At 46.3% G+C, this 277,462-nt stretch overlaps 4 protein-coding genes, 1 long non-coding RNA gene and 1 pseudogene across 5 annotated transcripts; 4 read left to right on the top strand and 2 right to left on the bottom strand.

Moving 5' to 3' along the window:
* The first annotated feature begins 1,366 nt into the window (after nt 1–1,366).
* Nucleotides 1,367–32,261, top strand: LOC139047834 (tetraspanin-33-like). Its single transcript, XM_070521969.1, has 5 exons — nt 1,367–1,699; nt 3,425–3,682; nt 9,785–9,868; nt 22,067–22,324; nt 31,983–32,261. The coding sequence occupies exons 1-5, from the start codon at nt 1,580–1,582 to the stop codon at nt 32,259–32,261; spliced, it is 999 nt and encodes a 332-aa protein (XP_070378070.1). The 5' UTR covers nt 1,367–1,579.
* Nucleotides 32,262–42,297: 10,036 nt separating this feature from the next.
* Nucleotides 42,298–99,859, bottom strand: LOC139047833 (sushi, von Willebrand factor type A, EGF and pentraxin domain-containing protein 1-like). Its single transcript, XM_070521968.1, has 17 exons — nt 99,526–99,859; nt 93,994–94,207; nt 89,608–89,768; nt 86,070–86,277; nt 81,392–81,592; nt 77,433–77,591; nt 73,930–74,118; nt 70,710–70,886; nt 69,116–69,319; nt 63,024–63,272; nt 60,398–60,528; nt 57,870–57,978; nt 55,836–56,036; nt 49,221–49,558; nt 45,002–45,218; nt 44,373–44,534; nt 42,298–42,503 (listed from the first exon to the last, which is right to left on the bottom strand). The coding sequence occupies exons 1-17, from the start codon at nt 99,595–99,597 to the stop codon at nt 42,298–42,300; spliced, it is 3,198 nt and encodes a 1,065-aa protein (XP_070378069.1). The 5' UTR covers nt 99,598–99,859.
* A 5,514-nt stretch (nt 99,860–105,373) lies between these two features.
* Nucleotides 105,374–177,121, top strand: LOC139047832 (uncharacterized). Its single transcript, XM_070521967.1, has 14 exons — nt 105,374–105,411; nt 110,510–110,623; nt 113,605–113,640; nt 116,424–116,441; nt 128,541–128,650; nt 129,283–129,384; nt 141,752–141,802; nt 145,480–145,693; nt 153,173–153,323; nt 156,290–156,399; nt 165,395–165,524; nt 168,215–168,367; nt 169,816–169,947; nt 176,642–177,121. Exons 1-14 carry the CDS (start codon nt 105,374–105,376, stop codon nt 176,783–176,785), a joined length of 1,503 nt encoding a protein of 500 aa, XP_070378068.1. The 3' UTR covers nt 176,786–177,121.
* Nucleotides 177,122–187,752: 10,631 nt separating this feature from the next.
* LOC139047985 (uncharacterized) lies at nt 187,753–275,963 on the top strand. The gene is made up of 13 exons (XM_070522223.1): nt 187,753–187,820; nt 192,869–192,904; nt 194,253–194,270; nt 204,210–204,319; nt 204,789–204,890; nt 217,002–217,088; nt 223,434–223,647; nt 228,901–229,051; nt 241,586–241,695; nt 244,918–245,047; nt 267,345–267,497; nt 268,960–269,091; nt 275,487–275,963. Exons 7-13 carry the CDS (start codon nt 223,445–223,447, stop codon nt 275,628–275,630), a joined length of 1,023 nt encoding a protein of 340 aa, XP_070378324.1. The 5' UTR covers nt 187,753–187,820; nt 192,869–192,904; nt 194,253–194,270; nt 204,210–204,319; nt 204,789–204,890; nt 217,002–217,088; nt 223,434–223,444; the 3' UTR covers nt 275,631–275,963.
* LOC139047410 (uncharacterized) lies at nt 237,569–240,390 on the top strand (annotated as a pseudogene).
* On the bottom strand, nt 247,354–261,153 carry LOC139047984 (uncharacterized). Its single transcript, XR_011507404.1, has 4 exons — nt 260,949–261,153; nt 257,973–258,014; nt 255,348–255,552; nt 247,354–252,663 (listed from the first exon to the last, which is right to left on the bottom strand). It is a non-coding gene; the product is annotated as an uncharacterized lncRNA (long non-coding RNA).
* Nucleotides 275,964–277,462: the final 1,499 nt, after the last annotated feature.

The raw sequence follows: 277,462 nt of genomic DNA, 5'->3' as shown, positions 1-277,462 counted from the left end.
GTTCTCAATGAGATCGTGTTTATATAACAAGCTTTACGTAAAAAAAAAACAGACCTATTCGGTGACCAACTTTTGCTGGGTTCAGCACTTAAGCTGTCAACGAATCAGCAGATGTTTAACGCACATTATCGACCAGGCTGTAAGTGAAGGCACTGGTTCTGCGTATTAATCACCCTTCGTTTATGTTTCTCTTTATAATGCTCTTTTCCTTTGAAGAAAAAAGAATCCAAATACCTTCTTTCTTGTGCAGCAGGTGAACCTTTTTTTTTTTTTCAACTGAAACATGATGGGATAGAAAACAAATTTGCTCAGTATCTTAACCCTTCGTCACCAGGTTGAATGAACGAAGTGTGGATTAGCAGAAAGGCAGGCTTTGCTTGGATGCACAATTATTTTAAAAAAGAGTTTGTTTTTTTTTCAACCTGTACGTCGCAATGGTTTTATAGTTGATTGCAGCTGTCGATGTCAGTGGCATTCAATATGTTATATGAAAGCCACAAAGAAAGAGCACCATGCAGTAGACATGAAAAAATATTTTTGGACGTAAAAACGTAGAAGTTTTTCGAATGCAAAGGCCTTAATAATGCGAAAACTTCCAACCGGCACCTTAAACCCATCATGGCCAGAAATTTTTATCCTGCTACAAGTTGCATCGCTAGTATTGAAGTCGCTCTGAAACATATCGCCAATTCTACCTCCAACTACAGTATCCGCGATCTCAGGCCGTTCTGAGGCCGCTCTTTGTTCTCGTTGCGCCATATTATGCTTTTGGAGGAGAAGTTTCGGAATACCACGTTGCGCTGAATTGTGATGACACGCATGCGCAGACGTGTGGAGAGCAGGAATATTTTTGTTTGTGTTGTATTATTCATCGCTCTCCTGCTTCACATGATTCTACGATTGAGAGAGGCAAACGAATTCGACAAGACAGCACAAAATCTCAAACTTGACTGCATTGACTTAAAAAAGACATCTTCGTGCCTATTGAAATGGGCGCATAAGTCTCGCCGACAAGAAACATCGGCGGCAGCGCGACGACATCTCGACGCACACCCCTACGTTAACGTTGAAAACAATGACATGGTTACGGACTAATAAATGTAGACTAAGTAGCTATGCCACGGCTAGATTTGACGGAAGATAATATTGTCTTGAAACAAGCAAGTTCGGTGTCGCTGCACCACAATGCATACGCACTGTGCGGAGCCCGAGCGATAGAAAGAAAAATCTCACAAAGGTTAGAAAAAGCATCATCAGTGTACCTTTAGCAAAGAAACAGAGCATTTTTCTTTGTTGTTTCCAAACGTGCTTTGATCAAGCTTCGCTTCCGGGTAGGTGCCGTTTGAATCTGGCAGCAGCAGTAACTTGAGTAACTGCATCCGAGGAGAAGAAGAAGGGGAAGCAGCGGACACCTACGTTGGGCGTTGTGCTGATCGACGTGTTTAACGCGAAGTAAACGAGCCAGGACTGAGCACGTCCGCGGTGGCCTACGCCTGAGGGTACGTTGTTGTCGTAAGAGCAGCACAGGAGCGAGACCGACACCGAGCAAGAGAGAAGAGCACGACGAGACGAATGGGCGATGGCGCGAAACAGGGACGACTCGACGATCATCATCGACGTCAACCCGATGCACAGAATCCCGCTGATTATAATCAACGTGGTGGTCTTCGCATTCTGTTCCATCGTCGTCTTTGCCTCCGTGAGTAGGGGCTCCACGCGCGAGTGAGATTTGTCCGTCGGGTGTAATGTTCAATCGTAGCGAATGCAGTGGTTTTGCGGACGAATGCAAAATGCTGTGGCTGTCGTTCTCCGCAGAGCTCTTTCATGAAACAATTGAATGCGGAATACCACAGACAATGGCCCTAGACCGTGTTTTCAGGGGGAGAGAGAGAGAGAGAGAGGGAAACAAATAATTTTGTCGAATTCAGAAGTAGGTAGTAGATACACAGATGTGGACATATAAAGATAGAGAAAAAAATGTGCAGTGCCACGAACTGTGGGAATCGATGTAAGCAAAGCTTTGTCTGCTGTTTGCGTTCACTGACGTTATTTGGTGGGGATACATGGATGGCATACGACAATCTTAACATGATTTGAAATGTCACCTTGTGTGCTCCACTCGACGCTTTCAGTGAGCCTTCGTCTCGTCGGCAGTGCATGATTCGGCGCCATTATGCGTTGTAGCTCACGAAACTGCCTCCTCTCTCTCTCTCTCTCTATTCCCTCGCTGAAATTCCCCCCACCTCTATCCTCTACTGTCGTTGCTGTGGCGGGTGAGCACGGAGACAAGCTTGGCAGCTCCTGTAACAGCATTTGTGAGGGGTAACGCCTATAGTTACGGCGTCCAGAGGGCGTTGTGCAGATGCGACGCGGCGCAAACCTTGACACGAGATTCTCTGGCCGTCTTTCCTTTGTGCCACACAGCTGTACTAACGCGAAAACGAGTTAAGGGCTCCGTCTCAGAGAAAATCCAGTCGCGGCGCAATTCTGAACCATAACCGCGCTGGCTGTCCACGTGGCACATACATTGTCTTAGATTCTTTACAAAGTTATTCCTCGGAATTTTGAGAATGACAGCTCATAAATAAATGTATAAAACAAATCACCGACAGCGCATGCCTTTTATGTTTTTGAGACAAGGCTACGGCCTGACCCCGTCCCTACGCGGCCACCGTTAGTGGCGTGCGTCTCAACTACGTCCTGACGTGGCCGGCGTTACAGCAGCAGCAGCAGCTGCAGCAGCAGTAGGAAAATACCAGGAAGAGACAAAGAAAGTTTCGCCTTGGAGACGTTGATTCGAATGAAGGAAGAGACACATGTAGTAATTTGCTGTAGGCTGTCTGAGACACCTCACCTTGTTCTTCGCGGTGCAGAGTAGAAAGCCCTCGTACTTGCCACTTTGAAGCGAGCGGGCACTTTTGGGAGGAAGCTGTCGCTGACAGGAGCGACGAAGCTGCTTAACGAAGCAATCCAGGTGCGCAACAGAACGACACACTTCTGCGACGCAGGTCCCAGACAGGTCGCCACAACGTGTGCAGTAACGAGGCCAGCGACTCACCCGCATCTCACTGTAAGTGAGACATTGCGACTACATAGAATTTTCATCGGCATGGCCACCATTTAAATATCGATGGTGGTGTCGCACGACTTGGTTTTCGCGCCACGTGATCCTAAACCGGCTTGGAATTCTATAGCGTAGCGCAGAAGGATACCACGGCACTGGGAGGGTACGCCAACACACAGACGCTTCCCTGCTGCTTGCGTGTGCTCCTCCTGCTTACGCTGCGTTGGTATTCCGAGGTCGCGTATCAACGGGCCCGCATATCTACTTTATTTGCAATCTATCAAGAGGGAAAACTTCAATGTAATCAGCATTCTCGTCTCAATGCCAGGGGAGATTTCGAGTGCGTGGTTCCTCTCGCAGATCTACAGCATCGTGGAGCGGTACGGCGAGATCTCCTTCCTCCATCGGTCGCTGATCATCAGCTTCGTTGTGAACATCGAGGTGTCCGCGCTGTTCGCGTCCGGCCTGTTGCACGTCATCAGCTTCATGGGCCTCATCGGTGCGCTCCGGGAGAACGTGTGCCTGCTGAACTGGTACCTGTGGGGGATGTGCCTCCTTCTCACGCTGGACCTGACCTTCATCGTCGGCTGCTTAGTAGTGCCGTTCCTCAGCAGAGGCGTGAGTAGAGGGAGCGCAAGTGGGACATCATGCCGCGTCCTTCGTGAGATCCATTGCTATCATTATACAAGTAGGGATGCAGAACAGGTATAGCTTGCATTGACGAATCTTGGAGGGGGGCACTAGCCCGTCGAAATAAGCTGCGTACACGAGAAACGTGACAGTACGAGAGGCGGGCCTTGTGCAGAGCGACCATTTGGATGACTGCGATGACCTGTCGGTGAAAAAGAAAAAAAGATATCCGCAAAAAAAAAAACAAGAACAACAGAAGTGTACGCGTGATAACAGGATGCAGTCACGTCATGGTAGCTGCAATGCATCGGTACTAGCGGCATGAGAAACTGTGTACGTGACGTCATCTCCAAACTAATTGTAGGTGGACCCAGTTACTATTTCATTGTAGAGAACCAGGGCACGGACATGCAGGTCGAGAAAAAAAAAAGGTCGCGTGAATTTGCCAGACTGGGAAGGAAAGCTTCACTGGCAGAAACAAATATTATATGCTTGAAAATCACGGGGTAGATGTTGACGCACTTTCAAGCGTGAAGGTGTGTGAAGTAGCCTTTGAGGACACTGCGATTTTGTCTAAAGACAATGAGATGTATACTGTAGACCCAGCCAGGCTTTTTGTACATTAATATATGCACCAGTAGACCATCGTTTAGCATGCGCAAAATATTTTGTGTAACCTGAAAGAAGCTGCCACCTATTTGTACAGTCGTGCGATTCTAGGTGATGGGAGGGTCAACTGACATCGTTGCTGGCGGCAATGGCCTTGTGCTGCAATGCATGAAGTCAGGGGATCGCGTCGCGGCCTCGGTGGCCGCATTTGTATGAGGGCGGAATACAAAAGGGCCCGTGTGTGGTGCATTCGGTGCACATTAAAGATCTCCAGGTGGTTGAAATATTCGGTACGCCCACTCTAAGTCGTGGCTCAGAATCAAAACGTGCTCTTGGCACATAACTATGCCCATTGTCTTTAACGTCAGCAGTGATCTTACCTTTTGGATTTTGCTGCTTAGGGTTATCTTCATTTGGTTTTGGCGCTCGGGGTTTATCTTGGTACGCGAGTTGCAACCGCATCAGCGCGTAACACGGTATTTTCGCTCCAGCGATGTCTCTTGTTTATTCTTTTTCTTGCCTGTGTGTTCGAGCACTGGTGCTTTAGGGTACCTTATAAAGGTGTACCATTTAGGCGGAATCGAAGTCAGAAAGTTGCCTGTGTGCCGATAGCACAATTATAAGCCTAAACTGGATTACTCGCTGAGGTAGACATTACTTGCACGCTGAATCTAATCGTGCGATTGAATAATTACCAAGAGATCACGAATTAGGTTTTCAACGCGAAATATTATGGCACGTATTGTAATTTACGAAACATAGCCGGTGAGTTTGCAAGGCTTATTCACTTGGAACGAATTTCCAGTAAACGTCCAATGCATGAAACGTCCAGTAAAATGCACAGTCCCTTGCACTTACTTTTTGGAAAAAAAACGTTTCTTGCATTGCAAGAAAAAAGCAATCGCAACGCCCATATATTTTGTCGGACACTTCGGGAATGAATGTGTCGAAACGTGCGTGCTACTCAGTATTTGTTCCGAGTGCATACGTCTTGCGCATTCACTTTCTACAATTCGTAAGCTGCAATTATTTACCTAAAGTAAATATTTAGAGTCATAATAACACAAATTTCGTTAATCCATTAAACACACATTTCGATTTCTTGTTGAAACAGTGTACAGGTCAACAGCTAAACTTTCCGGGGCGGAGGATCTGCCAAGAAGCTGAATTCTGGCGAACGTTGCAACTCGGTCTCCTCCTCGGAGAATCGGTCGAGGGTTGAAATACATGAATAATAACTGCATTGTCATTGTCATTGGCAAACGAATTCTTGAACGCTACGCACTGTCAAGACAAGTAAAATGTGTATTTTTTTTCATAAAGGAATATATTTCTATGTCCCAAGAAATGTGCCACAAATACATGATATCAATGCTTCCATGTTTTTTGCCTATTTAAAAAGTAAGCAAAATATCTGACGAACTTTAAAACTGTGTCAGTTCGAAACCAGCAAAGCGGTGCACGCCGCTGATATGAAAAACATGAAGGCCATGAAATGAACGAGCTGAGGACAAATATTTTAATGAAACTTTCTCATTTAAGAACCTTGTTTTCATATGTGTACATTTGCAGAGGCTAGGAAAAAAAATCAATCACACCGTCTTTCGTTTCAATGCACCGAAATTTTAGTCGCGACAGAGAGCACATATATAAAGCAGGAGTTCTGCAAAACAAACATTAGAAATGCGAAACACAGTAAAATATACAAATGCGAAGGGACAGTTTGATAATGGGCAAAAAAGTGTCACCAGAAAAAAAGGTCATTGCATGTATACACAGAAATTCGGAAGAAGATATTTAAGTATACCTAAATGTCTCCAATAAATCAACGTAGCTAAGCAAACGTCACTGTATGTAATGCGTCAAACATGGCGAATAAACATGTTGCGCAGTCACAGGCCACAGACTCCTAAGCCCCCTCCCCCTCCACTCCACCCGATGCATCGTGCGCGACGGAAGACGGTGCGCATCCTCCCTGCTTTTCTCCCTTGCGCATACAAGACTGAGCTACTATCGTCGGCTCACCCATCCATCCTCCACCGCCCCACGCTTACACTCGCACATACAGCATGTGGTGCACGGTGATGACGTTATCACCCTTGGACATTATACGGAACATGACGGCGACGGCGACGGCGACGGCACGAATGCGCCGGGAGTGTCCATATAATTGAATAATATACTAAGAGTATCCGGCAACTCGAAAGTCCAGTGGCTTACTACTTTACGCAAAAGAAAAAGGAGTAACAGCATCGAACTTTCACTATGCGACAATTCGCTGCGCCGCAACAATGTTTTTTTTTCTTTTGTGGTGCGGTGCCCCAAAATTAAAAAGATAACACGCAAAGGAAAACATTTAGGCCACATTTCAATGCCTATTTTGGGCACCTATGTGGCTACCGAAGGCATGCCGAAGAAAACGTGAGGTATGCTTGGTGAACAACGAAGCATATGCACTCTGTTCGGTATACACCGGCGAGACAAAAGATTTTCCGGTGAGGTTGCAATAACACTGAAGGTGATGCGCTAAAGCCAACTCGTTGCAATCCGTCGAGTTGTAACTGTGGTGGCTGCAAGCGACCATTGTTTCCTTTTCTCGTCTGCTAGTCAGAAAGCGGCCAAAATGCACTCGGGCAGAGAAAAACGAACGCCCACCGAAGTTCGCCGCGTGGTGGTCGGGGCAACACGAGAAAAACGCATGCACTCTGGTTTCTGGTTGGCTCTGGCAGCCTGCGGGTAGCGAGAACAAGAAAATTGAATAGGCTCAATTTGTTCTCGCGAATAAAAGTCAAAGTAGAAAAAATAAATAGGAACGTAGTTGCCTCTTCTGCCTTTAGTGTCTTGACATGGATGCTTTGGCGCTGGGAAACGTAATGTTGATATTCTTTTCCGTGATATGACGGCACAAATTAACCACCACAACGCTTCGTCTTATCGGACATTGCTGTGTGCATTGTCAACTTGTCTGGTAGTGTATTGATTTGGCTTTTCTCGTTGTATGATCCAGTACGTGGCTTTATAAATGTTGTTTGGCGTCAAATGTTTATAAGAAAGGTAAACCAAAAAAGTTCGGGAATTAAAAATCTAAAGCACGACGTTGGAACCTTGCACCTTTCGCCTCAAATGTTTATGAGAACTTTATACCCATAATGTTTCGATATCGAAATCCATACGCTCCCAAGATTATTTGGCTTGCGCGAGATGACGCGTCGTGCCCGCTAAGCATCAAAACGCTCTTTAAATTTTGTTTTCGGAAAGGGCTACTCGCGTAATGTGACTCCAGGTACATGGGCGTTGCTACGAAATCCAGCCCGAGTTCAGAATGTTCCCATTCTTCACAATGTTCACAAATCTCTTTTCGAGTGTGAAAAAGTCATTCTAGATAAAATCCAGAATGATTTCCGGCGACGAGGATTGTTTTTGGTGGGCGTTGCATAACAGCCCGAAAAAATATCGGGTGGGGACGGGCACAAGCCCCATAAGCCACTTCCTCTCTCCCCTGGCTACGACCCTGGCAGAGGTACTCCAATGACAGTGCTTCTACATAAGATATTGTACGAGCGCGATTAAAAACTTGCATTTGTCGTGGGAATATTTTTCCTTAGCGAATATTTAGTGGTTTCAAGAAAAACACAATTTCAATAAATCATGCAATTGATGTTTAAGCGTATTCTATTTCATAATAAAGAGTTACGGTGACGTTTAGCCTCTGAAACGCGGATCACGCGCAAGCGTATGGGTTCTGTAGTGCACACGAAGCTATCAGCCCTCGGTGGGCCTACATGCCTACACTTTCCGCATCGCAGATCGTACTTAAAACGGGGCTTGCGCTGCCGCGCCATACCCAGCAGGCACCGTCGTAGGACGCTCCATTGCACACAGTGGCTTACTAGTTAAATCAACAAGCATGGTGTCAGCGCGCACAGGAAAACATGAATACATTGCACTCGACGATCGCGGACGCTCGCTGTAAGAAGGCTGGCGTTAGGAAACGCGGCAGCAGAAGCGAGCGGAGTGACTTTCGTGCTGTCTATCGTGCTGCAGCGCAAAATGAGCGACGAGAACACAGCGTACGCATAGCTGCGAACCATCGTTCCACCTGCAATATTCCCCCGAAGCAGATCGCTTTCTATGCAAAGCCCGTGGGACAGCGCGTGGCCGAACTGCAACGCCCGCCTCCCTCCCCCTCCTGCGGTACCATGCGCGCTATGGAAGACGGCGCGCTTCTTGCCCCCCTCTCCTCCCCCGCGCACGCGAGATTTAGCCGCGATCGCCGGCTCACCGTCGCACACTTTCACTCGCTCACACACGGCACGCAGTGCGAGGAAGTTTTATGCAAAGCATATTACGAGAGCTCAACCCAGCTCCTCAGGCGCGGCGGTGTCGCCTTCAATACCACGTGACACCGTGACGTCACGACAGAGGAGAAACGGGGCTCCAACTCGCGCCGTCGCTCGCGGCGTCGCGGTGGTATATAAGCAGCTGCGCTTGTTTCTAGGTGGCTTTGGCTCAACTCTTGCTAGATGGGCTGGGTGGGAATCGAACCAGGGTCTCCGGTGTGTGAGACGGAGACGCTACCACTGAGCCACGAGTACGATGCTTCAAAGCGGTACAAAAGCGCCTCTAGTGAATGCGGTGTTGCCTTAGAAACGAGCTGTTTCTAAGGCTCAGGCATGCGTCGCTTGCTCAGGCGCACATTTCGTTGCCGCGCCGAACGCTGCGTTGCTCGACGCTCACCGCGTCCAATGCGGGGCGCGTAGTCGCTGCGCCGTAGCCCACTGTCTCACACCCCTTGGCGGGTCAACGGGAACGCTGTCGCGTTCCACTCTTGAAGGCGAAGCAGAGTAACGTATGAGTTGTTTCTTCGTCTAGCCGAACCAAATATAGCCAAGCAACAGCAGTTCACCAGGCTAAACAGTGGTTCAACAACTAAAATAAAGGCTAGTATGCTTCGCATCCTGGGCTTAACCTTAGCTAAGCCACAGCCATTTTTTTATCACGAGACGAACCCGGTACACCCGTATCGCAAACAAAGCACGTAGCAAGTGACATAGGAGGTCAACCCAGCGCACCTCCACCTACCTTCCTCCTCCGCGAAGCCTCGCCTCGTTTCTCTATCCAAACTTTGCCCAACGTCAGATGCACTTTCCTGTCGGTGGAGTTGCTTTGCCGCGCACTTCACGCACTCCTTCGTACTTTCAGCGGCGCGATATTCTCTTCCCCTCCAGGCACCTTCCTCCTCCGCTTCCTTCGCGGCTTTGAACAAACATTCACAGACTGCGCTAGCCGGCCAATCACGATTGCGCGTAAAATATATGCCGACCCTGGTCCAACTTCGCTATCACGATCCATGCGCGTTATGTATGAAACGGAGGATCAGCTACAATTTTAGATTGCTGTTCGTGATTTATTGATTCTGCGAAAGTGATTGAAATTTTTAGCTTCGTTTTTTTTTTCCTTTCGTTCATCTTGTTCTCGCAGAGTGCGCAAAGCGTGTTCAACATCGACCTCGTTACCAGCTATCGGGACAACAGCGACTATACACGACTCGTCGATTACACGCAGGTACGCCGCGGCACTTTGCCTTATAAGTGAACTACGGGATGGAATACGCTGATGTTAGCCTTCGTAAGACCTGAAGAAAAACACTAAATATTTTTATTCCAATGAAATGTTTTTTTCAGAATACCATTTTAGTTAACGTTGCTGTAAAATGTTAAATTACATAACAGAAAATCATGGACGAACTTTCAGTCCTTGAATTCCGCGCCGAAACCCCAGCGCGTGTACGTAAGTGTGACGTCGGGAATTTTGAAGTATCTTATCGGATTCGGGTGCCGGTGGTACATTAAATGTTCTCGAAACATGTCGTGTTCTGTCTTTGGCCAGGCGGTGATGCAGTGCACTCAATTTTTTTCATAAAAATTTAGGTAGACCTAGCACAAGGTCATCAAAATCAAGACGTCATGGTAAGCTGGTACGCGAACTTCAAAGTGGTCTCGCCGCCCATCATTATCTTCTTGCGTCTTGTTTGGCTCACCAAATGTCTCGTCACATTAAGAGTGCCATGTGTGTATTTTAGAAGTCTGACTTACTTTTTTGTGTCTTTAGCATCCCATCAAGGCAAGTAATAAGACCCCCAAAAGCGATATACTTTATATTTCTAGGTGCTCGAGGCGGCTAGTTTACCATAAACGAAAACAAAATAAAATGGAAGTTCCGAGCCTGCATATGAAGCATATACAGTAGTGAACTGATGTTACACTTTGGTCAGCAGCAATCTATTTTTGCGTCCACTGTAGGGCGACAGCTTCCCCCCCCCCCCCCCTCTAGCTATATCGAGGTACCCCATCTCTTGGGCCAGCAGGTTACATCTGATGCAAGCGAATTTATTAATTTCATCACTCCACTTAACTCCCAGCGCCGTCCTCGACGGCACGTCCCTTCTCTTGGTACCCATTATGTAACTCTCATAGGCCACCGGCTACCCACCATGCACGCATTACATGGGTCCTAATGTCAACGGGAATACCCGTTACGACAATTTTTTTTCTCTAATCCGCACCGCTGTCTTTTTGTCCCTTAACGTTATACAGACGCTTAACGCTTCTCGTTCCATCCCTCGTTGTGCGATTTTCAGCTTCTTCTAAAGGTTCTTCGCTAACGTCGGAAGTTTTTGACTCTTATATTAGTACCGGTGGAATGCAATGATTGTGCACATTTCTTTCAGAGGATAGTGCTAAGTTGCCAGTCATGATTTCCGTGTCTGCCAGTCTGCCGTGTGCGCTTCCGCCCGTGTTTATTCCTTCGTAAATTTCTTTTTTGTTATCATGGTCCCCTGTGAGTTTTTGACCTAGACAAACGTACACATTCGAACTTTCTAGAGGGTGACTACGAATCATGAATTTTCGTTCTCTTTCCAGGCTATTGAACATTGCTTTTGTCTTCTGCATATTTATCTTCAATTCTACACTTACACGTTATCGGCCAAAGCCCCCAATCGCTGTTTTGCAAGTCATCAACTTGCGTTGATGATATATTCGGCGTTCATCCTCAGTAATAATTCATCTAGGCTAATCATATTTCTTCTTCTGACCCCTTTCTTGGTCTGTATTTTGCCGCTTTTCTTGTTGCTAATTAAGGTCACTGTGGAGTCTTAATAAATATATTTGTTAAGGTATTCAGGAGGTCTACGCCGAGGTGATAATACAGACACAGTGGCAACAAAACTTCATTCTGGCAAGTACCGAAGAAGAGGATTACGCACCTAAACTAGCAGAAATAAGAAGCATCGAAATAGGACACGCAGCATACGAAGTCACACCTTACCTCAAGCCAATTCCAATCACTGTACGTGTCGTTGTTCACGGAATAGAGGAACGCATCGCCGACGAGCATCTAGTAGATCTACTAGCAACGACCAACAATTGCGAAATCCTGTACGCTAGCATGCTGGGAAGATCGACGTCGGCGGTGATCACCTTCGAGGGCCCGCACGTGCCGTTCTACGTTAAAGTTGGATGTACGCTCACCCGCTGCAGGCCCTGCAGAAAGTCAGTCCAGTACTGGAGATCTTGAGGCAGATAGGACACAGACAAGACGTTTGCCCTAATCCAAACGACGAACTATGTGACAACTACGGAGAACACAACGCTGATCCAAATAACCGCCAATGCGAACCGAAATGTAAGCTCTGCGGAATGCCTCATGAAACCGCGAGCAGAGACTGTCGAAGGAAGCTGAAACGGGCCCCGCCAGCATTGAGAGTTAGGGAGTGGTCAAGATCGAGACAGAGATGCTTCTGGTAAAAGGCCAGCGTAGTACCGCAAACGACAACGAGCACATGAAGACCATGTCAGCATCGCCACAGTCACCGAATGAGACCGAGCAGACAAAAAGATCCAAATCCAAGTCGGGATTGAGATAGAGGGAAAGAAAAGGGAGCGTCCCCGGGATAACGGCAACGGGCGCGGAACACGACAACACCTGCGCAAGGTAAGCTGGGCCAACGTCATCACAGGGCACAATCATACGTCCAGGGAAAATAATGGCGTTCAACCCACTAGACACTCGAGACACGAAGACACGATAATGACTCTCCGAAGACAGAACGATGCGTTGAAGAGAGAGCTAGAACAGCAAAAGAAGACACAAGAGAAGGAAGCCAGCACAGAAAAGCAGCTCGAATACAACATGCGCAAAATAGAACAACTACGGAGAAAACAGACCCAGCAATCGCAAATACCAGTACCGCGACCTTCATCCCCACCGTCACCACCATCACCAACACGACGAGAGCCATCAACACTGTCGAATCAAGCGGTGATAAACCGCTTGATTAATAATAATAATAATAATAATAATAATAATAATAATAATAATAATAATAATAATAATAATAATAATAATAATAATAATAGATGAAGAAGCCTTGATTGTGTCCTGCGGCGATCTTCCCCTTCTTCAGACAGATAAATATCAACCCACGATAATTTTTTCACTACAATTCGCGTTACCTAGCAGCAGGAAATTGAAGGATACAGCAACACCTCCGTTTTTAATTTCGCTAGCGGAGATTACGTGGATCTTTACCACATTTTCATTAATGTGGACTGGTCTTCAGTTGCGGAACTAAGAGATGTTAATGACCGAGTCATCGCAGTCACGTATATTATTCACAATGAAATAACGAACTTTAAACCACTAAAAGGTGCTGAACGCTCCAAATTTTCTCACTGGTTTTCTGTTGAACTGAAAACAGTTTTGAAGCTTAAAGACCGTGCTCCCAGGAACGCACAGCTTACAAGTCGGTAACAGTGGCCTATAGATTTTAAAAGGTACTGGGCACTTTCCAAACGTTTTTTTTTAAACCGTGATCATTCCATGATCACGCTTCTAAGCGTGAGCACAAGTGGAAGCTAGTACTTACAAAAATTCAACCACTTTCTGGAGACAAGTTCGTGAACAGTCATGCAACAATACGAAACAACATGTCTCTCTAATTAGCGGCAACCGCCAACCTGTTCCAGATGTCGCGGGCGCCTTCGCCCTACATTTCGGGCCTGTGTACAGTGAAGGCTACGGTAACCAAGTTAGTGAGCTGTCTATTCACCCCTCCCTGTGTTTAAGTCTAACAGTATCACTGGAACTCGCCTTTAGGATCACCAAACGCTTAGAAGCGTCTTTATCGTGTGGGCCTGATGTCATTCCACCTGCTTTGATTAATACGTACGGGTCCTAGCTTGTTCCAGTGTTCCTTATATTTTTAATTCTGGTTTAAGCATGCACACATTCTCAAAGTCTTGGAAAACAGCGCTGGTAACTACAGACTTATTTCTCTCCTATGCGCAGCATCTGAATTATTCGAGTCATCTCTTCACTCAATAATTTCATCCTCTAATAAAAATGCTACCATTCCTCATCAGCATGGATTCATGTCGGGACGCTCCACAACTGCCAACCTCGTTAGCTTCATGATGCATGCTTCTCAAGTGGTGTATAAAAAGGGACATGTCTGTCCTTTACTTTGACCTCAGTAAGGCCTTTGAAGTAGTATGCGACAAAATACTCCTTCAAAAGTTGAGACAACTTGATCTGGACCACCCTGTCGCAGCGCTAATAAGAAGCTACCTATACGACCGGTACTGCTACGTTAGCTTAAATTGTCAGTCGTCAGAACCTTATACGGTTACAAGTGGAGTTCCTGAAGGGTCCATCCAGGGTCCTCTTCTCGCTGTTTATTAACGACGTTTCGGCAGTCATTAAAAACTCCTCAATCTTTTTAGATGCTGATGAGACGGAACTTTTCAAAGTGGTCAAAAATGTTAATGATTGCGGCGCTTTTCAGAAGGACATCGCGAATTTTGCCTCATGGTACGCTGGAAACAAGCTGATAATAAATATCTAAAAACGAAAGTTGTAAACGTCACACTGAAGACCAACAGGACCTTGTTTCTCTATAGCGTTAAAGACGTTCTCCCACCAAGAGCTCATGGAACATAGGACCTTGGAGGGCGCTTCGATGGCTCTCGCAGTTTCTCGCCCCACGCCCAACAGACGAGGCACGGTGCACTTCGAACGCAGGGCACACTGTGCCTGGTGACGAGAGACTTCAAACAACCTGAGCCATTTTCAAATTGTTGTAAGAGAGTACACCTTCCAGTTCTAGAATACGCCTGCGTCATTTGGGGCGGCACTAGTAGGTGAACTTGAGAAATTCACGAAAGTGTGCAAAAGCAGTTCGCATATTTATTAAACATCGATTCTGTCAAACGCCTTCTGTGTCCATAGAGCTGACACAGGCTCTCACATTACCTACCCTCACCTGTAGAAGCAACAAAGCGGATGTTCTTTTTGTCCACAAATTAGTACATGGAGAGAGAGAGAGAGAGAGAGAGAGAGAGAAACAACTTTATTGACCAAGAGGTTCGGGCACGTAGGTCCCAGGGTCCCCGCACGACCCCACTGCGCTATATGTTTGTGAGTTCATGGAGTTCCATGACGTGGGCGGCCCGGTCAGTGGCGATCTTCTGCCTGGCCGGGTCCGTCGAGCGCAGAAGGGTCTCCCATTCCTCCCATGTAGTCAGGAGCTCCGGGCCCCGCGGGGGAGGGTCCGCCGGGCATTCAAGGAGAATGTGGGTAAGCGTAGCATGGGGGTGAGTGCATTGAGCACACGAGGGGGTGTATGCTCCCGGGCGGATGCGGGAGAGGAAATAGGGGGAGGGAAGGGTGCGGGTCTGGAGGCGGCGCCATAGTATTTGGTGATAGTTGCCAAGGGATTGGTGGGGCGGGGGGTATAGCTGACGTTCGGCGCGATATGCCTGGGTCAGCTCGCTGAAAGAGTGCATGCGCTCCCGGGAAGAGCTCGACTCCGAATCCGCCGCCGCCCGGTTGATGAGACCTCGGGCGTGGTCATTGGCGGCTTCGTTGCCGGGGTTCCCAGAGTGCGCAGGCACCCAGATCAGTTCCACCTGGCGGGGCGGGTTTGTGGAGGGCGAGCTGAGAATGCGGAAGGCGGTCTCGTGGACTCGTCCTCGTGCAAAATTTAGGAGTGCGGTTTTTGAGTCGGAAAGGACGTACCGAGCATTAGTGTGTGTAAGGGCAAGCGCGATCGCCGCTTCTTCCGAGGATTCCGGGGTGGATGCGCCAGGAAGGTGGAGAATTGCGATGGGTTGGAGAGTATTGTCGACGGCTACAGCTACCGCGTCGTCGCCCGTGCAGGCCGCATCCACCCATACGGCGTCAGCTTCGTTACCGTAGTATTTGTGTAGAGCTTTTGCGCGGGCTTTGCGGCGGGCCGAATGATAGGTGGCGTGGGTGTTCCGAGGGAGAGGTTTTGCTGTGAGCTGAGTGTGTATGGGGCGGGGAACTGATAGGAGTGTGGGGTCGGCTGCTGGTATGTGAATTCGGAGAGCGTCTAGTATGTAACGTCCTGTGATAGATTGAGCTAAACGAGTGTATTGTGCTTGCCTGTGGGCCTCTATGAGTTCGTGTGTGGTGTTGTGGAGCCCAAGCTGGAGAAGTTTGGTGGTTTGCGTGTTAGGGGGGAGGTGTAGGGCCACCTTGTAGGCTTTGCGAAGCATAGCATCTAGGGTGGCGATTTCTTCTTGTCGAAGTCGAAGATATGGTATTGTGTAGAGGAAACGGCTAAGTATGAAGGCATGAATGAGACGACACAAATCGCGCTCCTTCATGCCATAGTGTTTGCCGGAAACTCTTCGGATGAGGTGCGACAGCGCTTCCGTCACCCGCTTGAGTTTCCGGATAGTGAGAGTGTTCCGGCCGTTGCTCTGGATGTGTAGGCCCAAGATCCGCAGTGTGTCGACCTCCGGGATGGAGTGTCCGGCCAGAGTAACGGTGATTGGGGCTGTGGGAAGAGTACGTGGTGAGGGACGCATGAAAATTATCTGAGACTTTTCCGGGGAACAGGATAGACCAATGCTTTGTGCGTGCTGTTGTGTGATGTTTGCAGCGGTTTGTAAGGTTTCCTCTATGTCACCATCACTGCCGTGGGTGGTCCACAGAGTGATGTCATCGGCATAGAGGGTGTGGTGAAGGTGAGGGATATCTTGAAGAGCATGGGCTAAGGGAATGAGTGTGGAATTGAAGAGAAAAGGGGAAAGGACAGAACCTTGCGGAGTACGGAGGGGACGCATGGGAGCCCATATGAACCTCGGCCGTGCGCCCCGAGAGGAACGCTTGTATGTACGCGTACATGCGGGCGCCTACATCGAGGGGGGAGAGAGCCGCCATGATCGCTTGGTGTTCTACGCGATCAAAGGCCTTGGACAAGTCCAGGGCCAAGACGGCTTTAGTATGAGCGGGGATGAGAGGGTCAAAGATGTCGTGCGTCAATTGAAGCATTGCATCTTGGGCGGAGAGACCTGGGCGGAAGCCCACCATGCTGTGCGGATATAGGTTGTGGTCGTGCATATGCTGATTGAGTCTGTTTAAGGCAACATGCTCCAGAAGCTTCCCGAGACATGATGTGAGTGATATGGGGCGGAGGTTTGATATGGTGTGGGGTTTGTTCTGTTTCGCGATGAAGATAATTTTGGCATGGCGCCAGGACTGTGGCAGGGTGCCCTCCCTCCAGCATTGATTAAAATATTCTGTAATCTGCGTGATAGATTGATCGTCCAGGTTACGGAGCATAGAGTTTGTTATTCTGTCCTTTCCCGGTGCAGAGCTTGTGCGGATGTTTTGCAGGGCCATGCGGACCTCTTGTTCCGAAATATCGGTGTCAAGGGCCTCATTCGCGGCTCCTGTGTAGGGTGGTAGAGGGGGGGAGGTGCCGGGTGTCGTGTGTTCTGTCCGGAGTTGGTCCAGAAGGGTGTCGGGGGAGAGCGTGGAGTTGTGGATGAGGCGTGTGATGTGATGTTGTGATGCTGTGCGCGAGTGTGTGGGGTCAACAAGATGCCGTAGGAGTTGCCATGCGTTCTTGGTAGAGAGGTTGCCAGATATACTGTTGCACACCTGACCCCAGTTGGAACGGCACAGCTCCTCGGCGTGTGCAGCGATTTGTGTCTGTAGCGTGGCCAGTCTTCGTTTTAGCTTTCTGTTATGTTTTTGGCTTTTCCATCTCTCTAGGATGCTGTGGTGTGCCTCCCAGAGGTGGGCTAGGCGCGTGTCCAGTGTTGGGGTGTCGGGTGACGTGGTAATGTGTTGTGTGTGTGCAGTTATATCGTTTAGGAGAGATGCGACCCACTGATCAATGTCTTGTATCGGGGTGTCTGGGTGTTCTTGTCGTGCGGACCGGATTGCATCCCATTTGATAAGATTGTGGGTGAGGAGTCGAGGGCTGTGTTGTGTGTGAGGTATTTGGATGGCTATCATGTAATGGTCGCTTCCGAGTGTGTGTTGCGTTCGTGACCACGAGATACCTTTGAGGCAACGGCTAAGTGTAAGGTCCGGACTAGTATCCATGGTTACACTGTTGCCAATTCGGGTTGGTGTGTGAAAGTTGTTATGTGTAGTAAGGCGCAGGTCTTGGACAGTAGTCCAAAGCCTGCGACCCCGTGCTGTGGTGTACCGATAACCCCAGTCTCTATGCTGAGAGTTAAGGTCGCCTCCTATGAGTAGGGGATTTCGGCCCGCGATGCTATGAATTTTATGGAGTAGAGTATCGAGAGTGGTCATAGCTTGGCGCGGGGTGTGGTATATGTTGGCAATAAAGATCGGAGGTGTATTACGTTTCGTGGGGATGATTTCAATGAGGACACACGGAGTGGTGGAGGTGATTGTGTGTTCTTGGTAGGTAATAGTGCGATGTATCAGTGTGGATACCCGAGGGTTGGCGGTGGTGTCTGAGTGTACTGCGTGGTAACTGGGAAGTTTGGCTTGGTGTTGTGTGTCCTGCAGCAAAAGGATCTTAGGTATGGCAGGGAGGGTAGGTATTAAGAGCTGCAGCGGCGCGCGCTTGCCCCGAAAGCCGCGGCAGTTCCATTGAATTAGTGATAGGTGGGTAGAATTATCCCGGCCCGCCATATTGGAGCGTGGGTGAGGCGAGGATAGGTTCTCGTGGTGGTAGTGGAATAGGAGGAGTAGGTAGGTGTAGGATGGAGGAAGGGGAAACCTCCTGTGAAGAGCTGGTGTTTGTCTCTAGCCTCTGAAGGCGCGTCTCAAATTGTGCAAAAGTACGTTCGAGAGTTAGGCTTAAGCGTGTGAAAAGTGTGTCCATCTGTTGCTCAAGGCGAGAAGATAGCTGTTCGGCGAGTGTTGTGAACTTGGTTTCGAGGCGCGTCTCCAGAGCTACCAATTTGGCGTCAAATTTGGATTCCAAGTCTTTAAGATCAGCCTGATAATCGGCATGCGAGTCCGATGTGCGTTTCTTTTTATGGGGGGGTGAGGCGGGTATGGCAGGTGCGGTGGGTGATTCTGCAGTGGGTGGGAGGATTCGCTCTGGGGAGGGTTGCTGGGGTGTGGAGGGGGGAACGGGGTTGTGTGTTAAAAGTGTTGTGAGGCGGCTTACCTCCACACGCAGAGCCCGAAGCTCCTGGTCGCGGGGGTCCGGGGTATGCGGGGTGTTGCTTGCCAGTTTTGTGTTCACGTTGGGCGTCTTCAGCTTGTCCGCCCATGTCGGTCGGTCCGAGCTCTTAGAGCGCCCTGTTTGTTGGCCGGCAGATGGTTCCGAGCGTTGGAATCCTGAACTGCGCGGTGAGTTGTGGTCGTCTTGTCGCCGGGATCGTGCTTCGCGTTCGGGGGTAGGCTTCGTTGTCCTGTGGAGGTGGCGGTGCTCGCATTCCCGGGTTCCGGACAAGTGCGGGCCTTGGCAGATGATACAAACGGGAGTGCATGTTGGATTTGGTTCCTTCGGGTGTGACTCGGCGCATCTGGGGCACTTGTGTGTCCTAGGTTGGATACAAACATCTGTGCGGTGGCCTATGGTCCGGCAGTTGCTACAGGTCTCGATCCTTGGTGTGTAAGGCGTGCACATATGCAGTCCTCCGCCATAAACAATTTTTCGGGGGACGATGGCTTGACCGAAGGTGATAAGTATCGAGCGTGTAAGACCCATCCGTCGAGCATCTAGTATAGTAGCGTTGGGGTTGCGGGCGATCAGGTCTGCTAGAAGCTCTTGCGGTGATTCTTTCCAGTAGGCATTCGTGATAACTCCCCTAACTGAGCCATCAGGGGGTGCGATATATGCCGCCATGGCATACTCACGTTGGTCGTAGATGATGTGCTGGAGTTGCACAAGCTTGAGAGCGTCATCTTGATTCGCCGCAGACACTATGCAAGTGTTATTGACCGGGTGAATTCGAAGTGTCAGCGTGGAGGGGTCGGTAAGTGCAGCGGCCTGCATGAGAGCGGTGAGGAGGTAGCGTGGCTGGAGCATCGTCAGGTCAAGGCCTCCCTGGGAGCGGAAGACGACTTTATATTCGTCTGGCGGAAGAGCCGGCAGCTGCTTGATCTTTTGTGCAGCTGTACGGAGCACGCGTAGCTGCGTCGAGGAGCTGTGTGGTGCGGGAGTTGTGGCGGTATCCCGCGTTTCCCGCGGCTGACTCTGCGATTCCCGACCGGTAGGATCGGCGCTTGGATCTTGGGTCGCTTTTCTGGTTTTCCGGTGATTCGCCTGTGTTTTCAGGACTTGGGTCCAGTCCCGAGGGTCATACTGGCTCGGGTCCATGTCGGTACCTTGCACCTGAACCTCCATGCTGTATGAAAGCGTTGGTGTAGTCGTGCGCACTCGAGATAGCAGCGACCGGCAGTTTTCGCCGTCGCGGCGGCCGAGCGTCTCGCCGGAGCTGGGGAGCCGGAGTCACCGGGGTTTCGAGGCGAGCCGTGCCGCTCGCGGTGCCTCGGGGGCCCCCGGCTGGGGGCGGCGGTTCGGGCCGAAGTACGTGCCGTGGAGCAGTGTTTAGGCACGTCTGACCTCGGCAAGCGCTTGTGGTGTTCTCTAGTACATGGAAAAATCTGTTGGTTGCACTCGCTTTCTAATGTGTGCTTCTAAATTCCGCAGAAAGGCACAAGGAAGCAGGATGCCTTTCGGCCTTCACATTTTTGTGACCCTCTATCTAGAGTACCGGCGACATATAACGCCCATTCAGAGCACCTATATATCTTCATGTTTCATATTAATAATTTCTTGAAAGGAGTTGCGCAGGGAATTCAATAATTGAAGAAAATTGCCATATCTGTTGTCTGCTCCATCATTCTGCAATCCGCTTTCTGTTTCTCCACTTTTGCTTTCTTTCTCTTCGAATACACGTTTTGTGCTTTGTTAAAATCTATATTCGTGAAATGATTATGTTTGTGTGTGCGCGCGTGTGCGTGTGTGTGTGCGTGGGCGTGCACTGTAATGCACACACCTGATTATTATTATTATTATTATTATTATTATTATTATTATTATTATTATTATTATTATTATTATTATTATTATTATTATTATTATTATTATTATTATTATTATTCGCGCTGACCCCCTGTTTCTCTTAAAACTCTCGCACGGTTTCCTGACGTGTCCCGAACTACTCCGTTGTATCATGCTTCATATTCCGTGCAAGATCACCAGAGAAAGACCTTTCCATGTCCCTGCCTGTGATCAGCAACATGGAACCGTCCACAGAATACACTGTCTTTATAACGCGTATATTCAAGATCTTGATATTTTTCATAACACCAATATTTTTCATAACACCCTGTCCTCGTTCCTTTCCGAGCTTTGCCTTGCTGTGTCGCAGCTTCATGCATTGTTAAACTGCCCTTCTCCTCCTTTTCATTTTTTGTGACTGTGTGGTGCAACTGCGAAGTGGGTGAGGGGACACAGGAAAAAAAACGTGGACGAGCGCTTACTGCCAATTGCAGTTCTTTTGTTTTATACAAGATGTTATATAAAGAAAAACAAAAGGTAAGCGAGAAAAAAATTAATTAACCATAAAAAATTGATGCATGAAAAACCAGTGATGAATAATAAAGGTGCCACCACCGCTCACCGCCAAAGTAAATATGCCATAACCGTTTTGTCCTCTCTCCCCTGTTCCGCTTCGTGCTGTACCACACACTATCTGGGAAAACCAACCAGCCCAAACCATCATCCTTCTAAGTTTCCTTTTCTATTTACATTGCGCCTTGTTGTGCGTATATTCTTATATTTAAGATTGTTGTTTTTATTCATTGCTTCATTAAATTATACTGCCCTGTAGTGCTTTTGTTTTTTAATATATGCGTGCGCCAGCACTCATATCTAAAGGCGGCACTCAGATCTTAAGGTTGTTACTGGGCACGTTAAATAAACATGATTGAATAATTATTATTATTATTCATTTCGTAAAAACATATCTCTACTAGTTTCTGTTTCACTAGGATTTCACAGAAGACCGCCATTAAAATATACCCCTACGCATTTCTTCTTTCTTCAACAGACACTTTCCTTTCTTTCAAAACGTCTTGTCTTCCTTCTGTTCAAAGCTTCGCACCTTCTCTCCAGGCTTCTTCCCAGCTGCGCTCCTCTTCTCACTCCTCATAGTTTCTATCTCTCCTTTCGTTTATGTATTCTGTTTCGAAACTATGTTACTGCTAGATTGTTAATCATTTTGCGCCGGCTTATCCCGCTCTCCTTTTCTTTTGTTTTCATCGCACATAACTATTGTTCATAGTTCGATGCCTTTTTACCTTTCTATCTCGTTTATACTTTTTTTCTGGGGCGCCATCATTCACGCTTCTCGTCGATCTTGGACACATAAAATTAAGATTGAACGACTTATTGATTGTGTATGTTTTTTTCAACGTTTCGAATAATTCGCACGCCTCCCTGCGCAGGAGTCGTTCGAATGCTGCGGCGTGACTGAAGGGCGGTTCCGTGACTGGGACCACAACATCTATTTCAACTGCTCCAAGTCGAACCCGAGCTCCGAGCGCTGCTCGGTCCCGTCTTCTTGCTGCCGGCGCCGAGCCGTCAGAAACGTGACCGGGCAGGAAGGGAAGGTGGAGAGGGGCGAGGACCCGGAGGAGCGCCTCAAACGCCGGTTCTGTGGCCGCGGGGTCCTCAACATCAGCGAGCAGGACGCTTGGAAAAAGGTCAGCGAGCTGGTGCTCCTTGGCAGCATCCGGCACGCCGGCTGCAAGCTTTTTCACACCTCATTGAGAGTGGCGGACGCACGATACGGGAGAAAAGCAACATAGCTTCCGAAGATCTCTTGTACACATGCAAGTGCACTTTGTTTTCAATCCTCCCGAAAATTAGCTATGAAGCGATTGCGTAACGTTAGAGACAGTGGTGACGTTGTCACCACGAATGCAACATCGCATAGTAGGCACGCGAAACTTCTAATTGTATTCCTGACGCCATTTTTTGAGAAAATCACCACGAATATCTTGTGTAAGCCGTTACATCCTCACGTGCGCCCAGAAGGAGTCGTGGAATGAAGTTCGAACACCCCGAATACGATGTGCTTTCTTAATGTCTTTGTTTATGAAGGAATGCAGTTTCCTACAAAATGAGAAATGAGGATGTGGTTACTATATACCCGCGTACACGGAGGTGCTGCTACTGGCATCTAAAGGTCACGTGTGTAAACAAGAAAACAAAACACAGTTGTTTTATTACGTTGTCAGCATATCACTCGGGAACAAGAAGGGACCTGAAGAACCATTATGCCTATGAGCTCTTTTCAGGGCTCGGGAAGATAGAATAAACTTTAAGACACCTTTTGTGTGGCTTCCCATCGTATGAAGATCAGGGGTTTGCTCTACGGACCGTTTTAGATATTATCTTTAGGCCATCGGGCCTTTACGAAAAAAGCCTCTTTTTATGCTGTACACGTGTGTTTGTATGTGCATGTATTTCTCCATGTATAAGTGTGTGCGCGCGCTCCACGGTGTGTGCGCTTTCTGTGATCTCTATTATGTTTGTCATGTTTCAGCCTCATTTATTTTTTCTCTACTGCCGAGTAACCGATCGCGCTCGTTCAGCGCTGTCAACCTCTTTATCTCGTCTCTCTTTGCCCCGGCATTTCAAAGGGTCGACAATTTCCTTTGGCACAGACATACTTTAGCGCAATAAAAGACGGCTGGCGACATGAGACAGACACAGAGGGCAACGCTCTCCTCCACGTCCTGGGTTGCCCTGTCACGTAGGCTTTTCTCGGTTCGTTGCCGAATATCTTTATTGCGCTTAAGTCTGACTTTCCCTTCAAACATGCTCAACGTAGCGCTTTTGCCTTCAGTACCTATACTTATTTGTTAAAGAAGGAAATGCTACGGGAGGGGAGCTTTCTGCACATGTATTATGGTGCCAAGTATTGCGTCAGAGTTGGATAACGTCATTTTTTCTCACATCAAATGTACTGAAACAGCGTAGGTGGCCACTTGTCACGGTTTAAGATTTACCCTAACGTGAACAAGCCAAAAAGAAAAAAAAATGAAAGTAATATACTTTCGAGACCGAGCGCCGCATTTTATCTAATTTTACTGTAAGTGCTGGAGAAATTCTAAAGTGTCTGTGTTTTTCTCTTTCCCTCCATGAATAAATGTGAATAAGACTCTGGAACTACATTCAGCGGCAGATACCACGCATGCGCATCGCCTTTGTTGCCTTCCCATCATCACCACGGAAAGTCGACCGCCAGTACTGCTAGAGCTTGTTAGATGATCGTGCTTCTGTGTGAGTGGGGGGGGGGGGGGGGGAGGGGGAGGTGTTCAACGCTAAGAACAACCTTACAAATGTGCAAATCCTTTCGCAGGGCACAATTAACCGACGACCACAGCTGTACTTAGGTATGGACATATGGTCACGGCACGTCGGTTCAGCCGCTAAGGCGTCCTGCCACTGTGCCCCAAGTCGCGGGTTCCACTACCGCTTTTCCTTCATTTCTGCAGAAGTCTCGCAGGTGGAGTAGGCTTCACTAAAGGCAATAGTCGCGCAGTTTAAATGACTAGGTGGGGATATTAAGGAAGGAGAGACATATTTGAAAACTGACCAGGAAAAGCTGAAGTTTAGGGGAAAGCTGAATAATAATAATAGGCATAATTTCTGGGTATTATGTGCTAAAATTACGATCTGATTATGAGGCACGCCGTAGTGAGGGGGGGGGGCGCATTCCGCATTAATGGGAGCCCCTGGGATTCTTTAACTTGCACCTATTGCGCGGCACACGTGAAATTTTGCATTTCGCAACTATCGAAATGAGGCCACCGCGGCTGCGATTTCATCCAACGACATCGTGATTGACAGCGTAACGCCAAAGCCACTAAGTAACGATGGCGGGTGGAACCCTTTGAACCCTTTGTCGCCGAAGCATATATGATACTACCCGAAGAATCCGGAAAGGAGTAACGGTTCCAGCGCTAACGCTTGCAAACGTCGTTCTTTGCTGACAACGAGAGACTTGTCAGCATTGGAAGTTAGCTAAGGCACGGTGGACGTATTAGCGTTGTGGACGCGTGGAAAGCCCACAGCTGAAACACTGCAAGATAACAAGCATCGGATTTCGCTCAAAAAGGATAGAGCGCACAAGTATCGGCACCTCAAGAGCGCCAACACAGGACAGAGGAAGAGGCCTACAGAAATGACAAGAAAGGACCTTTAAGAAGAAGCAGACAACGCAGCGTCATAATAAAATGGTGAGAATTGACATAGTAAATTGAATGCAAATGATGCAGAAAAAAAAACACGCAGATTTATAAACGCGGCAAGTGCGAAATCGGGAAAGATGTGCGTTAACACACAGGGCATTGCCTTGCTATTTGAGGCCCGAGTTGACTAGGTGAGGGAAAAAACACACAGGAGAAGAAGAAACTTTAATAAAGAATAGTCCGGCAGTTCTTGTTGTGGTGGCCTCAGGTGGCAGCTCGAAGCTCTTGGACTCGGGCGGCATCTTCGGCTTGCCGGGTGACCCAGAGCTGGTCTTCCAGCTCTGAACTTTTGATAGACGCCTACGGAGAAGGTCCCCGGCAGCTCCCGCATCCGGGCCAGCGTCGGGAAGCGAGCTCCGGCCTCCCCGTACGCTGGTAAAGGACGCGATTATGGACGCGTCGCGAACGGAGCTGGTTTGATTACCGTTGTTGCCGGAACGTTCCCAGAGCATGCGTCGCAGCGTTGCTCCCTGTCCGCAAGTTTTACACGCGTCTGTTGGATATAAACGCGGATAGCACTGGTGTAAGCTAGCGGGGCTAGGGTAGGTGTGTGTCTGGAGCAAGCGTAAAGTTATGGCCTCGTTCCTGTTAAATTTGTCGTGTGGTGGCGGAAATGTGCGTCTTTCGAGTCTGTAGTATTGGGCGAGGTCTCTGAACGTGGTTAGGCGATTGCCCCACGTCCATGTGTTGCTTACTGCTGTACTTCTGTTGTAGTGTCCCGATCCGGCAGATCCGACACTCCGCTCTCGGGGGCGGAGGCGGCAGCCACATAATCAGCGGCGGCTCGGCGTGTGAGACCTCGAGCCGTGGCGTGAGCCGCCTCGTTGCCCGCGAGCGGAACATCGGTGTGTGCCGGGATCCAGAGGAGGAAAACCGTAGAATTTTGGGGTTGCGAGGGTGATGACCAGTCCCCGTCATCAGAAATTTGCAGTATGCGGGCCGCTTCCCGCCAGACACGAGCGCACGCGAAGCCGCGGATTGCCGCCAGCGAGTCGCTAATCACGATCGCAGCGTTCGGCACCGCGACGAGTGCTAGTCCTATCGCGGCTTCTTCGGCCGCCTCCGAGTGTCCTGTGGTCACCGTAGCGCTCGCGAGGCACTTACCCGTGCGGTCTACAACCGCGATCGCGTGTGCGCTTCTCCCTCCTTCATATCGCGGCGCGTCTACGTACACCGCCTCGTTGCTGTTACGAAACTTCTTCTGAAGGTCGCTTGCTCGTTTGTTGCGTCTCCCGGCGTGATGCGTCGGGTGCATGTTCTTGGGAAGCGGCGGGATGATCAGGCGGTCGCGAACCGAGGCGGGAACCGCCGTCTTTTCTCCATGCTGTGTGGGGTACGTGATGCCGAGCATCTCGAGGATGCATCGACCTGCCTTTGACCTCGATAATCGTTCATATTGCGCAGCATCGTGCGCCTCGATTAACTCGTCAAGTGAGGTGTGAACTCCAAGCTCTAGAAACTTGTCGGTGCTCGCGTTGAGTGGAACGCCGACCCCCCACTTGAAAGCCTTTCGGATCATGCATTCTACTTTGTTTTTTTTTTCGGACCCGATCCACTTCAGGTAGGAGGCAACATACGTTATGCGGCTTACCGCGTACGCCTGCACGAGACGGATCGTGCACTCTTCACGCATACCATTACGTCTATTCGTGATGCGATGCAAGAGTCCGATCATGTCATCTACCGAACGACGAAGTATTCGCACCGTCTCTCCGTTATGGCCGTTTGCCTGCAGGTGTAACCCTAGGATTCTAATTTTCTCTACGTGCGGTACGGGAGTACCATCTGCCAATGTAATGCGTATTTTGGAGTATTCCCGTTCCTCTTCGCGCAGGGTTTTACGACCTCTCCTTGTAGGTTTGTAGAGTAAGAGTTCGGACTTGTTAGCCGAGCACTCGAGGCCCGTTCTACGCAAGTAATTCTGAACCGCACCTACTCCTGCCTGTAGCGTTCGCTCAACGTGACCGTCACATCCTCCCCCGAGAACCCAGAGGGTGATGTCATCCGCGTAGAGACTGTGATGTAATCCTTCTATTTCTGTTAATTTCTCGGGCAGACCGAGTCGAAATAAATTAAAGAGCAATGGTGATATGACGGATCCTTGCGGCGTGCCGCACAGACCCATCTCAAATTCCGGCGATTCCTCGTCGCCGACGACCACGCATGCGCGCCTGCCCGCGAGGAAATCTCTAATGTAATTATACATTCTTTGCCCTAGTCCTAATGTTCTAATTGTTTTTAAGATCGCTTCGTGCTTAACGTTGTCAAAAGACTTTTTTCATATCTCAGCCTAGAATTGCCTTAGTGCAGCTGGTAGTGTCGTCTACGATCTGGTGTTTAAGCTGAAGCAATACGTCCTTTGGGGAGAGGTTGCTTCAGAATCCTAGCATGGTGTGCGGGAACGCGTCATGATCCCCGAGAAAGTCGGTCACGCGGGTGAGAACTGTGTGTTCCATGACTACGCCGACGCAAGACGTAAGCGAAATCGGTCTTAGGTTATCGAGCGTAACTTGCTTGCCAGGTTTAGGAATCATGATAACGCAGGCCCGTTTCCACGCTTCGGGAAGGGAACCCCCTCGCCAGCACTCATTGACATAGGCCGCGAGTCGGGAGATTGACTCGTCGTCTAGGTTGCGGAGAGTCTTGTTGGTAACCCGGTCTGGGCCGGGCGCCGATCGAGTGTTTAATTCGAACAGGACTATCCGAATTTGCGATTCGCTAAATTCCGCGTCTAGTTTCTCGTTTGCGAAGCCGTCGTATTCGGCGTGCTGGATGCTTTCGGCCTTAAAGTAACGGCCACGTATTGCTTCGAGGAAGTTATCGCCTTTATAATCTCTTACTAGTCTACGAGTCTTGTGGCCTTGAGCAGCACGAGTCTCCTCCAGATCTAATAGGTGTCTAAAAAGGCGCCAAGTGCCAACTGCCTCTCGAGGTTGTTGCACGTGTCTTTCCATTGTGCCCTGCATGCCTGCGGTGTGTTTTCTTCGATGTCTCTGTCTAATTGTGCTATGCGTGTGCGCAACGCCTTATTATGTCTTTGAGATTTCCATCGTTTTAGGAGTGCTCGCTCCGCTTCCCACATGTGTAGGAGCCTGCTGTCAATTATCTCGAGGTTCGCCTCGGCCGGAACGTCGCTCGTTGCCGCGTCTACGTCCCTTCTGAGCATCTCGGTCCAGTCGCCTATGTCCGTAATCGGCTCGTCGCCTCGCCCCGCTTCTTCTCGCTTCTTGCGGAACGTGTCCCACTTCACGAGTTTGAGCTTACGACATTTGCCTTCAGTATTAGTACAACGACCGCTCGGGCCCGTGCCTATCGTGATCTCGATCAGCGGGTGGTCACTCCCCAAATCTTCCTGCGTATTTTGCCAGTGCGCTGTTGTTACATTCGAAACGAACGCAAGGTCTGGTAACGTATCGGCACTCACGCTGTTCCCTCTGCGTGTAGGATCGGCGGGATTCGCGATCAGTTCAAGCCTTTGGTCTTGCGAGTCTTCCCAAAGGTGCTTGCCCTTAGGTGTTTCTAGGGTGTAGCCCCAGGCTCCGTGGGGCGCGTTAATGTCACCCGCAACAAGTAGAGTCTCGCCGCTGTAAGCCGCGCGCGCGCCCCGCAGCAGGTCCTCAAATATGTGCTGCAGCGTGGGTTTACTGTATACGTTAAGGACGAAGAGTCCTCGGCCGCTCTTAGGAAAGAATTCTACGAACACGTGAGGTATCTTTACGCAGGCAAGTTCTCGCTGCGCCACAGTGACGTTACGTCGAACGAGCACGGCGGTGACCGGCGACGGGCGTAGCGGGGGAGACGGCCGGCGCGCCACCATCGCTCCAGGCCCCGCGCCGCCCACCACGCGGGCTGTAGCCCGTTTCCTTCTTGGCCTGTTCTCAGTCGCGGTCGCGTCTATGGCTTTGTAGCCAGCTAGTTTAACCGGGTGGTTTGTCTCCTGTAAAAGCATCACGTATGGTTTCGTCTCGCGACTGTGTATGAATTACCCGCCGTGGTTGCTCAGTGGCTATGGTGTTGGGCTGCTGAGCACGAGGTCGCGGGATCGAATCCCGGCCACGGCGGCCGCATTTCGATGGGGGCGAAATGCGAAAACACCCGTGTGCTTAGATTTAGGTGCACGTTAAAGAACCCCAGGTGGTCAGAATTTCCGGAGTTCCCCACTACGGCGTGCCTCATAATCAGAAAGTGGTTTTGGCACGTAAAACCCCAAATATTATTATTATTATGTGTATGAATTGCTGGAGATTACCCCGCTTCCTCCTGGAGCCCCGGCAGTTCCACTGCCAGATTGCGTATTGTTGTTTCCCAGTGTTAGTGTATTTCGTTGCGTGTGTAGCCATGGTGATGCTTACGTTTAATTTAACCCGTCGCCATCGAGACGACTTGGTTGCTGCTGCGGTTGCGTTTCTACGTCTGTGAGCATGTTTTGCTGCTGCTGATTGTGTTGTTGCTGTCTAGCATAGGGCTTGCTCATTGTTCTCATTGGTCTGCCTGCAGCTGGCGATAGCCTCGCTTCTATGTCGTCTATGCGCGCGAACTTCGCGGCGGACATTTGTGTTATTTGTTCAAAGAGCTTAGCTACCGCGTTATTGAATTTTTCGTTCATATGAGTCGTCTGTTTTGTAAAACGTTCCTCGAGGCTCTTCTCGATATTGTCTACTCGTTTCTGTAGTTTCTCATAACGGCCGCATCGCTGTTTGGTGTCAGGTCTTGCGGGATCTAGTGCGATCGTTTTCGCGGTAACTGGATGATCATCGCGTTCGTCCGCCGTCTCCCCCGAGCTGCCCTCGTCGTCCGTGTCCATCCCGCCGGCTCAGGCCGTGATGGAGTCGGTGATAGAGGCGCCGAGGACGGCGGCATCGTCGTTTGACGTTGCTGTGGTTGCTGCGGTTGTTGAGCCTCGCCTTTGAATTTGAAATTTTCCTCTCTAAGGAGCGCATTTTCGCGTTTAAGCTCGGTAATTATTGATTCTAATGGTTCTAGGCGTTGTTATAGGACTCGCTTTATCACTCGCTCGAGCTCGTTCCCACCGCCGCCGCCGACGGCGGGCCCGCTGGGGCGCCTCCGCCGCCGGGAGAAGCGGCGACAGCCGCCCAGCTCACGTGTTGCCCAGTGCTCCTGTGACCTTGTTGTTGCTGCCACGGCTGCTGCTGCTGACTTTGTTGGTTGATGTGGCCCACAGCTGCGGTGCCCGGACCGCCGCCACTGCGCGTCATCGACGTGCTTCTCGGCCTCTGTGCTCGGTTGCGAGAGCGGGATCGGGATCGGAATTTTCCCGCGCCGCCCTTTCCGCCGCGGCTAGTCGAGCGTCCTCTTCGGTTATCGGTGACTGAATGACGGTCTATCTCTGGAAAACTGAGGTAGCAGCCTGCGTTACCATTACAGTCGCTGCTGCTGTTGTAACCGCTGCCAAACGCCGTGGCTGCTTCTTCCTCTTCTTGTCTTTTTCGCTCTAGTTGGCGACGCTTGACTATGTATGGGGTCTTGGATCTCGCCTTGCACCTGCGGTCTCCCGTGAAGCGTCCCTTGCCGCACAGTCGACACCACGGCTTGCATCGATGGTCAGGTGACGGATTGTTGCGTCCGCATCCACGGCAAATCTTCTCGTTGGGATTGGCGTACACGTCGGCGCGGTGTCCCTGCCTTCCGCACTCGTAGCACACGTCAATCTGCTTCCTGTAGAGGGAGCATCTGACGAGCATAGGTCCGTAATATAGGTATTTCGGTACGTGGAATCCGTCGAACAAAACGGTTATGTTGTCCGTGTTCCTCATGCGGTTCGCGTGCAGCACTCCGGTGTTGCGCTGCGTCACTAGATTAGCGACGATGTCTGCCAGGCTCTCGCTCTTGGAAGTGTTCCTAATCAGGCCCCTGGAAGTGTTCTCCGGGGCGGCTTGATAGGTGTTCGCCTAGAACTCTCGGTCTCCGATGCAAAGCATGCTTATGGCTCCGTAGCGTTTGGCTCTCTCTTCAGACGGCGTGCAGAGCACCACGACGTTCTGTGTAACGTTGAGGCAAATGCTATCTTCTCCGGCCGCTTCTCTGCCTACACCCGCCGCGTTACGTAGGCAGCAGTAAGTGGGATCCGTCCCGTGATCGCGCACGTTGAAACCGCCTCGGGGGCGTATGACGATATTGTAATCGCCCGACGGTAACTCTGGCATTCGGCTTGCCGTGGCAATCTGCTGCACTTCACGGGCGCACTTCCTTTTGTACTGCGCTATGGTGACTCCCGTAGTCGACGTGGCTACCGTCCGTCGCTGCATGTGCACATGCTGGTTATGCGCTGACTCGGTCGCACCGTCGGCCTGTTTCTTCCTCTTGACATCGCACCACCCCGCTCCCTCGCCGAAATCTTCCGGCCTAATATGTGTTCCTTCTACCTGGACAACCTCCATTTAGCGTCAGGAAAGGCCTGGCACTTTGGTGTCAGAGACTGGGAGCTCCAATGAGGTCCGGCGACACGGTACGCTTGGCAGGCCTATAGTGGCCTATAATAGTGGCCTATACGTGGAGACAGGCTTAGCTTGCCCCACCTGCGTGGCGGGACAAAAGGCGTTGCTTATCGGCGAGAAAATGGGCCCACCTGGTGAAACTCCGTACAAAGATATAGGCACATTGTAATAAAATGGAAAGATATTCACCAAGCCAGAGCTGTTGGGAACTTCCAACTTCTATGAAGCTAGCGTCCAAAGCTGGTCGCAACATTAACTGTTTGAGTGGTCTGTACGACCAGCAAACCTTCAAAGACTTGGTGCAAGATAATGCAGTGATATCCTTACAAACAAAGGAGGCTTCACAAGATAGAGTACGAATTTGCAAATGGTAGACTGCAATATAACTAGTAAAACAGGAATAACTCAAGCAGGCTAGATGACTATTTGTCGCCTCCCCGTTTCACCGAGGACATCACTGAAAGACTACAGGAAAAATAAAACTCTCATTCACCTCAGATTACGACGAAGCTTTTAAGAAAACTGAGGCGGGTTTCTCGAAAAATAATATATTACATTTGAAGAAGAAGTCTTTAGCCTTTGTAGCTTTGTGCTAGCCAGCAGTGGATCACTGTCTTTCTCCCCCTCCTTTCTCCTTCCCACCACAGGTCTACACTCGCAGCTGCGTTGACGCCTGCGTCTCCTACATCCGCTCCAACATATCGGTGATGTGCGGCGTCGCTCTGGTGGTGTTCGCTGTTCTCACACTTCTGCGCAGCATGGCCATCACGGTGCACGACGAGATAATATCGCTGACCGAACTATATGACAAGTACTATCGCAACAAGGCCCGCGGCTATCGCAAGTCGCTGGCACGCCGACGGGCTATGCTGTTGGAGGCCACCGCCATGAACCTAGTCGTCACGAGAACCACACAGGCACAGTGAGTGGAGCCATTCGTGAGCCTGTGACATTGTATATATTTATCATAGTCATCATTTACTTTACCAATAATGGTCCCTGACTCGGGTGTTACAAGCAAAGAAGAGTAATCACCGTATTGCACTTGGTCACTAAAATAAGGAACAAGAATACTGCACAACAAAAAAATGAGAAGAAAAGGAATTGAAATGCAAGAAAATATCGTTGAAGGCACGCAGTGAGCCTTGGGCTTCAGTCTTTGCTGAGTGTTACGTTAACTCAGAATAGGCCTCAACTATCGGATGAATATTGGACCCACGGGGCATTAAATATGCGCAGAAGTTTCGATTGAGCAAACCAAGACCATAATTTGGCAGTGCACCTGACATGCAAATGTGTTGGACTTGTTGGTAGTTCACCGGTATAGGCGCACAGCACGAGGAACTAAAGAAAAAAAAGAGCAGGCACACACAGCGATTAGTGAAAAATGAAGAAAACTATCCGACACAATATATATATATATATATATATATATATATATATATATATATATATATATATATATATACATATATATATATGCAGGGATATCGCGATCCTGGCACTCGATTCAATTCTGGGGTTTTACATGCCAAAACCACGATATCATTATAATACACGCGATAGTGGAGACTTCGAATTTACTTTGCCCCTCTCGTGTTCTTTAACGTGCACTCAATGCACAGTACGCGGGCGTTCTTGCAATTAGCCCTTTCGAAATGCAACCGCCACGGCCGGGATATTCGTGGCGCTGCACCATGCAAAGATAAATCTGAAAGAATGAGTACACCCATGCGTGCAGCTAAGAGATCAAGAGCAAGCGTTCACAAGTCATATCTGCCAAAAATTTATATGAATGCAAGTTCATTTTTATTTCCATGATCTCATCAGCGGGATGGTTACACAGGTATCGGCCTCATGCGCAATCTTTTCGCGTTCAAGAACTTCACGGGTTGGGCCATCCATGTGTTTGCTCGCAAGAGTTCACTAGTTAAGCAGGGAAGTCCATGTGCATCATCTACCGCGAGCAGGTAACTGTCATTCATGTGCGCGTTTGACATTGTAGCCACGCTCCCAGAATTTGTCATTGTGCAGCGCTCCATCTTTCCGACATAAAGCTTCCCATACGTGAGTGCAATCTTAACGCAACATTGTTATTGCACTCGATATATTTCATTTTATGTTTCTTTTGGCGTTCTTTCTTTCGACTTTTATTATTGAGAATGAAGAAGCTTATCTTCAAAAGAAAAGAAAGGGGACTAGCTTTAGCATCGCCCCAGTCCCCAGAACCACAGCTTTATCAAAATTGACAAGTTTGTGTGACACCATGGAGCCCACTGTGAAACTAGTTTTTATATTCACCGACAAGTTTTACAGCGAAGCTTCATATGACTAGCCGATTAGTCCGTTCGTCAGTCTGTCGTCTTTATGAAGAAAACTCCCCTGGCGCAAACGCAAGCGCATTTGCGATTGGCTGCGCTACTAATGACGTCGTTTCTCTCGATCGCAGCCGTGCGCTCGCACAGCAGTTATTCTCGGGCTCCGAAATGGGAGGTCACGCCTCATACGTAGTCCTGATGAGCAGGCAGCTTTCGATCAGCAACGCCGCGAGCATAGCCGGGAACGAGCTCGTCTTCGCCGCGCCGGTGCTCCATCCCGGGCACAAAAGCAGGCTCTTGCAGACGAGCGCAAGCTGCAACTGGGTACCGAGGATCCGGCAGCTTACCAAGCCATCGCTTAATGAACCGTCAGGAGTAACCCATTCATAATCAGGCCGCACGTTTCAGCTTCGCTGGTTAACCATCTGTATGGAGCGCTTAGGCAGTAATTTTTCCTATTTATTGATAACCATATCACGAATTTGAGTGTAATGTTATAAAGGATTTATTGACATTTCAGAAATATATTTCACCTCTCCAGCTCACCTACGTGTTCCTGGGAAATGGGAAGCTTCGTTTTCTTGGTATCCTGTTCTGCAAGAACGTGCATCTTAATTGTTGGATGTACCATCCATGAGGCAATAAACCCCCCGTTTAAATTAGCTCAGTTTATTCAAAAGTGGTGAAACGGGGCGTTGTAAACCTATGTATATATAGTCGACGCTCTCAAAAACGTCCTGCCCGCACAAAATGTCAGAAATTCTAGGCCAACAAGTAACAAGGCCGACTATCGCTGGACATCCTGATCACATCATGCTTTGTGAGAATATATAGCGAAAAACAAAGAGGCTGCAGCAAACAAGAAAAAAAAGAAGTGGCTGGCATTCCGTGCATTCATAAAGCGTCGCACAACTTGAAGGAAACCATGCAGCGGTCAAACAACGCAGTAGTGTTTTTTGCACTCACAAGATTGAGAAGTATTTGCCGATTGACTAGGCCATCTAATGCATCGATCCCAAAAAAGATTGCCAAAAGAAATGTAAAACGAAATGTGCAGAATGCGCTGACGATGTTGCGTATAAGATTGCACTCACGTATGGGAAGTTTGAATTAGACATACAGACCACTCCACCAATGACTGATTGAGGGAGAATGAATACAACGTCAAACGACCACTTGAATGATAACTAGTTGTTCACTGCAAATGATGTAAACGCTATATAATGTTTGGCAAGTATATTGTTGTGAGCCAGCACAGGTATCGCATAAGGCGTCAAATTTCTGATGAGCAAAAATTGTGCATTGAGGCTTTAGCTGTTTCAACAAGAGTGAAATGTCTTTCATATCAGTTATCGGCAATATGACATGCCATGGAAAGCTTTGCTGCGGGTGATATGTCATTGACGCACATGGAAATAGGAGAAGTAATAATGATTGCAATAACTGGTATTTAAGAAACCAGGTGTTCTTATGTTGGCACTGCCATCTAATCCTGAGGCGCCTTCGACCATGGGCACTATGTTGCAGGTCATATTGCACGCGACTGTACACATCCTCTGTGATGCAGCTTTGCGTGGTGCAGGGCCACGATCGGGATATTCTGGTGTGCTTATGTGTATTATGATTGTACGTAATGCCCTCGCCCCATTTTTTAAATATAAATTTTGTTGAGAGCAAGCACTGTGATTGTCGACTCCTGTCCGTCTTGCCTTCCTCACAGCGTACCTATAATGCGCGTCACACACAGCTGAGCATGTGTTGTAAGCAATCCGTCTTGAGTCATTGCTGGATTCTAGACTAAGTCGAAGCACTGGACTAGAACTGGCACATGAGTGTAGAAATGAGGGGACGCTTCTACGCACCAGCGCATACTCTGACAACGAGAACGCCTAGTTAGCACGCACTCAATGTGAACGCTCAGCTGGGAATGTGTAATGAGCAGGAATGCTCGTTGCCCGCCTTGCTAGTACGGCCCTCTGCATGGGGCGATCATTGGCGATTCCGTCTGTTCTCCATCTTTCTTTCCCCTTCCCATCTGCCTTAAACACGCCGAGGCGTGCTCCCTGAAGAGAACAGAAATAGCGCCTCTTCTCTCTGCGCAATAATTCTCTCTCTGTCTCGCTCTTTGATGACGAGGCTAACTCGAATTATCAAATGAGTATGGAGTTAATATTGCATGAACACGCGTAAACATGATCTGCAATGCTGGAGCACAATTTCATCAAGACCCATTGCGCATGAAATACGGGCTGAAATGATACGGATAGGCACTTTTACGAAGAGCAGGTCGGTGAGGAGGAAAATACCTTGAAAGTATATGCGCAGGAGGCGTATTTTCCTACTAAAATTACTATCTGCGAACGCTGACACTAATGTAGGCTGGAGCTGCAATTTCCGCGGTGCAGCCAACAAGGGAATGATGATTGCTGGATGGACTTTACGAAACTTCGTGCTTTCGGATTCAAGCAATTTGTGAGCTTGAAAAATGTTTCGTTCCCAACGAAATGTATCTTTAACTGAGAAACAAGCTGCACTGATTATGCGTGTTGCGAACAGACCTATGACATCTCTGCACTTGGAAAATTTTTATCGCTTGAGAAAGTAGGCAAATAAAGAGTAAATAAATGACGACTTAAGAACGGCGCCTTAAGTGACAAGCACGATGACTAGACAAATCAATGTAATGTGCATAATTCTCACAGCACCTGAATGGGCGGAGTTGCAGTGTTCTCTCTTGTAATTGTCCTAGAACACCCTGTGGCAATAGGGATTTCGGCTTCCACTGGTGCATGGTCACCTGTACCGAATGGGCTGGTAGATTTTATAGTCTCCCTCAGAAATTATATGAGTTACATTGCACTGTACGTGTGTACCTTCCACCAAATATTTGGTTTTGTACCATAACGAAACTTTTGGCGGAAGGGGGATTGTTTTATCGCCTACGATGAAGGCGCTGCTGAGACGCTGTGGCGAGTTTATGTCCCTTCACTTCGCTGTCACAGCGCTACTATAGCGCAACTGTACTGACTATCTCCATGGTCCTAAGACATATCAGTTAACGTCCCTCCACAGTTGTCAACTGTCAAGGTACTCATTGATTCCTGAACCGAAAGCAGTTGTGAATCGCACTGAGAATTTACCGAAAAGAAATTCTAATTTTTTTTATATTTTGTTTGCCGTTCTTCAGTGCTAGTAAAGAGAAGTACATTTGTCAGTAGAAGTTTGTGTGAAACGTAAGGTTCTGTCCATTACGAAATATTTGTTAGACTGTCACACACAAAACCTTATACATGGTCTTCCAACCTTCATGCACCAAGATTTCAATGTATGTAAATGACGTGTAGCTGGACAGAACCAAGGTAATGTTGTTTGCCGTCGGTTGGAGATACTCAGAATATTTTTTTTTTGCACTCCGCCAAATTACATAATGTGGCCTAATCATTTTATCAACTTTTGAACTATTATAATTAAATGAGAAAATTGTAGAGCAACATAAAAACTCACGATGCAACTTTATGTTGCTCAATACGTACTACATAGAAGTGTTTTTGCGAGCGTAAAGGGAGCCAGCGAATTCACGCAATGTGCCTCGAGCAGCCAGTCACGCGGAAATTATGCGTGTGTTCACGAGCTTCTTTCACGCTCGGAAAAACACTTTTATGTAGCACGTATTTAGCAACAGAAAGTTGCATCGTGAGTTTTTCATGCTGCTAAATAACTTTCTCATTGGCACTGTAGACCTAAGTATAATATTTGAGAGGTTGACTAATTATGTGAGACTAATCATGTAATTAGGCGGAATGCAGAACAATAATTTGGTATCTTCAAGCGATGGCAAACAACGTTGCCTTGGTTCTATCCAGCTACGTGGCGTTTGCATGTTTTTAAATCTTGATGTATAATAGTTAGGACACCCTGTACAAGATGGCTATGAAAGTAAACAAAATGTCCAAAATATGCCCTTACAAATCTTTTCCAAAACGTTGTCTCAGGCATCGGTACAGTTTTGTGCGTAACACGGTTCCCTCTTTTAGTTACTGTGTATCTTTTCAAAGCCAAGATGAGGGCAGCCAGATCAAAAACATATTGTGGCAGAAAAGTCGGAAGAGCCAAGATGAAATGCCTTCGACATACTAGCCAACGCATTTATAACTGGACCTGTTGTTGTCACAGGCGCCTTTGTCAGCTTGGCGTGTAAGTTTTAGGTGGTCTTCTTCGCAGATAGCCATCAGCAGCAGCAACACCACTTGACGTCACTCAACGAGCTACTTAAACCTAAGCTCCTAGATTAATTAACAAGGCAGCTCTTGACAAAGCCAACCTATCGAGACGTTGGAAGCCTCGTCTGGTTGATACAACCTTTACTCTACACTGTATCTCTCTAAAGTTTTCCGCGCTATGCAGTTCCATATTGCTGCAGATCCATTGATCCAGACTGATGCTTCGATTTGCATGTCACTTACAGCCATGAGCAACTCCAGAGTCGAAATCCAGAGTGGCAACCGCCTTCCGACTACTTCGGGCCTCCTGACCCACGACAGTTTCGTCGAAAACGGTGAAGATCCCAACGGGCTTCCTTCGCTGTCTTCTTCGCACCATACTCTGGTCGACAGCCGTTGTGGACAATTTTGTGAAGATGTTGACTTCTACGCCAGCTAGCGCGCGTCGCTGTGTGTCTGGCGATGCCCGCAATTGGTGGTTTTCCCAACGCCAACGATTGGCTCCCATCATTAAATAGACTTAGTTGAAATCGTCATCTTCTAGTTTTTAACGCAGGCAGTAGGTAGAGTTGAATTCCGTGCATTAGAAATATCTCGTTCAGCAGTTTGTTGTGAACGAGCATCTGATCCTTGTTTGTAAATCTTTTTTTGTTTCTCTTACAAATTTGCGCACTGTCTAAAGCCTGCAAAGGCTTTGGATATGACAAAATCTAGAAATCGTGCGCTTAAAACTGTACTTTTTCGCCGTGCTCCATGTGTAGTGCACTTGTTATGTGCGCGCTTATGATCGCTATTCTCCGCCATTAAACTTGCATCCGACAGAATAAACTTATTTTACTCACACCTTGACGTTTATACAATTATTCGCGATTGCCTGCTTTGAGCGTACTCGATTAGTGCCGGTGACGAACCAAGCACTACACAACACAACAGACGCGTTGGCGGTGCACCCAGTAGATGATACGGTATTTAAAAGATAGAGCTAAAATGATGGCATGTGGCGTTATTTCACAACAGCACGAATTCCTTCAATCTACGAATAGCACTTTAAATCACCGTCAAAACGATGACTGCCATGTTTATGGGTGAAGAAAGACACCTTGGCTGCATACGGTATCCACCTTGGCGCGCTTTTATTACGAAACGCACGTCGTCTTGTGACCTGAACCGCTTCTGATTTATACCTTGTTACATTTCTCTTGCGGTATTCTCTCAATCCTGCTTACAGATGAAGTCGTGCTGGCGAGTGACGCATGTTCCATTCAAGCATGGGTTAGAAGCGCAGTGGTTAATTTCTGAAAAATAAAGAAGAATTAGAAGAAAAAATGCATATCCGTCAAGTGCGAGAAGCCCTATACTAGGACAAATAAGTCTGCAAGGGATGAAAGTTCGGTAATCGGTGAAAGCTATGCAGATGTAAAAACTTGGTTTCAAGTAATACTTCATGCATCAACACACACACACACAAACGCTCCCCAGTTCAATTTGTCTTTTGCCGCGGGGTATCTCAATCTACATTGCAGAATTAAAAGAATCTTGTTAAAAGTAATCACTGTATTGCGATGGATTGTTTGTATAGGCAGCAATAGATAGCAAATTTCGTTTTCTTGGCATGTTTGTATTCGCTGTATAGTAGTCAGCGAAGCTGAACACTACTACAGGAAACACATAAGGATTTACTCCACGAACAGTCGACAATGCAGCCCAGTCGAAGAGGTTGCTTGGAAGTCCGCAGGGCAGGTTGCCACTCATGTGAGAAAATTGTATCAGTTTTAATTGCTGGAAGGCCCCTTGGCGTAAAGTACTCTTGTAACGCCCTTTGAGTTTAGTGTAGCGCCGGACAGATATATGCATTCACAGCACTAACTTATTTACCTATGGTTATCGCTGTTTTAGCAGTTGTTATTTGAGCCGTAAGATCGCACGCAAAGTATCGAAAGACCTAAGGAGGGGGAAAGCTATCTCTGTGGGACCTCTTGCGAACCCAGAAATGCAGGTGTTTGACGAAGCAGCAATGGCTCCAAGAACCTAATGGTTGTCTCCAAGAATAAATGCCAGATTGAAAAAATAACTTCATTTGTTAGAAGAGTTTTTTTTTTTTTCATTTTGTTGCACAGCTTGACTCACAACATTGCCAACTGATTGGTTAACTCGGGGACCTTATAACATTCTGGAGCATACCGGACCTTTTAGATGTGTCGTAGTTTTTAGTAAGATTATTCAATGCCGCACTTTAACGCAATCCCAATCGGCTGCACACCATCCCCCTCCTTTTGTTTTGGGCGTTTAACCCCACTCTGAATGCCGCCACTGGTGCCAGGAAACGGAACTGCCACTTGATGCCTTGCACGACGACTGCACAGTTACTGAGTCACCACCGAGCCTTATTAACATAGCTATTTCGAAGCCCCGGTGCTTGTTCTTGCGAATTCTTCCTCCTAGTTGCCGTCAAGGAACTTCGTGATTTCTCGATATATGCTTAGGATGTAGAATCTCTGCACCAACGGCAAAGGCGCACGTTCTCGAGATTGAGCGTGCTCTTCTGAACTGTTGACGCAAACCTTCCATCAACAAATATTGTAAAGTTCTAAGAAGCTTCGTTGTTCCCTCAGCATTAAAGAATGGGTTTTCTTACCGACACAGTCATAGCTGGAGTGCGATCCTTCGTGGAGGTTTGTTTTTGGAACCGGGCACTCGACGCATGATTTCCGACCACTCATCTCCTGGTAAAATCCCCTCTTGCATGGAGCGCAGGGTTCCAGGCCACTCTCCGAGTACGTTCCTGGCTCACAGTACTCTGCAAAAAAAAAAAAGATATCACCTAGGATTACTACCTAATGCGAAATTTGAGCACAGCTCCTTACGTGTTTTCACTTCGCGATACATTGACTGGTGCGGACCAACTGTCTCACACTGCACGTTGCAAAGGGAGCGAAGTGTGGTGCGACTGCCTCGATAAACGGGAGATCGAGCGAGGCAGCGCGTGGGTGATGCGTGGGCGCGATTCACGTGAGCCGCAGCAAACAAACCTCAGACAATGCAGCGCTTAGTTTTTTTATGTAGTATCGTTGGACGCGCTCGCCGCATGCCATCGGCGAACAGATGATGCCGGATACTCTGGCGCCATCTTGTAGCCGTCCTTGCCACAGAGTGGCACTACACTTTTCATCCCACGCTTTCGGCATACCCTCCTCCTCCACTTTCCGCCCTATGCTTTCACTGTAACCTCCTCCTCCGCTTTCCTCCTTGCGCTCTCTTCGCTTTTCATCCCTCGCTGCGCTCCGCGTTCGCTTTCATCCTTATTTCCACTCGTTCGCTTATTTACGCCGAAGACGCCGACGCCAGGCACGCCGACGCTCAACGCAGGAACGGGCGCCTAAGAGCTACGCACTAAAAGGGTGCAGTGTCTCACCAAAAACGTCGAACAGTAGTCGGGCGCATTGTAGACCATACCAAGAGGTACGCGTGCATAAGTTCCCACTGGAGTAGAACGGTCATTCACTGCATACATGGCGATGTCATCAAGTCCCTAATTTGCCGAGTACCGTTTCACTCCTACAACTCAGTCACAGTAATTATTAGCAGCAATAGCGCGGGATTCTTTGCTGTCTACCATGCGCAGACATCTACTTACACAGCCTATACAGAAAGCGAACTTCACTTTACCATTAGGTATATTGACCCTTTTGGACATTTTAGGGGAGGAATGAAGATCTCACAATGCAACTACTTCAAAATTTCAGGAAGGAACCGTGATGTAGCGAATGGAACGTAATGATTGAAAACGTATTGACCCTAAGTACGTTTGTTTGAATATTGTTATTTTTTGTGTCATGTAGTGCTTGAAACAGTGTGGCGAACAAATGAACATGATCAACTGGTTTTTAGATGATGAAAGCTGTCCGCAGTCAAATTCCGTGGCAAGGGCTAGCGTCCAAAAATACCTGCGCGCGTTTCGAAAAATATGGTGTCGAAGGTTGCCTGGAAAAGTCGATGGTTGGCTTAAGAATAGCATCATCACTACTACAATTAGTGACCGCGAACAACTCCAGTGCATAAAAGTCCATTCGTGTGCTCGAATAAAATGGGCAGTAGCCGTAAGGTTGTTTTGGGCGTTTGTTCAATCTTGCAGACATCTTTTTTTATGTAAAAGTAACGTAGCGTGCACGTAAGTGGAAACACAATAGTCTTGCAAGATTAAAATCGGTGCAGCGAGTTAGAGAAAGCCTTATGAGCTTCGTCAATTTCTCTTGGTGCTCTATGGCGCATCCAAGACAGTATGTATTATCGAGAGACAGTATCGTGATACAGTATAAAATAAAGAAGTACTTCAGACTGCGATAGAATTTTGCTTAGAGACTACGATAGATTTTTTTCGTGCATAGTCATAACGTTCCAAAATGTCCTAGTGTAGCTGTACAGTGCTACCAGGTGAAGCTGGGAAGACGTGAAGAATTCTGAAACTGACTTTTGCAGTCGGTGATCCGATCACTGCCGTAGGCCTCGCTCGAGGATCCTTCGGGACACGTTTTGCACTGCACCTGCTGGTGTTTGTCCTGGTACGTTCCCGGAGGGCAGGCACGACATGTTCCAAGCCCGTTTCTGGAGAATGTGCCCGGAGCACATGGCACTGTAGGTGGCATAAGAGTAGCATGAGCAATCTATTGCGGAAAGTGATTGAAGCATTGAATGAATAAAGGCACAAAGGCAGAAAGGTTTGTCACTATACATACTGCTGTAGTTGCTTTATTCCGTTTATGTAACCTGAAACCTTGCTACCAGTGTGTGCCATTTTCTGGGGCACTGAACCAGTCAAGCTCAGTGGAGGATTTTCGAACGTGTACCAATCATTGGCAGGATGATGCAGAAACTTGCCGGCTTGTTGCTAAAACACGCAATCGGTCAAACATGATGCGATGTGTGCTTTTCGTGATTCTTCGCGTGTTGTGTTGGCGCCGTATTGAACCTGATATTTTTGTTGGCAGCATGGCGTTAGATCCTTTGCAAATTCCAAGCTGTCTCCGGCAGCTAGAGCTTTGAGTACGTGTCTCCAGCGAGACTAGAGCATTGTTCCTGCAGTCATTCTGCCCCGCTGGCGCAACTACACACGACACAAAGCATGGATTGAAACAGATGCCCGCACATGCGCAGCGAGCTCAAGCACCAGTCTGCACGAAAATAGAAGGCCACAGCACGTGCCAGATATGCGGTATCAGGCTGAGTACTATGCGGCCCCCTCTCCGAGAGGCCTCAACTGTTTTGCGCTTGTTGCCCTTTAAAACAAGCACGCACGCTAAGCTGTCACGTGCTCTGCTGCCCAAAACATCACTGAAGCACTTTAGAAAGAAGTTGTTGCAGCTCTAGAATAAGTTTTGCAAGACGCTGCAAATTTTGAATACATATAAAGGCCACACAGGTATGAACCGTGAGAATGAGCACGGTGATTTAACGGACAGAAAAGCGCACTATAATTTCGGGCCATAAATTCTACGTGATAGCCTCCTTTCATAACCCCGATCTACCTCCTAGACCAAAAATCATTTTCCAGGCCAAAATAAAAGAAGGCGCCTTAAAGCCTTCGCGTGTCTACTTCCTTCCTTTCAGGTAATCTTTCTGGGTGAACAAAATCTATCCGTTGAATACGGGCTGGTACGGTCCTTGCAAGCTCCGTCACGTGAGCTTGAGGGCCAACACTTGAAGGCTCAGTGAAATGTCCGAAGCGTCCTGTTCGAGCTTTTACAGCGGAGCTTCACAACCTATATTGTGGCTCTGTCCTGGTTTCGGGGCAGAGCCACAATGTGGATGGTAGCTAGGAACTGGCACGCTACGAAGAGATTATGCAGACAGATGAACGAGCGTAAGGACAATAATTTCTCCACTCCTGTATTTTCTGCACTAGGAGTGCCTGGAAGTTTCATTTAAAGAAATATATATGCCTCAGTGTAAGCTTCACGAATGCACACAAACAGGAAGCGCGGACATCTATACGCCATTCCATTGGCCTAACGAAAGAACCTTATTTATTGTGTTGCAAAAAATGTCGTGTATTTGTCTACACTTCCGAGACGAAGTTCCAGGCAGACGTGCGCAGTAAAGAGAAACGAATGAAAACATCGTTTGAAAGTGTACGAGTTGAAAGCGACTGCTAAAATCGCATGCAGGACAAATATTGGGGCATCATAGGCCGAGTTTCTGTCCGCGTCACATATTCTTGTGCTGACGTTTTTCAGTTATCGCGGCGAAAGCAACTGCATCGTTTAGCGCCAGCAATTTTTCTCCTAAATACCACATCTTTTTTTTTTTCGACAAGGCCAATTTTATCGCGTATACCACAAACCATGACAAGTCGAAAGATTTACGACAGAATCCTTTGTCTCTGTTTGTGACACACTCTACCACCCTTCTGAAATCGGTGCCGTTCTTCCTGGTGTATCTTTTGACCCACTACGACTCTTTGAGGTCAATCGGAAGGGTTCGTCTGAAGCAGCAATGAACCCACCTTGGCAGTCCTCAACACTCGTACTCTTGGAAGCGAAGGTGACAGCGCCTTCGGGACATGGTTTGCAGGACACGTCACCGTCTTGGTCCTGGTAAGTTCCCATGGGACAGGGAGAACAGAAGGCCGCTGTACGGTTGTGAAAGGATCCTTTCGGACACTTGACTGCGAATGAAGGGAGAGATGATGACAGTGATGATGACGACGCTGGTTATTACTCTCATTAATAGAGCCTAAGCACAAGGAGTTATTAGCCTGAATTTTATCTGATGAAGAAGCATTGACACTCGTAGGCGATGAATTTTTAATAAATAATAAGCAATAAATCAGGACAATTAAGTTCTAGCGAAATATACCTAACAACTCAAGGCCGCTCAGACTAACACGCACACGCACCCACACACTCTAAGAACAACAAATAGCTGAAATAATGTATGAAATAAAAATAAAATTAACAGAACCAAGGTATTTAAGACGGTTTCTGGTGATATACAGGTAAGATATATTCCCCGCGCGGCGTTTTCTACGGAACTCACAATTATTGTCAACAACAATGAAGCAATCCCCAGAGGCAGAAAAAGGCGGTCATTCGAAGAGGGCATTCACTGGTTATTTAGTGTCAGTGAACTCACCGCAGTCTCCATCGCTGTTCAGTGCTTCTCCGTCCGCACAGACAATGGCGAAGTCTTGAGCGTAGTAATCTTTCAGGCGCATTTCCATAGTCAGGTGCTCCTCGCTGCTCACTTCGTTCAGTACAGATGGATCGATTTCACCGATGACGTCCAGAATTGTGTCCACTGCTGCGGAGAGTCCTTGCGTTTCGTTTCCAAAAACATCTGCATTGCTTTTCTACAAGCCGTTAAAAAAAGGTGTGTGAACTATTGCGGAAAAAATAGAAGACAAGGTGGACGTATATAACACACGTATTTATATGTACTGAAATTTGGCCTATAAGGGTGACGTAATGCTGCATAATTGAACCACAGATTTCCATTGTTTGCAATATATTTTAGTTCCATTGTGAGACCCTACATTTCTGTCTAGGCTCTTTAACGACTTTCTTCATGTCGAGTTTTTTCATCCGATGTCTTATTTTTTTCGCGCGCATGTGTATCGACTTTTCCTTTCGCGTCGATTTTGGTTGACAAGCCTTTCTTTTTGACCAAAAGGCCATGTAGGCCAATGCCGTAGATAGTGTAGCCTATGATGTAATGTAACTATATTGGGAGTTATTAAGCCTGTGACACTACTTTTACCAAATTGGCCACTAATTCTCGCTTCTTGTCTAGTTAATATCTACGTTTTAATTTTTGTTTTAATTTTTTTCATGCAGGCGCGAATGGGCCATTTTTTTAAACCAAGATTCAACGTATGCCAAACCCATGTGAAGTCGCCACAGACCTGGTCTTCAAGTAGACTGTCCTAGAGTGACGTGATTAGTAACGATGTGCATGCGAAATAAATATAGAAAAAGTTGGCCATGCTGAAAAGCAAAGTGATTTAAGCCATATATTCGTCCGCATACTATGGCCCAAGAAAAGCGTCAAAGCGAGAGAATTGCCGTAATAAATAGAGGGCAAAATATGAAAAAATTAGAAAATTTCTTAATATCAATGAAAATCAAAATTTTAGATGCAGTTGCTTACATGTCCTGCATCTTGAATTCAAGTTGCAGCAGATAATTTTTTAATTGGTTCTTGTTATGTAAAATGAAAAAAAAAACATTGATTGTGTCTGGACAAGGCTGAATCGCTATCTAGCGAAAGTTTGCTGAGTAAAGGTTAAAAAAAATGTCAGGAATATTGAAAACTTTGTGGAACAAGAATTGGGCGTGATCGAAAACCACTTATTTTCACCATTTACCTCTCATCGGGAAATTCTAACTCCTTTGAAATAAGGATTGGCTGACAGGCTAGTTGAGATATTGTCATAGAAAGTACCGCGCTTCAAGACGGGACACTAAAGAAGAACCACACACGCACACACTGTGCATTGTGTGCATGCGGTTCTTCCATTGTGTCCCGTCTTGCAGCGCTGTCCTTTCTTTGACTGAAAAAAAATGTTTCCTCATTGGATGAAGCCTTCGAACTGAGATTACCGCCCAACGCTTTTGATTTCTCTGCCTGAGCCTCTGACTGGTAAGATGGTCACTTTTCTAATTTACGTAGCAAAGCTTGAAACATAGTAAGTTCTTCATTTATCCGTTAAAATTTTCGACATGAGATCGTGCGCACGTACAGGAGAATTTCGCAGTCCTCTCTATGTGGACCACGTGCTTTGATCGATCGATCAATTACTGAGAAAGAGTTTGGTTGCATTGCATGCTGAGCACACGCTGGATTATCTATAACAATATGAAAACTATTCGAACTGCATGATCTACCTATTCCTAAACTACTGCTTAATTCTTGATCAGGAGTGAAGCTTTCCTCCTACTCTCCTTATTAGGCGTTGGCCGCTCTCCTTCCGGGTCCACACTGCTCACGCTGCTCACAGCCACGCTACCTACGGATTAGACTGCATCACTTCTTCGCGTTCTATTTGTGGAATTACAATCAACGTATGTACACACACACACACACACACACACACACACACACACACACACACACACACACACACACACAAACACACACACACATATATATATATATATATATATATATATATATATATATATATATGTGTGTGTGTGTGTGTGTGTGTGTGTGTGTTTGTGTGTGTGTGTGTGTGTGTGTGTGTGTGTACACTACAACTCTATCCATTCTATGTCAACAGAGTGGTAGTAGTACAATTAGAAACTGATGGTCTACGTAGATGACGTGACGGTGTGGACCACGGAGAACACGAACATCGGCGAAATGCACGACCGGCTGCAGCGGGCCGTACCTGCTCGGGATTCGATATCATGAAGCTCTGGGACAGAAAGAAACGTTTCTTGCCGAAGTCAGAGATGTCATGCAGACGGAAAACACGCCGAAGAACATGCACCCAGTGAATGACGTACAAAGACGTAACCGCAGGCTGGTAGCAATTCTCGAGGACCACAGAAGACGAGACGGCCTGCTCTTCGTCGATGCAGCTAAGTACCCGCGGCCAGCCGGTGACCGGGATGGTGACGTGGGACGACGACCATCACCGCCGCTACAACGAAATGTGGGAGCTGAACCGTAGTTACCAACACCACCATCACTACTACTACTACTACGACAAAAACAGCAGCAGCAACAGTGGCGAGATGGACACGGCCGGCCGACGGCTGTGGCGCCCGCCTTTTCCATGGCAGGCATAGATACGAAGGGAAAGATCCGAGTCACGGCATCAGCGAGGCTGCCGTCGGCCGATGCAGCGGAGGAGATGGCCATAGCCCTCGTGGTACTCCACAGAGGTGCGTAGTATAGCCTGATCATTAGCAACTCCAAATCAGCGATTCGGAACTACCAAAGGCTGGGTGTCCGCGGATGTAGCACGCATGCTCAACGCCGGGACCGAAGACTTCGGGGGTGCTACGATTACAAACAAGGACCTCAAGTGGCTCCTCGCGCACGTCGGGGAGCTTGGCACTAAAAGCAACAGCAGCAGCCGCGACAACAACAATGGTGACGGCCGAAGACATACCAGCACCCCGCCCAACCACACCGAGCGCGCCTACCTCGTCGCGAAGCTGCTTACCCACCGCGACGCGGTCACCCAGAGGGCAGCCGCTGCCATTGTTGTGCGGGACCCCAGCAGAGGAGTGACGGCGACGGCAGCGGCGACTTCGTCCGGCGCCGCCGCTGTCGTTACCAACACAACTCAAATCACGGCGGACGTACCTGGGGACCACGGGGACGCCGACCGCGATGCCGATGAGTTTCCGGCCACATACCTAGAGGTGCTTGGTGACTAGAGGAACGACAGAAATATCCATAACCCCATGGGTGGCTGGACAGGTCACAGACGGTCGACCTGAGACGGTTGCAGGCGAGCACTTTCAGCAACCCCTACCACCTGCATTGCCTGTGGCCCACGCTGCACCCATCGCAAGTTGCCCGTGGTTGAGCACGAACAGGCCAATATTGCCCATGTGCTTTGGGAATGCCAACGCCATGAGGCGGAAGGACCAAGAGGAAGTGGGAAGAGAACAGCAGTATACTCTCTGAAGCGGGACGCCTCGCTGAGAAATGGCGAGCAGCCCTCCTCAGCGAGGCACCCGAAGGCCAGGAGTGGGCCGTCCAGCGGGCCAAGTCCATTGCCGAGGATCTCGAAAAATTTTCCTAGGGCGATGGATCCCTGGCAGCCTAGCCGCGGGCGCCAACAGCAAACACTGTTGGACAAATAAAGTTTATTCATATGCTATCCTTGCCCCTCCTCCCACTTCAGTGCTGGGCTATTTGTCGATACGGCAGCCACAACTGAAGTGGGAGAAGGGGTAAAGACATCAGTTCAAAATTGTACTACCAGTGTGTTGACACTGAATTGACAGAATTGTAGTAGGCTGTTCTCGGCAGAAAGGTGCGCTACTTCACCGCTTGGCTTACTTGCAAATATTCTGCGAACCAGAATAGCGTTCCTAGCAAACACACGCACGCATAGAGAAAGAAAGGTTTAGGCGAAACCGATTCCCAAGAGCGTGGGATCCCGATAATGTTTACGGAATGAGTGAACAGTTGGTTGACTGGTGATACTCGACACTGCACCCTACCATGAAAGAACTTCAAAGCAACACCCACAGCGTTAGCAACGTGGAAGTTAAAAAAAGTGGCAGTACGAACGCTACTTGAACTCTAAATAACTATTCTTCGTCCACCAAGCATTCCCGTGTCCGCGTGGCAGAGCGGGGAAACTAACAACAAAGCAAGTTACACTTACACCAACTTCGAGCACGAATTCGGCGTCAACCGCTGCGATTGAGGTGTTACCGACGGCTGCCCGGAATGCACTTCTCGCCAACCTCGGGCGCGGGTGGCCACCTCTGCCATCCACTGCTTCGTAGGCGTGGAACTCTGTCAGTTTACCGCAGGTCACGGCCACGGTGTTCATCTTGCAAGCCTTCTCGGAGGCGCAAAACGAAACGTTTTTCTTCACGACCTCGAAGTTTCTCATGAAGGCCTTCCTTATGCTGTTCTGTACGTTGGCTTCCCGGCAGTCTCCGGTGTAGTAGTAGTGGGCGCGGTACATTTTCTTCGCCTGCGCCGGTGACGATTTCGCTGCGGCAAAGCAATAAAAACATCGGATTAGTCGGACTAATTTTTAGGGTAATCTTGCTGCACAGTTTATAGTGAACAAAGCAGTGTAGATGGCGAAAAATGCTGGAAAATGATAATTAAAAAAACTGCCAATAACTTCACGGGGGATTTTACCCATCTTGGAATAAAAAGAAGACGAGGCGAAGGTAACTTATTTGATTCACTTTTGATTATTCATGAGATAAACCTCTATTGTCTTCAATGCGAAGACGGATCTCCTTTTTTCTTTATCAGGGAATATAGGCGGGTTTCCAGGATTTTAGAGGAAAGTTTAGCTACAGAGCTCGGATATAAGTACTAAATGGGAACGGAGAAATCTTCCTTTCAGCAACCGCTGTATCGATATTATTAAGGCTTCCAGCTGCGTTTCAGAGAAGGTAACATCTAGTTACTAAAAGAAGAGGATAAACTTCAATGTAAACAATGGTGCGGCAGTTTTTGTGTTGGTGATCTCAGGTGGCTGCTCGAAGTCCTTGGTCTCGGGTGGTATGAACTCATGTTCTCTGTCTCTCTTTCACTCCCTATTCCCCTCCCCACCTGTAGGGTAGCAAACAGGACTCAGTCTGGTTAACCTCCCTGCCTTCCCTTCTTCTCTTCTCTCTCTCTCTCTTGTTGTTAAGTGCCTTTTGCCATTGACTTGCCGTCTTCGCCAGTAATATGTGCCAACCCGCCGTGGTGGCTCAGTGGCTATGGTGTTGGGCTGCTGAGCACGAGGTCGCGGGATCGAATCCCGGCCATGGCGGCCGCATTTCGATGGGGGCGAAATGCGAAAAACACCCGTGTGCTTAGATTTAGGTGCACGTTAAAGAACCCTCATAACGGCGTGTCTCATAATCATAAAGTGGTTTTGGCACGTTAAACCCCATAATTTAATTTTTTTTAATGTGTGCCACATCACTACTGGCTAGCAGAACCTGTTCTTCAGAAAATTGTTTTGGCTTACGGTAACATTGTTTTTGGTGGAATGTCGAAAAGCATGGAGCAAGCGACAGGAACAAGAAAGCGCACAGAGAAGCGCTAACTACAACCTGTTTAATGGCAGACCTAGACGCAAAATCAAGGTGAATTTCACGTGCGCGCAATGCAAATATAAGGCGTGACGCAGAAACGTGACACCACGACAGCTTATTTTGTAAAAAAGCACATTTCCGAAGAAAGATAGCGCAATGGATGTGTCCCTAACACAAGCTGACCCGTTCTTTCTGATAAGAAAAGCTTCCACTGTAGCAGTCACTACATTGGCTTCGTCACAAAGTTCGAGTTTATTCATCAACGATGTCAGTTTTACAAGCATTGTATGCAAAATTAGCACTCTACAGGGAGTTCCAAAGTTAGAAACTGTCAGAGGGACTCTAATACATCAACAAAATTAAAAGAAAAACGATACAGATCAAGCATTGGTTACTGTGGCTTTACAGACAATTTGATAAAATAAGAAACAGCGCCAAAAAACAACAATATAAAACTGTTTAGTACGACAAAAATTGCGAAGTGAACCGCATCCTTGCGTCGTCTCGGCTACAGCCCGATTCATCTCTTACGTTGTTGTGACAAGACCGACAGATCTGCGGTACCCGCATACAGGTAAATATCGCGATGTTCTGCACTACTTTTCCGATGCTTCGGATGAAAGACTCTCTATTATGTATTCTCCTAGAGAATGTTGTTTGAAGCTAGAGAAAAAGCACGAGCATGCGCAGAGGATGCGTCATAAGTAAAATAATACAGTTGTTGATTGTTTCTGGGCATACACGTGATGGTTGAGCGTGGTGCGACAGCGAAATTCTCGAAAATTTTTTTGTATTATTGTTTCAGAATGGCAGCGGAAAGAACAAAGATGAAACGCTTCGGAGAAAATATGCGGAGAGTAGTCAGGGAAGGGATGGGGGGGGGCGGTGTAGCACAAACGCGCGTCTTCGTCGCGGTCTTGTCTGTTCGCCGCACCATCACGAGAAGAAGAAGGAAAAGAAACCTCGTCACCACCACGCCACGAGAAACAACGGCACAGCAGCGGTCGTCACCGGGTTCACGGAATTCACTCAAACTTTAATCTCTGCTCTACGCCTAGAATGTGCCATCTGACATCTACGATATCGTACGCGGAGTTAAAGACCAGCGGAGGGAGCAAGCGAACAGTGTCGGTAAATCTGATGGTGCGCGCATCTTCCTGTGCACTGCGAAGCATGCGTATATGCGTGCGTGGTGTTGAGCAAGTTAGGATTGTATATGTAAGGACAAAGACCAAAACGTTGAACGCATTAACTGAAGCGTTGTGTATAAGGACCAGCCTCTGTTTTATGACAATGACTTTCACGCTGTTTCCTTCCCGAGTGTGTTTTTTCAAAAGGCAGCTTTCTTGATACTGCGTTTCTAAGTGAGGCATCATCTGCACTGCGAGCACGTGCAGATAGGGTTCTTGAAATGGCATCTGGTTCTGGCAATTTCACAAATAGTATAGGGAGCTTCTTTGTGTCTTTTCTTTTTGTTCAGTTAAATTGCTTCCTTCTCTTATACTGTGCTCAAACTAACAACATGTATATTAAGATTGCTGGCATTCGTCAAAATTAAAATTAATATTCTGCTGTTTTACGAGCCAAAGTCACAATCTGATTATGTGGCACGCCGTAGTGGTAGACTCCGGGTTAAATTAGACCACCTGGGGTTCTTTAACGCGCACTCGACGAACGACACACGGGCGACAGGATAGAAAGTTGGGCGAGTTAGTACGATAACATGATCTCGAATTGTAGCGCGAAGTGACAAAGACAGAGACTAGAAACACACTGCCTGCTTCCAGTCGCTGTCTGTGTCACTTCGCGCTACAAATCAAGACCAGGCATATGGCCATTCTTTTTTTTTTTTTGCATTTCACCCTCATCGAAATCCGGCCGCCATTGGCGGCATTTCCCCCCGCAACCTCGAGCTTAGCAGCACAACGCAAAGTGATGTGTTCTTATGAAAAGTTTTAGCATGTGAACGTGTTTGCGATTATCGGTGCAAATTTCTAGAGTTCTCCTTCCATTGGTAAAGCCTATTTATTACTTCTTATAGCGATAGCCGAATATTTTGCGTGTTTACTTATTTAGAAATACTGCAGGTCCGATTTTCGCCATAGCTGGAGGGACAACATGATAAGAAAAAGGAACAGCTCAACATAGAGAACAGCGCGTACAATTTGAGGAGTAAATAGAAAAATTATCAGGGTGCACTAAAAAATAAATGGAATAAACTGACGATTTGTTTACAAATTTATCGAATTCAGACACATTTACAGGGGGGAAGTTTCAGTCGCTAACAGTTACTAAGTTAAAGCTATGTTTGAATGCTGTATCTCACACGAATATGGGGATGAACGAGTGGCCATAGGCTTGTTTCCCCATTTTGTAGTATCACGGGCTTTGCACGGCCACATTTCTGGTGACATAACGAGAAAACAATTATTTTGATGTGAAAACGTAAGATGACGGCTCTTTCTACGTTTATGTAACACGAGAATGCCACTTTCTTCTGTAAACAATAATGGGGAGGCATGGCTTTTACATACTCCTCGAAAACGTACCTAATGGCGCTTTTCTATCATATTTAGTTGGGAGATTCCTTAAGACGCTCTCTCCTGAAAGTTTTTTGGCGTAGCAGGGTATCACGGCGCTGCTCTTTCTGAGCGCAATCGGAGAGAAGGAGGGTGCCACTGAAAAAGGTTAGGCTTCATTGTTTTGTTTTTTCTAAAGTGGATGTACAAAGGCCTTTGCCGGGTGTCCCATGAGCCAAATTTGAAAATATGCAAATGCCGCGTAGCTGGACCGAACCAAGGTAATTTAATTTCTCGTCGTTTGGAGATACTCACTTTAGTTTTCTTGACTCCCGCCTAGTTGCATAAGTAGTCTTAATTCACGTCCCACGTCCACGTCCCAAATTAGTTAAATAGAACAAAAGTGTCAATGCGAAACTTGCAGAAAAAGAAGACTAATTCCCGATGCAGCTTTTTCCTGCTCAGTACGTGCTACATAGGAGTGTTTTTCAAAGCATGAAAGAAGCATGCGAAAACGCGCAAAAGTGCCACGCGACTGGCTGATCAAGGCACATATTGCGTGTTTTTTCGGGCTTTTGTCACCCTCGGAAAAACACTTTTATGCAGTACGGATCCAGCAACAGAAAGCTGTACCAGGAGTTCTTTAAGTTGCTCTACGATTTTCTCGTTGTCATCTTTCATATAATTGTCATATTAGTCAAGCTGAATTATTCTTGGTCACTAATTATTTATATTAGACGGAATGAAAAAAACTAATCTGAGTATCTCCAAGTGACGGGAAATGGCATTACCTTGGTTCTGTTCAACTACATGGCTGTTGCATATATTTAGGGTTTGGTTAAATTCACGTGGCATACGCTATGTATGAACGATGGTGCAGTAAAATGCATTAAAAAAGACCCTGGTAATTCTACGCTTCCTGAAATCTCGCGTTTGTACACCATTTACTCATCTATATGCGGAGGCTATTTTGCCAGAAATGCTAACAAACTAATGAGAGCTTTATTAGGTAACTGCCTAACGAACTTGTGGAACTCGAAAATATATGTTCTTGTACACAGGATGTTAAATACTAAAGTTCCTTTTCGTTTAGTTTGCGGTCTTAGGCGGTCGTTACACAAAACGTGCGCCCACTGAAATATTTTCTCTGCATCGTAATTTACTTTCTTTTAATATTTATGACCTATATCATGGCCACGCAAGTTGGCCCCAAAACGATAAAGAAGTTCACGATTACAGGCAAACTTTGCAAAGAAGGTTAAGGCTTAAGCTCAAGCTTAAGGCTTAAAGCTTAAGATAAAAAAGATTTACTCAATGTTGTGTTGCGTGTGGTCGATCTCGCGAGTGAAAGTCGGTGTGTGGTGACAAAGTGGTTTCCGGCCCACATGGGCAGTGATGTGTCGGATCGCGGCAACGCTAACCACAACGAGACGGCGAACGCGGCGGCGCGAGGACTAACCAACCGTGCCGCTGCTACTGCAGCCGACCCGTCGTGGTGGTGGGAAACCAAGGACAAAATGACTTCCTACAATGAAATTGTGAAATGGTACCGATTAGAGCGAAGAACTATGCCGCCACCTCATCCGGGCTTGACCCGTAAGGAGGCGGTTTTATACCGACAACTTCAAACGGGGTCGTTATTCACCCCGGTGCTGATGAGGCACGTGTGTCCAAGTGCTTATGAAAGTGATCTGTGTTGTGTGTGCCGAAAGGAAAGAGCCACTGCAGCTCACATCCTTTGGGACTGTGCTAGGAATCCGCATGAAGCTGCAACACTAACAACGATCCCGCCGCGGCTCGAGGCCGCAACTAGATGCTATGACCAAGATGTTCAAACCCAGGCCGTCCAGCAGATCTCGGCGGCCCTCGAAAGGCAACGACCGAGCGAAACCGGAGGGAGGCTGCCACCCCAAAGGAGGGGCAGGCGCGGTCGACCAAAGGGAATAGTGCGGCCGCGGCCGAAGTAGAGGCGCCACACGCCGCGAAGACGTCATGGCCGCGTCACGGTAACGCCTCCCTAACAGGGGAAGGCTAACCGTTCTGCAGGCGTTCAGAACAAAGTTTCGTCACTCACTCACTCACTCACTCAATGTTGTTCTTTTTTATTGCTGCTTGGTTTTGCTGCAGCCTGAACTGTTATATATCTACAGTTTTACTAATGTTCTTGCACTTGCCAATATTAAACATGGCAAGGCAACGCATTTTTATGCGTATACATGTGCTCATCTCCAACTTGCTCCTCTATCCTCTCCTTCCTGAAGAGCAGGCAGCCTTTGTGCCCTTGTCGATGGCGGTTTCCACCCGGCATCTATCCCATTTCCCTCTCTGTGCATAGTATGTGTGCTATCGTATTGCACCGCCCTCCGTTGGGCGGCACCTGGAGCCAGGACAGCGCGGCCACACCGGAAAAAAAAATGAAGACGGCGCCCGGCCATGCCACGTGAAGCCAAGGCTCGCAGTTCAACTCTGGCATCCATTAGAGACAGCTGTCTCTGTCCTGGATTCCCGAGGCACAAGCCTACTGCATAAAATAATAGTAGTAAATCATCGCTACTAACATTTAAATAGGTCGTGTGAATTTGTAAGAGCTTCCGTGAAAGTTTGAAAGAGACCCGGGAAAGTGGAGTGACAAGGTGCACATTCAGTTCCGCGACGTGATTTTTCCCTTCCATTTGAACTGCACCGAATCACGCCAGGTCACCTACTCACCGGCGCAGTCCGGCCACGGCACAGCCATGTCCGGGGGCATGGTCTTCCACTGCAGGCTGCTGTCGCAGAAGTACGTGTCTGCCGGCTCGCTCAGGAACTCGAAGCGATCGTTGCACAAAGGCTGGCAGAACATGGCGTAGTACTGCTCGTCGCACGCTAGCGCCCCATTAAGCGGTGCGGCGAGGAACGGGCACTTGCTGCCTGCAGCAAAATCGAGAAACCAAAGAGGCATCGTGAAAAACAAGGTTCGATTTCTCGACGAGAAAAAAAAGACCTATATTTTTGCCCGCTGTAGTGACGGTAGGGAACCGAACAGTTCTAAAGCCCTACGAGTCGCAAATCTGGGCCGCTATCTTGTAGCGATGCCTTATGCCTTATTCTATTCTATTGCTATCATCCACCGTACACGGCAGCCTGATCACTGACCACTGGCCAAGCACGAAAAGCCTGAAAAAGCATAGAATCGGAAAAATAATTGCTACAAAATTCAGCCCCTGAACTCTCTAACGAGCAACTTCGTGCACAGAAAAAAAAAGAAACAATTAGCACTCAAGACACCACGATAACGTTGAGTGTACACAGGCATCGGTCGTCGAAACGTGATCTCTCGTGCCGAGTATGTCAGCAATTTATACATGCATCACGATACATCGTAGGATAATCGCTCCTTCTCGCTAACACTTCTGAATGTACAACAGCATTCACTTCGCGCGCGCAATTTCATTAGGCAAGACTGTTTCGCAACAAAATCCATGACATTAATGAATTTCGGCATCAAGTCAGGAAGCGCTGCGCCCAACAAATTGACAACAGTGACACTCCATTGAAAAATGGTGGCAGTGAAAAAGAAAGACCATGTGCTGGTGATAATATACTCAATATGGAAATGTCTTTAGATTACAAAATACATTGAAACATGCAATGTAAAGTGCACAAATCCGGAAATAATTAAAAAAGAAACAAGGATGTCAAATGCAACATATTTATGTATTTCATCTTAGACACCTTTCTTGGGAAGGGTTTTATGTATATTTTCCCCGGCCCGCCAGTTAACATCGCGTTGTGACTTTTTTGTAGAATAAAACGCGAGTTAAAAACAACCCGGGCAGGAGTCTGTACACTACAAGGATGACACAAGACGTCTACTTGCCTGTACACGATCTCAAACTTTCAATTGCGCAAACAGGCGTATGGGCAGGGGACGCACTCAACAAAGAATCTGCAGACCTCGGAAATTAAATCTTCTAATATTTGCCGTGAGACGCTGACGTGAACGAGCCATATTTAATAAAGAAGACATCGCTTCATATAGCAACCCTATCCGGTGATGCCCTGTGATCATAAGTGATGCTCGCTATTTAAGCGTTCGAGAAATACTGGACAGCAACACAATGCAGCCCGTTTCGCCGGTGTTTCTCGTGGGTCCCAAGGCAAGGTATCATGCTGGCCACCTTGCACCGACAAGGGCTATTGGCAATCTTGCTCCCGTCGAATTTAAACCTAGTTACTGCGCAATTCTGGCTTGAAGTTTGCGCTAAGGACAACAGCTTGCTAGCTGAAAAACTGCTGAGGCCGTCGTGCACCTCAGTACTAAGGCGGCCTTTGATCACACTGAAGAAAACGTACGACAGTATGCTGGAGGATGTACGTCGAGAATAGGATAACTATTTCCACAATGTCTACGAAACACTTTGAATATGTTTGAGGACACACCTTCGGCAGTGGCGTGCCACAGCGAGTTGATTCGGCGCTTGTAATTGGGAGGACATATCTTGCATATGAGGAAATAAGGCAACAAGCAAATATTAAAAGATGTAGCACAGTTACAGAATTAGACAAAGGAACAGAAAGGGAGCAATAAATAAATAGACGCGCCGCGTAGACCTGAACATGACATTGTTGCCCGCGGAATCTCGAGCGAAGTCCCGGGTAGTAGAGCATACCGCCTATGGGCACAAAATTAGCGTAAAATTGAGTTGAGTTTTTTAATAACACTTCTCTAGAATTGAGAATTCGGCGCACAATCTTACTCACGCCACACATTCACATGGAAGACGCAGGTCGCGCGATTTCCGCTGCCGTCCAACGCTGTATAAGTGATTCTGTGAGTTCCCATCTCGAACATGGAGCCAGATTCTCGCGCCTGGAAAGATAATTTTTATACATTTATTACACAGAAAAAGCATCATTCTGCCACCGATGCTTGAAAAAAAAAGGGGAAACTGCAAAGCTGTGCGGCCCGCGTGATGTGCATGGTTATCACTAGCAACTATTACACTGATGACCAAAATTAGCCAAATAATGAGAAAGCCGTGAGATGACAGCGGTGTCATCCGTGTGGAAATTGGCAAGCATTATAAAAAATTAGGAGGACTTATTCTGGCCCTCACTTTTACTTCTATAGTGAATGAATTTTTTTTAGCAAAAAACAAATAGATTCGACATTCCGGAACAACGCTCCACGGGATTAAACTGTTTTATCATTTCTTTTAAGGGTGCTTTAAAGGGCCCTTCAGCAGGTCTGGTCATGTTGAGCTGACAAGCGCAGAGCATACATCGCGTCTGCAAAGCGTTACATCGCTACGCGCAGCGGAAAGATCTGAAATTTCAAACCGAACGCCGTTTTTCCTTCTCCTCGCGGCCGCCGCGCACCAAGCCGTAGGATGACGTACTCGAGTACCTGCTCCTAAGTGCTGGTGTCCGCAGTGTGACGTAGCTCGTGGTGACACGTGACTTCGAGAAATATTCAAGACAACGTCTCTTATCTGTGCGCTCTGTTGCTTGAATAGACGAATTGAAGTTTAGAAAAATCATAAAACACACATATGTAATGTCTGCGTGTTTTTTTTTTTACTTCGCAACGAAGCAAGAGAGATGTAGTTCCGCTTCGTCTGCTTGTTCCCACGATCGTGCAGTCAAATGTGCGGATACAGAAACTATGCCATTTTCTACCGTGTTCTAGCGCGTCATCATGCTCTGCGATCCGCTTGTTCTGCCTCAGTATTCGTGTAGCACTGAATTATACCACTAGTCACGTGTCCATGTGCACAGCGCGCAAAATCGTGCGCTGCGCGAACGAGACAACATCTCGCGCGCGACGCCGGCGGCGGAAGTGCGTAGCGCCGAAAAAAAGAAGCAAGGAGAAAAAAAGTGAAGGCGGGGTCTGTGACGTATGCGTCACGCGATCCTCGCGATCCGGTATTGAAGAAAGCAGGGAAGAAGTTTCGCATGCCTGGGCGAGTGGAGAGAGCGTCTTGCTTGGCATTGGAGCCCACCTGCTGAAATTATAGATTCACGGCACTCTTTCTCGGCTATTATTGAACCAATTTGAAAAATTTATGGCGGCAGTACGCTCCCAAAAGGACACGTAACAGCTTCCAGCGTACAACCGACATTTGCTATGGGGCCTGGAGAGGGGCCCGTTAAAATCACAATTTTTTTTACAATTATTACTGCTAAATTTGGCGTTTGTATCTGCAGGCACTAAATGTATGATGATTTTGCCGATGATTCGACGTAATACTGCCTGGTCAGGCAAGACCACCAGAATATAAGCAAATCCCTAACTTCAGTCAAAACAAAACAACGTTTGAAAAAGAACAAAATAGTGCTCTCGCCGGCTTCGTAAACTACAGATCCAGACGACAAACTGGAACAACGCGCACGTCGTAGCCACAGAGGAGCACCTGACAAGAAGACTCAATCTTAAATCTTTGTTCATTCAAAGCAAAAGTAATGCAATTAAAGCACCAACTGACGCCCTTACAGTTTCGCGTAATCACGAAATTTGCACCTGAAGCTCAAATCTACCTAGGGACCTTCTGTGTAGCCCAGGTTCGCATTGTAAGCAGGGGATTGGTACAGATCCAGAAACGTGATCGGGTTTTGACTGTGGTCAGCGACCTTCTGCTCTTGTATGTATGGGGCGATTCGTCGTGGTTGCTTAGTGGGTGTCATGTTGGGCGGCTAAGCAAGAAGTTGCGAGATCAAATCTCCGCCACGGCGGTCGCATTTCGATGGGGACGAAATGCGAAAACACCGGCGCACTTTAATTTAGGCGCAGGCTCTCTTAGAAAGATCCCAGGGGTCAATATTATGAAGCGATCCCCCACTACGGCGAGCCTGATATACTGATCGTGGTTTTGGCATGTAAAACCCCGTAATTTAAATATGGTGCATGAGCAAGAGTGGGATTGATGACTCATACTTGTGTTTCTCCAATCTTCATCTCTCCCGCTTCAAACGGCTTTGCGACCCTTATGTTCATCATTTGAAAATAATATTGTGTTTTGAACGCAACAGTTTGTATGGAATGAGCACCGCCGCTGGGGCCCACGGCCTTCATACAGTTGGAAAAATATGATTCCTTGGAAATTTGTCAAGGTGTTCAGAGCGCAACGAATAATGTCAAGCGAACGTTTTAAAGGTATATATGGACCAATATACGAATTCATCTAATGCTGATCATTCGTACTGTACCTTACTAATTGCGTTAGCCGTGATATTTCTAGAAATGTTACTAAGAAATATGTTTAGGAGGTGCTGTGAAGCAAGAACGGTACCGGTTTTTCGATAGTCAGATTGCCGGAGTTGTCAGCGAAGAGCGGCTCATCCCATGTGACTTGAACCTCATTTTCTGTCGTGTTGAGGTCGATGTCGTAAGGACATGTCCTTACTTGAGGCTTTTCTTGGTCTGTGCAAAAAAAAAAGAAAGAAGGAAGCTTGGAGGTGGCCAAACACACGCAACCATCATTCACTGTAATGTGACCATAGAGTGTGCCCGCCGATGCACGACTACAGGCTATCTGACGCAACTCCCGTACTGGCTCTTGGCATTTGCATGGATAGTGTTAAACGTTTACTTTATTAGAAGTCGAGATAGTAGCGCAACGTTAAGGCAGTAATAAAGAATACTACTATTTTATGTAAGAGGAAACTTTTGATTGCGCCCAAATCTGCTGCCGCCTAATAAAATAAATGTAAAACGCAGACATTCTTTTCTAACTGAAACATTAAGCTGCCCCTGAACCAGCTTAAGCGAAATTTGTTGCATCTAAGAGCGAAAATTGAGTTCTTGTGACTGGTGGAAGCGAAATTACGATTTAAGCCCTGAATATTTTTGAAGAAACTTTCAAAACTCATTAAGCTTGAAAAGACTAGAAGCACCAAGTGTACAAATTGCTAGCTCTGCGCCAAGAATAGATATCGCGATTCTGTAAATAGCATCCATTGGGTCATGCAAAGTGAACAAGTTTGGTATAAAAATTTACAACGTGCGTTAAACTTGACACATTGTTTACAAGGGTACTGTAGAAGCTTTATTCATATATTAGTAGCTTACTTGAGAGCCACGTATAATCTATTCATTGTATGTACTTTATATGTATTACTAGGTGCAATTTACAGCATTGAGATGTTGTTTCTCGTTCTGGAGGTACAGAGTTGTAAACGTCATAGCTTCGTTTTCTAGCTCCGTTCTCTGAGAATCCGTGGTTTTTGGAACCTTTTTTTAAAAAAATTGGCGACATAAATAATAAATTCGCTACAAACAGTAACGACATTTCAACTCTTTCTTATAAATGAAACGAAACATATTGAAATTTGCTGCAGTGGTTGTCGACAAAAACGATTTCTATTTTCCCATGTATTTTAGAGCAAACGTTTAGGGTGAAACAATTCTACACGTAGTAGGCAGTAATTCGTGTCTTTTGCCTTCAGGTGTTTCCCATCATCGTCACCAAAAATGGCGCTCTCGACGTGGAAGATGGCGCAGACTTGTGCCGTGCCACTGACACGAAGTCAGCAAACGGCCACGGCGGCCGCATTTCGATGGGGGCGAAATGCGAAAACACCCGTGTACTCAGATTCAGTTGCACGTCAAAGAACCCCAGGTGGTCCAAATTTCCGGAGTCCTCCACTACGGCGCGTGCCTCATAATCAGAAAGCGGTTTTGGCACGTTAAACCCCATAATTTAAAGTCAGCAAAGTCCACCCAACGCAGAAAGTGCTCCACGAAACGCCGGACGAGGCTACTGGTCAAGTGCGAGCGTTTGATGGCGCTGGAAGCGGACGCTACGAATTCGACGCATCCGATGTCCTTTTTGCTATGACGGGGTTGTTTTGCAAGGCTATCGTTCAATGAGTTCGGGGTGTTTGAAACGGAGAATCATTTTTCTCTATGCCGGTTCGCTATGGTCGCGTTCGACTGTAGAGAATAATTTGCCTCATGTATGCATATAACATCCGGGCTCGGCTTCAGTTACGGTAGTCGCTGGCGCATCGCTCACTCGGGTGTATTTTCCCAGCAACCATCACTGCCGGCTCACTGCGGTTGTTCCGGCTATCGACGTGTCCTGGCCGCTTTTCAACGGGTCGCACTCAACGCGCCTACAACTGCTGAACGAGCGTCTACGCCCGTACACTCGTCGTCAGAAGAGTTTAACAACAATTTTATGTATTCTTACGAAACAACGCCCACTGGATGACACTTTACAACTATGTACTCTTTTTTTTTTATTGCGATACAGAGTTGCCCTTAAGGCATAATTCTTGGAGCGTATATGTGTATTATATGTGCGCTGTGAGGCCTGTGTTGTGTATGAATTGAAGCAGTGTTTTGTGGAATCTGTTGTCATGTATCCAGCGGTCATAGGTGGTTGTCACACTGTAGCGGAGGCCGGCTTGCTGTAGGAGACGCGAGCGTTCCGATTGTAAACCCGTACATGTCCATATTAGGTGGTATGCATCTGCTTCCAGCACAGGAACGGAGCAGTATGGACACGTAACACCCAGTGGTAAATGTGACCAGTTCCACCTTGAGACAACAGCCGGTGCAAGGGTCACCCCGGCCAGAAGCCTCCTAAGCACAACTTCCTCCGTCCTAGTAAAGTGAATGGGGAGGGACCAGACACACTGTGGGATAAGAGCGCGTTTGTCCTGCCGGAGAACATTTTTACGGGCTCGGAGCGAGTTACGGGGTTGGGGTGGGAGGGGAATAGGTGGAGAAACTATGTACTCGTGTAAAACAAAATTTACGACAGCTCTTTATGGAGTGCCCTTTAAGGTACTGTTGTCGATGAACCTTAACATTTTTGTTATCTTCCTTTCTCCGGCTCGAATGAAGGCAGTCGCGCGACACAGCGAAGATTGTGAACGCTAACGAGCTTAAAGATGAAACCCGCGATTTACCAAGCACGGTGATGACGAGCGTGCAAGTGTCGTTGAGTCCAACGCCGTCGGTGACCGTGTACGTAATCTTGTGGGTGCCTATGCGGAACCTGCGTGCTCCGCTGTGGTGCGGGGGAGTCAACAAGGGCCTCTTGCTTATGTCGTTGTCAGAGTATGTCGGTTCCTGCCATGACACACTCGCTGAATTCTTTCCCGGATCGGCAGCAACCGTGATGTCCCTAGGGCAACTTATCCGGGGCTTCTGGTTGTCTGAAACCGAAAAAACTCGTTTACTGCTTCAAGCCAAACGCTAAACGAAACGCATACACTACCGATAATTGTGGCGAAAATTATCCCGAACGAATCCGACATTTGTTCAATAACTTTCAAGTCTTCAAGAAACTTCAAATTGAGAAAACATAAAATCGAATTACCAGTTCGCAAGAGAGGATATAAGTGCCCAGGGCATGTCATGGAATCGAAAAAAGAAATGCAAGCAGGTTAAACTCAGGTTGAAGGCCCGTGGATAGCTTTTGTTTCCTTCCGGTTGGAAGAAAGAATGTTGGTTAATGAACAAAATGCTATTGCAAAATATGTAATGCTCGAAAAGCATCAATTAAATACAAACGCAGTTCAAACTGCTTCAGCTCTTGTTAAGCACATAGCATAAAACACTCGCAGCAAGATCTCCACACCAAACACTCAGTGTGTACCTACCCAATCCATGCTACACGTGCCTTGACCGAGGGATGGTTTAGAACGCCAAAGGACCTTGAAGACTATGGAAGAGGCCGCGGAGGAGGACTCCGTGTTAATTTCGACCACCTGGGGTTATCTAAGGTTACCCCAGAGCACGATACACGAGTGCTTATTTGTCTAGCGTCCTTACGGAAACGCCACGTCATTCACGCCATTCTGTGGAGGGCTTCAATGCAGAAGTGCCTGAACAAAAGATTTGCTCCATGTGGTGAGTCCATCGGACATTCTAGCCAATAGTGCCCAGCACCACCGTGATTCTTATGGGTCGCACATAACGGTTCAAGGTTCTAATAGTAGTGCAATATAATATTTAGATCAAAATGTTAGGGCAGGCGCCTACCCCCTCATAATTAAGAGTAAACCGACGCCGAAGTTAACTTCAGGCGCATGCATGTCTGCTCACGCAAATAATAATAATAATAATAATAATAATAATAATAATAATAATAATAATAATAATAATAATAATAATAATAATAATAATAATAATAATAATATTAATAATAATATAATAATAATAATAATAATAATAATAATAATAATATACCAATCCGACTAGATCTGCTTTTCATAACGTTGTTTAGACAACGATACCTAAAAATAGGTGAACGTTGGCGCCTGTCCAGTCCTTCCCGCCCATGTCTTCCTTCGCACAACTGTTAAGCTTGAATGGTGAACCACGAACACGCATTAGACACACATAAAAATGAGACAGTGACTCTGACATTGCTTAGTCATGCCGGAACAGTTAGCTGGATGAACTCTGTGAAAGTTGGAAAATATTGAATGGGAGCTTAGAAAGAAGCGATGAACTCAGCGTGATGAGTCCATGCCATGGCGTTGTCCTGCTCAGCACCAGACCTGTTGGCTTCAATTTCCATTCACTATGCCCGCCATACAATGGAGGCAAGACGGATAAGTGGTCGTTAACCTCAATTTATGCGGGCCATCAGAATGCCATGTGGTATGAATTATTGCACAGTGTACCGGTACACCGTCACTTGTTGGCACTGTGTCTGTATGGGATGTTCGGCAGCACAATAGCATTAAGTTTATCAGTCAGGTCGCCACTGAAGAATCAATACGCCAGTGGGCCAGTTGGTAAGGAATTACTTCACTAGTCAAGAGAGACGTAGATCGATAAATGAGCCAGTAAATAAAATAGCTGAGTGCAGAAAACGGAGCCCTGTGGCTGACGACCGAGGGAAGCACTCCTTGTTTCTCTGCGTCTGCATTTTTTTTTTCATTCCTTTAGTTCCCCGAACATCAAAAAAATAAATTAAAGAATAATGTTGCCTAGACGAGTAAGAAAGGAAAGAAAACAAAGAAAGCGTCAACTTTATTTTCAAGGCAAAAGTTGGGAGTAGTCAGGAAAGAAGATGTCATAGGTAGCTTGACAGAACCTGGGGGCTTACAGACCGCAGTAGGCCGTGGATTTCGAAAAGATTGAACTTGGTGCAATGAACCCAGTCATTACAAAAAGATACGAAGTTACAAGAAATCTGGTAAAGCTTACATGATGCACATTTTTCAATTGTTAAAGACACAGGAACATTTACAACAATCTTTGGTGAAAACTAAGATAAAGTGTCACTTTGAATAATCAAACGTGCTGATCAAAAAAAGTTATGTAGCAGGTAACAAAAGTTATAAAAGTGATCATTCTCATCTGAAAATTTCCTATTTTGGATAAGGAACTGTTAAACGGGGCGTTAAAATTAATGTGTGGGTACCCGGCAGCCAAAGCAAGCCCTCAATTGTAATTTGTGCCTGTACCGGGCGTTGGTGTTAGTTTATTATGAAGGTAGTAGGCATGCAAAAATCTTGCATTTCTTTCAGCAGATTATGTTTCTTCTGATAAACAGAAAGTTTGTAAAAATTCAAGAGACCCGTAGTTATCGCTATGTAGATGAATGCGAAAGCGTTGCGGCGACGTCACGTCAACAACGGCTGTCGTCACAAGTTGCACACAGCGTAAGGTCGTGGGTTCCAAACTCACCAAAGGTCGAGGGTTTGACTTCCGACAAAGCTCGTGGGTTCGAGTGCCTTAATTAACTCTAACTTTATTACCTCTACATTAACTAACCTCCCCTCATTATTAGCAAAGGTCGTGGCTTCGAGAGCATTAATTAACTCTCTATTAGTTTTGATCTAATTACCACTGACTGAGCCCAAATAGCAGTGGTTTCGACTCCCAAGAAAGGTCAAGGGTTCGTAGCCCTTTCGGCCATCGTGCGATCACGCCGCCACGGACAACGCTGGATTTCCCACCTCTTGAGCCATTTAATGCTTTCGGATTAATAATGTAATTCATCCACCTTGCGCAGTCTCCGTTTATTAAACAGGACATTTGCAATCGAATCATTATCTTCCCCTTTCTCCCATTTTGCGGTTTCCGGCTATCGGCTGCTGGCAGCTTTCGTGCCGAGTACGCAACCCGGATACGGGCCATCGCGCATGTGCCCGAACGGTCAACCTGGGATGCAAATTTCATATGCAGCTGGGCATGCGAAGATTCTCGACAAATCACCCAGAATATATGTGTGCCACTGGGTGGGTGCGCGAATAGGCAAGCAAAACAAGGAGCAATAAGTAAAGAAGAAGGCAACAAAGGCACCCGAATGTCGACAAAGAAGTTGAATGAATCCCTTATGTAACACCCTTCGTAGGCATTTAAGGTAATAAAATGAATTAAATGAAATGAACCAAATGACTCATGAGCTTGTGCATTCATCGAGGAGCACTGAGCGACATACATATAAGCGAAGAAGGGGAAGAGGGGAAATTACAGTAAAGATCGTAGTCCGCGCGATTTATGACAACGCCCGCAAGTGTGCAGGTGTCCATGCCTGCAGGGTCATCCTGATCATCAGTACCGTGAAAGCTTCGTTCTTCACCATTTCCTACTTATGCGTGGGATGTGCTGATTTTTTATTCAATCTTTTCCTTTTCTTCTTCTGTCTAGCCTGTTGTTAGTACTAGCAACCATTAGTTACACATAGCCTTTTAATGGGATCACGTCGAAACGCGCACCAAGTGCTGCACAGTTAAGGAGGTTACATTTGGGAGTCAGTAGAGATCACTGAAACCGGAGGTGGGGGTCACGTGTGTCCGAACCAGCACCTTCACCATGACGCCGAAAGTTGAGTGGCGTGAGAACATCACCACTGGATACTGGGGGAGAGAATATGAGAGGAGAGTGTCAGCTGCATTGCATAACACGAAACGTTAACGAAATTGGTCGTGCAATATTTTTTTTCGAGTGTGAATGTTTTCCGCTTTTCTTTTTTACCTCGTATATTGTTGTCACCTGATACATGTTACCTTTGACGATGTTGCATATCCCCCGTGTGTAATACCCTACCCCGTGTGTAATACCCTCCCCCGTGTGTAATACCCTTCCCTGTCTAATACCCGTGTGGGGTCACTAGGGTATACTGAATAAATAAATGAATAAACTGCCCGATCTTCTACACGCGTGGGGGTTATTCACTGATTCATCAGTACACTACTAGCGGCGTTACATTAAGGTTACATTGACAATAGCCTTGATACCGTAGGTTACAAGCACGCGACTTTTACGTTTCTATAGCGCCAAAAAGCTGGAAAGACCAAAACGCACATATCTCAAGGTTAGTGCAAATACCAGGTAGCAACCGTAAGGAGCTCTGTAATCTGTACGATCACTTGGTAAGACCCATTACTGTGGCTTAATGTCTATCGCGTTTTGAGGCTTAGCGCGGGTTTGCGATTCGTTGCAATGTCCCAGGGACTCAATACAGAGAGCAAATGTTTGGTTCAGGCACTTCTGCATCGAGGCTCTCCACAGAATGGTGTGAATGAAGGGGTGTTCCGGCAAGGACGATGGATATTCGACAGCGACGTGCTCCGACTGCTCCTGTGTACATAGGTCTCGAGTACGTTGGAATAAGCAATGCATTGCCAACGTTTGGCAAACCCATTCCAGGGCGCTGTGTCGCAAGGTGGTCGGGACGGCGAGGCCTCATGCACCGGATGGCTCGCAGGCCGCACGCTCGAGTCCTGGTCCACCTCGCTTCGAGAGTTTTGTCCACGCGTCTCGGACAAGCGTCTGAATGATGGCGCACTTTACGTAGAACTTTTGTCTTCTTGACATTTCTTAATCGCTCCTTATATTCGGTGATCGGGAGACGCATGCCGAAGCCGTTGTATCGGAAATAAAACGAACACCGAGAACATGAGGCGAGGGCACCACGGACGCTGCACCTAACTGATTTTGTGCAGATAAGCGTTGAGCCGCGCAAGGAAAAAGAATAGAAACGGAAAGAGGGGAACACACAAATCAAACTCATAGTTGCAATCTGAATGACGCGAAGCTTGTTGCAGTTAGCGATGAAGCAGGAGTAACGGATGACCCGAGCACAGTGACACGCCTGAGAGATATTAGTTGTTTAGCTAACGAGGACGAAGGCGACGCGTGGTACTTGTCGACGGAAGAATGTTAAGGAGAGGTGTGTCCACAAAGAAGTGCGAAACATATGTAAGTGCATTTATGGATTCCTACTCCTTGTTTCCCAAGAGCGCATCCATTGTGGGGCATTTCCCAAGAATGGGCAGATACCCAGTGCCACAAAGCCAGCGATGCAACCTGTCTACTACACAAGGCAGCTCACAGAGAGAGGTTGTTTATTCGGTAGCAGTTACTACTAAGTGGCCCAAGTTGTCTACGCCTTCATGGCGAAGTTCTTAGGGACTTCGAATTTGTTCGCTATAGAATTTCCGTCGCTGTGTCTTATGGGTAGCACACCGCACCGCTGACATTAGAGCAGAGGTGCAATTATCGAGTGCAATTAGCGAAATGACCTGTATATCGACTAGATAATTGCACCTCTGCAATTATCGAGTCGATATACAGGTCATTTCGTTGTTGAGACGTTCGTTGTAGAGCCGTTCAAGAGAGGTGCTGGTCTATACTCGGAAAGACCCAGTACATACCTGTGAGCCAATTTTTCTATTGCGTAGGAGCGATAGCCAACACATATGCATTGGCCCAAGATGCTTATACATAACAAAGATATCTGAAGTGGAAACGATCACGTACGCCAAATCTCAAAGAGGCAAAGAAAGCGTCTGTTTAAAAGCGAATCTTGTTTCCAAATACACAGACCGACGTGTCAGTGACGCAATCTGCGTATCATTTTTTGATATGAAAGGAGGCAGGGCTCTCGCTGATATTAGATTGGCTTCCGGAAGTATAAGCCACGTTGTCCGAGAACAAGGCATGCTACTCGTTTTACTTCTCAAGGTTTCATCTGTTCGCCTGCATGTTATGACCGCGGTGCGGAATTGCAGCCTAAAGGCTTCGCCGCACTCACCGACACACCTTGCATCAGCCGGGTTCTCGACACCGGTGACCCAGCGGCCCATGTCACCGCACATCAGGACTGCAGGGCCGTGTCGCTCGAAACCTTCTAGACATCTGACCTGGAAGTGCTCGAGGTAGGTGTAGGACTTTCTTCCTCTGACGTGACCGGCAGGCACCGCGTTTGGTATCGCGGCAGGAGGCGGGCATTGCACGGCTGGTGGTGATTCACGCATGGCGGGATTGTTTCAAAGTGCAAGAGCAGCAAAAAGAAAATAATGTCATACTGCAGTATAACGCTTCTAGTTAAATAATCAAGCGTTTAAGGAAAATATTAGTTTTTTAATAAGAAATATACATAGATACTGTGCAATTGAGCGAGAAACAAGCGAAAAACAGCGCGCTGGGATGCATTCGCCGTAGCTTCTATTACGCACCTGTATCAATGGAAATGGTTCAATACACGTCACTAAATTGCAGCAACATTGAATACGCCGCAGCAGCAGAGCCTAGCACAATCTCATCCTCGACCTGTAACTTGTCCAAAATATTTCCGTTTGTTTCATCTTTTCAAACCACGACCGCCGCGCAAGCATACACAATTTGAAGACATAAGAGCGTAAGCGAAACTGTTGCTTCGGTTCAAAAAATTTCGTTAGTTCCCCGCCTTCCTCTACCCCCATTCTACAAATCTGCTGCCACACTTCTTGTGTTCACATCAATCTCACCCCTCCGCCTTCTTACATCTCGAATAGAATAGACCATAAAGACAATATTATGGATATGTAGCGTCTAAACGAACAGTGCAGTGAATCTTGCATCCCAAGAACATCGCTCGACTGGAGATCCCTTTCTGATGCAAGAATCTCTTATGCGTTACGCAGTCACAGTGTCCTTTCAACCTCGATATAATTCCGTATTGCGATGAGATAATTTAGCAGGCGAAAATAAAACTATTACTGACTAATGGAGGAGATCGCCTGCTATAATAATAAAGCGTGTGGCGCAGTATGTCGAGGACACACAAGGAGCAAGGGAGGCGTCAAAGCTGGAGCCAAGGTGGTCCATGGATTCTAGCTTCGGTGAGCGCCCGACTCACAGACAAGACCAAATCCCAGCTTTGGTGCCATCGTTGCTTCTTTGGTGTTCTGGCGCCACCACCAAGGTGTTTTAAGTAGTCAAATGTTAATTCCATTTACCACTCCCACTTATTCTCGCTTCCATTGACCGCAATACGCTGTCTGTGCTTCCCCACATTACACTGTTGTATTGCGCGGAAGTCATTATCGAGCGCACATGAGACGCTTTCTCTTTCCGGACCCACAGCAAACATCAGCAGCTATTATTTGTTATTCATTTTGTCAGCTACCTGACTAGACGTCCTCTTGCAGCCTTCTGCGTTCGGCAATTGTTTCTGTATTGTCTTTTGTTTATGCCAATTTAATAAATAAATAAACACCACGATTCCGAATACATCGAATCTCTCCAGCGGTAATGGACCGACAATCATATGCTAGAGCCTGCTCTATTTTCACCGAGACAATGCGAACTGGACAAGGTTAATATTAGAGCACTCCATGTTTAGCATTGTTGCGACCAACACTGACCTTCGCAGGTGAAATTGTCGCCCGACCAGCCCCACTCCGTGCAGGTCCTCGATGAAGAACCCTTGAGAGTATAGCCCGTGTCGCATTGGAATGAACAGGTGTCATTCAGCTTCCAAGGGCCGTTACAGACTTTATAATGCCCTTTGTCTGGCAGGGGAGGCATACCACACTGCTTCTCTGAAAGATGGCATTGTGAGAGAGCGGGAATACTTTATAAAACGACCCCTTGAGGCCGTAGGTGGCATTATATCTGCACGGAAAGAAAAACGAGTTTTTTTTGGCATGAAAGTAAGCACCGGTAATTGTACAGCTCAAAAGTCTACGCAGCCTAAGACTAGGCTTATTATTACACGACTAGAAAATATCAGTACAACCGACTGAGAGTGAAAAAATAAAAGTAGGATGCAGGCTGGCAACCATCCCCAGAAGGGACACCACGCTTGCTTGCTCTTTACGAAGTAGGTATATGTAGAAATGCAGGAAAGGGGGAAAACAGGGAAAGAGAAAACATCAAATCAAGACGACAGTATCAATGAATAAATTATAACGATGACAAAGATCGAGGGTGGCAGCCGAAATAAAAAGACAATGTAACTTTAACTACTGAAAAAAATGTTAAACAGAATAGGTAACGTTGGAGGTCTCGTCACTATAAATAAAAAAAGCCCTGCAGATATGCACCCAAGTAAGGCTATGTCAAAAGACGGAAAACAAAGGTTTTACATGAAATGCGTATCAGAAAGCCAAATATTCATTCATAAAATACTCATGACTAGGACGACTGTTAACGGGACTGCAATCCGCGTTCGCTGAAATATCTACCTGTTCCATCTTTCGGGCTCTTGGTGGCGCAGTGTTTCCAGTATTGGCAATGGTGCTTGCATGGCATATGCAACCACCATTGTATGTATAAATCTCGCTTTCCTGTTGCTCAATGTGACAATCCAGTACTGGCAGTGATGGATATAGCGTTCGTGCACGTTTGTGCATTCTAACTCCGATGAATGTCAAGAAGCCTAATAAAAACAAAACAGCGCAAAAAAAGAAAACTTGAAGGCTTGAAAGAGAGGTGAACCAAAAAGCGCGGAACTCGCCACAAAATGTTATCCTGGAAACACCCGGCACATGTACGCACTCGTGTTATCTGAAATAATGATAAAAAATCACCGACGATGCTGATCCTTCGTAATGCGAAAGTTGAGCTAAGCTCTATGCGCGTTTTCATTTCGCGATATATTGGCTTGCTGGGACAGTCTTTCTCGTGCGGCACATTGCAACTGAAGCGAAGTATGATGCGACGCCTTCGCTAAATGGGAGATTGAGAGAGGCAGCGCGAGGGTGACGCATGGGCGTGATTCACCGCAGCCGCCACAGACAGACCTCCGCTCATGGAGCGCTTTATTTCCACATATTGTATCGGTTGACGTGCTCGCAGCATGCTATCGGTGAGCAGACGACGGCGCGCTACTCTGGCACCATCTCGTAGCGGTCATCGCCACGGAGCCTGTCTTGCGGGCCAATACGCTTTTCTCCTCACGCTTTCGCCAAGCCCTCATCCTCCGCTTTCCTCCCCGCCCTCTCTTAGCTTTCGGCGTCTTACATCCCCCACTGTACTCTGCGTTCGCCCTTTCATCCTTCGCTGTGCTCGTTCGCTAGGTTACGCCGAGGGACGTCGACGACGGACGCCCACGCTAATCGCAGGAGCGGGTGCCTAAGAGCTGAGCCCTGAAAACAGACTTGAGCAGCGCATGTCCTCCACGAAGACGAACGTTTAACAAGAAGACGCAAGGTATGGGAAAACCGATGCCTGCGAGCACAGATCTGGCACATCGCGGAAAACTCAGTCAGGGATAGAAAGCACCATGGGTGTGTTCCTGTGCCTCCGTCTCCTGTACTTGCGGCTTTCGCAATGGAGGAACGGATTCGCGGAGAGTGCTGAGAGCTCAGCACTGTATGTCGTTTATTTCTCGATGATACGCGTTGTTTTGTTTTTCCTAAAATTCCAATTACACTCAAACTAACCAGCTCGACTTACCGTTCCATAGTCTTATCTAAATGACCTTGTGATCATATGAACAGTAAATTTTGGCAATGACTTCTTACCATGGATAGGCGTCCCATACTGCGCAACTCTTAACAGATGCGACTGAGCGAGAAGAGGGCACAATGTAGAAACTAACCGATTAACAGAAATGAAGAGCCGATTGAACGGCTGTATAGGGATCGGACCCTGGCGCAAGGCGCCATTAGCAGTTGTTCGCGAACACATTCCCAACCCAGGCGCTGCCCTGCTTTCGTTTTCAGGTGATCGACTCCGAAATCGCAGAGTGTAACTCTGTGTTGTGCATGGGCTATATAAGTAGCAGACAACTTTATCCGAGTGTTGAAAGCGTTGCCCTTTGCCGCAGCAAGCATATAAGGACTCGTCGCCCCGCCGACGTGCTGAGGTTGCGAGACCTAGTTGGTCGCAAATGGTTGCTTTGGTCGAAAAGCTAATGTTGTTGGGTCGGTCACTCGTCGATCAATTTTCCTGTCGCACGACTCCAGTCCCAAAGCTGCTGAACCGATAAGCGACGCAGAAGCAAAAAGTCAGTATACGTATGTTTATACACTGGGTCTTACACTAGTGTATAGACTAGTGTATAGTCTTAGACTAATGTATAGACTAGGGAAAGTCTACAATTTTGCAAGCCAATTAAAAAAAAGAAATATATGGAACAACAAAGATTTAAAAGCGAATCCTAGGGGGGGGGGGTGTAAAAGCGAGTCATTAATGTAGCAAACAAGACACTGACACAAACTTTTTCAGCTTTGGAAATCGCAGGCGGATCTTCAAACGTTTCAAAGGTTGAATCCCACCACCGAGACCACAAAAAAGACTCCAACCACACTGAATATGTTAAAACAAATTATGGGGTTTTACGTGCCAAAACCACTTTCTGATTATGAGGCACGCCGTAGTGGAGGACTCCGGAAATTCCGACCACCTGGGGTTCTTTAACGTGCACCTAAATCTAAGTACACGGGTGTTTTCGCATTTCGCCCCCATCGAAATGCGGCCGCCGTGGCCGGGATTCGATCCCGCGACCTCGTGCTCAGCAGCCTAACACCTTAGCCACTGAGCAACCGCGGCGGGTCCTGAATATGTTCAATGTTATACATTGCAGAGAGGAACTTTCACAATTGCACTTTATAGCAAAGGAAAAATGGCCGCACAGACCTTGACAGACAGTAGTATTTCCGCTCCAAGTGCCATCGCCCTGGCAGGTCCGGCTGTCGGCGTCATCTCCGCCGCTCGTCAGCTCATACCCGGGATCGCACGCAAGCAAGCACTCGCTCTCGTAGGAGGTGTTGCACGACTCTACCAGTCGGCCGTGCTTCGGAGCTTGAAGCGGAGGGCAGGTGACGGCTGCGAACAAAGGACCAGCAGAGAGGCATCGCTACATGCCACCAGCGCTCTGTCTCTGTCATTTTAGTCATCAGTATGAACAGCGCTACCATACGAAATTGCGTGACACGGTGAAATTTTGACAAGGACTTAGATTTCGTGGTAGAAATTATGTGAGAAAGGGTGGATGGCTATGAGGCATAGACCTACAAAAATACACCATCAAAATGTATGTATGTATGTATGTATGTATGTATGTATGTATGTATGTATGTATGTATGTATGTATGTATGTATGTATGTATGTATGTATGTATGTATGTATGTATGCATGTATGTATGCATGCATGCATGCATGCATGCATGTATGTATGTATGTATGTATGTATGTATGTATGTATGTATGTATGTATGTATGTATGTATGTATGTATGTATGTATGTATGTATGTATGTGTGTATGTATGTATGTATGTATGTATGTATGTATGTATGTATGTATGTATGTATGTATGTATGTATGTATGTATGTATGTATGTATTATTAGGCGTGGGTGAATATTAAAGTTTCGAATACGAATCGATTACAAACTAACTATTCGTATTCGATGAGCAACTATTGGGTATTTTCGAATCGTAAAACTAGCCACATATTTTCCCACAGACTACTGTTATAATTTTGTTATTGCTCTCCTTCTGCTTGACAAAGTCTCGCAATTAATGAGAAGTAAAACGTCGGAAAATGTTTAAAAAAGATTGTAGAAAGAAAATGGTTATATGAAGTGTTGATTTCGGTTTCGTGTCGGAAATTTACATCACGACTTCTGAGATCTGTTTGTAATTTTTCATTAGTGTTTAAGGTAGTCAAGTCACTTGGCATTATTTTATTTTTTTACACCACAACCACGTGATCTTAGCCTTGCAACGAGTCTTTTTACATGTTTACAGCACACAATTCTTTCAGCACCTTATCTTTTTTCTTTTCTTTTTTGACAACTTGTGATTGTTCTTCGGTACCAATTATTGATTCAGCATCTTCGTAAGCTCTGTTCTATACAGAAGCTAATATTTCTTGGAAAACATCTTTGCAACACGGCTCTAAAAAATTGGAGGACGCTTAAGCTTCGCCTTCAAGAGTGGAACGCGATAGCGTTCCCGTCGACCCGCCAATGGGTGTAAGACAATGGGCTACAGGGCAGCCATCACTTACGAGGCGCCCCGCATCAGACGCGGTGAGCGTCGAGCCATATGGTCGAGCAACGCGGCGTTCGGCGCAGCAACGAAACGTGCGCCTGAGCAAGCGGAGCGAACCAAAGAACTCGGTATCCCGGAGGGGGAAATGATGCACGCCAGCCAAACGCCGTGATCGGCACGGGCAGAGAGATAGAGAGATAGTGATCTAAAGAAAGGAAGGACGCTTGATTCTGCGGAGGGAGCGAGGCGAAGCGTTGTCAGGGGAGAGAGTCCGAACCGCGACAGCTCCAATGCGCGCGTGGCGCGCCATCTGTCGGGGCAGCGCCGTACATGGAGAGGAGGGGCTCTTCTGTGTTTGCCGCAAGATGGCTCTCCGTGTGCGGAAAGCGCAGAAGAAATGCAGCGAAACGCACTTCGCTACTCGTGTAATTGCGACTTCTGTAAGTTACATGTTCATAATTACCTATATACACCACAGTATAACTTTCCACGGCTCGTTTCGAAGGCAACACCGCATTCACTAGAGGCGCGTTTGTACCTTTTGGAAGCATCGAAATCGTGGCTGAGTGGTAGCGTCTCCGTCTCACACTCCGGAGACCCTGGTTCGATTCCCACCCAGACCATCTTGGAAGTTGCTTTTTATTTATGGAGTGCCTGCCGTGATTTATCGCTCACGGTCAACGCCGCAAAACGCTGACGCCGACGCCGACACAGACGCCGACGACACCGGCTTTTCTGCGACACGAGCTCCTTAACGCTATCGCGTTAAAATGTTCAGAGCCTATGTGTACCGTTTTGTATTTGCAATTATTGTTCTTGTATTTAAAACGAATTCTTTGTCCATGCAAGTTAGCTGTCTCTATAGGGCTAGTAGATACAATCGTGGTACCTCATTATGAAGAAACAGGTATTCCTGCTGTAGATACGTATTTGTCTGCGTGTGACCATTCGAGATTCGATTTCATATTCGATGCTTGTTATGTGCATTTGATTCGCGTTCAAGAAATGTAATATTCGCCCACGTATTATTATTATTATTATTATTATTATTATTATTATTGTTGTTGTTGTTGTTGTTGTTGTTGTTGTTGTTGTTGTTGTTGTTGTTGTTGTTGTTGTTGTTGTTGTTGTTGTTGTTATTATTCTTATTATTGTTATTATTATTGTTGTTATTATTGTTATTGTGAATATTGTTATTGTTATTATTTTTATTGTTATTGTTGTTATTGTTGTTGTTGTTGTTGTTGTTGTTGTTGTTGTTGTTGCTGCTGCTGCTGCTGTTGTTGTTGTTGCTGCTGCTGCTGCTGCTGCTGCTGTTGTTGTTGTTGTTGTTGTTGTTGTTGTTGTTGTTGTTGTTGTTGTTGTTGTTGTTGTTGTTGTTGTTGTTGTTGTTGTTGTTGTTGTTGTTGTTGTTGTTGTTGTTCGTTATGAAAATACACATAGACAATAGATAGAGAAGAATATAAGGAGGGAGCAGGCTGACAGCTGGGACAAACAGGGGCGCAACACCTGCCTTTCCTTTAGGTTAGGTGACAGTAAAAAAAAGTTGTATATAAGCAGAAGGGAAGTAAGGAGCTAAAGAACAATAGAAAGACCATCCATGCAGACTAAAGATGAGCAATGACAAATTCTAGAAAGCTCCAGTAGGAACTCAACAGACCTGCAAGAACATTTAAAAAAAAGAAAACACGCAAGTGCTGCTAATTACACAACATTGTAAAAATAAAAACTAAACAAAAAGTAGCAAATACGGTTTGGTCACACACACACACGCACATTCTACACATGCGAAAGCAAATAAGTTTTTTGTAAGGGAGTTACAAAAGGGTGCGATGGGCATGATCGTGTCGAGAAGCACATTCACTTGCGCGTACATGCGTAGACACGTTGGAAGCAATCAAAGTGTCGACAACGTGTCGAATCTTGGCATACAAGAAGCAGTCATTGCGGAAGCCTTATGACGATGATCGCGATACTTTCGTGAATGTCACTAACGACAAAAGTAAAAGAACATATCCTATGTTCGACATAAAAAAAATTAATCGATGAATAATGTTTTAGTATCGTGGGTGTGCGCTCTTTCTTGGATTGGAATTGCCTCGAATCAGGATAAATTTCAAGGAAACCGAGCCGCCTACTCACGGACACACGGCTTCCCGCTGGCTGGATCTCCCACGTAGCCAGTTTTGCATCTGCAGTCCTTGAGAGAGCTGCTGCCCTCGTTTTTTATCTCGCTGTGATCTGGACAGCGCTGACAACTCGTCTCGTAGTAGGCCTCCTTGTAGGTGTTTGGTTTGCACGCTGTCTCGGAATAAAGAAAAAAAAATGCAGTGAAAACAACGACGTCATTAAATGGCTAGGCCGTAATTTCACACTCCTAACTTTCTAAGTGACACCCTTTTCATATTGCGATGTCTCGACAGCTGCGAGTTCAGGCTTTGGCGCTGCCCTGTGCGCGTTTGAGGCTCGACGAGGAGCTCTAGCCTTGATGAGGAGCGTGCTATGCTGAAAAAGAAATTACTTTCTTGAAAGTTAAAAATGGTGTTGAGCTGTCCATAACTCACACCATTTCGCCCTCGCAAACATTTTGGGGTGTGTCTGTATAGACACTCTTTTTGCTGCTGAAGTTAACCAACAGCCTCTCAGGGGCTAACAGGGTGTCAATGACATTGCATGTCATCATATGCTGTGAAAAGTTCCTGCTGGCGCAGTAAATTAGCACTGAACTCGAGGAATGACGTGATGCAGCTGAATGTTTATCGAATGGCTTTGTGAAATTCTAACCAACTATGTGGCTCAAATCTGCGTCAATCGTGACATGATAGGGGACGGACGAAATCAAGGCGTGTCGTGTTGTAACACGAAGAGAAGATGAATTGATGGCATCAATTTGACAGGTTTCCTTGCCGGTAAGAATTGGAACACACCCAGTGGTATACAGGCGAGTGTTTACCGAAATACCATCTGGCTGGGAACTTCCATGAAGAAAACAGACGAGATCTTACTGAGTCAGCTTAAAAAATTACTAAGAACGGGATTTTGCTTGAAAAAGGCTTACACGGTGGTCCTGTGTGGAGGTCAGAACTCAGTCTATTTTGGAATTTCTTGACCTCAGTAGGATGCTTTGCTGTTTTCTCTACAACAAGCAATATAGCCAACTGGGTACGTATACAGCTGGTCCCACATTACTTGAGCCAAAACATTCAAAATGAAAGGCACTCCGTACGCGAGTTGAACCGAATGCATAATGTTGGCACTCGCGAAGAGTTACTCAGGTTATTCTTTGTTTTCCCCTTAACGGCCGGATTAGTTTTTTTTAATAAATCAATTGTTTAAGTATTGGCTGCAAACTCCAAGTGTGATAATCAAAGTTGTAGAGCAGTTTGAGAAACTTCGCAATAAATTGTTTCCAACGCGATATATCTCACGTGATCTTTTATTCCGCGTTCCAAAGAAAGCCCGCGAAATATGAAAAGAATGCCTCGTGGCTAGGCGATTGCCCACTGTTATTGCGCTGCTTGGAAGCGTGCGATGGATAAACAAAGTCGGCTGCAGTGAGACTGGCCAGCGATAGGGCGTTATGTCTGGGGCAGCTATCTGGGCATGTGGCTTTTATCGCAAGACGGCGCAAATGCGTGCTACTAGTCGAGCAGTTCCGAAGCGATAAAGCGTCTAAGGTGGCGAAAGAGAAAAAGAACATAGCTTTATTTTTTTTTTCTGCTTGAAATGGGCAAGAGCTGGCAGCCTGTCAACAGAGTAAGATTGGATTGGGCGAGGAGGCGGTGTTAGGAACGGAATGATTTTCCAGTGACCTTCAATCCAAAAACAGCCTTTTGATTATAATGCGGGTTCGAAGAGGTCACCCTCAGCTGCAATGCACATTTGGAATCGCATAGGCACATTTTCCGAAGCCGTCTTGATCATGGTATCAAGGATGGAGCTGCAGACTTGCCATTACTCTTTCAGGTTCTCTGATGTTGTTTTTGGTGTCCGATACACTTGATCCTTGGCGTAGCCCCAGAGAGAAAAAATCGAGGGGAGTTAAATCTGCCGACCGCGCCGGCCAAGCAATGGGCCCAGTTCCGTCCAGTCCACTGCTGCGGGAATACTTCATGCAGCCATTTGCATGCTTTGCTGCTGCTGGGCGCGGGAGTAGCATCATGCTGGTACCAAATATCCTTGATCCTAGCCAATGGGACTTCGTAAAGAAAATCCTCAAGTGACTCATCACGGATGTCGTTGACGTATATTTCGCCTGTAAGCGCGTTATCAAAAAACACAGGGTGAATGATAGTGCCACCGTAAATTCCGCACCGTCAACCGACCACTGATATTGGTGATGTGTGTTCAAAACCCAGTGAGGGTTTACATCGCTCGAATAGTGAGCGTTGTGGATGTTCACATGGGCATTGCGGGAAAAGGCAGCTTCATCGGTCCACAGTATTTTATTGACGAAGCCTGGGTCCTCTTCCGTTTTGATTATATTCCAGTTTGCAAAGTCCTTTGGATTTTAGAAATCGCGGGGTTCCAAGATTTCGTGCAGCTGCACAGGGTACGGATGAAGTTGCCCCTTCTTATGTACTCTCCATAATGAAGAGCTTGCCACTCCAGCTTCAGCACCCTCACTACAAATCCTTGCATGTGGGTCTGACGAAAACTTTGACAGAATTTATGTCTTCACGTTCTCGCCCAGCATTGAAGATTTATGTCGCTTCTTCGAAAAAGTCCCAGTCTGTCTCAGCGTTTCATATGCACCCACGATCGTCATTGAGCTCGGCATACCTGGACGCCAGCGTTGAAATAGCTCAACTGCGCACCTTCTATGTTCACTTGACGCACCTAGAGCCAAAACCATATCCGCATCTTTCCTCATTGGAGTAAGCCATATCTGTTGCTCAGCGTTGGTCACAGCCAAATAGCGTAGCCGTGGAGAACACGCACCGATACGGGCGGCTGGGGAGCACTGGATATATTGCAGTTCACTGGGCTTGGTTCCAACGAGGTACATAAGGGAAGATCTACATCCGATAAACTGGAACAGCCTGCGGGCGCACTCTCTCTCGGGGCCTGACACGCCGGTCACAGTGCACAAGTGTGAAGCCAGACGCGGCCACCCGATACTGCAACCACGAAGCGTTGCACCCGTGCTGGGTGCGAGATCAGAACGCCTGGTAGCCAGTAAGTGTGAAAAGGAGAGCAGACGGGCACAGTGCGAAAACACTCATCGTCTGAAGAAGACATGCGTAGCCTTCGTTGAATATAGCCAAGTTTTTTGTTACCATTATTTAGTTTTGTCCGGGTGTGGCTTATCTGCTGTTATTCGAGCCCTAAGGATTAAAATTGCTGCATCATCGTTCAATTCGAAAATGACTACAAGGCCATTTGTGTGCAAAGGCAAAATTGTAGCCTTTCATCACTCCTCACCTTCCATCACCTTCCATCACTCCCACGCGCTTCGCCCTTTACGTCTTTCAAGCAGAATCAAAATGCTGTTTTCGTCTTTTTTTTCGTGGCCTAAGACGCTTTATCGCTTCGGCAACGCTCGGACAGCAGCATGTATTTGCACTGTCATGCGATAAGAGCCGCATGCCGAGATACGTACACCAGGCATAACGCCCTGTCGCAGGACAGTCTCGCTGCAGCCGAGCTTGTTCATCCACAGCACGATTGAGAGGAGCATAATAACAGTGCGTGAGCGCCCTGTCACTTGGTATTTTTTCATATTTCGCGTGCTTTCATTAGAACGCGCAAAAGGACCACGTGAGACACATCGTGTTGGAAACAATCTATTGAGAGCTTTCTCAAGGTGCTCCACAACTTTGGGTATCACACTTGAGGTCTGCAGCCGATACTTAAAAAGTTGGTTTATTAAACATAACTAATCCCTCAACTAAGCGGAAAATAAAAAAGATAGCCTGAGTAACTACATAGGACATTGCCAACATTGTGCATTCCGTTCAACTCGCGTCCTGAGCGCCTTTCATTATCAAAAGTCTGGCTCAAATAATGTGGGACAACTTGCGTGTATATGTGGGCAGCAACATTTTGACCAGTCACCTTTACGTATATGATTCAACCACCGCCAAACATCGACAACTCACGCGTGCATTCGCCATGAAGGCCGTCCCCGTAGAAGCCCGGCCCACAGAGACAGCCGCTCGCTCCCGTGGACAGGTCGCAGCCGCAGACGGCGTTCCTTCTGCAGCAACCCGGGTCGTCCTGCTGTCCGCGGTACGGGCTGTTGCAGAGGTGGTCGCAGTTCCGCGGGCTCTCCGACGCTCGCCACCGGTCTCTCGCGCCGTCTGCATAGAAGCCACCTCGATCGCCCTTGTACGTATCACGTGGGATAGTGTCGCTTCAGAATCGTATTGGCGGCAGCAATGATATGGACACTCCAGGCGCATTTCTGCCGTTGGCGTCGCCGTGAGGTTCTGTATAAAGTCCAAGGGCGATAATATCGTTGCCATGTGCCGTGTGGTCTACGTGCCAGTGGAAGCATGGAAGGGTGACCCGGCGATCACGGCTCAATCTCTATTTTTATTTATTGTCTGCTTTGTATTACTATATGAAACAACAAATGACATTTGAGAAAACAAGATAAATTAACAAGTTTTCAGCAGTCAGCCTTACAGGTCTAAATATTTCAGAATTCTTTGAGTGCGGTCAAGGGTTCCGCCCTTGACAGCCACGCAGGTACACAATCTTGTGCTTTCTGAATTTCTATAAATCTCGACATGCATTCTCGAAAAAGCATTCGTGCAGGCTGAGCATCCGGATCGCTGTGATACCCCGTCATACGGGCGCGCCATAGACAGTGAACTCCAACAAGCATAGTAAGGTCAAATGGCAGTCCATCATCGTTTTCTATAGATGAATATCCAATACCCTGTGGATCGAAATGAAAGTCTTTTATGCGTTGCATATTGCAATCACTCAGTTCAACCCTTGGGCGCGGCCGGGCAGCCACCATTGAGGGTATGAGCCATTGTTCATTGCTGCGCGTCTCATATGTGGGTCTATTCTCTTTTAACTTTGCTATGTTTGTTATCAAGTTGCTTCTATTTTTATGCGTTGCATATTGGAATCACTCAGTTCAGCCCTTGGGCGCGGCCGGGCAGCCACCATTGACCTTTAGCGCAACCACGTGACGTGACGTCACGACAGCCGGAGGAAAAGCTGGGCCCCAACTCGCGCAATAGGCAACGCCTTCTTGGCTTAACCAAGCTAAGCCTGGCCATTTTTTTATAGACCTCTCGCGCACGCCGGTGAGGGAAGCGAGGAGGAAGGGCGCTGTTATCCGCCGCACGAAAAGATGCGCAGCGAGGGTATAGGGAGAAAGGGGGCGGCGCGTTCTACTCCGGGCCTCGGTATCTTGAAGGGCATCTGCGAAGGTGACTAAGTCCGGCCCCGCGCGGTGTTTTCGCGGCTTAGATCGCGTTGATGCCCAGACGCCGCGCGTAGGTCACTTCCCTCGCTGCTGCTGCCATGCTTCCTCACTCCAGCGTTTTGACAGCGAGCCTCTGCGGTCATCGAGTGAGATGCGTTCATGTTCGATTGTGCACGCGTTACGCCATGTTTGTTAATTTTGTTAGCATGCTATGTTTACAAGTTTATACCGCCGATGAAACTACTCTCCTTACGTCGCATAGCTAGCGGTCTACTAATTTGCCATCGCAATTGGTTCTTCACTTTTGTGGCGAACTGAGACTTTTTTTGTAAGGCCGGTAATGCGCACAAAGGACACGGTCACCACGATGCACTCCATGGACGACAGTGTGCACACTCCCATTCAGTCTCGCGCGCTTTCGAGGTGATGTTCTACAGTGATAACTTGCCTCTACCTGCTTGAACCAAGGCGCGAAGTTGTACGTAGCCAATATAACAGGTTAGCTAATAACGGACAAAGGTGTCTAACTCCGCTTATTGCCGCACGAGATGAGCTAACTGCCTCAAACGCTTTTGCAACACAACATTTAGAGGGTTGAAATTAAACTTTTTCCACCCTACTAATCGGTGTCGTAGCCGGAGGGTCTAGCTGATTTCGACTAGTTTTTAACGCTCAACTAGCCTCGAACCACCGCGAAACTTAACGTCAGAACACGCACGCTTGGCAGCGCGCACTCGCTCCTGGCCGCTCCTGATTAGACGCCTTGGCCGCCTAATTGGCAGCGCTTCAAAAAATGCGCAAGTTGGATGTGGCTACTATAGGTCAGTCAAGCCGGTTAACGACAAAGTCAGTGCGCAGCACGTAGCACGGTCAGGCGAGTATATGGGCGACATCGTGCACTCAAGCCCCTTTCGCGCACAAAGCAAACGCTGCGCGTACGCACTACAATTGCCACTTCAGTTGCTCTCTGTAGCTGTGGTCTGGTTCGTAGCGTAGATACCGCGGCCGTAGCGGGGTGACGCGATGAGTTCACTGGCTGAGCGCGTTGCGGCTCGATGAGGGCAACCGCGTTTGGCTAGTTGACACGTCGTAGGTGCCAAAACCGGAAGTAGTGGCGTCTACGTTAACATCCAAAATCAAGTGGGAACTACGCGCCACGGCTGCCACGGTCACTTGCAGTAGACGCTCTGTTGGGGTCACGTCAGGCTCCGCCGTAGCCTTCGCTGTGCAAGTCATTGAAGAAGGAGCGGAACCACCGCGAATAGCGTGTTTGATTGCCAATAACTCCGCTTCTGCTAAACGCGTCGAAGAACTTTTTGTGACAATGTATTTCTGAAATAGCCAACTTTATCTTCGAATGCATTTCTACACTTCGATAACAAGTAGTTCAGGGCCGCTGCAAAGGGAATAGCTTTCTTTGGCTCATTCGGCCGTTTTTGTGGTAGGTAGGTGGTACGACGACCAAGATGGTCACTTTAAGAGCCGGTCGGCGTTTGTGCGCAGGCGCGAGTAAAAGCGGCGGGTGCGAGAGAGAAAATCTAGGGGCGTTTGCTTCTTGAATACGTTACTTTGGCTAGGTACTACGAAGGAGAAATTTCTTTGCTCGCTTTATTTGAGTTTGTCCCTAGGCGTGCCGGCATTGCGGAATGAGGTCTCGTGTCTGTTTGTTGGTGCAGTGCGTCATCCAGAAGTTTTTCTCGTGCGTCTACTTGGGCGTTGCTGGCGCCGAGCAGCGGCGTGGACGATTGTTGGCGAGATCCGCGCGATGTTATCCACTATTTCATAATTATTCTTTTTTTTTAAGCGATTGTAAAATCTTCGATAGACCTTGAGGAGTGGCAAACCAGACCCCAAGGTCTTCCATACGGCGCACGAATTTCCCAGATATGCATACATTTGCAAAATATTGATTCAGGAAGAATGCTTTGCGAGAACTCCAACAGTGATGGATTGGGAGGTGTGCGGTAAGAATTCGAGCATAAAAACATCATAACTCAACGCACACGCACCCTATGCACACGTTCAAGCCTATTGGTCACGGTTGTGTGAATTTCGTGGTATACTCATAGAAAGAAGCGCCATTAGTAAAATATAAAAAAAATATTACTAGGCTTGATTAGAATTGGTAAAATGGCGTATCTGAGGTTGCAGCAATAAACTATATACTTTACATAAATTCAGAGCATGTTCCTACAAGAATGGCGAATTCGGACACTTCGGAAAGGTTATGCTGACATCCGCTGAAAAAAGTGGGGCGTGACATAGGTTGCACTTGCGTGCTGTGTTCGTGACAGATGCATATTGGGCCGTTGCTTTTATGCTTTTTAGATAATGAAATGAATTTGCGCGTTACAGGCATAAATATTCATTAATTTATTTGCGTTAAATATTTAGGTTCATGCTACCCGACGGCCCTATGTGTGGATAATGCGCGCCGGCAGGTTGGTATTGAATGAGCAATGACAATGCTTATACGTTTATTGTTTACTGTTTCGCTCATTCGTGTATTCAGTTAAAATAGCTTACAGGCCCATTGAAGGGCCTTGAGTAAAGGGGGATAATAATTTACAAAAGGAGAAAAATGGAATACAAGAGTAAAAAATCCACATACAAAAGTAAAATCAAAGGTCAAATACAATGGAGCATTATTGTGCACTATTATTATATCCGCACAAACAGGAGCTGGCGAAATGTTCCGCTATGTTATATGGAGGCCATGTGGTCCAAAATATCGTTCTAATCTGAAATGAATGGAAAGCAAAGCAGATTCTTACATTAGCATTAGAAACGTTTACATTTGAACGTGTATTCGCATAAAAACGAGCGTATTGTGAAAACATCGTGAAGCTCGTCGTCTAGGATGAAGCGGCAGAGGGTGCGACTTATTGCTGTAAACGTACGTATGGCAAAAGCATACAAGATTAATACCGTGGTGACTTTCCCATGAGTGAACTGAAATGTTTTCATTTATCTTGATAACGGTGGGAGATAAAAGTGGTCGTATTACGTGAGATAATTCTAACTGCTCTATTCTGGGCAGCTTCCAGTATACGGATAAGGTAAGCTTCACGGAAAACATGTGGATGAAGCAAACTCTTTTTCCGGATCAACTTGGATTAAGGAGAAATTTCTTGTCAATTTCACATATGTGAGCTCGGCTACCATATCATATATAATATATGTTATTATGTACGTTATCAATGAATAACAGATATAAATTTCTTTATATTTGGAGGCGAGAAGGTTGATAGGTTAATTAAGTCATTCCTCGATTGAAGATAAGCGCTTAGATTTGTGCTCCCCGGTTTCCCGCGGCAAACAGGCGTAAAGAAAGTTGGCAAAGTCGGGCTCGTTACATGCCGAACCAGCTTTTAAAGAATTCGGAGACTTACCGAGATCAAACCTCCTCCGGAAGTCGACGACGTCGTCGCACTCGAAGAGGTGGCGCTCGGACGATGCCAGCCCTACGAGAACTCGATGAATGATGCTTTTTCCGATGGCGAACACGAATATCTCGACGCTTGCATTCTTGAGCTTATTCGCCTCTACCACTGGATCCGGCCCCACTGTCGGCATGCCGTCTGTCACCAGCACGAGAACCTGTAACAAATTATAATCGCAGACCAGCGCAGGCGTGCCAACACATACACGGGCGGCGAGGGTACAACGTGCGTTCCATAATGACAGGTGTGCTTAAGTAAACTGGGCCTCAAAGTAATAGCGCAGTGCGCTGAATCATGCACAAAGTATTGCGGTCAAACATACTTATAGAAAAAAGAATGAATGACCAATACAGCCAAGTTTGCTACGCGAAGCAAGACGCAAGCTGACGCCCTTTGTGAATAGGGTTTCTGCAAATACGTTTGCAAGTGCTACATCCCACTTTGTCTCAAAAGAAGCTGGAACTGGTTTTTGAGGGCGTTTCACCGGTGAGTGGAGGAGAGCACATGCCGGCAGCCACATCACAATCTCTTTTTCCATCGATGCGATACGCCTGCTTTTACTTGAGCCGCATGAGACGACCTACCGGTCTGGATATTGCCTCTCCAGGCTGCAACAATGCAATTTGAGTTTCATGGCTTACGCGCCATCTATATAAGTTCATGAGTTGGAAACGCGACGCGCCATGCCACGGTGACATTCATGTCAATACGGCGAGTTTCTCACTTTCGTTTTCACCCTACCATTATGAAGTGTTCGAGAAGTTAATCTTCATTACTTAATTTAGAGCTTGGCTGAACGTTTGCAAGAGTTTACGAGTATGTATGTGTTTGTAAGTGTAATAATTTTGGACGCCGTAGTGCAGGGTTCGGAGTCTCAAAGTGATTGCTACGGGCAAGGTCAGGAGATGGTAAGCACGGGTAAAACAAGCCCGAAGTAGACGAAAGAAATGCCTGGAACAGTGAAGCACTGCCTCAGCCTATTTCTAATCATTTTTCTCCATCTTCTTCAAAGACAAAGGCATGTCACTGGGAAACAAGGACAAGAAAATGGCAATAACTATGAAGATTGCGCCGATCAGCGGAAGTCAGCGAACAGAACCTTAGACAATATTAGATCATTTTGCAGATTGGTATACCTGACCCTTGTTGTCATTGTGTAAGTAATGTTGTCCAGTTTTTCACTCTTATAGTATTTTAAACGCTTTGATCCCTGGTATGACCAGCGGACGGGAAACGGAGATAAAGCAAACACTGAGTGGACGCCGTCATTATTTGAAAAAGTGAAGCGTTTATTTAGTCGAGTTCTACGTTTGTTGGCGGGATTTCCCTGTGAGGGCGGCCAAGGGAACACAAAGAAAAACAAGAATAAGAAAAGAACACAAAGACATCCAAAATAATCTTTCAGTTCTCCAGCATTGAATTCACGCGCTTTTTGGTTTATTCACCATGTTGCCGTCCGCTCGCGGCAAACCCTAGGATAATGAACCAGATTCACTCGGCTTTCGCTTACATTAACGTGAATTTCGAAGCCTGATTATGTTTATGCTTCAGCCTCGTCGAGTAGGTTCACGGGCCAGAGCCGTGTTTACAAAGCACTTCCTTTCCGTATGTCGTTGTGGTGACCAGCAATCGAAAACATAAACCCTCATTCAGCGGCGAAATGGCTCAGTTACTCAGCCACTGCGGCATCCTCTCGATATGGAGCAGCTAGTTCCACCAGCGCGCGTTCAGCGAATGGGGGAATGCCTACCGACGAATACGTCTGCAGCACTCCTGCGAGCTGCCTGAAGATTGCATACGTGGTGACCGATACCGTTACCGTAGTCTCGCAGCAAGCTGGCTGCTGCGTGTCAGAAGGATACACGAACGAGGATAACATACTCTGAGGGGCGCGATTACATTTCCTTAGAGCGCAGCTCTCAGGCGTGTTACGTTTCGCCTACGACGCTCGGTATAGCCGGCGCGGATGCAACGGACGCCGGGGCTTCGTTCAAAGCGGCGGACATTTTGGCCCATTCGGAGCTGCCGCAACGCCTCCCCGCCAAGCGCGTCCAGGCATGTTTTAGTGCCACGTGTCTTCGTGTGCGCGTGTGTGTGTGTGTGCCCACGCTTGTCAAAGCGCGGCAGCCGGGGAGAGGAGCTCCCCAAGTGTGAAGCGAGGAGGTCTGACCGGCGCCGGCTCGGCGGATGCGTCACTATAACTCGTCTCAACATGTCTCTCAGCGTGTCCGTGCCCCGCTGTCACGTGGCTTCGTCCCGTGACGTTCCCTCTTGCCCTCAACTCCGAGAGTATAAAAGCAGCTGCCCCCGGACGCCAGGAGAGAGGCTCCGATTTCTTCTGTCGAGCAACGTGCTCTCCCGTCTCTCCACTTCGGTCGACCTTACCGCCCGCTCTTTTGCGATGCTAGAATAAACAATTTGTTCTGTTAGCAGTCCACTCGAGCTTTGCCGGGACCTTCGGATGCTTCCAGTCGTGCCCCAGGCCGCCAGGCCAACGCTACCCTTGGGGCTTGCGACCCAGTTGCAACAACTCGCGCCAGCGGTCCGATTGCAAGAACGGGTGTCAGCGCTGAGATTCCAATAGGCGCCCTTTCCTGCAGCAAACGTTCGCGTTGTCCTTCTAACCAAGCGAACACAGCGAAGGGTGGAAGCGAACGAGGAGCGCCGCAGAAGATGAAAGACGGCGACAGCGAAGAAATCGCGAGTGGGAGGGTGTTGCGGAACCATGAGGCGCAAAACGGAGAAGGAGGGCATGGTGAAAGCGAAGGTAGAAAAGCGTAGGGCCGCGCAAGAGAGGCTTTGCGGCGACGATTGATACGAGATGGCGCCAGAGTGGCACGCGTCGTCTGTACAGAAAGAAAGCGTGCATGAGTGGAGGTATGACTGCGGCTGTGCCGCCTCTCGCGATCTCCCGATTAGCGAGGTAGTCGTGCCGCATTCCGTTCCGTTTGCAACGTGCCGTACGAGACAGGTTGTCCGCACCAGGCAGTATCCCGCGAAATGGAAACGGGTATACAGCCGTGATCAAATTTCGCATTAGGGAGCATGGTAATTGTCGATAATTTTTTTACACGACACCATACGAAGAAGGCAGAAAATTAGTATAGCTTAAAGTTAGGGGAAAATCAATGTTATGTTAATGCTGTTCCATGTTGTTCTTATATTGTTAGAAAAAGAATGCAAAGAAAGTGCGTGAAAATATTTTTTTTTTGCCGAAGGTGTGATCTGAACCACGTACTTCGGCACTACACATGCGGTTGCTTAACAATATAGCTAGCGCGGCGCGAACCCGCGCGTCCATTTGCTTTGGGTATTTACGTTCAAGATTAGCCGCGGGTGTGTTAGCTAGCGCCTCTCGCGGCCATGAAGGTGAATGAGTACCCGGATGAATACGTGAAGGGTACGCCGTCCGACAGCTTCGGCGTGGGTGCCGGTGCTGGCTTTCAGGCTCCAGCAGGTGGCTAAAGTGCATGCTGGTATCACTCACCTTGTGCGCATGCTCACGGCTGTTTCTGAATATCTCGCGAACCTCGCGGAGACCGGCGCCCGTGTTGGTGCCGCGATAGTCAGTGTTGTTGATTGCCTTCTGCTTCAGTATCGACAGTTGGCACTTGTTGCCGGGCTCTTTGAGGAAGTCAGCATGCACAACTGAGAAAAGAAATATACATTTAGGGTGAACGGAAGTGTGGGGAGGGACAGAAGGCACAGTAACTTTAATGGTGGAAAACAAGGCCTTTGCTAAGACTTCACTAGAGAAAACAAGACGTGTGCCCCCCATACATAAATGCCGTACGAGCACATGGCGCTCCCATAAAAAAATTGTGTGTTCGCATATGTCAAAAGGAGGACGTCCCACGTGAACATTATAAGCTTCTCGTAAATAAAGCCATCCGCTCGCGTATATCATATGAGGTATATGGGGCGTAAAGAGAATATAAGGGCCATATATCGCACCCGTTATGTTAATTTGGAATTGTTCAACGTATGAACTTTTTTCACTTTATTGCCGATAAGCTCGCTAAATTACGACATGCACATTAGAAGGAAATACGAGACAAAACCTCCCATCTCTAATTCTGCCTTCTTATGTCGAATGCCCTGTGTGCCCCTACGGCAAGGCCGGAAGGTGCTGCGGGCGCCTATGTTTGCGATCATTCAGCCCTACCTGTAGCTGGTGGCCAAATCGCACTTATAGCGAATTCGAAGATTATATATATATATGTGTGTGTGTGTTGCCCAGTGAGAACAGACTACGATTTCTCCCTCTTGATATGAACATCTCGGGAGGAGACAATCAAAGGTGTAGCACTTCTTTTCAAGAACGAAGATTAGGGTGCACGTTAGGATTGAAGGTGCGCTAGAATGAAGTAAATACGCTGAAAAAGAAAACTAAATATAAAATTAGCAGTTTCGACATCAGCATCAGTTTTAGTGGCTAGCACAAAACCATCATAAAAGACCCGCCGGTAATTACGGTATTGGACCACCGCAGTTAATTACACAATTCGATAGCAAAGTGGCTACGTTCATTGTGGAGCTGAAGTGGTCAGTTTCCCCCTGGCTTCTTTACAGTTATGAGAGATGAGGTACATCGTACTTTTAATGTTTCGTGGCTCCCCCAGTAATTCTTCGTTTGTGAAGAATGCTCCGGTTCAGACGCAGCAGACAACGCTATAGTAAGGCATTCGCCAACAAAGTATAGCGCTTGACGTGCAAAAGAAGTACATGTGTATGCGGGAATTAATTACATGCAGCAATAAGTATCATAATTTTGTGTCGCAAAATACGTGGATACGTATTTGCGACATACGTGGATACCTAAAAGGTACGTGGAAAGCGGCGCACACCTTAATCCGTTAACACGTAACGTATACCACCTCCGCGTCCAACAGCGAAACCAAACTGCCTGTGCTCGCGGCTTAATTGGGCTAATATTATACGTGTTTCGACGTAAACTTACGTTCACCGGTTGCCGTTGTAATGCGTGATATGGTTATACTGCAGAATCGGTCGCACATGAGGAACAACCACGTTCAGAAACGCGTGGAGTGAGACTTGCCTGACCTGACTGCTTGTGTATAGCTTCCGCTACGCTGCCTGCTAAATATCAAACCGAGTCCAGAGACCTGCGTTCCCTGCCCTCCTCCCCTTCCCTTAAGATCAATGAGAATAAATTTGGGCTTGCTTCTAGTTTGTTCTACCACACCTTTCGCCGAGAGATCGAATTTTATAAGCCGGATCGTTCACTACAACACCTGGCGCTGTTACTTGCCTTGTATGCGAACAAAATAATGTGAATTTGCCTTTGACGATAAGTCCACATCACACCCACCGGCGACTATTCGATAGCAATCTGAAATGCTCTTGGCTGCTGCACTTCAGACGCCGGAAGCGAACAGAAGCGCCAAGATTTAAACATCATTCACGCCGACTGACCCATACAAACCCAAATGTGCACTTTTTGCTTGTTAAACTAGGCAAGTAACATTACCAGGTGTTATACGGAACGATTTCGACAAGAAAATATGATCTTGCAGCCATACATAAAGCGACCCTGTAACGATGTCGAAGATTGTATGCAAATTTAGTGAGCCATCAGTGTAGGTCGTTCTTATCATTAGGTGACACATTTGGTCGCTCCAGTCATAGCGTCAAATCCACTACAAGGTTTTAAAAATGTCTCTCGCTACTGATCGCAACGCCGCCGCTTCCCTGAGGTTTTTAGCCACCCCGTTCCCTGCGATAGCGGGTGTGCGCGACGTAAGTTGGACGAGCTATTCGATTGGCTAACCGCGTAGCGTCATTGGGAATGCTTGAAAGACGACGCTACTAGACGCCTATACTCAATAGCTTAGGTATGGGTAGTAATTTGTGCCAGCTTAAAAATCATTAAACAGATGTAAAAAACATTGACGTTTCTTCAAACTAGTGGTCCACTTCCGCCGGTGAATGTGGTTTATCTACTACAGCTCTCGCAAAGGGGCAGCTGATTGGACGGAGAGGGTTCACCTCATGGAAATGGGAGCAGCGACGACTTTTTGGTGGGGGCAATATATGAGCGGTACGAATGCTGTAGTAAGCGTATCTTGCGTGGCACGTGCGTGTAGGAAGTACAGCAATAGCGACTACATGTTGCAGAAGACGCGAGCGGTGCACGCCTGTGTCAACACCAAGGTCTCGGTCAACGCAGCGGTCGCCTGTAGTTTGAAAAAGAAACGGGCTTTCAGCCGTAACCGCAGGTTCTGCATTTCTCAAGGAGCGACGTTTTATATATAGTTTGCCCAGAATTATAACAGAACGTATTCTAACAACCGATGATCCAGAAAGAAAGGAGAAGCGTTCCGAAAGAAATTGTACGTGCTTTAGAACGTGTCATACCGTCCGTCAGAAAGCGGCCACCTTTCTAGACCTTCTTGATGGGATTCATCCCTGAGGCTTATTTTTAGATTGCTCTTCTTATGTCTGTTCGTTTTTCTAAATATTATCCGTTTTCTGTGTCGCGAAAAAAAACCTTCAGACATATTCAAAATTGATCTCGTTCCCACCACCATTTTATCGATTAATGTGCATCAGATTACCAAGGCATGATGTATTCGCAAGTGTGCGAAAAATGCCACTTCCCACTTCTACAAATGTTTTTTTGCGACTTACGCCTTGAAACTTTACCACTTAGAACACAACTTCAGAAAAAGAATATTTTCGTTGGTTCAATTATCTGTCGCCTTTCTAACGTGCCTCAAATAAATGAACACTGCTTTTTTTAGTGTAAGGATGCCATTTTATTCTGGGATGGCATTGATAGAAATTTAGAGAAAGACAGAGTAGAAAGACTGTGTGATGATGTACCACCCGTTATGCTTTTACTGAAAGGTCTGCGTGACCGACAGAAAACTCGTATGCAAAACCGAAGTGAAGAAAGAACGATTTCCTGAAAAGCACATTTATCTCAGATCATTATCCATCTAAGGGACACTTACAATCAAAATGAATGTCAGCCAGTTTGGTACACACTTTGAATCAGGTGTTTAACTTGTCCTTTAAAGTTTTTGTTGTTATCAAAGGTGGTGCTTTGTATGACGCTTTCTTTGTAAGCAGTGTTCGTTGACTTGCTGTCGGTTTTGTCCATCTTGTGCTCAGACACGGTGTGGTGCCGTCGTGTCCGCACCTACCGCACGCAGTCCACCTTAAAAGTTATGTACACGTAACCCACGCTAAACGATAAAAACTGCGTAAGAAAGAGAAGCGGCATCACACTCGGTTCAAATCAACCAGAAGCAGGGAACACGTGAGTGATCGCTTGAAGGAGACGGGACATAGAGATGGCCGCAGGGTGAAAAAGCTGGTCTTAAACGCCGTGGTTCTAGGATAGGGTAATGCTTAACAACTTGAGCCTGCCTTATAACAACCCTACACGAAATTTTATGACAAAGCCTTCCTTGAGAGGTACCATCCGTGTTTGGCCGTAAGAAAAAAAGCATTTCAGGGATCCTTGAAGCAAGAACACGACAGTGGTAAGCGCAAAACTTTAATGAAAGTTACTTATCCAGAGAACATCGTAAGCCTCCGTATAATGCTTCTTTCGTTCACCCATGAGCAGTGGCGTAGCTAGGTCGTCTGGCACCCGGGGCCCTTAGCTCTTCTGTCACCCCCCCCCCCACCCGGGTGTAGTCGAGGAAGGCGGGGATATCGACAATTTTTGGGTGTCTTCAGACGTATATGACACCGCCCCCCCCCCTACTTGCCCCGTGCACCCGGGGCCCACGGCCCCCCGGTCCCTCACCCCCCCTGTTGCTACGCCAGTGCCCATGAGCAGGAAAGGCAAGTGACACGAAGAGAGGTAGCAATTCAGAGGCAGAAAAATTGCTCAACTCACCGACTCTGTCGCTGAAGGAGACGATCGCAACGCGTGTGGCATTGGGCATCACTTCAAAGTAGTTGAGGAAGTTGTCGACGAACGTCAGCTCCGTCTCGAAGCCGGCGTGACCCACGCTCCCGGACCGGTCGAGAAGGAACACCAGGTCGGTGCCTGTGGAGTTCATCCTCTCCCACGGGAACCGTGCAGCGTCCGAGTGGCCGGCCGCGTGTTCCTACAAATTTGTTCGATGCGATTGAAGATTTACGGCGCCGGCGGCATTTCGATCGTTATTGGGCGAAGGTGTTGACTGCTTAACCAATTAGGCGCCGACAGAAGAAGTGGCGCAGCTAAAAATGAAACAAACTGTTTCGGCTTGTCTAGAGGGCAGGCTTGCATATGGAAAACAAATTATATTTCACTGGCATCAGTACTTAACATAATATAGAGTGCTCCCAAATGGGAACAATGGCCCTAAGCGTATGTATGCTGGGGTTGCTTTTTTTTTTCTTTCCGCAGGTCAGAAGCAAGGCATGGTACTCCATGCGCGCTTTATCTTCGCTCATGGTAGGCAGCTGAACAGTGGATGTGGAGGGGAACGCCACACATCTGGCACTTCATTCGTGTGTTCTTGGTGCACTGGCGGCACCAGCTCCGCTTTTACAACGGCACCAAATGGCAGCCGCGGCCTTCCTCGCTGTGGAAAACAAGAGTACTCCAAGGGCCAGTCCGTTCTCGGGTGCTCAGCCTATTGGTCAGCACGTCTGCACGATGAGCCTCGTGAACTGAAGCTGTCTAAATGCCGGTTCACTCTCTAGTTCTGTAGACAGCCGCCTCCAGGCTGCAACGCGCAGTGTTGCAAACAGATTGCCCAGCAGTGGCCAATACCACTTTTTACCATGCAGGCAAGGACGATAGTCGCTGATGAACCTGTAAAATAGGTCAAGAATTTACTTTTTCTTGCAGAGCTGCTCCGTGTGGCGGAACCACCCTGTTCACGCAACAACTGCTATGAAGTTCTCACTGCATATCAAAGTACAAAACTAAAAAGGAACTTTCTTTGCTTCCAAATGGATGTTGCTACCAAGTATTAGTAATTTTTTAAAACTTTAGTAACTATGGCTTCAGAACTTAACGGCGTGTTGTGTTCCCATATGGGAATAATGGCGCCAAATGGGACCTTACAACAAATGGGGCCTGACAAATGGGACCTTGTTAGAGGAATTGTGGAGAGGTTAAGTCAAAGTGAATGCCTTCTACCATGCTACCCCGTTCAGAGGGATGGGCAAGAGGAGAAACAGATGGGTGGGAGGGAGTATCTAGAATATAGGCCCCCAAGATGCCAGCCTGAATACTTCGATTTCCGAAGGGCCGGATGGCAGCCTAGAACTTGAGCCTGCGCCTGCTAAATTTCTAAGGGAGCCTTGATAGCTCGTTTTGTTGATGTGTATTAGGTCCGCCCAAGATTCTAGTAATACTTTTTATGGCACTGCGTGTCAGTAATTTAAGTTCAGAAAACTTTAAAAGCAACAAACGAAAAGGCTAAGCTCTTAAGAGCTGGTTACTTCAAAATCTCAAATCTACTACATAAGCAACAGAAAAGACAGAAAGGTAAGCACGGAAAAATAATATACATAAAGGTGGAAGACTCGAAGACAGGTAACAAGCAGCACGAATAGTGGCACTATGTGTGTACCGCCAACAAAAATACAGCCCTGTAGCTAAATCACCCGTCGAACAGCGGGATGACGGGGGGGGGGGGGGGGGGGCATAAGTTCTTTCGTGTACACATATTTGCGTCATCTATATTTGGTGACAAACATCACTACACGAATGACAACGCAGGAGCAACATGACCAAGTTAGGAAAAAGAAAAACTGTATCAGGTAAACAGGCGAATAGTGAGATAGCTCTTCGAGATGTCAGTCTTTGAAACTTCGTTTGACGCACATTGCCTTTTCTATTAGCAGTTTCCTAGAAGCGTGCCTCTAGCTGCACACTGCAATAAACATTCAATGTTCTAAATAAACTAAATGTTCCGGCGGAACACCACTCACAATTACTGCCCATGTTACCGCGATCAGCATTCAAGAAATGCAGGTGCGCATCGTACTGCTGAAGGCACATTTTTTTCTAGTATCTGTAGAGAGAGAAATAACCTTCATTGTTAGACCAGGCTTCTTGAGCCCAAAGTTGGGTGGCCTCCTCAGTCCAGGTAGCCATGGCTCGCTGCCGCAGGGTTAGTTTTTAGGTTACTATTGCTTCGGGACACCTGTTTACGAGTTCGCCCCATCTTCTGCGACACGCGCGCGCTAGAATTTACCACGATTACCATGACGGGATGGCGATTCTTCGACGAGGATAGAATGAAGAAAAACGAATAACGTCAGGGGAACGACGAAGGCTGTACGACGAGAATGGCACGACGACTACGGGATGACAAAGGTATTGTGACTAGGCTTGACGTCAACGGCATGAGGACAGCAGGAGGAGGAGGAGTAGATTTTAATGGAGAGAAAGGAGGAGAGGTCGGCCTGGAGAGCGTGCCTCTAGCCTGCAACTCCTCACTGGGGAATGGGGGAGTGGGAAATACAGGGAAAGGTAGGTGGCGGATGATTATGATATGGTACAATGACATACTATATGCACGTTGTCCAATATGCGGATGCGCTCTGGAGACGCAATACACTAAGAGTAATCTTGTCCGAATGACAACAACTGTATGGCGACGCTGCCATGACGATGACAACGTGATGACGATGGCATGAGGAGCACTGGATGAAGAAGCCGGAATGATGACGATGGAACGACCACAGTGGCCTCACGACGGTGGTAGGACAAGGAATGCACGACGACCGTCTGTAGAATGACAACGGCATGGACACGATGTGACAGCACGAGTGCACGAAGACGATGGCGCGAGGAGGACGTATCGCTGCCGTTCGGCGGGAAAGGTCTTGTTCCCACACTTTCTTTTTGTCATCTCGATGTTTCTTGCACTGGCTGACGGTTACAGGGGTAAGCGACGAAATTTATGGTGACGTACTCCTGTTTTGCTATGTCTTCCATGAAGCATTTGGGCTAAAGAGATTTCCATATGTTCTGGATGCCACTTGCACTATTTGTTGCTTGTGTACCATATTGCTCTAGCTAAGGTACACAAGTGATCGAGTGCATCGCGCTATCTGCTGAAGCTGCCGTGGCTTGCAAGTACTGATTTTGTTGGTTTTAAGCTTTTTCCGTTGCACCACCTAACGTGCGACTCATGTTTCGGATTTGAATGCATGGAATGTATTGGTAGGAAAGACAGAGAGGTCGACCTGAGCTACTGCGCTCTAGTCCACTACTCTGCACTGGGGAAGAGGGAAGGGGAGTGAAAGTAGTGGGATGGATGATGATTTAATTTGTGCGTGGCCTCCCGAATGTCGGACTGGTGCTAGTTGCTCGACACAGAACTGTGAGTGATTATTTTAAGCACGACGTTTTAACCTCGTCGCCTCTGTAGCGGGGCTAAATCATACAGGCAAATTATTTTTTCACAACTTCATTCTTTTCGCCCGAGGATATCTTCGATTTTTTGATTACGTGGGAAATGTTACAGAAGAGAGGCAGCTCAGTGGCAGAATTGATTTTAGCTGTTGCATATAGGGTAGTACTGCTGCTTGATTTTTGCTGAAAGGTTCCGTTCATCTTTTGGAAGTCAATAAAAGTTGAAGGCATATGGCAATCATTTCAATGTGTTGCTAGTTTCTGTTGCGGCATAGGAGTGCCATCTTATCGCCCCTAAATGACATACCCTCCTTGCCGCCAATGCCCATCTAGCTTGGCAATCACTGCGCTGCCTATATATATATATATATATATATATATATATATATATATATATATATATATATATATATATATATATATATTACTAGGAGAATGTCGCAAACACAAGCGCAACCTGTGCAGTCGAAACTCGCGGTTGTATTCACCCGTTCCTTTGGCGACCCCCTTGACGACGATAAGTATGCATTTTCATTAACAATTTCACAAGCTGCCCTAATGTGTCGATTTCCACGTTGCTTATCTGGCGACGTGGGGTATATTACGGTGTAGCAAGATCACTACAATGTGTGTGGTCATCGCGCCTTGTGAAGTCATTTGTAATATAAGTCTGGTCCAACGATGTGTGCTTGTTATTGAGGTACACAAAGAGTAATCCAACAAGGGTAGAATTTTGACAAAAATGAACGATAGAGGCATGGAATAAGTCAACAAAACGAAACGGCTACTCAACACGACATCCACTTCGTGAGTGGGCTTCGTAACTCTTGCATGTGGGGTTCACTTTCCATGTATGCAGATTTGGTTGTCCCCAAACTCCGGTAACATCATGTACATGTCCACTCTCATAGAAGCCCGCGGCTTTCCTGCCGCTCACACCACAGACCAAGCAATCTGGCTCAGTAACAAAGGATGAATTGCAGCCGCGAACTGCAGTCATCCTTGTTGTAAAGGGTTGTCGTCTGCAACAGCTCCCGGGAGTGCTTTCGAATGCTCCCGCTAGGTTAGCTTCAGTGGTGGCTCTATAGGCCACGCACTACACGTGTAATGGTCATCGCAATAAAAAAGCAGCATCGAAAGTGCAGCTCAATACCTTGTAAAGTCTCCGATCACGCAAGAGGGAAGCACTCTAGAAAAGTTCTTTGTTGCATACGTACTGAGTGTCCCAGATCACGCTAGACAAGCTGTCTAGCGAAAACAAAAGCGTAAAAGAACACGCTGCCATATTTAAGTATAAAGCTCGCTGTGTGAAGTGATCAGATGCCTTACAACCGAACATAAGTCACAAGACGATACCTTCTACAAGTGTTTTTAGAATCTGTTTTTCGTTGGACAGCTTGGCTGAAGTTAGGGGTGACACCCTATACATAATGTGGTCGTACGTTGTAATGTGGTCGTAATGTGGTCGTGTGTCAGTAGGCTCAAGGCCTACTACACTGCTTCCGAGTCCGATCTTTAGACTCTCCGGGACGGCGCTTTGGCAGCCGGGGGTAGTTCTACAGAACAATATGTGCGGTCACGAAAAGGCGAGCAGTGTGAAGGCGACGATGACGATTAGAAGCTAGCGCGGGCTGTGGCCTCTTAACCAAGCACAGCGTATTTTCCTATAAATATACTTGTACATAGCTTTTCGTCTGCGTCATCCTACGTAACAATATCAACCTGATCACAGATGGAACAGCACAGCTGCGATATCAAGACGTTAATGAAGAAGTACGATGTGTAAAGACAAAGCACCTAATGTCACCCATGAACCGTCATTGACATTAGCGTACAGCTAATTCATATGCAAAAAAACATATTTCGTGAATGAGTTGGTGTTGTGAAACCGCATTTTTCGTACATTTCTGTTCCATTTCATCAAGAAATTGTATTATTAGAATTACATAGTGCAGAGTGTGAACACACCGCATAACGCTCGTTATATATACCCCGGGGAACGACTACATCTTACGGAATAACTTATGGAAACTGCTCGCGCGTAGACATAAAGCTTACGCCTACCTGAGACCACGTCGGCGTGCAGAAAATTCCGATGGTGAGCCATGCCAGCAAAGTCCGGCAGGAAGATTTCATCGTTCAACTAACTGGAGAAACCTGCCCCGTTCAGCAGAAGGAAGCCGGAACCGAGAGAACTGCGCTGCTTCTGTTGCAGACGCCGTCTTCGTCACCAATCCTTCGTGTACTTATCGCCATCTAGGACGATCTGCGCAAAGACTTCTGTAATGGCACACCAAGTGAGACCCGGTGATATCGGCATGGCTTGCAACAGGGCGGCTGCTGCTGGGGTCTGACTCGTACGATAACGAGCGAGTTGTGGTGAGTCCATAGAGTAACATAGCAGACGACAAGCGTGGGCACTCGAGCTGTTTAGCAGCCTAGCCATAGAGAAAGAAATTCAACAAGAGGGAACACTACGCAAGAACTGGCAAGAGGAAAGACGTCACGCCTAGTTTCAACTCCGTCCGTCAGTTGACGCGAGCATGAGAAAAAAAGAATGCGGAATGAACTTACAACATTTTATTTTATTGTTTTAATTATTTCCCGCTAAAACTAAAAAGTTTTGTGGGTGAATGAACTTATACTTTGCGACTTATTTTCTTGCGTTGCCTAGCAACAAGCTAGCGGCACGCCAGACGCGCGTACATACGTCATGCGCCAGGCATGCCACAGCAGCGAGCGAGGCCGGCTGCGCATGTGAAGCTCGCGTGCCCGGCGACTCGCCTGTTTTGCATAAAGCCCGTTTTTTATCTTGGCTTTCGCCAGGGACGCGCAGCTTCTAGGACGGCTCTTAACACGCCTCCCCCTCCTCTTCCGATTCCCCATTATAGGCCTTCGCGCCATCCCTTAATAAATACATTTTGTCATCATCATCATGCGCCTCGAGTTCTCTTGGGTTCCGTCTCCATTTCGACACGGCGCCGCTGCACTACTGGACTACAGCAAGGTGAGGAATTTCGTTTAACAGTCTGCGACGCACTTCAAGCACATTTAGGCTTACTGCACAAAACAACCTATATAGTGACGCAGTTATCAAAAAACAGCTCTGCCGTCCAAGCCTCGGTAGGTTGAGTTAATTCCTCGTACTGGGAGATGTTTGCGACGCTTTCTATGAGCCCAAGCATTATTATAACTTATTTCGGTAGTTTCTGGGCGCGCTCGCCGCACCGGCCTTTGTGACTATAAGCACCTCGGCCGTGTGACGCAGTTTCGCGTGTACGGAATCTTGCCGGGACAAGTTTTGGCGCTTTCTCTGACCCGAGCCATTATTGCAACTAACGTCGCTACTTCTTGGGGCACCTTTCAAGCACAGTGGCCGCGCTCGGCGCAGTTAGCGAGCGGAAAGCAGCTCGGCTGTGTGCCGCAGTTAGTTTCGCGTGTACTGAGTCTTGCCGGGAGAAGTTCCTGACGCATTCTATGTCCCCAGAAATTATTGTAATTTATTTCGCCACTTTTTTGGATACTTTTGAGGCACGCTTGCCGCGCTGGAGGTTGTGAAGCTGTTAGCAAAAAAGGAAGGCGGTCGTGGCGAATTAGTTTTGCGTGTACTGAATTTTATTGGGACAAGTTTGTGACGCTTTCTATGGTTTCTACCTTATTTATACCGTTTCTACCTTACGACGTTACTACCTTATTTCGGTGCTCACACTTGTCGAAAACACGACGAGCGATTGCCGAGAGTGATAACGCGGGAGTGCGTTGCTTGCGCTGGCAGGACGCGTAAAAGAAAACGCCGAGGAGCTCAAGAACTTGACATTTGTCTTCTGAGCTACTGAAAGCGGGCTTTGCAGTCACGAATTTCTCTTGAGTGCGACTAGAAGGCATTCTGCGAGTGTGTAACGTGGTCCGGCTAAGAGCCTGTGTTGTAGCCACCTCTGTGCACTTGGCGTACCATCGCGTTGACTGAGGCCAAGTTGTTTTGGAAACGCTCAATCACCCGTGTATTTGTACTCTTAAAGTGCAGAAAATAATGCCCGGGAAGGGCAGATATGCTTGAAAATCGGATGTTTGCTCCAGGTTTTATGGCATTGTTTGGGAGTATATTTGCAACGAAAGTTATGTTAAGTGAATTTATCTGTAATGCCGCTCATTCACCACTTACGCACGTTTCTCCTCTATACGCAATATTCCTGTTAGGTAAATCTACGAAAATAATACATGCTTGTAATTTACTTTTTTTCAGCTCATGCCATCCGGTGGAGCTTGGTACAGCTACGGCTGCTGCTTACCTGGTGCCACAACTTTGGATGAACGCACAAGAAGCCCAGAACGAGCATTTATATAGAGCAAGATAAACATTTCATCATTTCAGAAGACGTCTTGCGTTTTCTTTATGAAATTGCGCGTGACACAGATTCGGTGGAGGCTTGTAAAGATCGCTCGCAATCATTTTTACTAAATAAAACGATTCCGCGCCAAGGCCACGCGTGGTTCAGCAGTAGAAGGAAAAAAAAATGTCGCGCCGATCAGCGGAGCCGGCGTGGCGTGTACCAACTGGCGTTCAATACGCGCGCGCCCAAAATCGAAAACGGCAGATGTTAATATCATCCGCTTGGTTCGCTACAGTCAATTCCGCCGCTGGGCTCTATGAGAGTGTCCGCTCTTGTTGACATTTCTTTCTCTATAGCCGAGCTACGGAGCTTCGCCGATTCCGCTAGGTGGGAGAGCACACCAATAAAAATGCGTCTGTCGCTGCGGCTAGCATCTATCTATCTATCTATCTATCTATCTATCTATCTATCTATCTATCTATCTATCTATCTATCTATCTATCTATCTATCTATCTATCTATCTATCTATCTATCTATCTATCTATCTATCTATCTATCTATCTATCTATCTATCTATCTATCTATCTATCTATCTATCTATCTAGCTAGCTAGCTAGCTGGTTAGCTATCTATCTATCTATAACACGAACTGTTTTTTGGGCGAACCAGTGTCCAGCAAAACAATTCACAGTCATCACAGTGATAGCGGCCACCACCACACTCGTCGGTCTTGGAAATCTGATGTGTGGATTTGACGTGCCGGCAATTTTTACTTGGCTCATTTAAGGCTTCGCTGGTGCTCGCACTAGTTCCATAATGTACAACACTGTTGGCGTCACGCACGCGCTCTGATTACAAAAAGTTTCGGCGAGAAAACGCCACATGCAATCGCCTACATTAATCGAAAATGTTACGTTAAATGCAGGCGCGTCCTGCACTGAGCGAGAACGTTTAACAGTTGTTAGCCGGGAAAAAACGCGGTCACCGGCAAAAGATGAAAGCGAACAGTACATGCCCAAGACTAAGCATCAGGAAGCGAACGTTCTTTGATGGTGCTGGGGTAGGCGTGGCGAAAGAGTCACGTGCGATTCTTTCGTTCGGTAAGTGTTCACACTCGGGCTTCTAACAGAAATGCAACCTTTTTCTGAGCCCTAGTGCGCTCACTGAGGCTGTCTGCAGGCTATCGGCCATTCCGATTTCAGGAATAAACAAGCCTAACGAAGAAAAACGGCTCTATAGCTCAGCTTTCGCATCAGCGTTGTTAATTTAATTTTTATGCGAAGCATACTAGCCACACAACCACGCTATTCCTTGCTGCGCCGCGCGTGGCCTCGTAGCTACCATATGACGTCATAACAGCTGCAAAAGCGGAGGCTCAACTCATGCGCTCGCTTGCGGCCGCGTAGCTACATAGCCGGGTCTCAGCTCGTGCGGTCGCCTGCATGAGTTGTTTCTTCTTCTAGCCGAACCAAATATAGCCAAGCAACAGCAGTTCACCAGGCTAAACAGTGGTTCAACAACTAAAATAAAAGCTAGTACGCTTCGCATCCTGGGCTTAACCTTAGCTAAGCCACAGCCATCTTTTTTTTCTGTGTACAATGTCAGCACAAGAAACAGTGACCGCCAGCCTGACGTGCTATAAGCATGCACACGTATATGGGCGTTCGCCAAAGGCTGCCAGTGGAGCCAGTTAACGGTTCTCAGACTGCGATATGTGACTACACGGGCGTGTCCGTTAAAACGGATCGTTGAACTCAGCAAATGTTGCGTTCCCCTTACGCGCAAAACGAGAAACGGCTGCCAAAATCGGCAGTTGAAGCTCGTACAGCGTCTCGTGTTGGCGGTTTCTTTCATACTTTTTTTTTCGTTGTTAATGTACCAATCGTAAAAGAAAATAAGTGTTGTGGCACTTGAATGCATACTATTGAACGCGGACAACAATTTCGTCTTCCTGATGTAGCCGTAAGTTCTGAGTGCGGGACGAAAGCGCATCGACCATGTCTGCGCGAGACAACTAAGCACTAAAACTGCGGCTAGCAGTTGACGTGGTAAACTTTTCGCCAAACGACGTTATATTTTCACTGCCACCCGCCAAGAAATTTCCGCTACAATCGCAGACACATTATTTCCTGTTCCCCACTATCGTGTGCCTTATTTCGAAGGTTATTACTGTGGGGATACTCGACTATCACGCCTCCCCTGATGTTTTCCCCGAATGGCTCTCCCGTCTCCTGTAATCCGGCTTCCCTGCGTGGCTAAGCGGTGGCGGCGGCGGCGCTCGGTGCCATTGCAGCACATTACGAAAGATGGCGCGAGTTTCGCGCTGCTATCGCCACCTAACGGTGGGGTTAATCAGGCGAGACAGGGAGCAGGCTCTTTCCTTTTGGCTCGGAGTCCTTGGCTCGGTGCTAGGTCGTCTCTCGAGGCCTAGGAGCAGGAAACCTAATGAACACGACTGTTTGAAGGCGCCACCGTTCGCCTGACCGTACACGTGAATGACGAAGCGTTGGTGTCCAGCTTGGGGCAAACATATTCGCTCGATATTCAGTCGCGCTGATTCGGACTTCTTAGATTTGTCGTGCACCAATCGGCATGTTCTATAGATAGCAATTCCGCTAGAAGGCATTGTGTTTTTAAGCGTGCAATAAAAGCGCCTTTAACCGTTTGCACTGCTGCGCTGTCGCTCCTTTGTCCCAAGAGCACATGTGTAGACCCCACATTACCTAGATGTACTGAACCGTGCCCGTGGAATGATCATTCCTCCAGGGATCGAAACCTCTTTTTTTTTTCCTTTAGGTTACATTCTGCAACTCTTCCTGTCAAAACTTGGTTAGGAAAGAGGGGTTGTTTCATTCTATGGTCAACAAACTGTTGTTTGTGGCCACATGCTGAAACCATTGATCACTGTTTTGTAGATTGTAGGTAGCCTAGGTAGCCGTGTTCTCCTGAGATATTCGCCAAAAGCACTTTTAAAAAATTTAGATATGACATCATGAATAAACTATTTCCCGCATTTTAAAGATTCGTGTGGTTCCTCATACTTCATGTCCATGGTACTTTGCCTACATAGCCTTTGGCGCAGAAGAATGTGTGACAGGCACAGTGAACCACCGTGAAGCACTGGGTTGCTTTTTTTTTCGGAATTTGCTGTCTGCGTTCGTACTGTGTATGCTGCACGAGAAATAGCGCCAGACTTGTTACCTTAATTGGACGCTTGCACGTGCTTGCCTTAAATTCGGATGCGTTTTGAGCTACCTTAACTTTCTGTAGGGGTTCGTTTTTCCTTGTTTCGCTGAAGTTTCTACTCCCATGTGTTAAAGAATAAGAATTCAGGCGTGGCGTAGTCGCAAAGTGTATGGCTAATTTTTCTACGTCAGTAAATCGAATCGCGGTGCTGCTTTTTATTGCATGAAAAGTATCTCTCTTGCTTTTTTCATTTCAAGAAATATCTGCGGTAGCCAGTCAACGGGCTTTTCTCCCGCTGGAGCTGATATTCGCATCAATACCGAGCGCCCTCTGGTATCCGCCACCAGTCCAGCGCTCCAGCATCCAGCGCACGACACTGGCTCCATAATCCGACATGGCACGGGACACTGGATACAGGGTTCACAGGGATGTGTAAGCATTTCTATGGCAACCCAACGAGAAAATTATCCGTCACGTAAGACAATGAATGTCTCATACTCCCTGCGCCCCCTTATGGCTCATACCCTCATAGGGCTGAGGCTACAAGTTGCTGCTCTATTGGTTAGGAAATCTTTGATATAACCGTAGGTCTTGCGGCCACACCCCGTCTTGCGCAGGTTCTCGAGCACGCTGGCGTGGGACACGTTGTCAAAGGCCCCTTTGAGGTCCAAAGCCAGTATACCCCGGGGCGCGTGCCTCGTTGCTTTTTTAATCACCAATTCGTGTAATTGGATCAAGACGTCTTGGGTGCTCAGGTGCTGGCGGAATCCATACATGGTCGCCGGCATCTGATTTGTCTCGTCCAGGTGTGCTTGAAGTCTTCTGAGAACCGTGCGTTCCATGACCTTGCCCACACAGGACGTAAGCGAGATGGGGCGCATGTTCTCGATGGTCAGAGGTTTGCCGGGTTTAGGTATGAACCGTACCTCGGCCTCTTTCCATTCTGCGGGCAACTTCGAGCTTTCCCAGGTTCTGTTGATGTGACCCAGGAGCCCACGTGCCGCCGCATCAGTCATGTTATTGAGCAGCTTGTATGTAATGGCGTCCATTCCTGGTGCGCTCGCCTTATTACTCTCGTCTATCCGGATAGGAAATGAACGGTCAGAGCCTGTGGAGCTCGGAGACAGGGGTACCCCACAGGGGTCTGTCCTGTCGCCTCTGCTTTTCAACCTAGCACTCCTGCCCCTGCCCGAACTACTCAATCAGATCGAGGGCGTGGACCACGCGTTCTATGCCGACGATATAACGGTGTGGACGAACCGCGCGGGTTCCGATGCCTGGGCGGAGGAAGCCCTGCAGAGAGCGGCAACGACCGTCCACGAGTATGCCAGGACCTGTGGCCTGAGCTGCGCTCCACAGAAATCGGAGCTGCTCATGGTACAGCCCGGAAGACCAAAGAAAGAGCCGCCGCCAAACATAATCATCACCATCGATGGCACAGAGATCAAACCAACGCAGCAGATCCGGATACTGGGCCTGCTGTTGCGCAGCGACGGCAAGGCGCACGCAGCCGTCAACAAAATCAAGACCACATCCGAGCAAGTCTTCAGCATGATCCGGAGAGTCACCAACCGGAACAGAGGAATCAAAGAAGAAGACGCACTGCGCCTGGTGCAGGCATTCGTCGTGTCACGCGTAACGTACTCCGCCCCGTACCTCCAGCTTGCGAAGGTGAACCGCGAAACGCTGAACACGACGATAAGGAAAGCAGTAAAACTCGCCATGGGCATCCCAGTCTACTCGTCAACGCAGAAGCTGCTGGAAATGGGTGCCCACAACACGGTGGAAGAGCTGGTGGAAGCACACCTATCCCACCAGAGGGTAAGGCTGAGCCGGACAGAGCACGGTCGGGCCGTCCTACGCAAGATAGGATGGCAAATTGAACAGCTACCGACAACGGAGCCGCTCCCCACAACGTGGAGAGACATTATTAAGACCAAGCCCCTCCCCCGGAACATGCAGCCGGGAAGGAACAACGAGAGACGCTCTGCGCGGGCCAAGGCACTGGCTCGACAGCTGGAAGAGGACCCCGAGGTCCTCTACGCGGACGCCTCACTTCCCAAGCACGGAACCAGAGCAACGGCGGTCGTCACCACCATCGATAAACTTGTCACAGGAGCGTCGATACGGACGACGAATACAGCCGAAGCAGAAGAAGTGGCCCTGGCCCTCGCACTCGCACAACCGGGAGTGAGGACCGTTGTCACAGACTCCCAGACCGCCTACGCAAGCTACCGCAAGGGGAACATCTCTTCCGTGGCACTAGCGATCCTCAACAAATGCAAATCACCAGGCCGGGCCGTTGAGCTCGTGTGGGTCCCGGCTCACTCGCAAGTGGAAGGCAACGCACTCGACGACCACTATGCCCGAGAACTATCGATCCGGGCCGAGGACGAGCCAGGGCTACCGCACCCCGTGACAAGCTACAATGACATCACGCAAATGTACAGAAGCGGCAGATGTAGGCTTCCCCGTCCGCATCCGCAACTCAACCGAATTCAGCAAACGATCGTGCGACGCATGCAAGCGGGGTCGCTAGCGAATCCAGTGCTCTTGCATAAGATGTTCCCAACAGAGCATGACACTTCATGCCCTTTTTGCCGACGGTCAAAAGGCACTCTAGCACACATCCTTGCAGAGTGCACTAAGCTCAAGAACCCCCCACCATCCCTACACCCCACCCTCCCCAGCCCCAACCCCCCCGAGCGATGGGAGACCTTGTTGTCCAGCCCCGACCTACCGACCCAGCTCGCGCTGGCGGCTAGGGGCCAGGAACTGCTGGACACATATGGGACCTGAGAATAAGGTTCCACCCCATCTGGTGCCAGCGCGCACCACCCGTCACTAAGGGCTCAGCACAAAAGTTGATTCTCTCTCTGAGGCTACAAGCGTTCAGCAAAGGGAAGCGAGCGGTGCATACCTTCATTGAAATCACCCACACGACACACAGAGCAACGTACGTCTCACTAAAGAAAAAGCTAAAAAAAAATCTGAACTAAGAATAAAGCATTGCACATGCCATTCCGTGAACGTAGTGAGGTTTTTTGCAAGAGCTTCACATAATTAACCCTAATGTACTTTAATTAACACCGATAGCCATGGGTTCGACTCCCACTATGGATGGATGGATGGAAACAACTTTATTCTGAATCCGGCAAATTTGACGACCCGGGCTCAGGTCTCCCATGAGGGGACTTCGAGGCCTTGCCTCGTCGCCGCCTCTCGGGCTTGCAGGACAGCCCACTCTTGTGTCTTGAGGTTGGAGCTGCGCAGAGCGGCGGCCCACTTCGACGCAAGAGCCTCCGGAGCTACTGCCATTGTAGCTGATGTAACCCGACACTCCCACAACATGTGTGACAGCGTCGCTCTAGTTGCCTGACATAATTTGCAAAGAGCAGTCGGGTATTGCGCGGGAAAAATGTGCTGCAATCGCACCGGACTGGGGAAGGTTTGTGTTTGCAATTGTCGCCAGATGACTGCCTGGCGACGTTTCAGCATGGGGTGAGGTGGGGGCAGCAACCGCCTGCCTAGCTGGTAGTGCTTGGTGATGTCATTGTACCTGACCAGGCGTTCTCGCGTGTTTTGAGCCAGCAGTTCTGAACTCGAAGAGGCGGTCTCCGATTCTGCGCGGCGGGTCAGTTCTCGCGCAGAGCGGTGTGCTACCTCGTTCAAGTTAATGAGGCCCTCATCGGTGGGGGTGGCGACGTGCGCTGAAAACCATATGATGGCGGTGTTATCTAAGTGCTGTCGACCAGCTTTCCTTAGAATCTGGAGAGCTTCGGAGGAAATGCGCCCCCGCGCGTAGTTGCGAACTGCGGATTGTGAGTCGCTAAAAACTACCTCGCAGAGGAGTCGGTAAGCGCAAGCGCAATTGCTACCTCTTCTGCTGTTTCGGGGTATTCTGTTGCGACACTACACGCGTGCGTAAGCCGGGAGCTAACGTCTACGACTACCGCCGTGAACCGGTGTTCTCGTGTGTATTCTGCGGCGTCTACAAAGCGCGTAGTCCTCTTTCCACCCAAGGAGCGCAGCAGTGCCTTGGCACGGGCCTGGCGTCGGCCCCGATTAAATTCGGGGTGCATGTTTCGAGGTATAGGGGCGACAATCAGCGTGTCGCTGAGGTCAGGTGGAATGACCTGTTTCTGACCGTGTTGGACGTGGTAGTTGAAGCCGAGTTTCTGCAGGATGTAGCGGCCCGTGGCTGTCAGAGACATGCGTTCGAGTTGAGAGGTTCTTTGCGCATCCACAATTTCCTCAATTTCCTCCCACTAAAGGTTGAGCTTTGAGTTTTGCAGTCCGTTAATAAGCTCTATCTAAACTAACTGTGGCTACTTAAGTTCACTTTAACATTATTAGTCGTGGGCTCGAGTGCCGTAAATTGCAATGCATGCTCACTGACCTGGAGAGGGAAAGCAGAAGGGTTGGTGTGAAAATTAATCTGCAGAAAACTAAAGTATTCTTTAACAGTCTCGGAAGAGAACAGCAGTTTACGATAGGTAGCGAAGCCTTGGAAGTGGTAAGGAAATACATCTACTTAGGACAGGTAGTGACCACGGATCCGGATCATGAGAATGAAATAACCAGAAAAATAAGAATGGGCTGGGGTACGTTTGGCAGGCATTCTTAAATCATGAACAGCAGGTTGCCACCATCCCTCAAAAAGAAAGTGTATAACAGCTGTGTATTACCAGTACTCACATATGGGCAGAAACCTGGAGGCTTACGAAAAGGGTTCTGCTGAAATTGAGGACGATGCAACGAGCTATGGAAAGAAGAATGATGGGTGTAACGTTAAGGGATAAGAAAAGAGCAGATTGGGTAAGGAAACAAACGCGGGTAAACGACATCTCAGTTGAAATCAAGAAACAGAAATGGGCATGGGCCGGACATATAATGAGGAGGGTAGATAACCGATGGTCACTAAGGGTTAAGGACTGGATTCCAAGGGAGGGGAAGCGTAGCAGAAGGCGGCAGAAAGTTAGGTGGGCGGATGACATTAAGACGTTTGCAGGGACAACATGGCCACAATTAGTACATGACCGAGGTAGTTGGAGAAGTATGGGAGAGGCCTTTGCCCTGCAGTGGGCGTAACTAGGCTGATTATTATTATTATTATTATTATTATTATTATTATTATTATTATTATTATTATTATTATTATTATTATTATTATTATTATTATTATTATTATTATTAAACCTGCCTGATCATGTTTGCTATTGAATATGAGGAGCGAAAGAGCGATGAGGGTTGATAAGGTTTTATTCTGGTCGCATGAAGTTCTGTGACACTGATAATGACACCGGGCTGCGTGGAGATGAGCAAGCTGCACAGTGATTACCCATACTCAGACAACTACCAGAGGAGTTTCTGCATGAATTTTGAAAATTTCCTTCCGTTCCTTTTTTACAGGGGAACCACTGTGCTACGCATGAGTTTATTAGGTTTATGCGCGGTTTAATTTCTATTTTCATTGGCACCTTTTGTTTAATTCTCGTATTACCAGCACATCGTTACCTATTGCCCGCAGTGGGTTTGAGTCATTCCCCAAGCAATCATCATTTAGGTCCCAGCAGGTGCGAGGCCTTGACAAAGAAGAAGGCCAAGCAGTGGAACGGTTCGGCTCGGCCCGCTGCAACCATGGGTAAGTGAGGTCTACATTCCGCGACTTCACCGTTTTTATATCGCTTGCGCTATTGCGGCGCAAGCATTACTGCCGCCGAACGGCGCGAATTCTATGCATGGGCTAATTAAAGAGCAACGCCTATCGGTTACACTTAGGCACCGAGGCTTCCGGCCATGAGTGTCGATTCTTCTGCGAATGTTTTGGTCAGGCGGCGAACAATTGCCATGTTAAAGTGATTAGCATTCTTGCGGAACTTCATTCACTTTCCGGGGGCTGTACATTTGCCTGTCTGTGTATTTAAGCGTTTTCCCGCATACTTGGGTCACTGGGTGGTCCGTGGTCTAAGAGTTAGATGATCGGCCCGCTTTATGATAAGCGAAACGGCTTTGAAAGCAAGCATCGGCCCAACTTTGGTCATGGGAATGTAACATCACGTATGTGTCACTCATAAGTGAAGCCACTTTACGCGAAATTTCAAGCTACCTACCGTGGTTGCTTAGAGGCTATGGTGTTGGGCTGCTAGCACGAGGTCACGGGATCGAATCCCGGTGATGGCGGCCGCATTTCGATGCGGCGAAATGCAAAAAACGCCCGTGTACTTAGATTTAGCTGCACGTTAGAGCTGCCCAGGTGGTACGAAATTCCGGCGTCCTCCAATACGTCGTGCCTCATAATCAGAAAGTGGTTTTGGCACGTAAAACCCCATAATTTATATGTAATTTTTGCCTCTTCCTCAAGCTGCGGGTATGTAGTCTTGCCGCATCGACAACTTGAGCTACTGCGCATGTGCAAGAATAGACATAAACAACTTTGGCAGTTAGGAACGTGCGACCAATCCTGCGACACTACGCGCGTGCCAATTTTTGTGCAATGTCTTAGAGAGGTATCAGCTTTAGGCTCAGGCTATCTCCCCAGATCGACAAAAAAAACGTATCGCACCTGCATCATTACTCACATTTACGTAAATTTACATTGTTTTGGTCATTCGCTGGAAACATATCTGAAATGGCGTAGCGTTATTATAGCACCTGTTTTAACGTTTGCTCTTCCATTGAAGACAATTACGCGTGCGAGGAAGCTGTAACTCTGATGCGCCTGTGTAAATACGCATGTGGCATAGGATAAGTGTTTTTTCTAAGGAACCACTTCACGAATAACTAGTTCTTTTTTTTATATTCATAGAATTTGTCTAGTAACTCTAGAAACTGACATTTATTTCTCATCAATTCGGCGATAAAGATTCCCAATATGTCCTAAATAAAAGAACAACTCAAGTACCTAGTTTACAAATATGCCACCAAGAAGTAAAAATTCACATCACAGCTTTGCACAGTGACCTAATACTACTCTAAAAGGGACAAAATTATTGAAATGTACAGGCTGCTCCAACTCTCATGCACGATGATTAATATACGTGCAAATACCACATAGCTAAACAGCACGAAAGTAATGTTTGCCGTCGCTAGGATAAACTTTTATTATTTTTTTGCAATTCGCCTAAATCCACATTAGTTTATAAATAATCAATCCACTTCTCAAACATTACAATTAAATGAAAAGTGTCAATTAGAAGATTGTAGAGCATCATGGCAAACTCCCTATACAGCTTTCTGTTGCTCAATACGTGCTACATAAAAGTGCTACATTGCTACGCGACTGGCCGCTTGACTTTGCTTGTTTTCTCGAGGTTCTTTTTTACGCTTGTTTAAACAATTTTATGTAGCACGTATTGAGTTAGTGTTACATATGATTCCTTGCTCAGATAACTGCAATTTCCCAGACACCGCGAACACAAAAGAAGGATGTCTGTGTCGCACGAATCCTTCTGTTAAACTCTTGTGGCGATCAGTGTTTTCCACCACACTGGCGGGGACGCTGGAGGTGCATCCATTATTTATATCTGATTAGCTATAAAAAGAATTAGGAACTTGAAAGCTATGAGCAATAGATTTGATGGCTACTGCGTGATTTCCGAAAGTATGCTTCATGTAATATTATGAAACGCGGCCCAAATCTAGGGACGCATACACGGTCAACGAAACTGGTACAATGGTTAGTTTTCAGCCCTGCTCCCTCAACACAGCATGGCGATGGTCTCCCCATTTGACCATCGATTGCCCAATCACCCATGTTGGCAGGACAGAGGTCAGGAGCGGACTTAGCTATACATAAAATAGTGGATGCATACCGACATGCCGCAAAGTGGGAATACATACTACATCATTCAAACGCCAAAAGAAAGGTGAATGGTGGCACTTCTGCAAGCCTACAATCCGTGTTGACATACAATCCATAGCCATATGGGATACACTCGCACCGTCACCCGCCCAATCTATGTATATTTCTCCCCTTTATTGGCAGATGGCGCATTACTGTGGTGCCTGTAACGAAAATGAGGGTAGCGCAGCCTTAAGCACTATCGCTTTGCAAAAGTTCACTCTATCGCTTCTACTTAGCTAATAATGTACACCCTATAGAAATTTCTTGCTTTAGAATGCCACCTGCACAACGCCTTGTAACTGCTGGTGTGCAATCAAACTTCCGACAAATATTCAACGCATCAACCACACTTTTTTAAGTATTTTTAAGACCAGCTGACCATTGGCTGTATTTGAATCCGCAAAGATGGTTGCTGACCGTATGCCTTTCAAGTATGGCTTTTAGTCGTATTAAACAGTGATCTGCAATTATGATTTGAAATTTTCTATTGCTCACGTTGAGAAGATGATGTTTGTTTTCTAAATTTGATGTTACCTGCATGCCATGTAGTTGGAAAAGGTTTGAGGCTTGTGTTGGCCCGTTTAGGTAGATGTGGCTAATCACTTTTATCCCCCCCCCTATTAAGATATGTATAATTAAAATAGTTTGAAAACCCCATCTAATATCTATATTAAACCTTTGGTAAAGTATTCAAAGAACTGACTCTTTTAAACAACTTTCGCAATCTGTGAAACCGCGCATATTCATTGACCGGTTCCTTGGTTCTCTTGCTTCTCTAGGGGAGCAATCCACGATGTCCGAGGTGTCGCAATCGGGTAAGTATAATCCACATGCCAATGCAGCAACCGCAGCTTTTACACGACAATCAATCCCTGTACTTTCGACGATTGAACATTGTCCTGCACCGGCACACTTTCAACAATAACATTGTAAACGAATTCAGCGTGAGTGCTAGTAATTTCTCCTATCCATTCAGAAGCGTGATCTATAGATCCAACTATCTATAGAGCCAACTCTGTTGTCAACTCTTTCCACAGAACATCTCATCTATAGGTAGCTCTCGATATATATATATATATATATATATATATATATATATATATATATATATATATATATATATATATATATATATATATATATATATATATTGTTGCACCGACTAAAGTAATGTTTAACCGTCTCGGAAGAGAACTGCAGTTTACGATAGGTAGCGAGGCACTGGAAGTGGTAAGGGAATACATCTACTTAGGGCAGGTAGTGACCACGGATCCGGATCATGAGACTGAAATAACCAGAAGAATAAGAATGGGTTGGGGTACGTTTAGCAGGCATTCTCGAATCATGAACAGCAGGTTGCCACTATCCCTCAAGAGGAAAGCGTATAACAGCTGTGTCTTACCAGTACTCACCTACGGGGCAGAAACCTGGAGGCTTAGAAAAGGGGTTCTACTTAAATTGAGGACGACGCAATGAGCTATGGAAAGAAGAATGGTGGGTGTAACGTTAAGGGATAAGAAGAGAGGAGATTGGGTGATTCAACAAACGCGAGTTAATCTCATCTTAGTTGAAATCAAGAGAAAGAAATGGCCATGGGCAGGGCACGTAATGTGGAGGGAAGATAATCGATGGTCATTAAGTGTTACGTACTGGATTCCCAGGGCAGGGAAGCGTAGCAGGGGGCGGCAGAAAGTTAGGTGCACGGATGAGATTAGGAAATTTGCAGGGACAGCATGGTCGCAATTAGCACATGACCGGGGTAGTTGGAGAAGTATGGGAGAGGTCTTTGCCTTGCAGCAGGCGTAGCCAGGCTGATGATGATATATAGTTGCATGCCGACAGGTCTGGCACTTGTCACACAAAATTTCGCAACTGTATTCTCAAAACTAATGGCCCGATACTAATGTCCTAAGTCCGAAGGCTTCAGTGTTCCTATAGGAAACGCGTTTTTCTGTGAAGCCTGGTGATGCCATATTGACACGTTTACACATGTACTTATTCTTTTCCCGGGGTCTGCTCGCAGCATCAAACTCCGGCCACGGTGGCCACATTTCGAAAGGGGTGAAATGCAAAAACACCCGCAGTCCAGTGCATTGGAGGCAAGTTGTTCTCAAAATTAATCCCTAGTCTCTCACTACGGCGTTCCTCACAACCAAGTCGTGGTTCTGGTACTGAAGACCCCAGAATTCGATTCCGGGGAATACATTTCACCCGATAACAACTTAGCGTTATCTCACAGTACAAGAGAGTACAAAGTAGTTCCGAATGCAACGAGTGTCGTGTATTCTTGTGTGTCTTCGCCTTGTCCTTGTCAGTGCGCTGCTTCGCCACCAACGTATTACGATTAATCATAATCAATCATAAGCTAGCCCTCCTTTCCACATTCCTGAATTATTGGGAACTCTACCGTATGCTATCATTGATTCTATCTGTTCTGTATGCTCTCGCCGCACATTGCTTAATCAGGTTGTACGCCGGACACGAAGTGTGCAGTACTTTCTGGAAGGCACGCGGGCACCACCGATTACGCTGGAACCTTCGACAATTAACGTACGAAACCCAGTGTGCTTGAACGGAAGATTCGATTTTCGGCGATCGCCGAATTTGCTCGCGGCTATCACTCTGCTTGAGGGTTACTGTTCTTTTCTTTTTTTTTCGGGGGGGGGGGGGGGGCAGAAGTTCACTCAAAAAAGAGCTAAATTTGTGACTCAGTTTTGACAATGCGTCCTTTGTCACCATCACTAAAATAAGGCGATGTATTAAACCGTTTTACATCAGATACCTAGCATATGCTTACCTCTCGGCCCTATCAGGGTTTTTTTTGTTTCTTGTATATTAGCGAGAACTCTTCACTGAAAGGTCCTCCACATGAACTTAGGACTTTTGCAAGTACTGGTTGATCCGTGATAGCCCTTAATGACGCATATTTGATGAGTTGTACTGCTCATTTTTCACTCTATCTTCTGAAAAAAAAATATTCTTGAAACTTCATTATCAGTATCAGTATATTCATCAACCTATGATGCGCTAACTACAGGAGAAAGGCCTCTCCTTGCGATATCGATGCAGTTGCTCTTCTCTTACAAAAACTGACAGGCTCCCTCGCTGGCTAATTTGTTGATGTCATCACGCAGCCTAAGCCTTTATCGTCCTCTGCTGCACTTCCTTTCCCTTGGCACCCATGATGTAACTCCTAATAGACGACTGATCATACAATCTACGCATTACATGACCTGCCCAGCTCCATTTGTTTTTCTCTTCACCTCGAAAGCAATATCCGCTAGCCCCGTTTTATTTCTAATCGATATGACTATCTTGTTCTTTATTTAAACTTCCACCAGCCACTTTTCGCCTTTTCCGTCGCTAGTTTCGTGGTCCCTTCCAGCAAATAGACGACACCTAACTTGGTCCCTAGACTGTCTTAGACGGTCAATTTCAAGGCAACGCTGGAAATTGGTGGTGTTAGAGTTCGCATACATCGTAGTGTAGCGCGCCCAATAGAGTCGTCTCCGCTGTTAATTTAACGTGCAAGAACCTTGCGCCGATCCTTACGTCCTACTGTCTTCACGTTTCGCGTTCGTATTCTTTTTTCTTTCAGAAATGTCAACTGCGACCGGTAAGTACCGACCGTATTTTGTATTCCGCTCTTTAGCACATGTAGTTTGGCCAAGGTGTTGCCTCTATATATGCCAAAGAATAGCGTAAACGCGGAGAACGTTGACACCTTTTAGACATAGCCATGCCTCACCTAATGGGACAATGATTGCAGAAATAAACGTGGCCGACTGAGATCAATAACTAGTGAGCGAAAAGCCACACAGCGAACAACGAATACGTCCAATTACCTCGTAACATTGAAGTGCTGCAAATTTCAACTGCCGATAATCTGCAGGCGGGCAACCTGCGCAGACATTTGGTACGCAAAAGAGGGGGGAGGGGACGAGCAGGTGTTCGCGTGCTGTAGGAAGGAGGCAAAAGCATCGCGCGTCTCACTGCTTGACCTCAGCAAGTGGGTCCGCATGTGCCAGCAGGGCTAAGCGTGGGTGGGCGCGTCCTTTCGTGGACATGATGTGCGGTTGGTTCGGAGACTGTGCTCACCCGAGCTGGCTGATTGCTTCGTGCACGTCACATTTTCGCGCACTTGGTAAACGTTCAAGCTGGATGAAGTACGAAAGTGAATTCGCTGGCAGCATCTGCTGCTTTTCGTCAAGAGATTGTTATGGCAGCGAGAGTACGCATCCATCGAGTGAGGTGTGTCCATGTTCACCTGTGTGCGGGTCGCACCGCGCTTGTTAATTTAGTTAGTGAACGAATGTTTACAGCTGATTATATGGCTCATAAATCTACCAAACTTTCTGCTTATAGCTGCCTACTAATTTGCTATCACTGTCAATGCTTCCCCTTTATTGCGAAACTGCAATTTCCCAAGTGCAAGAAATTCTGTTGATTTCTCGCCTGTGAATTTTAATGAGAATATCTGTTTCCTTTACACGAATATGAGTAGGTATACCGAAGTTGGGCCGCTAGCTAACGCTTCCTCCTAAATGTAGCCGTAAAGATTCACACAATCCACCCCCTCAAAGCATGCATATAGCTACGGGCACTTCAAGTTCACATACGACTCTTTGCCTCCGAGTTCCTTATCAAGCATGTGGGTCGATCTCTGCGGCAGTGAAGCACCAGGGGAAGTGGCTCGTATCCCGTAAGGCAGATGTTTTGAGCGCTCAAGAAAGTGAAGCAAACAGTACGTCTATTACTTGGATTCATGCATAGCGCATACAGAACAGCATACATTTTAATAAAGAACGAGCACAAAACAAGTATCGGAACCACATAGTTGATGTTAAGGCGTCACTGATAACCATGGGAAGCCTGAAGCGCTCTCCGCCCACGTTTCCTGTTAAAGATTGCTGTTGCGCAAGCTCCTGCGGTGACGTCTGCTTACGACGTAGGGAGTGACGTTCCTAGACTTGCACATATAGAAGAACCAGCCTAGCAACTAATATGATTATAGCACCGCTATGTGCAGTGCCGCGCTGTCAACGTTATTGTTACTCCCATTACAACCATGGATACAAATTACCAATACTGCCAGTACTCTAAAGCAATAAGATACTGTGCATCCCCCTCAGCAGTTGTTGTGGCAGTTTTCAACAGCTTCGCTGCACATACACTTTCGCAGGGCCGGGACCGTAAGACAGTTTCGTTGCACTTCCAGAAAAATATTGTTGCTAAGTAACCTTTGAAAATTGGATCGTGCTTATAATTTGTTAGCAATCTGCCTACATTTTTCTAGCTTGGGACGCGATAAAAGCGCTGCTAAATGTCACGCTTTGCAGATAGCGCACTGCCTGGTGCACACGTGATCGGGTGTCACAATGCTGATAATGATTATTCATTAGACGATTACAAAAATCATCATCGGTGTATTGCAATCATAAGCGATACATAAAGGTGTAGTGCTTGAATGAGGTACCTTAAAGCGGATTACAGTAGTGCTGAACCCTGGTCAATTGGTCAATTTTCGTTCATCTTCAGTTCACACATGAGAACGTACCAATTTTTTTATGTAAGAACGCAAAAATTTCCCAACGCCGTCTATGAGGCTAGAGATATTGCGGTTTGCGATTGTCTGCAAAGTTGGATGATGAAAATCTCTCAATCTGCTCCCCCACAGTATATATATATATATATATATATATATATATATATATATATATATATATATATATATATATATATATATATATATATATATATAATTTATTTATTTACAGATACTGCTGGTCTCGATACATGATACATAGCAGGAATAGATACACGAGACACTAGATACAAACAACATGCAATGAATTTCAAACGTAATTACAGAATGTGGTTAGACAATTCTTTCAGAAACTCCTAATTAGCTTTTTCCCGCAAGGAACCAGTTAGGTTGTTCCAAATTTCAACAGCGCCTGGAAGAAAGGAACACCCCAAAACAAGTTACAAAAGACTGGAAAGGAACAGTATTAAGTGGGTGGGAACGGCGCTTGGTACACCCAGTGGCATGACTGCAGGAAATCTGTGCACGAATGCAACTTTGGCCGTGTAGAATCTTATGCAGGAAAGTGATACGTTCAAGTATGCGTCGATGAGCCAAGGGTTCTATCGATAATGCGCATGCGTGAGACGAGGGAGAAACGTTGCGGTCATATTGGCGAAACATGAACCGTATTGCTTTCTTTTGTATGGCTGCAAGCTTACTAGTGTCAAGTGCAGTGTATAGTGCTCATACCACTGAGGCGTACCCTAGTAATGGTCTGGCGATGGATTTATAAGCTGTTAATTTGCAGTCATTAGTAGAGCACTTGAGCGTTCGCTTTAAATATCCAAGTTTCCTAAGTGCCCTAGCGCAAATTGTTTCATTATGAAGGTGCCATTTTAAGTTTTGAGGGTTTTGTAAGGATATGGATTGTGGTAGTTGGCATTAGAAGTTCACGTTGTTAGAAATAGCTCCCGAGAGCCAATGTTCATGGTCTGACTTGGCCTCGGTGCTTCTGTCGCAAAAATTTTGCTGAACTTGAGAATGACTTCCTTTCTTCTTCCTTTCAGGTGGGGATGCGTAAGCCACACTTTCTATCTATTCTTGTATTGAGGAACGCGTATTGATTAATCGCTGTGAATGTACAGTTTTTGTGAAGGCAATAAAAGGAAAGTGACATCGAGGAAATCACATGGGATTTAGGGTGCCCAGAAGGTCCTCACAAAAAGAGTGCTTTGGAACTTCCATGTTCGAATATATTTCTTTTTTCTGGGCCGGAGCATAAGATGTGTCTGGTTGAGCCAAGAAGGAATTCAGGAAGAGCGCTAATACGAAGCCAGTTTATTGAGAAAAGCGCCTTCCTGACCAATGCTACCGATCGCACCCTGTATAGGATAGGGACTGTGAGCATTAAAGAGACCGCAGGGTGGCAAGAAGACACCAAGCACACGACTCGGCGCCGATCAACACATATTGAGGGGCCTTCGTCCCGCCTGTGCGCCAACATCAGCTGGCGCAAGGCAGGGGCAATCAGATCGATTGGAGAGCCTTTCGACCTACGGTGGATATAAGTTGGAAGATGATCATTACGATAGCTGTGATAGTCATGAGCTTATACGCTTACTACATACCAGCAGGGAACTGCTGAGACCAAACATAGGCGCATGGGTATGTTCTGGGATTGAGCCACTTCCGGCGACAGCAGAGCTGCGCCACAGTGCTGGGTAGTCCTAATGCCGGTGCATACGTGTTTCTCTCGCTAGCAAGCTTTTTTTTTTTTATTTTGATAGATTGTACTTTTGCGAGACAGCGCAGGCGTTGGTAAAAAATACACAAAGTGAGACATGATACCGATACTAACGTAATTCGCTTAGCGTAATATGCAGATTATGTGCACTGGATCTGTAAAGAATGAAACAAGAACATCGCTAATGCAATTAGAGCATCATCATAGCCGGTACGCACTATTTATGTTGTCCTTTCACTTGACTGCTTCTTCTGAAAGAAAAAGACAAAACAAAGAGTAGTCAGGAAAATGAATATGCGAAGTAATGAAGTAAATGTGCAGTGTCCTTCCCTGGGCGACCGACAAAGAAAAGCATCAAACTGGAGCCAACGTTACGACTACTGTATACTTCAGAGAATCGACTAGCATGGGTCACCATGTCGAAATGTTGCCTACAGACTTGGGTCCACTACGTCCACTGTTATCTCTCCCCCCCTTCCCCTTGATTTTGTTGTTGTTCTCGGTTAATACGATGCTCTAGCTCAGAGCCTCCTATTTTACCTGCATTTCAATAGAGAACGCATTTCGCTCGCAATAGAAAGTACGACATTGGACAAGGCTAGTTGCATTTAAAAGCCAACTGCAACGACATTTCACTTCGTTATAATTCGTTATACACAGTTTCCATGTGACGTCATGGCCTCCATGCCACCTCTGAGGTGGCCTTTTCCAGGTTCCATGCATGATGCCTCGCTAATTCTCTGTGGATTGCGACACATCCGCGCCTGGCGTATACGACAGTGTAGTCGTGGCGGTGCCGAAAGGCAATTGCTTTAGAGTTGTGCGCTTCGCATTCCGGTGCGTTTGTGATCACTACGGAGTTAAGTTATGAGGCAGAAATCGAAATGTGCGGTGGTGCGTATTCCGCTGCACATTCGCAGTTGCCCTCAGGCACAACACGAGCGAATGCAAGCATTTTTGTCAACTAGTTCCATAACTCTGAAACAAAGTAACACGTTTACATTATGGAATACTTAGTACAGCTTCACAAACGGCTGGGTGAAGCACGTTTTAGAAATTATGCTAAGCCAGAATATGTCATGTTTTTTTTTTATTTAACATTGTGTCAAGATGTTCTTTCCTTACCATGGTAGAGTGATGACCACAGGCACATGTATTATTAAGGTTCTTCGAGCTTTTCCAATTTTTGCGAACAAAACAGAGGCTCTGGCGCTTTCAAAAGAAAGCGCTCGCTCTCTGAACTCAGCAATTTAGGCTATTTATGGACAGTTCGGCCTCTTAACTACATTAGTTATCGTTTGACAGCCAAGTACTGCGCGTGCAGGCATCCGTGTGCACAAAGCAACCGACACGGATTAACGCGTCTTGATTAGAGCGCAGTGCTTTGCTTTACAGCTGCACCGGTTGCTCCTGAGTAACGAAGAATGGGGTAACGGAAGCCACTTGTATATTTATTTATTTATTTCAACTCACTGTTAATCCTGCGACAGGCTTATTATAGGAGTAGGGTACATAAAGGAAAAAAACGTTTGCACATAAGCAGTTACGATAGTAGTTTATTGTCGGGGGCAAATTTTATGAAGTAGTGGCTATAACTAATGATAATTCTAACCCATGGTTTACTAAAACTCTTCACAAAATGAGAAACAAGAAAAAACGCCCATATGAAAAGGTGAAGCGCGTACAAACAACATCGGCTTGGGATAAATACAAAAGTTATTTAAAAATTCTGCACAGCTTTATTGGTCACCTGGGATAAATATTTCTCAAAAGACCTACCAGGAATTCGTATAAGCAATCAAATAAATTCTGGAATATAGTTAACCCTAGTAATAAGTGCAGTAATATTTACAGCATAAAAGCAACTCATCTATTCCTGACAGTCAATGTACGACAGCATTCAAATAATTTTTGACATCAAGCTTTTAAAGTTCTAACATACCCTATGTACCCGATTTTGATTTCCAGTACATGGCTCCCAGCACTATCACATTAAAAGACGTAGTCGATCTGATAGATAACCTTAAAATGTCGTCATCATCCGGCTTAGATGGTATAAATTCTAAAATACTAAAAAACCAGAATACTAGTATCAAGCAAAATTCTGGAACAGCCATTTAACCAATCGCTTACAAGTGGTATGCTTCCTACAGACTGGAATATAGCAAAAGTAGGGCCTGTCTTTAAGAAAGGTAAGAAGATTTCTAGTGAAAATTACAGTCCTATATCACTAACGTGCATTTTCTTCAAAATGTTAGAACACATTATCCCGTCCCATAGTTATTCTCATGTTGAATCTAATAACTTTTTTTACCCGAAACGGCACGGTTTCCGAAAAGGATTTTCTTTTGTAACCCAACTACTAGAATTCACGTCAAACTTACGCTTTTATATGAACAGTAATAAACAAATTGGCTGCATCTTTTTGGACTTCTCGAAAGCATTCGATCGGGTAGCCCATAGTCGCCTAACATCAAAGCTCTCTGCAGTTAAACCTGACTCACTAACCCTATTATGGATTCGTAATTTTCTTACTAATCGCGAACAGTTCACTGTTGTTGCTACCTTTTCCTCTGCCCTGTCTGACGTTACCACCCGTGTACCTCAAGGCAGTGTACTCGGACCTCTTCTCTCTTTAATACAAAAGAGACTTACCGCACAATGTATCCTCTTCTGTACGATTATTTGTTGACGACTGCATTGTATACCGTTTGATTAACTGTTGCGCTGACCACGCGGCACACCAAAATGATCTTTCCCATATCAGTTATTGGTATGCTACATGGCTCATGTCCCTAAACATGTCGAAGTGCTAAGTAGTTTCCATTTCTCGAAAAACCTTAAACTCTCACTTTTATTATAATTTGGATTCTAACATAGTTGACCACACCACAGAATATATTTAGGAATCTTCATTACTCACAATCTTTCATGAACTAACCACATCACCTCCGTTTCAGCTAACACCTCCAGATAATTAGGATTTCTGTGCCGTAACTTAAGAACTGCGCCTTCACCTATAAGAAAACTAGCTTACATAACTATTGTAGGGCCACAAATTGAATACTCTTCATGTATATGGTCTCCTTATCAAAAATACCTCATCGAACTCCTGGAGAGCATCCAGAACAGAGTGAGCCGTATCATTTAGCAAAAAAACTATAGTAACCAGTCGAGTGTAACCCAAATAAAAGTCGATCTTTCGTTGCAACCACTAAATACTCGCCGTGATATTGCCCATCTATTATCATTTCATAGATTCATTCACACAGTTGGCCTAGCCTTATTAAACCTGAAGAAAGCCTCCTCGACGTCACAAAGACTGAACAATCAGTTCAGCTACACCCGAATTTATGGTAGCACACACGCTTTTATTTTTCAGCTTTCCCCGTGCGGTCCGCTTATGGAACGCTCTACCACATAACATCGCTTGCCAATCTAAGCATAGTGCACTTCGCAATATTCTAATCGAGAAATATGCTGTTTCAATCGTCTAACACGCCTTGCCTTCTTTTAATTTCCTTCCTGCATTTCTTTACATGGCATTAAAAGAAATTCAGTGATCCTTATTTTTTACTATACTTACTACTGTATACATGGAAAAACTTTTATAATGTTATTATGCTATTATGTTATTGTATTTACCGTTTATTGTTATTGCTCTACATATTGTATTTGCTAATGTCGTATTAATATTTCTATGTTGCATGCATATTCCTTTCATTACACAGATGTTTCTTTTTCCCGATACCATACTAATATGTTACCTCATTTCCCCTCTTACACAATGCCTTCCTGAAGGCCCGTAAGGTACATGTAAATAAATAAATAAATAATACATAAATAAATGTAGATAAAGTACAAAATAGGAAATAAATACACGTACAACAGTAAGTATGAATACGAATGTCGACAAGTGTACCAATAGAAAAAAGAAATAATCACATGGAGATTACGAAAGGCTAATGCCTTTCTGATGAGTATGTACTAAGTATGTACTAAGGATGAGGCTGATGAGTATGTACTAAGCGAGTTCTGCAACAATTCAAGGAAATCATGAATTCTTCGCTGTTCGACTACCAGTCGGTCAAGAGCATTCCATTCTCGAATGCATCTAGGAAAAGAAGAATAATAGAATATATTGGCGTCTGAGATCATGTGTTGACGTAGGTGCCTTGTTTCCTTTGTTTCGATGTATCTTCTCACGTCGTTCTTCAAAAACACTGCAGTAGCTTACATAAGAACTGGAGGCGGTAAGTTTTAGGTGGACCTTAGAGTGAGGGCGAACCTACACGTCCTAGCCATTCTGTAGGGGAATCAAGGCGTTGATAGGGGTTAAAAATATGACCTGACCTGATATGAAATACGATATGAAATATGAAAGACCTGCCACACACAGACCTGTGTGTGTCAGGTCTTCGTTCTGCCCTTGTCTTTTCACGCGCTATAAGCCTCATGGTGACCTACCAACAAGCCCAAATCACTGCATTACAGCATTGTCCGCTAGCTAGCTCGGGTCAGTAGGTACTATCTTGATCTTCTTGAGCATGAACACCGGAGCGCCTGGTTTTCATTATTACGTATGCAGCCTTGTGGCGCCGCCAAATTTTGTGCGCATGTGTGACGAGAGCACGCACCCTTCGTGCCCAGTGCATAATCTGAATGGTCGCATGTCAAGTGGTAGAAGTTCGTTCCCTTCCGTGCGATTAGCGGCTACGGGTAAACTACGCAGCTGCCAGATCTAACGGAGCGTTCGTCAAGCAGATGATCATGGCTAACTGCCATGGAGTGTTTCGCTGTTATTTCTGCCGCAAATGTGTTCCTTGTGCAATATTATCAAGAGAGAGAGAGAGGCAAACAGCTCGCACGAAAGAAGCAATACACTGTTTTTTTTTTCATTTCGTTTATATATGACTAAATAATTTGGGCACAATTACAGCCTTAATAGCTGTTGCCTTCGGGATAATTGTGAAACATTTTTCGGCCGTAACCAATTATACTATTCTATACAAGAGTTACTTGTTTACAACGAGCAGGAAACTTACGTGTGCTTCAGGTTTCTCAACTCTTTACAAACAATTGCTCTTCGCTAGTCTGTAGTTGGAGAAGAAATTCACATAACAACACGCATTCTTTCAGGAGCTACGATATACGTTTTCGAAAGGCTAACTCTTTGTTTGACGGTCATGAACGCTCGGCGTCGCAGACGACCAGCGCTATGGAGTGGTGCTGTGCGCATGCAGTTGTAATTACTTTACGCTGCACATAAAACATTTCTGCACCATAAATTGACGCCGCTGATAGCATGGAATGCCACGGTGAGATGCGTTCACGCTCAAAAAGATGAAGACCGTAATTGGCCGTGGTCCTGACGCTATCGTGATCGTTCAATCGTCAGCTCTACAATCTTGACGTCCGATCCATCATGTCATCATCGCATCGCGTTTTAGGCTAATCCAGCCGTCAAGTGGTCTAGCACCTTCTGCCACTATAGCTGTGCACTCGTTATCCTGATGCCGTCCTTGTCGTTTCATCGCCGTCAATAGAGATTCGTCATCCGACTTTCATCCGGCCCTCGTCGTTACGCCAACCTCGCCATACATACGCAATGGACTTTTGCCATATTTTCAATCTGATACGGCTGCGATCGCATCATCGTCGCCGCCGACGCCTCCTCAGTCGACTCTCGTCATGCCATGTTCGTCACGTTTTTCAAAAGCCCACCCAGAGTCCCAAGTTGTCTGATAGCTTGATGCGTTAGTTACGTGCTTGCGGCGATTGCATGCGTCACGATCATTGCATCGTCATCAGTCCAGCTTTGTCTTCCGCCTCTCGTCGTTCGCCACCTTCGTGCACTCGTTAATGCAATCCTTCTGATTCCGTCATGATGATGCCATCACGGTGATTTCAAGATCGTCAGTCCAGTGCTGCATCCCATTCGATGCCGGCTACGTCACGGCGTACCCGTCATGCCATCTTCGCCATACAATCGTCGTCACACAGCGGTTGCCACTCCATTGTCTTCCTACTCTTGTCGTAATGACATTCTCATCATTAGTTGTCATGCCGTGTTCGTAGTATTTTGTCGTCATACACCGGTCGCCATTCATTCGTTGTGACACTATTGTGCGATGCCCATACAGATCATTTATTCGTGGTCCATATAGCATTGTTGACCGGCTCTTGTCATACTCTCATCGTCATACCGTCATCATCAGACATTTGTCATGCCACTGTTGTTATGCCATTCTCCTTATTCTGTCGTCTCACCAGCGTCATCATTTCGCTAACGTCGTCCCATTGTCATCGTGCGGTGATCATAATACCTACCGCCTTTGTCGTCCTATTGGTGTCATTAGTTCTTCCTATTCTATTGTAATCATGTTTCCGTCACACTGCCAGATGCCCGAAACACTGCAACACGTACTGTGCCCAGCATATATGCTGGAGCGAAGGACGTTAGACAGTTTCCCAGCCAGCGTTGGTAGACAACTACTCTCGGAGGAAGCTATCCTCGGCCCATGGCCTGACACAGCAATTTCAATGCGTGCAACAGAAGTATTGTTGAAGTTCTTGCAGGACACCAAGCTCGACGAGCGGCTCTAGCGAGGCAACTGTCTCATGTACATAAGCACTCACCACTTCTCTTATCATCATCGTCCATCCCAATACTTTCACTCCCCTTCCCTCTTCCCCAGTGCCGAGTAGCAGACTAGGGCGCACTAGCTCAGGTCAAACCTCTCTATCTTTCCTATCAATAAATTCTATTCATTCATTCACATTCGGCGTTGAATCGCGACTGTAGCGCAGTTTGTCGTGTCGTCGACATCATTTTGTCGTCGTCGGAGACTCGTCGTCAAGCCGCCACCATGTTCGTTCCGTCGTCGTTATTCAAGCTTCGTCATGCTGTTCTAGTCATACGGTAATCGTTTCCCATACGTAATCATGTAGTCTTCGTGATAAAGTCAGCACCACGCGGTCGTCGTCGTACACTCAACTTCGACCCATTGTCGTGATTCCGTCGTATTAATGCTGACATCGTCGTACTAAGGTCTTCATTTCAGAATCGTCATTTCATCATCAACCTGCCGTCATTGCCATAGCACCTCCGTCATTCCATCCATGTCGCTCTTTCATAGTCGTTGCCTCATCGCCACGCAGTCGGCGTCATGTTCATATGCTCCGGCTCATAACCTACCTTAGGAAGTGTCGGTATCAGCAAATTTGACCGACACTGGAAACATTGCAAGTCGCGTGTAACCGAATCAAGGAGGTCTCAGAAAGACCACTACATGTACTAAATGCACGTGCCTTTAGCGATATGGTGTGTCAATACCTTGCTTGAACGCTAATCGCATTACGTCGACAGTCATAGTGAGATTAGTTCTGCCAGAATCGTTAATAAAGCCTTCAGTCTTCTTTTGCAGTAATTCTTGAAGATATACATAAAGAAACACACTACAAGTATACAAATACATCCTAAAGTCTAAAAACGTTAATGTACATGGCACTTCCTCTTCAGCTGCGCCAATAACTCCTGAATTTCGCTTTTGCATTATTCTAGCAAGCATTAAGGCAACTTCACGTCAGCTGTGAGCTTATGGTGTATCAGGTCTCTTCGTTCCAGCAGATACAATTTACCAAGCGGCGACGGTTGCGTTTAGTGCGTAGTTGCGGATGTTTTAAAAATTTATTTCTTAACTTTTTTTAACGAGTCAATCTTCGATGAATGTTGCAAGGACTCGTCACCCCGAATCTTAGCTCTGATTTCTACATATATTATATTTGGAATTTTTTTCTTAGACGCACCAAATTTCATTCAATTATGTTTCACTGTGGCGAATACTCAGGATATTTCGGCATTTTAGATGGACTTGAACCAAACAATCGTTTTTGTATTCAGACCAAAGCTTCCTAAGGGAGCGACAATGCAGTTTCATCTCATGGATGGTTTAGTGGCCACAAAAGGCGATGGAGGTCAGAAGTGAGGATCATGCACAAAAATAACAACGAAATAAAACAAGAGGACAGTCATGACATACTCATCAAGCTGGCCTACGTAGTGAGCTGCCAAAGAAAATTTACTGTTCATAAAGCGTCAACATGAGGGAGTGGTGTAGTACATGCCTCCAGTAAGTTTATGATGTGATGTTCCTAGTCCGGGCCATTCTCGGAAGATGGGGACCGTTCAAGCAACCTGCAGTATACGTGCCACACCGGTTTCCCTGCGACTGTTATGCACACCTTAAAGGAGAGTAAAAGGAATCCGGCTGATTCTTCACTTTTTTCACACGGTCGCGCAGAAGTATATGGGCGACGAAAGCAAAATACGGGACACAGCGCAGTGCTTCGCGTCCATGTGCGTTTGCGCGATCGTGTAAATAATACCATACCAACTAGCCCACCATTCCGTCCCTCGCGTCTTTTTGTTTAACCCTGCGCAGGCCTGGAGGCGAAGGGGGATCGAAGGCTCCCATAATTGCAGCGCTGCTGATCCTGCTGCTCCTGGGGGTCATCGCGGTTTACTTCATGCTATCCCCCGGCGGGGAAAACGGTACGAATTTCTTAGAACGCAGCAAACTTTAGTGGATTCCTGTTTTGATTCATTTTTTGATGATTGATTGATTGATTGATTGATTGATTGATTGATTGATTGATTGATTGATTGATTGATTGATTGATTGATTGATTGATTGATTGCGTGAGTGAGTGAGTGAGTGAGTGAGTGAGTTTGTGAGTGAGTGAGTGAGTGAGTGAGTGAGTGAGTGAGTGAGTGAGTGAGTGAGTGAGTGAGTGAGTGAGTGAGTGAGTGAGTGAGTGAGTGAGTGAGTGAGTGAGTGAGTGAGTGAGTGAGTGGGTGAGTGAGTGAGTGGGTGAGCCAGTGAGCCAGTGAGTGAGTGAGTGAGTGAGTGAGTGAGTGAGTGAGTGAGTGAGTGAGTGAGTGAGTGAGTGAGTGAGTGAGTGAGTGAGTGAGTGAGCGAGCGAGTGAGCGATTGTAATGTTTCTAGTTTGACATCTCGAGCAAACACGTGGGATACGAAAGCTGTTGTATCGGGGAGAAATCGGAGACAGAATTTTACCAGGTGATGCTTTTTGCATCATGTAGCTCAATCCAAGCGCTCTGTGTTGCATAAATGGCTCCAGTTGTACTTGATTCTACGATATTGCATTTGTGCACACATCCAGACAACGTGACGGGAGAAGGTGAGGCCCATGGCTCAGGCGGCGGCGGCGGCGGCGGCGGTGGAGGTGGAGGTGGAGGTGGGGGAGGAGGAACTTTTCAACCTGGTGAGTAACTTTTTTAGTTTTTTTTTCCACTGAGCGCCTTCCCTTCTTGTTGCAGTTGTTTTCTATGGTGTCTGAGTTGGCGTTTCAGATTCGTGAAGCATCAAACGGTATGTTTAAGATTTGGACAAGAGAACGAATTGCATAAATGAGTTTGAAAACTACGGCCACACCTCCCCCCTCTCCATGCTTTATTGCCCTAAAGGCACGTATCGTTTATTAATTACTATTTCTTGCATTTTGGTGATCAGTAGGTGGTCAGTAGAATCGTCCAACTTTTCACGGTGACCGCTAACCATCATTACAAAAAAAGCGAATGTACACAACTCATTGCCATTCGTAAATAAAGACCTGCCAAGGCATGATACCTGTCACAGGTTCCCCTTTGTCTTTTGCAAATTTGCAATTAACTTTGTATGAGGGGATACATGCCCGGGAATAGAGAGTGGGAGTATAGAGCTTTCATTGGAGAGCGGCAGCTTTCCGTGATACGTTATGCATGATACGTATCATGTTAGGCCCTCTGCGCATGCGCTACATTGCCGCGAAATCGCAGTGGACATCGCGAGAAATCAACTTCTTAAGCATAATGTCATCACGTACAGTACTAGAGCGTAGAATGAAATAAATGAAGCCGTTAGGGGAATTACGATTTACACTCTAACGCTGTTGGGCCATCTACCAGGAGAAAATCAACCGACATGCTTGATCTCTCACAGCCCACAGCCACGCCAAAACACACAGTTGATTTCAATTAATACAAAAGGAAATAAAACTCCAATAGTTGGTTTGCAGCCTGAGGTGCGCTTGAGCAATTCGGTATTTTATCATTTTCAGTTATTTGTGTTAATTTTTTTGCTCTTACAAAGCATACCACGTAGCTGAGTGGGGTGAAATTGGATCGAGGCGGTTCATCTGGGCTGGTCGGGGTGCTGACACGTTTTTATGCAAGGACGGTGACCTGCCGCTGGACATTCGGCGGTATGTGAAATGCATGCAGCAGTCTTGCTGATTCAAGTATTAGGGTAACCCATCACATATCAAACTAAGCCAAAACAGTCATTTCTTTTACGCATCGACACGGAAAGGTGCAAGTGGGATGGGGAAGTGAGGGGTCTTTCTTATATGTTATAATCCGGGCTAGCTTAAAAGAGTAAAATGATATTCATAATAGCTTTCACGCCTTGTGCTTTGTCTGTCATATGTGTGGCGACATTACCCGTCGTTTCCATGTGGTAGGTGTGGCGTTGCTGACCCTGAGGCTGCTGATTGAAGGTATTGAACTGCTATACACTAGCGTAACTAATCGGACAGGATCTTCATCAGATTTTGAAAAATCGTCCGCATTTGAACAAGTTTCAGGAAGCAAGGTCATCGAGTGCACTTTTTTCGAACTGCATAAACATTTGAAGCTACTGGGCATACAGTGATAACATACTCGCGCTCCAGTGCATAGTTCCTGACGTAAATCACCCATCATTGGTAGGATTAGTCAATTTTTTTTTGCTTGGTATATATGATACGTTACAGCGACACGTGAAATTCTAGGACCTCTGCACATACACGTCGTATACCTCGAGTTGCTGAGGTGGTGTGCAGATGACGTGGCGCGGATGAACACATCTCGAGGGGCACTCGGGTTCCCTATTGTATAAGGAGTACTGCACCTTCCACAGCGGTCAAAACCACGTGAGATGGAGTATACGAATCTAATAGCGTTGTTTTGGCCTAATGTCGCGAGCAACAACGTACGACACATTGACAAGGCTTACCCATAGGGGCCTCGAATCGACTGTGTTCTTTAACAGTGCCTTGAAATCAGGCAAAAGCAGTACGTGAGATATCTACATTGAAGACCATCATTTCAGTAAGGAACCCAAAAGAAAGTACAGTGTTTTGCTATCGAATATCGGAATTTGTGTACGCCGTTATGCCGTACGAACACGGCGTAAATTATGGTATGAACGCTATGTTTGTAATATTAATAAATATATGGACTTGTAGATATATAGATATGTAAACTAAGATATGTATGAGCGAAATTCTGTAAGCAGATTTTACGACGCCCCTCGTTTCACCTAATCACGGTAGTATACATCAGACTAGAATCGTAATTAGGGTGTCAGCGCGTGAGCTGCTGACATTATTTCTATTGCCTTCCCTTCCTGACAGCATACGAGCTATGAAAACACGCGTCTGCGGTTTGAGAGTGCTACTAGCTGGAACGCTGCCGTCTTTGTCAGGTGCAAGTTAGCTGTGTGGGAAGATCTGTTTGCCGAATGTTGCATATCTCCTAAAAAATGTCAACATCTTAGGCAGAGATCTGTCTGGCTTAGTGGTCAATTTAACCATGGCAGAAATGAAAACATCTCAAGCCAACGTAAAGAGGCTCCTGACGTTTCCCGCCCAGGCAGACACGAGATGTTTACTTTCACTAGGAGATATGTGACACTCCGTATATGAGGCTAATGCACCCAACTAACATGCCCTAACCATGGTGGCCGCACTCCACGTGGTAGCAGCTTTAAACTTGAGACATACGTTATGAAAGCTTGAGTTGTGCGAGCGAGGCAAAGTCCTGCCTATGAGACTCCCCAAACAGACTCCACGCCAAGAAGACAAAAAGAACTGAACAAGCGCCTGGCTGGCGTCTTCAAAGAATACCCTGCCTCAAGAACCACGTACGTACGGCTCATCTGTCAAAACGGCTTCATACTGGAGTTGTATGGGCTCCCAGATCCCAGAGCCCAATTTTCCTCTCCACCCAATAGTGGATTTCACAACCTCCAAACTTCTGGCTTTGTCCAAGTATGTTCAGGAGACTTTGGCTCCACTCGTGCGAAAAGCATCCTCTCACATACGCAATGCAGCTCAATTTGTAGATTGCATGAAAAAGGTGGCGGTAGGTGATGTCGAGTGTATCACCACATTCGGTGTCATTTCGCTTTTCACAAATGTGCCCATTACACTTGCCGTCCCAGCTGCCCGAGTCGGCTCAAACGAAGAGAAACTTCTGAGCGGGAGGACCAGCCTAAACATGACATAATGTGTCCATTGCTAGAGTTCTGCTTGAGCGGAACCTAGCTTTGGTTTCACGAGCGAGTTCTACAGGAAACCAAGCGGAACTACAATGGATGCAGCAATCTTGGTCACAGCTGCGAAACACGCAATATAGCATATCGAAGGGAAGGCACTGCGACGTTTTCGAGACAAGCCGAGATTATTTGCCAGTATGAAGAAGTCAGCCGCTGGAAAGGCTTCCTCGCCCATCTCAGCTCCATGGACCGGGGCGATCCACTTCATCGTGAAGCGCAAAGAGGACATCTTGCCATTTGTGGATGATCTGTTCCGGCAACGTGATTAGCGGGTGACATTTTACCTGTGGACAAAGTCGACGCTCACCGTTCGGTATTCGTAGTTTGCTTCCAATCACTGAGGAGCCCACAAAGCCTCAGTGCTTTCAACGCTTCTTTTCTGTGCGAAAACAATCTTCACATCAGAGGAGCATGGGAGTAAAGACGAAGGCACCGTAACCACTGAGAAATGGTGAAATGTGTACACAATAGGTATAATTCGCCGGACGTAGCACCGGCAGGATCTTCCGCCTCCTCCTCCCCTAGCCGTCCGACTCCTATACGCCGGCGACAAAAGATACAAAGCCAACTCATCGTGTCGGCATTCTATTTGTTCCCGGATTTAGCAAAAAACATTCTCAGGTGCTGGTGCGAGAAGGTGCAACGTCCCATACAAGTCATTGCCAACGCTCTGCGGGTTTCTCCCGGGGCCGAACGACCAACCATCCAAGGAGATATGCCAGGGCATTGTTTGGAAAGTGTCGCACTTTCAGTGTAGCGTCACTTTCATCGGTTTAACCAAGAGCCTTTCTGGCAGAATACGCCAGCACAAAAAACGGCGTAGAGAAATTCTAAGCATAGGCCAGTACTCCTGTCGAACGCTGCGACGAGCACCACCCTGCAATAAATTTCTACCATGCCTCTGCGAGCGACACCAAAACCAACGCGGCGGGAAGACCCTTGGTTGAGTCGTTCCCAATTCAATATTCTCACGGAACCACCAACTGCTCGCGAGTGACCATCCCTCGTGTGCACACCCACGGCCTTTGCGACGCTAGGAGGAAGACGGGAGCCTAAAGGACGCTGTTTCTTCGGCTGGTTCAGCCACTCCCTGAAGAGAGAACCCACCCGGCCACGAAACGTCCGAACCATTTCAAACTTTGCTGGAGCAGTTTTCACTTCTAATATCTCCTATTGCTTTTCAGGCCGATAACAGCGCAAGGCATTTTATCAAATACACGCTGCATGGCACATCACGCAGCTTTTCACATATCGTTAAGGGGTAAATGAAGTAAAAAATATGTTTACAGGATAATTAAAACAACTGTAGCAGCTGACAAGATCGTAGACAGCGCACGATGTTAACATCGTCGTCTCATTCGGACTAATCTTAAACTGTCTGCTCCGCCAGCCTGTCACATGACCCCCGGCACCAACCCGGTGCTGCTTAGGAAGTGGCCCAATGATACGACTTAATACGCGTGAAGTGGACCACGTCGGAGCGATGCTGAGACACGGTGTGGGCAAGAGCTGCGATTTCGTGCGTAACGTCAGTTACTTGACGGAAGACACGGTAAGGGCCAGAGTAGCGTGAAAGTAATTTCTCCGAAAGGCCAACGCGTCGCGACTGTGATCAAAGGAGAACCGGGGCTATCAGTGTGTAGCGGACGTCACGATGGCGGGCGTCATATAAGCGCCGCTGACATTACCGCGACTCCACAAGTAGGCGTCGGAGAATGTGGCGCGGTTCTTGAGCTTTGAGTATGGCTTCACAGGCGTACTCAGCAGTCAAATTCAGACTAGCAAGCAGAACGGTGTCGAAAGGTAGCGTAGTGTTGCGGTCAATTAAGAGGATGCATGGAGAGAAGCCTGCGGTATCATGGCGAGATGAATTATAGGTGAAAGTAAAGAACGGCAATTTGCAGTCTCCCTCTCGCAATGGTTTGCCGAGACATGCATGGACAGCATGTCCGTTAGGGTTTGGTTGGCACACTCGGTTAGACAGCTTGTTTGTGGATGGTAAGCAGCCGCAAGTTTGTGTTCAGTCGCGCACAAGTGTAGAATAGCACTAAGAGCTTTAGAAAGAAAGTAGCAGCCTCGGTTGTTGATGAGCTCTCGATGGGCACCATGGTAAATAATGACGATCTCTAGGAGGAAGTCGGCGACATGGGCTGCACAGCGTGTCGGAAGAGCAATCAACTTATTTCCCGAAACTGACATAGGAAAAGGACCTAAAACGTCATCACCTACACGAAAGAATGGTTCAGATGGTACGTCAAGTGGTTGAAGTCGGCCAGCAAGGAGTGTGGTCAGCATTTTTGATCGTCGACGGAGGTCACACGCAGCAATATAACGGCAAAGCCCAGAATAAAGACCAGGCCAAGAGAAGCGCCTATGAACGCGGTCATAAGCCCTTGACAGGTCAAAGTGACTGGAGGTCAAAACATCATGACGCTGAGCGAGAGAAGTCTGACGCAGGGTGGTCTGGAAGGGCGGTCTGGGTGCACGTTAGAGTGGTACAATATGACATCTTGAATTTCAAACATGCAAATGTAAGCATCGGTCGTTGTTGAAGACAGCTCTAGAATAAGATCGTGTAAGGAGCCGTCCCGACGTTGTTCCGCTGTCAGTGAGAGAACAGTGATGGGTATGCCAGTCGCAGTGACGTCAGGTGGGCCGATAGGAAGGCGCGACAAGAAGTCCTTATCTTGATGTAACCAGCCAGTCTTGCCTACAGCTGAATGGTTGCATTCTTGAAGACGCAGAGCCCAGTGGCCAAGGCGCCCCGAAAAATCTTTAAGGGACGAAAGCAAAGACAATATGTCAGCAAGATAAGGGCTCCCTGGAAGTTCACTGTCCAAAAAATGGGACGTGCATGTGTGAAAATAATGTAGCAGTGGGATATACCGTATCGTTGGAGGACATGAGGCTGTGCTTATCCAAGAAGCTTGTCATAATAAGAAACAAGTGTTTTTCCAACACTTGAGCTAAGCATGGGATAATAGAATCGGTCTGCGATTTTCAACCTTGTTTCCAACACCTTCGATATGGAAGGGTATAATTCTGTCAGTGTACAACAATTGCAAAATTAGGCCATTCCAAATGGCTGTATGTATGATTTCAAAGAAAAATGGCTGTGGCTTAGCTAAGGTTAAGCCCAGGATGCGAAGCATACTAGCCTTTATTTTAGTTGTTGAACCACTGTTTAGCCTGGTGAACTGCTGTTGCTTGGCTATATTTGGTTCGGCTAGACGAAGAAACAACTCATGCGTTACTCTGCTTCGCCTTCAAGAGTGGAACGCGACAGCGTTCCCGTCGCCAACCGCCAGCGACTACGCGCCCCGCATTGGACGCGGTGAGCGTCGAGCAACGCAGCGTTCGGCGCGGCAATGAAATGTGCGCCTGAGCAAGCGACGCACGCCTGAGCCTTAGAAACAGCTCGTTTCTAAGGCAACACCGCATTCACTAGAGGCGCTTTTGTACCGCTTTGAAGCATCGTACTCGTGGCTCAGTGTTTCCACTTCCGACCACCGCAGTGAACGGACGCGGAATGTCTTGCTCCCCAGGAGCGGTTACAGCGGCCCTTGGCCGCGGTTCCCGGTCAACGGAAAAGCCTTCTCCGGACTACCAGATGGTTCTACCACAACTTCCTTCAGGTGCTAGTGTTTTGAACACTATTTTTATCCACGGCGAAGTTAAAGCACGGCCTTACCGTGTTGAGCACTTCAGGGACGCGCTTTCAAGACTGATGCTGCTGCCGGAAGTGGTGGCCCTCGGGGCTTATCAGATGAATCATGTGTGGGCCGTAACTTTTTCGAACGAGGCGGCAAAAAAGAAGATACTTGACGCTGAAGCATTTCTTGTTAAAGAACATCGATGCGTGGTCATTGATCCGTGCAATCAGTGTGTCAGGCTCAAGCTATTCTGGCTGCTGCACGGTGTTCCTGATGAAGACGTCCGAACAGCGTTGGCACCGTTCGGGAGAGTGACCGAAGTGACGAGGGAGAAGTGGAAAGTACAAGGCTGCAACGACAAAGGAACCACGACACGGTCTGTGGTCCTTAAACTCAAGCCCGGAATGACAGCGGACGACCTACCACATCAGCTTCGGGTCGCGGAAGACCTGGCTCTCGTCATTGTCCCGGGCAGAGCACCCCTCTGCCTCCGGTGCCGTGGCACCGGACACATTAGGCGAGAATGCCGGGTTCCACGCTGTGGGCTGTGTCGTCGCTTCGGCCACGACGAGACCCAGTGCGTGAGAACGTACGCCAACGTTGCTGGTCCAGGCGGGAGCGAAGACACATCGGACCTCCTTATGGATCAAGAGGATGCCGAGGAGGCCGCTAAGGAAGCAGCTGAAGGGGCGGATGCTCGGTCTACACCTCTGGAGATGAAGACCGAAAATGTGAACTCGGAGGGGACTGATAAGGGCAACGTGCCCGATTCGACGCCTCCACCTGCCAAGGTTCAAGTCAAGGAAAGTGGTGTTGAGGCGACGAGTGCGTCTTCAACTATCCAAGCAACCCCAACCACCGCGGTTGACGAGACAGTCAGCATCTCCGAGAGCATGGACATGACTTCCAACGCTAAAGGTGCCGGAAAACGGTTGCGCGACGATGTTGAGGACCTCAGCCAAGACACCGACGGCGCGGGTTCCGAAAGACCGCCACAGAAAACCCAGACAGGCCGAAGGTCGACGTTGAAGGTCAAACTCAACGTGCCGCCAGACAGACGGCTGCTACACGGGCCACCTCCGCCTTAGCGGAGGTTGTGTCCCGGGAAGAACTTCCAAAACCCGATCTTTGATCGGGAACGGGCCTGCGACTACGTGGGTTGGCAGTCGTCGGCTCGAAAGGGAGGGCCATGTTCAACGAGCATCACTGCATACCAGAGTCCGTATGTTTCCTAAGAAAAAATTGTGTAGGGGCGTACCCTAAATCTAACTAAAACAATGGCAGACGCTATTAACCTCACCAGTCCGCTTCGTTTGGCGACATTAAACGTCAGAGGGTTGTCGCAGAGGCGAAGACAGTGTCAGATAAGTCGCATGTTACTAGAAAAAGACATTGATTTGATGGCTGTACAAGAAACAAAAATTGAATCTGAAGAAAAAACGGCTCGTTTGGTTGAAATTTTCAGAAATAAGTACAATGTATGCGTTTGCCACGCGAGTGGTACTTCTGGGGGCTGCCTTTTGTTTATTAGAAATAGCATTGGGATAATAGAGCAACAAGTTACTTCATGTGAAGGGGGGCGTTTGCTTATTTGTGATTTTTCTTTTTCTGGATTGCTGTGGCGGGCGGTTTGTGTATACGCCCCTAATAATGCTCGAGAACGTGAACAATTTTTCGTTTATCTGAGGTCTTTCTTGCGGTGTGAAAGACACGTTCTAATGTTTGGCGACTTCAATTGTGTATGCCGGCCGATCGATCGATCGAAAAAGCAACTTAGCCACGATAAAAGTGCCGCACTTCTGCATGAAATTTTGTGTGATGTTGATCTAGAGGATGTTGGGAGTGTTCTTGGTTCTTACAGTCATGTGCAATATACGCATTTTCAAGGAGACAGCCACTCAAGGTTAGACCGCATCTATGTTCCTGTTCACTTAGTTCCACTACTTTCTGAATATGGTGTGGAATGTGTCAGTTTCAGCGATCATTGTTTGGTAACGGTTACGATAGGTATGAAAAAGAAAGAACAGAAATTTAATTGGCACCTATGGAAACTTAATGATAACCTTATTCAAGATGAAGTATTTCTTAAAAGAATAAAAGAGAAATTAGACGCTGTTCTCCTTGAGGATGCAAAAAATGTTGTAGAAGCTTGGGAGATGTTCAAAACCGAAGCGAAAACAATTGCTTTAGAGAGAGCATGCGTGTTGCGGCAGAAACAAAAGCAAGAAGAAAAGCAACTGCAATGCACGTTGGCATACCTGTTGAACATGGAAAGCGGCGGGGCTGGTATATTTGCACATGATATTAAACAAATTAAAGCGAAACTTGAAGTGATTGATGAAGAGAGATATCGTGGCGCGGTTTTAAGAGCACGCGCTGAACGCGTATGGCTGGGTGAAACGCCCACCAAGCGAGCTTTAAGTGAAGAGAAGAGGTACGCTATGACCAAGGAAGTAAAAGAAATCGTTTTTCAAGGGCAGCTTACAAATGACGGGGAAATGATAGAACGTGCTTTCGTTGACTACTATAGCACGCTGCTAAGCAAGAGGACAAGCGATATCTCTGCGTTTAAGAGTGAATATTTACCTCTTATGCCGAAAATTGATGGTCAACTCAAGGATGCCCTTGAGAGGCCGATTTCTGTAGCAGAAATTGAAAAGGCTATAGATGACCTTAGTGTAAGGAAATCGCCTGGACCGGATGGACTTGGGGCAGCGATATATAAAATTTTCAAGGTTGAAATGGCTGAGGCTCTGCACCGCGTCATAACCAAGTGTTACGAACAAAAATGGACGCCTCCTTCTTTCCGACAGACACACGTAGTACTGATACCTAAATCAACAGACCCCATTAAACTTCAATCCGTAGAGACCTACCGGCCAATAAGCTTAGCAAATATTGACTATAAAGTATTTATGAAGGTGCTCGCCCATCGCCTTCAAAGTGTAGTCAAATCCCTAGTAGGTACACATCAGACATGCGGTATAAAAGGCAGGACTATATTCACAAATATACATATAGCGCGAAGCATACTTGAATGTTGCGATACGATGGGAGATCATGTAGCTATGCTACAACTAGATTTGGCCAAAGCTTTTGACAGGGTGTCCCACGAAATCCTGTTTATACTTCTTGATTATGTTAATGTCGGATCAGTCATTTTGGACGGGGTAAAAATGATGTATGATGGTTGTACCACAAACTTAATCATTAACAACAAACTGAGCAGGCGGATTGCAGTAATGTCTAGCATAAAGCAGGGCTGTCTGACCTCAGCCTTGCTCTTTGCACTTTATTTAGAAGCTTTCTGTTTAAAGTTACTACATAACCATAATATTCGCGGGTACACATTTTTTGGTAGAGAAATAAAAGTTTTAGCTTATGCCGACGACATAGCAGTGTTCTGTCGCGATAAACAGAGCATTGCAGAAGCTGTGAGGGAAGCCCAAGCTTTTTGCAAGGCTTCCGGTAGTGCCATAAGTTGGTCAAAATGTTTAGGGCTTTGGCACGGGAATTGGCCAGATGCACCAGAGGTCTTTTGCAAAATGCAATGGAGTGTATTACCCAGCACTTATCTTGGGGTTCCACTCAGTGCCTACCGTGAGCCAATCGAATACTGGACGAGCGAGAGAGACGGAATGAAAGAGCAAACTAACAAATGGGGAGGCCACAACTTTTCGATGTTTGCTAGGGCCAAAGTATGTAATATCTTTTTAGTAGCTAAAGTGTTCTACGTCCTGCAGGTGCTATGCATGAGCCGATCTTCAATTCAAAAAATACACAGAGTGTTTGCAGAGTTTGTTTGGGGTTCGGTGTGGGAACGCACGAGCAGAAATAATTTGTTTCATACATTGCGCAATGGGGGACTTGGTTTAACGCATTTGTTTTTCAAGCAACTTGTATCGAGATTTGTTTTCTTCCGCGACCAAAGCGATGGGTTTCTGCGGACGGTAATCCAAGTGAGATTGCGCGACGCTTTGCCCGATTTTGTTGTATCGTCGCACGCAATCAAACCGATGGCACTAAAGGGCTATCTGCGTGAAGTTTCCATGGCGATACGTCTTCTAAACGCTCGTTTTTCGAAAGACTACTTGTTTGCAGTGTCACGAAAACAATTGTATAAGGATCTTGTTGAAGTGTTTATACCTACACCAGTGTATCGTTCTATGTATTACTTAGGGCCTGAACGAGATGTTTTCAAGCGAGTCAATAATATGCCTGTACGAGCTAACACAAAATCATTCTTTTTCAAACTGCATACCGGCACACTGCCTGTTAAGCCATGGCTAAGAAGCAAGGGCTTGTTTGTCCCATGGTCAGACAACTGTCTCATATGTAACAAGGAAGAAACTGTCGAACATATTTTTCTTGACTGCCACGATGCCCGCTTTCTTTGGGACATCCTGCAAAGAACATTAAAAAAGGAGCTTCCTATCACTGCGTTCGGAATAAGGTTTCTGCCATGTGCTGAACCTGACGGTGTGCCGGTGGACATGTTGATGCTATTGTGTATGCAAAGTGTGTGGCGAACTCGTATGGCTGTACGCAATGCTGATGTTGATGCAAGGTCAGCAATGTATTATTTTACCGAGAATGTTAATTATACAAGCGAAGTGTTTAAACTGCTAAGTGATCCGCCAAATTGGCTTTCAGTGTTGGACAGTTTGGCTTCGATGAAGCCATTTTAACATGACACGTCAGTCTTAGTAAAGACTAGACGTTTTAACATTCGGATTTATTTGACAATATTTGTATGTACTTGCCAAGCCGGTAATAAAGAAAAAAAAAACTCGTGGCTCAGTGGTAGCGTCTCCGTCTCAACACTCCGGAGACCCTGGTTCGATTCCCACCCAGCCCATCTTGCGAGAGTTGAGCGACGCCGCGAGCGACGGCGCGAGTTAGAGCCCCGTTTCTCCTCTCTCGTGACGTCACGGTGTCAGGTGGTATGGCATGGGGTCAAGGTCATTGAAGGCGACACCGCCGCGCCTGAGGAGCTGGGTTGAGCTCTCGTAATATGCTTCGTATAAAACAATTTTTAAGATTCAAGTTTCCTTCGGAAATCATCGAAGCTAACGCTATTCAACCCCAGGCCACTTTTTTCTTTACGTAAGCAAGAAAGAATTCTCCTATGTTCATCTCCTGACAAAAAGGCATTGTAGGCGTATTCCAAATTGCTGCTCCGCAAAGTGCATGCATATGAGTGCTGGATCTGAACACCTGTTATTCTCGAAAAAAAAGTTGGAACCGTGTACAATGTTTTTACCATAGTGGCTAAACTGAGTACGGAAGCATCCACGGACATCGGCGCGCGTGGCGGAGCCCACAAGTTGATTGATTAAAGACCAATTTTCCCGAGCCTCACGTTGTGCCTCGAAAAGCTCAAGCCGAAAGTGAATGCGTTTGGAGATCATATCAGCGCATTCAGTTTATTTCTGGTCTGTTTATATTTGAGCTGGAATGCATCGCACAAAGGTGAACGTATGTACTGGCCGCATAGTAATTGTTATTTTCTTGAATGGCGGCAACAATTTCTGCTCAACAATGTTTAGTGATAGTTCCTTTTATACGCATTGAAATAAGCTCAGTCAGCGACTAACGAAATTATTACCGGCTTTCCTCTAGGGCCGCCCAAGACCACGCAGCCACCCTCGACCACCAAGGGCTCTGTGAAAAGTACGTGGTCTCGAAATTTTATTGCACTTTCTGCAAAGGCAAGTACCGCAATGGCTTCCCAAACCCGTAATTTGTAATTATCTTTTGGAAATTCTAATGAGCCATAAAGCTAGAACTTTTTTAAAATAAAGGAACTACCAAAACATATCGACTCAAGAAGACCAATTTTTGTAGGCATTCAATATTTTGTTAGAAAACGTCTTTATAACTTGCACATTCAAGAACAACTAATGCATGAAGTTTAGAATTCCGCAACTCGCCAAGAAACACGAGACCGCAGTTCTGCAACCTCCACAACCTTATTTTTTAAGACATTTTTATTTTGTTGACGGTAATTGTTCTCGCCAAGATTATACTAATCCACAAAAAGGGAGACGTTAAAAATTGGAGAAATATTGGTGCGTTACCTTACTTCGAGTATTCTATAGAATGTTCAACAAGATAATGTCCACTAGAATAAGGGGAACACTCAACTAAGTAAACCAAAGAAGTGGTACTCAACAATGGATCACATACATGTCTTCAATCAGGTAATCGAGAAACCCACAGGGTACAATCAGCCTCTCTATATGGCTTTCATAGATTAAGAAAAGGCGTTTGATTCAGTAGAGATACCAGCAGTCATACAGGCATTACGTAATCAGGGAGTACACGACGCTTACTTAAATACCTTGGAAAATATTGTTACGGGAAGGAAGAAGCGTTCGTCTATTTACAAGTGGCTTTTAATGGCTGAGCCAACAAGCGTAGAGCAGCGATGATGCTAAACTATTCTTCATAGTCTCTAAGACCACCATCAGCGTCGTCTTCTTTCCACATTACCGACTGTGACCACACCCCCGTCGGAAAAAGCACCTGATTGGTGCGGCTCATCTGTCCGAGAAAGGTAAGGTTTGAGACTGCTGACGTGGATGATGTCAGAGAGAGGTGAAGGCACCGTGACATCCAGCGGAGACACTTAATATGTGACAGGGGTCACCTGGCGAAGGATGCGGTAAGGGCGATGGTATCGCGAGAGGAATTTCTCCGAAAGACCAACATGCCGAGTTGGATACCAGACTAGCACAAGGACACCTGGTTCATAATGCACGTCGTGATGGCGCTGGTCGTAACGGCACTTCTGGCGTGTCTGTTAAGCAGAAAGACGAATGCGGGCAATCTGGCGTGCTTGGGTCGCTGCGATTATGACATCCCAAGTGTACTCTGTCGGCGAATCGAGCGTGGTCGAGAGGAGTGTCTCGAAAGGCAAAGTTGGCTCACGGCCGAAGAGGAGATAGAAGGGGGAATAGCCAGCTGTGTCGTGGCGCGAGGAATTGTAGGCGAACGTGACAAATGGTAGAGCAATGTCCCAGTCGCGATAATCGGGGGAAACATACATTGCGAGCATGTCAGTTAATGTGCGGTTCAGGCGTTCGGTAAGACCATTAGTTTGAGGATGGTAAGCAGCAGTAAGTTTGTGTTTAATAGCACAAGATCGAAGATACAACACATGCTTGTTAATGAGATGGGCCTATAGTTTGAGACTAAGGAGGGATCACCAGATTTAAAAACGGGATTCATGCGTGCACATCTCCAGGCGTCAGGCACGCATCCTCTATCAACTGACTGTTCAAAAATAGCAACCAAGATACGTGCTATAGCTGTTTTTTTTAAGATTGAGCAATCTTGCGCAAATGTCATGTGGTCCGGGTGCCAAATTGACTGGTAAACGCTCTATAGCGGATTCTGCACCTTCGCGAGTGACTATGAGGTTATTCATTGAAGTATATTTAAGCAGTAAATGATCAGATCTGGTGGCATTGGTTCTTTTGATGTTAAAACCTAAGAGAGAAAAGCGATTAATACTTCCGCAACATCGGACTGCAGAAGAGGCTCAACATCTTTCGTTATCGACACAAGGGATGATGAGGATAGCTTCGTATTTACTACTTCCCGAAATTTTTTACAGTTGTGTTTAAGCTTTGTGATAAGTCGTAGTTGCAAAGCATTTTCTTCACTGCTCCAATTTCTGCTTAGCAAATTCTTGCCTGTCCGAGATAGCATACCCAGTCCTCGGCAAATGTCGTATGCTTTGCCTTTGGATACATTCTTTTCTTCTTATTAATGCACCGCTTAACATGTGTTACAAAACAACGTATTTTTATTTGAAGATGTGATAGTTTTTCTTGGAATATATCTTTCCTTAAGTTCAATGAGCGTCCTTAGAAAAATAGGCCAATTTGCGTTTGTATCACGCTCGGAAAAGGTCAATATAAACTGCGTAGAAAATGTTAGTAGGTCATTTTCTCTGCTAACATGCCCTCTGTTGTAATCGTATTGGTTTTCTTTGCATTACGAGGTTTTTCGAATTTTATCGTGTGCTCGCAGTGGATAACATTGTGCAGTCAAGGATGCGTACATGCATACTTTGTGGATCTGTAATCAGCACGTGACCTGGAACTGAATCACCGCGCGTGGGACGTGATACCATTTGGCCAAACTCAACAAAGAATGAAAATCAAGAAATGGCCTACATTCATGCCTTCTTGCGCCCTCGACGGGTTTGCATGTCGGCCAGTCAACTCCATTGTCAATTCAATTCTATTCAATTCTATTGTCCTCATGCCATTATCATGCTATCGTCGCCTGGGAGTCATGATCATGCAATTAACGTCATTCCGACTTATTCATGGGGTTAACCGCATGAATAAGGGGGAATGACAAATGTCAGCAGGCCATCATTGTCATGCAGTACTTGCCATCTCAATGTCCTAGTGACGTCGTCACCACGCTGTTGTCGCTAGGACATTGTCATAATTAAGGACTCGAAAACTCTCTCTCGTCCTACCATCGTCGTTACACGCCTTTATTGCTGCACTAAAAATTCGTTCTTCGATATTGTTCGTCGCTTCGTCGGCGTTGTTCACTCGTCTGCACGCCTTCTTGTTTATGGGATACCTAGGTTAGCGAGTGCCATAGTAGAGTGGGAAAAACTGGATTAGGTGACACATAGCCGAAATGATTAGCCTCATAATTAACACAACACGTATTACATAAGCGCGCATTGAGGAATATGCTCTCGTGCTACATTGATCGATTCTTATTTACATTACTGTCAACAGATATAGTGAGATGAGATCTGACGCAATGCTTTCGGCCTCACTGTGTTTGGCATACGCACGACAGAGACGGCACCGCCACGGGAAAATGGGAGTAAATCACTAAAGAATGACGTTGTCCTTAGAAATACAAATCGAAATTTCTACCGCACCTAAGGCGCCCACATCTCTGAGCTTGCTCTGGCGCTGCAGTTTATTACCCGACGCATTATTGAAACTCTAACATTTGATGTGATTGTGCCCTTAAGGAATGCACGCTCCAAATGTTGAACAAGAACAAAGAGAAGAAACACGGCCTACATAGTCAGTAAGAACTGGTGGATAAGCCGTCTTTTGTCATCCAGGAGTGCACAGGTGTGGCGTCGCTCACAGCACGTGCCTTCTTCCTTTTTTTTTATTTTTGCAAACATTAGCTTCATGTAAGATGTGAAAAAAAACGCAGTTAACAAAGCATCCACTCGCTAAAGCTGTACAAAGCTGTATTCAAATATTTCCGAAAGTACAGCACGTGCTTTGTATCTCTTTCTTTATCCCACTCTGCATGAACCATACATACGAGTTCTCAATCTTCCTACGCAGACATCAAACTGACGTGTACCTTCGGCAGAAGCGGAGTGCTGAAGACTCAGCTGCCCCCCGACAAAATGTGCGACTACATCTTCTACATGCACGTATACTACGACATAAAGGACAAGGAGCTCAGAGATCTGTATGGAAGTACGGCCGCCGGTGTTTTTGACGTTGCTTCAAAATCCTACAGCACTACAACAGTGGGCTACTCATTCGCCCTTAGGTAAGTTACGCTAAAACGCAACAAAGGGAATGAAGGCGTAAGCTGGTTCCGTCGTCATAGCAACAATGCGGACAATTCAGGCATGATTGCGGCGTTTCATTTACCGCGTGTCTCGCGTACGCTTGATCAAACATTAGGAATACAGCGGTACAGCTCTAAAATATTTTACCTTCACCGTAGCCTCGACCGACACGTCAGTCAGCAGCCTTAGACCGAGCGCACCTGCGAATGTAGCGGCGGTGGCTTCCAACATAATTTATACGGCAATAAAAGGGAACAAAATTGTAATTTCATATAAAACTGACAGCGTTACCCCGAAAAGGATTGTAAGATTGTTAGTTATAAATATATTTGTACACGTATTTACTTTAAAGGGGGGAAATAATTTACAGTTTAGGTGCAGTCACGTGGAGCACCTCATGTCCGGCGATCGTGTACTAGGCTCTTCCAATCAATCCCGCGTAGCACCTATTGTTTATCAGAACATATAATCGCTCTCGTTGACTTGTCAGCACTTTCTTCACTAGGCCATTGTATTCAGCACTTTTGCCCCCGATATTATAGCTCATCTCGTGCCGGCTTCAGTGCGCTCTACGATCTGACTTCCTACAAGGCAAGTTCTACTCTACTCAAAGATTCACCAGCACTTGCTGCTTAGGAAGTCCCGTTGCCGTACAAGCTCTCTATAGCCAACGTCATTACGAAGCGCCAGTTGATTAATTATGCGCGAACGTTATTATGTTCCACTTTATATGTAACAGCGGATGTAGCTTGAAGAAGACAGGGACGTATACAAGTTCTTAGAATGAATGGTTGCAATGGGACGGTAGTGGGCGTTAGTAAAGTCACGGGACGGGTTAAACTGCTTTCGGTCGCACGTGCATCTCTTGCAACGCTTTCTACAAGAAAAAAAAATCATCCACTCCCATCATTGCGTTCTCACGATGTAGGACTATTACAAAATCAATTCTTTGAAAAAGAAAGGGAAACACTTTGCCTTATCCTACGGGCACACTCGTAGAAAGGGTTGAACATATTTGTGAGGTTTTGCGTGCCAAAAACGCGATCTGATTATGCTGCCAGCCAAAGTGGGTGACCCCGGTTTAATTTTGACCACCAGTGGATCTTTAACGTGTCGCCGATCCACGTATTTTCAATACGTAGTAAAGGTTCACGGCAGGCTTGCAGTAAGTTGAATTAAGGTGTTGGCAGACAGTAGAAGCCTGTCCACAGAGGAGCCATACTGTGAATACAGCACGAATGCTTGAAAGCAAAGCATTTCTCAAGGTGCAATGAGCCTCACCATCTCGAAAAAGCGCTCGTAGAATGATCTGGTGACAACAGACACCACGACACGCCCGGACGCATGCTGTGGTGCGTCACAAAAGCTGATGCTCAGATACGATGGGCCAAACGTTTGGAATGAGGCGAAGTTGGCACTTTTCGGTTCATTCATAGCGAATGTTTGCCATTGTCACCGTGCGCTTCGACTTCGCTTGGGGCTCCGCCTATATAGAGGCATATTTATGTTGGCTATATATGCTCCTTTCTGCCGTATATACCGGTTACGGTAACTCGAAAGCATTATATGCCCCATAACGCGAAAATTCATCGTAGTTGGCGTAACCGGAAGATGGTACCGAAAATGGCCAATAGCCCAAAGAGTAAAAGAGACGTCAAACAATACGGGTATTCACGTCATGTTTCTCAGGGAAGTTCCTGTCGATGACATAAATTCATAGCTTTGACAAGGGAACCAGCTAGATTTTGGACTAGGTGGGAATCGTATCCAAGCCTCTGGGCGGCGAGATGAGCATGCTTCCCCGACACTACAGCGGCTCCACGGTTCTGACTGACTAAATGTGCACACATCACGTCGCAGCTATCTGGCTGACACACGGTGTGGCCAGATAGCTGCCACGGTGATGGGCAGGTCAGATTGGGCAAGTCACGGTGCAGCCAATGGGGCGGAAGGGCGTGGCGCCACGTCACATGTGTATAAAATGAGCGCTTTCATAACGTTCCGAGGTCTACCAATGGTATAATGCTTTCGCACCGCCCAGACGTAAGCACTTATAAGTGTCTCAACGGAATTGGACGCGCGGTTCAATCAATAAAAGTGGTCACATTAGTCAGGTCTTGCGTTGTTAATTAAACTTTCTGTCGAAAATCTTGAGAGTGGCAGCGCACAAACAAATGTCACGAAACAAAATTCGCACCGCATGCCGTTTATCGTAAAACACGTTATTATATTATGCGTTGCAAGTGCAAAACAATATGCGCGCTCCAACCTAAACCATGTGATTATGTTGGCGCACCTCTTTACGGCAGCGTAATGGCGCTGTCGGATTTCATTGCGGGCGGCAGACAGCCTGGTAAAGCTTTCTAAGCTAAAACCCCTTGAATATCTTTAAGTAGCGGCACTCACCTTCTCCAGCCTCAGACCTCCTCGTTTCTCCTTTCCTTCACGCTCCCTCCCAGACCGTGGCGCCCCCTACACCGCTCGAGCATAGCAGACGACCTTTCGCAGAGTGAATGCACGCATAGCAAGGTCGTGCGCTTTAAGCGTTAGCTTTCTAACTCCGAGTAACTTCGTATACAGGATAGAATTTCGACACAGATGTTTATTCAGTGGGGGCAGCTTATTGCTTTCTCCTTTTTATAGTTACGTTTAAAAAAAGTATCCGAACGAGCCTTAACGCCGTGCAGTGACGACTCCGAATTCATCGCGTGCGCTACAATTAGGTAGGCAACATTTGCCAAGTGCGTGTCGCAAAATCTTGTTGCGAATGGTTACAAATAACACACGTACAATTGAACGCCAACATCCTGACCTCCAGCAAGCACTCCGTAGCCCGAGTAATCCGCTCCATCCTTATCAAGTGAATTCGCGGCGCGTATCAGCTATGACGTACAAAGGCCGACAGAGAGCGCAAACGAACGCTGCTCTGCAGGTTCGAAAAAGTATTACAAGCTGCAGTGGCGCCAACGTGCGTGTTTGCCAACCTTCTAATCACGCGCAAATGCTCATAGGTAGGCGCTTGTGTTATGTTTTTCATCCCGCAAAGTCGACAGAAATACGCGTGGCCCATCGTCGAGTCGGGATTCTGCGTATACAAAAAATTAAATCAATCTTTTTAGCATTCGTTCGCGAAGTGGGAGCGCGGTAACAGCGCTTCATTCAGGCTCAAACAAGTGCATTGTTTTTTTCAGGTTAATGACTCACCACGAATAACATTTCATCGTGCGCGTTAGCTCGCCCGCTTACGACATAACGTACCTGTCGCGGACCGAATTACACCAATGTGGATACATTGAGGGTGGTTGCGCTCACTCCGAAATAACATATGCGAGACATGACTTTTATTATGTAAGGACCGCGCAAAGCTTAAAAGCTTTACGCAGTCATGAAAATTTGTCATTTTTCAATAAAACATTTCGGTAAGTGAAATGATGCAGTCGTTCATATTGAGCCACGGTACATTGTCGCATTACGTATGCCTCAGAGACACAGTGGTCGAACGAGCTAATAGTTGAACGAAAGAGTAAGCGAATCACTAAACGAACGAGCGAACGATGACCGACTAAACCCTCCAGTGAACGAGCGGGTGACCGCTCGTTTTCTGTGCGAGTGTTCCACCAGCGCATGATAACCTACACACACCTTAAGCTGACACAAATTAACACCAACGTCTCAAATACCTATGATGGTGTCGTTCGGCGACGAACGCAGTTTCAGGAGAGCCCGCACACTTTTCCTTAGTGTTACAAATCCACCGGACATGAACAAAACATGCAAACCAAACTATTGGCGCTATAGAAGGCTGGCCAGTAAGCACAAAATGCAGAAATTGGCTTCCCTAAGGTGAGTTTTCATGCTCGAGGCTCAAATTTCGTTAAAACAATGCGCTGAATCATAAAGGCCTCATAATCGCGCTCTCGCACCTAGCCTCGCGTGTCCACGAATTGAAGCTTGTTGGCGTACAATACCATTTAGTGCACCAAATACGATCACGTGCTGCTTACATAAACAAAGTACGCGCCGAGCAGGAATCATGGTAAAGCGTGCAAACCAATGGTAACAACCTCAGTTAACTGTGCAATATGTGCTACGTTATGGCCCGCAACAAATTACGCAAGCCTGACAGATACTGTGCTATGAGAGACTCGCAACTACCTCGTATAGTCATGTGGAGAACGTTGGTCTGATGTTCTCCGTCCCAATTCGATGAATTCATGTCTTTTTTCTTAAACCGCAGCGCTTGCCGGACAGTATCGAGAACAGCTTCTTGTCTTTGCAGAAACTATACAGGCATACGAAGCCGCAGCTCGTGATAGTGACAGAAAATGGCATGAAGCGACGTCGCACTTGCCACAAAACTTATTTCAAGGCGTTCGCAAACCAAAGACAACATGCAACAGCAACGGCGCCATCATGCGCTCCTCGCCACTGCCTACACGCTTCTCAAGTGAAAATGGGCCTGAAGCGCGACTGTAAACAAACGAAGCCGGCGCGACGGCTCACGTGATGGCATTAAGCCAATAGCGACGCGGCGTCGACCTTGGCAAGAGCGCGCGACGGGGGGGGGGGGGGGGGAGGACATTCTTCAAGGCGTGGCGCTACTTTACGAATTTAAGGGGCTCTATTATAATCGTGTCAAAAGTTTTGCTGCACCCCCTCGTGTCACGTCTTTTGAGTCCAACCCGCGTTTAATTAGAAAAAAATATCATGGTGTTTTACGTGCCGAATGCACGATCTGATTATGAAGCACGCCATAGTGGGCGATTCCGGCAATTTGTACCCCCCCCCCCCCCCCCGTGGTTGTTTTTCGTGCACCTAACTTTAAGAGCACGGGTGTTTTCGCATTTCTCCCCATCGGAATGCGACACTACGAAACCATGGCAGGACGTTTATGAGAACACCGTCCGAGAAGTTCAAAGAGGGAAGGTGAAAATTTATCACCATCCCGCTTTAAAGGGGAAGCCAATATCGATCCGACAACACTGGGCCCACATTGGGTTCGTGCCACCGTTGTGAAAGGTATAGATGCGGGCCCAGAACGCATGTCGCGCCGCTACGAATACTTGCGATCAATGCTTCTGTTTCTTTAATTCCTAGGAGTGTGATGTGCTAATAAGTTTTCGCTCTTTGTTATCGTTATTCCCTTGAAAATGTGTGGGTTACGCTTAAACGCCGAACAAATGGAAATCGCATTACAGAGAAGCTATGTTAAGGCACATCTATTCTCGCACCACAGTTTCACAAGCACAACTGCACAGATGACGCTTCAGGGTGTGGGTCCTGATGAGAACAACCAAGCAGGCGATGCTCATACAGAGTGCTTCGGGCCCTTGCGCATACTTTCGCCGATGACGCCACATCTAACATAGGAGGTCATAAAAAATGCTCAAATAGCAGGGACGCTCTTCAAGCGAAGCCAGCACCGCCATAGTGTGGTGGGAAAAAAGCTCGGCAGCCGGCCGATTGTGTGAAGTGACTGCAGTGCACGGCGACATTTTCCGGACAAAGGTGCCCTTGCAGCGCCTTTTTATGCAAGCAGCCCGGTTGCTACGAACATGGTTCCATCCTGCGTGTTTGTGCAACCATGATTGCCATCTCGAAATTTCTGTTCGCCCACCCACAAATTTCCATTCGGCAGACATCCCAATTTCAAACTGACCCATACTTATATTCAAGTTGGCCCACCTACAAGTTTCAAAAGGTCCCATTCCTGCATTCCAGTAAGCCCCGCACAAAATTTCAATTGGCCCATTCCCCACTGTCAATTTGGTCAACCCCCATTTCAAGTTAGCCCACTCTCAATTGCAATGTTGCGCCACAACAAATTTCAATTGACCCACGCTACACCACCCCCAATTTTAGGTTGGCCCACCACCCAATGTCAGTTGGACACCATAAAATTTCCATTTGGCCCACCCCCAATTGACAAGTTGGGCTACCCCGAAATTTCAGTTGGCCCACCACCAATTTTAACCACCCCCCCCCCCATTTCAAGTTCGCCCACCCCCAAATTTCAGTTACCCCAACTCCATGATTAAGTCACCGTATCCCCGAATTTCATTTACGCCACACGCTTACTTGAAGTGCCCCCACCCCCCAAATTTATATTTCGCCAATTTACTAAGTTCAAGTTGACCCATTCCCTATGGTCAGTTAGCTCACGCCGAAATTTCAGTAAGCCCAACCCCAAATTTCAAGCTATCCCAGCCTGAAATTTCAAATTGGCCGATCCCCAAGTTTCAGTAGGCCAACCCCTTCATTTTAAGTTGGCCCACCTAAAATTTCATTTAGCCCGCTCGCAAATTTCAAGCTAGCCCATGCCCAAGCGGCCGGTTTCCTGCCCACTACACGATGGCCCCCACTGGTTTGTATGTCCCATAGGTGTAGGTATTTGGGGCTTCCATGCTAGCTATATTTTATATCCTGCTGGTTCTAAACCTTATAATGTGCTGACATGACACCCGCTCGATATTCGCGTGTTTTAGCCACAAGATCACAAGATTGTGTGGGCGCAAAACTCTTGAATTTCTAACGGACGTTTCGTGCCGTTTGGTTTTGTTAGCTCCCGCATACGTAACAGGTCGCTTGTTCAGCACCGAGTTTTCCAGCTTATCAAATACATGCCTACCAGACAGGTCGTCACCGAACGTACAGTCCCTCCGCGAGATTCACGCTACCCAGGCTTTCGCGAATTACGCGGTATACGCGATCTGGCTAGATTTGATTGCATTCTTTCCTGTTGCGAACGAATTTTTCAACGCGTGCTGCATCAGGCATCGCTCTAAATCAAAGCCTGTGGAGCAGACTTGCTAACCCAAGGCGTCACGAGAAAGGTGCCTTCGTTCCGATAGAGAAATTATGCGCCTAGATGCGCGTATTTGCCTAAGTAATAATTTAGTATAATTTATTATCATTAAATAATTTTGTAGGAAGCAGAATTGGTAGCGGCACGACTGCAGGCGTATACTGCTTATGGCTACACAGGGTATTCTTTAGCTGCACTGAATGCTTAAAAACTACACGTGACCAATAACACTAATTCTAACTATTCCTCGCAATTTTTCGGTGAGGCACTTCAACTTAAGGTAATTAGCTCAATTATGTCATATATTAACCTAGGCATCTTGATTGTTTTTGTTGAAGGAAAGACGGTATCATCGTGCAATTTCGATAAATGGTTAGAATTGTGCTATATGCCACGGCCAATTTTGAAACATTGGTTGCAGCTAAAACAAGAACAGCGTGCTTCGGCCGTCTGAGTGCTCATGCGCTGCCCCGTGTTCATGTACTGGGCAAGACGACGCCAACAACATCGAGGAGGATTTCAATATACAGCTTCGCTGTAGGACGTACTAATAGGACGTACTAGGACGTGCTAATATCTGCCCGGGTAACTTTTTTAACCACGCCACATGGCTTCCTATCTGACAATGAGTGGGCTTTTTTATTCTGCGCAGCCTCATGCCCGCCTTTCCACCAGATGACAAAGATGCCATCAAAAAGGCCTTGGAAAAACAAATAAGTCAAAAATTCATGCACTTCGGTGCACTGGATGTGGATGTCCGCGACTACGCCGCCGCCAAGTCGGGCGGCCTGCAGTACCTCAAGGCGAGTACTTCGTAGCAGCTGGCGCTGCGAAATTTAAAGCTTAATTTTCTGTTTCATGCTTTTCTAAGGAGTACTGGCACAACACCTTTGCAATGCTTTTCTTTTGCTTCCTGAGGTAGCTGATAACTTCGTACACATGTTATATGACCTAAATTATGCAAATGCGTATTAAATATCCAACCATGCCATTTTTTATATCCAACTAATTGAAAACACGGTGCAAAATGAGGTGTGGCATTTTTTATGAAATGGTTGACGCAAGGGCTCTTCGAGACGCCTTGAAATGGAGGCGTGGTGACGCCAAGGAACCGCCCATGCACTAGTAGATTCAGTCGTCATGGTCGCATTTTGATAGTCTTGTCCAAAGCTTCAGACAAGATTAGGGAAGAGGCCAGAACGGTGCAGCTAATTCTGATTGAAGTAGAAGGTGCTGCCGAGAGGTGTGAGGTGATTTTCCTTGTGAGGTGCTAAAAGGCGCTAAGTGAAATAGCAGAGAATGACCTCTGAATGATGAAACCACGTTTATTCCACATTAAAATGCGCCGAAGACGCTGCGGTGGAAAGTGGAGGGGTGTTATTGCAAAACGGGAAGGGTAAGGCTGCGTCCGTTTTATTAATGAACGTCCTGGAGGCAGCTAAGCGGGGACCGCATGACGCTTGTGGCTGTCGCGGAGCCGATAGCCGACGGGTGGTGCTGCAGGGTCCTGATGGAACAGCAGCAGAGCTCGCCAGAGCTCGATGGCATGGTCTGGAGACCTCTGTGCATCCAGCTTTGGGCTATATATATTTTTGTAATTCGCATCCGCTACCAACAACTGCACCAGGCTGACAGATAGATGAGTCAGCTGTGCGTTAACCTTATTACCAATGCCTTCATTATTCAGGACACGTGTAGGATCCCTTCTCAACGAACTCTACTCCAAGGAGCCACGCTATAATTAGTGCGAGTTTTGAGCTGCTCGCAATAAGAAGCAGATGGCGCATTCTTGGTTATTTCTTGAGTGTTTGAGAAATCCTGGCCTCAAAGTAGCTGTAGTGTCGCCAGCTATATAATAAGGAGAAAAAGATTAAATAATTTTTAACGCACTTCTATAGACCTGCTGATACAATGAACTACCTGTGTTCCACGCGTTCGATTCTTTAGAAATGAAAAGCATCCCGTTTGAAGAGAAAGTATGTTTTGAAACAATGAGCAGCCTCAATTAACACATCTTCACAAACTCTTCTTTCAATTTGCTGAGCGCGTAATTCTTTACATGGAATAGAAGGGTAAATATATAACGTACGTAGTAGCAGCACTTAACAAACACGCACCAATAAAAGTAGGGTGTAAAACCATCGCCTAAGCTCAAAGAAATGTAAAAAACATTCATACGCATATACTTCGAGTGGCGCTTCGCGCTTACCGTGTTGCATTTTCAGCGGTATTAGTGGAGGTACCAGGCAAAGAACTTTTCTGCATTTATGGTATGCATGTTCCACTATCGCTTCCACGATCCATTGTGGGCGCGCATACTGCCTAACAAACAACAAAAAAGACTGACTGAAAGAGGGCCCGTAATGGAAAAGAAGGCGCCCAAAACCACACGGTTTGTTCTTAGGGAACACTTCAATCTTAGGCAACATTGCAAATGGATCAAAGGAGGGAAGAGGATCGTTTCAGGAACGGATATTCTATAATAGTTTCGGTACACGTCATCAAACAGGCAACTGAAAATCTGTGGAGTGCAATCAACCTCTCTCTATGATTTTCATAGAATATTGAAGGACATTTTATTCAGTAAAGATAAGGACAGTCATGATGGCATCGCGTAATCAAGCATTATGCGAGCCACGCAATATACCACAAGGGGTATCTCCAGATTCGTCAGCTTCCTTTTTTCTCCATAAGAGAGGTGGAGAATTACCTACCTGTACAGACGTCAGGCAAGGAGGAACAATCTCACCAATATTGACTGCTTGCTCAGAAGTAATAGATCTATTTGACTAGGAAGGCTTGGTAGTGAGATTCAACAGCGAATGTCTCAAAATCTTGTTTGCAGATTATGTTGCTCCGTTCATCAACACTGGTGATGAATTCTAAAAAAATGACTGATGACGTTAACCAAGTGTTTGTAAGAGTAGGTTTGAATAATATAGTGCAAAAGAAAAGGTTATGTTGAATAGCCTGGCACAGGAGCAAGAATTCATTATCGCCACTTTGCGCGTAGACTGTGCAGGTATATGTTTATCATAGTCAATTACTCATAGGGGTCCCTGATTATTCGAAGAAAATTTAGTGAAAAATAAAAACCGGTTGTATTGTATACAGCGTGCATTACTAAACCATAATATCCAGCTTACCGTTGTCGGTGAATAGAAAAGTGTACAATCATTGGATTCTGCCGATGCTAACATATGGCGCCACATCTTCATTGCTAACAAGGAAGCTCGGAACAAGTTGGAACGATGGAACGATGAATGTTAGGCGCAACATTAAGAGACAGGAAGAGAGTGGTGTATATGAGAGAGCTAACGGTGGATAGCCAATATTCTAGTTCCCATTAAGAGAAAAAAAATGTAGCTGCGTAGGAAAGTAATGCGTTGTGCAGATAAGCAGCCGACCATTAGAGTTACAGAATGGGTAACGAGGGAAGGAAATGACACTTGAGGACGGTGGAAAAGGAGGTGGATGATGATATTAGGAAATTCGCAGGCGCAAGCTAGAATCAGCTAGCGCAAGAAAGTGGTAATTCGAGATCAGTGGCAAATGCCCCAATCTTTGAGTGGGCATAAAGACAGGCTGGTGACGACGATGATATGCAGGGCATAAATACACTACGTAATCGCGTCCCTGTTGAATGAAGAAAAGATTTGAATGCACGTATTATTATTCTAGAATGGGTTGCACTAGGACATGCGCTTTTGGAGGTGCGCGCGTGCTGGATTTTATAGCAATCTCAGCTAACACACAGTGAACTTTGCAGCTCTTCGGGGAAGTGTTCCAAGGAAAAACGGAAGAGCATCATTGCGCCTTAGGAATTTTTAATGGTAGTGATGGAGCCTCCCTGGTGAACGCAGCGAAGTCGGCTACTACGTAAGTGCTGTACATTCGCTTCAGTATTTTAGTGTGAGCTTGTGTGAATACGTGTTTACCATTTAAGAGAGAGCTCCACAGCTAGACGGAGACACTAAAATGGTCGGCAGGGATCAAACAAGAGATGTGTCTCGCTCGAGCCAGTGTTTCGATTAGTCGATTTCTCATTGACATTGACGAATGCATCTCTCGATTGAGCACTATTGACCATCCGTGTCCACGTGGGCTGAAGTGATTTGACTTGAGGAGCGGAGGCTAGGATTAACAGGGGGGCCAATGTCGGTACTTTTGGAGTGTCTTTAGCTTCTTTATGACTACCTTTTGTTCGTGGACGCAACCCAACAAAAGGGCCAGACACGAAGTTAAGGACTGCATAAGCATCGTCTATCTAAGCAAGGTCTTATTTGGAATATGAGGCCACATTATATATCATTTCAAGGAACTGGAACTGCAAGAACAGGAACTTGCAAGGGCGAAAATTAAATCCAAAACCAACAAAATATAGAGATATGAGAAATTTCTTGTGGTTCCCTATAGATGGATGCACAAAGAAAGGGGGGGGGGGGGATAGAGATAGGTAATTTCGCGTCTTAGTGAAGGTGAAGAAAGCCAAAAGCGCTAGTTGAGGTTTTGTGTCTTTACTGAACGAAGTTCACACGTAAGCAACACTCACAGCGCTAGGATAGCGGCAAGCACCGGTGTCAGTCGTCTAAATCATATCTCACGCGTCAACTTCCTGCGCTGTTTATAGCGTAGAGAAGTGCGCTCTCAAATAATCACCCGTGCTCACATTCATTCTAGAATGCACCGCTGCATTCCCGTGACGAGCCCGATCTCGTCAAACAAATCCTTTCACTACAAAGTTTGCGACAACATTAAAAAATGCGTATGTGCAGTAGGTGCGTTATGCGCCGACAAGTCAATTATTGACGCTGACAACCACGCGAAAGATGATCACTGTAAAAAGCAAGACTGTGCATGCTTGACAGCACAGTCGCAACTTGTTGAAAATCGCCGGCTTATGTCTCATCTAGTCAATACAGCTCTCGCTTCAGCATAGTACCAGGTGACTTTCTTTGCCAAAAGTTTAAAGTCGGCCGGCAGGGGCCATCAACAGAACTTTGTTAGACTACTCCTAAGCCTTACGCTTTGCTACTCAACAGGCACACATTACTTTCATTAGAACCTAAAGAGTACTAAAATTGTTTCTAAAAAGATAATTCTTGCTATTACCTGCGGGAAGGACGACATCATTATGATGAACGCCGTAGTGGTATACTCGGACATATTTTGAGCACCTGGGCTTCAGTAACGTGAGCTAAGTACACGAGGGTTCGTGCATTTCACCCTCATCGACGTGCGGCTGGCGTAGAAGCGAAGCAAACCGCCGCTGTTGCCTAGCAACTACGGTGCCGCGCTGCTGAGCACGAGGTAGCGGGATCGAATTCCGGATGCGGCGGTCGCATTTCGATGGGGGTGAAATGCAAGAGCGTCCGTGTCCTGTGCGTTGGCGGCGCTTCAAAGATCTTCCGATGGTCAAAATTAAACCGAAGACTCGCACTATGGCGTGCCTGATTATCAAGTTGTGTTTTTGGCGCGTAGAACCTAATTCCATTCAGTGCGAATGTGGGAAGCAAGCAACGTCTTCTAGTTTAGCACCAGCGTAACAACGTCAACAAAATATATGGGGCGGAGATTTTGCTGCGACGTTGTACCCTTAAGTGACATGAAGCTTCAATTAGTTTCTAGATATGTGCTACCAAAGATAAAGTAAAAAATGGCTGTGGCTTAGCTAAGGTTAAGCCCAGGATGCGAAGCATACTAGCCTTTATTTTAGTTGTTGAACCACTGTTTAGCCTGGTGAACTGCTGTTGCTTGGCTATATTTGGTTCGGCTAGACGAAGAAACAACTCATGCATTACTGCTTCGCCTTCAAGAGTGGAACGCGACAGCGTTCCCGTCGACCCGCCAAGGGGTGTAAGACAATGGGCTACAGGGCAGCGACTACGCGCCCCGCATTGGACGCGGTGAGCGTCGAGCAAAGCAGCGTTCGGCGCGGCGACGAAATGTGCGCCTGAGCAAGAGACGCACGCCTTAGAAACAGCTCGTTTCTAAGGCAACACCGCATTCACTAGAGGCGCTTTTGTACCGCTTTGAAGCATCGTACTCGTGGCTCAGTGCATTCCACCTCCGGCTTTCAAGCGAAGCGGACGCGGGATGGCTTGCTCCCATGGAGCGGTTTCGGCGGCCCAGGCGGGCCGCGGTAACAGGTTTTTTGCTTCTACTGCCGAAGATTATCAGGTTATTCTGCCCAATCTGCCATCCGGACGCATCGTCGCGAACACCGTTTTCATGCACGGCGACCCAAGAGCTCGGCCCTACCGTGTCGAAGACTACCGGGACACTTTGGCCAATCTAGGTGCGCTCCCTGACGTTTTGGCGTTGGGGGCGTATCAGATGAACCACGTGTGGGCTGTAACAATGACGAGTGCTGACGCCGCTCAGAAATTGCTCACCGCTGTCAACGTGAAGGTAAAAGATCGCCCATGTTTGCTCATCGATCCAAACAACCGAGAGGTACGCTTAAAGCTACACTGGTTGCTGCACGGCGTGACCGACGAAGACATTCGTGTGGCCCTGACACCCTACGGGAAAGTGCTGGAGGTGACGCGGGAGAAGTGGCGTGTGCAAGGCGTCACTGAAAAGGGCTCGACGACTCGCTCAGTTGGACTGCAATTGCATGGCGACGTCAAAGTCGACGACATTCCCCACCAGCTCAAGATAGCCGGAGAGCTGACTCTCGTCGTTGTTCCAGGCCGCGCTCCGCTCTGTCTGCGCTGCAAGAGCACCGGGCACATACGTCGGGACTGCAAAGTACCTCGCTGCAGTCGTTGTCGCCGTTTCGGCCATGAGGACGCGGATTGCCCAAAGACGTACGCCAGCGTGACCGGACCAGTCCAGGCAAACGATGCATTGGACCACCTTATGGATGAGGCAGACTCCGAAGAAACAGCAGGAGTGTGCCAAAACCCGACTACTCAAGAGGGTACCCCGAACACTCCACAGGACGTCCTCCTTGAAGCTCCAGGGAAGCCCGACGCCGGGCTTCTGCATGAAGCCGTGGAGGACCGGAGTAGGAAAGCTGCTCCAAGTAGTACCGGCCACACTTTTTCCAGCGGAGCTGTAGAGTCTACTCCCGAGGCAGTGCCGATGACAGGCATCGATAGCGACAGTGCCAGTGCGACCGCAAAGCGGCCCCACGAAGCAGGCGAAAAGGAGAAGGGGCCCAGCGCCCTCGCAACGGATGAGCCGCCTGCGAAAACGACTCCCGTGCGGCGTCTTTCCCATCGGCTTCGGCCGAACACTTCGACGGAGCGCAAGACGGCGGAAACGCCGCCTTTGCCTCCCTGAGGTCTGCACCGTGTCAAGGCACCCAGAAAAAAAGCGCAGTAGTGAGGTGAGCGTCATGCCCCCGGGTTCTCACCGCCTCGCAATGATGTCTATGGATAGGTCATTTCGTGTGGCCACTTTAAACGTACGTGGGCTTGCCTCAAGGAGGAAGCAAAGTCAACTCTATAGACTAGTTACCGAACATGACCTGGACATTCTAGCAGTACAGGAGACAAAAGTTGAGGGCGACGACGAAACCGGGGGCATGGTGCGTCAATTCTTAGCTCGATACTGTGTTATAGTGAGCCATGCTGTGGGAACTTCTTCCGGGTGCGCTTTGTTCATCCGACATAGCCTTGGAGCAAAAGTAGAAGCTGTGACGTCATGCCCGTCAGGTCGGCTTATTGTCTGCGATTTTTTATTATCGTCATTGGAATGGCGTGTTATTTGTTTGTACGCGCCGACTGTCGCTGAGGAAAGACGCAGATTTTTCGATCAGCTAAAACAGTATACCATGTGTAATAGGCTCCTCATTATTGCCGGTGATTTTAACTGTGTTCTTTCAGCCCGTGATAAAACTAGCGCCCGACCGTACAAGGATGCAAGCACCATTGCCCTAAGCGATATGATAAGGGACGATGGTTTGGAAGACGTGGCTGAGTGTCTCGGTGGTGGGAGGGCTACGCAGTACACCCACTTTCAGGCAGCCAGCCACGCCCGTCTTGACAGAGTGTATGTGAGCCATGATTTGATACCCCTTTGTAAGGAGTACCACGTGAGCGCACTTTCATTCAGTGATCACTGTTTGGTCAGCTTTTTAGTAGCAAGCACGAAAGAAAAGAAAAAGGGCTTTGAGTGGCAACTATGGAAATTTAATTCGAAATTACTAAGCGACGAAATGTTTACAGCGGATGTAACGAAGCAAGTTGAAGAAATGAATGCTGATGATAACACGACATCTGGTGAAAAATGGGAGAACTTCAAGCAGGTGGTTAAAATCAAGGCTTTAGAGCGTGCGAGCGCTATATGCAGAGAAAAGGGAGCAGAAGAAAAACAGATGCGCAGGAATTTAGAAAAATTGATCAGTGAGGAATGTAGGATGCCCGGCATGTTCATGGACGATATTCGCGCACTGAAACATAAAATAGAACAGTTCGATATCGAGAGATACCGCGGTGCTGTGGTGCGGGCAAGGGCTGAAAGGCTGATAATGGGAGAAGTACCGTCGAAAAGAGCGTTAGGCTCAGAAAAGTGGCATGCGCGCCGCAATCAGATAGCGGAAATCGAATATTGCGGAAAAGTTAGCGACGCAGCAGAAGATATCGAGCGTGCTTTTTCCGAGCACTATAGTGGTTTATTCACTTACTGCGCAGTCGACATTGATCGTTTTAAAAAGGACTTTTTGTCGTTGATGCCAAGGCTAGATGAAAGTACGAAAGAAACATTGGAGGAACCAATTTCGGAAGAGGAAGTGAAAAGTGCTATTGAAAGTATGCATCCAGGAAAGTCCCCTGGCCCTGATGGTCTAACCTCAGCCTTTTATAAATATTTCAAAGGTGCGATCTCACCAGCCTTAGCGGATGTTTATAATGAAGCATTCCAGCTCAAAGTACTACCCCCGTCCTTCTCATCTTCCCACACTATTCTTATACCCAAGTCAGAAGATCCCGTTGCATTGCGAAGGGTAACTTCTTACCGCCCAATTTGTCTCACTAACGGAGACTATAAGATAATGATGAAAATCTTAGCAAAGAGGTTGCAGACTGTCATTGCGAAGCTTGTGGGGCCGCATCAAACGTGTGGCATTAAAGGTCGAACTATCTTCTCAAACATACACGTAGCACGCAGTATCCTCGAATGTTGCGATGCCATGGGTGCACATGTGGCAATGCTCCAAATTGATCTCGAGAAAGCGTTTGACCGGGTGCCTCATGACATACTTTTGTGCATTCTAGATTATGTGAATTTGGGTAGAATAATTAGAGAGGGGGTTGCCATGGCGTACCGGGACTGCTCGACGCGGCTCATTGTCAACAAGATGTTGGGAGCGCGAATACAAGTTAAGCGGTCTGTGCGTCAGGGCTGCCCTCTCTCGCCGCTGTTGTTTTGCTTGTATATAGAGTCGTTTTGTTTGAGTGTCATGGAGAATGACTGTGTCCGCGGGTTTAAACTGCACGAGGTTGAAGTCCGCCTGTTGGCTTATGCAGACGATATTGCTGTGTTCTGCACTGATTTGGACAGTATAACACAGGCTGTCAAATGTGTTAAAAGTTTTTGTGCTGTGAGCGGCAGCGCGGTAAACTGGGGTAAGTGCCTGGGATTCTGGCACGGGGATTGGCGGGCGACCCCAGACACTTTTGCCAACATGAGTTTCGTTACGACTCCGGTGAAATACTTGGGTGTTCCCCTTCAGTGCTACAAAGACAGTGAGTCGTACTGGAGGAGTGAAGTGGATAAGCTCCGGGACACAGTAAACAAATGGAATGGCTGGAATTGGTCTATGTTTTCCAGAGCCACAATTTGCAACATATTTTTAGTGAGCAAACTTTGGTACATCCTCCAAGTCTTGCATTGCTCAAGGGTAAACATCCAAAAAATTCACCGGGTGTTCGCAGTGTTTGTGTGGGCATCGTCTTGGGAGAGATCAAGTCGTACCAATTTGTTTCTTCGAGTTCGAAATGGAGGACTTGGATTGTCACATTTGTTTTTGAGACAGGTTGTCAATCGTTTTTTTTTCTTCAGGGACGCAAAAAACCCGTTTTTATACACTGTCTGCCAACTTCGCCTGGGCAGGCTCTTGCCCGAAATGGTTGTCTCAACGGGCAGTTTGCCAGGGGGTGTTTATGGTTTTCTACGTGAAGTTGTGGTTTCATGCAGGTTTTTGTCAGCGCGTTTTTCTCTTCAATATTTGAGTGACGTTAACCGGAAAAAACTGTACAGGGACCTGTGTGATGTTGTTCTTCCCGTGCCTTTATATCGGTCTCTCTACAGAGCTAGCCATGGGCACAATGTTCTGAAGCGCGTTAAGGCGATGCTAGTACCGTCAGGCGCTAAGACGTTCTTTTTCCAATTGCACTCCGGAACGCTGACTGTCAAACCATGGCTGGCTGAAAGAGGTTTCTTTGTTCCTTGGGGCACTCATTGTATAATTTGCAGGCAGGAGGAGACAATTGAACATGTTTTTCTGCATTGTTGGGATGCCGTTTTCCTCTGGGATGTGCTCCAGCGCACAATCAAAAAGGATTTCCCCCTAGATGCGTATGGGATTCGCTACTTGCCAATAGAAAGTGATGATGGTACCCCATTCGATGTGATCATGCTTTTGGCCCTGCATAGCATTTGGAAATGTAGAATTGCGGTAAGGCATGCCGATCTCGATGCAAGAGCGGCTCGCCAGTATTTCAAAGAAAGCATACGGAACTTTGTAGAGGAACAAAAGTTGCTGGAGTGCATCCCAGAGTGGTTGCCACGAGTGGAATTATTATTGGCGATAAGGGAATTTTAGCACAAGCGCAGCCGCACAAGTTCTGCGGTTGTTTTCAACATATTGTGAGTGTGCCTTTTGATTATTTGTGAATGTGTAATTTTTATCCGGGCCAACGACCGGCAATAAAGAAAAAAAAAAAAACTCGTGGCTCAGTGGTAGCGTCTCCGTCCCACACTCCGGAGACCCTGGTTCGATTCCCACCCAGCCCGTCTTGCAAGAGTTGAGCCAAAGCCACTTCTCCTCTGTCGTGACGTCACGGTGTCACGTGATTTCAAGGCGACACCGCCGCGCCTGAGGAGCTGGGTTGAGCTCTCGTAATATGCTTCGCATAAAAATTGAGTCGTGTTGCACATAATTACAGAGCGCACTCTTATGCAGCCCAGGTCCAATTTTAATGCGGCACCGCTGTGTAGTGTTGAACGATGCAAACGTGGAACTGTGGACGCAGCCGCCTTTTTTTTCCCCGCTTCTGCGAGCGATGGTTGGACGCTGGGGAGCCAACATCTATCACACAGTGGTCCAGAGGCTCTCCCTTTCATAGTATATCTTAAGGCACAATCTCGGTCCTCCCAGTACTCAGCGGTAGCGCAAAAGCACCCACCACAACGCGCTCTGCGTATCGCATGCTAATTGCTCGTCACGTGGCTTTTCGCCAAACTTGGCAAACGTCGTCAAGGTGAGCATTCTTTCTTAGAAGGCATCGTCTGCTAACTCACCGTCCCCAGTTTGTGAATTGCGATAAGTGACGTAAAGTAAATATACTTAGAAATATGACTAAAAGAATATTTGCAAATAAATCGGCTTTCAATTTCGACTTTTACTAAAGGTAACTTCCGCATACATCGAGCAAAGCCGCTCTAGGAGTAGAACGTTGCGGTATTTCGCGCAAGAAATTTTAGGGAAAAAATCTCCCGCTGTAAAATAAAGCAACATGAAATACACGTTGGTACGAACTACGCGACAAAACTACACACAAGGTAAGTAAGAGCACAGACAAGCGCAGTTTTAGTCACTGTATAGGCGTCATCTCGCCCAACTATTAACGCTATCGGAGTACAATTTAAGGGTTTCAAAGGGCACTGAAGATAAAAACAATTTCAGCGCTCTTACTATATACCATTTCTACAATGCAATAAGAAAAGCCAGCTTTACCACCAAAAGAGGCTTGATAAGCCAGAAAAAAAAAGAAAGGTAGTGATTACGTTTTGAACGTCTCGCAGTGGCTCACTGACATTGACATCTTCTGCTGGGGCATAGTTAAATGTATTATGGGTAAAAATAGACCTCACCACATTTCAAAATGGCAAACGATCAACTTCCCAGTCGAGCTTGAAATGCTATTATTGAGCCAGAAAGGTCGAAACCAAGGAAGGTATCCTTTGAAATCTATCACGGGACATTGACCTAATTCCTCGCTGAATTCGAAAACTATATTTATGCCTTTTTTTTCTTTCTTATTAGAATTACCAGTCTAAAATAATCAATATACAGCAGAAAAATTGCACTCTATCTTTCTGAGTTGATTCGGTATTGCTCTAACTGTATTGGTGTTCCTTTAATCGAAATGCCAGCTTCACACTTCTAAAGTTCACACTCAGTGCAAGCGTCTGCACGTCATTTGCGGGGAGTCCAGCCGAGATATCGCCGCAACCTGCTGAGTTAACCGGACGCACGCAAGCTTGATTAAATACAGCCGACGCGATTTCTTTATATGCCCTAACTACGGTGGCAGTAAAACGGCATTCCCAGGTCCGACTAAACGTAACCCAGTAATTACATGAGCGAATCATTTATGCGGAAATCCGTGGAAAACTGAAAATCCATGCCGGTTGCTGGTAAAGAACGCCTCACCATTGTTGAAAAGCAATAAAAACAGCTTTGTCCTTACCCGTGAATATAGCCTTGAACGAGCGCTGCTTTTCCAAGTACAGGGGTATCGAATTTGACTTCTGACTTCATTCTACTTTCGGTATAACGATGCTCTTTTATATTGCCCAATTCGCACAATGGTTGGCGTTTGCTAGATGATTCAACAGCGCCAAACAGTCGAAAGACGGACAGGATGAACCCGTAAATGCACGCAAGGAAAATGCAGTTATAATTGTTCTTTTCCGACAGCGATTTCCCAGAAATCACGATGCTTATCCTCCAAGTTCACAGCGAGAAGTCATCCAACCAAGACCAGCTCCACACCATCGCGCCTAACCCCGACAACGCATTCGTCAGTAAGGACGGCATGGTCACGCTGGTGAGTCTGCGTACGCTTTCCAAAAACCAGCCAAAGTGTCGTCGCTGCTATTGCAGAGACGATACTTTTCTACTGGTCACGGACAGGAACAGAAGCTGCCTCTAGGGGCGCCACTGCAGATGAGGAGGCTACGGTCGCTAGTATCGTGTGCTTGTTTGGGTGCTTGTTTGTTTGGGAGATGGATTTAGGAGAGGTTACAATAGAGCGACATTCGCCTTACTGCAACAGCTGTATTGTGCCAGCAGCCGTGTCGCTGGGGGTGGAGTTGTAGGCATGCAAGTCACGTGACTTTGTTCTCACAATACAACGACATAGAAGTCCCCCGCTCCGACGCGGCGGTCGTGGAAACAGAGCGGCTGTTTTTTCCCCGACCAATTCACCCGTTCCATCCTTCCGCGGAACGACACTGCTCTATATAACAGGAGTTCGGCAACGTTCTTCAAGCTCCTAAGAATCATTCGAGCGCCTTTGCACATGATAAAATGTTCCAGAAAAAGCGCAAGAACGAACCGGTCAGTGCCTGTGCCGCTCGCTCAGTTGCACCTCTGAACAAGTGGCGCCACTGAGCGGTCATTGTTGGCAGCGTGTGAAGCTTTGCTAAAGTGTGGTGGAGAAGTTGTGTCGCCAGTACAAAAGTATGAAATGGCTCGGGTTATAGAGGGAAATATTATGCACGCATAAGTGCGAGCAAAGGTTGGTGTTCACCTCATTAGTTCACCACCGCCATATACGTACATGCGTTTGTGCTAGAAATGCGCTTGCTCCTCAGTAAATTGGCGCATAATTCTCCTCGATCCTAGTGTTAATATTTTTGAGTTCTTTGTTTAACTTCCCATTGTATACTTTATTATTGAAAAGACACAGCCAATTGCAAATAAAGGTTATTTCTCCACAGATACGGATGAAACTTTAGAGCATATACTCATGAATACAAGATCTCTTGTAAAGTTTATGGGCATCATTGTAATATGATTTGATGTGGCCATTATGTTTATGAACTTTTTATTCGGTTTGCCTTGTGACTGAGCAATAAAGGTTTTGACGTTTTAACAGAAAAAGATGTTTCACATTAGTAACTCGGCGACTGCAGATTACATCCGGTTCACCAAGCATAAGTGAACGAGCTGCTTATGAAGAAATGAAATATTCCCCATATGTGAGTATCGCGAATCCCTTCTAAACTGACCATGGCTATACATCGTGAGCACTTTCACAATATTGGGAGGAATACTAGCACTCTGTTCTGAAGGAAGGCAATTCCTCTGAAAGGAGGAGTGCAAGCACTCCGTATGGGGAGTAGGAACACTTGGTGTGGAGGAGTGGAACCGCTTTGCCTGTGTGCGTGCTATTACCCTTACGGGGAAAGTATTAGCACTCTACGGAGGAGTACTGGCACTCCCTTGCGGAGGAGGTTTAAAACGCTGTCGACGGAGTTATTCTACTCTCTCTCAAAAGGAGTCGATCTATTCTCGAAAAGGGAGTGAAATTTTGGACTAGAAGGTACCTCACCAAAGGGAGTTTCCGGAACTCTCTTTGTTTTTAGTCTGTACAATGGCCTCGTACATCGTTTCAGTGGGGTGCAGAAACGAATGTTCTGTTAAATGTATGGTAATAGCAGCCAATGCGCCGTGACAGATATATCTTACTCATCTCCTGTTCGCATATCTGGATGCTCCACGTCAAATTAGGACTCTCTCTCTTCGAGTTGTTATATTGCCGCCATGTGCGACATTCTATCACTATGTTTAACGCATTCAGAAAAGGATACGCACTTGACCGGATAACAAGTAACACATATGAACATGCTGTCGAGCTGCGGAATCGTCTAGTGGAGATGCCGCTGAAAAGAGCAGCGAAGATGTTTTGGCATGGTCGGACGCCGACGTTCGAAATGCCACCTATTTGTGAGACCCGGTCGCGCGACAACGCTCAGTGTAACCTGGAAGCCACAGGCTTTCCGCTCCTGCTTCCCAGCAGATGCCTACCTGCCGTTTCTGCTGGGTCAGTTCATCGAGTGACGTCGTCACGTTGGTTTCATAGAACGCCGAATCCCCAGCGTGCAATGCCCGAACGAACGTTGTGTAGCGACGCTGCGCATTGCTCTCCTGTACCTAACGCCTTACGTTCGAGTAGCTCGCTATTCTTCTGTTTCAATATAAGTTTATTGGTATTTCTCTCCCCGTCTTTTCCTTGCTGACCTCGAAGGCCTCTGTGACTCTTAAAATTTGGACTACTCGACGAACGTAATCTTAAGAACCACACATATTTGTCCTTTGAACTAATAAAAAGAGAACCTTCACTAAAGAAAAAGAAACAGAAAGCAAATAAACGCTGCCAGTTGTGTGCACATATTGTATGGCATAAGCATGCATTGAATAACTGAAATTTAATAATTCCATACGAGTCCTTGTTAGCGATTTTTCAGTTTAGGCATTGAAATTGCTATGACAAATCAGCACTGTAAATCGTTCGCTAATCCACTTTGTTAATAATAACGATCTATTGTATCAATTTTATGCAATGGAATTATGTCTTTTAGGCCTCCGAAGTATTCCTTCTAGAAAGCTCCAACTCGATGTGGGTTTTGTAAATATCAGGATGGCCAAAGGAGTGCAAAATTACTAGTTCGCATGAGACCAATACTTCAATGTGCATCGCTCGGTGATTGTATCTTCACACTGTGCCTACAGGCGCATGTGGCCGGCCATCTGAGTTCCCTGGAATCCTTCACCATGGGAGGTCATTATCTGATGCTCTCGTTGGGTCTGTTCGCACGCGGTTATTGGACCAAAGATGAAAGATTTGGCGTCGCTATAAAAAGTGTCGTTCTGGACTACCCTTCGGTGAGTGCCACATCCTGATACTTATACCAGCTATATGTACCTATTCTATTGTCTATGGATCGCAGAGAAATAAGGATCAGTTTGCAACGATTTTCGTGAATGTGGAGGATAGAAACTCAAGAAGGGAAAGGAAAAGTTTGCAATCACTACAGCACTTGATGATGTGGTTCGTCTTCAAACTTTTCTCATTTCCATCATTACGATGCAGGCTTACTCGTAAAAAAGTGAGAGCATTTCATTTAGGCACTCCGGAGCCCTTATGTGCATAGCATAATAAAAGGATTGAAAGATGGAGACAACATAAATGGAACACGGGTCGAACAGGATCAAGCAACTAAAATTCCTGCATGCATCTTTCCTTTTCAGTACACATTGGTACAAGAGAAACACCTTTACAGTAACGTAGAGAATATTTGTTAAGAAATACGTAAGAGTGAAAAGTAAAATGAATGGTATAATAAGTGTTCCCGAACATTAGACGTGGTGTATTTTCAGCCCAAGTATTCTAAGAATATCAAGCAGTAAAATCAGGCAGCAATATCACGCAGTAACAGCTTCCAATATTGACGCGGCAAAGTTGATGCACCAACATTCGCTTCTTAAACTTAGTGTGTGTGTGCCGAGGGAATGTGTGGCAGGGAAGTAAGTTCATTTATTCAGGTTGGCCCTCCAGCGCATGACCACTGCGGCTGCATACTGTGCCGGCCCTTAGCAGTACTACTCGTCCTATGAAGCGGCAGAAGTGGATGCTGGAGAAAGCTGCTGTGTTTAAACACGACCTCCGAGATCTACCGGTGCTTACGAGCACGCCACCTGATCTCCTATACTGCAAGCAGCAGAGAGCGGTCACGGGACCCTGAAAACGTCATGGCCCCCATGCAGCGTCAGTTTTTCTCATATACACCCCGGTGGTAGGCTCCTACTTTTTATCGTGGGAGTAAAAAGAATAGCGGGCCGAATTTGACCATGAAGTGCAATCTTCGCCACTAGGGGCCGTATTATGCAGAGGAACACGTCCGTTGGTGCCAACAAACTGCTTCAGAGCAAATGACATTATCTATGCGGTCGCATTACTTGATGCGCACAGTTCATGTCGAAAGGGCCATCACTACATGACTGTTCAAGTGGGTTAGAGGCAGCCATTAGTGCACTTAAAGCCTGCTATTTTTTAACATGTATAACCATGTTGAAGCCCTCCGGTTTCCCTTGCGATGATCAGCACACGTGGGGGATGACTTTGTCAATGCGCCCTGCAAGCGGACGGTGCCAGCCTTGCGATGTGGTTGAGCAACGAACCGTGCTGCAGTGTCAGTAAGTACCAGAAGACATTAGCTCCCGCCTCCAGCTGTTAATCGGGAACTCACGTCCCCTATAGTGACCAAATCTTCCATTACTCGGAGGTCGCCTGTATTTCAGTCGATATAATTTTGTCTTGCTTGCATTTTCAGGTATGCAAGTGCGAAGCTGGAGAGTGTGCACTACGCACGGGTGGCGACTTTGACAAAGTGGGTGCAACAGTACAAGCTTGGGGCAAAAATACCCTGGTCTTTCTTGACGACACCAAGCAGATAAAGAAAAAGGTGAATGCCCATGTACCATCGTTGTCTTCTAATAACGCTCGGTACTGTACCAATGACCCAATATCCGTCAAGCTAAAAGGGTCCTCAATAAGTTTCTATCGATGTCAAGAAATGCATTTCCAGTTGAAACAGACTTTTTCAGAAATTCTATTCAGAATGAGTGCGAATTTTCTGGTAATGGAACTCGCAACGGCATGCTCAACACCAGAACCGGCACAGTCCTCAAGTAACCGCGGCGTGTCAAGAACGCAACGACAAGAGTCTCGCCATTAGCTTGCAACGACCTGTTCCGTATTTCCGCTTGAGTCCTGTCTAGCTAGGGAGAGTGCTCGTCAGGGTGTCTGAACGAAAAGTTTTTCGTTCAGGTTTCACTTTCGTTGCACTGAAATTAAATGTGCCGTTCCGGTTCTACTCCTGAACGAAAAAAAAACGTATCCCTAATGCTTCATAACGATTTTGGTTCGCATGCAAAAATGTTCGAAGCAAGGATGCTCAGTGTTGCACATAGGGCGATTTAAAAAGTCTTCCCCACCCCCCTTCATCTTTAGCCAAATTGGAGCTCTAAATGCAAAGTCACCATATCCATTCTCAGCATTGGGCCTTTCTTGGACCGGTTCGTTCTTATCGTCCGGCAGCTCTGCGGCACGGCGCTGCTGCCAGTTTATTTATTTATTTATTTATTTACTTTACAAGTACTGCCAGCCTTCTTACCAGGCCTTAGGCAGGAGTTGTCGAAGATGGCGGTTGTGCTTCACGCGTCCGCGGCGTAGAAGCAACAAAGTGTGATTCATTTTCCGTGGAGCAAGGAACTAACGCCCATCGAAATCCGCAGGCGAATACAGCCCATATATGGGGAAAGGTGTCTCACTGTCGGAAGCGTGAGGTGGTGGTGTTGTCAGTTCGCAAAAACCCGTGAAGACTTGCATGACGATGAGCCTTCGAGGAGGCCGCGTGCATCGCTGACTGACGACAGGGGCACCTCAAGTTTACGGCTGGCATGGGACACATGTCTGAAGCGGTGCGGGGACTACATGGAAAAATAGTGTAAAGTACGTAAACCAATAGGTATATTTGGAGTTACCTTTATGTACTTTGTATTGGCTGCTAAAAAACAGTGGCAGATGTCTCATGACTCACCCTCGTAGTTTTCTCAATGTGTCAATTATGAATTCTAAGATCACGCTCAGTGCCTTGAGTGACGGCACTGAGCATCTCCTCAAAAGCTGCGCGTCATCGAGTGTACTTGCCAAAATGCAAGGCCGCTGTTTCAATAATAGGGACTTTTACGAGCTTAAACAAACAATAAAACTTACGTAACAAAGCATTGAAGCCGCAGAAAACGACACCATAAGCTCTTCAGCGCGCAAGCCCCGGGCTTCAGTGCGATGCCAATCTCGTAATGCACCGAGCGACTCAGCTGAATAGAGCGTTCGACCGGCTCTTACTCGCACTATCCCTACCTGAGATACGCGCTATTGCTAACTTTGATTAGCTTTGGTTGTTTCCGATTGCCGACTTTCGCCGCGAACCGGAAACGGATAAAAAATATTTGTCTCACTCCGGAACAAAATGATATGTCACGTTTCTCTTACGTTTTTGTTCCACTCAAAAGTATCGTTTTGTTTCTCTTTTTTTGGTTCCGTTCTGAGACACTGGTGTTCATCACAGTAATCCAATCAAGGGTCCTGGACCATTCTTTATCGAATTTGAGAATTACGTTTTACGGTAAAAGATACTATTTCAGATATATTTTTGCAGCCAGAAAAGTACTTCATTGCATTCGGCAAAAGCTTAGTTGTAGGCAATCAAAGATCGTCTTTGAACCCCTTGCGGTGTTCCCGCTCTTTCTCAAATGATTTCGACTGCGAAGGCTAGGGCAAAGCGTGGTGTTCCCAACAACGCCACGCGTACGGAATGTCACCATGGCGTGTTGTTCCAATTTGATTTTCGATGTTCGCACATACGCCACTACTTCCCATGTTGCCGACTGCAACACGCCAAGCTCAGGTGCGACCACATAAGCTTGCGATTGGGTTCAGGTTGTCTCGTCCCTTTGCTGTGCAACTATGTACGAAATAGCTACCCGCGGCTGTTCTCGCACCGAGTGACATGAGTAGCGCATTTCCTTTCCCACTTATCTGTAATACGATCAATAAGCTAAATCAATAACATAAACCAATAACATAAGTTATTAACATAATTTCCAATGGTCGAACAAATTTCATCTTCGTGTTCGCTCGTACTAGTATGCCGCCATCGCGTACAGTCACGAGAAATAGTTTGGAGACAACGGTATCCGCAAGAAATTAAACATCTTCTAAGCCAGCTCAGCGGCCTGGATTTTTCTAATACTTTGTATAAGTCGAACACGTGCACGTAGGCCTGCGCTCTAGAGTTCAGCCCGAATGCCCAGGAGGCAAAAAATTAAAGAAAATACACACACAAAAATTGCCGCACGTTTTGACCCTAAACATTTGCACGCGACTGTACATCGGCTTAGGAATGAATGCCGCACTACGGAGTCGCGTCGAAAGGACTCCCAACGTAAGGAGCCTCGGCCATGATGGCAACACCTACATGGTAGACGACCCTTTCGTCAATGCTGGCGCTCGGGCCTCGAGTCGCGTCACCCGCAGATATCAGTTAGAACACGCCGTTGTCCTCAACGAGCCGCACCGAGTCAACTAGGGCACTCGTCGCGACCCCACGCGGCGGCCGTGGTACTTATGCTAGGATGCAGACGCAACTACATGCAACTGTTATAGCTAACTCTGTGCACGACAACGCTCAACAGCGGGCTCCTGTGCCCCAGTCTGGTCGAATCATGTGGTGCGGACCAGCTTTGTCCTGTGCCAGCTGAACGAAAGGTTAATAGTGGCGTCCAATTTTCGCAACTTCCGCAATAACTCGACAAGAAGCGAAGTCTGCCAAGACGTCTAGCCAGGAGCGGCCAAGAATGAGAGCGCACTGGCAAGCCTACGTCTGGTCCGACATCATGTTTCGCGTGGTTCTAGACTAGTTGAGCTTTCAAAGCAAACAGAAATCAATGTGACGTGCGGCTACGTCACTGATAAGCATTGCGGCGGAAGTTTCATTCCCACGAAGCCAGGCGCGACCGATGTTTAGTAGATGAGAGTCACCGATAGTACGATAGTCGAACATTCGGAAGTGCGCAATTCCCACCGAAAATTTCCCATTGATTTCTTTTCTCTTAAGCCTCTTTCTTAAACTCCGTCAACAAATATACGCATTAAAATTACAAAGAAGTGCACTGGTCCAAGCGCCCTTCGTGATTGATGTCATCCTATGGCCAATAGCAGCCACCAAAGGGAATATTTGCGTTGCGTGTGATTCTATTGAACATTGTATTGCCTGTGAGCCTAGAGTAACAAGAGGTAGCCTGAAAAAAAAGGAGGAGAAGGCTTATGTTGAAAAGACAGTGATCCGGAAAAGGGTAGCTTCGTGCTCCGCTTGCTAGCTCCGTGGGCCGCACACGACACCCAAATTTGGTTTAGATGTTTGGTGCCGCGAACGCTATGGGCGGCCTTTATTTTTTCGCCGAGGCCGAAAGGAGCTTTAGGACCCCTCTGGGGCGCTTCACGGCAAGAACACTTATTTAGATGCGTTGTCAGGGAAAAATAGTGCTTTTCGGAATCCACTGCGCCGAGTTTTACGATGTTCGCTGAATTTAAAGGAATATTTTAAACATAACAGCAGATCTTTATTCTCACCCAGCAGTTTCCATTTATTCATGTATAAAAATAACAAAATTTGAGAAAACTGCAACGCCATGTTTGAAACCGTCGCACCCAGCAATATAAAGAAATCTGAATTTCGTAAGGTTCAGTCATTGAGACTTTTAAAGCAGAGAAAACAGATATATTATACTTTGCTTTCAAGTATTCCAGTTATATCATAGCAGGATATATTGAAAATCTTTGTGTAAGCGTCTTGTATCAATTCCCATTAATCTGTGAACAAACTAATATACCATATGATGATCGCTTAAGAATATCTAACAGATTCAGTTATATAACTGAGGTAGCAGGTTTTGTTGTACTGTGCATTTGTAAATATTTAATAAAGTTACCAAGTTTCACCAGTTCTTTTATAAATGGTGCAGAACTTAATCAAGATTTTCATTCATAGAGCCGGTAGGATACATGATATTTAATTTAGCAGCTCTTGTTTGGTGTGCTATTTCTGCGTTTCACATGTGCTTAGAAAATTGTAGTTCGTCGTGACTTTACCTTAAATCCCCAGCTATTAAGGCTTCAGGTATTAAGCTCAAGGCCTAAGGATAATAACCTTAAAGCATCAGTCACTGAAAAACTTTTGGTCAATATTTCGCATTTTTTATGCCTTTCATCGTTTCGGTAAAATGGAAAACTGGAACCTTATCGACTGCAATGCCCCTCAGCAAACACAGACGTGGCAGAAGCTCTTGCGGTGATTCCTGAATAAAAGGAGCTGCTATAATACAAAGCCTTATTACGCGTTACGGCTTCAAACTCATCTATATATAGGAAGCTTTTCTCAAGAATTATATTAACAATACTAACTTGATATTGAGGAAAGGCGCATATTGCTGTGTGTCACAGACATCACAGGACCTTTTCTAACATTTCTAGGCTCGATTTTCTAGCCTTCTGCCAACACGTCACCACATTGCAAGATTAAATTTCACGCATATCGTAGTTACGTCGTCATATCCTGCCCACTCAGAGAAAAAAAACATACAATCTGCTGAACTTTCACACAACCCTAGCTCTCACGCCTTAAATCATGCGCGGCCGCTTGCGGGTATCGAACCGGTGACCCTCGTGCTCAGAACCAAAAATATTCAAGCAGCCGAATCATCCTGGTGCCTTTTCGTGAAATTCCCAACGCTGCTTCCACGCCTTAGAATTGTGGATCGCGCAGTGCCCGCCCCACAAGTGTGACACTTCAGGACGCTATGTGAAAGTTTATGGTTAATTAAAGCATAAGTGCTGCGAGTTTAGATTAAGAATGATAAAGCAGCTGAATAAACTTTAGGAACACGAAAGCCATGCAGAATCACTGCTTCCTTTCGCCTATTTTCGCGCCACTGTTCTGCTCCTGGAGCCCTGTAACATGCATCTATTTCAATTTGCTTAAATTGTTCAGGTTCAATTGACGTGCCCGCCGATGCGAGCATCGTGCGGTGAACCTCAGCAATCAGACCCTCAGTAAGGATGTGTTGGCAACACATCCTGTACCCGCCGTGGTTGCTCAGTGGCTATGGTGTTAGGCTGCTGAGCACGAGGTCGCGGGATCGTATCCCGGCCACGGCGGCCGCATTTCGATGGGGGCGAAATGCGAAAAACACCCGTGTACTTAGATTTAGGTGCACGTTAAAGAACCCCAGGTGGTCAAAATTTCCGGAGTCCCCCACTACGGCATGCCTCATAATCAGAAAGTGGTTTTGGCACGTAAAACCCCATATATTGAACACATCCTGAGTAAGGGTCTATTGGCAGAGCCATGTCGCATATGTGGCCGAAGGGGCTCGATAACCATATACTGTTATAAAAAAAATATTCCGCGCAAATAAATCTACTTTCCACGTCAGATTCGAGCAGCCAGTGCCAGATGGATTGGCGGGCAACCTTGTTCTATTTCTTTTGGAACTGGGCAGTCTCCTGCTATTACGAAAGCAATTCAGTTTCATACGGCATGATGATTCATCGTTAAATGCGTGAACGTCATCTTGAAGGGTGAGGGTTCGCACTTTTGTAACGGTCAAAAAAACATATAATCCCAAATAATTACTTCTCTTTCCTTCATCCAAATTATGTGTGGTTACTCGGTCCAAATCATAACAAGTGGGGAGCATTGCTGGTTTTCGAGATGCCGTTTGACAGGCAAGTGATGTGGCCGCAGGCCCTAAAACTGCGTCACCCATCGTAGAAAGCACATTTGTGAAACGGAACGGAAATAATTTAGAGCACCTTTAAGCCTTAACGCCCTTTATGTACAACCAACTAACACGAGCATGCATGTCTGTTAACTGCCACATGACAAACGTCGATTTCGTTCGTCTATTTCGAGCCCCAGTAGCGCGCTCGTCAAGCGCGTTACATTTCACAGGACGAATTTGAGCGTTCGGAATGCGTTCTCCTGGTTCTATCCGAGGACCCAATATCCGTCTCAGAACATTCAGAGGCACTAGCTCTCTCCTTAGGCAGGAGACTGCTGCCCAAATCGAGTTCACGTCCATAATGTGAAAAGTCGCGCGAAAAGCCACGGATAGACTACTACCATATTTGTCCTTATCCCTTCTGCGCTGCTTTACTCATGGTGAATGCAAACCTACTAGCCCAGTTGTGAGACCTGACACAATTTCGGGTCCCGTGGTTACTCCAACTTCCTCTCACGGTACCTACCACGGCGAGTGCCCCATTATATCATCTGGTAAATTTGTTGAAATCTGGAAAGTGCCAACGCTTTTCTCCTTCTGGTCTCATATATTGCAATGATAAGCTGCTTAAACTTGAACCTTTTTCATGCCTTCTCTGGCACTAGCCTAGACCACGCTCCGCAACGCTGCGATCAGAGTAGGATCGCGTTAGGAACCGGCCGTATTTTCAGCTAGTATTGATTATTCAGCGAGAATTCGCCAAATAGGCATATTTCTCTCCCAATCATTTCAACCACGTGCCGTTCCATGCAGGCTAATTCAAGACTTGAAATACTGCCCAAGAACTACTCCGGCATTGCAGCGTACAACGTTGAGATGGATGACTTCGACGGCACATGCAACGTCCAAAAATTCGCACGACTCAAAGCTATCAGAGACCAAATCGAGGCTGCCTAAACAACGTAGTGAGGCCGTCCTGGAGGCCATTCACGGCACTTTTTTTTTTCAACTGCAATGCAAGCGAAGAGCACGAGCAAAAAAAAAATGTGTATAGTGAAGGGTTCCTGTCGTTGAGGCTAAGGGTTGAGTAATTTAGCCTGGAGCCAATAGTGGCTGTAGTGTGGTGTGAAACAAAAAAAAAAAACTGTGGTGAAGGTAAGCTCAAGGACAAGTGCTTGTGTGAGGGACCGCGACCGAAAAACACACTTGCGTGCTTCGTTTTGTTTGTGTGTTTGCCTCTTTTTCTCTGTCTTCATGCAATAAGAGTGCTCTTTCTCCCTATTGCCCCATTCACATTGACTTTATCTGCAATGGGCAAAGCCGTTGTTCAATACATGTTGCTTCAAATAGGCATATTTGAATGTTAAACTGTGCCACGGTGGTGGCCGTCCAAGCATTATTAGTCTTGTTTCCCTCAGGTTCCAGCCATATGCTGACCATTTTTTCAAATACCTTTCACTTACCTAAGCAAAACGGTGTGTCACAAAATTTAAAAAAAAAATGGATTGGTGAACGGCATTCTGTATATTTGAGCACCTTGATGTTTAATGTGACATATTAAACACGGGAGCCCATGCTCTACTTAGTCAGCCTCAACAGGAACAGTGTTCCGTATACTGGCATCTATCAAAGTTTCAGCGCAGCCATGTGTGCTGGAATACCCCCCAATTAAATGGGAATCCCTTCCGTCACGAGTGCCACGTGCTTCCTTGTGCTTGGCAGGCCAAAATTTCGTGAGAAGAAATAAAATCAGGCGTGCTGCCGCGGCAACAGTTTATTGATGCTGTTACGTTTCGCCTACGACGCGCGGTATAGCCAGCGCGGATGCAACGGACGCCGGAGCTTCGTTCAAAGCGGCGGACATTTTGGCCCTTTCGGAGCTGCCGCAACGCCTCCCCGCCAAGCGGGTCCAGGCATGTTTCGATGCCACGTGTATTCGTGTGTGCGTGTGTGTGTGTGTGCATGTTGGTGCCCACGCTTGTCAAAGCGCGGCAGCCGGGGAGAGGAGCTCCCCAAGTGTGAAGCGAGGAGGTCTGACCGGTGCCGGCCGGCCCGGCTGATGCGTCACTACACTTGTCTCAACATGTATCTCAGCTTGTCCGTGCCCTGCCGTCACGTGCTCTCGTCCCGTGACCTTCCTTCTTGCCCTCGACTCCGAGAGTATAAAAGCAGCTGCCCCCGGACGCCAAGAGGGAGGCTCCGAATTCTTCCGTCCAGAACCGTGCTCTCCCGTCTCTCCACTTCGGTAGACCTGACCAGCCGCTCTTTTGCGATGCTAGAATAAACAAGTTGTTCTGTTAGCAGTCGACTCATGCTTTGCCAGGACCTTCGGATGCTTCCAGTTGTGCCCCAGGCCGCCAGGCCAACGCTACCCTTGGGGCTTGCGACCCAGTTGCAACAACTCGTGCCAGCGGTCCGATTGCAACAACGGGCGTCAGCGCTGAGATTCCAATAATGCTCGAGCGGGAAACGCCATCCCGGTTGTCATCTGCTCTGCACTCGACGAGCACACGACTTTCTCTGCAGGTGCCAATGGAACGCAACATCGCATGCATTTTTGTTTGCATGCGATGTGGCGTTTCCTCTTTCAGTTCTTGTTTTCAACACACCCTTCGGCTTCTAATTTTCTTGTACTAGCAACATGTGGGCAAGGCTTCTGTGTGAAAAGTTATCTTTTTCTATTCAAGATGCGCGAGCCAGGGCCCCTGTTCTCGAAACGCATGGCGGCAGAACGGCCGCCATTATTCACCTTCTTGACTCGGATTGCCTGCGGAGAGCTCACGTGCCTTGAAATTTTTGCCGGGAAGTCTTGCGAAACTCAATTTTGCGTTTTCATCAAGATGACGAAACGCGACATGGAGGTGCAAATTTTATCGACTAATAAATTTTTTGGGTCCTTGGCAGCTGTATTGCAACGTTAGCGCTTCAAAAAAAAAGTGAGCGTTAGCGTACAAAAGCCAGTGCAATGCAATTGCGATTTCGCGCATATGTGGTGGCGATCCAAGATATGCGCCATGCCAGCTTGCTGATTTGCTGAAGGAATATGCTGTGAGGAACGTCACAGGAAGGGCCGTTTCGTAAACGTCTACAGCGACTCCATAGCCGCTATCGGAGCTTTCCAAAAGGGCACGGTCCGCGCACAGGCTCTCAGAATTGCTACAAAGAAAGATTAAGAAACGCGTCATATACTGGTTTCCGGCACACTTAGGACCAAAGATCAGCGACGTCCCCAACCTTAACGAGGCGGCGCACGAGGCTGCGCGCGCGCTTACTGACCGCGTTGCTTCACCCGACCACTCGGAGAACAAGGACGCCCCCACTGCATACAATGGAATCACGAAACACTACTACCTACAACGCAGAGAGTATAGCACGCCACACCGCACGCTCACTCGAGCTCAAGCGGTTACACTCGGAATGCTACAAACAGACACATGCCCCATGCAAAACAGACTACACCATTACATGCCTGTGCTCTACGACAAGTCTTATTGCACCAATTGCAATACATACCTTAACGTCTATCATTTACTCTGGCCGTGTTCGCAAGCTAACTGCGAACAGGACAAGCGCAAGATTGAGGAAGCAATCCAGAGCGAAGAACTAGCTCCCCAACTCTGGGCCGTCCAGCTTGGTCCACGACGCCGCCAGGAAACTCAACCTCCCGGTTCCGTCGTGGGAGACGCCCACTCCATGAGAGCCCAGCGCTCTCGTGGCATGCAGGACCTCGAATAAAGTTGATTTCCTTCCTTCCTTCGTAAACGTCAATTTGATGTCGCGTGACGTTGCGCTGGGCCGCCATTGCAGAGATTTTTCGCCATAATTTGTGGTGTGACGAGCCACGCGAATTATGATAATGAGCAGCCATATGCAATTCCGGGCGAGAGGAATGCGTATCGCCACAATGTCCCCGTCGTTTGGCGCCATGAAAATATTTTGTTCTTAACGCGTGCTCATAGTATTTGCATCGCTCTCGGGTGGTGTTGGCATTTGCGGCTTAGGCCTTCATTTTTTAAAAAGAACATGTTTATACGAAATATATATATTGGTTTAACATAGCAAACATTCCACAACGTTGTCCACTTCTCACTGCTGCGTTTGTATTGTAATCAAGATTGATGCCTTTTTGCACAATGAAATGTTATGACAATGGCCTCTTTTTTAATTTACAAAAAGGGATGTACGCAAGGCTGTGCCTTGAAGTTTTCTCCCGCGGTCCGAGTAGCCAGCGAACTGAACAAGAGATGGCAGCGCCGGCGCATGCGTCGCGCTACCGGATTGTCACGTGGAGTGATGTATGAAGAAGAGAGTAGCAATACGGTGAAAGGCGAAAATAACTTTTATTGGGCGAGCCTGTGCCCACAAAAACATGCTAGACTTAAAGAACGGCCACAACGGCGACACATTCGACGATGGTCAAAATGGATGGAAACAACTTTATTCTGAATCCGGCAAATTTGACGACCCGGGCTCAGGTCTCCCATGAGGGGACTTCGAGGCCTTGCCTCGTCGCCGCCTCTCGGGCTTGCTGGACAGCCCACTCTTGTGTCTTGAGGGTGGAGCTGCGCAGAGCGGCGGCCCACTTCGACGCAAGAGCCTCCGGAGCTACTGCCATTGTAGCTGATGTAACCCGACACTCCCACAACATGTGTGACAGCGTCGCTCTAGTTGCCTGACATAATTTGCAAAGAGCAGTCGGGTATTGCGCGGGGAAAATGTGCTGCAATCGCACCGGACTGGGGAAGGTTTGTGTTTGCAATTGTCGCCAGATGACTGCCTGGCGACGTTTCAGCATGGGGTGAGGTGGGGGCAGCAACCGCCTGCCTAGCTGGTAGTGCTTGGTGATGTCATTGTACCTGACCAGGCGTTCTCGCGTGTTTTGGGCCAGCAGTTCTGAACTCGAAGAGGCGGTCTCCGATTCTGCGCGGCGGGTCAGTTCTCGCGCAGAGCGGTGTGCTACCTCGTTCAAGTTAATGAGGCCCTCATCGGTGGGGGTGGCGACGTGCGCTGGAAACCATATGATGGCGGTGTTATCTAAGTGCTGTCGACCAGCTTTCCTTAGAATCCGGAGAGCTTCGGAGGAAATGCGCCCCCGCGCGTAGTTGCGAACTGCGGATTGTGAGTCGCTAAAAACTACCTCGCAGAGGGGGTCGGTAAGTGCAAGCGCAATTGCTACCTCTTCTGCTGTTTCGGGGTACTCTGTTGCGACACTACACGCGTGCGTAAGCCGGGAGCTAACGTCTACGACTACCGCCGTGAACCGGTGTTCTCGTGTGTATTCTGCGGCGTCTACAAAGCGCGTAGTCCTCTTTCCACCTAAGGAGCGCAGCAGTGCCTTGGCACGGGCCTGGCGTCGGCCCCGATTAAATTCGGGGTGCATGTTTCGAGGTATAGGGGCGACAATCAGCGTGTCGCTGAGGTCAGGTGGAATGACCTGTTTCTGACCGTGTTGGACGTGGTAGTTGAAGCCGAGTTTCTGCAGGATGTAGCGGCCCGTGGCTGTCAGAGACATGCGTTCGAGTTGAGAGGTTCTTTGCGCATCCACAATTTCCTCAAGCGTGTTGTATACCCCCATCTGTAGCAGACGAGCAGTGCTTGTGGACTCCGGTAGGCCAAGGGCGATCTTGTAAGTCTTGCGTATAAGGGTGTTGATTTTCTCCCTTTCAGTGACATTCCAGTTGTGGAAGGCAGCCACATAAGTGATGTGACTTATTGCGAAAGAGTGTATGAGGCGCATGACACTGTCCTCCTTCATGCCCGTGTGCTTGTTTGTAATGCGTTTGATCAGGCGGGTAGCCGCTGTAACCTTGCCTTCGATTTTGCGAATAGCTTCTATGTTTGACCCGTTGGCTGTTATATGCATGCCTAGGATGCGTATCTTCGGGACTCGGGGAATGCAGGAGCCGTCTTGCGTATAGAGGATTATGTCGTCACATTGGCGCGATTCGGCTGTAGGCTTGGGCCGGCGGCGCGAGCGGTAGACGAGCAGCTCCGATTTCAGTGGAGATAGTTGGAGACCTGTGTCTTGGAGGTAGGTTTCGACTGCAGAGACCGCTGCTTGTAAGGTGCATTCTATCTGACCATCACTGCCCTTGTTGACCCACAGGGTGATGTCATCTGCGTACAAGGCGTGATGGAGGCCATCGATCTGGTCGAGGTAGGCCGGGAGACCCAGCATAACGAGGTTGAAAAGGAGCAGGGATATGACCGATCCTTGAGGAGTGCCGGTGCTTCCTAGTGTATGTTCGTCGGATGTCATGCTGCCGACCGCGAGGGTGACTGTGCGGCGCGACAGGAAGTCTCTGACGTAGTTGTAGCTTCGCTCACCCAAGTTGAGCTTGTTTATGCGGCTCAGGATTGCTGCATGTGCTACATTGTCAAATGCCTTTTCCAAATCTAGACCGAGGATGGCCCGGTTGCCACTAGTTGGGTCATTGATAATCTGGTGGTAGAGCTGGAGCATGACGTCTTGAGTGGAGAGGTGTGACCGGAAGCCCACCATAGTGGGTGGGTAGGCTCCAGTGTCCTCGAGGTGGTGGTTGATGCGGGAGAGGAACGCGTGCTCCATCACCTTGCCAACGCAGGATGTGAGGGAAATGGGCCGCAAGTGATCGAGGCTGGACGGCTTGCCTGGCTTCGGTATCAGGACTGCTTTAGAGCGTTTCCACGCCTCTGGGATGCAACCTGCTCGCCAGCATTTGTTGATGTATGCCGTAAGAGTGGTTATCGAGGCATCATCGAGGTTTCTTAGAGTCTTGTTCGTAACTTTGTCGGGACCAGGTGCTGATTTGCCATTAAGGTCGTGGAGAGCTGCGCGGATCTCTGACTCGTGAAATTCTTCATCGAGTGTCACATTTGTCTCTCCAGTGTAATCTCCGTGTTGAACATCGGGCCGTTGAGGGAAGTACTTGGCTAGCAGGCGTGTCACGAGCTGGTGATCACTCGTGGTAGCCTGTTCCTTGTGCAAAAGGCGTTGCAGGTTTGCTTGCTGAGCAGACTTGCTCTGCGTTTCCCCCAAGAGGTGACGAAGGAGGCGCCACGTACTGCCATTGTGGAGCTGCCCATCGACCGCGTTGCAGATGTCATACCACTGTTGGCGGCTTAAGGTCCGGCAATGTTCTTCCAGCTGGCGATTGATATGTGCGATCTTCTTACGAAGCTTTCGGTTGTGCCTCTGCTTTTTCCATCTTGCGTTTAGTGACGTCTTGGCTTCCCAGAGGTGGGCTAGTCGGCTGTCGATCTTGTCAACCTGGACTTCGGGTGCGAGCGTCTGCGTCGCCTTGTTCATGTCGTCGTTGAGCGTCTCCATCCATGCCTCGATGTCATCGATGTTCTCCTCACCTCTCTGTTCATCTCGCTGCTTTCGGAATTTGTCCCAGTCCGTCCATTTGAATAGCTTAGGAAAAGGGGGTGTACCCGCTTGAGGAATTCGTGTTTCTATGATCATGTGGTCACTACCGAGATCTTCAAAGGTATTGCGCCACATCGCTTGAGGGATGTTACGGACCGCCGTCAGGTCTGGTGTCGTGTCCCGTGCCGTAGAGGTGCCCGTGCGGGTCGGCGCCGTGGGATCGGTAATAAGAGTTAACTCGGCATCATGTAGGTCCTGCCACAGGCGTCGACCTTTGGCGGTAGTGTAGCCATAGCCCCAGGCCTCGTTCGGGGCGTTAAAATCTCCCCCGACCAGAAACGGGTTTGCGCCCGCCAAGGCAAGCGCCCCTCGGAACAGAGAGAGGAAACGAGCCCGTGAGTGAGCCGGATTACTATATACGTTGAGGAGAAATACACTGTGGTTGCGTGTTCTATTGGGAAGGAGCTCTACAAGCATGTTTTCCGCGTGTGTGCCGCTTACGCTGTGTTCTTGCGCTACTGTCCCTTTCCGAATTAAAATTGCAAGTCCGCGATCAACGGGAATCGGTGAGGCATGCGCAGTGTAACCTGGAAGCTTTGGTACGGTACCTACTGTTTCTTGCATCATTATGATGTCGGGTTTGGGTTGCGCGTGTCGGACGTATTGTTGCAGCAGTCAAAATCTGATCAGCGGGTCAAGCGCACCGGCTTTTATAGATCAGTCATCGAATGTTCCAGAGTAACCGCGGGGAACCGCGTGCCTTTCACAAAGTTCTACACCATTCGCGTCGCGCATGCATGCAATCAGGTTACACAAGTTTCGGCGACAACAGACAGCGGATAGAAGCATCGATAACATTCTAGAAACTTCCGATACATGTAGACGCATCCCACACAGAGCGATAACATTTCTTAGACGTTAAAAGCGCTCACCCGTAAAGGATAAACGAGTTCACGTGTCACTATATAAGGCAGTTTTCTACAATTTCTCATAGACAGAAAATAGCTGAATTGTTTGCTGTAGGCAACAGAACTCTAGCGACATAATTTTTGTCGCAACACTTATGTACGAATAATAAACAGATTATCAAGAGGCCCTGATCCACATCTTTCGCATTCCAGTGAAAACAACTTCCTTTTTTATTTCGTACAACGAGTATATTTGGTAGTCCAAAAGAACATGCTATATCTAGTAAATTTTCTCCATAGCTCTCCTGGTGCAATGCGCTGATAAATAATTAGCAGACTATATTGAAATTGTCTGTAGCTTTCTTTAATATTTGGTTTTGTGTCAAGATAATATGGTACTAAAAACATAATAACGTATCATAACGAAATTCCGCAGGAGTTTATTGCAGGTAATTCTTAAAATTTGTAATATCCTTGGCTTGTTCTATCATCCTCAAGGGACATCTCCAACGCGACAAACAGAGCGTAGCACCGACTTTTTTTTTGTGCGATAAACAGTGCATACATGAGAACTATGTGTCAATCGGCGGGTGATCGTCAGTTGAGGTCAGGCAAGGGCAGAGTGATGCTCAAACGTATTAGTGAAGGAGTAGCTGCTAAACAGAAAAAAAAAAATTTAAGTACCTCGAATCGGCCGCATTCTATGCTATCACAGCCACCTATCTGCTCAGTAGAATTCTCCTAGGAATGGTTTTCAAGACCTTCCTCTAGTACGGTGAACGTTCATTATGCATTTTCTTTAGAAGAGCCCATGGGCTCACTTTTGTGCGACCTGTTTGAAGCATATGACAGGTGTCATAGCTATGTAACGAGCTCAGTCATTGGCTTGAGGTCATCCGTCATGACAAGATGGATGTCTACACAATAAGGAGGCGAAAGCATTTCAGCTTCTCTAGAACAAGCACTTCTGACACAGCATGCTTTCTTTGCTTATTTATTAAGATTATTTGCAGCTTTGCCGAAAGTAGCCCCCCCACCTCCCCTGTTGCCACGTTATCGAAAACACTGAACGGAGGAGTGTCGAGCAGCATTAGTGCACTCACAACTCTACCGAAGTAGGCTCAAGAAGATTCTTGCATCCCAAGATCCGTGCCTCGTAGTTATTTAATAATTTTGAAAGAGCAGGGTAGAAGTGTGGGAGCAATGATTGTCTGCAGAAAGGCAATACAATGCACGTTGTTTATGCCAATATTGAAACGTGCCGAAATATGATGTAAATATAGGCTAGTCAGGCGACCACCTTAGGATTTAGGAGAAATACAAAAAGATGAAATATCAGCAGTGAAATCTTTCCACATTTTCAAGCTTCTGAGGCTTCCTTGTACGAGAAATTTATCCGTTACGTAAGGCAATGAATGGCTCATACCGCCTCCGCCCCCTTAAGCAATGGCTCATACTCACGTAGGGCTGAGGCTACAAGCGTTCAGCAAAGGGAAGCGAGCAGCGCAATCATTCGTTGAAATCACCCATACGGCACACAGAACAGCTGGAGGCATACAACACGCTTGAAGAATCCGTGGACGTGCAAAGAGCCTCTCAACTCGAACAAATGTCTCTGACAGCCACGGGCCGGCACATCCTGCAGAAACTCGGCTTCATTTACAACGTCCAACACGTTCAGAAAGAGGTCATTCCATCCGACCTTAGCAACACGGTGATTGTCGCCCCTATCCCTTGAAACATGCACCCCGAATATAATCGGCACCGACGCCGGGCCCACGCCAAAGCACTGCTGGGCTCCTTCGTTGGAAAGAGGACTACACGCTTCGGGGACGCCGCAGCATAAACACGAGAACGCCGGTTCGCTGCGGTAGTTGTAGACGTTAACTCCCAGCTTACACACGCGTGTAGTGGCGCAGCGGAATACCCCGAAGCAGCGGAAAAGGTAGCGATTGCGCTTGCCCTTACCAACCTCCCTCTGCTAGGTAGTTTTTAGCGACTGACAATTCGCAGTACACCACTACGCGCGGGGGCGCATTTCCCCCCGAAGCTCTTCAGATTTTAAGGAAAGCTGGTGGACAGCTCTTCCATAGCACCGCGATCATATGGTTTCCTGCGCACGTGGCCACTCCGACCGATGAGCCCCCCCCCCCCCCCCCTAACTTGAACGAGGTAGCACACCGCTTTGCGCGAGAACTGACCCGCCGCGCAGATTCGGAGACCGCCTCTTCCAGTTCGGAACGCTTGTTCAAAACACGCTAGAAAGCTTGGTCAGGTACAATGACATCACCAAGCACTACAAGCTAAGCAGGTGGTTACTTCCCCTCCTCCACCCAAACTGAAACGTCGCCAGGCAGTCGTCTGACGACAACTGCAGACATAAACATTCCCCAGGCCGGTGCGATTGCGGCACATTTTCCCCGCGCAATGCCCGAGTGCTCTTTGCAAATTATGTCAGAAAAATAGGGCGATGCTCTCACACATGTTGGGGGACTATCGTGTTACATCAGTTACGATGACAGTGGCTCCGGAGGCTCTTGCGTCGAAATGTGCCGCCGCTCTGCGCAGCTCCAAATTCAAGACGCATGATTTGGCTTTCCAGCAGGCCCCAGAGGCGGCGACGAGGCAAGGCCATGAAGTGGCCTTGCCTTGCCCCCATGGGAGACCTGAGCCCGTGTCGTCAAACTTTGCCGTATTTAAAATAAATTTGATTCCATCCATCCACACAGAATAACATACGTTTCACTAAAGAACAAACTAGAAAAAGAAAGAAACACCCGAACCAAGAATAAAGCATTGAAAATGCCCTTCCACAAACGTAGTCAGGTTCTTGCAAGTGCTTCGCTAAGTTATTTCATTTCATTTTATTTATTTGTTTCCACAAGCAAGGAGCTACGTGGTTGTGGCGGAAAAACAAGGGGAAAAAAGCTGCGGAAAAGCAGCTTGACTGGCCCCAGGCTCCGTTTATAACGACAGCAGCAGGGCAGGTGGGAAACGTTAAGGGGAAAAAAAGAGATAAGGGAAAAACGCTGTCATTACCCTTATTTACCTTAATTACAACCGATTATCGTGGGTTCAATTCCCACTAAAGGTCGATGATTCGAGTCCCTTAATAAGCTTTATTTAAATTACCTGTGACTAATTAACTTCACCTTAACATTAATAGTTGTGGGTTCGAGTGCCGTAATAAACTCTATCTTAATCAAACCTGCCTTATTATGTTTTCTATGGAATGTCAGGAGCGAAAGGCCGATGAGGGTTGATAAGGGTTTATGCTGGTCGCATGAAGTTCCATAACGCTGATAATGACAAGTTGCTGTGTGGAGATGAGCAAGTTGCACAGTGCTCACGCATACTCAGACCAGTGGAGTTTCTGCACGAATTTCTTTAATTTCCTTCTGTTCCTTTTTTACAAGGTTGAGCACTGTGCTACGCATAAGTTTGTTTGGCTTATGCCCGCTTTATTTTGTATTGACGAAAAGGGTTAAAGCTAGTAATTTCTGGGAGCGCAGTATTACAGGCGTATGTGACACGTGGAAGTGCTTTATCCCAATTTTGTGATCCGTTGTGGCGCACATGGAAATCAAATCTGCAGTCATTCTTTACCTATGCCCCGCAGTGGGTTTCAGTCATTTCCCAAGCAATCATCATTTAGGTCTCAGCAGGTGCGAGGCCTTGACAAAGAAGAAGTCCAAGCAGTGGAACGGTTCGGCTCTGCCCGCTGCAACCATGGGTAAGTGAGGTCTACATTCCGCGACTTCACCATTTTTATATTGCTTGCGCTATTCCGGGGCAAGCGTTACTGCCGCCGAACGGCGCAAATCCTCTACATGGGCTAATTAAAGAGCAACGCCTATCGGTTACGCTTATGCACCGAGGCTTCTGGCCATGGGTGTCTCGTGAACGATTTTTCTGTGAATGTTGTGGCAGGCGGCGAACAATCAGCATTTTAAAGCGATTAGCATTCTTACGGTACTTCATTCACTTTCCGGGGGCTGCCTATTGGCCTGTCTGTGCGTTTAAGCGTGTTCTCGCATACTTGGGTCACTGGGGCGTCCATGGTCTAAGGGTTAGATGATCGGGCAGCTTTATGATAAGCGAAACGTTTTTGAAAGCAAGCGTCGGCCCAACTTGGGTCATTGGAATGTGACATCGCACATGTGTCGCTGATAAAGTAAACCATTTTACGCCAACTTTCAGGCTACCCGCCTTGGTTGCTTAGTCACTATGGTGTTGGGATGCTAACACAAGTTCGCGGGATCGCATCCCGGCGACGGCGGCCGCATTTCGATGGGGGCGAAATGCGAAAACACTCGTGTACTTAGATTTAGCTGCACGTTAGAGAAGCCCAGGTGGCACAAATTTCCGGAGTCCTCCAATACGGCGTGCCTCAGAATCATATATTGTTTGAGCACGTAAAAGCCCATAATTTATTATAAACTCTCATGCTGTTTCATGCCACTGATGTGCTGCTTGTCCATTAGGCACTGACTACCGTGAGGAAACCCGGCGTAATTATCTGTACTGTCGCGAGAGGAAACGACAAACCAATCAGATCGGAGCGAACGGCTGTCTACTATTCAGCAGAAGCAGCCAATAATTCTTCGTCCTCATCATGTAGAGTCGCCGAAAAGAGCGTGATATTATCCGCTCCCGACAAAAACGGCATGGCCTCGATTCCCCGGCGCAAAGGGATGGGAATGAACTAAGCCAGGAAACTTCAGTTGCGTGTAAAGCAGCAAGCAGTAAACAAATCAACAAAAACAAGAAAAGAAGGTCCTCATTGCTTGCAAAATACCACAACGTTTGAAGACTTCAGTCGACGCAAGTGATAAGGCTTCAACGCGATGACGTGAACGACGTCAGAGTTAAGCGATCTACGGGTACGATGCCAAGTTTAAGCTGAGGGAACTTCGTGGCAAACTATTCTAAGGCGGCACCGAAATCGGTAAGGTCGAAAGTAACGGCGCAATAATTTTTCGGGGTGTTCGCTTCGACGAATAGGAGACCATGCCCCTACAAGATCACCTACATTTTACGTTATGGCTCTGGGGCGTCTGTAGTATAGGGGATCATCATTGCTTTGCTGAAACAAGATATAGAACCGCGCCATCCGCCGTGTCTCTTCAGCACTCTGAAGAATGGAGCTTGTATCTGGCGTGGTCGCCGTAGACGCTGTCGTAAGAGGTATCCCATCCAGCAATGTGACTTCGTGGACGCAAACCAGACGAATAGGGTTAAAGCCAGTAGTTTCCTTGAGCGCAGTATTACAGGCGAATGTGACACGTGGAAACGCTTTGTCCCACTTTGCAGATTTGATTGCAATCAAATCTGCAATCCTTTTATTGAGTCACTCAGTTCAACCATTGGTCTGCGGGTGATACGCAGTTCTGCATGGTCTGTATGGTATGGGGTTTCATTGAGCTGTAGGATTTCTCGCAGCAGCTATGCTGTGACCGATGAACAGCGATCTGAGATGACTACAGCTAGGGCACAATGGCGGAGCCCGATGTTTCTATGAAGGAGTTGCCCACATTGGAAGTTGCAGCGTTCTCAACGGCTTGGGTTTCGCATTGCCGTGTCAAGTAATCGGTGGCTAGAACAATCCAGTGGTTATCAGCAGTTGACTTGGGAAACCGGCCTAGTAAATCATTCGTGACTTATTCAAAGGGTACATGAGCGGCACATACGGGCTGGAGGCCATCAGCTGGTTTCATGGGTGGAGCCTTGTGGCGCCTGCAGTCGTGGTATGTTCTGACGCAGTGCTTGACGGTTTAAGTTTTTACCAGTAGTACTTCTGCTTGATCCTCGCGAACTTATGCTAGAACCCAAGGTGTCCAAAAGATGCTTCGTTGTGGCATGCACGTAAAATGTATTCACGAAGTGTACCAGGGACAAAGAGGTGCTACATGTTCTGTATGGGGTGGAAGTTTCCAGCATAGAGAACGTTGTTACGAAGCAAAAAAAAGTGACAAGTGACGCGTGAACTGATGCAATGGTTTGGGGTGGAGTCCTTTGTGATATTCAATTAGTGTTTTCAGCCCTCTATTGTTTGATTGCTGTGTGACAAGGTTACAAGATGTAAGTTCAGAAAGGAAGCCCCCATTTGTCCTCAGTATCTGCTGATGTGGTTTCGATGCGGGCACGGGAAAGACAGCTAGCTTCGGTGTGTTTCTGGCCCGACTTGTGAACAATTGCTCCATGAGGTTCATAAAACTGAAGGCCTCATCTTGCGAGGCACGTAGGATGATACGGGAAATTATCCAGCCAGCAGAGAGTGTGGTGGTATCACACGATTCGGAAGGGGCGTCCGTACAAGTTTGGCAGGAACTTCTTTATTATACCCTACACGAAGGCCAGACACTCTTTTTCAGTTGTCGAAAACTTTTCTCACCATAGGGCAAAGTGAGGCTCAGAAACACGCTCGACAACTGCTCGATATTGCACGAGCGTGTCTTCTAGGCCAACGTTGCTATAATCAGTGTGTACTTCTGTGTCGGCTTCTGTGTTAAACAGTCCATGGATCGATGGTGTCTGCCATGATTGTTGAAGTTCGTGGAAAGCGTGAGATTGATCTGGGCCCTAATTAAAGGTCACATCATCCTGGAGGGGGCGTTACAAGGGTTCGGCATTTTCATAAAAGTAAAGCAGAATATGGCGATAATAAAAATTACAGTATTGTTTCACTTCGTGACGCGGCTGACGCGCAAGTGTATGAGTGCAATGGCGCCCATGACGCTATCGACTCTCGGTGCACCTTGACGCGTATACACTGTGCGCATCGCCGATCTTATTCAAGACAGGGCTCGCGCTGCCGCACTATACGCAACAGCCACCGGAGTATAACGCCCCGTTCTAAGCATTCGCTTATTATTTTAATTGCCTTGCTTGGTGTCAGAGGGCACAGGCCAACATGAATGCTTCACACGCAGTGACTGCGGACACTCACTGTCGAAAGGCTGGCGTGAGGAGTCGCCTAAATAAACGTAATGTGTACCCGGAACAGCTGGTGGCGAACGCTGTGCACGAAGGCGAGCTTTCGCGTAGAAACTCGGCATCTTGCGTGGGCCAATCTTTCGTTATTGTTTCGCACATTTAATATCTCAGTCTGAGACGATTTAATACAGAAGGCATGTGCTGTCGCTGTTTTGCTTCGTGACATTTATTTGTCGTGTGTAATTCTCAAAATTCCGAGGAATAACTTTGTATAGAGTGTAGGACAAATTATAAGCAACTTTTGTGTTAAAAGAACACCCTAATGCCGCATTGAATGCTTCGCGGCCTCAAACACCACCGATTTGAAGAGCTGGCCAGTTACGCTTGCGCGTAAAATTCGATAGACACACGACTGCTTACGTGGTGGAATGCGAAATCATTATACTGTTTGTGCAGCTCGGAACGTCATCAACGCGCTCATTTTACACAGTCATGACGTGGCGCCACTTCCTCCGCATTGTCTGCGTCGCACGTGCCCAATGACGCAAGCACTAGGCCACACGTTTAATCAGCGGTAAGGCTGCGACGTGACGTGTGCAATCACGCACGCACTGGGTGCACCTTCAGGAAGCCACAAACGCGGAGCCGCCTCGACATTCGGGAAGCCTGCTCGTCTCGCAACCCGGACGTCCGGGTTCGTTGTGTTTTCCTTCACAATGGGGGGGACGCTGGTGGTTCGTTCACAATTTATAGCTGGTTTTCAACTTCAAGGGTATTGGTAATACATCTGAAGGCTACTTCGCAAATGCCCAAGATATGCTTCATGTAATAACTATTGTGAAACGCGGCACATGTCCAGGGACGCATACCCAGTGTACCAAACTGGCACAATGGTCGGTTTTGAGGCGGGCTCCCCCAGGACAGCATGGCCATGCTCTACCCATTTGACCATCGATTAACCGGTGACCCATGTAGGCAGCGCAGAGGTTAGCAGCGGAATAAGCTATACGTAAAATAGCAGATACATACTGGTATACCGCAAAGTGGGAACAGATGCTAAAGGATGCAAACAGCAAAAAAAAAAGGGAAGGTGAATGGCGGCATTCAGGGAAGCCTACAAGCCGAGCTGACATACAACCCCTACCCATATGGCGATACACTCTCAACTTCACCTGCCCCATTTCTGTATATCTCTCCCCTTTAATGGCAGACGGTGCCTTCATTTGGTTCCTATAATGAAGGTCACGGTAGCGCCGCGTTAGTCACTATCGGTTCTGATAATATACCCTGCTTAGAAATTACTTGCCTTAGCATGCTACCTGGTGAACACCCTATAACTTCTAGTATACAATGAAATTTTCGACAGATATGTAACACATCGAACATACTTGTTAGGTATATTTAAGACACGGTGTCCATTGGCTGTGTTCGAATCCGCAAGGACCGTTGCTAACGGTATCCATTTCATGTATGGCTTTTTAGTTGTAATAAACAGTGATCTGAAACTATAATGGGAAATTTGCTGATACTCTCGTTGAGAATAAAATGTTTTTCTAAATTTGATGTTATCTGCGTGCAGTGTGGCTGGAAATAGATATGAGGTTAAAAATTGTGCTGGCCCCTTTAGGTAGATTTGGCTAATCATTTTCACATGAGATGATATATAATAATAATAATAATAATAATAATAATAATATTAATAATAATAATTTGACAACCCCGTCTTTAATATCTATTTTCAACCTTCGCTAAATTATTGAAAACAGTGACTGATTTAAATAACTTTGCAATCTGTTAAACCACGCATATCCATTGACCGGTTTCTTGGTTCTCTTGCTTTCCTAGGGGAAGAATCAATGATGTCCGAGGTGTCGCAGTCGGGTAAGTAAAACACACATGCCGATGCAGCAATTTCAACTTCTACACGACAGTGAATAACTGTACTCCCGATCGAACATTGTCCTGCACCGGCACGCTTTTGAGTGCGACACGAGAATACGAAAGTTGCGCTTTCAACAATAACATTGTAAATTATAGACACGTGAGTGATAGCAACTCCAACTATCCATCCAGAAACCTGATTTATGGATGAATGGTTTGGTTTGGTGTTGACTTGGTCAGAAAATTTGAAACGGGCCGCGTAGCCTTGGGCCTCATTGCCATACGACCATTTTTGTGAAACTTTAATTCCCGCGAGATTTAACGTGACTAACGCTGGACGCAAACGTGTTCATTGACAACCTCAAAGTCATGAATGCCGCGCTACGAATATTGTACCAAAGCAAGAGTCCCAGATGGTCGCTTTAATAAAAACAGTGAATCGAGAATAATGCCCTCGAATTCAAAAGCTTCAGTGTTCCTATAGGAAACGCTTTGAAACCTGGCGATGTCATAGTGACATTTGCACTAGTTCTTTTTTTCGGTGACTGCTCGAGGATTCAAATCCCGGACGCTGTGGCCACATGTTGACGGGGGAGAAATGCGAAAACGTCCGCGTCCTTTACATCGGGGGCGTGCTGACGTTGTCAAAATTAATCCCCAGTCTTCTACTGCGGCGTGCTTCACAAGCAAATTGTGGTTTTGGCACTTCAAAGCCCAGAAGTCTGTTCCGGGGACTCCATTTCACCCGATAACGTCTTTGTGTTATCTCGCAGTGCAAGACGTGCTGGCAAAGTAGTTCCGAATGCAGCGAGTGTCGTGTATTCTCGTGCGTCTTCGCCTTGTTCTTGCCAGTGCGCTGCTTCGCCACCAAGATTTCATGGTTAATTACCAACTCGCCCTACATTCCACATTCGTGAAATATTGGGAACTTCATCGGATGCTATCATTGATTCTATCTGTTGTGTATGTTCTCGCCACACGTTGATTAATCAGATGGCACGCCCGACACGAATAGGGCAGCAACTTTCGGAAGGCAGGTGGGCACCGCCGATTACGCTGGAACATTTGATGAGTAACGCACGAAAGCCAATGTCCTTGACCCGGAGACCACATTTGCAACGATCACCGAATTTTCTGGCCGCTATCGTTCTCCTTGAGGGTTACTTCTTTGTCTGTGTGTGTGCGTGTGTGTAGCGATGTAGCGATGTTGAGCGCGCTACATTACACATCGTAGTGTAGCGCGCCCAATAAAGTCGTCTCCACTGTTAATTTAACATGAAAATACCTTGCACCGATTGTTACGTCCTGCTATCTTCATAATTGGCGTTCGTATTTTTTTTTCTTTCAGAGGTGTCTACTGCGAGCAGTAAGTACCGACCGTAATTTGTTTTCCCTTCCTTAACACATGCAGTTTGTCCAAGGTGTTCCTTCACAGTATACGAAAGAATTGCGTAAACTCAGACACCTTTCACAACCTTTAGTCATTTCCGCGCCTCACTTAAGCGAACAATGATGGCGCAAAGAAACGTGGCTGGCTGAGATCAATAACCAGTGAGCGAAAAGCCACACAGCGAACATCGAATTCGTCCAGTTGCCTCGTAACATTGAAGTGCTGCAAATTTAAACAGTGGATAATGTGCAGGTGGGCAGGGGGCGCATACTATTCGCACACGAAAGGGGGTGGGGGTCAGGGGGCGGGTACGGGGAGGTGTTCTTGCACTAGGAGGGCAGCGCGCGTCTATGCTTGAGCTCCGCGAGTGGGTCCCTATGTCCCTGCATGGCTAAGCGCGGATGCGCGCGACGTTTCGTGGACGTGATGCGCGGTAGGTTCGGAGACTGTATTCACCCGATCTGGCTGACTGCTTCTTGCACGTGACGTTTTCGCGCATTTGGTTCGCGTTCAAGCGGGATGAAGCACGACAGTGAATTTGCTGGCGGCATCTGCTGCTTTTCCTCACGAGATTGTTCGGGCAGCGAGTGTCTGCATTCGTCGAGTGAGGTGTGTCCATGTTTGCCTGTGTGCGCGTCGAACCGTGCTTGTTAATTTAGTTAGTGAACGAATGTTTGCAGCTGATTATACGGCTCATAGATCTACCAACCTTTCTGCGTAAAGCTACCTACTAATTTGCTATCACAGTCAATGCTTCTCCTTTATTGCGAAACTGCAATTTCCCAAGTACAACAAATCCTATTGATTTCTCACCTGGGAATCTTAGTGAGAATATTTCACTGCTTTACACGAATATGAATAGATACACCGAAGTTGAGCCACTAGCTAAACCTTTCTCCTTAACATAGCAGTAAACTTTCACACAGTCCACCAAAGCATGCATGGTTACTGGCACTTCAAATGCATATACGACTGTTTTCGTCCCAGTCCGTTGTCAAGCATGTGGGTCCATCTCTGCGGCAGTGAAGCACCAGGAGCAGTGGCTAGTACCCACGTAAGGCAGATCCCTTAAGCACTCAGCAAAGTGGCGCAAATATTACGTATACTACTTGGATTCGCGCATACCACATGCAGAACAGGCTACTTTTCAATAAACAACGAGCACAAAACAAGCATCGGAACCACATAATTGATGTTAAGTCGTCATTGAAAACCATGTGAAGCACGTAGCGGTTCACGCATACGTTTCCTGTTAAGGATTGCTGTTGCGCAAGCTCCTCCGTTGACGGCAGCTTACGACGTAGTGAGTGACGTCCCTAGACTTGCATATATAAAGGAACCAGCCTAGCGACTGATATCGTTATAGCCCCACTATGTGCAGTGCCGCGCTGTCAAAGTTAATGTTATTCGCGTTACAACCATGGATACAAATTACCATTACTGCCAGTACTCGAAAGCAATAAGGTACTGTGCATCCCCGTCATCAGTTGTAGTGGTAGTTTTCAACAGCTTCGCTGCACATCCACTTTCGCAGGGCCGGAATGGCGAGTCAAGTTTGTTTCACTTCCAGAAACAATTGTTGTTAAGTAACCTTTGAAAGTTTCACCTTCACAAATTCACAAATTCACACACACGAGCGTATAAATTTTTTAGTGTAATGACACAAAGATTTCCTAACGCCAAGGTGTGCCAGTAGACAAAAAATAGTCCGGTTAGTGATTGTGTGCGAACATGAAGGAGGAAAATCTCTCCACCTGCTCCCCCGCACTATATATATATATATATATATATATATATATATATATATATATATATATATATATATATATATATATATATATATATATATATATATATATCTTGTGCGTTTGCAACCGTATGGAGTGTTGTGTTGGCATTAGAAGTTCACCTTGTTAGAAATAGCTCCCGAAAGCGAATGTTCATAGTCTGACTTCGCCTCGGTGCTTCTTGCCCAAAAATTTTGCTGAACGTGAAAATAACTTTCTTTTTTGTTCTTTTCAGGTGGGGGAGCGTAAGTCATACTTTCTATCAATGTTGTCTTGAGGAACGCGTATTGATTAATTACTGGTACTGTGTAGTTTTTGTAGAGGCAATAAAAGGGAAGTGACATCAAGGAAATTACATGTAATTTAGGTTCACCAGAAGGTCCTCACAAAAAAAACGTGCTTTGAAACCTTCATGTTCGAACACATTTCTTATTTCTGGGCCGGAACATCAGATGTGTCCGGTTGAGCCAGGAATGAATTCAGGAAGAGCGCTAGTACGAAGCCAGTTTATCGAAAAAAACTCATTCCTCACCAACGCTAGCGATTGCACCCTGTATGCGAAAGCGACCGCGAGCATTACAGAGACCGCAGGGTGGCTAGAAGACGCCAAGCATACGACTCGGCGCCGATGTACAGAACTTTAGGGGCCTTCGTCCTGCCTGTGCACTAACGTCAGCTGTCGCAACGCAAGGGTTGTTTTTCCACCGATTGGAGAGGCTTTCGACCTACAGTGGATACAGTGGCGTAGCCAGAAATTTCGTTCGGGGGGGGGGGGGGGCGCTGACATTGTAGGTCGGCCTCCTCCTTAAGAAGCTTAAGCTCCGGTACTTATCTAGATACATGAAAATACGTTTTTCTCGGCAGCCACTAGACCAAATTTGACCAAGTTTGTTGCATTTAAAATAAAAACTTCTATTCTACTCACTCTTAGTTTCGATTTTTTCATTTAGGTTGTCAGTTTTTTATTGAAATTTGGAAAAAAATCACAAATTTTCAGAAAACGAAACAATCAACTTTAACACTCTGTAATTCAACAATAAAAATAATATCGCAATTCTTTGAAGTGCATCCAATAGTACATCTACAGCGGACAAAATTGATATGTTGCACATATATCTCAAAGAATTTAGTAATATGGAAATACGGCTTTTGCAGAACCCTTGTACACAACGTAACCAGTTCACGTAATTGACATATCAAATTTGTCCGCTTTGACTGCTATAATAAATGCCGTTTACAAAACCGCGATATCTGTTCTTGATGCAGAGCCATTAGCTTTAAACCTCGTGCTTCTATTCTTATCAAAGTCTCGAATTTTTAAGACATTTAAACAAAATTCAGACCCTAAATCGTAATTCCGCTTCCAACAGACACTAGAACTTATCTTTCTCTCTCAAGTGCAACAAATTTCAAGAAAGGCGATCGAAGAGTTATCTCAGAAAAGTGTTTCTGCGTTTTACATGTATTTGAATAGGCCACGTCAGAGTTAGGCCGGAGCTAAAGCTTCCTCTTAAGCAATTTGTCGAGTTCTCAAATACACGAATAATAACTGCATTGCTATTGCCAAAGATGCTGCAAACGAATTCTTGAGCGCTACACACTGTCTAAAGAAGTAAAATATGCATTTTTTCATAACAGAATAGACTCGTATACGTGCCAAAAATTGAGCGCAAGATACCTTATATCAATGCTTCCATGTTTTTGTCTATTTAATAGGTAAAGAAAATATAACACGAACCTCAACACTACATCAATTTGAAACCAGCAGAGCAGTACCATGCCGCTGATATGAAAAATGTACCGGCCATGAAATGAACAAGTTGATGACAAATGTGTTAATGAAACTTTGTCATTCAATAACCTTTTTCACATTCTTGTACATATGAAACAGCCAGTGAAAAATCTCAATGACGCTGTCATTTGTTCGAATGTATTACGCAGGAGCAGTCGTGTGTCCGGTCGTGTGTCGTGGGTAATTGGATCGAAATTATAGTCACAACACAGAGCATCTACAAAATATACGAGTGCGAGTCAAATGAAAATGAGCCAGTGGGAATACATGACAAACGGGGTATTTTATTTAAAAGTATAGTCTTCATGAGCATTTAGACATTTCTTCCATTGACTAGCAAGTTGCGTGATTCCTGTCTCATAAAGCTCCTTGGGTTGCTGCTTCAAAAAGCCTGCAACTAACTCTTTCACGGCGTAGTCCCACACGAATCTGATTCCCTTGAGATGTTTTTGCAGCTGCCCCAACACTTGGAAGCCGCAAGGCGACAGGTCTGAGCTGTGTGGCGGATGTTGCAGCGTTTCCTACTGGAACTTTGCCATTTTTATATGAACCACATCAGCGACGTGGGGACGGGCATCGTAGTGGAACAAGATGACCCCATTCGTCAATTTTCCACGTTGTGTGTTCTTGATTGAGATTCGCAGCCGATAAGTACTTTCACAATAGCGGAAACATTTGATAGTCTCTCAAGACTTAGCAAATTCTATCTGTAATGTCCACTGACGGTCAAAAAAAAACTCAACACCTTTCCGGCGGTAATGGCGGCCTTTGCGTTCTCTGGGGGTGGTGAATTCGAATGTTTCCACTGTAAGCTTTGCCGTCGTTTTTCAGGTAGTGGCACCATCCTTTGTCCCGGATCACAGTTGCAGACAATAAGTCGTCACCCTCATTATGATACCGGATCAAATGAGTCAAGGTAGCGCCGATCTTCTCCGCCTTCTGGCGGTGGTTCAAAATATTGGGCATCCATTGCGCACACAAGATCCGATAACCAAGATTTTCATGAATTATGGCGTGAACCGAACCGTGACTGATGTCCACACGCTCTGCCAGTTCATCGGTCCTTAGGCTCCGTTCTTGTCTCATCAGATCATCAAGCTTTGGAATTTTGTTGGGGGTGATTGCACGATGGCTTTGGCCCGGTCTTGGATCGTCTTTGCAACTTTCATGTCCTTCTTTGAACCGTTTACTCCAACGCTTCACCGTGGCCAATGAAACGAAATGTCCAACGAACAGGGCAGCCATACGGCGACAAATTTATTTTTGGGAAATACCTTCAGCTGTCAAGAACCTCATGGCACCACGCTGCTGAACTTCTGGAGCATCTATTACGTCACGCAGCCATGTTCAACCCAGTGTAAAAGAGCATTAAAGCACATTCATCCTCACACCTGCGTGTCACTTTTGTAAATGAGAGATGCCTGTGTGCTACGCGCATGCCTCGCAGATAATGAATCCAACCATTATTGCGCGGGGTGGCTAGGCTAACTTTCATTTTATTCGCCCTCGTACATTATAAATGCAAAGATACAATTGAATATATATACAAATGCGTAGATACAGCTTGATAAAAGGCAAAAAAGTTCCACCAGAAACAAAGTTCCCTGCACGTATACACAAAACGTGACAACAAGATATATAAGTATGCGCATAACTATCCAATAAATCTGCCTATTTAAGAAAAAGTCACTGTATGTAATGCGTCAGACAACGCAAATGAACATGCTGCGCAATCACAGATTCACAGAATCCTAGATCCCGCCCCCATTTCATCCAGTCTCCCCGATGTATCGCGCGCGACGGAAGGCGGCGCGCTTGCTCCCCGCTTTTCTCCTTTGCGCACACAAGACTTAGCCACCGTCGTCAGCTCACCCATTCCACTCCCTACCCCCTCAAAGTCAAAGTAGAAAAAATAAATAGGAACGTAGTTACTTTGGCTGGCTATAGTGTCTCGACATGGATGACCTGGTGTAGGGGAAAAAAATGTTGATATATTTTTTATGTGACATGACGGCACGAACGAACCACCACAACACTTCGTCTCATTGGACCTCGCTGCGTGCTATGCCAACTTGATTGATTGGTTTACTGATTGGTTCTTTATTCGTTTATTTTCCGGATAATGTGTTGATTACGCTTGTCTCGTTGTATGTTCCGATGTAGGACTTTAGAAAAGTCAACGCATCTTTGGCATCAAATGTTTACAACTACATTAAACCTACAATGTTCCGCAATTGAAAATCTGAAGCACAACTTTGGAAATGTCAATCCACCTTTCGGATCAAAAGTTTTTGAGAATTGATACGCATAAAGTTTCGGAATTGACATTCATGTGCTTCGTAGATGCCGCGGCCTCCGCGACTTGCGGCGGTGAGTTCGTTCGCCATCAAAGCGCCCTTGATATTTGGTGCTCGGATGGGGCTCCTTGCGTTATGTGACTCCAGGTGCATGAGCATTGCCACGAAATCCAGCCCGAGTTTGCAATGTTCACGGTGAAATGTCTTTTCTAGCGTGAAAAGTACACTCTAGAGAAAATCCAGAATGATTTCTGATGCCGGAGGCTGCTTTGGTAGGCCGTGCATGGACAGCGCGAAAAAATTTCGGACGGGGGGGGGGGGGTTGGCTGAAGCACCATAAGCCCCCTACCCCCCTCCCCTGGCTACGCCCCTGATTATTACCTATTGAAGTCAGCTTATGGCAGAGTTCACTTGCGAAGGAAAAGCGTGATGCATTGCCGCATATTATTGTGTGATTAATATCCTTTGCCTGCTCCTAGCTTTTGAATCCATCCATCCAAAGCCGTTCCCAGTGGTCCATGTTTTCCGCTAGCTCGGGTCAGTAGCTAGTATCTTGATCTTCTTGAGCATGAACACCGGAGCGCCTGGTTTTCATTATTACAAACGCAACCTTGTGGCACTGCGTAATGGCTGTGCGCATGTGTGACGAGTGTAGGCACCCTTCGAGCGCATTACGTAATCGGAATGGCCGCATGTAATCCGTTATACGTTTTTGTTTCCTTCAGTGCGAGTAGGAATTAACACATGAGCTACACTACGCAGCTGCGAGATCAAGCTCGCTCGTCAATCAGATGACCATGGCTAACTACCACGGAATAGTTCGCTGTCATTTCTGCCCTCAAATATATTTATACCACAATACTAAAAAGAAAGACAGAGAGAAACAGGGAGACCGAAAGAAGCAACACATCCCCTTTTTTTCATTTCGTTCATTTTTCACTAATTAATTTGCGCACAATTACAACCTTAATAGCTGCAGCCTTCGGGATACTTGTGAAACATTCTTCGGCCGTAACGAATTCTATTATTCTATACAAGAGTTACTTGTATACAACAGGTACGAAGCTTACGTGTGCCCTCAGATTTCTCAACTCTTTACAAACAAATTCTCTATGGTAGCCTGCAGCGGGAAAACAAATCGGTGTACCGCGATGGCTTCCCTCAGACGGCACGATATACGTCTTCGAAAGGCTTATGCTTTGTTTGTCGGCCACGAACACTCGGCGTAGCAGAAGACAAGCGCGATGCAGTGGTGCTATGCCCACACAGTTTTAATTACGCTGCACTCACCGAACATGCGCAAAACGTTTAGCACCATCATTAGACGGCGCTGATAGCATCGAATGCCACGGGCTGCTTTGTTCCCGCTGCAAAAGATCGAGAGGGGACTTGGCCGTGGACGTGACGCTATCGTGATCGTTGCATCGTCAGCGTTCAAGTTTCGTTGTCCGACTCATCAGGTCCTCGTCGTATCGCCTTTTGAGCTAATCCAGTCGGCCAGTTGTCCAGCACCTTCTACTACTATAGCTATGCGCTCATGGTCCTGATGCCATCCTTGTCGTTTCATTGCCGCCAATATAGCTTCGTCATCCGACTTTCGTCCTGCCCTCGCGGTTACGACAACGTCGGCAAACATACGTCGTGCATTCTTTGCCATATTTTTATTTTGATGATGCCTTGGACATTTCATTATCGCCGTCGCAGTCACGTCAGCCTATACTTGCCATGCCGTGTTCGTCACGTCTTTCAGCCCAGCCAGCGTCCCAAGTTTTCGAATAGCTTGGCACACTTCTTACGTGGTCGCGGCCATGATGCCTTCAAGCCCTTACAGCGTCCTCACTCCAGATTTCTCTTCTGACTCTCGTCATGTCATCATCGTCATGCAATCGTTAACCCAATCGTTTCGATTCCGTCATGATGATACCATCATAGTGATTCCAAGATCGTCACTGCTTTGCTTCATCCCATTCCCATGCCGGCTTCCTCACGGCGTCCTCGTCATGCCATCTTTGCCGTACAATCGTCGTCGCAAAGCCGTTCACTCCATCGTCGTCCTACTCTTGTAGTCATGACAATCTCCCCATTAGTTGTCATGCCATGCTCTCAGTCTTTCGTCTTCATACGCTAGTCGCCATTCATTCGTTGTGACACCACTATGTGATACCGTAGTGATCGTTTATTCATCGTCCTTTTAGCGATGCTTACCGGCTTTTGTCATACCTTCATCGTCAGCAGTTGTCATACCATTGTTGTTGTGCCATTCTCATTATTCTGTCATCTTACCAACGTCATCATTTCGATAACGCCATCCCATTGTCATTGTGCAGTGATCGTAATACCGCCTTTGTCGTCCTATCGGCGTCATTGGTTCGTCGTTGTCCTATAGTAATCATGTTTTAGTCGTTCAGTCCTGACTATAGCACAGTTTCTCCTGTTATCGTCATCATCTTGTCCTCGCACAGGAGAGTCGCTGTCAAGCCGCCGTGGTCTTTCCATCGTCATTATTCAAGCTTCGTCATGCTGTTGTAGTCATATGGTAATCGTTTTCCATACGTCATCATATAGTCTTCGTAATAGAGTCAGCACCATGCGATCGTCGTCATACACTAATCTTCATCCCACTTTCGTGATTCCGTCGTATTCACGCTGAAATCGTCGTTCTAAGGTCTTCATTTCAGAATAGTCATCTCTTCATCCACCGGTCATCATTGTAATAGCACCTTCGTAGTTTCGTCGATGTCGTTCTTCTGTCGTCGTTCTCTCATCGCCAGGAAGTCGGCGTCATGTTCATATGCTCATGTTCATGGTCTACCTTGGGAAGGGTCAGTAATAGCAAATTGGGCCGATACTGGAAACAGTGTATGTAGCGTGTAACCGAATCAAGGAAGTCCCAGAAAGACTATTACGTATACTCAATACACGTGCTATAACTGATATGGCGTGTCGCTTTATTGCTTTAAGGATAATCGCATTACGGTCGACAGTGATCGGGAGATGAGTTCTGCCAGAATTTTTAATAATGCCTTCAGTGTTCTTTTTCAGTAACTGTTGATAATATACCATAAAAACATAACTATGAGTATACAAATATATCCTAAAGCTTTAAAAAATTAATCTACATTGCATTCGCTCTTCAGGTACACCAATAATTCAGGAGTTTCGATTCACAGCTAACGTGAAGGGCAACTTCACGTTAGCTGTAAGCTCATTGTGCATCACATCTCTTCGCTTCAGCACATCAAATTCACCAAATGGTGACGGTTGCGTTTAGTGAGGAGTTCGCATTTAAAATAAAAATTTATCGCTTAACCTTTTTTAACGAGTCAATTTTCGTCGAATCTATCAGAGAATCCTAGCCCCCAATCTTAACTCTGCTTGCTACATATAGTAGAATTGGAATTGTTTTCTTAAACGCACCAAATTTTATTCAACTCTCTTTCGCTGTTGGGAATACTCGGAATATTTCGGCATTTTACATGTACTTGAAGAAAAAGTCAGTTGGCTTCAAACCAAAGCTTCTTAATACAGCCAGAATGCAGTTTCCTCTTACGGATGGTTTAGTGGCCAAACTATTGGATAAGGTTCACAGGTGATGGTCATGCTCAAAAATAACAACGAAATAAAACAAGAGGGCACCCCACGACCTGCTGATCGTATTGCTGATCGTACGTATTGAGCTGTCAAAGGAAATGTACAGTTCCTAACGCGTCAACATCAGGTTGTGGCGTAGTCCGCGCCTCCAGTAAGGTTATAACCCGATGTTCCTAGCCCTTCTATCTGGTCCACTGTCGGAAGACGAGGAATATTCCAGCAACGTCCAGTATACGTGTCAAATAGGTTTCCGTCTGACTGTAAGACCCATCTTAACAAAGCAAATAGAATCCGACTGATTCTTCACCTTTTTTACACAAAGGACGGGACACAGCGCTGTGCTTCCGCGTCCATGTGCGTCTGAGCGATCGTGTAAATAATACCATACCAAGTAGCCTACCAGTCCCTCCTGTTCCATCCTCACCACTGTTTCTTTAACCCTTCGCAGGCCTGGAGGCGAAGGGGGATCGAAGGCTCCCATAATTGCCGTGGTGGTGATCCTGCTGCTCCTGGGAGCCATCCTTATTTATTTCGTGACATCCTCCGGCGGGACAAGCGGTACGGAGTTTCTTAGAACGCAGCAAACGGTAGCGGATTGCTCTCTTGATTGATTGATTGATTGATTGATTGATTGATTGATTGATTGATTGATTGATTGATTGATTGATTGATTGATTGATTGATTGGTTGATTGATTGATTGATTGAGTGAGTGAGTGAGTGAGTGAGTGAGTGAGTGAGTGAGTGAGTGAGTGAGTGAGTGAGTGAGTGAGTGAGTGAGTGAGTGAGTGAGTGAGTGAGTGAGTGAGCGAGCGAGCGAGCGAGCGAGCGAGCTAATCCCATGTTTCTAGTTTTATATCTCGAATAATCACATGGGATACGAAAGCTGATGTATCGGGGAGAAATTGGAGACAAAATTTTACCAGCCGATGATTTTTACATCGTGTAGCTCTATCCAAGTGGTCTGTGTTGCATAAACGGCTCAAGTTGTACTGATTCGATGTTATTGCATTTCTGCACACATCCAGACACTGTGACGGGCGAAGGCGACGCTAGCTCGGGCGGCGGCAAAGACGGCAGCGACGCAGGCTACACTGGTGGTAGCTCTGGAAACACCGCCAATAAACCGGGTGAGTAGCTTCTTTTTTTTTTACTTCACGCCTTCGGTTCTTGTTGCAGTTGTTTTCTATGGGGTCACCGCTGGCGTTTCACACTCGTGAAGCATCAAACGCTGTGTTTAAGCTTAGGTTAAACAAGCTTAAACAGCTAATTTCAAAAACAAACAGCGAATTTCAGTTACTACAAAAGAAAAAAACGATAATAGTTGATTCGCAGCCTGAGGTGCGCGTGAGCAATTCGCTATTTTCTCATCCTTATTTGTGTGTGTTTTTTTTTTTTTTGGGGGGGGGGGGGGGCTGTTACAAAGCATACCACGTAGCTGAGTGTAATGAAATTCGAACGAGGCAGTTTATCTGGGCCCGTCGAGGCGCTGACATGTTTTTATGCAAGAACGGTGACCTGCCGCTGTGCATTCCGCGGTATGTGACACGTCTTGCTCATTCAAGTATTAGCGTAAGCTATCACGTATCAAACTAAGCTCAAAGAGTCTAAAAAACAGTCACGCCTTCAATTCCTTTACGCATTGACACGCAAAGATGGAAGTGGGATGGGGGCGTGAGGGGCCATCCCTATATGGTATATTCCGGGCGAGTGCAAAGGAGTAAAATGATATTCATAATAGCTGTCACGCCCTGTGCTCTGTTTGTTATATGTTTGGTGACATTACCCGTCGTTGCGACGTAATAGGTGTGGCGTCGCGTTGCTGACCCCGAGGGTGCTGACTGAAGCGACGGCCGCGGTGGCCTCGTTTCGTTGTGGGCGAAATCAGAAAGCGCCGCTGTACCACGCACCGCGTGCGCGTTAAGAAATCCCCGGGGGTCCAAATTTACACCGACTTCCCCACTACCGCGTGCTTGATAACCTAGTCTTTGTTTTGAAATGTTAAAGCCCCCAAATATTTTTTTTTCGACATTGCCAAAGAAAAGGCATCATGATACGCGCGAAATTTGCTGAGCTATCCGCGGCGTCGCAAAGCAACGCAATCGGCAACACAATCTGGCCAGCGGGAAAGATAATAAGTAACTTTAGCGAGCTCTACGAATTCTAAACTCGTTCGTTGCCTCTAGAAAAGCGCTGATATCCGGTCATTTTATGTTTGAACATTTTGTTGCGGGACGTTGTTGTCACAACGTATACTGCGATACATAAAACATGTATCCTGATCAATGGTCCATGATTACGTTGCGCTCAATTTTACATAGGCAAGAAATAAATAAAAAAAATGCGGTTTTACGTGCCAAAACCACTTTCTGATTTTGAGGCACGCCATAGTGGAGGACTTCGGAAATTTCGACCACCTGGGGTCCTTTGACGTGCACCTAAATCCATAAGTACACGGGTGTTTTCTAGACTTGGCACTAACTCCACCCAAATAACTGAATTTTATTAGCCCGACGTTTCGGAGCCCATTCGGTTCTTTCTTCAGAGGTGTTGTTCTTCGGGGGGCGGCGGTGCGCAGCTTTGAAAGCGTCTTTTGTAAATAAGGGAAGGGAGGGCACGGGAGGTGGAGAGACAGTTCACAGACGGGAAGGTGGGGGAAAACTAAAGGGGGGGGGGGAGAGGGGTTTGTTGACGGCTGTCGTGGTGCTGGGATGACCGGTGCTGGGGAAAGCGCACGCGAGGGTGCCCTTGATGGGAGGCGAAGGGTGGGGGAGGTTACAGGGTCGCGCCGACGTTTTTGTGTTGGTGAAACAAGCGGGAGTCTACCTGGCTGTGCGTCCTTTTCTTCTTTTCGTCATGTCGCCAAGGCCATGGACGTACAACGATAGTAGGGTGCCCTTCACGCGGTTTAATTTATTCGCCGTATTTTGAATGTGTCATGATTCCAGTAGTAGTCTCTTCCGCGGGTTCATCTCTGTTTGAAGGATTTCAGTTTCCTGGAAAGCAATTTTGTGGTCGGCGTCTTCAGAGTGTTCAGCGACGGCGCTGCGAATACGGTTGAATGTTCTGACGTCGTTCTCGTGTTATCTGATACTGATTTTTGGCTTCCCCGATGTACGACGCCGTACAGTCGGCCCAGCTGATATTGTAGACGACGCCTTGAGCTTTTTCTTTAGGTGGACGATCTCTTGGTTTAGGTAGGAGGATATTGAAAGTGTTTATTGGTTTGTGCGCCACGTTGAGGCCTTCCTTTTGTTAATATTCGGCTAAGCGCTTCGCTGGTACCTCTGACGTACGGAATGGACACTCGCTTCTGAGGATGGGGAGAAGTCAACGGCTGAAGGTCCCACACTATGCTTCTTTTTTGTTTTCTGGTTGTTTTTGAATGAAGTCATCTGTGTAACCATTCCTCTTAAGTTCGTTGAGAACCGTTCTTTTTTCTTTCTTTTGATCCGATTCCGATAAGGAATGAGTTTCGGCTCGTTTTAATAAAGAATTTACAACAGACGCCTTGTGGTTTGCCGGACGGTCGGATTGGAAATAAAGGTAGCGGCCTGTGTGGGTTGGTTTTCGGTAGACTGAAAATCTTAGAATGCCGTCTTTTCGTGTAACTTGTACATCTAAGAATGGGAGCGATCCGTTCTGTTCGCGCTCATATGTGAACTGTATATCCGGGTCTATGGGGTTTAAGTGTTTCTGCAAGTTTTCCACTTGCCTCGTCTTCACGATGCAGAAGCAATCAACTACGTACCTGAGAGACTTTTGGTTTCGGGCAAAAATTATTTAGAGCTCTCTCCTCGATTCTCTCCATAGTCAAGTTAGCCATGGCAACGGAAATTGAGGCCCCCAAAGGAGTTCCTTTAACCTGTTTGTAGTAGCTGCCTCGGAAGGTGAAATAGGTATTGGACATGCACAGGTCGAGAAGGCGGCAGATTTCGTCTACACTCAAGGGGGGGTCTCGCTGAGCTTGTCGTCGCGACGATATGCTCAGCGAGAGAACCCGTTTGAGTATATTCTGGATATATATATATATAGAACTAGAGGAAAGGGAACCGAGTTACCCGACTTTACGTTGATCACATCACAAGAAGCCAACCAACAGAGACAGCAAGGACAACATAGGGGCAACACCTTGTACATGCTAACTGAATCAGAGAAATGACAAATCAATGCAAATAAACATGGATGGAAAAACAAGTGGCAGCTTGTGACAAACGATCCCACATCTTCGTAGTGCTCGTGCCATGCTTTTACCAACTGAGCTACCATGGCGCCGATTTCCCATCCACTTTCCGGAGTATATATGATTTACTACTAGATCTAACCCTGGGAGTGTTAGCCAGTGCCACCACTCACAAAGCTTGGCAATGGCAATGATGGAAAACATTTGCAGGCTTCTGCAGGTTTCTTCTGCAGGCGTCACGAGTACGTGCTAAAACATAGGGAAGGCAACTGGCTTGGCAACACAAGCTACTAGAACGTAGCAAAGTTGCCAGATTCGAGACCCGCGTTATTTATCGATGAGAAGAACAGTAAACGAGGGGCCCGACTTTTCAGTCATCCACATTGGCGTTGAGGCGTTGTCCAAACACGTTCAGCGGAGCTAGAGCCTAGCAATTACGGCCGACGATATCGTGCACCGACTACAGGCACACATGAACCAAATTTCAAGCAATAACAACGAAGGAAACTGCTTTTGTAGGGCTTTTCTGTCCACTGCAAATTGAAGCGAGCCACCCTTCACTTTTTACACTGTCTGGCACATGCAGGGTAAAGCTGCAACATGGCACGAAAAGCACGTAAAACGAGAACGGTACCACCAAGTAGTAGCAGCCGCTATCAAGGAAGCTCGGCCTTTCGTATCGGCTATCTCACTTCGATGTGACGCTGCTCATAAGCGAAAATCTGTGTGCTTAGCAGTATTTTCTCATCATCTAGTGTCAGCACTTGCTACACGGTATGTGCTGTACTTGAGCGAACGAGGAACGGTGGCTGTGGGTGCTGATGTATAGTAGATGTAAATATGTATGCACTGTAAATGTATAGTAAATGTTATAATAATTGTAGGTTGGTATTCAAAAATGGAAAGTTTCGGAATAGGTTTTCTTTGCATCGAATAGGTGAAATGCATTTTAGCAATAGGTAAATCAGATTAAAAAGCAAACGCCATCTGCAGAAATCAGCAGGGAAAATTCCATGCCCGATAGTTTTTGAAGTCTGTTGAAATACACTGCAATATACTAGCGCAACTAATTGTGCAGGATTGTGATAAGATTTTGAACAATCGTGCGCATTTGAACAGGTTTCCGAATGCAAGGTCATCGAGTGCACATCTTTTGAAAAACATAAACATTGGAAGCTACTGGGCATACATGACGTAAATCACCCATAATTGGTAGGATTAGTCCGTTTGTTTCTTGCTTGGCATAAATGATACGTTACAGCAACACGTGAAATTCCTGGACCTCTGCACATACACGTCGTATACCTCGAATTGCTGAGGTGGTGAGCAGATGACGAGGCGCGGATGAACACATCTCGAGCGTCACTCGGGTTTCCTATTGTATAAGGGGAACTGCACCTTCCACAGTGGTGAAAACCATGTGACATGGAGTCATCATCATCATCATCATCAATATCATCATCAGCAGCAGCCTGGCTGAGCCCCCTGCAGGGCAAAGGCCTCTCCCATACTTCTCCAACTACCCCGGTTACGTACTAATGGTGGCAATGTCCCTGCGATCCTCTTAATCTCATCCGCCCACCTAACTTTCTGCCTTCCCCTGCTACGCTTCCCTTCCCTTGGAGTCCAGTCCGTAACCCTTAAAGACCATTGGTTATCTTCTCTCCTCAATACATGCCCTGCCCATGCCAATTTCTTTTTCTTGGTTCAACTAAGACGTCATTAACTCGCGTTTGTTCCCTCACAAAATCTGTTCTTATCCCTTAACTTTACACCTATCATTCTTCTTTCCATAGCTCGTTGCGTCGTTCTCAGTTTAGGTAGAACCCTTTTCGTAAGCATCCAGGTTTGTGCCCCGTACGTGAGTACTGGTAAGACAGCTGTTATACACTTTTCTCTTGAGGGATAATGGCAACCTGCTGTTCATGATCTGAGAATGCCTGCCGAACACACCCCAGCCCATTCTTATTCTTCTAATTATTTCAGTCAATTGATGCGGATCCGCGGTCACTAGCTGCCCTAACTACATCTATTCCCTTACCAATTCCACTGCCTCGCTACCTATCGTAAACTGCTCTTCTCTTCTGAGACGGTCAAACATTACTATAGTTTTCTGCAGATTAATTTTTTAGACCCATCCTTCTCCTTTTCCTCTCCAGGTCAGTGAGCATGCATTGCAATTGGTCCCGAGTTACTAAGCAAGGCAATATCATCAGCGAATCGCAAGTTACTAAGGTGTTCTCCATTATCATTTATCTCCAATTCTCCCCAATCCAGGTCTCTGAATACCATCTGTAAACACGCTGTGACTAGCATTCCAGAGGTCGTATCTCCCGGCGTGAAGCCTTTCTTTATTGGAATTTTTTTGCTTTCTTTATGTAGGACTAGGGTGGCTGTGGAGCAGCTATGGATATCTTTCCGTGTTTTTACACACTGCTCGTCTGCACCCTGATTCCGTAATGCCTCAATGACTGCTGAGGTTTCGACAGAGTCAAAGGCTTTCTCATAATCATTGAAAGCTATATATAACGGTTGGTGAGAGATTGGTGAGATTCGTGAGATGGAGTATACGAATCCGTTAGCCTTGCTTTGGCCTAATGTTACGAGCAACAACGTATGACACCTTGACGCGGCTTACCCATAGGTGCCTCATATCGACTGTGTTCTTTGACAGCGCCTTAAAACCAGGCAAAAGCAGTACGTGGGATATGTACATTGAAGGCCATGATTTCAGTAAGGAACCCAAGAGAAAGTACAGTGTTTGGCCATCGAATAGCGGAATGTCTGTAAGCCGGTACGCCATACGAACATGGCGTAAACTAAGATATCTACAATTGGGGATAAGCGAAATTCTGTATGCAGATTTTACGAAGCCCCTCGTTTCACCTAATCAAGGTGGCATACATCAGATTAGAATCGTAATTAAGTTGTCAGCGCGCGGGCGGCGGGCACTATTCGTATTGCCTTCCGTTCCTCACAGAATACGAGCTTTGGAAACACACGTCTGAAGTTTGAGAGTGCTACTAGCTGGAACGCGGCCGTCGTTGTTAGGGCAAGTTAGCTGTGTGGGAAGATCTGCTTGCCGAATGTTGCATATCTCCTATAAATGTCAACATCTTCGACAGAGATCTGTCTGGCTGGGTGGTAAATTTAACCGTGGCAAAAATGAGAACATCTCAAGCCAAGGTAAAGAAGCTCCCGACGTTTCCCGCTCAGGCCTACACAAGATGTTTACTTTCACTAGAAGATTTGTGGCATTCGGCAAGGAGGCTATTTCACGCAAATAACATGCCCTAACCATGGTTGCCGCGCTCCACTTTGTAGCACTTTTGAACTTGAAACGTGCGTTTTGAAAGCTTGCGTTGTGTGAGCGAGGCAAAGCCCTGCCTACGAGACTCTCAAAACAAGCTCCACGCCAAGAATACAAAAAGAAGTGAACACGCTCCTGGCGGACGTCTTCAAAGAATACTCTGCCTGAAAAATCACGTACTTACGGCTCATTTGTCAAAACGGCTTCATGCTGGAGTTCTATGGGCTTCCCATATCCCCGAGCCAAATCTTGCTCTCCACCCAATAGTCGATTTCACAACCATCGCATTTCTCGCTTTCTCCAACTACATTCAGAAGACTTTGGCTCCGCTAGTGGGATAAGCATCCACTCACGTACGCGATGCCGATCAATTTGTAGAATGCTTGAATGAGGTGGCGGTAGGCGGTGACGAGTGGATCACCTCATTCGGCGTCATTTTATTCCTCGGGGTACCAAACTAGAAATCGCCATTCTCTTTCTATAACACCATTAAATCCGCGAGTTAATTGTTTTAAATATTCCTTTTTTCCAAGGACCATCACTGATTGGAATAACCTCACGGATGATGTTGTCAGACAGACATCATTACATTCATTTCAAGAGCATTTGAATTGATTGCTGTTAATTGACCTTGTCGCTGTATTCTCTTGTTGAATCTCTATGTGCAATTTTGTTTTCTTTGTGTCTAATTCTGTATCTCACACAATATTTCCCACCTGCTATGATCTTGTGTACAAGATCGCAGTATTCATAAATAAAATAAAAAATTTTCAGAAATATGGCTATTACACTTGCAGTACCAGCTGCCTGAGTCAGCTCAAACGTAGAGAAACTTCTGTACGGGAGGACCAGCCTCGACATCGACAGACTGTGTCCACTGCTAGAGTTCTGCTTGAGCGCAACCTACTTTTGGTTTGAAGAGCGAGTTCTAACGAAAAGCAAGCGGAACAGCGATGGGTGCAGTGATCTTGGTCACAGCTGCGAAACACGCAATACAGCATATCGAAGGGAAGGCACTACGGCGTTTTCTAGACAAGCCGAGATTATTTGTCAGTATGTTAACAATTGCTTTTGCGTCATTAAGAAATCAGCCGCGGGCGGCTTCCTCGCCTATCTCAGCTCCATAGACCAGGCGATCCAGCTCGTCGTTGAGCGCGAAGATGGTATCTTGCCATTTATGAATTATTTGGTCCGGCAACGTGATTCGCGGGTGAAATTTCACCTGTCGATAAAGTCGACGCTCCCGGTTCGGTATTCCTAGTCTGCTTCCTATCACTGTGGAGCCTACAAGGCCTCGGTGCTTTCAACGCTTCTTTTTTGTGCGAAAACAATCGCTACATCAGAGGAAGATAGGAATAAAGATGAAAGCACCGTAACCGCTGAGATATGGAGGAATGAGTACACAATAGGCATATTTCGCCGGATGTAGCTCCGGCAGGGTCGTCCGACTCGTCCCCCCTCCCATCCCTTACTCACCTGACTCCTATACGCCAGCGACACAAGAGACGAAGCAAACTCGTGGTGTCGGCATTCTATTTGTTCCCAAATTCAGCGAAGAACATTCGCGGGTGCTGTAATGAGAACGTGCTATCTCGCATGCAAGAAATTGCCAACTCTCGCCAGGTTATTTAGCGAAGAACATTTGCGGGTGCTGGTGTGAGAAGGTGCAACCTCGCGTACAACTCATTGCCAACGCTCTCCAAGTTTCTCCCATGGCCGAACAACCAACCGCCTAAGGAGAAATGTCCAGACATCGTTGACAAAGAGACGCACCTTCAGTGTAGCTTCACTGACATCGGTTTAACCAAGAGCTTTTCTGGCAGAATACGCCAGCACAAAAAACACCGTACAGAAACTGTAAGCATAGCCCAGTACTCCCGTCGAACGCTGCGACAATCACGACCCTGCAATCGGTTTCGTCGGTGCCTCTGCGAGCGACATCGAAACCACCGCGGCGAGAAGACGCTTGATTGTGTCGTGCCAAATTCAAAATTCTCACGGCAACACCAATCGCTCGCGAGTGACGATCCCTCGTGTGCCCACCCATGGCTTTCGCGACGCTAGGAGGAAGACGGGAGCTTAAAGGACGCTGTTTCTTCGGCAGGTTCAGTGACTCACTGAAGAGGGAACCGAGGCGGTCCCGAAACGCCGATCGGGAACTTTTCAAACTTTGCTTCTAATATCTTTTATTTCTAGTTCTTAGTTTTTACATCTAATATCTCCTATTGCTTTTCAGGCCGATAACAGCGTAAGACATCTTATCTAATACACGCTGGATGGCGCAGCACGCACCTTTTGACATATTTTTACAGGGGTAAAAGAAGTAAGAAATATAGTCACAGGATAGTTACAATAACTGTAGCAGCTGACAAGATGGAAGGCAGCTCGCCATGTTAAGATCGTCGTCTTATTCGGACTAATCTTAAAATGAATGCTTCGCCAGCCTGTCACATGACCCCCGGTGGCTGAAGCACCAACCCAGTGCTGCTTAGGAAGTGGTCGAATGATACGACTTAAAAAGCGGATAACGTCGGAGCGATGCTGAGACACAGGTGGGCAAGAGGTGCGATTTCGTGCGTTACGTCAGTTACTTGACACAAGACACGGTAAGGGCGTAAGTAGCGTGAAAGTAATTTTTCCGAAAGGCCATCGCGACGTGACACTGATCAAAAGAGAACCAGAGCTACCGGTGTGTAGTGGATACCACGATGGATAGCGTCATATCAGTGCCGCTGATTTTCCTGCGGCTCTACAAGTCGGCGTCGGACAATGTGGCGCGGTTCTTTTGCTTTGAATATAACTAGCAGGAAGAACGGTGTCGTAGCAGGGGGAACGGAAATTCAGGATACCAGGCAGAACAGTGTTGAAATGAACCGTAAGGTCGTGGCCAATTAAGAGGATGAGTGGAGAAAAGCCTGCGGTGTCATGGCGAGAAGAATTATAGGCGAAAGTAACGTACGGCCATTTCCCGTCCCACAGTCGCGATGGTTAGCAGGGACATGCATCTAGAGCATGTCCGTTAAGGCTTCGTTGACACACTCTGTTAGACCGCTTGTTTGTGGATGGTAAATAGCAGCAAGTTGGTGTTCAGTCGCGCACGAGTGTAGAATAACATTAAGAGCTTTAGGAAGAAAGTAGCAGCCTCGGTTGTTGATGAGCCCTCTAGCGGCACCATGGTGAAGGATGACGATCTCTAGGAGGAAGTCGGCGACATGGGCTGCACAGCTTGTCGAAAGAGCCCGTGTGATGACGTATCGGGTGGCGTAGTCTGTTGCTATAGCAATCAACTTATTTCCCGAAACAGGCGTAGGAAATGCACCTAATAGATCAACACCTACACGGAAGAATGATTCGGATGGTACGTCAAGTGGTTGAAGTCGGATAGCAGGCAGTGTGGTCGGCTTTTTCCATCGTTGACAAAGGTCACATGTAGCAAAATAACGACAGTACTCACGGTAAAGACCAGGCCAAAAGAAGCGCCGATGAACGTGGTCATAAGCCCGTGACATGTCAAGGTGAGTGGAGGTCGGAACATCATGAAGCTGAGCGAGAGGAGTCTGACGCAGATGCAAAGAGGCCACGAAGATTCGGTCACAGCGGTCCGGGTACAGAGTACGAGCGGTACAATAGGAAATCTTGAATTTCAAACATGCAAAGGTAAGGATTGGGCGTCCTTGAAGACTGCCCTAGAATAAGGTCTTCTAAGGAGGCGTCCTGACGTTGTTTCGCTGTCACAGAGAGAAACAGTGACAGATGTGCCGTTCGCAGCGTGGTCATGTAGGTGGACAGGATGGCGCGACAAGCAGTCCGTATCTTGACGTAACCGGCCAGTCTTGCATACAACTGAATAGCTGTATTCTTGAAGGCACGGAGCCCAGCGGCCAAGGCACCCTGTCAGGATTGGGGCTCAATCCCAGTGCTCGTAACCCATTCTCAAGATTGGAGTCGGGCATGAATTTGAAGGTAGCTGGCCCATGCAGTCGTCCAACTTATCCACGCTGGGGACGTCGATGAAGGGAAGGGTTGCTTCTCATCGAGAACGAGGAATATGGGTTTATTTACAGTATTTACATGCACTTCATCAGTCTAGCATGACTGCGAGAGAAAGTACGTCAGTCTAACATGACTGCTTGAGAGAGTGTATAAGTCTAGCGTCACTGCTTGAGAGAGTGTATCAGTATAACACGACTGCTTGAGAGAGAATCAGTCTAACATGACTGCTTGAGAGAGAGTGCCAGTCTAACATGACCGCTTGAGAGAGAGTGCCCAGCATCCGCACATCAGCGGTTTTTAAACACTCGCTCCTTCCCCGATACAAGGTGACGCGAATGTTCGTTTAGTCATCGTAATGTAGCCGCCTCTCTCCGGGACGGTTTACTCACACACACGCTCACGCACACACTTCTTTGCTCGAAATTCACGGTAGGGAGCTGACGTCAGCCGGACTTCGTGGAACTCGGGGCTTGTGTCAGAAAAGGTGCCTTTTTTCCCCGAGCTGACCTCTGTAGCACGGCCGAGTGCGCATTGTCTTGCGTCTGGACGGCGCGTGGAAAGGAGCCTCGAACTTGGTTCCCGCGAGCGCTCCCCCGCTCGCGGCAGACCAGGGCGGCGGTTGGGGCACACTAACAATAGTTGGCCCGCCGAGCGCGTTTAGTCACAATGGTGACGATGTTAGGGCGTCACCGTGGAGTTCAAAGATGAGGTTGCAACCGGTGTCGATAACGGCTGGCAAACTTGCACCTCAGCTGCGCCGTTCTTAACAACCCCGAGGTGTCTTTAAGGGAGGAAAGACAATATGTCAGCTGGATGCGGGCTGCTGGGATGTTCGCTGTCGAGCAAAATACTGAAATATTTCCCTGTAGATGTAAGGTTCAAGCTTTATATTTGCACAGCGAGCAATGGTACCTCCATGTGTGAAGATAATGTAGCAGTGGGATATGCCGTATTGCTGGAGAGGACATAAGGCTGTGCTTGTCCAAGAAGCCTGTCATAAGTAACAAATGTTTTTCTAGCACTTGAGCTAAGCATGGGATAACGTAATCCGTCTGCGATTTTCAACCTTGTTGCCAACACCTTCAATATGTAAGAGTGTAATTTTGGCAGTGTGCATTATTGCAAATTAGGCCACTTCAACTGGCTGTATGTATGATTTAAAAGAAAATTTTTACGACTCAAATTTTCTTCTGAAATCGTCGAAGCTACCTCTATCAACCCCAAGCCACTTTTTTTTTACGTAATCAAGAAATAATTCTCCTATGTTCATCTCCTGACGAAAATGACTTGTAGGCTTATTCCAAAGAGCTTCTCCGCAAAGTGCATGCATCTGATTGCTGGATCTGAACACCTGTTATTCTCGAAAAGAAATTGGGACCGTGAACAATGTTTTTACCATAGTGGCAAAACTGTGTACGGAAGTACCCACGGACATCGGCACACGTGGCGGAGCAGAAAAGTTGATTGATTAAGGACCAATTTTCCCGAGCCTCACGTTGTGCCTCAGAAAGCTTAAGCCGAAAGTGGATGCATTTGGAGATCACATCAGCGCATTCAGCTTATTTCTGGTCTGTTTATATTTGCGCGTGAGTGTCTCACAACAAGGTGCATGTTTGTACTGGCCGCATAGTAATTGTTTTTTTCTTGAATGGCGTCAACAATTTCTGCTCAGCAGTGTTTAGTGATAGTTCTTTTTGCACGCATTTGAATAAACTCAGTCAGTGACTAACGAAATGATTATCGGCTTTCCTCTAGGGCCGCCCAAGACCACGAAGGCACCCCCGACCACGCAGCCAACCCCGACCACGCAGCCATCCCCAGCACCCAAGAGCCCGGTTAAACGTACTTGGTCTCGAAATTTTATTGCACACTTTCTCCGAAGGCATGTGCCGCAGTGGCTTCACAAACCCGTTATTTCTAATTATTTGTTTTTCTCGTGAACCTTATATTTCGAACCTTTGTGAAATAAAGGAACTACTAAGACCTACCGACTCAAGCAAACCGATTTCCATAAGTCTTCAATAATTTCTTAGAAAACATCTTTATAACATCCACATTCAAGAACAACTAAAGCATGAATTTTGCAATTCTGCAACTCGGCAATAAACACGATACCTCGGTTCTGTAACCTGCACCTGTTAAGACATCTTTATTTATTTAAACTTAGGTGTGCTCGCCAACATTATACTAATCCACAAATAGGGAGACGGTAAAGAATTGAAACTTATAGGTGCGTTAGCTTACTTCCGGTATTATGCATAATGTTCACCAAGAGAACCTCCAATTGAATAAGGGCAACAGTGGACGTAGTCAAACACAGAAGCAGGCTGATTTCAGGAAGGGGTACTTTACAATGAGTTACATACATGTCATCAATCAGATAATCGAGAAACCCACAGGGTACAATCAGCCTCTCTATGTGGCTTTCATAGATTACGAAATGGCGTTTGATTCAGTAGAGATACCAGCAGTCATACAGGCCTTACCTAATCAAGGAGTACAGGAACGTTAGGTAAATACCTTGGAAAATATCTACAGAAACTCCACTCCTACACTTAATTCTCCACAAGTAGGAAGATACCACTAAAGAAAGAGGTCAGACAAGGAGACACAATGTCTCCAATTTTATTCACTGTGTGCTTCGAAGAAGCATTCAAGCTATCAAACTTTGAACGCTTGGGAGTGAGGATCAATAGCGAATATCTTAGCAACCTTCGATTTGCAGCTAACATTGAACTGTACAGCAACATTTGGGCCGAGTTACAACAAATAATTGCAGACCTTAACAGAGAGAGTGTAAGAACGCGGTTGGAAATTATTATGCAGAAGACAAAAGCAAAGATCAAAAGCCAGGCCAGGGACCAAGAGTTCAGGATTGCCACTCAGTCTGTAGAGTTTATGAAGGAGTACGTTTACCCAGGTGAAATACTCCCAGGGGGCCCTGATCATGAGACGCGAATTTACAGATGGGAAAAACTGGTTGGAGTGCATACGGCAGACTTCATCAGATCCTAACTGGAAGCTTACCGTTATCACTGAAAAGAAAGGTGTACAATCAGCGCATTCTACCGGCGCTAACACATGGGACAGAAAGTTGGAAACTGACAAAGAATCTCGAAAACAAGGGCCACACCTAGAGAGATGGAACGAAGAATGTTAGGCGTAACGTTAAGAAGCAAGAAAAGAGCGGTGTGGATCAGAGAGAGAACGGGTATAGCCGATAGTTTCACATTAAAGGGAATAAGTGGAGCTGGACCGCTCATGTATTGCGTAGGTTAGATAACCGGTGGGCCATTAGGGTTTCATAGAGAATGGGTCCCAAGAGAGGAATCGCAGTCAAGGATGGCAGAAGAATAGGAGGGGTGATGGATTTAAGAAATTCGGACAGGCTGGTTGGTATCGGTTGACGAAGGACAGAGGTGATCGGAGATCACAGGGAGAGGCGTTCGTCTTGCAGTGGACATAAAATAGGCGGATGATGATGATGATCATGATGATGAATTGTTCTCGCTAGTAGATTATAATCTATCTGAATTTACCTCCCTCATATTCATGCCATCGCCTTATTATCTTCTGAGCCCAGACAGATATTTTACGCTTCTACATATTGGCACACTTTTAAGCTGGGAGCAGATCCATTCTACTTAACCTTAATAAAGGAAGAGCAAGAACCAAAGGATGATACTCACGCAGATGATGATTAGTGTGTTGGTGACGATTACTTAAGGGGCATTTTTACCTCCGTAGCTGGTTATGATATAAATATCAACTAAGAAATGGATTTTCTCTGCATTTACTGCACCGATTTCGGAATTGAGCAGATGCGCTTAGTTTCCAAAGATCTTTAGCGGCCTACTAACAGGTTTGTTTTCTGACATTTAAAAAGCAGCTGAAGAAGTTGCACACTATTAAGGCAATTCTGTTTTTTTTTCTTTTATTGTTATCACATGCCTGAATCTGTTTGCGTCCTCATATAAATGTCTTTTGTTATATGGTATCTTGTTACGTTGCCAATTATAGCTGCATCGTCGCAGTGTATCTTATCTCAGCATATTAGGTTTTCCTGAAAGCAGTTTCACGTGGCGCGATTTCACTAAGTGACATCAATTTTTGTCGCTCCACGACCATCGTGATCGTCGCATCTCCTCGCGACTGAGGTCCACCATGTTGGGTCACGCTGTCGCGGAGTCATAGCGATAGTGTAATTTCGGGTGTGCAGACAGCAAGCGCCGTGGAAAGTGGATTTTTCGACCGGGATATATATTACAAGGTGCTCTGCCGGCGTCTCCGAAGTTGATCACGGAGCAATCGTAAATGTGCATAACGCCATTAGCGACCACAAAGCAAACTAATCTTTTTATTTTTAAGTACGGAACAGCATTCAAACGTATCAACGGTTTCCGTCTTGTTTTATCGTAACAACAGAGAGGGCGTGAATGCATTCAAAGAATGAGGTAGCCGGAAAATCAGATTTGTGCCGGGAGACAAAATCTGTAGTTGAAATATGGATTTAAGCAAAGAGAAAATGTGAAAAGGGAAAGGTATTGTCAGCAATGCGGGAGACAACAAATGCCGCACGCAGAATATATTGAAACCACAAAAATGTATTATGCAGGAAGTCTCGAACAATACAAAAATGTATCTTATACAAAAATGGAAAGCAATTGGAAGGGCACGCGGCACTAAACTACACACCAAAAATACCTTGGTGTGTAGCCAGTTGCAATTACAAACGCGTAAAAAAGAACATTGGTAAGACACAGTGACATAATTACTACAGAAAGAGTAACATACGCAAGAAAGCGCTCAACACAGAAATAATTACACATTTAGGAAAACCTTCAACTCGTTAACGAACACATCATGGTTAATGGCAGGTACAATTTCCCACGGTACTTTATTCCAATGATATATTGTCAAAAGTAATAGTGAACGACGGTACAGATTAGTGTTAGCAAAAAGGGGTTGCACTTTAATTGGGTGATCAAAACGCTGAAAAATACTATGAACATCATTGATGTTAGATTCGCGGAAAGGAGATCTACTATGATAAAGCGCGTGAAAATGTGATAGAAATGTTATTAGTCGGCGAATATAAACAGAGGGCAATGAAAGTGATTCCTTGATATCCGTAACACTGTAGTTTCCCGAGTACACTTTTGGTGTAAATCGTGCTGCTTTATTTTGTATTGCTTCGAGCTGATCGATCAGACAGGTTTGTGCGGATTCCAAATAATGGATGCATACGCTACCTTTGAACGAACAAGCAAAGTATATGCTAATAACTTAGTTCGCCAAGTATAACTTAGGTTTAATGAAGCCGAGTGTTTTGGATGTCTTGCTGCTTATGGTATTAATGGGCTCGTTCCAAGATAAATCACAGGATAAATGAGCTCCGAGATATCTAAATGTGAACACTTTCTCAACAGGGATTCTTTCAATCGTGTACTAACTCAATTCTGTATTATCTGTTCTCGTGAACATCATGGCCTTAGCTTTAGAAATCTTAATGTCCGTTTGCCACTGGCAACACCAAAATGCCAGTTTATCGAGGTCTACCTGTAATGAGTTCTCGTCTTCGGCGTTACTAATCCATCTGTACATGATGCAGTCGTCTGCGAATAACCTTATGGTAGAAGTTAAAATGTTTCCTATGCCGTTAATGCAGATCAGAAATAATATTGGACCCAGGACCGAACCCTGTGGTACACCGAATTTTACGTGCGAAAGTGAAGATGAGTACCCATTCACCTTGACTGATTGACTTCGGTTGGTTAAAAATTAGCTATCCAATTTATAATCCTACTGTTTATGTTAAGATTCGTTAGCGACATTATTAACCAGATGTGCTGGTCTTTGTCCAATGCTTTTGCAAAATCAATAAATATAGCATCTATTTTTAATCCACCATGAACGGCTTCGTGGAGAAATTGTGATCTGATAGGAATTTCATGACGGTGGATGATATGATGTGTTCTAGTAATTTAAAACACATGCTTGTTAATGAGATGGGCCTATCGTTTGAGACTAAGGAGCGATCACCAGATTTAAAAATGTGTATCGCGCGTGCACATCTCCAGGCATCAGGTACGCATCCTGTATTAACTGACTGTTGAAAAATAGCAACCAAGATACGTGATATAGCTGGTTTTTTTTAAGATTTAGCAATCTTGCGCAAATGTCATGTGGTCCGGGTGCCAAATTGACTGGTAGACGCTCTATAGCGGATTCTGCACCTTCGCGAGTGACTATGAGGTTATTCATTGAAGCATTTAAGCAGTAAATGATCAGATCTGGTGGCATTGGTTCTTTTGATGTGAAAACCCAAGAGAGAAAAGCGATGAATACTTCCGCAACATCGGACTGCAGAAGAGGCTCACCATTTTTCGTTATCGACACAAGGGATGATTACGATAGTTTCGGATTTACTACTTCCCAAATTTTTTACAGTTGTGTTTAACCTCTGTGAGAAGTCGTAATTGTAAAACAGTTTCTTCACTCCTCCAATTTCTGCTTTGCAAATTCTTGCCAGTCCGAGATAGCTTTCCCAGTCCTCGGCAAATGTCGTATGCTTTGCCTTCGAATACATTGTTTTCTTCTAATTAATGCACCGTTTAACATGTGTTATAAACCACGTGTTCTTACTTGAAGGTGTGATAGTATTTCTTGGAATATATCTTTCCTTAAATTCAGTGAGCGTCCTTTGAAAGATAGGCCAATTTGCGTTTGTATCATGCTCGGAAAACGTCAATAAAAACTGCGTAGAAAATATTAGAAGGTAATCATTTACTCTGCTCACATGCCCTCTGTTGTAATCGTATTGTTTTTCTTTGCATTACGAGGCTTTCTGAATCTAATGGTGTACTCGCAGTGGATAACATTGTGGTCACTCATGCAGTCAAGGACGCGTACATACATACTTCGTGAATCTGTAGTCAGTACACGATCTAGAACGGAATCACCGCGCTTGGGACGTGATACCATTTGGCACAAACTCAACAAAGAAAGAAAATCAAGAAAGTGCCTACATTTATGCCTTCTTGCACCCTCGACGAGTTTGCATATCGGCCAGTCAACTCTATTGTCATTTCAATTCTATTCAATTCTATTGTCCTCATGCCGTTATCCTGCTATCCTCGCCTGGGAGTCATGATCGTGCAATTGACATCATTCCCACCCATCAAGTGGTTATCCGCATGAATAAGTGAGAATGACAAATGTCACCAGGCTATCATTGTCATGCAGTACTTGCCATCTCAATGTCCTAGTGACGTCGTCACCACGCTGTTGTCGCTAGGACATTGTCATAATTAAGGACTCGAAAACTCTCTCTCGTCCTACCATCGTCGTTACACGCCTTTATTGCTGCACTAAAAATTCGTTCTTCGATATTGTTCGTCACTTCGTCGGCGTCGTGCACTCGTTCGCACGCCTCCTTGTTTGTGGGACACCTAGGTTCGCGAGTGCCATAGTAGAGTGGGACAAAACTGGATTAGGTGACACATAGCCGAAGTGATTAGCCTCATAATTAACACAACACGTCTTGCACAAGCCCGCATTGTGGACTATAGCCTCGGGCTACATTGATTGATTCTTATTTAAATTACTGTCAACAGATATAGTGAGATGAGATCTGTCGCAATGCTTTCGGCCTCACTGTGTTTGGCATACGCACCACAGAGACGGCACCGCCACGGGAAAATGGGAGTAAATCGCTAAAGAATGACATTTGTCCTTAGAAATACAAATCGAATTTTTCTACCACACCTAATGCGCCCACATCTGTGAGCTTGCTCTGGGGCTGCAGTCTATTATCCGACGCACTACTGAACCCCTAGCATTTGATGTGATTGTGCCCTTAAGGAATGTACGCTCCAAATGTTGAACAAGAACAAATAGAAAACAGACGGCCTACATAGTGAGCAAAAACTGGTGGATAGGCAGTCTTTTTTCACCCAGGAGTGCAGAGGTGTGGCGTCGCTCAAGGCGCTTGTCTTCTTCCCCATTTTTTTTTATTTTTCAAAACATTACCTTGATGTAAGATGTGAAAAAAAAAACGCAGTTAACAAACCTCTCGCTAAAGCTGTACAAAGCTGTATTCAAATATTTCCGACACGTGCTTTGTATCTCTTTCTTTATCCCACTCTGCACAAGCCATACATACGAGTTCTAAATCTACCTACGCAGGTATCAAACTGATGTGTGCCTTCGGCAGAAGTGGAGTGCTGGATGCTCAGCTGCCCCCCGACAAAATGTGCGACTACCTCTTCTACGTGCCCATATATTACGACACACCTACGAAGGTGCTCACATCTTTGTATGGAAATGTGGCCGCCGAGGTTTTCGCCCGTGCCTTACGCTCCTACAGGACTACGACATTCGGCTTGTCAATCGCCCTTAGGTAAGTTACGCCAAAACGCAGCAAAGGGAGGGAAGGCGTAAGCAGGGGCGCTATAACGTAAAACTATTCCAAATTTCTCTATTCCAATTCTGCTATCAGCCCTCTGCGATTGGTCAAAAACTTTTTTCGACCACCCCCAATTTCGCCTGTCTGTCACGCGACGTTACAAAAACCGCAATACCTCCCCATCTGATATGATGTGTGCACGCTGATTATGCATGATTTGACAGAAAAAAGAAAAACAATTATTTCTGATTCGACCCCTTTTCGCCATTAGCCCTCGGCTATTGGTAAAAAGTTTTCGGGCTGCACCCACTTCACCTGCCTGTCACGCGACGCTACAAAACCGCACGAACTCGCTGCATCAAAGTGACGTGTACGCGATAAAGATGCATTAATATGCCGAACAAAACAGAATTTTTTTCGAAATAGCCGCAGGCTGCCCCGTTCCGAAAGGAATAAAAGATAGCTGCCACCGATCGCTGAGACGCTGGCTACTCGCACCTGCCGGAGAGCATGGGTGTATTTGCGTATAATAAAGCTTCTTGCATGACCGTGTAACGTTTTTAAGCACTTTCGACACGTCTACTACCTCATTCTACCAACTCATCTTTGCTGAGGGTCAATTTTAGCGTCATTCTTAAGCTTCCGTTGCATACCGCCGCAATTTTCGACCAGCCACCACAAGCTAAGTAAGGGAAAGCCGACCAATCGCACACGCCGGCACCACCCTCTTCAACCGGTTATCGGTTTTCAGTGCACTGGCTCTGCCCTAGTGAAACCCTCTCCACTTGAGCGTTCTCCTCGCCTCTTGTCAGCCAATTAGATACAACAAGCCGCTCAGCGTAGGCAATGTTATTCATTTTTCAAGCAAACAAAAGGGACCTCCTATGAACGAGGAGAGCGTTTGATTGGTCTGTTCAGACAACCCTGCGGGTGACCGCCCGGTGCTTGCGTCGGTGGTTACGCAAATTTGACGTCAGGAAATCGGAATAGAAACATATTGGAATAGTTTTACATTATAGGGCCCCTGGTTTTGTTCTCATAGCAACAATACGGACAATTCAGGCACGAATGCGGCTTTTCATTTACCGGGTGTCTCGCGTACGCTTGATCAAACATTAGGAATACAGCGGTACAGCTCTAAAATATTTTACCTTCACCGTAGCCTCGACCGACACGTCAGTCAGCGCCCTTAGACCGAGTGCACCTGCGAATCTAGCGGCGATGGCTTGCAAAATACTTTATACGACCATAAAAGTGAACAAATTTGTAATTTCATATAGAACTAACAGCGTTACCCGCAAAACATTGTAAGATTGTTAGTTATAAACATATTTGCACCCTTACTTACTTTAAAGGGGGGGGGGGGGGGGGGGAATTAATTTAAAGTTTAGGCGCAGTCACGTAGAGCATCTCATGCCGGGCGATCGTCTGCTAGGCTCTTCCCATCATTCCCGCGTAGCACCTATTGTTTATCAGAACATATAATCGCTCCCGATGATTTCTAAGCACTTTCTTCACTAGGCCATGGCATTCAGCACTTTTGCCCTCGATATTATAGCTCATCTCGGGCCGGCTTCACTGCGCTCTGCGATTTTACTTCCTACAACCCAAGTTCTACTCTACTTAACCATTCACCAGCACTCGCTGCTTAGGAAGAGCAGTTGCCGTACAAGCTCTCTATAGCCGACGTCATTACGAAGCGCCAGCTGATTAGTTATGCGTGAAAGTAATTATGTTCCACTTTGGATGTCATAGCGGATGTAGCCTGAAGAAGACAGGGACGTACACAATTTCTTGGAATGAATAGGTGCAATGGGACGTTAGTGGGGGTTAGCAAGGTCACGGGACGGGTTAAACTGCTTTCGATCGCACGCGCATCTTTTGCAACGCTTTCTACAAGGAAAAAAATTATCCACACCCATCATTGCGTTCTCACGACGTAGGACTGTTACAAAATCGATTCTTGCGAAAGAGAAAGGGAAACACTTTGCAATGTCCTACGGGCACACTCGTAGAAAGCGTTGAACTTATTTCTGAGGTTTTGCGTGCCAAAAACACAATCTGGTAATGCGCCAGCCATAGTGGGGGACCCCGGGTTAATTTTGACCGCTAGTAGATCTTTAACGTGTCGCCGATTCACGCATTTTCAATACGTAATAAAGCTTCATGGCAGGCGAAAATGGCGCTGAAGCGCGACTGTAAACAAATAAAGCCGGCGCGACGGCTCACGTGATGGCATTAGGCCAATAGCGACGCGGCGTCGACCTTGGCGATAGCGCGCGACGGGGAGGCGACATTCTTCAAGGCGTGGCGCTACTTTACGAATTTAAGGAGCTTTATTACAATCATGTCAAAAGTTTTGCTGCACCCGCTCGCGTCACGTCCTTTGAGTCCAACCCGCGTTTAATTAGAAAAAGATATCATGGTGTTTTGCGTGCCGAATGCACGATCTGAGTATTAAGCACGCCGTAGTGGGCGATTCCGGCAATTTCGACACCCCCCGTCGTTGTTATTCGTGCATCTAACTCTAAGAGCACGGGTGTTTTCGCATTTCTCCCCATCGGAATGCGACACTACGAAACCATGGCAGGACGTTTATGAGAACGCAGTCCGAGAAGTTCAAGGAGGCTACATTAAAATTTATCACCATCGCGCTTTAAAAGGGAAGCCAATATCAATCCGACAACACCGGGCACACATTGGGTTCGTGCCACCGTTGTGAAAGCTACGGATGCGGGCCCAGAACGTAGGTCGCGCCGCTACGAATACTTGCGATCAATGCTTCTGTTTTTTTTTTCATTCTTAGGAGTGCTGTGTGCTAATAAGTTTTCTCTCTTTGTTATTGTTATTCCCTTGAAAATCCGAGGGTTACAGTTAAACGCCGAACAATTGGAAACCGCATTACAGAGAAGCTATGTCAAGGCACATCTATTCTCGCACCGCAGTTTCACAAGCACGTTTGCACAGATTACGCTTCAGGGTGTGCGTGCTCCTGATGAGAACAACCAAGCAGGCGATGCTCATACAGAGTGCTTCGGGCCCTTGCACACACTGTCGCCGATGACGCCAGATCTAGACCTTGGAGGGCATAAAAAATGCTCCAATGGAAGGGACGCTCTTCAAGCGAAGCCAGCACCGCCATAGTGTGGTGGGCAAAAAGCTCGGCAGCCGGCCGATTGTGTGAAGTGACTGCAGTGCACGGCGACATTTTCTGGACAAAGGTGCACCTGCAGCGCCTTTTTATGCAAGCAGCCCGGTTGCTACGAACATGGTTCGATCCTGCATGTTTGTGCAACCATGATTGCCATCTCGAAATTTCTGTTCGCCTACCCACAAATTTCGATTCGGCACACATCCTAATTTCAATCTGACCCATACCTATGTTCAACTTGGCTCACCTACAAGTTTCAAATGGTCCCATCCCTAAATTTCAGTAAGCCCCACACAAAATTTCAATTGACCCATTCCCCACTGTCAATTTGGCCAACCACCAATCTAAATTTAGCTCACTCGCGATTGTAAAGTTGAACCCCAACAAATTTCAATTGGCCCACGCAACACCACCCAATTTCAAGTTAGCCCACCACCTAATGTCAGTTGGACACCATTAAATTTCTAGTTGGCCCACCCCCATTTGACAAGTTGGGCTACCCCGACATTTGAGTTGGCCCATCACCATTTTAAGTTGGTCCACCCCCAAATTTTAAGTACCCCAACCCCATTATTAAGTTGCAGCACCACCACATTTCATTACCCCACACCACTATTTGAAGTTGGCTCACCCCCAAATTTATATTTTGCCCATTTACTCAATTCAAGTTGACCCATTCCCTAAGTTCAGTTAGCTCACGCCGAAATTTCAGTAAGCCCACCCCTAAATTACAAGCTAGTCCACCCTGAAATTTACAGTTGGCCGATCCCCAAGTTTCGGCAGGCCAACCCCTCCATTTTAAGTTGGCCCACATAAAATTTCAATTAGCCCGCCCCCAAAATTCAAGGTCGCCCATGCCCAAACTTCTATTTGCCTAACCAAAGTTTGAAGTTGGCCCACCCCCAAATTTCAGTGTAGTAATCGTGATCATTTGGGAGAAAAACGGCGGCGACAGCACCCGACAGCCAAGCGGCCGGTTTCCTGCCCACCACACAATGGCCCCCGCCGGTTTCAATGTCCTGTAGGGTTAGGTATATGGGGTCTTCATGCTACCTATATTTTATATCCTGCTAGTTCTAGACCTTATAATGTGCTGACATGACACCCGCTCGATAATGCCCTGTATTGGCCACAAGATCACAAGATTAGGTGTGCACAGAACTCTTTAATTTCAAATAACAGCCGTTTTGTGCTGTTTGGTTTGGATCTCCCACGTGCCTATGTGGTCGCTTGTTTAGCACCGAGTTTTGCAGCTCATCGAATGCATCCCTAGCAGACAGGCCGTCACCGCGCGGATACTCCCTGCGTGAGAATCACATGATCCTGGTTTGCCCGAATTACGCTGTAGACGCGATCTGACTATATTTGATTGCACTCTTTCCTGTTGCGAACTACTTTTTCAACGCGTGCTGCATCCGTCATCGCTCGAAATTAAAATGGGTAGCGCAGACATGCTAACCCAAGGAGTCACGAGAAAGGTACCTTCGCTCCGATAGAAAAGTTATGCGCCTAGAGGCACGTATTTGTCTAAGTAATAATTTAGCGTCATTTATTATCATTAAATAATATCGCAGGAAACATAATTGGTAGCGGCATGACTGCAGGCGTATACTGCATATGGCTACAGAGGGTATTTTGTAGCTGCACCGAACGTTTAAAAACTGCGCGTGATCAATTACACAATTATAACTATTTCTCTAAATGTTTCAGTGAGGCACCTAAACTTAACGTACTTAGCTTAATTAGGTCATATAATAAACTAGGCATCTTGATTGCTTTTGTAGAAGGAAGGTCCGTATCATGGAGTAATGTAGATAAATGGTTAGAATCGTGCTATATGCCACGGCCAATTTTGAAATATTGGTTGCAACTAAAACAAGAACACCATGCTTAAGCCGACTGAGTGCTCATGCGCTGCCCCGTGTTCAGGTAGTGGGCAAGACGACGCCAACAACGTCGAGGAGGTTTTCAATAGAGAGCTTCGCTGTAGGACACACATAACCGAGGTGCTCGTGCCTAATATCTGCCCGGATAACTTTTTAAACCACGGCACATGGCATCCTATGTGACATTGAGTGGATTTTTTTTCTGTGCAGCCTCATGCCCGCCTTTCCATCAGGGGAAAAGGATGCCATCAAAAAGGTCATTGCAAGCTTGTCTGAATCTGCATACAAGCACTTCGGCGCCCTGGACGTGGATGTCCGCGACTATGCCGCCGCCAAGTCTGGCGGACTGCAGTACCTCAAGGCGAGCACTTCGCAGCACCTGGTGCTTTTGGAGTCATGGAAATTAGATTCTACGTAGTTACAATCTCTACGCACAATAACAACGCACTCGTGTCTACACGAATCCAAATATTTTGTACAGCTTCTGAGCATAGAATAGATTTCTTAAGGCGGAAGCATGTACAAAGCATGCCATGCTCTGAATGCCGAAGGGAATTCTATTTGCTTCTAGACCCGCTTTGCGCAGTGAATTGGTGAAAGCAGGCGCAGTGCTCTCGTGATACTTGAAGCATGTGAGGTGAAATTTGTACAGTAGCATGCTTATAACTAAGACCCTTTAAGGATTATTTTGCACATCATCAATATTCAAGTACTACTTTAGAAGAAGAACTTTTACTAGGTCTTGTTGCTATATATCCCATAACATTTTGGCTGCTAAAGAACGAAAGACAGCGTAATAGAACATGCAATACAACTTCTTTGTGCATTCTGTAGATGTTCATATTAATGATTGTGTTTATTCATGTTTATCTACCAACCAGCGACATACCCATACATTGCTTGAGTGGATTACTTTTGGGTGGCAGGCCACACATAAAAGACAGGATTTAAAGAACTTTTTTTCCTTAGTATGCATGTTGCATTCAGCTTGTTCAACTAATAAAGCTGCAGAAAATGTTTAATTTTATTTTGAAGCGGGTAATTTTTCTTATAAGATATGATAAAAGTGCTTCGGGTACCACCAGTGATAAGTAGCTAATGTATTTCTGAATTCAGTAAAGCTGCGGCATTTCTTTAGCTACGTGGGACGCCTGTCCAACGAACTAGGAAAAATGCAGTGGGATAATTATTAGGAATGTAATGTTCGAAAAACTAAGGAAACGAAAGATATGCCGATTGCGAGCAAGTTTATTTGCCAGATGAGCTGCGTATGCAAAAATCTTGCATCAATATCTTTTGTTCTAGTTCGCGGTATACATCTGTATGTGAAAAATGAGTGTGCAGAACTCATATGAAAATTTTCATTCAAAAGAAAATTATCACGATTGGCGCAACATGAGTTGGAGCAAAATGTTGTTTTGAGAAAAACGTAAATAAAACATCAAACCGTGTGAAAGATGTCAGAGCTACAGAGAGGCCTTCATAATAGGATCCCCCATGTGATGCTCTAGAGCTTCCTTTTGTTCATGTAACTGCTCGGTGAATATATAATACGGAAAATTATTTTGAACATGATTTATATCAAAGAAATAATAGTGATTTTCAGCATTGCAATACGAGGGTATTGGTTAGAAAACTCATTGTAGTTCGCAAACTGATGATGATAACAAGACAATTCTTTGCTACACGTTGCTGAACGTTCCGGCATACATAAAATGGGAAAAAAATATATTTTGAGAAAAAAATTACTTTTCAATGTGCCCTACAACCTTAACACCCCCAATTGTAAAAACACAATTAGTGAGGCCGTAGTTATAAGGCCCCCAATCGGGTATTCGCCACCCGGGCCGCCCTAATACTTCGCCCTTAGTTTTGGCATGTGAGAATTTTGCAAAAGGCTCACCTGCCGATGTATCGTAAGCCATATGCATTGAGTTCCACATTCGAAAAAATACTCGGACGTATACATAAATGAAAAATGTTCCGCAACGGTTTTCGCCAGGGTGTTGAAGCAATTTTTTTTTAGGTTTCCTTCAGGCTTGGTTTGAAGCTTTTCTGTTCCGTTCAGATTTAGCTCCAGAGTGAAAATCATAATGATTTGAACCCGTCCGGAGCATTTTGAACCGGATAGTTTATGCGAAAACGGGTTTAAAAAAGAAGAAAGGCTCTCATGGCACCGGTTTTTGGCAAAACGAGCAGCACTTGCAATTGAATACAAGTTCGCTTCGGTGTTGTGTACAAGTGCCCTGGAGATTTCTCTAGCATGGGTTTCTTTTTGAAAAAGAAACGCATTAGAAAAGTGACGTACCATGCATTGTTCATTTCGGAGTGTCGCAATCTGAAAATTGATTTATATATTATTAATTTTACATTCGGTGGCCGAAATTTGGGCAAGAAGGAGTGAAATAATGCAAGCGCACGAAACAGTGTGATAGCAAGCACAGAAATGGCAATAAAACCAGGTGCGCTGTGCGAACATTTAAAATATTTTAGAAACGTAATAGGTGGCAATTCGTTACCGCAGCCACGTATCAAATTTCAGTTGTCTATACTAGCACTACAAAAAAAAACTTTTCAACGTTCCTTCAAGGACGAAGTGCTGAAAAATTCAGGTAGTGGTGGTGCTTTGACACTGAAAGTATTGAATATTGGGCATAATCTAAGAAAGGCTAACGTGATGAGTGTAAAAAAAAGATATTTTAAGCGTTCAGTGTGGCATCGGCATTAAAACGATGTTACACCATATAATTAAAGTTGGACGAAGGCGAGAATTTGTTGTAATTTCTGACATACAAATCGTACAACTCATTGGGGAGTTTCATGGTGTCCTGCGAAACAATTAATGCGCTCCCTTACGACTATTTAGGCTTAATTTTCTGTTTCATTCTTTTCTAAGGAGTACTGACACAACATCTTTGCCTTGCTTTTCTATTGCTTCCTGAGGTAGTTGATAAATTCTTACAGACGGTATATGACCTAAATTATGCAAATGCGTAATAAATATCTAGCCATGCCATCTTTTATAACCAACTAATTGAAAACACATCCATAATAGCGTGCGGCATTTTTTTTATGAACGGCTGGACACAAGGGCTCTTTGAGACGTCTTCAAATCGGGGCGTAGTGACGCCGTGGTACCGCCGATGCACGAGTCGTTGCAGTCGTCAAGGTCGCATTATGATGGTTTTGTCGAAAGCTTCAGACAAGGATATGGGAGAGACCAGGAAGCTGCAACTAATTCTGATAGAAGATGCCGCGGAAGTGTGAACTCATTTTTCCTTGTCAGGTGCTAAAAGGCGCCAAGTGAAATGGCAATTAATGACTTTACGCATCCAGCTTTCGGCTATCTATATTTTTTAAAATTTTTGTCCCTTGCCAACCAATACACCAGGCTGACAGATGCATTAGTCACCTGTGTGGTAACCTTATTAGCAGTGCCTCCATTATTCGAGTCACATGCAGGATCCCTTGTCGACGAAGTCAACTCCTAGGAGCCACCCTATAATTGCTGCAGGTGTTGAGTTGACCGCAATAAGTAGCGTATGCGCGTTCTTGGCTATCTTTTGGTGTTTGTGGAATCCTGGCCTCAACATATCTGTGTTGTCAGCAGCTATATGACAAAGAGAAAAAATTGAAAGAAATTTTAATGTACGTCTTTAAACCTGCTTACCCAATGAAGTACCCATGCTTCACGCGTTCGATTGTTGAGAAATGAAAAGCGTCCAGTTTTAAGAGAAAGTATACTGTGAACTGTATGAGCAGTCACAATTAACACAACTTTGCAGACCCTCCCTTCGCATTGCTGAGCGCGTAATTCTTTACTAGAAACGGAAGGGTAAATATACAACGTGCGTAGTAGCTGTACTGAACAAGTACGTACCAATATCTTTATAGTGTAAAGCCACTGCCTACACGAAAAGAAGTCTAAAGAACATTCATATGCGAGTGCACCAAGTGGCACTTGGCCCTCATCCTATTGCACTTTCCGTTATATCAGCGAAGGTATCGGACAAGCAACTTTTTTCTTCTTATAATATGCATGTTCCACCATCGCGCCCTCGATGCATAGTGCGCGCGTATACTGCCAAACAAACCACAAGAACGACCGAGTAAAAGAGTGACCGTTCTAAAAATCCAGACTCCCCTTCACAAAGTAGAGTAACCAATTTAAGTAGGCGAATTCTCCTTTTCCCTCACAAGCACCACCCAATGATTGCCACTATTTTGCACTATCACGAGTATCGCCATCTTTATTTATTTCCACATGCCAGCATTATGTCGTACAATCGCTTATCTGACCGCAGCGAAAATACATTGTAAGCTTCGTGCATTCTTCCCCCTCCAAGGTCACGTTCGATCAGTCCTTAACATCAATTCTATACTTCGATGACTATCGTGTTATGTAACCCTTCCCATTTCGTCTGCCATGCAATTATTTTCGAAAGGTAGTTACTGAAACTGGAAACTTCATTATGCATGTTCACCTTTACATACACACTTTTTGAACTGTCAAGGTACGGTAACCCAGTCGTATTTAATTAGTCTGATCCCACGTCTCTTAATTCCTCTACTCGAGGCCTTCCGGGTCATTAAATAGAAATGAAATAGGTGGACAGTGTCAAATATTACTAGTCCAGCACCACGTCGCAAATTACGATTGAGTCTGTAATGTTAGATACTTTTCGAAGCTTTTTATCTTTTAATCGTTGTGTACGTTGGCCACATTTTCGACAGAGAACTTAGCGTGAGTGAGAGTTCTTCCGTCTTGTGTGAAAGAAATAAAGCAAGGCACAAAGCTTCCATTTAGGAAGTCGGCTCAAAGACGTCCCTCAAGCGTAAGCAACACCTAATGGAATACCGCTAAGTAATCAACGGCATATTTGATGTTCGTGAGTGTCTTACATTAGGGCTACGCCACGATCAACCATACCCCTCGAACAGGTATGTGTCAGTCTGACACTCGCGGTTTAGAATGCATAAATGTATCTAAACACATATCGTACTATTCTGTGCATACAGCTGCTATCACAATTTCCCTCAACAACAACTACTCGCATCGTGTTTCTATCATCGTGTCATTACTCTGTCTGAGCCTCACGCTCTGCATCCGCCCAGTTAAGCACTTGCAATTCAGCATCGCTTAGGAATGGTGTAATGCATTAACATAAACAATGTATAAGCTTTGGCATTACATAGGGTGAAATCAAAACAAATAGTGCGCTATCGCATTAAGCTCAAACATATTCTTTAACAGCTTCACTAAAGCTTCGATGCACAAATGTTCGACACAGCACGTAGAACTTGCATAATTTACAGAAAGAGCTTTTGTTTCCGTATCCTCATGTTTTTGTGGCGCTGGCTGTTCGCTGCTGTCCTGTACGAATGGCAGATCCTGCACGTACCGCGTGCAGACAACGAACATGGTGCGAGTCGATGCGGCCCAAAACGGCGGGTGATGACGATAGCCCGAACGTAGCCGGGCCATTCTCGCCATTTCTTTGCGTTCATGCCATTGTGATCCTTCCTTCGTTGTGGTAACGTCATCGTCGTTTCGTCATCTCCACTTTGTCAACGTCGTCATGTCGTCATAACGTCGTCATAATTTGGTTGTCATGATGCCCCCTTCGCCACGATGCCGTGTCAGTCCGTTGTGAATGTCGTCATCCCACCCCCCCAAAAAAAAACACAAATCTTAACAAATTGATGCCAACTTGTACAAATTAGGTCGCTTCCGTGGAGTGGCGCATGTATAGTTCTTGATCTCTCGGAATTAACATATCCAGGTGAAATTTTTCTACAATACTGAAAGCAGACTAATCGACCTATAGTTATTCAATTTTCTAACATTTCTCTTTCTTCGAATAGTATAATGTTGGCATTCTTCGTGTACTCTGGTACACATGAAGTCCAGAGGAATGGTGTAGAAAGGGCAGGAAGCTTTTCAAGCATATTATCCTTACGAGCCTCCGCCTTAGACTAACGAAGACGACGATGATGACCGGAACATTCCGCATGTTCAGCCATCTTCTCTACGTCTGCAAATAGGCAATAACTTGGAACTTTCCTTCTTTAGAAATGAGCAATACCCACAAAGGGAAACTATCTGACATGCAGGTATAATGACAAGAAAAACTACTCAAGTAACCTCTAGAAAAACTGCCACAACGAAACGGGCCATGTAAGGCAATGAAACAATGCGAGAAGATCGTATTATCGGTCAAAAATGAGCCTGAGATAGCTGGTGTTCATAGCAAAACGAGCCAAATACATTCTGCCTATGAGAGAGAACTTACCAGACGAAGTGATCGAGGCACTAAGTCAGTTCGTGGCAAGTTGTATTCCTGATGCCCGTGATGTCTTCGCGCGAAAATCACCCACTCTCTTACCTTTCGCCACCTTCGGTTGAACTGAAGAGTGTTTTTCCTCGCGAAATTGAAGCGACGGCTATTTAGCAACTACAACACCGGGGACTCCAAAACGTCAGCTCTTTCACTCGTCCAAGCCACGGCGTGAAAGGAAGTCGCTAATCTCGGGATTCACGCTCTTTGCGCCATTAGTAGCCCTACGTGAACTTTTGTTTCACCGACATCTTTCCCTCGTTATCAGCGATCCCTTCGGGATCTCAGAACCCAGTAGAATGCAGACCTGATGAAGATTATCCTACCTCCTGTAATTGCAACCGTCTCTTTCAGATTCATCGCTATTGTAGCAAACAGTGGCCGTTCTCGCAAAGAGCTCCATTCCTTGCGCATGCTCGCCGGTTTCAGCGTTGCCCTCGAAGCATTACCGCAGATAGGAGCAGGCAACACATTCAGCATTGCCGCTGTCTGCGACAGACCTATACATTCCTGACGCTGCCACCCCAAGTTGAAACCACTCGCCGTCACCTTTCCTTTCGGTACATCCTCCCGTTCCCCATCACTTCACCTTCCGCTGTCTCCGAGCAACCGTGGCTCCTTTACTCCGAAAAACTAGATGATGCAACGCCCGAAGGTAACACTGAATCGACGACTCAACCCCAAAACCCTCTCATAACTCTGCCGACTCCATGGTGTATGGTGAAATTAGGCATTCATAGCGTGCCCATATCTGTACTTGTCAACACCGGGGCTCATATTTCTGTCGCAACCATCGCCGGTAACCCAACTTCTGTTTCATTTGCTTTTCATGAGCAAGGCTCCTATCACGTTATACTATTATGTAATTTATGACAACTCATTCTGCCCTAAGTTACTGTGCCAGTGGCGACCTACAGCTCAAACCACTTCGCCTATAGCCGGTGCTCCAACTACACGTTCATTCGTCTCTTCTGTGTAGACCATGCGCTCGTGCCCCCCCCCCCCCCCCCAAGTCACTATGTATATCTCCATAATCTCCAGCACTCCTGCGGATGATGGAACTTACATGCTCTCCCCGTAACATACTTTTTACTCTCCAAAAATGTAACCATACTTAACACACTCGTGACTGTAACCGGCAATCGCACCTCCACTCCCATTCTGTCTTCTAGACAACATGCCTCTAGACTAATTTCTACAGGTACGTTGCTCTCCCTCATCCTGCTGCCGGACACCGGGATAGGATACTTGCACAACGGAGCCCACACTCCCTCTAGTTCATCCTTCATCTGCCAAAGAACCAGTCCGCCACGGGATGCCTAGGCCGGAATGACCCCGCTAACCTTTCTTCTGTTCAAGCTACCAAGCTTCACCCCCTTCTGAAGTCTTGCATTGATATTTAGAGTTCGACAATTGTTCTCTTAGCCAAATATTTGTTGTCCAGCATCGAATCAGCAAAGGTGACGTGAGCCCTATCCGCCACCGTGGCTATTGTGTGTGTCTCGCCAAACGTCTTGTAATCCAAGACGAAGTCGACAAAGTGCTCACAAAAGTCGTTATCGAACATTCCCCTCCAGTCCCCTCCATTCCCCTCCATTCGCGTCCCCTGTGGTGCTAACCAAAAAGAGACAGCAGCTAGGGCTTTTGTGTTTACTACCAAAGAAAAACTAAGAAACAATAAGAAAGAAAAGAAAGAAATACCAACCCTTGAACAACATCTCACACAAGTATCTACAGGCACTGAATCGAATGGATGACACCTTCGACTGCCTGCACAAAGCAGCGTGCTTTTCCTCCAGCGACTTGCGCTCCGGATACTGGCAGGTAAACGTTGAGGCATTGGAGCGCGAGAAGAGAGCGTTCGTCACATCGGATGAACATTGCCAGTTCAAGGTTGGGCGTTTTCGATTATGTAATGCCCCTGCGACCTTGGAGCGGATGATTAATTCTTTCTTAAAGGGCTATAAGTGGCCCCCTTATCTGTTTTATCTAGATGACGTGATTGTTTTTTACCTGCTTTAAAGGATCACCTGACCCACTTGCCGGCAATTCTCGCAGTATTTCGCCGCGCTACGCTGCAAGTCGACTCAGCCAGTTGTCGTTTCGCTCGACGTCACATCACACTTCTCGGTCACCTTGATTGTGCTAGCGGTGTTCCACATGGCCCTTTCTCTTCATCTATTTGGCGACCCGTCCCAATATCTTCTCGATATTTGTATAGATGGACTCTTAGTTCATCCTCTCTTGCCACTTTTCCTTGGGACATGTCCATGAATGCCCCTCTATCTTGTATCTTGGTCTTTTATCTTGACCATCTGGTATCACAGCTATGCGTAGCGAAGCGAAGAGCCACCAAGCACTTACGGGTTCCTTCTGACCACCCAAGGCCTGATAGACCTCTGCTCACCTTAAGGAACAGAAGGCACCGGATTCTCGCTCAGTACAGGTGGTCTGGTCGCACTGCTCACCAAAAAGCACGGTTGCGCAAAATACAGCGTTTGATCGAAGAATATACGACTATGCTCGCGTAAGACCGCTGGATGGAAATTTGCGAATCCATCAATGGACACACTCATACGTTCAAGGTTTGGGCCATCCTGCACTCTTTTCTCGGCCAGCGGAAGACCAACTACGGCGCGGCTCATGTGGCCCTCCGCGAAGGCATAAACGCTCAGGAACTTGCGGAACAGGCCGCTGAAGTGTTTTTCCCGCAGACGTCTCACCCCACGGACACCACACACCAGAAGGATGCACATTCTGAAGATAGTGAACCACTTAACAGTCCCTTCACCATTATCGAGCTGGAGCACGCCTTGCTGCATGCTAACGTGCGCAGTGCTCCAGGGGTCGATGACGTGGACAAAGCTCATCTACGCAATCTGCCCCTTGAGCACAAGCACGCTCTTCTGGAAGAATTTAATCGAGTTTGGGATACCGGGATACTGCCCTGCACTTGGACGTTTTCGGCGGTAAAGCCCATTCCAAAGCCTGGTAAACCACCACATACGTTATCGAACCTCCGTCCGATCTCTTTGACCTCGTGTGTCTGTAAAGTAGTGGAGAGCATGGTCAACACACGCTTGAGGTGGTACCTTGAATATCGCAACCTTTTGGCTCCTACACTGTATGGATTTTGCCGTGGGCTATCAACACAGGATGTGCTAGCCGGCCTCAAACAGGACGTCCTCGACTCTAATTCCGTGCTCCCATGAGCCGTTGTCGCAGTGGATATACGCAAGGCATTTGATGCCATCCCACATAACACTATCGTGATCAAAGCACGTGCCCTTGGTATCAGAGGGAAGATGTACAACTTCATAGCGGGTTTCCTTGAAGAGCGAAGTTACCAAGTAGAAGTTGGTCACGACGCCAGTGCCTTATGAACTAACCACGTAGACGTCCCCCAGGGCTCGGTTATTTCACCGATACTGTTTAATATAGCTATGCACCAGCTACCAAAGCGCCTTGGCGACGTACCGGGCCGGAAACACGGCATCAAGGGTGCATCGGGGAGCAGGAGGACGTCTTACAACGAGCTCTCGACATAATTCACGCCTATGCCACGGAAACGGGTTTACGCACTGCCCCAGACAAAGCAGAGTTTGTCATCATTCATGGTTGCAGGTCCACCTTTAGAAAGCAGGAAGAAAAGCAGTCTTTTGAACTGTACATCGGTGACCAACCTAACACACGGAAATCTACTATCCGAATACTCGATACGCACCTGGACAAGAACTCCACAGCGAACACTTGGTTCCAACGCGTTACGAAGACCAGCAAACAAATCCTGCACGCTTTACGCAGAATCTCTACCCGCAGCCGTGGGGTAAACGAACGTGAAATGCGGCAGTTCGGTCATGCTTTCTTGTCTCCCGTATCATGTACGGGCTGCCATATCATCCAGTCAACCGCACACAGATGCACGTGCTCGACCGGTTACTTAATGAAGCCAAATGCATTGTAACTGGACTCCCAAGGTGCACAAGCCTCGAAGCGCTTAAAAGTTGTAGCAAACTCAATAACCTGTTCGAGCTCGTAGACATGAACATTTATACACAAGAGACGAGACTTCGCGCCACAAATGGCGGGCGACACACATTCATGCTACTCGGGTATGACGTCCACAATATGCCCATTATGCCCAACAACACGCCACCGTGGGAAATCACGGCTCTCACCGATGGCAAGCCGCTTCCTTTCAATATGGACCCTACTCAGCGAAGGCGGCGCCTTGCATATGCCAAGAGGCATGCTAAAGCTACGAGTTCACTCCCATTGACTGAACGCATAGTATACACGGACGCTGCACTGCCTGCAGACGACGCTAGTAACATCTGTAATGCCACTGCGTGGTACGACCAGACAAATAAAAATCAGAACCGCCGCCATCATGTATCAGCAGAAGCAATGTCCAGCACTCGCGCTGAGCTAATGGCCATCCTAGATTATTTGGAGTGGGCCCTCGCACCTTCGTCTCAAACTGAACCTGTTCACCATCATGTGTACACAGACTCCCAGGCTGCCCATCGGGCATTTGCTAATGTTATTTACAGAGATCCCATACTGCAGAAGATCCGGCACCAGGCACACCTGCTCCACGAATGCGGTCGCGATGTTACCAACCACTGGGTCCCTGCGCACTGCGGTATCCCCGGAAACGAGAAGGCTCATAGACTGGTGCACGCTCATCTCTCTACCGCGCTAGGCAGAGCCTCCGATACTCCTTATCCTCTCCTAGCTACCACACCTGAGGTAGCAGGCCCCATAGCAGACAAGCACGCGCCCAAACAACGACGTGCCGCCTACCTCACAGCAGTGTGCAATCCACTCTGTATACCGTCGCTTCCACCGAAGGTATTCACACGGCGACAGTTAGTCTTGCTTAGGAGAATTCATACAGGCACCCTCCTTACTCCTCACTTCTCGAACCGTTTCCACAGAGGTGGCATACCACCAACCGTAAGTGGGTTCTGTTCCATGTGCACATGTCGTGCTGATCTCAACCACCTTTGTTGGGAGTGCCCCCTCTACATCCCACCAAGGCTTCGTGCCCTGGCCACCATACAGCGGGGACCCTGACCTTCTTCTCTCCGGAGTTGGGCTTGCCCGGATACCACGTTTCCGGGCCATGCCATCGAGCTCTGGCGAGCACTGCTGTTGTTCCTACAGGACCCGGCGGCACCACCCGTCGGCAATCGGCTCCGCGACAGCCACAAGCGTCATGCGGCCCCCACTTAGCTGCCTCCAGGACGTTCGTTAATAAAACGGAGGCAGCCTTACCCTTCCCCTTTTGCAATAACACTCTTCCCTTTCCACCGCAGCGTCTTCGGCGCATTTTAATGTGAAATAAACGTGGTTTCATTCATTCATTCCTCTATCTTGAATGGTAGTTATAGAATGAGTGAGCCTGTGTATTCCGTTCATCACAACTTCCAATAAGAGTTGCGTGGCTCCTCCCGCTACTCTAGAGGACCGTACAAAATTGCCTGCTGCTTTTACTATTTCATTCAAATCACTGATTACATGACCCTGCTTATGCTTCACTGCATACATCATAACCTGGTCTATGGAAGCTATTTGACTAGGAAGGCTTAGTAGTGAGATTCAAAAACGAATATCTCAAAACCTTGTTTTAGCGCATTATGTCGCTTTCTTCATCACGACTGGCGATGAATTGTAAAAAAATGACTGAGGACCTTAATCAAGAATGTGTAAGAGCAGGCTTGATGGATATTACGCAGAAGAAAGGGGCATGTTCAATAGCCAGGCATACGAACAACAATTCATCGTCGCCAGTGTGCCAGTAGACTATGCAGGTATACGTTTCTCTTAAATATAAAATATTAATATAAGTGACCCTTCATATTCGAAAAAAGTAAGTGAAAAATAAAAATGGCATGTATTGCATACGCCATGCATTACCAAACCATATTATGGAGCTTACTACTGTTCATGAAAAGAAAAGTGTACAGTCGTTGGATTCTGCCGATGCCAACATATGGGGCCAAAACTTCGTGGGTAACAAAAAAGCTCGGAACAAGACCGAGCAAAGCGCTATGGAACGATAAATGTTAGGTGCAAGGTTAAGAGAAAGGAAGAGAGAGTTGTATATGAGAGAGCACACGTGGATAGCCAATATTCTACTTGACATTAGGAGAAAAAAATGTAGCTGCGCAGGCAACTAATGCGTTGTACAGATAACCAGCCGACGATTACCGTTACAGAATGGCTACCAAGGGAAGGGAATAACACTTGAGGACGGCATAAATGTAGGTGGGTGAGGAAATTGGGAAATTTGCAGGCGCAAGCTAGAATCAGCCAGCGCGAAAAAACGGTGATTCGATATCACAGGGAAAGGCCATAGTCATAAAGACAGGCTGGTGACGATGGTGATATGTGGGGCTCTAATATATTACATAATCGCGTCCGTGTTGAAAGAAAAAAGATTTGAAAGCACTTATTTTTCTACGATGGGTTGCACCAGGATATGGGCTTTCGCAGGTGCGCGCGTGCTTGATGTAATAGCAGTCTCCACTAACGCAGAGTGAACTTTGCAGCTCATTGGAGAAGTGTTCCAAGGAAGAAAGGAAGAGCATCATTGCTTCTTGGGAATTTTTAACGCCAGTGATGGATCCTCGCTGATAAATGCAGCGAAGTCAGCAACAACGTAAGTGGTGGCACTAGCTGTACATTTCCTTGTGTATTTCAGTGTGAGCTATTCTAAATGCGTGTTTACGTTACAAGACACAGCTTCACAGCCAGAAGGAGACTTTAAATTTGTCATCAGGAAACGAACAAGAGATGGGTGGCGTTGGAGCCAGTGTTTCGATTAGTCCATTTCTCATCGACGTTGGCGAATGCATCTTTTGATTGAGCACTGTTGACCATCCGTGCCCACGTGGGCTGAAGTGATGGGAGTAGAGGAGGGGAGCAAGATCTCATTGGGAAAATGGGGCCACTTGATATATCATTTCAAGCAAGTGGAACTGCAAGAACAGAACCTTGCAAGGGCGAACATGAAATCCTAAACAAATAAAGTCTTCCGGTGATCAAAATTGATCCGGAGAGCCACTCTACGGCGTGCCTGATTATCAAATTGTGCTTTTGGCACGTATAACCCCAGAATTCAATTCGAAACTGGGAAGCAACCGACGTCTTCTAGCATAGCAGCAGCGTAACAACAACGCAAAATAGATATGTGGGGGTGGGGATTTACCTGTCAAGTTGTACATCTCCGCGACATGAACCTCCAATTAGCTTCTAGACATGCGCCATCAAAGATGAAGTAAAATTGAATCGTGTTGCTCTTAAGTACAGAGCGCACCCTTATGCAGCCCAGGTCAAATTTTAATACGGCACCGTTGTGTAGTGCTGAACGATTCAAACGGGGTACTCGGACGTGGCCAGCTTTTTTTTCGCTTCGAGGAGCGCTGGTTGGACGCTGGGGAGCCAACATTTATCACACAGCGTTCCAAAGGCTCGAGCTTTCGTAGTATAACGTAAGGCACAAGCTCGGTCCTCCCAGAACTCATCGGTAGCGCAAGTCCCCCCCCCCTCCTCCCGCAGCATGCTCCTGGTATCACATCTTAATTGCTGAGTACGTAGCTTTTCGCGAAACTTGGGAAACTTCGTCATCCTGGGGGTTCTGTCTTAGAAGGCATGATCTTCTAACCCAACGGCCCCTGTTCGTGAACTGCGTTAAGTGAGCTAAAGTAAATATAGTAAGAAAGATGACTACACCAAATTTTGCAAATAATTCGACTTTGTATTTCAACATTTCCTAAAGGTAACTTCCGCATACTTCGAGCAAACCCGCTCTAGGAGTAGAGCGTGGCGGTATTTCTGGCAGGAGATATTAGGAAAAAAATCCGCCACACTAATATAAAGCAACCTGAAATACACGTTAGCACAAACTGCGTGACAAAACTACCTACAAGTAAGAGCACGGACAAGCGCAATTTTAGTCACTGTATAGGTACCAGCTAGCCCAACTATCAACGCTATCGGCATACGATTTACGAGTTTCAAATGGCACTGAAGACAAAAACAATTTCAGCACTCTTACTGTAGACCAGGGGCCCTATAACGTAAAACTATTCCAATATATTTTTATTCCAATCTCCTGACGTCAAATTTGTGTAACCACCGACGCAAGCACCGGGCAGTCACCCGCAGGGTTGTCTGAACAGACCAATCAAACGCTATCCTCGTTCATAGGAGGTCACTTTTGTTTACTTGAAAAACAAATAACATTCCCTACACCGAGCGACTTGTGGTATCTAATTGGCTGACAAGAGGGGAGGAGAGCACTTAAATGTAGAGGGATTGGATGGGGCAGAACCAGTACACTGAAAATCGATAACCAGATGAAGAGGGTGGTGCCGGCGTCTGCGATTGTTCCGCTTTCCCTAGCTTAGCTTGCGGTGGCTGGTCAAACATCGCGGCGGCATGCAACGGAAGCTTATGAATCACGCTAAAACGAATCCTCAGCAAAGAAGAGTTGGTAGAATGAGGTGGTAAACGTGCTGAAAGTGCTCCAAAACGTTACACGGCCACGCAAGAAGATTATTATGCGCAAATAAACCCATGCTCTCCGGCAGGTACGAATAGCCAGCGCCTGAGCGATCGGCGGCAGCCATCTTCTATTCCTTTTGGAAAGGGGCAGCGTGCGGCTATTGAGAAGAAATTTCAGTTTTGTCCGGCGTACTAATGCATCTTTAATGCGTACACGTCACGTTAGCATGGTAAGTTTTCGCGGTTTTGTGCCATCGCGTGACAGGCAGGTGAAGTGGGTGCTGTCCGAAAACTTTTGACCAATAGCCTGGGGCTAATGGCGAAAAGGCGTCGAATCAGAAATAACTGTTTTTCTCTTTCGGTCAAATCATGCATAGTCAGCGTGTAGACATCATATCAAATGGGGAGGTTTCGCGGTTTTCGTGACGTCGCGTGAGAGACAGGTGCAGTGCGAGTGGTACAAAAAAGTTTTTGACCAATCGCGGATGGCTGATAGCAGAAATGGAATAAAAAAGTTTGGAATAGTTTTACGTTATAGCGGCTCACTTCTACAGTGCCAGAAAAAAAAGCCAGCTGTACAATCAAAAGAGACTTGATAAGCCTAAAAAAAAGAAAGGTAGTGATTACGTTCTGCACATCTCGCACTAGCTCATTGAGAATGAAGTCTTCTGCTGTGGCATAGTTCAATGTTTTATGTGTAAAAAATGAACCTCACCGCGTTTCAAAAAGGCAAACGATCAACTTCCCAGTTGAGCTTCAAATGCTATTATTGAGCCAGAAAGGCGAAATCACACGAAAGTATGCATTGGAATCTTTGACGGGACATTAACGCGATTCCTCACGATGTTGGAAAACTATATTTGTGCCTTTTTTTTCTTTCTTACTAGACTTACCAGTCTAACATAATAAAGATACAGCGGGAAAATGGCACTCTATTATTCTGAGTTGATTTGGTATTGCTCTAACTGTATTGCTGTTCCTACGGCAACTACGGCTGCAGTAAAACGGTGTTCTTGGGCCCGAGTAAACGTACCACAGCAATCACATGAGCGAGCCATATATGCAGAAATTCGTAAGACTGGGAAAACTCAATACACATGCAGGTTGCTGGTAAGGAACGCCTCACCACTGTAGAAAAGCAATAAAAAGCTTGGTCCTTATCCGTGAATTTAGCCTTGAACGAGCGCTGCTTTCCCATGTACATGTATTCCATGTATTCTAGTTTCATTATGACGATGTTCTTTTATATTGCGAAATTGGCACAATGGTTGGCTTTTGATACATGATTGAACAGCGCCAAACAGTCAAAGACGGACAGAATGCAGCCGTATATGCCTGCACGATGAAGACAATTATAATTGTTCTTTTCCAACAGCGATTTCCCGGAAATCACGATGCTCATCATCCAAGTTCACAGTGAGAGGTCATCCAACCAAGCCCAGCTCCGCACCATGGGGCCTAATCCCGACAATGCAGACGTCGAAAAGGGCGGCATGATCACGCTGGTGAGTCTGTGTACGCTTTCCCATAATCAGCCAAAGTGTCGGCACTGCTATTGCAGTGGCGATACTTTTTTACTGGCAACGAACAGGGACAGAATCCGCCGCTAGAGGCGCCACTGCAAATGAGGAGGCTACTATCGCCAGTATAGTGCATTGTTTGGGCGATTGTTTGGTTGGGAGATGGATTTATGAGAGGGGACAATAGGCCAACACAACGCCGATTTGGTATTCGACTTACTGCGACAGCTGTGTTGTGCCAGAGGCCGTGTCGCATGGCAAGTGCCTGTGCCGCTCGCTCAGTCTCACCTCTGAACCGCTGGCGCCACTGCGCGGTCATTGTTGGCACCATGTGAAGCTCTGCTACAGTGTGGTGAAGTTTCGTAGCCAGTACAAAAGTATGAAACGGCTCTGGTTATAGCGCGAAATAATATGCACGCATAAGAGAGAGCTAAAGTTGGTGTTGAATTTCTGCATGGTGACTCGATTCGTTATAGTCATCAACATCATCGTGATCTTTACCGCCACACTTACGTTTCCTACGAGATGAAGCCATTTCCTAGCAATGTCCAAATACCTCCGTCATCTGCCCCTTGACACTATTTTATACCTGTGAATTTCCTCATTGCTTCGCAATACCAATATTGTTACCGTCGCCCACTACACTTCCCTTTCCTTGGTACCTATTCTAAATCTGTAATAGGCCGTCGGCTAACGGTCACATCCACTAGGTGTACTGCCTAATTTCGTTAATTTTTTCCTGGTATTGTTAACTGGAATAGCATCTGCTGTCGCGGTCCGGTCTCTAATCCCCACCGCTGCTTCCAGATCTCTTAAGTGTCCTTACAACACTTTTACAATGAAGCTCTAAGTGGCTAACCTTCCGAGAAATTTACACGTGTGTAAGAAAAAATGCGGCCTCTAAGTTGAAGAGAAACCGCTTCATTCCACGCAAAACCTTATCTGTCTCATCACTTGCATATTCATGTTTAGTAAATTAGTTATCAGTAGGCACCACTTTCAAGATCGCCAGACTCGTCATGTAGGCAATACATGTTTATCAAGCCGCAAGTCAGGCGAGGCGCCCAACGTCGTGAGGCGGAGAACGCATCAGAAAGACGGGTTTACCACGCGGACATATTGCGCAACTTCAAATGAGCGCACCCTAAATTCAAAAGGTACTTTCTGGACAGACAATTTGGGTGTGCGACATTGCAACCTCCCCTAACCACCTCAGGACAGTGTCACCAGATGTGCCGATGTGTATGCCGTGCGGACAACGGACGGGATCGTGGCATGCACTTTGTATATATATCGCCGCGTGCAACCGAATGCCACATAGAGATATTCGTGTCGTCGCTCTTTGCTTGGATTAGGGAACACGCCACCTCACCGATTGTCGTCGGCGGCGGCTTAAACCTCATTATCTCGAGGCCGGAAAGGAAGTGGCTTCCACAATTTCCCTTACAAAAAAAATTGTTGAAAGGTTATTGAGATATCATTGTTCAACGTCAACAAATGACCTTGAAAGATCATTGGGGAATTGTTGAAACAGCATTGAGGAAATTGTTGACAAGTGTTGATAATTGGCCCGCGACATTCTGTCGAAACATCATTGTGGCCTCTCAATTTGAAAGATCATAGGCATATCGTTGAAACTATGTTGTATTTCAATGTTGAAAGCCCATTGAAGCATTGTTGAAGATGTGTTGCCTGTCAATATTGAAAGCTAATTGACGTATTGTTGAAATGTGTCGTTTGTCAATGTTGAAAGCCCATTGAAGCATTGTCGAAGCTCAAACTTGAAAGCCCATTGACGTATTGTTGAAATGTGTTGTTTGTCAATGTTGAAAGCCCATTGAAGCATTGTTGAAGATGTGTTGTCTCAAAATTGAAAGCCCATTGATGTGTTGTTGAAATGTGTTGTTCATTCATATTGAAAGCCCATGGAAGAATTGTTGCAGATCTGTTGAACATCAACACAAATTATGTTGAAAGCCCTTTATGCCCCACTGGGTATTTACCAGTTTAAACCTGCACTTTTCTTAAAATACTGCTGAGCTATGTTGCATATAATTACCTTTGATGTCACATTGGTATGTTTGCTGTGAGAGGGCAGGGATAAAATTTAAATACAGGGGTTTTGTATCACAGGCCTCTGCCACCCTGGGCTCAAAAGCATGCTCCCAGATCGCCTGTAATAAACCATATTGTAAAACTGCTAGCAGTACTGTTATGCCACTTTTTTCAATTGTCAGAGTGGATGGACCTCCACAATATTAAGAGTGCTGAACTGATGCAGACAAAAACCATTTTTCTAGGTGAACTGTTTATTTGTAAACAAACATCTGTGTAAATGTACAACCATTTGTAGTTTGAGCACATCAGAAACTTCTTAAAAACTATTGCACAGTACAAACTTCCTGCAGCTTGACACCATAACAAAACAGAATACTGAAGATGTAGTCTGTGTGGCCCTCAAGTAAAACACATTTCTCAAAAGAAATAAATTTTTAAAAATAAGTACCTAAATTAAATGTAGAAGCAGACTGACATGACTTATTAAGAGCACTCAAAAAAGGCACTTGCTTTCTCTATTTGGGAGCCAGTGGTACTATTACCACGGCACGATTTGCTTGAGCCCACAGCACTCAACTGAGACCTGATATGCAGGGTGGTTATCTTTAAGTTTCATGGAATTTATTAAACACGGACTGTTGCAGCTAACATAATTCTAGATACAGAGTGCCAAACATTATTTGCATGAGAAATCAAGACACCATAGTCAGCTGATTAAGAAAAACTCAGTTCCTAATAAAGCTTTTCAAATTGTAGACGGTAATTTTACAAGGTGTATGCACTTAGAACGAACTTCCAGAATGACACCAGTAACGAGACACATGGCATTAAACTGGCTGTAGAAATGCACTGCTGTAGCACTTACTTTTTTTTAACAGAACGCACTGTTATGCATTGAAGCACAAAAGTAACCGGAATGCCCATGTATTTCTCACATTTATGGAAAAATTTCGCAACTGGTGTCATCCTGGAAATTAATTTCAAGTGAATATGTCTTTCAAAATCACTGGCTACAATTTGCAAACTGAAATATGTGCCGTGATGTGATAAGGGAATTAATAAATTTATGAGAATCAGTTTAATGTTTCCATTTCTTGTGCTAGTAATGTCCACCTCTGAATAATCCAGCTCAAGAAAAAAAATTATGCTACCTGGCACAGACAACTTAAAGATCTGTAAAACTGAAAAAGGATCACTGTACAATCCTTATTTGTTGCTTGAATGGTATGTGCCAATTTCGGTAAACGTTACATACTTCTGAAACATGGCAATCACAATAAGTGATGCTGATGGGAGCAATTTATTATGCTGCATTGCTGTTGCATGATCCAGTTGTGTTTTTTGCCATGATAACGTTCCTGCGCAGGTCATTCCATATCAAGCGACATTCATATTAACTACTTCAGATTTTTATATGGAAAAAAAAAACAGCTATTAGTGATGTGCTGGAATCAAAGTTACTCGTGGTGAGAGTTCCATTACAAGTTTATTCACTGCCACAAAAAAATAACGAAAGAATTCAGAAAAAGATATGGTTTCATGCAAACATGAAAGGCACATCATGCCATTACCAGAGATCTTTCGTTGCATTTTAAATTTAAGCCGACTTATACCTATTAATTTTACTCATGTATTTTAGAAAGCAATAAGTTATTTTTATAAAGTTATGTCAAATGCAGTTTTTATTGAACTCTGACAATGGCACAGATGCACTTGCAGGTGTGCAATTCCATGCCGAATCGACCAGCGTTTTTTTGACAGCACACATATAGCTGAAACATTACTATATGTTTACTAGAGTTCAAAACTCGTTACCCACTTTTATTTATTTTTGCCAGATATTTTGTAGCACTTTGGTGACAGTTTAGTTTTCCTGCTCAGCTGAGCTAGAGGACATCAATCAACATTCTTCTTCAAATGCACATTGTATTGATCGAGGCCTTCAAATGGTGTGCGTGGAAATACGATGAAGTGATGCAACTGCCAAAATAGCCAATTTTTTAAATATTTGAATACTTCAATTGCTTTCGGCACCGGCAAGAATGAGTCAAATTGCAATCCGTTAGTTTTTTTTTTCGTAACGAAAATTCACAGGACAGAAATTAAATACAGAATGGTAGCCCAGGTGACATAGTATAGCAAAAAAATGTGAAGATTTGAAGGTTCAGCAAATCGCCTGTAAAAAAAACAAATTTTAATCTTTTGCAAGAAGCTTCATGTTGAAGGAAAAAACAGCTTTCATGGTTGGCCAAAAAGTATGTGATACATTATTGGATAGCTCTACATGTCTGCTATGCATGTGTGAAGTTAAAAAAGGCATTATTTTTAAATGCGAGAAATTCTTTTTTGAAATTTTGTCAGCACCGACTTTTCTCGGATGTGCGCACTGCTTGCCGGCTGGGAATGCAGACCACAAAGCTGGCTTCGTCTCCACACAGATGACAGAGAAGCGGTGTTAGTGTCTGCATTTTATTGCCAAGGGACACATGCTCTAACGCAACGAGGCTTGTGTTTGGTGTGGGCCAGGTAAACCATACAGCCATTACACATAAAATATCAATACGAGGTCTGTTAGAAAAGTATCCGACCTTTGGCTGAAGAAAAAAAAAACTGGGATAACTGGAGCGTTGGAAACCTAATCACTCTCAAAGTAGTCTCCTTGGGACTCCAGCCACTTCTCCCAGCGGTGCTGCCATTGTTAGAAGCATTCCGAGAAGGCCTCTTTCCGAATGGAGTTTAGCTCAGCTGTCGTTGCAGCCATAATGTCTTCTCTTGTCTGCAATTGTGCTTCTTTCAATGGCCTCTTGATTTTGGGAAATAGCCAGAAGCCGCAGGCGGCCATATAAGGAGAGTAAGGAGCCTGTCGAACTACAGGAGTCTGGTTTTTCGCCAAAAGAGTCTGAATCAAGTGAGAGAAAAGCATTGTCGTGATGGATGCGCCAATTTCCTGTTGACAACTTTGGTATCTTGCGCCACACAGCATCACATAGGCCATGGAGGACATCCCTGTAGTAGTCTTTAGTGATTGTTTGACCCTGTGGTGCGTACCCGTGGTGTACCACACTGCGGGAGTCAAAGAAAGCAGTCAGCAACACTTTAACGTTGATGCGCACTTAGCGGTCTTTGGTTGGTGACGTGGAATGCTTCCACTGTAATGACTGGGATTTGGTTTCCCGGTCATAAACATACATCCAAGACTTGTCACCAGTGATTATGGTGTTCGTGAAGTTGAGGTCACTGTTTGTGGAATCCAGCATGTCTGTGAGACTTCAACACGAAGTTGCTTTTGCTCCACCATGAGCAGCTTGGGAAGGAATTTCGGGGCAAATCTCTTCATGGCCAAATCTTCGGTGATAATGGAATGTGGATAAAATGTGCTGATGCCCACCTCTTCCACAATTTCTTGGATAGTCACACGACGGTCCCGCATCACCACAGGGTTCACTTAGGCAATGACCTGGTCATTTCGGCATATTGATGGCCGACTGGAGAGTGGCTCGCTCGCCACCGATGCGTGGTCGTCTTTAAACTGGTTGTACCACTCCTTAATCTGTGTGCTGCTCATAGCGCAGTCACCGAAAGCAGCCTGAATCTTCCGAATGGTTTCCACGTGGCTGTCGCCCAGTTTCTGGCAAAATTTGACGCAGTAGCACTGCTCCAGTCGCTCCGCCATTTTCCTTGCAATAAAAAAACGACGAGAGCGCTGTGTACTACCTCATTCAAATGCTGCGTCCCAGCAATTCACGCTATTGGCAGGCGGGAAAAAATTCGTGCATGCGCGAAAAGGTTCAAGGGTGGCTGATGAAAACGCGCTTGTTTCATATTCATCAGGTGTCTGCAAAAAAAAGTCAAATACTTTTCTAACAGACCTCGTACGTATTAATATGTGAGGGAATCCTGCAGTGTTAAAAGATATCTTTCATGCAGTTTACAAAAAGAAATATCGGCTATTATGTTGACAGTAAATCCAGGAAGAGCGCTGATATTGTTCATACAAAGCATTTTAAAGGGCATGTCGCACTGCAATGCAACACAGAGGGAGCAGGACACTTCGTGCCCTGCTCCCTGGAGCCCAATGATGATGCAAGTAGAAAACACCTTCATAATTAAGACTGAAAACCTACATAAGTGTGAACAAATTCTTGTGGTGTTGTTTGCTACCACTGTTTCAGAGCCAGAACGTGTTCACCTATAAAAGTCATATTTGCCTTGTTCAGTCTGATGTGGTCAGACACCACTGGCGACAACTTTTTGCATTCATGTTAAAAAAATACAAGTTGAGACTGCAGCTGTAGCGCTTGACGTCACCTGCCTTCGCAATGATAAAAAAGGCAGTCAGTTTGTTGAGTAGTTTTTGTGGCTAATTATATTAACAATCTTTCCTTGCTAGCTGACATAGCTTCATATATTTATGCTATATTTATGCTGTATGTGTGATCCACAAATGAACATTAGAGAAAATAATTTATTGCACTTAAAGAATACCTTTTTGTTACTTGTCACATGCATAGCAGACATGTAGGGCTGTGTAACGATGGGCGACATACTTTTGTGCCAACCTCCAAAGCTAATTTTTTACCTTCAACACGAAGCTTCTTGCAAAAAATTGGAACTTTCAGTTTTTTTAGCTGATCAACTGAACCTACAAGGCTTGAAATATTTTGCAGCTATCCCAAGTCAACCAGTCTGATTTTATATTTATTTTGTGCCTTCTGTATTTCCCTACATTAGAAGAAAATTCAAACTTTGCAAATTTTGGCAGTCACACCACTTGTCTCTTGACATGAACATCATCTGAATATCTGGATCATACAATTTCCCTTTCAAAAGAAACGTGTATCAGTGCCTTCTAGCTTAGCTGGGCAAGAACAATAAATTTTTGCCAAAATTCAAAAAAATTTTTGCGAAGGAAAATAAATGGGGAGCAAGAGTTCGGAGTTTCAACTATATCTGTGATGGTCAAAAAAACGCTGGTTGGTTGCCCTGGAATGACTCAAGTGTATGTATGAAAGCAAATTTTCTCAAAAATTTTCTTATTGTACCTACTCAAAATCAAGCAAACTTGAAATGCTTTGCCATAGTGGAACAGTTCTTGACAAAATTGGGTGGTTTGGCATGAAATGACTTAAGATACTTAAAAAATATATTAATAAGGAAACACTATCCTTACTGGAACCAGATCAAAAACTAACATAAAAATGTAGTGAACTATAACAAAGCACAGCACTTGTATTCTGGATTAAGCAATCCAATGTGGGCTTCTCAGGGGACTTGCATAATTAGCATAAATAAAATTAACATAAAAATGTCAAGGCATAGAAAGGCACAACATTTGTATGCTCATTTGAGAAATCCAAATTGAGCCCTTCAGGAAACGAACATAAAACATAAAAATGTCGAGAGTTACAAAAGCACAACACTTGTGTTTTGGTTTGAGCTGTCCAACTTGGGCTCTTGAGAGGCTATTGGTCCCATGCGAGAAGCGAGGCCAGAGTTCTTTACATAGGGCATGTTGGTACCAGGAAACTTGTGACACGTGAAGCCTGCAACAACAAGAAGCCAGAACAAGTTTTAAAAAGCAACTTCTGCATGCAAAAGAATGGCATGCAATATGCCCTTCTTATAATGAAATTGATTTATGTATTTGTGTAGCTTAATTCCAACTTTCCACGGGTACAGCTTTGCAGCATGACCATTTAAATTGATTCTGTGTGGCACAGGACTCAACTAAGTGTCAAATGCAGGAAAGGGCAAAGAGGAACAAAACACTGTAGCAAAATAACTTTACGAATATCCTCAATGTCGAAGATATGAACTTTGCTTGCTGAGAAACAAAATGGTGAAAAAAATTCATGTTGTTCATAAATAAACCTGAACTGACAATTAAATTATTTCTTGTAACTTTCATAATTAAAATGTGCAGCATTTAACTGTGCTTTTCCATGCTCCAAATACAATACTGTCATGTCACTACAATTGAGTGTAGCTTCATTTGAAGTTAGGTTTCCTGAGTTCACATGCAATCGGAATGTACTTCTCGCCTTACAATGACTTAGGACTTTCTACATTAAAGAAGACACTGCTTACAGCAAAGTATGTTTTCTGCCTCAACGATTGAATTACTGTTATAATGAGGATTCCATGTAGTTGTGCACCAAGCTGCTTAGCACGAAACATGCAGAATGTGACAGATACGAAGAAATGCTGTCTTTTAAGAGCCATATGCCATAGGACTGACTTCTTTAACCCTTTTAGGGTTTACTGCCGTACATCTGTGGCTGTGACGGAACGTTCTGAAAAAATTTGCCGTTTCAGAACAAAGTGTTGCCTAGCATCCCACTGGAGGTGCTGCAACCTTCTGAGGCTTCTAGAAAATATTCTTTAAGTGCTGTCGCTCCATGGGTTTCTCCAAAACTGATTTTCACTTAGCTCTTTGGTGTCTGTCATTGCAGTAATTTGGGAGTGCTCCCACAAGTTTTTGTAAGTTTCATTACACAAAAAAATTATGCTGCTTTATCCTGCATAAAAAATAAAACATCTAAAACTGCAAATACTGAAATGGTATTGCCACTTCATCGTTATTTAAAAATATTATTTACCACTTCATTTTCTCGGAACGTCACTCTGAAGAACTTAAATCTGCAATAAAAATATTAAGAGTGCACGAAAAGTGATTTTCGAGGCTGAACCGAATAATGCTAGAAGCAAATCAAATAATGGATAGCTTCTGAATAATGAACAGCTGATATCACAATTAATGTAAGATGAGGCTCACAACCTAGTATTATTAATGTTTGCAAGTTTCTGTCATTGTTATGTTATGAAGAGCTGTTTATTAAAAGCACAAATGGAGCAGCAAAAGGTTTCTTCACATGCACAGGACTCTTCAGTAAGCATAAATGATTGCTGTACAGCCTCTAAAGTACAGCTACTTAAGTAATGTAGCCTGGTCTGCTATTCTTACAAGTTCTTACGTTTTATGTCTATACTATGTTATTGGACGTGAAAATTTACCGTACTTTGGCTCAAATTTCATGTTTTATTGGTGTTTCGAAATATTAGAATACTCACATTTACAAATAGTGACCATTCAAAGACTAAATTGAATAGGACACTATTCAATTCGAAAGTTTTGAGCATTTGCAAACCACAAAAAATATTAACTCCTAAATTAGAGAGGCATATTTCTCCCCAAAATGTGACCCTCAACGGGCTAAACAAGAGCGACAGAAAAGCCCATTCATCTTTTTGATTATTTTAAGCCCATAATCTACTTGGCAATGGTTAATAATAACCCTGTTAACAGGTAGGTGAAGTAAGGAAGCAGGAATCAATTCTAACAATTTCAGAATGGGAGTAGTGGACATGTCTGATGGACTGTAAGAAGCTTTATACATTAGGCCCCAAGAGCCTATTTTCAATTTATTGAAGTATATGGGGAAAAGCCACATAAATATTTTTTTTCATATCTTAGAATACAAAGTGATAAAGTGTGCATTAATAAATACGAGTCATAGGTTAAGTGCTTAGAATGAGTAAGCGCCCACTAAACGTAGTACTGTTGACAGCAATGCTTGCAACTCTGTCCATGTTGTTTCTTTGATTGAAACAACCAAAAGAAAATTGCCACACCACTCAGGTTCCCTCTGCTAAAAGGCTGCTGTCTGCTTTCACATGGACCTCCTTCAAGATAGGAGCAACCTTAATTCGATGTGGTCTGTTAAAATTGGTGAATCTACTGTTTCACATCTCAGAACCTGGAGAGCTGTTTTGATTTCTGCAATTTGGTGAACGTGCTCCTGCTCGAGCTGAGCAGTAACCACGCTTGAGCATAGCTTCTCCGAAATTCGTGTATTAGAATAACACTTTCAGGCTAATTAAACATGTCGTCCATGCCAATAGATTTGGAGCGTGCTTCACAGACAACTATTCCTTGCAATGACAGCCATGTAGCACTGCTAATGCGCCAATGCAGCTCATGTTATGTGGTGGAGCCACTAAAAACTTTCAGCAGTGAAGGCAGCTTTTAAATTTTAGAAGCATTTGTGTATGGCGGCATTACGCAGTTATGATCATATGAACAGTCATTCCAAATAGTAGGCTATCGTAGCACACAACTGCACACACGGGCTACTTGAAAGTCGTTTGTTATGCCAATGGCAAGTTCATAATTTTAGAAAAAAATGTGAATGTAAAAATGCAACCAGAAAGGATATATGGTACTTGCCTATAACAGCACTGACCCTGGTGGGGTCAAGAGCCCTTTTTGCCCCTTGGTGTTATTTCCAAAGGCCAAATGGCCCATGAGCTCCTCCTCTGTGAACACATGGTGAAGCAAGGCCCTTGCAAACTTTCCTGGTCCACCATGGCAGGCCATGGTAAGCTGTGCCAGGATAACCTTCTCAATGTGCACTCCTTCAACCTATGTGAACCTGCACGTTTAAGTAAATGTTAGCAAAACAGTTTTAAGCCTTTCAAGCACATTCACACAACAGTCCTACTGCAAATAAATTAAAAAAGTACCTGTTGCAAATCTAGAATGCTAAACTGGACTTCTTACAAGCTTCTTATGCTGTCCGGATGCCACGTTTCAGAAGAACAATCCAGCACAAACAAGAATAATAAACCAAAGTATCCAAACATCTAGTACTTGAAAAAGGGGAGTACCAGTGAAACACAAATGACACGCACACAAGGAAACGGCATTAGACACGGACTCCCTGTCTAACGCCTCTTCCGTGTGTGCGCGTCCTTTGTTTTGCTGGTACCTCCCTTTTTAAGTTCATCATGCACCAACTGGCCCAAGAGCTTGAGCTAATGCACATCTAGTACTATTTATTGTGATTACCATTCTTAGGATACTTCATATTTTCAGGTCTCTATTTTCCCATCCATTTGTGTCAACAGGTAGCCCATGGTCTAATGGGGAGATTGGGCTGCTATGTTGAGGGAAGAGTTCAAAATCAACCGTCAGAACAGCTTGGGTGACTGGTTATGCGACCCTGGGCATATGCCACTTTTCAATGAATCTCTTTCCCGCTATCTTGGGCAACTGCTGCTGCTTGTGTTGTCAAGCAGCATTAGGAGCTCGAAGAGGGACATGATTGTCGATCATTACTAAGATTACCACTACACATCATGTTCACTTGCTGTGCTCCAGATGTAATGTGTGAGGATTCCACTCCACTGTATGAAATGTACATAAGTTGCAAGGACAGTATGTGCCAACCACCACCTCAATTAAATTAATCGACTCGCAAAGCACAGGCTGCACAAGATCACGGAGTGAACTCAGAAGTTTGTGGACAGTCAGTTGATGTCCATGTCAGGGACTTCTAGGGAGACTCGGTCATTTCCTCGATGTGCATCATCGTGCCATCACACATTGTATTACAATTCTGCCTGTCTTGTTGTACCACCGTTCTAATAGTCATCACGTATCACCACAATTCAATATATAAATAGACACTTATATCTACTGTTTATTTAATCTTTATGGAGAATACTTTGAGCATGAGTTTTTGCAGAGATCATGAATTCTACAGCTTAAAGGAGCACTAAAGAAATATAAATTAATTAAATTCTGGCATTTTAAGTGCCAAAATGACAATCTGATGTTTAGGCACGCCATAGTGGGGAACTCTGGACTACTTTTTACTAAATTAGGCTGCAAGGTACCTGGGCAGTTTTGTATTTACCCTCCATCAAAATGCGGTTGTTTGATCCTGTGACCTCGTGCTTAGCGGAGCTGTGCCAACACGCCTAAGCAACTACGGCATGAAAGCACTATAGAGAAAAATTATTTTAGATGTATCTGTACATGACCTTCCTACAATTCAAGAGATTCACTCATACCGTGACAAGAGGCCGAGTAAACTGTAAAAGCAGCAAGAGGAAAGATTGGTGGCAGTGCTGCCTTGAAGTTACCACACCCGCTTGCTGTGACGTCATGGATTTAGATGACGTCTGTTCAGGTGTAGCAATTTTTTTTACAAATAAAGATGTTCTTCATCATATTCCAAAAACCCAAATAAAAAGCGTCAGGAACATTTACAGAACCAATACAACCAAAGTATGAAAAAATACTTGGAATCCATGATGTGACAATGAGGTGTCAGCACGAAGATTTTGGGGCGATACTCAGAAAATTAAACTTTGAGCTTTATTTTCTCTAATAATCAAGCAACTACCAAGAAATTTACAGAAGTAGTTATTTAAGGCGATGCTTTATTTAAAATTCATTTAGGGTGTCATTAGTGTCCCCTTAATACAAAACAAGGAATGCACTTGGCTGCGTAATAGGTTAACATGCATCACTAGTTCTCATTAAGGTAGGATTATAAGTATAGCAAAGGGCATGCACTGGCTGCTCCAGAGGGGAGCCCTTCCACTTCCCCTCAACCTTCCAATTTCCAATTTATGAGCAGTGATGCAATTTCTGTATCTTAACAAGACGTAATGCCAAGATAGAGCATGTGGTGACCGGCACTTCGCACCATCCAGCTCGGCATCAATCTTTTTGGAATTTGGCCCTTGAAATGCAGAAAGCCCCGATCATTGCTCGTTCTTCAGCCAACTTTCTCGAAGGGTGTTCACAAGTGACACTGAATTCACTATATGTTCACAAGTGACACTGAATTCACTCCCAGTCCCGGTGCAGTTAAGTCTTTCAGCTGAGTGCTTAAAGGCACCATGTCTCCTAATGAAGGCACTCTGCACCAATTGATCACTGGAGCAAATGCCTTGCAGTTGCATCAGCAATGTTTTTTTTCCTGCTTCTTGCAATACATTTTCACGGCATCACTGTATTTGATCATGGTGACGCTACAGAATGGATGACCAAAGAATTCACCTTTAGCGTGCCAGCTGGGGCGTCTCCCAGCTCACTTTGAATCTGAAAAAAGATGTCAGTATTAAAACGTGAAGCCACGATGCAGCAAAAGCGACAATCAAAAGAGCTACATGGACCATTAGGCTGACATAAATGGACGGATACAAATGACTAGTCATCGAATACACGAAAGTGTGGCTGCTCTTGCCAATGGCAGTGTGAGCTTGTCAAATAATTTATTTCACATTCCTCTACTTATATTAACAATTATTTCCACGCATCTACTTAACTGTTATGGCCACATATTAAAGGCAGCTCCTTCATATAAGGCCCCAGTGTTACATTCTTTTACTCCCCGTCTACCTGATGCTACTGAAGTTTTGCTTACACTCAAAGAAAGAATTTCACAGACCTGCTCTTTCGACAAAAAACATTATTCCAAGCTTGTGGCAAAGCGTCGTCATTTAGTTCACAACGATGCGCTCCCCTTTCAATCTGCTCACTGTGTAGTGCTCGGATTCAAAGCAAAAATGGCTTTTCGACATAACTAGCTACTTCTATGGTCACAAGAAACAATGCTAATTATTGATGTTTATGTTGCCGATAACATATACATGCCGCCTCGAAACACAGTGGGACGACAAGGCAGATATGCCAGGCATTTATCTCGTTCCTTTACTGATTTTAAAACTTTGTTACATCAATCAGTTACTAAAGTGCGAAAAGCTGAAATTTCACGCTGTTACATTTTTTTAATGTTCTATCCCAGTAAAGTAGGACCTGGAGTGCCATGAAATCTGCCTTTCCGTGAATGCAGAGCACCTACGCGAAGCCGTTTGGGCGAAGCGCTCGATGGCACCGAACGGAGAAGATAATAAAAGAAAGTTGAATGCGCGCTAACAGGTGGAAAACATAACACACGCGGTTGGCAAGGCGTATAACTCGGTGATTTCGCAGCACTCTGTGGCATCACCCCTATTGTATGTCACGTATCGCATAGAATCGCGTGTACACACTTGAAATTTTTTATTATTGCGAGACAGCCTCCTCTGTGTTTTCCGGTCGCGCGAACGTCGGCCGCACGGCGTGACAGATAGTGGCGTTGAAACACCGCGGTGTCACTCGATCCTGAAGGCAACAGCGCAACACAATACATTTTCGCTGATCCCACCGCCACCCCCCCCCCCCCCCCTCCCTTTGTTGCTACAGCTCACTCACACGCCTTGTACTAGCGTGGCGCAAACGAAATATCTTCGATTACAGTACAGATCGGATGGTTTCAGGTCGCATTGTTATGCGCTCATTAATAAGGCTAACTCAATCGGTGCTCGAACACCGTATCAGAAATCATGGCGTACAACAGCCCTGTTTTAGCTGGCACCACATAGCTGCCTTACGTGGTAGTTCTGAACTTAGTGTCACACATTACTTCCCCCCTCTTCTTTGGCTTCTGGATTGGATTGGCGCGGCTCGCTACGTGCTTGCGCGCGCTTTTCCGAGCGCAGATTGGTGTGCGCCTGGTTTCTGCACTAGGCTGTTATGCGATCGCTTTATCGAGCGCAGATTGATGTGAGCCTGGTTTCTGCACTAGGCTTTTGCACGATCGCCTGCTTTTGGCATTGGGCTTTCAAAAGGCGAAGTGAGCGTCGCTTACTGCGGAAGTGCTGCGCCGCGGGCGTACCGTGTATGGAAGCGCGCAGCAATGCCGGGAAACATTCATACAAAAGCAAAGGGTCAGAAAAGTGCGCTTTATTTTCCCTTACTATGTCACACTGGGTAGCGCCGTGCGATCGCTTCTAATAAACGCAGAAACGAGTCCTTGCAGCGCATGTGCCCATTAATCGATGCCCACCATAGCCATATCAGGTGCGACTCGAGAAGCTGTGGAGTCACCCTGTAGCCGGCGGAGACGAGGTGGCGCTTCACCTTCTGCCAGTAGCTTTCGATTTTCTGGGTGTGAGCGCCCGTGATTGGGTCTACAAAGTTCATGCTGCGGTTAACAGCCTCCCATTGCTAATTCAGTCTTGCTCCGTTAGTCCCCACTAAGTTCGGGATGCAGTTGTATGCGGCCCATTCATCACTGTGGATGATGGTTCCCGGTTCAACGTTGGCTGCAATAATGGGGCCTAGCGTCGCCGCGTCTCGTCGGTCGACCTTGAATAGTCGGAGCTCCCCGGTGGTCACGCAGATCATGCCGAATACCCATGGTCCACGATCTGCAATGCCGCCGTAATTTTGGCGGCTCGGCGGAACGTTGTCGCCCGTCATCAGGCGGCCTCGATTGTATTTACGCTTGCCGCGAAGGAGGCATTCATCAATTTGCACAATCCTACCGGGGCCACCGAGTGGGGGTCGCGCCAGCAGCTCGTCCCGCACGACCTCACGAGCGTAGTTCCTCCAGTCGGCGATGACATGGTCTGACAGATTAAGCAAGTCGCCGGTCATCTCCTTCTTGAGCCACGTGCCTATGTTTTTGCTCACGCAGTACGTGAGCCAAATCACTTGCCGCCTGCAGTAAGCGACGCTCACTTCGCCTTTTGAAAGCCCAGTGCAAAAAGCAGGCGATCGTGCAAAAGCCTAGTGCAGAAACCAGGCTCACATCAATCTGCGCTCGAAAAAGCGATCGCATAACAGCCTAGTGCAGAAACCAGGCGCACACCAATCTGCGCTCGGAAAAGCGCGCGCAAGCACGTAGCGAGCCGCGCCAATCCAATCCAGAAGCCAAAGAAGAGGGGGGAAGTAATGTGTGACACTAAGTTCAGAACTACCCCTTACGTCACCACAAGCGGAGAGTAAAGTTAAACCAGGACAAAGCTCCACGTTATATATCACAAATCTAGTGCTGTACAACCAATTCTCGCAACGGAAGGATAGTGCTAGGAATGAAAACTAGAAAAGAGGCCCGCGGAAAACACGCACAGGCGCTGAACTCATTTCCGGGCTCCCGTACACCGCTTCGCAATGGACGAACAAGGGGAATTCGAAACATCAACTCACCTTTGATGACGCTGAGTCGGAGGCGATCATGGCGATCTTCGAGGCAACAAGCCCATAAAAAGCGAGCAACACGCAGGAATATTCCAAAGATGTCACAGCGAAGCACACAAAGAACGCAGAAAAGCAGGAAGCTTTCAAGCGAACAGCGTACACGAACTCGCCGGAATGCTCCAAGCATCAACACCGCAAACGCGCAATCATACATGTACACTCATACAAATACACGCTTATATTATCATAAATTGTACTATTTGATAACAAATTCTGTGATGTCATGTTATTACAGAACAATTGTTGCGCTTTGCATGTGTATGAAAGTTTTTTGCTTCACTTCTTTGATGAACTACTTTCTTTGGCGCAGTAACGCGGTGCACCGGCCGGAGCTAATGGAGTGCGCGGGAAAAGGCGCCAAATTCAAACGTCGCAAACGCCGTGCTAATTTGTGCGCGCACAGTTTTCGTCGTTTGGATTTTAAAAAAAAGTAATGCGTGCCGCAACCATGCGAACTGAACTATTGACCAGAAAAGTACAGAAACGTCGCTGTTTGTGCTTCTTATTTCGACGTCACAGCAAACTGCAGGCGGTCTGTCGTCCCATTCTTTTAAACATTTGTGTGTGTGCTTCTGCGCTGTGCGATTTGTCACCGAGAACGTATAGCAGCGCAGATTCTGCTTGGTGGCCGAGCAGATTCCCAACACATTCGCCAGCACCCCGTCTACGTCACAGAAAAGAATGTGGCCTCCATGTGAAATATGAGCACGATGACATACATATCAGCCAAGCTTTTCGTTTCGTTCTGTGCGTGCTAACGGGTAACATCTAAGCGATACGCACTCTGTAAAAACGATGTTCACTCCTTTATCCGCCGCACCCGCCGTGGTGGCATAGTGGCCTGAGGTGTTGCGCTAATAACCCGAGTGCTTGGGATCTAATGCCGCTCGGGGCGGCTGCATTTCGATGGAGGTGAAATGCAAGAACGTCCGTGTACTGTGCGTTCGGTGCAGGATAAAGGACCCCAGATGGTGAAAATAAATATGGAGTTTCTTACTACGGTGCGGCTCATAATCAAAGCGTGGATCTGGCACGTCAAACCCCAGACTTGAATTTTGTTAACGTTCTCCGCCACCTTGACCATATTTAACATGGAGGCATGCAATGCCGTTTCCTAACACACAGCCAGGGCACTGCCCCCTTATAATGGACGCCGATGGAAATGCAGGATGCGTCCAATCATCGGTTGTTTGTCACTGCTAGTAGAGACGTTTGTCTTCTCAAACTGCATATATATATATATATATATATATATATATATATATATATATATATATATATATATATATATATATATATGCAGGGTGTTTCTTCCTGCTAACTTTAGGCCGAGTGTAAACTCTATGCATTCTATGACGACGCGACTAAATGCATGTTGCTCCCTTTGGTATGTAGCGTGTCGCGCTATTTCTGTGTTTTGCTTAATTAGCTAATTAGTCAAGGATAATTAACCAACTTCTGAAGCAAGGAAGTTAGGAAAAAAATTCCAATTAGCAAGTTGCAGAGCAGTTGGCAACACGTACGAATAAACCGTTTCTGTCTTTCTATGTGTTAAGCATTAGTGTTTTTCAGCTTACTGCGTATGCTCGCGAAATACAAAAAGCACCACATGACATGCCGGCCTGCGAGTCGTGATTGCACTGCTCCTAAGCCTTCCGCGCACAAACGAAAACATACCATTTAACCGGTGTGAACACTCGTCTGCTTATCGCCATCATGAACCGCAGCGAGGGAAGCACGTCGCTGGCGTCAATTATAATACCTCAGCCAACGCCTTCGTCACTGCCCTGTCGCCTTTTAAGCGGCAGCACACCCTGCTCGATGGTATGCTCGTTTGAGAGCGCTGCAAGCACGGCGCGCAAGCGGGTATGTCAGGTGATATTTTTTGTATTTCGCGGGCATCCGCAGTAAGCTGAAAAACAATAACACTTAATAGATAGAAAGTTAGAAATGGCCTAATCGGACGTTTTACAAAGTGCTCTAGAACTTTCTAATTGGAATTTTTCGCCTAACTTTGTTCCTTCAGAATGGCTAATTTTCTTGACTAATTAACTACTTAGGAAAAATACAAGAATAGCGTAACACATACAAGAGTGAGCAACATGCATTTGGTCACATCGTCTTATGGTGCATCGGCATATTTTTAAACTCTGAGTAAAGTTAGCTGAAACACGTGTATATACATCTATGGTTCAAGTAACGTGAAACAACACCCTGTATATATGCAATGGTGACAAGTGATCAGTAAAGCAACATATATATGCAAAAAATGCACACATACGCATGTTCGTGTGTTTTTCACATATACTTCGAAACTCAATATTGCTCGTGACTCAATCTTATTCAACAATAAGTTAACAACATTTAGTAAACGACTTTATTGTTGAAAACTACTCAACAATGGTTCAATACTCAATACTATTCAACAATATGTCAAGAGAATTTAGTCAACGACTTTAGTGTTGAAAATTACTCAACATTGGCTCAATAATAGTCAATACTATTCAACAATATATCAACAGCATTTAGTCAACGACTTTATTGTTGGAAACTACTCAACAATGGCTCAATAATACTCAATACTATTCAATGATATATCAAAAGAATTTAGTCACCGACTTTATTGTTGAAAACTACTCAACAATGGCTCAATAATACTCAACACTATTCAACAATATACCAACAGAATTTAGTCAACGACTTTTTTGTTGTAAACTGCCCAACAACTTTACTGTTGAATTATTGCTCTGTGGTTTCAATATTTGTTGAGGTATTGTTGAAAGGCTATTGAGTCAACAATTCGTCAACAATATGCCAACAACATTTCAACAGTCATTTTCATAAGGGTTATGCTCCAACGATTTGGCTTAGACTGCCACACAAATTGTGCGACTCCAACCACACACCAACGGCCTTGCATAGATCTCACTCTGGCAAAGAATATTGCTCAGGTTCGGTCTGAGCCAATCAGAGTATGCCATAGTGACCACAATGGCATCGTCAATACCAACATGACCAAATGATGGGCACCGATTCAGAGCACCAAGTCCACCTTCTTAGTCCACCTACTAAGACCATGGACTAATACACAGCCATCAAGAAAATATGTGTGTGCCTCGTTCCTAGAGTGAGAACAAAGATATTCTGACATGGTCGATTTGCTAAACAGTATGCTGATGCCGTGGCTTTGCCAGCAATAAGAATAGAAGCAATGGCAGGGGCGCTACTACGTATGCTTTCTAGGGTTGGCTTCCCTCGACGATATTTCAGCCATGGGAGCCTGACATATAATTCAAAATAATGGCACGGACAAACCCTTTACTATCCCTCGACTAGATAACTACAAACCCATATCACATCAAAATAATACACATCAAAAATTAGGGAGAGTATCGCAGCTTTAAAGGGGCCGATTTACTCTTCAAAGCATTGTTTGACTCTCTCAAACTGTCGAGTGGACTGAAGTACATTGTTCGCTCCCTGGGTAAAGGAAAATGAATTGTTCTTTTCACTCCGCCCTTCTGAGAGAGAGTAGAATACCCGTTCTACTATTGGGGCAATAGAGAACATAACGTAGCCTAAGTTCCTGCTTCAACTGTAGGAGGCTGGCCCCGAACATAGTGATGTATCACTGAGGCACGCTGAGCAAAGAGCAAACCTGTTTTCCTTCAAAGAGAACAGGCAGCCACAGTGCAATCGGAAGTGGAGCCAGCGCTCTACTTTTTCACTCCGAGTCGCCTCACCGCGCGCGCGCACAACATCGTGGAACAGCACAGCACCCGAGCAAAGTGATGCGTCTAGCGAGCAGCTAAGAAGCCCATCCAAGGAAGGCCTTGTGTCAGCCATCTCACGTCGCCGCGAAAACAAACAGGACCGTCATTCGTCGTTCGTCAGATATAACATTAAATTCTCGACGGTAAGTGCATTGTAACTTACGTGCACATTCTCCGTATGCAGTATCACATGCTATCGCCAGGAAGTCATCGCAATATTTATCCAACGCGATTGACAACGGACTAGGCAAATACGCTGCGTCTCTCGACCTCAATCGAAACAGTCAGTCGTCGCACTAACTGCATGTAATTTTATCACTTGCTGCTACAAGCAAGAGATTCTGAATATAACAAACGGTGCCAGAACCATCGTATGTTCATTAAGACTTCAGGTGAGGGAACGCATGAAATGGTGTGTTTAGCAGCCCATGATTCCGAGCCTATGCGAAGCGTGCTTAGCGCGCGTTTTATTCAGTTTGGCAGTCTACTGTACACGGAACGCTGCTGAAATAAGCGCTCTATAACGTAAAACTATTCGAAACTTTTCTATTCCAATTCTGCCATCAGCCCTCCACGATTGGTCAAAAGCTTCCTTGGACCACTCCCGCTTTACCTGTCTGTTACATGACTTCACGAAAACCGTGATAGCTCCCCATCTGATATGACGTGTACACCTTGGATATGCATGATTTGATCGAACAAATGACTAATTGTTTTTTTTTCCGATTCGACCTCTTTTCGCCATCAACCGTCTGCTATTGGATAAAAGCTCACCTGCCTATAATGCGACGTCGCAAAACCGCAAAACCTTACGCGGCAAAGTGATGTGTAGGTACTAAAGATGCATTAATATGCCGAACGAAACCGAATTTTCTTCTGTATAGCCGCAAGTTGCCCCGTTAGGAAAGGAATAAAACATGGCTGCCGCCCATCGCTCAGGCTCTGGCCACTCGAACCTGCCGGATAGCACCGGTTTAATCGTGTATAATAAAAGTTTTTGCTTGGCCGTGTAACGTTCTCGAGCACTTTCGACTTGTTGACGACCTCTTTCTGCCAAATCTTTTTTGCTGAGGTTACGTTTCAGCGTCATTCTTAGGCTTCCATTGCATGCCGCCACGATTTTTGACGAGCCACCGCAAGCTAAGTAAGGAAAAGCGTGCCAACCGCAGACGCCGGCACCACCGCCTTGAGTAGGAACACTTGGTGGGGAGTAGTAGAACCACTTTGCCTGGGTGAGTGATATTACCCTTATAGGGAAAGTATTAGCACTCTACGGAAGAGTACTGGCACTCCCTTGTGGTGGAGTTTTAAAACTCTGTCTGGGGAATTATTCTACTCTCTCTCAAGGGTACTCGATCTACTCACGAAAAGGGAGTGAAATGTGGGACCAGAAGATACCTCATCGAAGGGAGTTTCCGGAGCTCTCTTTGTTTTTAGAGTCTGTACAATGGCCTCGTACATCGTTTCAATGGGGTGCAGAAACGAATGTTCTGTGAAATATATGCCAATAGCAGCCAATGCGCCGTCACAGATATACCTTAACCATATCCTGTTCGCATATCCGGATGCTCCACATCAAATTAGGACTCTCTCCCTACGAGTTCTTATATTGCCGCCATGTCCGACATTATCTCACTACGTTTAACGCATTCAGAACAAGATACGCACTTGACCTGATAACAAGGAGCATGTTGTCCAGTTGCGGGATCGCCTAGCGGAGATTCCGCTGAAGAGAGCAGCGAAGACGCTTTGGCTTGGTCGGACGCCAACGTTCGAAATGCCACCTATTTTTGTGACCCGGTCGCGCGACAACGCCCAATGTAACCTGGAAGCGACAGGCTTTCCGCTCTCGTCTCCCAGCAGATGCCGACCTGCCGTGTCTGCTGGGTCGATTCATCGAGTGATGTCACGTCAGTTTCATAGAACGACGAATCCCCAGCGTGCAATACCCGAACGAACGTTGTGTAGCGACGCTTCGCATTGCTCTCCTGTACCTAACGCCTTGCGTTCGAGTAGCTCGCTATTCTTCTGTTACAATATAAGTTTCTTGGGATTTCTCTCCCCGTCTTTTCCTTGCTGACCTCGAAGGCCTCTTGACTTACAATTTGGACTACTCGACGAACGTAATCTTAAGAACCACACATATTTGTCCTTTGAACTAATAGACAGGGAACCTTTACTAAAGAAAAAGAAACAGAAAGCAAATAAACACTGGCAGTTGTGTGCACACATTGTATGGCATAAGCATCTATTGAATAACTAAAATTTAATGATTTCATAAGAGTCTTTGTCAGTGATTTCTCAGATTAACCATGCAAATTTCTATCACAAATCAGCACTGTAAATCGTTCGCTAATCCACTTTGTTAATAATAACGACATAATGTATCCATTTTATGTAATGGAATTATGCCATTCAGACCTCCAAAGTGTTCCTTCCAGAAAGCTCCTGTTCGATCTGCGTTTTGTTAATAGCAGGATGGGTAAAGGAGTGCAAAATTATGAGTTCGCATGAGACCAATACTTCAATGTGTGCATCGCTCGGCGATTGTATCTTCACACTGTGCCTACAGGCGGATGTCGCGGGCCATATGAGTTCCCTGGAATCCTTTACCATGAAAGGACATTATCTGATGCTCTCGTTGGGTCTGTTCGCACGCGGTTATTGGACCAAGGATGGCCAGGTGGGCATCGCTATAAAAAGTGTCCCCTTGGACTACCCATCGGTGAGTGCAACGTCCCGATATTAATACCAGCTATATGTACTTATTCTATTGTATTATACGATCTGTATATACATCGCAGGGAAATACGGATCAGTTTGCAACCATTTTCGTGAATGTGGAGGAAAGAAAGTCGAGAAGGGAAACGGAAAGTTTGCAGTCACTACAGCAGTTGACGATATAGTTGGTCTTCAACCTCTGCCCATTTCCATCATTACGATGGAGGCTTACTCGTGAAAAAGTGAGAGCATTTCACTTAGGCGCTCCGGAGCCCTTATCTGCATAGCATAAAGATAGGATTGAAAGAAAGAGAGAACGTAAATGCAACAGGGGTCGAACTGGATCAGCAACTGAAATTCCTGCATGCATCTTTCCTTTTCAGTACACATGGGCACAAAAGAAACAACTTTACAGTAACGTAGAGAATATTTAGTAAGAAGTACGTAAGAGTGACAAGCAATATGAATGGCATAATAAATGTTCTCGTACATTACACGTGGTGTATTTTTAGCCCAAGTATTCTGAGAACATCAAGCAGTAACATCACGCAGCAATATCACGCAGTAACAGCCGCCAGTGTTGACCGCGACAAAACTGATGCATCAAAATTCGCTTTTTAAGCTTAGTGTGTGTGTGCCGAGGCAGTGTGTGGCAGGGAAGTAAGTTCCTTTATTCGGGTTGCCCTTTCAGCACGCGACCACTTCGGCTGCATACTGTGCCGCCCCTTAGTAGTGCTACTCGTCCTATGAAGCGGCAAAAGTGGATGCTGGAGAAAGCTGCTGTGTTTAAACACGACCTCCGAGATCTGGCGTTGCTTACAAGCACGCCGCCTGATCTCGTTTACTGCAAGCAGCAGAGAGCGGTCACGGGACCCCGAAAACGTCATGGCCCCCATGCGGCGTCAATTTTTCTCATATGCGCGCCGGCGGTAGGCTCCTACTGTTTATCGTGGGGGTAAACAGGATAGCGGGCCGAATTTCACCGTGAAGCGCAATCAACGCCACTGGAGGCCGTATTATGCAGAGCAACACGTCCGTTGGTGGCAACGAACTGCTTCAGAGCAAATGACATGATCTATGCCGTCGCATTACTTGATGCGCACAGTTCGTGTTGAAAGGGCCATCACTACATGACTGTTCAAGTGGGTTAGAGGCAGCCATTAGTGCACTTAAAGCCTGCTATTTTTTATCATGTATAACCATGTTGGAGCCCTCCGCTCTGCCTTGCGATGATCAGCACACGTGGGGGATGACTTTGTCAATGCGCCCTGCAAGCGGACGGTGCCAGCCTTGCGATGTGGTTGAGCAACGAACGGTGCTTCAGTGTCAGTAAGCACCAGAAGACAATAGGTCCCGGCGCCAACTGTTAATCGGGAACTCACGTCCCCTATAGTGACGAAATCTTCCATTACTCGAAGGTCGCCTGTATTTCAGTCGATATAATTTTGTCTTGCTTGCATTTTCAGGTATGCAAGTGCGAAGCTGGAGAGTGTGAACTACGCACGGGTGGCGTCTTCAACAAAGTCGATGCAACAGTTCAAGCTTGGGACAAAAATACCCTGGTCTTTTTCGACGACACCAAGCAGATAAAGAAAAAGGTGAACGCCCATGTACCATCGTTGTCTTCTAATAACGCTCGGTACTGTACCAATGACCCAATATCCGTCAAGCTAAAAGGGTCCTCAATAAGTTTTTATCGATGTCAAGAAAAGCATTTCCAGTTGGAACAGACTTTTTCAGAAATTTTATTCAGAATGGGCGCGACTTTCTGGTAATGGAACTTGCAACGGCATGCTCAACACCAGAACCGGCACAGTGCTCAAGTAACCGCGGCGTGTCAAGAACGTAACGACAAGAGTGTCGCCATAAGCTTTTAACGACGTGTTCCGTAGAGCGGCTTGAGTCCTGTCTAGCTATGGAGAGTGCTCGTCAGGGTGTCTGAACGAAAAGTTTTTCGTTCAGGTTTCACTTTCATTGCCCTGAAATTAAATGTGCCGTTCCGGTTCTACTCCTGAACGAAAAAAAACGTATCCCTAATGCTTCATAACGATTTTGGTTCGCATGCAAAAATGTTCGAAGCAAGGATGCTCAGTGTTGCACATAGGGCGATTTAAGAAGTCTTCCCCACCGCCCTTCATCTTTAGCCAAATTGGAGCTCTAAATGCAAAGTCAGCATATCCATTCTCAGCAGTTGACCTTTCTTGGACCAGCTCGTCCTTATCGGCCGGCAGCTCTGCAGCACGGCGCTGCTGCCAGTTGTCGAAGATGGCGGTTGTGCTTCACACGTCCGCGGCGTACAAGCAACAAAGTGTGATTAATTTTCCGTGGAGCAAGGAACTAACGCCCATCGAAATCCGCAGGCAAATGCAGCCCATATATGGGGAAAGGTGTCTCACTGTCGGAAGCGTGAGGTGGCGGTGTTGTCAGTTCGCGAAAACCCGTGAAGTCTTGCATGACGATGAGCCTTCGAGGAGGCCGCGTGCATCGCTGACTGACGACAGGGGCACCTCAAGTTTACGGCTGCCATAGGACACATGTCTGAAGGGGTGCGGGGACTACATGGAAAAATAGTGTAAAGTACGTAAACTAATAGGTATATTTGGAGTTACCTTTATGTACTTTGTATTGGCTAGTAAAAACAGTGGCAGATGTCTCATGACTCGCCCTCGTAGTTTTGTCAATGTGTGAATTAAGAATTCTAAGATCATGCTCAGTGCCTTGAGTGACGTCACTGAGCATCTCCTCAGAAGCTGCGCGTCATCGAGTGTACTTGCCGAAATGCAAGGCCGCTGTTTCTATAATAGGTACTTTTACGAGCTGAAAGAAACAATAAAACTTACGTAACAAAGCATTGCAGCCACAGAAAATGACACCATAAGCTCTTCAGCGCGCAAGCCCCGAGCTTCAGTGCGATGCAAATCTCGTAATGCACCGAGCGACTGAGCTGAATAGAGCTCTCGACCTGCACTTGCTCGCACATTCCCTACCTGAGATACGCGCTATTGCTAACTTTGATTAACTTTGCTTTTTTTTCCGATTGCCGACTTGCTCCGTGAACCAGAAACGGATAAAAAATACTTCTGTCTCGCTCCGGAACGAAATGATACATGACGTTTCTCTTGCGTTTCTGTTCCGGTCAAAAGTATCGTTTTGTTTCTTTTTTTTGTTCCGTTCCGAGACACTGGTGTTCATTACAGTAATCTAATAAAGGGGCTCTGAACCATTCTTTATCGAATTTGAGAATTACGTTTTACGGTAAAAGATACTATTTCAGATATATTTTTGCAGCAAAAAAGTACTTCATTGCATTCGGCAAAAGCTTAGTTGTAGGCAATCAAAGATCGTCTTTGAACCCCTTGCGGTGTTCCCGCTCTTTCTCAAATGATTTCAACTGCGAAGGCTAGGGCAAAGCGTGGTGGTCCCCACAACGCCACGCGAACGGATTGTCACCATGGCGCGCAGTTCCAGTTTGATTTTCGATGTTCGCACAGACGCCACTACTTCCCATGTTGCCGACTGCAACGCGCCAAGCTCAGGGCCTACAACCTAAGCTTGCGGTTGGGTTCAGGTTGTCTCGTCCCTTTGCTGGGCAACTGTGTACCAAATAGCTACCCGCGGCTGTTCTCGCACCGAGTGACATGAGTAGCGCATTTCCTTTCCCACTTATCTGTAATATGATCAATAAGTTAAATCAATAACATAAACCAATAACATAAGTTATTAACATAATTTCCAATGGTCGAACAAATTTCATCTTCGTGTTCGCTTGTATGAGTATGCCGCCATCGCGTAATGTCGCGAGAAATAGTTTGGAGACAACGGTATCCGCAAGAAATTAAACCTCTTCTAAGCCAGCTCAGCGGCCTGGATTTTTCTAATAGTTTGTATAAGTCAAACACGTGCACGTAGGCCTGCGCTCTAGAGTTCAGCCCGAATGCCCAGGAGGCAGAAAATTAAAGAAAATACACACACAAGAATTGCCGCACGTTTTGACCCTAAACATTTGCACGCGACTGTACATCGGCTTAGGAATGAATGCCGCACTACGGAGTCGCGTCGAAAGGACTCCCAACGTAAGGAGCCTCGGCCATGATGGCAACACCTACATGGTAGACGACCCTTTCGTCAATGCTGGCGCTCGGACCTCGAGTCGCGTCGCCCGCAGATATCAGTTAGAACACGCCGTTGTCCTCAACGAGCCGCACCGACTCAACCAGGGCACTCGTCGCGACCCCACGCGGCGGCCGTGGTACTTATGCTAGGCTGCAGACGCCACTACATGCAACTGTTATAGCTAACTCTGTGCACGACAACGCTCAACAGCGGGCTCCTGTGCCTCAGTCTGGTCGAATCATGTGGTGCGGACCAGCTTTGTCCTGTGCCAGCTGAACCAAAGGTTAATAGTGGCGTCCAATTTTCGCAACTTCCGCAATACCTCGACAAGAAGCGAAGTCTGCCAAGACGTCTAGCCAGGAGCGGCCAGGAGTGAGAGCGCGCTGGCAAGCCTACGTCTGGTCTGACATCATGTTTCGCGTGGTTCTAGACTAGTTTAGCTTTCAAAGCAAACAGAAATTAAGGTGACGTGACGGCTACGTCACCGATAGGCACTGCGGCCGAAGTTTCATTCCCACGCAGCCGGGCGCGACCGATGTTTAGTAGATGAGAGTAAGCGATAGTACGGTAGCCGAACTTTCGGAAGTACGCAGTTCCCGCCGAAATTCGAAACTTATTTCTTTTCTCTTAAGCCTCTTTTTCAAACTCCGTCAACAAATATACGCATTAAAATTACAAAGAAGTGCACCGGTCCAAGCGCCCTTCGTGATTGATGTCATCCTATGGCCAATAGCAGCCGCCAAAGGGAATATTTGCGTTGCCTGTGATTCTATTGAACATTGTATTGCCTGTGAGCCTAGAGTAACAAGAGGTAGCCTGAAAAAAAGGGAGGAGAAGGCTTATGTCGAAAAGACAGTGATCCGGGAAAAGGTAGCTTCGCACTCCACTTGCTAGCTCCGTGGGCCGCACACGACAACCAAATTTGGTTGAGATGCTCGGTGCCGCGAACGCTATGGGCGGCCTTTATTTTTTCGCCGAGGCCGAAAGGAGGTTTAGGACCCCTCTGTGGCGCGTCATGGCAAGAACACCTATTTGAATGCGTTGTCACGGAAAAACAGTGCTTTTCGGCATCCAATGAGCCGAGTTTTACGGTGTTCGCTGAATATAAAGGATTATTTTAAATATAACAGCAGCAGGAACCAGATCTTTAATCTCGCCCTGCAGTTTCCATTTAATCATGTATAAAAATAACAAAACTTGAGAAAAGCTGGACGCCATTTTTGAAACCGTCGCACCCAGCAATATAAAGAAATCTTAATTTCATAAGGTTCAGTCATTGAGACTTTTAAAGCAGAGAAAACAGATATATTATACTTTGCTTTCAAGTATTCCAGTTATATCATACCAGGATATACTGAAAATTTTTGCGTAAGCGTCTTGTATCAATTTCTATTAATATGTGAACAAACTAATATACCATAAGATGTTCGCTTAAGAATATCTAACAAATTCAGTTATATAACTGAGGTAGCAGGTTTTGTTGTACTGTGCATTTGTAAATATTTAATGAACTTACCAAGTTTCACCAGTTCTTTGATAAATGGTGCAGAACTAAATCAAGATTTTCATTCATAGAGCCGGTAGGATACATGATATTTAATTTAGCAGCTCTTGTTTGGTGTGGTATTTCTGCGTTTTTCATGTACTTAGCAAATTGTAGTTCGTCGTGACTTAACCTTAAATCCCCAGCTATTAAAGCTTCAGTTATTAGGCTTAAGGCCTAAGGATAATAAACTTAACGCATCAGTCAGTAAAAAACTTTTCGTCAATATTTCGCATTTTCTATTCCTTTCATCGTTTCGGTAAAATGGAAAACTAGTACCTTATCGACTGCAATGTCCCTCAGCAAACAGAGACGTGGCAGAAGCTCTTGCGGTGATTCCTGAATAAAAGGAGCTGCTATACTACAAAGCCTTATTACGCATTACCGCTCCACACTCATCTTTTTATATAGGAACCTTTTCTCAACAATATATTAACAATACTAACTTGATATTGAGGAAAGGCGCATATTGCTGTGTGTCAGACATCACAGGACCTTTTCTAACATTTCTAGGCTCGATTTTCTAGCCTTCTGTCAACACGTCACGACATTGTAAGATTAAATTTCACGCATGTCGTAGTTAACTCGTCATATCCTGCCCACTCAGAGAAAAAAACATACAATCTGCTGAACTTTCACACAACCCTAGCTCTCACGCCTTAAATCATGCGCGGCCGCTTGCGGGTATCGAACCGGTGACCCTCGTGCTCAGAAGCAAAAATATTCAAGCAGCCGAATCATCCTGGTGCCTTGTCGTGAAATTCGCAACGCTGCTTCCACGCCTTAGAGTTGTGAATCGTGCACTGCACAACCCACAAGTGTGGCACTTCAGGACGCTATGTGAAAGTTTATGGTTAATTTTAAAGCATAAGTGTTGCATGTTTAGATTAGCAATAATAAAGCAGCTGAATAAACGTTAGGAAGACTAAAGCCGTTCAGAAGCACTGCTTCCTTTCGCCTATTTTCACGCTGCTGTTCTGCTCCTAGAGCCCTGTACCCTAAATCTACTTCAATCTGCTTAAATTGTTCAGGTTCAATTTACGTGCCCGCCGATGCGAGCATCGTGCGGTGAACCTCAGTAATCACACCCTCAGTAAGGATGTGTTGGCAACACATCCTCAGTAAGGATCTATTGGCAGAGCAATGTCGCATATGTGGCCGAAGGGGCTCGATAACTATGTACTGTTATAAAAAAAATATTCCGCGCAAATAAATTTACTTTCCACATCCGATTCAAGCAGTCAGTGCCAGATGGATGGGCGGGCAACCTTGTTCCATTTCTTTTGGAACTGGGCAGTCTCCTGCTATTACGAAAGCAATTCAGTTTCATACGGCATGATGATTCATCGTTAAATACGTGAACGTCATCTTGAACGGTGAGGGTTCGCAGTTTTGTAACGGCCAAAAAAAACGCATAATCCGAAATAATTAGTTCTGTTTCCTTCATCCAAATTATGTGTGGTTACTGGGTCCAAATCATATCAAGTGGGGAGCATTCCTGGTTTTCGAGATGCCGTTTGACAGACAAGTGATGTGGCCGCAGGCCCTAAAACTGCGTCACCCATCGTAGAAAGCACATTTGTGAAACGGAGCGGAAATAATTTAGAGTACCTTTAAGCCTTAACGCCCTTTATGTACAACCAACTAACACGAGCATGCATGTCTGTTAACTGCCACATGACAAACGTCGATTTCGTTCGTCTATTTCGAGCCCCAGTAGCGCGCTCGTCAAGCGCGTTGCATTTCACAGGACGAATTTGAGCGTTCGGAATGCGTTCTGCTGGTTCTATCCGAGCAGCCAATATCCGTCTCAGAACATTCAGAGGCACTAGCTCTCTCCTTAGGCAGGAGACTGCTACCCAGATCGAGTTCAGGACCATAATGTGAAAAGTCGCGCGAAAAGCCACGGACAGACTACTACCATATTTGTTCTTCTCCCTTCTGCGCTGCTTTATTCATGATGGATGCAAACCTACTAGCCCAGCTCTGAGACCTTACACAATTTCGGGTCACGTGGTTACTACAACTTCAGTTCCTCTCACGGTACCTACCACGGCGACTGCCCCATTAGATCATCTGGTATATTTTGTGAAATCTGGAAAGTGCCAAAGCTTTCCTGCTTCTGGTCTCATATATTGCAATGATAAGCTGCGTAAACTTGAACCTTTTTCACGCCTTCTCTGGCACTAGCCTAAACCACGCTCTGAACGTTGCGATCAGAGTAGGAGTGCCTTAAGAACCGGCCGTGTGCTCAGCTAGTATTGATTATTCAGCGAGAATTCGTCAAATAGGCATATTTCTCTTCCAATCATTTCAACCACGTGCCGTTCCATGCAGGCTAAGTCAAGACTTGACATACTGCCCAAGAACTACTCCGGGATTGCAGCGTTCAACGTTGAGATGGATGACTTCGACGGCACGTGCGACGTCCTAAAGTTCGCACGACTAAGTGCTATCAAAGACCAAATCAAGGCTGCCTAAACAACGTAGTGAGGCCGTCCTGGAGGCCATTCACGGCACTTTTTTTTTCAACTGCAATGCAAGCGAAGAGCACGAGCAAAAAAAAAAATGTGTAAAGTGAAGGGTTCCTGTCGTTGAGGCTAAGGGTTGAGTAATTTAGCCTGGAGCCAGTAGTGGCTGTAGTGTGGTGTGAAACAAAAAAAAACTCTGGTGAAGGTAAGCTCAAGGACAAGTGCTTGTGTGAGGGACCGCGACCGAAAAACACACTTGCGTGCTTCGTTTTGTTTGTGTGTTTGCCTCTTTTTCTCTGTCTTCATGCAACAAGAGTGCTCTTTTTCCCTATTGCCCCATTCACATTGACTTTATCTGCAATGGGCAAAGCCGTTGTCGAATGCATGTTGCTTCAAATAGGCATATTTGAATGTTAAACTGTGCCACGGTGGTGGCCGTTCAAGCATTATTAGTCTTGTTTCCGTCGGGTTCCAGCCATATGCTGACCATTTTTTCAAATGCTTTTCACTTGCGTAAGCAAAACGGTGTGTCACAAAATTTAAAAAAAAATGGATCGGTGAACGGCATTCTGTATATTTGAGCACCTTGATGTTTAATGTGACATATTAAATATGGGAGCCCATGTTCTACTTAGTCAGCCTCAACAGGAACAGTGTTCCGTATACTGGCATCTATCAAAGTTTCAGCGCAGCCATGTGTGCTGGTATACCCCCCAATTAAATGGGAATCCCTTCCTTCACGAGTGCCACGTTCTTCCGTGTGCTTGGCAGGCCAAAATTTCGTGAGAAGAAATAAAGTCAGGCGTGCTGCCGAGGCAACAGTTTATTGATGCTGTTACGTTTCGCCTACGACGCGCGGTATAGCCAGCGCGGATGCAACGGACGCCGGGGCTTCGTTCAAAGCGGCGGACATTTTGGCCCGTTCGGAGCTGCCGCAACGCCTCCCCACCAAGCGCGTCCAGGCATGTTTCGATGCCACGTGTATTCGTGTGTGCGTGTGTTTGTGTGTGTGCATGTTGGTGCCCACGCTTGTCAAAGCGCGGCAGCCGGGGAGAGGAGCTCCCCAAGTGTGGAGCGAGGAGGTCTGACCGGCGCCGGCCCGGCTGATGCGTCACTACACTCGTCTCAACATGTATCTCAGCTTGTCCGTGCCCCGCCGTCACGTGGCCTCGTCCCGTGACCTTCCTTCTTGCCCTCGACTCCGAGAGTATAAAAGCAGCTGCCCCCGGACGCCAAGAGAGAGGCTCCGAATTCTTCCGTCGAGAAGCGTGCTCTCCCGTCTCTCCACTTCGGTCGACCTGACCGGCCGCTCTTTTGCGATGCTAGAATAAACTAGTTGTTCTGTTAGCAGTCGACTCATGCTTTGCCAGGACCTTCGGATGCTTCCAGTTGTGCCCCAGGCCGCCAGGCCAACGCTACCCTTGGGGCTTGCTACCCAGTTGCAACAACTCGTGCCAGTGGTCCGATTGCAACAGCGGGCGTCAGCGCTAAGATTCCAATTATGCTCGAGCGGGAAACGCCATCCCGGTTGTCGTCTGCTATGCACTCGATGAGCACACGACTTTCTCTGCAGGCGCCAATGGAACGCAACATCGCATGCATTTTTGTTTGCAGATTATTTTCCTCTTTCAGTTCTTGTTTTCAACACACCCTTCGGCTTCTAATTTTCGTGTACTAGCAACATGTGTGCAAGGCTTCTGTGTGAATCTTTTTCTGTTCAAGATGCGCGAGCCAATGCCCTTGTTCTCGAAACGCATGGCGGCAGAACGGCCGCCATTATCCGCCTTCTTGACTCTGATTGGCTGCGGAGAGCTCACGTGCCTTGAAATTTTGCCGGGAAGT

Source organism: Dermacentor albipictus, chromosome 7 (assembly GCF_038994185.2).
Source record: "Dermacentor albipictus isolate Rhodes 1998 colony chromosome 7, USDA_Dalb.pri_finalv2, whole genome shotgun sequence".
NCBI lineage: Eukaryota > Metazoa > Arthropoda > Arachnida > Ixodida > Ixodidae > Dermacentor > Dermacentor albipictus.
This window is presented reverse-complemented; position numbering and strand designations above follow the sequence as displayed.

Bases quoted from the DNA above. Each gene is read 5' to 3' on its own strand.
- LOC139047834 (XM_070521969.1), top strand. From the start codon at position 1,580: ATGGCGCGAAACAGGGACGACTCGACGATCATCATCGACGTCAACCCG. The intron at 9,869-22,066 runs GTACGCCGCGGC...CTCCCTGCGCAG, and splicing joins GACTCGTCGATTACACGCAG to GAGTCGTTCGAATGCTGCGG. The intron at 22,325-31,982 runs GTCAGCGAGCTG...TTCCCACCACAG, and splicing joins AGCAGGACGCTTGGAAAAAG to GTCTACACTCGCAGCTGCGT.
- LOC139047833 (XM_070521968.1), bottom strand. From the start codon at position 99,597: ATGAAATCTTCCTGCCGGACTTTGCTGGCATGGCTCACCATCGGAATT. The intron at 77,592-81,391 runs GTGAGTTGTCGA...ATTCCGAGACAG, and splicing joins CCTTCATGGCGAATGCACGC to CGTGCAAACCAAACACCTAC. The intron at 49,559-55,835 runs GTGAGTAGGTGA...GCTTTGCCGCAG, and splicing joins GCCGTGGCCGGACTGCGCCG to CGAAATCGTCACCGGCGCAG.
- LOC139047832 (XM_070521967.1), top strand. From the start codon at position 105,374: ATGGCACGGGACACTGGATACAGGGTTCACAGGGATGT. The intron at 110,624-113,604 runs GTAAGTGAGGTC...TTGCTTCTCTAG, and splicing joins TCGGCCCGCTGCAACCATGG to GGGAGCAATCCACGATGTCC. The intron at 153,324-156,289 runs GCGAGTACTTCG...TGAACTTTGCAG, and splicing joins GCGGCCTGCAGTACCTCAAG to CTCTTCGGGGAAGTGTTCCA.
- LOC139047985 (XM_070522223.1), top strand. From the start codon at position 223,445: ATGTGTGCCTTCGGCAGAAGTGGAGTGCTGGATGCTCAGCTGCCCCCC. The intron at 223,648-228,900 runs GTAAGTTACGCC...TTTTCTGTGCAG, and splicing joins GGCTTGTCAATCGCCCTTAG to CCTCATGCCCGCCTTTCCAT. The intron at 267,498-268,959 runs GTGAGTGCAACG...TTGCATTTTCAG, and splicing joins TCCCCTTGGACTACCCATCG to GTATGCAAGTGCGAAGCTGG.